Source organism: Microcaecilia unicolor, chromosome 14 (genome assembly GCF_901765095.1).
Source record: "Microcaecilia unicolor chromosome 14, aMicUni1.1, whole genome shotgun sequence".
Classification (NCBI taxonomy): Eukaryota; Metazoa; Chordata; class Amphibia; order Gymnophiona; family Siphonopidae; genus Microcaecilia; species Microcaecilia unicolor.
This window is the reverse complement of record NC_044044.1, coordinates 2697836-2986193: the sequence shown is the minus strand read 5'-3', so window position 1 is coordinate 2986193 and position 288358 is coordinate 2697836. Positions and strand designations below refer to the sequence as shown.

At 44.7% G+C, this 288358-nt stretch overlaps 1 protein-coding gene across 2 annotated transcripts; it reads left to right on the top strand.

Moving 5' to 3' along the window:
* Window positions 1–51315: 51315 nt before the first annotated feature.
* Window positions 51316–267218, top strand: PLD2 (phospholipase D2). Of its 2 annotated transcripts, XM_030187611.1 has the most exons (26): window positions 51316–51645; window positions 89672–89828; window positions 97083–97096; window positions 107253–107370; window positions 117005–117156; window positions 124660–124759; window positions 135869–135934; window positions 137306–137364; window positions 168820–168912; window positions 169484–169636; window positions 175831–175980; window positions 193514–193597; window positions 195229–195307; window positions 209960–210070; window positions 210292–210483; window positions 220823–220949; window positions 229791–229909; window positions 246875–246988; window positions 256833–256937; window positions 262750–262838; window positions 263126–263239; window positions 263601–263650; window positions 265132–265269; window positions 265999–266152; window positions 266229–266346; window positions 266579–267218. In XM_030187611.1, the coding sequence occupies exons 2-26, from the start codon at window positions 89712–89714 to the stop codon at window positions 266801–266803; spliced, it is 2841 nt and encodes a 946-aa protein (XP_030043471.1). In that variant the 5' UTR covers window positions 51316–51645; window positions 89672–89711; the 3' UTR covers window positions 266804–267218. The 2 variants fall into 2 exon arrangements, with proteins under 2 accessions (XP_030043471.1, XP_030043470.1); XM_030187610.1 differs by lacking the exon at window positions 97083–97096 and having other exon boundaries at window positions 107240–107370.
* The last annotated feature ends 21140 nt before the right edge of the window (window positions 267219–288358 follow it).

Below are 288358 nucleotides of genomic sequence, written 5' to 3'. Positions count from 1 at the left end.
CTGTTGGAAGTGGTTGAGAAATAGAGTCCTCAAGCTGTAGGCCTCCTACAATGTGTGGGCCCGGTGCATCGGGTCAGCCATTGCAGAGGAGACTGGAAGACCAAGACCGGTAGCAAGATTCCTCAATTATGCTCTCAAAGCTAGAATTCTAGACTTACAAAAGAAAAACTGCAATTTGGACTATAAAGGCCATATGTTGCTGCTATTCCAGGATTTTTTTGTAACAAGTAGATGAGAAACGTAGAGTGCTTCCCCCTCCATTTCAGTCAGCTTCCATTTTTCACAAAAATCTCCAGTATGCAGTATCTGATTCTTTAATTCACTAAACTAGATTAACTCTAGTCTTTGGTGGGTTGGAAGCACACTTCGTAACAACTTTGTACTGCTCAGGTTCTCATGTGGATCTAGCAGATATGATCGTTTCAGCCCCAGATATGATCATGTCAGCCCTATATTACAGATAATTCACTGGTTACCCAATTCTTATCATATTCAATTTAAAATCCAACTATTTTGGCCAACACTCCCCACTAACACCAATGAAAGTAGCAAAGTGGGGCCATGGGGGAACAGTTAAGCAGACTACAGATGGCATTCTCAGAGCTCAGTTTGGCCATGGGAAACACCCCCATCTTCAAAGGGAATAGGGAGTGCCAAAGAAACCTGCCAAGTGCCAACAGCCCCACTGCTAAAAAGGAGCAGGAGGAGGTTCAGCACCAGAGAACATCTTCTCCCCTTTCCAAGGAAAGGAGTGGCAGGAAGTGCTGTGGAGCCAGGACAAAAAGGGGGAGGGGAGAGAAGATGTGAGGGGGGGGGGGGGGGGTACAGAGGGGAGATGGAATAGGCCCAGGAGAGAAAGAGAGAGAGAAGATTGAAATTGTATGGGGGAGGAGGAGGAGGAAGGAGATAACTTGATTCACTTGAGGCCAGCAGTGAAGAAACATTTCAGCCCAATTGTGATCATTTCCCAGTGAAAGTCCCTTGCCAAACAAAAAAAAGTTTTTTTGAAGGTAAAGGGAATTTTGGTTATTTGGTACAGGTGCCAAGAAGGTCAGAGCTTTAATATCAGATCTGAGGAGATATAGAATATTAGTTTGGAGTAAGTGAGAATTTCACTGTTTCTTCCTTTTTACTGTGGAGGTGTACTATTACATAAGTATTGCCATACTGGGGAAGACCAAAGGTCCATCAAGCCCAGCATCCTGTTTCCAACAGTAGCCAATCCAGGTCACAAATACCTGGCAAGATCCCGAAAAAAGTACAAAACATTTTACACTGCTTATCCCAGAAATAGTGGATTTTCCCCCAAGTCCATTTAATAACGGTCTATGGACTTTTCCTTTAGGAAGCTGTCCAGACCTTTTTTAAACTCTGCTAAGCTAACCGCCTTTACCACATTCTATTTGCTTTCTTAGCCGCAGCAGCACACTGAGCAGAAGGTTTCAACGTATCATCAATGACGACACCTAGATCCCTTTCTTGGTCTGTGACTCCTAACGTGGAACCTTGCATGACGTAGCTATAATTCGGGTTCCTCTTTCCAACATGCATCACTTTGCACTTGCTCACATTAAACGTAATTTGCCATTTAGACGCCCAGTCTCCCAGTCTCGTAAGGTCCTCTTGTAATTTTTCACAATCCTCCCGCGATTTAACGACTTTGAATAACTTTGTGTCATCAGCAAATTTAATTACCTCACTAGTTACTCCCATCTCTAGGTCATTTATAAATATGTTAAAAAGCAGCGGTCCCAGCATAAACCCCTGTGGAACCCCACTAACTACCCTTCTCCATTGAGAATACTGACCATTTAACCCTACTCTCTGTTTTCTATCTTTTAACCAGTTTTTATGTTTAAATCGTTTTTATTAATAAATTGACACATAACAAATGCTTGTCAAGAAAATGCATAACACAAAAATTGTCTTCTAACATCTTATGTGCAATACTAAAATAAACAATATATGTTATTTTTATTATATTTTCCCCCCTTCCTACCCTCCCTCACTCCCTGCCTGAACTGATCTTGTGTTCCTCTCAACCCACCCCCCTCCCCACTCGGTGTCTCCACAACTTCTATATAATAGAATGGACTGAATAGGGCTCTAACCATTAGCATAAACAACTGGCCCGACTTCACCTCTCTAATATTTGAAGTGAGTTCAATACTTTGCAAAATACACTGAGGGCCCTATCTAAAAGGAAGACATAGACGGGCTTTATCCCATCACTCAATTCTTTGGGTAGGGCCAATTTCAGATATTCTCACGGATAAGTCAAAAATTCAAGAGAAGACTACGTGCTTTCGGTGTAAGGGTATTCCATAAGGGCTCCCATTGGGCCTGGAACTTTAAACCACTTGTGCTTTCCAAATCATGTATCCCACACCTGTCAATTCTCATTTGCTGTACTAATTGAGAGCGCCATACCTGCAATGGGGGCGCCTCTTGTGCTCTCCAAAATTGTAGTATAGTATTTATTCCAAAATAAATTGCTATCTTTGCAAACGCTCTAAACCCGTCTGGTGGGTCTACTGTGTATTTAAATAAGTTAAATAAGATTAACGGCTCCCTCAGGAGAGTACAATCCCACATTTGATCTATTCCCTTTAGTGCTTGTTGCCAAAATCTTGCTGTATAGGGACAGCTCCAGAACATATGGCCTAGGGTTGCCGCAGGCTGGCTGCACTTGGGGCACACACCTGTCGTGTTAAATCCCGCTTTATGTGCTCTCTGCGGAGATATGTGAGTCCTAAGCAGCCATCTATATAGCCGTTCCCTCTGCGGAATGGAAAGTCTCTGCTTATAAATGGATTTTAAATAAGTCCTACAGTCATCCTCAGTAAATGTGCAACCCAGATCCCCCGACCATTCTCGTGCTAGACGCCGGAAATCCAGCTCTGCTGTAGTATCTTTGAGTTGTCTATGGTGAAATTTTAGCGGCACCTGCAGCTGAGCTCCCAATGTAAACTCTTCAGATAGAACCTCCACCACATCTTCTGTAATATCTGTCCATTCTAATGTGGCCACATAGTGTCTCAACTGGTAATATGCAAAGTAATGCACTGGGGAAATTCCGTATCTGGCCTGGAGTTCCGCGTACTCCAGAATGCGTCCCTCCTCTGTGACTATGTGTGCCAAGTATACAATCCCTTTTTTTGCCCAACTACTGAATATATTAATCCCTCTGCCGGGTGGGAATGCAGGATTATTACAAATTGACACCCACGGGGTCACACGAGAAGAAAAATGATACTTTCTACACACCCATCTCCAAGTCTCCCTGAGGGGTCGCAAAAGTGGATGCCTCTTAAATGCCATCGGTGGTAATGGGGCACCCGTGTGTAGCAAATGACTGAAATGTATATCCGGAAACACCGAAGTCTCCACCAATGTGGCGGAGAACTCAGATGTCCCCCGATACCAGTCGTTTATATGTCTCATGGAGCATGCAGTCGTTAGGAATTTGATATTTAGAAGTCCCATGCCACCTCCTTCCCTTGGCGTCACTATTTGGCTGTATGATATTCTGGGTTTCTTTCCCTGCCAAAGATATGTTTGTATTAAGCGCTGTAACTGCTTATCATCTTTGTGTTTCAAAAAGAGTGGTAGTTGTTGAAAAACATATAACCATCTAGGGGCCACCATCATATTAAATAGTGCTATTCTACCCCAGATGGTGAGCGGGAGCTCTTTCCACATCATCAATTTACTTTTAGTCATCTCCATTAATGGGCCTACGTTAACTCGATACACAGCGGACCTATCGCACGGGATGTATACTCCTAGGTATTTCAGCTTATTCGTCTCCCACCTAATGGGGGCCTCCCCCCGCCAGAGGGACTCAGTTCCCAAGTTCATAGGCATCGCACAAGATTTAGAGAGATTGAGTTCAAATCCCGATAACATCCCATATTCTTTTATCAGAGATAGTGCCGCTTCAAATGATTCCCGTGGCTTAGTCAATAGTAGAAGAACATCATCCGCGTAAGCCAACGCTCGGATCTCCTGCCCCCCCAACTGTACCCCACGAATTCTGGGGTCGGAGTTAAGAAGGCGCAACAGTGGCTCTAGCGTTATATCAAACAATAGTGGGGACAAGGGGCAACCCTGCCTTGTTCCTCTCCCTATCCTGAACCGTGTCGAAAGTCCCCCATTAGCTGATATGCATGCTTCCATGCCAGAATACAAAGTCTCAATAGTTTGGATTATTCCAGGAGGGAGTCCTATCCACTTCAATACATAGAACAGATAACTCCACCCCACTCTGTCAAAAGCTTTAGTGGCATCAAGGCTCACCAATATCCCTGGTGTCTCGTGGAACTGACACTGTGCCATTGCTAGTAACATTCTCCGTATATGTACAACAGAATGTCTTTTTGGAATAAAGCCCACCTGCGCCGGATCTATTACACTAGGTATACATCTACCGAGTCGTGAAGCCATAATCTTTGCTAACAACTTAATATCCACATTGATTAGTGAAATAGGTCTATAGGATTCTGGATCTTCAACCACTTTCCCAGGCTTCAACAGTAATGAAATACAGGCGGTGTTTTCATATAAGGGAAATTTCCCTTCTTGTATCACCGACTGGTGGTATTCAAAAAGCGGCCGTATTAAGTGAGGTTGTAATAGCTTATAAAATTCTCCGGAATACCCATCCACCCCTGGAGCTGAAAAGGATTTCAGTCCTTTAATTGCCTCTATTAATTCTTTAGGTTGGATGGGAGCTTCTAAGCCCGCTATATCTAGATCCCCGAGTTTTGGCATCTTGGCTCTTTTCAAAAAATCATTCATTTGTATTTCCCCAGCCGGGTGTTCAGCTGTGTATAGTTGTGCAAAGTGTTCATGGAGCAATTGAAGGATTCTATCCGGGCAATTGGTGAGGCTTCCCGTCTTTTCTTTTAGTACCGATATGGTTCTACCTCCCTCCCGTCTCCTAACTATCCGAGCCAGCATTCCCCCCGTTCTGTTCCCAAACCTGTGGAAGCTATACTTCTGAAAGATTCTATTTTTTTTCATTCTCTCATGCAGCAGGGAATTCACCGCTGCTTGGATAGATAGATAAGAGTCTCTATTAGTTATGGTTTGCCGTGTCATATATCGATTTCTGGCTTTCTGTAATTGTCTATTTAAGTGCAGGAGGCTAGCCGAGTTTTTTTTCCGCCTATTTGCAATAAAGGCAATTATGTTACCTCTGAGAACTGCCTTTCCAGTGCACCAAAATAATTGGGGATTAGCTTCATGTTGTCTATTAAACCAACCATATTCTTCCCATTTTGTAACTAAAAATTTTTGAAAAGACTTATCCTTTGCTAAGTAACTGGGGAATCTCCATTGCCTGGTCGGTTGGTAGCTCCCAGGTGCCTCCAGTTCCAACCAGACAGGGCTATGATCAGATATCAATATTTCTTCAATTTTAGTGTTTTTAATACACGCAAATAGTGTGGGAGAAGTAAACATATAATCTATTCTGCCCCAGGTGCCGTGCGCCCTAGATCTATGTGTATATTCTCTCGAGCCTGGGTGTAAGTTACGCCATGTATCTATGACAGACAGTGAATTGCTAAATTCCTTTAACATTCGACCTCCCCTGCGGTGCTCTCTCCCCTCCTGGTCTCCCTTCGAACAGTCAATTCTTGGGTCCATCAATACATTCATATCTCCCACAATCACTAGTTGCTTACTTTCATAAGGGAGTAACTGCCTAGACAGTCTAGGGAAGAAAGAGTCATCTGGGGGAGTGGGAGCATATACATTTAAAAGGTATAGTTCCCTCCCTTGCAACCATATTTTAATCAGCACGAATCTCCCCTTAGGATCCTGTAAGATCGTCTCCACCGTGCACGCTAGCCGCCGGTGTATACAAATTGCCACACCCCCTCTCCGCCCTTCTGGAGATGCATAGATCACTTGTCCCACCCAGCCCTGTCTCAATTTTTCATGCTCTGCGGCTGTCAGTTTCGTTTCTTGCAGGCACGCAATATCTGCTTTAAGGTGCTTTAGATGCGCTAGTATCTTTTTCCTTTTAATGGGAGAGGAAATACCTCCCACATTCCAAGTGATTATTTTACAATGTGTTATTTCTTAAACTTTTTGATACCATAACAATGCGCTTGTAACATTCAGCCACTGGGTCCCAGCCCTTTCCCAGTAGCTGTGAAAGGTATATCCTGTTATTTGCTTTTCTCTTTATGCCCATGCAGTTCCTATGCAAGTTATTCTTTTGTTTAATCTGGATTAGAGACCTATGTCCTCTTATTAAAATCCCTCCCACCCTTGATTTGAAATCCCCTGTGAACTCTCCCTCCCCCCGCCCCTCGCCCTCCATTAAGGACCGTGCCCTTACCTAACCCCTAACTAATTCCTTCCTTGGATGTAGTACCGCTTCCTGGCTCTCCCCCCTCCCCCGAGCCCCTTGTTCTCCCCTAATCCGGAAAGGGGGGATGGAATTCTCCCCTCTCCCCCCCATATGCTCCCCCGGAACTTCCTTATAGAACCTTCAGGCAACTTGCTAATCAACAGTTAATACTCTGGGAACATGCAAACATTTCTTAAACCACTCTATACAGTAGATATAACATTACTTTCATAACTGTCTCCTTGTTGTTTTCGTTAAGGCTGCAAGCCGAACACAAAGTCCGTCTCCATACGCAGTCAGTAAATTGGAAGTCATGTTCACGGTGGTGCCTCCTCCGGCACCATGAACTCTGCGTCAATAAATTGTTGAGCCTCTGATACTATGTGGAAGGACCGCCATCGATTCTCATGTTGAATTTTCAAAATAGCCGGATAAATCAGCATAAACCGTGCTCTCTTGTTCACCAGAGTTGTACAGAGCGGATGAAACCGGCGTCTTTGCTCTTGAACTCCGGCTGAGTAATCTTGAAATATTTTAATCGGGTTCCCGTCATATTTCAAAGTATCTCTTTTCAGTCTAAAGCCCCTCATTATCTCCTCTTTATGTAAATAGTTGTGCACTTTAATAATCACCAGTCTAGGTCGCTGCTGCCCTTGTTGCCAGCGGCCAAGCCTATGGGCTCTCTCTATACACAGTTCTCCATAGCTGTCTGATAAAGCCAATTCTTTTTTAAGCCATTGCTCTAATAAATGTCCCAGGGATTTTTCAGGGATTGATTCTGATAAGCCCACAATTCTTAGGTTACATCTTCTTGCTCTGTTCTCCATATCCTCGATCTTGTCTTGTTGAGCTTTAAGTTGTTCCATTAATCGGGTGACGTCTTGTGCTGTTTGTGCTCTTGTGTCTTCCACCGTTGAGATTCTATTCTCCGCCTCTCCCATGCGTCTTACAGTGTCTGCCATAGTAGCTTCCAAACTGCTCATTTGTCGTTCGAGCAAGTCAAATCTTGGGTTAAGTGCAGCACTGACCGCCATAGTTATCTGTGCTAGTTGTTTTTCAGAAAAGTCCCCCAGCTTTTCCAGCTTCCCTTCTGCCATTTTGGCTCCTGTGCTCAGTATGGGACTCTTCCCTTTATCGTATTTGGCCCCGCTTCGAGTTGTTCCTGTTAGTTTAGGCTTCAGAAATTGCTCCATATAGAGTACGTTATGACTTTGTAAATACTGAGCGTCTGATCTTGCAGAGTGGATGCTCGTAGTGTATATATCCCAAGATGTTATATACCTTATGCCTGGGCTCCGCAGACCCTCCTTTCGCCGTTTTCCACTAATTGGGGGCCACGTCCGCGGGTCCGGAGCTCTCTCAGATTTTCCAAACTGCCAAGGAGAGCGGTTCAATTCCACTGCGTTAGTTGTGCGCTTGTGTGAAATATAAGCAAGTATGAACTTAAATTAGCCCACCTACGGGCTGGCTCAGTCCCGCTCGCGCTGCTGGCCCCGTATCACTCTAGGATCCCCAAGCACAATGTTCCACCTCTCTCCTCTTTCAGGTACAATCTTTGTGCAAGTAAATTCACTACACACCCTCACAGCATCCACATTAAAGACTGTATGCACTTGTGGAAGTTTTAATTTACTTGAGGTAGATGTTCGAATGTTCCAGGGGTTGTTATAGCGAACCTGGTCTTAGCCCCGCTATATTCCAGCGTCGTTTCCCCTGTTCACTCGCTGTGAATGGGGGGGGTGAGGGGAATCCGGAAGGAAACTTGTGCGTTTTAATTTATTGCACTCCCCCTTATCCTCTAGTCTGCACTCCCTTCTCCGCCCTCGCTTCAAGCCCCCGATTTCTTACTCTGGGCGTTGTGCCCTCAGCTCTGGTAGTTCTTCACGCTCTCGTGCGCTGCTCTTCCGACCGCCATTTTGGATCTGATCGCGCGAGTCACTATTTTCGGCTGCGTTGCACTCCCAGACGTTCCAGGGGATATTCTAAATATGTCCCCATGCTTTGTGGAGCTTTAGGTGTTGCCAGCTCGCCATGGAGGGGTTCTCGAGAGCGGGGGGCGGAGAGCCCATCAGCGGTGTAGCGGAGCTCTCTCAAACCGCGGCCATCTTGCCGCGCGGCTCCACCGGAAGTCTGAAATAGGCCTTTTAACCAGTTTTTAATCCACAATAGAACACTACCTCCTATCCCATGACTCTCCAATTTCCTCTGGAGTCTTTCATGAGGTACTTTGTCAAATACCTTCAGGGTACAAAGAACATGACAAACTATAGGGAGACATGAATTTGTGCCAGTAGCGTAACCAGAAGTTTATATCTGGGTGGGCATATTATGCTCCCTGCACCTGGCCCCACGATCTGGCATCTCTCTTTTTGTCTCCACATTTCCTCTCTGCTTTGCCCCCACCCACCCCACCTCCTGCATTAAAAATTAATACCTTGGCTGGTGGTGATCTCCAAGCCCTGCCAACTGAAGAAGTCATCTGTAGAAGTCCCCATTCTCCCACCCCTCCCCCCCGCCCGAACTGTCTACACAGTGGGGAAATGAGTGGCGTGCTTCTAGCCACCAGTGCCAGCACCTCCCACACATACTCAGTTTATGAGCAGATGATGCCAGTGTTGGAGGCTAGAAACACACCCTTCCCCACTTTCAGACAACCTGGAGGACTCTACAGAGGACATCTTCAGTTGGAGAGGCTTGGGAATCCTCTCCAGCAACACTGAGGTGCACCGCTGCTGGGTGTGCCTGAACCCAAAGTAGATGGGTTCCTGCCCAACCATGCCGATGGTTACGCCACTGGTTTGCTCACAAAAAAGTGTTGGCACCTAATTTGCATACACATAATCTGCACATGTGCTGGAATGCTATTCTGTATCATCAAAATTTATGCACAGAATACCATTCCAACACTTGTATGCAATTTCAAGTGACAATTTATGTGTAAAAACATGTCTCTCAGCAGCGTACAGTGCGGGGAGAGGAGACAATGGACGGAGATCAGTTTTGGCACTCCCCACCACCATCACCTTCCTTGCACCCTGTGCAGTTGCACTGCTCAAAGCCCTACCTTTAGCATTATGGAGGTTGGATAAAAACAGGAGACAGGATGAAGTCAATGAGCCGAAGCCAGTTAGGTTAATATTTGTTTCCTCTTTCCTGCACAGCTGTCATCCCCATACACTCAAAGCAAGGCATACAAGCGTATGAACCGCTGCATCCATGTTCTTTATTGCTGGTAGCATTTTTATTTAATCTCATTTATATTTTTAAACATGTTGGCTTGTGCAGCATATGGATATAGACTGAGGAATAACTTTTCATAGGTAGAGTGGTAATTTGTTATAAATCGTAATCAGTGTGTCATTTGGAAGGGCTGGTTATTGGGACACCCTATAAGTGTTATATTCGTGCAGATAGTTTTTCTCCTGGTAAAGAGCCACTAAACAGAAACCATGTTATGAGAATCAGGTGCTCAACATACATACTTTCTATTTATTTATTTATATCCCACATCAAACATGAATTAAGTTGAAATGTAGGAGCCTAGATCAAAAGAAAAACATGGCATGTGGGAACTTGCTCCTTTTGTTTTGTGGATTGCAATGGTATATTATAAAAATGCACTTGATATTGTTTATTACTACTATTTATTACTGGTTGATATACAGCAGAAGTTTACCAAGTCGACGTAATGCTTTCTAATATAATTTTTAACAGCATTATCTCAGTTATTACTGAATTCTGTTATTCTGTATTTCCAGTTTTGGCACAGTATAAGTCATCACAAGGCCAAAATATAGGAAAATCAATGGACTTCATTAGGGGCTTATAGCCCATTTTGTTATGTTTAATAAATGAGAGCTCTGCATGAAAGAAAATACTTATGTTTATTACTTTGACTTATGAAAACTACTCATCACTGAAACATGCTCAAAACAGATTAATCCATTTGTACAAAAGAGATGTGCTCCAATGAAAGGAAGGTTTAATTTTGCTTCCAATCTTTATAACACCAGGCTTCCCAAGGCAGAGTACAGCAACAGTTAAGGTGAACCCATCAGTAAACAGGATATCCTCACTGAAATTTGACCATGTATTACTGTATTGTATATAAGAGTGTAATAAAATGAGCACAAAATACAGACTTTTAGTAGTGCTGTTTCCACCGCTATAATAATTTTTGAAGCTGTTTTAGTGATACTCAGTTTTGATTTCATTATATTTATATGGGAAGTTTTCAAATAAATTAAAAAGCTGTCAAGTAAGAAAATATATATATTTTGGCCTCCACCTTTTAAGGCACTGCCTATCCAATTGGAACAGCTTTTGACTTTTTACAGATGGACCAAGCATAGGCAGTCCCTTATCTCTCTTCTCTCTATATAAAAGGCAACACCAACGTTCTATGAAGCCTCCAGCCGGAAGTGTGAAGGGGGCGAGATATCCGGTTTGCCCAAGAGTGTGTGCCCCGCCCTCGCGTCACAATGTGATGACGACGAGGGCGGAGCAAACACACTCCACGAAACGCCATCTCCCCCTGCCCCTCGCTGGCCATTTTTCACATGCACACCGCATCGCGGAGCACCAACGACAGCAGCGGACAGGTCCCTGGAGGGGGGGTTGGGGTACAGTTGGATCCCTGCCCATGGGTGGCTGCAGGGGGGGCCGGGGGATGGAGTGACAGCAGCGGACTGGTGCCTGCCTGCAGGGGGGTTGGGGGACAGCTGGATCCCTGGCCATGGGTGGCTGCAGGGGGGGGCCGAGGGATGGAGCGCCAGCGACAGCAGCGGACAGGTGCCTGCCTGGAGGGGGGTTGGGGGACAGCTGGGTCCCTGGCCATGGGTGCCTGCAGGGGGGGCCGGGGAACAGGACGGTCGCTGGACACAAAAACCTTGCTAGCGCCCGTTTCATCTCTCAAAGAAACGGGCCTTTTTTGCTAGTTTCTAATAATCTTTTTCCTATTGTTTTAGGGTGAACCAGTGTGGTGGCAAGCTCCGCCTATTGGTTTAAGCTCATCCAGTGGACTAGATAGGCTCACTTAGTCTCCTGTTTTATCCAATCTCCTTGTTTAGCACCAAGGAGGTTTGATTGAGAACAGGAGACGGCATGACATCAAAAAGTTGAAGCCACTTAGATGTTTCCCCTTCCCGTGCAGCCGTCGTTCTACATACACTCAAAATAAAGCAAACAAACCTATAAGCTGCTGCCTAGATCAAAAGGGCATGTGGAAACAAAAACAGAGATTAATTAGGTTGAAAGCTGAGAGGGACTATTTACATTTTTTTCCTGCGCATGGATCAAAAGAGAAAGATGGCTTGTGGGAACTTGCTCCTTTTGTTTTGTGGAATGCAATGGTATATTATAAAAATGCACTTAATATTGTTTATTACTACTACTTAAATGAAAGATACTAAATAATGAGGGACAGGGAAGAGCTACCTTCATGCCGAAGTTCAGAGTCAGTCTAAATGTATCAACATTTTCCAGTTCTGTGATATATATTTATTTCTTCTTCAAGTCAGTTTTCAACAGCATTTTCTCAGTCATTACTCAAATGCCAAACACAATTTTAATGTTAATTAATAAGTTTTGGATATTGATAAATTCTATTATACTGTCTCACTGTAGTTCCAATTTTGGCACAGTATAATTCATCACAAGGCCAAAATATAAGAAAACCAATGGACTCCATTACAGCCCATTTAGTTATGTTTAAACATAACATGTTTAAACAAATTAGAGAAAACATTTATTTTTATTATTTTGACTTATAAAAACCACTTGCCCCTGAAACATGCTCAAAACTGAATAATCAATTTGTACAAAAGAGATGAGGTGAAGATTAGGAACTGGTTGACGGACAGATGCCAGAGGGTGGTGGTTAATGGAATTCGCTCAGATGAGGGAAAGGTGAGTAGTGGAGTGCCTCGGGGATCGGTGCTGGGCCCGATTCTGTTCAGTATATTTGTGAGTGACATTGCCGAAGGGTTAGAAGGAAAAGTTTGCCTTTTTGCGGATGATACTAAGATTTGTAACAGAGTGGACACTGGAAAACATGAAAAAGGATCTGCAGAAGCTAGAAGAATGATCTAAGGTTTGGCAATTAAAATTCAATGCGAAGAAATGCAAAGTGATGCACTTAGGGAGCAGAAATCAACGAGAGACGTATGTGTTAGGCAGTGAGAGTCTGATATGTACAGACAGGGAGAGGGATCTTGGGGTGATAGTATCTGAGGATCTGAAGGCAACGAAACAGTGTAACATAGTAACATAGTAGATGACGGCAGAAAAAGACCTGCATGGTCCATCCAGTCTGCCCAACAAGATAAACTCATATGTGTATACCTTACCTTGATTTGTACCGGTCTTTTTCAGGGCACAGACCGTACAAGTCTGCCTAGCAGTATTTCCCGCCTCCCAACCACCAGTCCCGCCTCCCATCACTGGCTCTGGCACAGACCGTATAAGTCTGCCCTCCACTATCCTCGCCTCCCAACCTCTCTTCCCCCACCTGCTCCGCCACCCAATTTTGGCTAAGCTTCTGAGGATCCATTCCTACTGCATAGGATTCCTTTATGCATATCCCACGCATGTTTGAATTCCGTTACCGTTTTCATCTCCACCACCTCCGGCGGGAGGGCATTCCAAGCATCCACCACCCTCTCCGTGAAAAAATACTTCCTGACATCTTTTTTGAGTCTGCCCCCCTTCAATCTCATTTCATGTCCTCTCGTTCTACCGCCTTCCCATCTCCGGAAAAGATTTTTTTGCGGATTAATACCTTTCAAGTATTTGAACGTCTGTATCACATCACCCCTGTTCCTCCTTTCCTCCGGGGTATACATGTTCAGGTCAGCAAGTCTCTGCTCATACGTCTTGGAACGCAAATCCCATACCATTCTCGTAGCTTTTCTTTGCACCGCTTCCATTTTTTTAACATCCTTCGCAAGGTACGGCCTCCAAAACTGAACACAATACTCCAGGTGGGGCCTCACCAACAACTTGTACAGAGGCATCAACACTTCCTTTCTTCTGCTGATCATACCTCTCTCTATACAGCCTAGCAACCTTCTCGCTACGGCCACCGCCTTGTCACACTGTTTCGTCGCCTTCAGATCCTCGGATACTATCACCCCAAGATCCCTCTCCCCCTCAGTACCTATCAGACTCTCACCACCTAACACATAAGTCTCTCATGGGTTTCTACTCCCTAAATGCATCACTTTGCATTTCTTCGCATTGAATTTTAATTGCCAAACCTTAGACCATTCTTCTAGCTTCCTCAGATCCCTTTTCATGCTTTCCACTCCCTCCCGGGTGTCCACTCTGTTGCAAATCTTAGTATCATCCGCAAATAGGCAAACTTTACCTTCTAACCCTTCGGCAATGTCATTCACAAATATATTGAACAGAATCGGCCCCAGCACTGATCCCTGAGGCACTCCACTACTCACCTTTCCCTCCTCTGAGCGAACTCCATTTACCACCACCCTCTGTCGTCTGTCCGTCAACCAGTTCCTAATCCAGTTCACCACTTCGGGACCTATCTTCAGCCCATCTAGTTTATTTAAGAGCCTCCTTTGGGGAACCATGTCAAAAGCTTTGCTAAAATCTAAGTAGATTACGTCTGTAGCACGTCGATGATTCAATTCTCCAGTTACCCAATCAAAGAATTCAATGAGATTCGTTTGGCACGATTTCCCTCTGGTAAAACCATGTTGTCTCGGATCTTGCAACTTATTGGCTTCCAGGAAATTCATTATCCTTTCCTTCAGCATCGCTTCCATTACTTTTCCAATAACCGAAGTGAGGCTTAAGTGACAAGGCGGTGGCCGTAGCTAGACGGTTGTTAGGCTGTATAGAGAGAGGTGTGACCAGCAGAAGAAAGGAGGTGTTGATGCCCCTGTATATGTCGTTGGTGAGGCCCCACCTGGAGTATTGTGTTCAGTTTTGGAGGCCGTATCTTGCTAAGGATATAAACAGAATTGAAGCGGTGCAAAGAAAAGGTACAAGAATGGTATGGGATTTGCGTTACAAGACGTATGAGGAGAGACTTGCTGACCTGAACATCTATAACCTGGAGGAAAGAAGAAACAGGGGTGATATGATAAAGACGTTCAAGTATTTGAAAGGTATAAATCCGCAAACCAACCTTTTCCATAGATGGGAAGGCAGTAGAACTAGAGGACATGAAATGAGGTTGAAGGGGGGCAGACTCAAGAAAAAATGTCAGGAAGTATTTTTTCACAGAGAGAGTAGTGGATACTTGGAATGCCCTCCCGCAGGAGGTGGTGGAGAGGAAAACGGTAACGGAATTCAAAAATGAGTGGGATAAACATAAAGGAATCCTGTTCAGAAGGAATGGATCCTCAGAAGCTTAGCAGAGATTAGGAGGCGGGGCTAGTACTGGGCAGACTTCTACGGTCTGTGCCCTGAAAGTGGTAGATACAAATCAAAACATATAAAGTAGTGCATATGAGTTTATCTTGTTGAGCAGACTGGATGGACCGTACAGGTCTTTTTATGTCGTCACCTATGTTACATGTGCCCCAATGAAAGAGTTTAATTTTACTTCCAATCATTATAACACCTGGCTTCCCAAGGCAGATTACTACAACAGTTAAGATGAACCCATCAGTAAACAGGCTATCCTCACTGAAATTTGGCCAATACTGTATTGTATAGAACAGTGTAGAAAAATTATCACAAAATACAGCCTTTATTATTATTAGTGCGGTTTCCACCAGCTACAATAAATTTGAAGCTGTTTTAGTGATATTCAGTTTTGATTTTATGATATTTATAATATGGGATTAAGTAAAAATAAAAAGAATCGTTTGTCCTCCACATTTTAAGGCATTGCCTATCCAACTGGAACAGCTTTTGACGTTTTACAGATGGACCATGCATATGCAGTCTGTTATTTCTAATAATCTTTCACTATTGCTTTCAAAAACATTTGCTGCTGTTTTGGGTGTACTTGTACTTGAGACTCCGCTCACTGGCTTGATAGACTCGTACCGTCTCCTGTTCTCAATCCAACATCCTTGTTGTTTAGCACAGACTTCTGTGTGCGTACTTTAGCGTTCGCTCCCAGGTCAAAATCAATTCATATTTGGTTACTGCGAGCATACGTGCGGGGCGGGCAGCAAAACTTCAGGCCAGGGTTGCGCTTGATTGTTGAGTTAAATAGCTGTGCGCTACACCAACAGATAGAAGATTGGGTGGCAGAGCCGGGGGGGGGGGGGGGGGGGGGGGAGGTGGGCCTTGTTCTGGGCAGACTTCTACGGTCTGTGCCCTGAAAATGGCAGAAACAAATCAAGGTCAGGTATGCACGTAAAGCTGCACGTATGAGGCAGCTCCTTGTGACTCTGGGCAAGTCACTTAACCCTCCATTGCCCCAAGTACAAATAAGTACCCGTATATAATATGTAAGCCGCGTTGAGCCTGCTATGAGTGGGAAAGCGCGGGGTACAAATGTAAGAAAAATAAAATAAATAAATAAAAATAAATTGTTGGGCAGACTAGATGGACCGTGCAGGTCTTTTTCTGCCGTCATCTACTATGCTACCATATGTATATTAGTCTTGAATAAGCAGATGAAAGGTCCTTCATGCCTCTAGAATAGATTATAATTTATTTTTGTTTTATGTTGTTATTTTGTCAAAGATGGCTTTAGGGAGCCCTTGTCCAAATAAGACTTAGATAAGAGCCTCCTACCCTCCCAGCTACTCTGCAATTGATTCCCTTGGAGCTTTGGACCTAGCTGGGTGTTCAAGCGAGTTCCAAGACGGCTGTGTGCTATCACCTGCAGTCCCATGAACCACATGGAAAGACAACTTTAAACAGCTTCCATCCCTACGAAATCTGCTGAGAGGCTGGAAGGGGGTCCCGGGAGCTGGAAAGAGGAATGTGGATGGGGGAGGAAGGAGTCTTGTGACATAGAGGCAATGCACTGCACGCAATTATCGGGCTTGGAGGAGGCGCAGGAAATATCCACCTACCCGAGCAATCTCACCCGTCTGACTGGAGACTTCTGGGGTCCTGTGTCAACTGGACAACTTCTGCTTGGTTTGCAGGGCTTTCTCGGCTCCTGTGTGTCTGGGAGGTGGCTGAGACCGGGGTCCAGAGCTTTTCTCGGGCTGTTTTATACGAGGAAATTGATTCAACCTTTCAACTTTTCTCTCTGTTTATTTCACTCAATATCTGTTTCTTGCTTTGGGACTTTTTAAAAAAGGCCACAAAAACAAGTGTTGCAGTATATATGCTGCCTATGAAGCTCACCTCCTAGGTCTCAAGTTTATCTACTCTACATACTCATGGAGTAGCTGCAGCTTCTGCACAGTTCCTTAGCAAGGACAGAAAGTAAGTGTGCCAGAGACAGAGAGAGGAGTGTAAGTTTGAGCCCTAGATAAACCCATGTGACTACACACTCCCCTCTTCTCCTCCCTCTCTCCTTTATCACACAAACACTTTAAGACAGCAGGAATATAGCCTTAAAGGCACAGGCACAGGCACGGCTCTGGATTCTACGTTTTGCTGGCGTGTGTAAAAGGGATGATGCTAGCAAAGCAGTCAGACATTCCACTTCCACAGGTGACTGCATGCAGGTTTGGGCCAATGCTCAAAACTACTGCCAGCGTTAACATGCGTTTGCAAGCACGCCGAATGCTCTAATGGCTTCAGTACTCATGTTGAAAACCATTACCGCAGACCGCACTAACATGCATTTAAATGCATGTAAATACTATTACGCACCCCACAGCAACGCTTGTTTCGCTGTTAGCATTGGAAACTTTACGCGGCAGCTGTGGGGCACTGTTGAAGGGTTGGTTAAAGAGGAGGGGTGTGTTTAGCGCAAGGAGGTTAGATTGAGAACAGGAGACTGTACGAGGCTATCTAGCATATGGGTTGAAGCCAGTAGGCGTTGCTTGCTGGCAGTAGGAGGAGTCACAAGTACACCCAAAACAATAGCAAACGCTATTGAAAGCTGTAGTAAAACATTATTTGAAATAACGGACTGCATATGCGTGGTCCATCTGTAAAACGTCACAAGCTGCTCCATTTGGATAGGTAGTGCCTTAAAAGGTGAAAGATTTGTTTTTAATGTTTTCTTATTTGACAGATTTTTAATTTATTTGAAAGCATCCCATAGAAGATATAAATATCATGAAATCAAAACTGAATACAAGACTTTGTAATTCTATTTACTATGTAAGCTGCATTGACCCTGCTATATGTGGGGTACAAATGTAATAAATAAATAAATATCACTAAAACAGCTTCAAAATTTATTGTAGCTAGTGGAAACAGCACTAATAAAGGCTGTATTTTATGCTCATTTTTCTACACTGTTCTATACAATACAGTAATACATGGACAAATTTCAGTGAGGATATCCTATTTACTGATGGGTTCATCTTAACTGTTGTAGTAATCTGCCTTGGGAAGCCTAGTGTTATAAAGACTGGAAGTAAAATTAAAAACTCTCTTGCATTGGGGCACATGGAGTCCATAGGCGCCAGTTATAAGAGGCTTGGAGAGGCTAAGCCTCCCCCCTGCTGCAGCAGAATGGATCAGCTGTGGAGTCCAGCTGCTCTGAGGGGATTAAATTGTTGATTTACCTCCATCCTCACAGCAGGAGCTGCAGTGAAAGCCCTCTAGCAGTTGTAGAAATTGGTTTATGGTTTGTTTACCTTACTGTTGGGAACGCAGGGGGGGTTGGCTGGAGGTATCCTGGGTTGCCAGGGAGATATTTAAGGAGGATGACTTCCTGACCTGCACTGAGGACAGATAGCAGCAGAACGGATACTGGGCCAGCATGATCAGAAAAAGTCACCAGACAACAAAGGTAGAAAAGATCATTTTATTTTCATTATAGTGTTTGGAATATGTCCACTTTGAGAATCAGGTGCTCAACATTAAAAGTTTATATTTATTTACTTATTTATTTATGGCATTTTATCCCACATTAAACATGAATTAGGGTGTTTTGTGGCTCTACATGAGAATTGTGATGATATGATCCCTTGTTTCATATTGTTGACGGTCTGCATTTTCCGTATGGGTGGTATATTGGTGTATTAGGTCTGCCCAGTGTAATATTTATGGTACAGTAAGGTTCTGAGTGTGTTTTTGGACAAAGTTGTGCATTGTGTTTTGCAGTTGAGCGATTGTGGTTAGAATATGCTTTGAGCAACCACTTTAATCTTTGACATATGGTACATATCTAATATCTAAATTTAATAAAAGGTATTAATTGTGACTTATTTTAATTTATTTATTTTTTCTGCGTGTTATCAGACAATTATGGATTTAAGCTCCACCTCTGGCCCCACCCCTAACCCGGCCCCCTTTAGCCTTCCCAAACAGTTGGGCTACCGATCGCCTATGATGGAGTCACATCTTCAACTCATCTCTTTTATAACAAATGGACTATTCTGTTTTGAGCATGTTTCAGGGACAAGTGGTTTTCGTAAGTCAAAATAATACAAATAATTATTTTCTTTCTTCCAGATCTCTCATTTGTTTAAATGGGCTATAAGCCCCTAATGCAGTCCATTGGTTTTCTTATATTTTGGCCTTGTGGTGACTTATACTGTGCCACAACTGGAAATACAGTGAGACAGAATAATAGATTTCAGTAACATCCAAAACTTATTAAGTAACATTATTAATTGTTTTCAGCATTTGGATAATAACTGAGAAAATGCTATTGAAAACTGACTTGAAGAAATAAATATATATCACAGAACTGGAAAATGTTGATACATTTAGACTGACTCTGGACTTCGGCATGAAGGTAGCTCTGTCCTTATTATTTAATATCTTTCTTTTAAATGGTAGTAATAAACAATATTAAGAGCATTTATATAATATACCATTGCATTCCACAAAACAAAAGGAGCAAGTTCCCACAAACCATCTTTCTCTTTTGATCTAGGCACAGGAAAAGAAAAGATTCTAAATGCTCCATGTTTAATGTCCAATAAAAAATGTATCATCTTATTTTCTTTTCTCTGTTTTATTTTATTCTATTTCTATTGAGTACCTTTAAAAGTGGACTAACATGGCTACCACATCTCTCTACTCATGTTTAATGTGGGATTTAACTGTCATAAATATCTAAATAAATAAATAGAAACTATGAATGTTGAGCACCTGATTCTCATATATGATGTATGTTTTCGTGGCCCTTTACTAGGAGAAAAAAATCTCTGCATAAATATAACGCATGCTAGGGTGTCCCCTTCAAATGACACAATGATTACAATTTATAACAAATTACTACTCTACCTATGAAAAATTATTCCATTATTATTCATCCTCTGTGTACATCCGTATGCTGTACAACCTGGCATGTTTGAAAATATTAATGAGATTAAATAAAAATGCTACCAGCAGTAAAGAACGACAACATGGATCATGCAGCAGCCCATAGGTTTGTTTGCTTTGTTTTGAGTGTACCCAGAATGACAGCTGTGAGGGGAAGGGGAAACAGAGACTAACCCAAGTGGCTTCAACTTTTTGACGTCATGCCATCTCAATCAAACCGCCTTGGTCTAGTGGCACCCTTCTCTCCCTCCAACCTGACTAACTGGCCACAGGTCCCTCTGAGCAGGAATCCTCCAACTGCATTGCTGCTAGTTTGGGGGGGGGGGGGGGTCCGGCTTCATATTGTGTTTTCAATGGCTAGAGCTAGGCAGATTCCCTGTAGTCCTGCAAAGTTTGCCTATGCCTTACTATTAAAAATGTAATAGTGAAACAGCACTCCCCACTGGCAGAACTATAGGTGGAGGACTCCCACTCTGCTTAGAGGGAACAGTGGCACCAGCCCCAATCTCCCCTTTCCCTAATATAAAATAAAAATATCCTGTTGGTCTAATGGCCACCCTCCCAACCTCACCCATAGTTTTGAGCTTAAGCCCTGATCCTCTCTTCCCCCAATTAAAAAAAAGTGCTCTGGTGAACCAGTGGCCTCCTGGCCCCCTCTCTTCCTTCCTCCCTCCCCTGCCCAGGTGCAACAAAACTGCCCCGATGGTCCCCCCGGCCCCCTTCCCACCTCTCACTAGATGGAAACATGAGCTGGTGGTCTAGCAGAAGCCTACCCCCCCCCCTCCCCATCCAAACCCCATACCTCATTTGAGGCTGGAGTGAGTAGGCATTGTCATCTTAAAAATGGCAGCACTCTGCCCTGTGGTGCAGTATATCATCTTTCTTGTGCTTGGCTCTAGGAAAAAGCTTTTCCAGATCTTGATGTGCCCTTGAGTCAGAGTTGACTCCTGGTAAGGACACAATGAGGGACCCCCTTGTAGTTTTCTTGGCATTGATACAGGAAAGTGGTCTGCCAGTTGCCCTTTTCCAAAGCATGGAAGGTCAAGTGATGTGCCCAAGACCATATGGAGCTGCTATTGGATTTGACTTCCAGTTCCCAGCTTGCTGCTTTAACCATTAGGCTAATCCTCCACTCCCCAGCAAAGAGCAGCTTCACCTAAGCAAAACATTTAAGTCCTGACATGGACACAAACTCAAAAAATCATCAATGTGTACTTTTTGCCTGCAGGAAATGTGGACAATTTTCAAATAGCCCATTGTTTGTGTGTGATATCTATACATATCTATCTATATATTACTCCTGGTGAATTCTTTTCACCATTTTTGAAAATTCTACACACAATATTTTAAAAATTTGCATAGTTTTTTTGTTTGTTTGTTTTGTTTGCAGAATTCCTGAAATCCCTTCCTGCCTGTTTTCTTCTTAGGCTCCAGCCTCCCTACTTCCAACTCTCATTGCAACTACTGCTCTCTTTCCTTCTAACTCCCAGCAAGCCTCTTAATTCTGTCTTCCCCTAAAATCTTCTTTCTTCTCCCCTCCCCAGCTATCAAGTTATCTCCCCCCCCCCCCCCCCCCACCAGTGGCACACCTTCACTTGCTGCTCCCACCCCCATGACACAATCTCATCTTCCTCTGCTCCTCCTAATCCTTATGGCACACTCCTATCTTGCTCTGCCCCCTCCCTCAATCTCCATGGTGCACACTGCACCCTGACCTTGCTCTACCTTCCTCCCTCAATCCTCTCTGTATAGCCCCGTGATTCACATAAACAGTCTGGTCTAAGCTGGCATGGGAGGAGGAAGTGGTCCAACGAGCAGCGATTCACTTCCTGCTCTTCTAGCCACACAAGTTTAGTGGGGTCAGGGAGAGAGAGTGAGCACAGCTGCTGTTGCCCGTACCTACACAATTCTGTAAGGGAGGTACAGAATTCTGCACATTCCATGGGCATGGGGAATTTTGTGCAAATTCTGCACACTGCAGTTGCACAGAATTCCCCCAGGAGTAATATATTAGAGACGTACATTTAAGGCATTATTAACATGATTAACATGTTAAAATTTTAATTCTCATTAATACATTTAACACAACACATTAGACTCCCTGCTCCTAGCCCCACAATCTGGCATCTTTCTTTTGTCTCCCTTTCCTTCCCATCTTGTGGTCTGGCATCTCTTTCTCTTCCTCTTTCCAGCAACGCTTCCTCTCCTGCTCCTCTCCCACCCCCTCTTAATCTCCTTCTCCCTCCCCCTAGTAACTGTCCAAACCTGCCTTTATGTCCATCAGTGCTAAACACGTACTGCTTCTGGCCAGCCTGGAGCCCTCCCTCTGTAACATACCACCTTCTCTGACAGAACTTCCTGTTTCCAGTGGGCAGGATGCTACAGAGGGAGGACTTACTCGTTTTAGGGCCCATACCAAAGGCATTCAGTTTATTTATGGAAAAAAAAAACATTTATTGAATTTGCATCAACATAGCAACACATACAATGTGAGAAAAACACATATTCCAGCCCCTACCCCCGATCACTCCCACCCCCTCTTCTCCCGCCTAAACCCCTAAATCTACAAAACCAAGATTGTTCAATGTCAGAGGGCCAGGACTCTTAAGACCCTCTGAGCTCAAGAAACCACCCCGATCCAACCCACCCAAAACAGGAGACCAACAATAACCCAATGAACACCCACAGAAATTCACAGCAATGGCCTCAGGAATTATAAAATATCCAAAATCAGGCTCCTGCCATGTGGTGTCAAAGAGTCCAAATACAGGGTCTAGATCTTCAGGAAGCGGGTCTTGCGGCAAAAGGAGTCACAAGCCCCCCTCGCTTCCCAACTGAGCCACTTGGTTTCTCCACTGCCAAAATGTAGGAGGTTGCTCTGAAGTCCATGACTATAAGATAACATTTTCTAGCTAAAAGACACATTTTATGAAAAAGTAAGGTACCCTCTGCATCCCTACCCCGAAAGGACCCAGGCTTATCCAGCTACAACTGTTCAGGTAATCCTTCAATCCAACAGCCCAGAATGGTGACCATGTAGCCTGTTACTCATGTCCAGAACTGTTGTATTGCAATGCAGGCCCAAAAGAAACAATAAAAAGTATTGTCAGTCCCTTTACATTTACTACAAATAGGCAAGGGTACCCTTTGCGCCTTGAACATCTGCAATTGAGTATAGTAGGCCCTAAGAAGTACTCTAAAGTAGCATTCCCAATATTCTGCATAAATAGTCAACCCCGAGATACCCTTTAAATTGATGGATAGATCCCAATGGCCCAAAAGCCCACATCATTTTCCCATCGTTGTTTCACTAGTGACAGGTCATTAGTTTCCTCCAAATCATATAAAGCTTTGTATATCCCAGAAATAGAAGTATGGAATGCTGAGATGTCATTAAAAAAAAAAAAAGACTTACACCACTTTGAATCTGTCACCTCAGCTAATACCCCCCACCCCGTCATAAGATATCTAAGGGCATAAGTACATACATAAATACATAAGTATTGCCACACTGGGACAGACCAAAGGTCCATCAAGCCCAGTGTCCTGTTTCCAACGGTGGCCAATCCAGGTCACAAATACTTGGGCAAGATCCCCAAAAAAGTTCAATACATTTTATGCTGCTTATCCCAGAAATAAGCAGTGAATTTTCACCAAGTCATTTTGATAATGGACTAAGGACTTTTCCATTAGGAAGCTGTCCAAATCTTTTTTAAACCCTCCCTAAGCCTTTACCACATTCTCTGGCAACGAATTCCAGAGTTTTACAACACATTGAGTGAAGAATAATTTTCTCTGATTTGTTTTAAATTTACTACTTTGTAGCTTCATCACATGCCCCCTAGTCCTAGTATTTTTGGAAAGAGTAAACAAATGATTCACGTCTACCCGTTTCACTCCATTCATTATTTTATAGACCTCTATCATATCTCCCCTCAGCCATCTTTTCTCCAAGCTGAAGAGCCCTAGCTGCTTCAGCCTTTCCTCATAGGGAAGTCATCCCATCCCCTTTATCGTTTTCGTCGCCCTGCTCTGTACCTTTTCTAATTCCACTATATCTTTTTTTGAGATGTGGTGACCAAAATTGAACACTATTCGATGTGCATCGCACCATGGACCGATACAAAGGCATTATAACGTCCTCATTTTTCTTTTCCATTCCTTTCCTAATAATACCTAACATTCTATTTGCTTTCTTAGCCGCCACAGCACACTGAGCAGAGGGTTTCAACGTATCATCAACGACGACACCTAGATCCCTTTCTTGGTCGGTGACTCCTAACTTGCAATCTTGCATTACGTAGCTATAATTTGGGTTCATCTTTACCACTTGCTCACATTAAATGTCATCTGCCATTTAGATGCCCAGTCTCCCAGTCTCGTGAGGTCCTCTTGTAATTTTTCACAATCCTTTTGCGATTTAACGACTTTGAATAACTTTGTGTCATCAGCAAATTTAATTACCTCACTAGTTACTCTCATCTCTAGATCATTTATAAATATGTTAAAAAGCAGCAGTCCCAGCACAGACTCCTGGGGAACCCCCCCCCCCTTCTCCATTGAGAATACTACTACTAATCATTTCTAAAGCACTACTAGACGTACGCAGTGCTGTACACTTGAACATGAAGAGACAGTCCCTGCTCAACAGAGCTTACAATCTAATTAGGACAGACAAACAGGACAAACAAGAGATAAGGGAATATTAAAGTGAGGATGATAAAATAAGGATTCTGAACAAGTGAATAAGGGTTAGGAGTTAAAAGCAGCATCAAAAAGGTGGGCTTTTAGCTTAGATTTGAAGATGGCCAGAGATGGAACTTGACGTATACTAAATACTGACCATTTAACCCTACTCTCTGTTTTCTCTATTTTAACCAGTTTTTAAATCCACAATAGGACACTACCTCCCTATCCCATGACTCTCCAATTTCCTCTGGAGTCTTTCATGAGGTACTTTGTCAATCGCCTTTTGAAAATCCAGATACACAATATCAACCAGCTCACCTTTATCCACATGTTTGTTCACCCTTTTAAAGAAATGTAATAGATTGGTGAGGCAAGATTTCCCTTCACTAAATCCATGTTAGCTTTGTCTATAATTTCCTGGATCTCTTCTGGAACTTTTTTTAAATATCGGTGTTACATTGGCTACCCTCCAATCTTCCGGTACCACGTTCAATTTTAAAGGTAAATTACATATTACTAACAATAGTTCCGCAAGTTAATTTTTCAATTCTATCAGTACTCTGGGATGAACACCATCTGGTGCAGGAGATTTGCTACTCTTCAATTTGTCAAATTGCCCCGTTACATCCTTCAGGTTTATAGAGATTTCATTCAGTTTCTCCGACTCGTCAACTTTGAATACCATTTATGGCACCGGTATCTCTCCCAAATCTTCCTCGGTGAAGACCGAAGCAAAGAATTCATTTAATCTCTCTGCTATGGCTTTGTCTTCCCTGATTGCCTCTTTTACCCCTCGGTCATCTAGCAGTCCAACCGATTCTTTTGCTGGCTTGTTGCTTTATACCTAAAAAAAATTTTACTATGTGTTTTCCCCCCAACGCAATCTTTTTTTCAAAGTCTCTCTTTGCCTTCTTTATCAGCACTTTGCATTTGACTTGAGATTCCTTATGCTGGGAGGATGCCTCCCGCTTTGGTCTTATGTCTTGGCTCTTGAGAGGGCTAGACTAAGGAAGAAAGGCTACGATGATTCGGTCATTGCCACTTTACTTCGGGCTCGCAAATGTTCCACCATTACAGCTTATGCCAGGGCATGGCACATCTTTGAGGCGTGGTGTGCCGAGCGTGCTTGGTCTCCTCTTTCTGCATCTATTTCCCAGATCCTGACTTTTTTGCAGGGTGGTTTACAGAAGAGATTGTCTTACAACTCTTTCCGAGTTCAGGTTGCGGCTCTAGCTTGTTTCCGGGGATGGGTGTCCGGTTCTTCTCTTGCAGCTCATTCAGATGTGGCACGCAGTGGCGTAGTCAGACCTGACTTTTTGGGTGGGTCCAGAGCTAATATAGGTGGTCACTATGTATATAAGTATGAGTACTGTTTCTTGGGATCCTACAAAATAATGCCTTAGAATGCACTTGATGATGGATTTCTAAGTAGTCTGCCCAACAGCTGCCCTGCATCAATATAAACCACATACATACTTAATGGGAAAAAACAATTTTTTTAAATATAGTTACATTATGTCATATCAAACTTGACCAGACATAAGTCTACTATAATGGCAAACATTTCTATAGCCTAGTGTCAGCCTACCCCCTACCCTACCCATCCCCCATGGCAATAAATGTAATACTTTTTTTTTTTTTTATGTCCTGGGCACTGCAAAGCCCACCTCCACCCAGAAAACCATCTATACTTGTTTGTTTTTTTAAATTTTAACCAGGGCACTGCAGAGATCATCCCCACCCAAAATCCCACCAACATGAGAAATACACAACCATTTTAAAATTTTAACCTGGGCAATATTAACATTTATTGTTGGTGAGTTTGTGGGTGGGCTCTTCACTGCCTAGGGCAAAAAAGGGTATATTTAATTATTAAATATACCTTTTTCTGCTCTAGGCAGTGAGCAGCCTAGCCCCATCCTTACCCAGAAGCCCACTAGCAGCCAGTATTTTGATTACAAGAGCCCACCTCCACCCAGAAGCCCCCCACCAGCCAGCATTTTTATTACAAGAGTAATCAAAATTGCTGGCTGGTGGGCTTCTGGGTGGGGGTAGGTTCTTCACTGCCTAGAGTTAAAAAAATAAATATACCTTTTTTTGCCCTATGAGGAATTCACCCCTATTCAGAAGCCCCCACCAGCCAGCATTTTGGTTACACTCTACGTTTAAAAACAACATAAAAAATATATTTATTTTACCTGGGCAGCTGCTTACTCTTGTTGGCAGGTGGTACAGCAGAGCACTGTGCTGGTTCCTGCCTGTGTGATATGTGAGAGGCCAGAGGAAGGTGCTGCTGGGGGGGAGGGGTGGGGGGTTGAATTGATCAACAGCGAACAAAGGCTGCCGCTGATTGCATCCAGCGACGGCATCGGTCTCGGTCCAGCACCCATGACCTGGCAGAGTGTGGAGATGCGGAGCCACGCTGCAACAGAGCTAGCAGCCTTCCCATGCGTTTGGCGCCATCATGTGCACTGCGGAGGGGGGGGACTTGAGGCCATAGCAGCGCGGGCATTGAGAGACTTCCACAATCTGGAGCATCTGGACCCAACCTGCGGCGCACTGCACTGAACCTCCCCCCAGGGAGGAGGAGGAGGACCGGGAGCGCTGCCGGCTGCCACGGAAGAAAGGATGTGCACTTTGGTGCCTAAACTGGGTGGGCCTGAGCTGAGATTGGGCGGGCCTGGGCCCACCCAGGCCCACCCGTAGCTATGCCCCTGGTGGCACAGTTTTTGAAAGGTGCTCTTCATCTTTGCCCTCCATTTCGACGCCCGTGTCCTTCTTGGAAGTTGAATTTGGTGTGCGTACCCTTTGAGCCGTTAAGGTCAGATAAAGATCTCACTCACAAGACAGTGTTTCTGGTTGCCATTGCCTTGGCCCGCCAAGGCGTAACTCTGTGGACAGTGCCTTCTTTTTTGCCTAATGTCGTGTCGGCTTTTCACTTGAATCAGCCACTTTTTCTTCCCTTCTTTCGGAGGTCGGAGAACGTTTTGCTCCTGTGCCTTTTGGATGTTCATCACTCTCTTTTTTGCGATATCTTCAGATGACAAATGAATTCTGTTACTCAGATCATCTGTTTGTGCTTTTGTCGGGTCCCAAATGGGGTTATGCGTCTTTCAAGGCGACGATCGCGTGGTGGCTTAAGGAGGCCATTGTTTCCGCTTCCATGGTGAAAGGTGCTCTTCCTCCTGCTGATTTGCTTGCTCATTTGACTTGAGCACAGGCCTTTTCTTGGGCGGAGACAGGTGTGTTTTCTTTGCACAAAATTTGTTGAGCAGCGACCTGGGCCTCTTGGCATTCCTTTGTTAAACACTTTAGGTTTGATGTAGCGGTGCGAGGGGATGTGCATTTTAGGGCAACGGTTCTCTGTGCAGGGACTGCTTTTCTACATCCCATCAGTTCCTGGATCCATCTGCTGTTGAGGCTAAGGAAGGTAAAATTATGTCTTACCTGATAATTTTCTTTCCTTTAGTCGCAGCAATGAATCCAGGATCCCTCTCTGTATTTGTCAGCTGCGCTTTTATGTCGTTGCTCTTGACATTTTGGGGGATTACAGAGCATAGGACAAATGAAAAGAGACAGAAGACAGCATATTGTTTTTTTCCAGTTATAACTCTTTCTATGTTCTCATTGATGTTTTTCTTGAAGTTACGAGTTTGTATGTTCGGCTCTTGCCGCACTGTTGTAAGGAGGGTTTTTTTGTTGGTATATTTCTACTCTGCTTTGGGGATGCGATCTATACTGAGATGACAGGAAGCTGGACATCCAGAGTCACTGTTTTCTCTTCAATGTTTCTCTATCTCCAACGTCTGGTAGGCGGATACAATTCACCAGTTCCTGGATTCATCTGCTGTGACTAAAGGAAAGAAAATTATCAGGTAAGACATAATTTTTACCTTTGCCTCCTTCCCAATAGAGGACAGGTGTGGCTTCAAATACCGAATTTGTTTGTTTATACATTTTCCAACCATGTAACAGAAGTTCCTGAAAATAAGCATCACTCTATAAATGTCTCGTAAAAGCCCACCTCTGAGATGGCCCCTTAGTCCTCCAAAACAACCGATCAGAACAACACCAGAGCATAAGGTCCAATTTAAGCCCCAGTTATATCTGTTAAGAGTTTCTGGGATGCTAACAAATAGTCTATACACGATTGCATGGAGTGTGCCCCCGACAGACAGGTATAGTCTTTTTCTAGCGATGTAAGACCTTCCAAACATGTAAGAGATCCAAAAGGGAGCACAAACTAGGGAGACCCCTAGAAACCATCACCTTTAAATGTCGCAGATAATGGGACCTATCAAGGTCCGGGTCCCAAATCTTTTTCCAAATCATGGACTTTACTGTCCCGAGTAAGCAACTGGCACGTCAAGCGTTTATAAATGTTGGTATCCAAATGATTAGGGGCAACAACCTAGGAGCACCTCCCTTCTTGTAATAGAGGCTCTACAAATGGCATAGCAACCACCCAGATCTTTAGTGATGTTTGTGATCTGGTCTATTAGGCCCCTGCGGAGCAAGATTGCCACCCCACCCCTCCTACCCCCACTAATGTCGCCACACAGTCCTTCACCCACCAACTGACCAGTTTAGCATGTTATGTGTCTGAGAGGTGTGTTTCCTGCAAAAAGGCTATGTCTGCCTGTGTCTCCGAAGCTGCTGCAGTATCTTAGAACGTTTGATTGGTGAATGAATGCCACCCACATTCCAGGTAATGACCCTCATTTAACCTGGATCACTAAGAAAGACATATGGCAGATATTAATACTGTATTCATGGAGAGGACACTCAGTATATTTATAAGTCGCCTATGTGGAACTGCATCAAAAGCTTGGCTAAAATCTAAGTACACTACATATAGCGCTCTCCCTTGATACAACTATCTGGTCACCCATTCAAAAAAATTAATCAGAACTGTCTGACAAGACCTATCTCTAGTAAAACCATGTTGTCTTGGGTTCTACAATCCATTGGACTCCAGAAGCTTCTGTAATAGAAGTATTTCCATTAACTTACCACAGAGGTCAGACTAACCATCCTCCTCCTTACTTCCACTTTCCCAGAGATGGACTGCATCTGCACTTCTCTAGTCCTCTGGGACCACTCCTGACTCTAAAGAAGCATTGAAGAGTCAGACTGCAGAGCTACCAGATCTTCTCTGAGTTCTGTCAATACCCTTAATGTTCTGATGTGTAGGAGAGAAGCAAGGATGAAGGGTTAGAGGAAGAATTGAAGGACAATGGAATTATGGAGATGTGGGAAGGCAAGGAGTGAGTGGTGTGTGACAGGAGGGGGAGAGAAGAATGAAAGAGTATAGATAGGATAAAGGGAAACAAGGAAGAAGTGAAAACAAAAGAAATGGAACCTATAACATAAGTAAAAAGGAAAGATGACAGGCTGGAAAATCTAGAGAAGAAATAAAATGGGTAGCTAAAAAAGAGAGAAAATATGGAAAATGATTTTTAAAAAGAGAAATAAAAATTCTAAGTAAAAGAATAAAATGGAACATAAACATAAAGTTGTGTGTGTGTGAAAACAGAGTACATGTTTGAGAGTGAAGGAGAAAGGTCATCAATGCCCCTCTGATGGGAAGAGGAGAAAGTTAATTCCCTCCGCCCAGCCACCACCAATCTGAGCTTCCTACCCATTGCCCGCTCCCTCCCACAAACAAAGGAAGCAAACTACACCTATGGGTATGGCCCCAATAGAAACATGACGGCAGATAAGGGCCAATTGGCCCATCCAATCTGCCCTTCCTCAGTAACCACTAACTCCTCCTTTTCCTAAGGGATCCTGCATGCCTGTCTCATACTTCCTTAAATTCTGACACAGTCTTTGTCTCCACTACTTCCACCAGGAGGCCATTCCATGCATCCACCACCCTTTCCGTGAAGGAATATTTTCTTAGATTCCTCCTAAGCATATTTCCTTTCAGCTTCTTCCCATGCCCTCTCATTCTAGGGGTTTCCTTCATTTGAAAAAGGCTCACCTCCTGTACACTGATACCACTGAGGTATTTAAACATCTCTATCAAAACCCCTCTCTCCCGCCTTTCTTCCAGCGTATACATGTTGAGGTTTATATGCCTATCCCCATTGTTTTATGACAAAGACCGCTTACCAATTTTGTAGCCACCCTCTGGACCAACTCCATCCTTTTTATATTTTTCTGTAGGTGCAGTCTCAAGAATTGCATGCAGTACTGTAAATGGGGCCTCACCAGAGACTTATACAGGGGCACTATCACCTCTTTTTTTACTGTTGATCATCCTTATGCACCCAAGCATCCTTCTGGCTTTGACCATCGCCTTTTCTACCTGTTTAGCCACCTTAAACTCATCAGACAAAATCAGACACTGTCTTTGTATCGACCCTGTTTTGCTCTATTGTTTCTTGCTTGGCAGGGCTAACCCAAGGGAACTGGACATCCTAGGCAAACTTTCAGTTGTGCCTACCCTACTGTAGCAGGTCAAGGCCCTACCAGTCCCTTCAGAATTTCTACTTCCCCCACCAAGGTGGCAAGCATCTCGCCCTCCCTTCTATCCCCCTTCCCATTAGCCAGTATCTCATCTAATTAAGTTCTGTCAGGCAGGGTCTGTCTCTTCATGTTCAAGTGTACAGCGCTGCGTACGTGTAGTAGCGCTATAGAAATGATAAGTAGTAGTATCCAGTATGTCTCTCTTCCCCCCCCCCCCCATAACACCAACCCAAGCTTTAAAGAGTGCTGTGCAAGCCCTATAAGTATAGGCCTGCATTACAGTGTCCCACCCCTTCTGAAAGGAAATTTGCTTCTGGGGGGGGGGGGCAGGGCAAGGCAGCACTTCAGCTTAATTGTCTCTGCGATTGCATGAGAGGAGGTAGGGGGAGGGGGGCAGCAGAGGGAAGGCCCCCTCTCACTCCTCAATTCTGCTACCTATTGGCAGCCAGCTAGCCCTGTGCTTTGGGGGACCAAAATAAGAATCCTGCATTAGAACCATACTTAGTGCATGACTCCAGGGCTCCGGGGGAGGGCAGTGAGAGAGGGGGCTTGGGGGGGAGGTTGTTAATGTTCTGGGAGTGAGGAAGTGTGATGTCTCTGCCTCGGTGGCATGCTCTCCTTCAGCTCGCCCCCTAGTGGTCAGACCTGGTGGGTGCAATTGACTATCTGTTTGTGGCTTTCCCGGTTTCAGAAGTCATGCCGGTCTAGTCCGGATTTTCTAGCCTGCCAGTTGGTCTTGAGACTTTTTGGAACTGAGCTGTTTCCATACCTGGTGTACTCCCTGGCTGTTGGCCTTTATTAACCTCCTGGAAGCTTCCCTAGTTTGCCTTGCAACAGAGGTCTTCAGAGGTGTTTCTTCTGTGAGTGTTTGTTGCTATGCTCCCTTTGCTGCCCTCAGTATTCTGCTTTTGGAGCTTTGCCTGGACTTGGTCTTAGACTTTGCTTGCCGCCTGCCTTTGGAACTTTTGCCTGGATCTGACTTTGCTTTTGCTCGCTGCCTGCCTTTTGAACTTTTGTCTGGACCTGACTACTGCTTTTGCTTGCCGCCTGCATAGAGACTTCTGCCTGGACCTGACTTTGCTTTTGTTTGCCGCCTGCCTTTTGAACTTTTGCCTGGACCTGATTACTGCTTTGTCTTGCTGCCTGCCTAAGAGACCTTGCCAAATCCAGGTACGTCAGCTCTGCCTTTGCTGGTGTGGGGTGAGTGTTCCTCCTGCTGCTGCCGTCCCTCAGCAGTGGCCCAAGGGCTCACTATCCAGTGTTTTGTGTGAAGCGTGACAGATTGCAAGGCCATGAGCTCGGAGGAACCACCCATGCTGATGACGCTCCAGGATCATTCCCGGCAGCTTTCAAACATAGGCACGGCCCTCCAGTCCCTGGGGGCTCGGATACAACAGTTGGAGAACCTTATGACGGTGTCTATAAGATCAGCCGCTGCTCAAGCCCCAAGTCCTGATTCCAGACCGGCCGGAGCTGCTGATACGTCAGGGATCCGTCTTAAGTCTCCCCCGAGATATGATGGTAATCCTAAGGATTGTAGGGGCTTTCTTAACCAGTGTGCCATAATCTTTGAACTTCAAGCTCGAAAGTTCCCTACTGAAAGAACTCAGATAGCCTATATTATGTCGCTATTGTCTGGACAAGCTTTAGCCTGGGCATCCCCTTTGCAGGAGAAGAATGACCCGGTGACACATGACCTCCGCAGTTTCCTCGGCCAGTTTAGACGAGTGTTTGAGGAGCCTGGGAAAGTCACCTCCACAACGTCAGCACTGTTGAGATTAAAGCAGGGAATGCGAACCCTGGGCGACTATGCCATCCGGTTCCGCACTCTGGCTTCTGAGTTAGCCTGGAATAATGAGAGTCTGGTTGCATCCTTCTGGCAGGGGTTGGCGCCCCAAATTAAGGATGAGCTAGCTGGACGTGATCTTCCTACAGAACTGGATGACCTGATTAGACTCTGCACTACAATTGATATTTGGTTCCAGGAGCGTAGCCAAGAACGGCGCTCCACAGAAAGGGTGGAGACCAAAACGCCAAGTCTTCAGGCTGTGCCCCCGAGGTCTAGGGGCCAGGAGGCTTCTCCGCTACCACCCGCGGAACCCATGCAACTAGGACACACGTGCCTCACCATGCAGGAGAAACAGAGATGTCGGAGTCTCAACCTTTGTCTGTATTGTGGTGATACTGGACATTATGCGGCCAGGTGCCCTCTTAAACCGGCACCTCTGGATCAGGGTTTGACGGCAGGCACTATAGTGAGTCTATCTACTGGCATTCTTCGTACTCAATTCTTGGTGCCAGCTATGCTTGATCTTGGTCACAAGAGGGAACAGACTAAAGTTTTTCTGGACTCTGGGGCCGGTGGAAACTTTATCGCCGAGGCCCTGGTCCATCAATTAAACATTCCTATACAAGAACTCCCTAAAACCATGCCACTTTTTTCAGTTTGTTGACGCATTCAAGGTTATGTTAATACCCAGACAGGTCTGGTGGGTTTATGTATTGGAGATCACAGAGAAGACATTTCCTTTTACGTCCTCCAGGCAGCCGTGCAACCCATTGTCTTGGGTCTACCGTGGTTACAGAGACACAACCTGATCCCACCTAGACTGGGAAAAGGGAGAGATTTTGGACTGGGGTGAGTCTTGCAGGAAGGATTACCTCGGGTCGGACCATGGTGAGAGAGACAGCGAACAGCAAAACCAAGAATCAGATGCCTGGACTGACATTAGTGACTCACAGTCCCAGGACTTGGAGGTTGCTGCAATGAATCTGAACTGTGTCTATCTGGCACCGCCGATCAGTCAGTTCCAAACTGAAGTCGGCTCGGCGTCCAAACCCCAGAGTTCCGCCATCAGGGGCTCTAAGAAGATCCCTCGAGGCGGGTTATCCTGCATTTCCCCTCGAAGACTGGATTCAGGTCGTAAGGCTCCAGACCGCCATGATGTTCGGAGGTCTCAGGGCTCGCTGAGGAGTCCACAGCAAATTATGGTGGGTAGCCCTGCTTCAGTGCTGGGCACTCGGCCCAACTTGGGGTACAAGCTCCAGCCCGGTCCACAAGCGACTGCCTCACGACCCATGCCTAGAACGGGGATTATGGATCACTCGCTTAAACGTACCAACAGATTCCATCAGACATATCCATGGAGACCTAGATCACCCGAGAGGTCCGGGGGGGGGGGGGGCTTGAGAGGGAGGTAGTTATGTCTCTGCCTCGGTGGCATGCTCTCCTTCAGCTTGCCCCCTAGTGGTCAGACCTGGTGGGTGCAATGGACTATCTGTTTGTGGCTTTTTGCCTTGCAACAGAGGTCTTCAGAGGTGTTTCTTCTGTGAGTGTTTGTTGCTGTGCTCCCTTTGCTGCCCTCAGTATTCTGCTTTTGGAACTTTGCCTGGACTTGGACTTAGACTTTGCTTGCCGCCTGCCTTTGGAACTTTTGCCTGGATCTGACTTTGCTTTTGCTCGCTGCCTGCCTTTTGAACTTTTGTCTGGACCTGACTACTGCTTTTGCTTGCTGCCTGCGTAGAGACTTCTGCCTGGATCTGACTTTGCTTTTGCTCGCTGCCTGCCTTTTGAACTTTTGTCTGGACCTGATTACTGCTTTGTCCATGTGTTTTGTGTGAAGCGTGACAGGAAGGGGGAGCAACAGTGGGGTTGGTTCCATGGGTGGCAAGGTTTTTTTCATTTTAGTGTACACTATTCATAGCCGCTGTCGTGGACAGGATGCTGGGCTCGATGGACCCTTGGTCTTTTCCCAGTGTGGCATTACTTATGTACTTATATATATATAGAGAGAGATAACACATAAAAGTAATATGGAGATGCAAATACATATGTAAGTATATGTCATAAGTGAAAAGACATAAAAGAATAAATAATATGGAAGTACAAATGCAGAAAAAAAATATTAGGGCAGATGTTTTATCCAGATCTGTTGATTCAGATCAATCACAGGAAGAACTACAGTACCTGATAGACCCTGCTAGGGTTGTGGGTCATTCAGATTTTTCTCCCCCTCTAGAACACCAGTGCCAATTCTTCACTACTAGCTGGACATCTGGGAGTTTGAAAAATGCTTCATCAGATATCCCACCATTACTTGTGGCCGCGGATGAATCAGGATGTATGCCAATTTGTACTCTCTTGTCCCGACTGTACCTGACATAAGATGCCTCATGGTAGCCCCTGGGGACTTCTTCAGTCATTACCTATATCCAGGAGTCCCTGGGAAGAGATTGCTATGGACTTTATTACTGATCTTCCCTTCTCCAATGGCTATAATGTAAACCCCTTAGTCATGGAGCAGGTAAATTACAGTAATTAAAGAAATAAATATATAGGAATGTCACAGTTTCAAGTAGGGTTCCCTAATAAACTCTACGCAACCAAGGAATTTGACAAGAAAAAAAAAATATTAAATAGTTTATTAAATGGTAAAGTAAATAGAAACACTTGTTGGTTATGTTCCTTAATGCTGGTACCAATTATTAAAGTTTGCTAGTATTGCACAAAGATAGTGCAAGGTGTTAAATACTTTGTGATAGGTTACAAAGGCAATAAGATGTTCAAAACTACAATTACAGTTACCAAGACCCCAACCCCACTGCTGCAATAACATAAAACATCCCAAACATGTACACAACCCCAATTATTGTATTCAGATCTTATATATATATATATATATTTTTTTTTCAATTTGTGTGCACACAATAATGTTACCGGTGTATCAAATCTTCGCTAGCATCGCTGCTCTCTTGCGTTGGGTACCTTGGTCTTCTCCACATCCACGTCTCCTCGGCTCAGGAACTCCAGGATACCTACTGCTCTGACTCAAAAAATGAAAATCCTGACTCCCTGTGCTTGGTTTGTGTGCTAACCTCAATCAATATCTTCTTTGGCAAGGGACCTTTTGGGCTAACTAAATTCAAATAAAAAGATAAGCAGGGGAAATTCCTAACTTGCCCTCCCAAAACATGACCCCTTTTTCTTTTACTCTGTTATACACCCACCCGCTACTCACACTGATGGACTGCTAAACTAAATCTCCTAAAGGCAGGCTCTTAACTGCAGGCACTCACAGGGCTCAAGGCTTAGGCTGGGCAGCTCTTTCCCTAAGGGCAGACTGGCTTAGGTGCGGACACTCGAACCAGCAGGCTTCTGTTGGTTCTGGATCCTCCTGAGGCAGACACTCACGCTGGCAGACACTCTGAAAAAAGTTCCTTTGGAGTCTGGGCACTCAGTGCAGGGGGGGGTGTATCTCTCCTTGTGGGGCTTCTTTACAGGACAGGCAGTCACACGGCTGGCTTTCTCCTCTCTGGACAGGCAATCACACAGCTGGCTTTCTCCTCTGCTTCTCTGTCAGAAGAATGGCTTCTGTGGCTACTGCTATAGCTCCTCTTTTGCTCCCAGCTCACTCCAGACCCCCTTCTCCTCCTCCTCTGTTCCTGTCTGCTTTAGTCCCCGGCCCCTTACAGGACTCACCAGTTCTCTCTCTTCATCTGGGGCTCGTCAGTGGGTTCCAGCCTGCAGCTCACTCCTGCTTGGGTTTGATCTTCTTCTCCTCCAGCCTGCAGCTGCCTCTTCTTGTCTGAGCATGCCCTTCTCTGCACCAGCTTGCACACTCCTGCCTGGATCCGAGCTTCTCCTCTCAGAGCATGCTTTCAGCCTCCTCTCTTTGTCTGGGCTTGCCTTTCTTCTTGCCAGGTTGCGTCTGGACTCTCTTCTTTTCTTTGCTCCACCCCTCCTGTCCCCTGGATTGGCTTGGAATTTGCGCCAATCTATGGGTCAGACTGCCTCCTGCCACCTCATTGGTCCAAATTCGTGCCCTTTAGCAGATCCTGGCTCCTATTGGCTGCCTTCCACACTGCCCCTCAAGCTCCCAGCTCTCCCTGGGGTCTCAGACAGCCAATCAGAAGCCTTGTAACAAGTTTCCCTGCCCATTCTCCCACAGTTACAAACTCGTGGAATTTAATCACACCTCTGGCATCTATGGGCACCTGAGTTCTTAGTTTTATAACAGTGCTGGTCTGCTGGAGCATTTTAAACACTTTACACATTTCAACTACAAGGTGTCAGCGCTGTTGCTGGGCTGCCCTGAGACCTCTGTACCTCCCTGGCCTCTGCAAGATGCCCCCCTCTCAGGGAAAAGTGAGGGGGGGGGGGGGGGGGGGACAAGGTAAAAGCTTCTTTTCTTTTCTATATTTACATTTCTCCCGGGGGACACAAATGCTGTCCCCAACATTTCTCCTAACACTTCATCATATAACATCACATTCACAGTTTTAGGTTAGGCCCAACACAGTAACACTTCTTCCCCCATCACTTTGCCTGTCTCAATATAGGTAGTAATTGTCTGACAGATACCTGGAAGGGTTCCCATTATTTGATCGGGAGGACCTCCTGGGGGGTTACAGGTCTACTTAAGCAAGAGGCACCCCCCTCTACATCAGGCTCCATCCCTAAATCTGGCACTTCCCTGCTTGAGACTATATCTTCCCCGGCAATGTAAGTACCAGGCTCTCCCAACAATAAATACAGTACACTGTCATTTTCATCGTCACCATTCTCACTATCTCCAATATCTGGTATCTCCGGTAACCCCAAGGTGGACCCTACATCACACCTGGCATTGGGTAACACCTTCACATGGTTCCTGTGCACTACTTTGACACTATCACCTTCCTCAGGGACAACTTTGAGGCTACTTCCCCCAGGTTCGTTCTGTCATTCCACAGGTCCTGAATCTTGTGGCGGCCGGCAAATCTCTGGACTCGCAGCAACACCCTGTCTCCCTTCTTCAGTAGGGCCCCCTTCGCTCTCCGGTCGTAACACCTCTTCCGGGTCTGCCCCTTCTTCTCAGCCACCTGTCTGGCGATCTCCCATGACAAGGCCATCTTGTCATGATGTTGTTTGACCCAGCCGTCCAAGTTAGTTGCGGTGCCATCCTCTTCTCTAGAAAACACATCTGAGAACATTCGTGGATCTCTCCCAAACATGAGGTAGAATGGGGTGTAGCCTGTCGAGTGGTGAACCTGACTATTGTAGGCAAGCATCAGTTCCGGTAGGTAGTCACCCCAATGTCTCTTCTTGGAGGGTGGTAGCATTCTTAGCATCTCATGTAGGGTTCGATTGAAGCACTCACACTGCCCATTACCTTGAGGGTGATAGGGCGTTGTTCGGCTCTTTCTTATCCCATATAACTGGCAGAGGTTCTTGATCACCTCCGATTCGAAAGCCCGGCCCTGGTCTGAGTGTAATCGTTTTGGGGCACCATAGTGGACTATCCAGTGTTCGACTAGGGCTCTGGCGGCAGTTAATGCAGTCTGGTCTCTAATAGGGACTGCCACAGTATACCGGGTGAACATGTCGGTTATAATCAGAACAGTTTCAACCCCGCTATCTTCTGGTTCCAGAACTGTGAAATCTAGTGCAAGGACTTCTAATGGGTATGAAGTCTTGAAACAATTTAGAGGGACCTTCTCTCTGGGTGCCACATCTCTTGCCAAGAGACAGCATTTACAGTCTCATCCCCACTTTCGGACGTCATCATGCATTTGCAACCAATAATATTTTCTTTGGATGGCTCTTGTCACTGCCTCCTCAGCTCTGTGTCCCATTTCATCATGGTAGGTGGACACGATTTCTGCTTTCAAGCACACTGGGACTACTAACTGATCAACTAGCTCTTGGTCTCTGGGGTTCATAATCACTCTGTATAAGAGGCCATCTTTCAACTTCAGTCTCTCTCGCATTTTCCAAAACTTTTTGCTGTCTTCAGACCAGGTCTCAAAATTTTCTGTCCGGGCACTCAAGAGAGCTTCAATTATGGGATTTAAGGTGCAATCTGTTCTCTGTAGCTCTCTCACAGGGAGGTCAGACAGGTAGAACACTTCAGACTCTGGTTCTCTCACCGGAGGGCTATTGGCTCCAGCACGGATGTTTTGGCTTTGGGCCTGGAACCGTTGCTGAATCTCGTTCGCCTCCACTACCAGGATTCAGCACCACCATCTCCCCCAGCCTCTGATTCGTGTAGTCGGGTCAATATGTCGGCATTGGTATTCTGTCTACCAGGCTTATATTGCACCTCAAAGTTGAAGTCAGCCAACTGTGCTAGCCAACGTTGGATTACTGCTGACACCTTCGCTGTATCTAAGTATCTTAGGGGATTGTGGTCTGTCTTCACAATGAACTTTTTGTATACCAGGTAGTCACGAAATTTCTCTGTGATTGCCCATTTCAGAGCAAGGAGCTCCAATTTAAAAGGACTATAGTTTTTGTCATTTCTCTCGCTTTTGTGTAGGCCCCGGCTGGCATAGGCGATTACCCGTTCCAAATCACCTTGTTCTTGGCTAAGTACTGCTCCTAACCCACTCCGGCTGGCGTCAGTATGAATGGCCTACTGAAATCGGGATATACCAGGATCGGTGGCGACATCAACTTCTCTCTTAGCACATCAAAGGCCTTCTGGCACTCCATGGTCCACACGAAGGAGGCCACACTTGGCTTTGTAGGTTTGCCCATTAGCACATGCAGTGGTTTCGCTATCTGTGCATACCCGGGACCAAATCGCCTGTAGTAACTTGTAAAACCGACAAACTTATGGACATCTTTAGCCGTCTTTGGAATCGGCCAGTCTTTCAGGACCCTCGTCTTGTCTTCGTCTGTTGCGACTCTCTTCTCAGACACCACATGGCTCAAAAACGTCACTTCTGTCTCAAACAAGCAACATTTCGACGGCTTTAGCTTCAGCCCATGTTCTTTAAGTCTAGAGAACACTTTCTCTAGGCGGTCCACATGATCTTCGAATGATGCAGAAAATATCAGGATGTCATCCAGGTATAGTAAGAGGATGTTGAACACGTAGTCATTGAAGACCAGTTCCATGAGTCGGGAGAACGAAGCAGTTGCATTGCTCAATCCAAACAGCATCTGGTAAAGAGACCAAGTAACATAGTAACGTGGAGGGGCATAATTGAACGAAAACGTCTATCTCCATGGGCGTTTATCTCCGAGAACAGGTCCGTGAAGGGGCGGACTGAACCGTATTTTCGAAAAAAATAGACGTCCATGTTTTATTCGACAATTTGTGAGCTGGGCATTTTTGTTTTTCCAGTGATAATGGAAAATGAAAGCGCCCAGCTCAAAAACGAATAAATCCAAGGCATTTGTTCGTGGGAGGGGCCAGGATTCGTAGTGCACTGGTCCCCCTCACATGCCAGGACACCAACCGGGCACCCTAGGGGGCACTTTTACAAAAACAAAAAAAAAAGGTAAAAGAGCTCCCAGGTGCATAGCACCCTTCCCTTGTGTGTTGAGCCCCCCAAATCCCCCTCAAAACCCACTGCCCACAAGTCTACAACATTACTATAGCCCTAAGGGGTGAAGGGGGCACCTACATGTGGGTACAGTGGGTTTGGGGGGGTTGGACGACTAAGCATTAAGCAGCACAATTGTAACAGGTGGGGGGGGGGGCCTGGGTCCACCTGCCTGAAGTCCACTGCACCCCCTAACAACTGCTCCAGGGACCTGCATACTGCTGCCAGGGAGGTGGGTATGACATTTGAGGGTGAAAATAAAAATTGTGAAACATCATGTTTTATGGTGGGAGGGGGTTAGTGACCACTGGGGGAGTCAGGGGAGGTCATCCCCGATTCCCTCTGGTGGTAATCTGGTCATTTAGGGCACTTTTGGGGGCCTTATTCGTGAAAAAACAGGGTCCAGGAAAAGTGCCCTAAATTCTAGCTACAAACGCATACTTTTTTTCCATTATCGGCGAAAGGCGCCCATCTCTCCTCGGCCAATAACCACGCCCCAGTTCCACCTTCGCCACGCCTCCGACACGCCCCCGTCGACTTTGTACGCTTCCGCGATGGAGTGCAGTTGAAAACGTCCAAAATCGGCTTTCCATTATACCGATTTATTCGTTTTTGTGAGATAAACGTCTATCTCCTGATTTGGGTTGAAATCTAGGCGTTTTTCTCTTTCAATTATAAGGTGGATAGTAACATAGTAGATGACGGCAGAAAAAGACCTGCACGGTCCATCCAGTCTGCCCAACAAGACAACTCATGTGTGCTACTTTTGTGTATACCCTACTTTGATTTGTACCTGTGCTCTTCAGGGCACAGACCGTATAAGTCTGCCCAGCACTAGCCCCGCCTCCCAACCACCAGCCCCGTCTCCCAACCACCGGCTCTGGCACAGACTGTATAAGTCTGCCCAGCACTATCCCCGCCTCCCACCACCAGCTCTGGCACAGACCTTATAAGTCTGCCCAGCGCTATCCCTGCCTCCCAACCTCCAGTCCCGCCTCCCACCACTGGCTCTGGCACAGACCGTATAAGTCTGCCCCGCACTATCCCCGCCTCTCAACCTCCAGCCCCGCCTCCCACTACCGGTTCTGCTATCCAATCTCGGTTAAGCTCCTGAGGATCCTTTCCTTCTGAACAGGATTCCTTTATGTTTATCCCATGCATGTTTGAATTCCGTTACCGTTTTCCTCTCCACCACCTCCCGCGGGAGGGCATTCCAAGCATCCACCACTCTCTCTGTGAAGAAATACTTCCTGACATTTTTCTTAAGTCTGCCCCCCTTCAATCTCATTTCATGTCCTCTCGTTCTACCACCTTCGTATCTCCGGAAAAGGTTCGTTTGCGGATTAATACCTTTCAAATATTTGAACGTCTGTATCATATCACCCCTGTTTCTCCTTTCCTCCAGGGTATACATGTTCAGGTCAGCAAGTCTCTCCTCATATGTCTTGTTACGCAAATCCCATACCATTCTCGTAGCTTTTCTTTGCACTGCTTCGATTCTTTTTACATCCTTAGCAAGATACGGCCTCCAAAACTGAACACAATACTCTAGATGGGGCCTCACCAACGACTTATACAGGGGCATCAACACCTCTCTCTATACAGCCCAACAACCTTCTAGATACAGCCACCGCCTTGTCACGCTGTTTCATCACCTTCAAATCCTCAGGTACTATCACCCCAAGGTCCCTCTCCCCGTCCAAACCTATCAGACTCTCGCCACCTAACACATACGTCTCCCGTGGATTTCTATTCCCTAAGTGCATCACTTTGCATTTCTTCGCATTGAATTTTAATTGCCAGACCTTAGACCATTGTTCTAGCTTCTTCAGATCCTTTTCCATGTTTTCCACTCCCTCCGGGGTGTCCACTCTGTTACAGATCTTAGTATCATCTGCAAATATGCAAACTTTACCTTCTAACCCTTTGGCAAGGTCACTCACAAATATATTGAACAGAATCGGCCCCAGCACCGATCCTTGAGGTGTAGTCACAGCCGCTTTGGCCTTGTCTTCTTCAGCCATTGCCACTTGGAAGTAGCCAGACGTTGTCAAGTGACGAAAAGTATTTGGCTTTTCCCAAAGCATCCAGTGACTCTTCAATTCTTGGGAGGGGGTACACATCTTTCACTGTTACTTGGTTTAGCCTCCTATAATCCATGCAAAACTGTATCCCTCCATCCTTCTTCTGTACGAACACCGCCGGGGATGCCCATGGACTGCAACTCCTTTGCAGGATCTTCTGGTCCACCAGTGTTTGGATGTGTCTCTTGAATTCCTCATATATGTGAGGTGACACTTTCCGGTATGGCTGTTTTATGGGAATTACATTCTCTGTGTTGATGTAGTGTTTTACAAGGGTGGTAGACCCAATGAGGCATATTTTCAAAGCACTTAGCCTTCCAAAGTTCCATAGGTTTCTATGGAACTTTGGAAGGCTAAGTGCTTTGAAAATATGCCTCAATGTCACCCTCGTCTTTAGAAAACACATCTCGGTGCCTCTGTACATTTCTAAATAAACACGTGGTGTTAAATAAAATATTAAGGAGATATGCAATGATAGGTAACAACCAAATAAACTCCCCACATATACTGCTTTACCCCGACTACATGCAATATAATCGCTTATCTAACAAAGTAAATATAATCACTTCCCTTGAGGATATTGTGCTCATGTTTGTGCTTCAATAAAATCCAGTCATATATCATTCATCCACTTCATTCTTGCCATATCAGCTGTTCCCTTTAAAGGGCAAGAATGAAGTGGATGAATGATATATAACTGGATTTTATTGAAGCACAAACACGAGCACAATATCCTCAAGAGAAGTGATTATATTTACTTTGTTAGATAAGTGATTATATTGCATGTAGCTGGGGTAAAGCAGTATATGTGGGGAGTTTATTTGGTTGTTACCTATCATTGCATATCTCCTTAATATTTTATTTAACACCACGTGTTTATTTAGAAATGCACAATACTGCAAAGTAGTTTTGTGTATTTAGCTAAATTTAGATGCAGCACATGTAGCTTTATATTCAGCTTAGCGCATTATATATGCAATTTACTATACAGGATTTGGCTATATATACATGTGTAGTGAATATTCTCGAGTTGACTTTGGTGTATGTACATACATATTTTGGAGGGGGACATTAAATGTGCAATGATGGTTCCATCTGTGATACTACCACATATATTCCCCTTGGGGATATAATGGTTTGAATGGTTATGGTCTGAGCACATTTTATAACACATTAACATATTTGAATAAATGCATAAGCAAAAAAGATAGATAAAGTGAGTATCCAAGTTTATAGTAAGTTATATTATTTGATTGCCTGGAAAGGCTATGGTCCCGAGGACAGTTCATAGGAACCAGCTAATCTCATTCATGCGCCTATCTTGCTTCATGAGTTTCATACATGTTTCCCACGTTTTGGTTACAGTTCTCTAAATGGCTTGAATATCTCCCCCTCACAGGAGGGCTTCAGTATGGGAGGATACTACTGCAGGTATATGAGTGTTCCTTGGCTCAGAGATCCTGAGTTCTGTGGTTCTCTACTACCATATGTAAAAAAGCCCCATACTCCTTGCAGTCTTCCATATTGTACAACCATATGTGAGGGTTCCCCAGTATTACAGCTATATGTGAAGGTCCCTCAGGTCATGTATTAAACTTGCTGGGGCCCATCTTCTGATAAGCTTGAGGCGCCTTGTAGCTTAGGGGAACAGGGCAGTTGCCTTGTTGGCACCCCACTAATGCTAGTCCTGTGGTGCTGAATTTCCTGCAGTGCTCGTTAATACTAAAGCCATATTTGTTAGGATTTATTTACTACCTTTTTTAAGAAATTCACCCAAGGCAGTGCAAGAACAAGCCACACATAGGCATCAGACAGCAGTAAAAATATTCAAATAACAATATATATACACATTATAGAAACACAGAAATAGTATGCTACTTACACTGTCAATATAATACTAATAGACAGCATAGGATGTAAATAAAGGTGGAACAGATATGATAAAGTAAAATGAGTTAGATAGAAAATAAGGGTGACCAACTTAAGGCAAATTTACACATGGAGTCAGAAGGTGCATGAAAGTGATCTCAGCTAGAATAAGAGTGAATAAGTAAGTCCTACTACAGCAGTATTTTTCAACCAGTGTGTAGTGGCACATTTATTTATGTATTTACAACTAACTAATTAACCAACATTTCTAAAGCGCTACTAGGGTTACGCAGCGCTGTACAATTTAAACATAGAAGGACAGTCCCTGCTCAAAGAGCTTACAATCTAAAAGACAAGAGAACAATCTAAAGACAAGTGTACAATCTAGAGGACGAGTGAACAGTTAATCTGATAGGGTGGATAGATTGGGGCATTCTATATTTCTCAAGCGGTTAGGCGCCGAAGGCAGCATTGAAGAGGTGAGTTTTAAGCAGAGATTTGAAGATGGGTAGGGAGGGGGCATGGCGTATGGGTAAAGGAAGATTGTTCCAGGCATAGGGTGAGGCAAGGCAGAATGAGCGGAGCCTGGAGTTGGCAGTGGTGGAGAAGGGTACTGAGAGAAGGGCTTTGTCCTGTGAGCGGAGGTTACGGGCGGGAACATAGGGGGAGATGAGGGTGGAGAGGTAGTGAGGAGCCGCAGACTGAGTGCATTTGTAGGTAAGGAGGAGGAGCTTGAATTGTATGCGATATCTGATCGGAAGTGATTTGAGGAGAGGGGTGATATGAGTATATCGGTTCTGGCGGAATATAAGACGTGCGGCAGCGTTCTGAACGGATTGAAGGGGGGATAGATGGCTAAGTGGGAGGCCGGTGAGGAGCAAGTTGCAGTAATCAAGGCGAGAGGTAATGAGAGCGTGGACAAGAGTTCTGGTGGTGTGCTCAGAGAGGAAAGGGCGAATTTTGCTGATGTTGAAGAGGAAGAAGCGACAGGTCTTGGCAGTCTGTTGGATATGCGCAGAGAAGGAGAGGGAGGAGTCGAAGATGACTCCGAGGTTGCGGGCAGATGGGACGGGGAGGATGAGGGTGTTATCAACTGAGATAGAGAGTGGAGGAAGAGGAGAAGTGGGTTTAGGAGAAAAGACGAGGAGCTCGGTCTTGGACATGTTCAGCTTCAGGTGGTGGTTGGACATCCATGCCGCAATGTCGGATAAACAGGCCGATACCTTGGCCTGGGTCTCCGCGGTGATGTCAGGTGTGGAGAGGTATAGCTGGGTGTCATCAGCATAAAGATGATACTGAAAACCATGAGACGAGATCAGCGAGCCCAGGGAAGAGGTGTAGATTGAGAAAAGAAGGGGTCCAAGGACAGATCCCTGGGGAACTCCAACAGATAATGGGATGGGAGTGGAGGAGGATCCATGGGAGTGTACCCTGAAGGTGCGGTGGGAGAGATAAGAGGAGAACCAGGAGAGGACAGGGCCTTGGAACCCAAAAGAGGACAGCGTGGCAAGAAGTAAATCATGATTGACAGTGTGAAACGCGGCGGAAAGATCGAGGAGGATGAGGATGGAGTAGTGACCTCTGGATTTGGCCAGGAACAGGTCATTGCAAACTTTAGAGAGTGCCGTTTCTGTCGAGTGCAGAGGGCGAAAACCGGATTGAAGTGGATCGAGGATGGCATGAGAGGAGAGAAAATCAAGGCTACGGCTGTGAACGGCGCGCTCAAGTATTTTGGAGAGGAAGGGTAAAAGAGAGATGGGGCGGTAGTTGGAGGGGCAGGTAGGGTCAAGTGATAACCTGCACAATCCAAAATGGTGGCTTACAATAATATACATAATTAAATAATACAAAAACATTAAAAGTACAAACATATTAAAAATCATACCCAAGCTTCACCAAATCTTACTCCATTTCTATAATATAAATAAGCAGTTTTAAATCTCTACTGAAACATAAGCATATATGGAGGGGCATAATTGAACAGCGCCGGCCATCTAGATGGCCGGCCCCGTAAAGCGGTGTCCTGACCATATTATCGAAAAAAGATAGCCGGCTATCTTTCGTTTCGATAATACAGTTGGAGCCGGCCAAATCTCAGCATTTCGGCCAGCTTTAGAGATGGCCGTCATTGGTTTCCGGTGATAATGGAAACTAATGCCGGCGATCTCAAACCCGGCCAAATCCAAGGCATTTGGTTGTGGGAGGAGCCAGCATTTGTAGTGCATTGGTCCCCCTGACATACCAGGACACCAATTGGGCACCCTAGGGGGCACTGCAGTGGATAATTGCTCCCAGGTGCATAGCTCCCTTACCTTGGGTGCTGAGCCCCCCAATCCCCCCCAAAACCCACTCCCCACAACTCTACACCACTACCATAGCCCTTAGGGATGAAGGGGGGCACCTACATGTGGCTACAGTGGGTTTTGGGGGGGATTTGGAGGGATCCCATTTACTACCACAAGTCTAACAGGTAGGGGGGGGGGTGGGCCTGGGTCCACCTGCCTGAAGTGCACTGAACCCACTAAAAACTGCTCCAAGGACCTGTATACTGCTGTCAGGGAGCTGGATATGACATTTGAGGCTAGCATAGAGGCTGGCAAAAAATTCTTTTTAATTTTTTTTTTTTGGGTGGGAGGGGGTTGGTGACCACTGGGGTAGTAAGGGGAGGTCATCCCTGATTCCCTCCGGTGGTCATCTGGTCAATTGGGGCACTTTTTTGAGGCTTGGTCCTAAAACTAAATGGACCAAGTGAAGCCAGCCAAATGCTCGTCCGAGCCGGCCTTCTCTTTTCCATTATCGGCCGAAACCAGCCATCTCGTAACCACACCCCTGTCCCACCTTCCGTACCCTGCCGACACACCCCCTTAAACTTTGGACGGCTCTGTAACAGAAAGAAGTTGGAGCCGGCCAAAATCGGCTTTTGATTATACTGATTTGGCCGGGTTTAGGAGATGGCCGGCCATCTCCTGATTTGTGTCGGAAGATGGCCGGCCATCTCCTTCGAAAATAAGCAGGATAGAGTTCTACTTAACAGCATAGTTTAACATATCAAGAGCTCTGATTTTACACCATATGCTTGCTGAAAAAGACTTCAGTCCTTTCTTTAAAAAAAGCCATACTCTGTGCTTTTCTACCAGGTTGGGCCCACAACCCTAAAAATAATTCTACGGTATTCCTCTAGACTTATATCACGTACAGATGGAATTTCTAATAAAAATTGAGAAGATCATCTCATATTCCTTGACGGCGTATAAATTCTCAACAAAGCGGATATTTGTGGTGAATCGGAAATGGTGATGGCCTTAAAACACCAATAATAATACCTTATACTTAACCCTTTGTTCATTGGGTAACCAGTGAAGTTGCTGCAAAATTGGTGAAATATGATGCAGTGTGAGCAACCCAAAAGTGCTCTAGCTACTGAATTTTACGTAACTTGTAAAGCTTCACAGTATCAATAGTCCGTTACTGTAATCAAAATGAGGACTAATCAAACTCTGAATTGCTGTTTGAAAATTAGAGGTAGTTAACAACTCCTTCAGACTACAAACTCTTCTCACTTCACAAAACACTTTTTGAATAATTTTCAGAACCTGATATTTCATGCTCAAGATAACTTCAAGATTCTGGGTTTGATTCGAAATAGGAATTGAATTGAAACATCATCGATTTTGAAACAGCTAGGAATATCATCCTAAGAATTCAATTCTATTCTTGTATACCGCTAATAACTCCTTTCCAGGGTTCAGTGTGGTTTACATTCTAGGTGAGACAAAAGCAGATAGTGTTAGTGTAAGGTATGAGAAACATTAGAGATCATTGGTGTAATGCATAAGACTAAAAACATGACTTGCCAATAAAAAAATTTCTGTGCTGTGGGAGTTTGGGGTAATTTTAATAGCGGGGTTTAATAATTTGTGCCGGAACGCCACATAAGTACATAAGTATTGCCATACTGGGACAGACCAAAGGTCCATCAAGCCCAGCATCCTGTTTCCAACAGTGGCCAATCCAGGTCACAAATACCTGGCAAGATCCCAAAAAAGTAGAAAACATTTTATACTGCTTATCCCAGAAATAGTGGATTTTCCCCAAGTCCATTTAATAATGGTCTATAGACTTTTCCTTTAGGAAGCCGTCCAAACCTTTTTAAAACTCTGCTAAGCTAACTGCCTTTACCACTTCTCTTCCTCCTGTTCCCTCCCCAGCCAGCAACCCGGAATCATCCTTTGTCTTTCCTAACCCCCTTCCCTTCCTCTATCTTTTAAAATTTTCTTCTGTAGTAGTTGGTGGCTAGGACCAGTCTTAGGCAGGGTTGACAGGGCGGTTGCACAGGGCCTCGTGCTCCTAGGGGCCCTGCGGCGGCAACCTCAGCATGTCCATCTCCCCACATTAAATCTAACATTTCTCCTTCCCATATCCTGTAGAGTCTAAAGTTACTTGACCCCCAGCACTGGTTGGCAGCTGCCTGCTATTAAGGCACACTACTGGGGCCGGTGTCAGGACCTTCTCTCTGCTGGTACTGCCCATGCGGAAGCAGGAAGTTAATGCATGGAAGGCGGAACAAGCAGAGGGAATGCCCTGACGTTGGCAACAGCAGTTCAGGACCCAGCGCCCTAAACTACCATGCTCTCACCCTCTTTATCCTTCTGCGTACAGCATCTCTTTCTCTCTCCTTGCCCCCCTTTCCCCTGCACCTTTCTCTGTCTCTCCCTTCCCTTCTGCCAGCGAGCAAAGCTTTCTCTGCATTGTGACAAGGGCAAGGGCAACAAATAAGCAGGCTGCTTTGGCAGCCCCGGAGGACTTCCCTCAGCTGCGTCTCACTCTCTTTGAAGCCCCTCGAGAGCAGGACACGGCTGAAGGAAGGCCTCCAGTCTGGGGCTGCCAAAAGTAGCCTACTTACATTGAGGCCTTGCCCTTGCCATGATGCAGAGGAAGCTTTGACCACCAGCAGGAGAAAAGAGAAGGGAGAGACAGAGAAAGGTTGGGGGGGGGGGCAAGGAGAGAGGAGTAGGTGCTAGGTTTGGGGGGGGGGCAAGGAGACAGCGTTAGGTGGTGCTGGGATCAGGGAAAAGGAGAGAAGGGTAGGTGCTAGGTTTTGAAGGGCAAGGAGAGAGGAGTAGGTGTTGGAACTGAAGGGGGACAAAGAGAGAGGGGTAGGTGCTGGCATTGAGGGGGAGATTCTGCACTAGTGAAAGGTGGGCACCAATTTATAGGTTGCAGGGAGTGCCAGCCCTGCACCAGCGTGCCTCAATTGCAGCTGGCGTAGAGGTGAAGTAACTTTAGAGGATCCAGGAGGGAGAGAGAGATCCTTGATTTGAGGCAGGGAGAATTATGTTGGACCTGTCAGGGAGGGAGGGAGGAAGAGGGAGATGGACATAAGACGGACTGTTGGGAGGGGGGCTATACCCAGGGAGGAACTAGAGAGAGGTGGACATAAGCTGGGGAGGGGAGAATGGAGGTAGATGGAAATATGCTGAGCCAGGGAGAGGGGCTGTCGAGAAACAGACATGTGCTGGGCCGAAGGGCTAGAGGGAGATAGACATGTGCAGGGGGGGGGGGTGCATAGGAGCAAGATGGAGATGTGCAGGGCAGGAAGGGGGCACTGAAGAGAGATGGAGATGTGCTGGACGAGGGGGGTGGTTAGAAGAATGGGGAGCACAAGAAGGGAGAGAGACATACCAGACTGGGGGAAGGAAGAGACAGAGACCAGATCGGTCAGGGGAGTGGAACAGAGGAGGAGGAGAGACGCTGTACCCACAGATGGAGAGGAGTTATACCAGACCACTAGGGGGCAGGGGATAGAGATGGAGAAATGCTGGACCTGTGGTGTATGGGAGGAAGGGAAGAAAGAGGGGACTGTCAGGGCATAGATGAGATGTTGGGTATGGAATAGAGACAGGTACACAGGGCAATGCTGGAAAAAAGGTGGATTGGGACGCTAAGAGTGCAGATGCTGAACAGAGACACAGAGGAGAGGTGCTGGACAGGACAGATAGGGACACAGAGAGAAGATGGATGACAGACATGGAGACAGAAGAAATGTCAAATGGACAAGAGATCCAGACAAAGCAGATGAGACATGAACCAAATTGAAAAAAATTGAAAGCCTACAAAAAGAACCCTTAATGACTCAATTCACCACCCATCCCACTCAAGTATTAAAATACACCTCTTAAACCACCCTATCTAACACTTACTTCTCTAATCCCTCATACATCTTCTGATTATTACCGATTGCATCTAAGATCCTGTCATGACTATGTCATAACAACACTCTGTGAGCCACATTGGGATAATGTGGGGTACAAATACAATAAATAATAATAATAATAATAATAATAATTGAATGGAAAAATAAAATGCTCAGACTTCTTTTGATTTTATTCTATTTGTTCTGCTTTTCTGAGATCTGTAAGTCTCGTTTGTTCTGTTTTCTCACTAGATAGCGTATTGGGGTTTTAGGGTCAGGTGTTAAAACACAGCTTGTTAAAAAGGGGTGGGGCTCAAAGTTGCCAGATGGGCGGTTTTCCCGCCCAATTGGGCGGCTTTCCGCGACCTGCTGCGGGAAATTTTTGTCTGTTGCGGGTCGCGGTTTTTGGGCTGTTTTATTTTCGGCCGGGCGTTTTTTTTATTTCGGCCGGCTGCGGTTTTTCGCCCCGCGGGGGGGCATGGTTAATGACGTCGGGGGGTGGGGGTGGTGGTTAATGATGTCAGGGGTCAAAGATGCCAGATGGGCGGTTTTCCCGCCCAATTGGGCGGCTTTCCGCGACCCGCTGTGGGAAATTTTTGCCCGTTGCGGGTCGCGGTTTTTTGGGCAGCTTTCTTTTCCATTGGGCGGGGTTTTTTCCCTCGCTGGCTGCGGTTTTTCGCCCCGCGGGGGCGTGGTTACTGACATCGGGGGTGGAGCTGTTGACATCAGGGGTGGAGCTGATGACGGCGGGGGTGGGGTGTGCGGTTTTTGGGCATTTTTAGAGGCAGGTTTGCGTCGGAAAAATTATTTAAATCTGGCAACCCCTAGGCAGGGCAAGGGCCCCCCCTGAACTGGTCTGCACAGGGCCCCGCAATTGTTAAGATCGGCACTATCAGTGGCAGTGGGCAGCAATTCAGGCACTCTGCTTGTGACAACCCCCGAGTCTTTCTCTCTGAAGTAACTTCCCGTTTCCGCGTAGGCAGGAGGAAGCATCTGGGATTGGAGCAAGCGCTCCTCAGTACTCCGTGGCTGACCTTTTGATGTCTCTTTCAGTGTTGCTATTCTATGATTTCTCCCTTTCAGCTTTGTCTCTCTTTGATGCTTCAGTCTTGGAGCGCAGCCTGTGTGTGTTGGGAGGGATTTGCCATTCACCTCACATTTGGCTCTTCGCCCTGGGCAGAGCCTGAGAAGGGAGGGTACTTGGCAGTGTAGGAAACAATATCTCAGTCTGCGGAGTTCAGCAGGGAATGCCTGAATGGAAGAACCTCGCCAGCACGAACTGAAAGCAGGAAGCTCAATGGCAGACCACAGAGGAACAATGCAGTAATGTATGAGAATTTCTGGGTATATATCTACTCTGCTGTTTACACTTTGCCATCCCCGTCTCTCTTTTTCTCCTTCCTTTTGTCACGGTATGTATATTTTCCTTTTTATTGGTGTCACACTCCGGTTCCTTCTCAGTTTCTCCCAGATCTGTGGCAGATTGTGAAGCAAGAAACTTTTCTGGACTAACAATTTAGCCATGTGTTGCTGAAGTATGTGAAAAGAAAGTAATATAAAGTACAGATGAGAAATAGTTCTCTAGCTCTTTCCATCTGTCCGTGCCTTGATTTGTGTGACTCTGTTTGTCCTTTTCTCCTGCCCCTCTTTGGCTTTTCCGGGCCCTAGTGGTGCTCTCCTGTTTCAGATTATTGCTGACTCACAGCACTTTGTATCCATGGGAGACAGCCTGGGATCTTCAGCACTGCAGAGAGCAAGCAAGCAACTTCTGTCCCCACCCAGAGACAGAGGAAGTGAAGCAGCCTCCATTAGTTTATCCTTCTCTGAATCATCTATAGCTCTCTGGAAGGAGAAATTAACTTGGCTGTAACAGTAACTACAGGACATATCACTCTGTATGCCTAGTAGGCATCTAATCCAGAGTTTTGCATGTTCAGCAGATTATAAATAATATATGTTGTGACACTTCACTTATTGCACAGATGCTGAGATACAGCAGCTCATCTATGTAAATAAAGTGTGTGTGTGTGTGTGTGTGTGTGTGTGTGTGGGGGGGGGGGGGGGGGGTTGGCAGTATTCACCCAGGGCTAGAGGGTTTAAGGTTCCAGGGGAGATCCGGGAAATTATAGACCGGTGAGTCTGACATCGATGCCGGGGAAAATGGTAGAGGCTATTATTAAAAACAAAATTACAGAGCACATCCAAGGACATGGATTACTGAGACCGAGTCAGCACGGCTTTTGTGTGGGGAAATCTTGCCTGACCAATTTACTTCAATTCTTTGAAGGAGTACACAAATGTGGACAAAGGGGAGCCGGTTGATATTGTATATCTGGATTTTCAAAAGGCGTTTGACAAGGTACCTCATGAAAGGCTACAGAGGAAATTGGAGGGTCATGGGATAGGAGGGAAAGTCCTATTGTGGATTAAAAACTGGTTGAAGGATAGGAAACAGAGAGTGGGGTTAAATGGGCAGTATTCACAATGGAGAAGGGTAGTTAGTGGGGTTCCTCAGGGGTCTGTGCTAGGACCGCTGCTTTTTAATATAATTATAAATGATTTAGAGATGGGAGTAACTAGTGAGGTAATTAAATTTGCTGATGACACAAAGTTATTCAAAGTCGTTAACTCGCGACAGGATTGTGAAAAATTAGAGAAGGACCTTACGAGACTGGGAGACTGGGCGGCTAGATGGCAGATGTCATTTAATGTGAACAAGTGCAAGGTGATGCATGTGGGAAAAAAGAACCCGAATTATAGCTACGTCATGCAAGGTTCCACGTTAGGAGTTATGGACCAAGAACGGGATCTGGATGTCGTCGTCGGTAATACACTGAAACCTTCTGCTCAGTGTGCTGCTGTGGCTCGGGAAGCGAATAGAATGTTGGGTATTATTAGGAAAGGTATGGCAAACAGGTGTGAGGATGTTATAATGCCGTTATAGCGCTCCATGGTGCGACCGCACCTTGAGTATTGTGTTCAATTCTGGTCACCGCATCTCAAGAAAGATATAGTGGAATTGGAAAAGGTGCAGCGAAGGGCGACTAAAATGATAGCGGGGATGGGACGACTTCCCTATGAAGAAAGACTAAGGAGGCTAGGGCTTTTCAGCTTGGAGAAGAGATGACTGAGGGGAGACATGATAGAGGTATATAAAATAATGAGTGGAGTGGAACAGGTGGATGTGAAGCATCTGTTCACGCTTTCCAAAAATACTAGGACTAGGGGGCATGCGATGAAACTACAGTGCAGTAAATTTAAAACAAATCGGAGTAATTTTTCTTCACCCAATGCGTAATTAAACTCTGGAATTCATTGCCAGAGAACGTGGTGAAGGCAGTTAGCTTTGCAGAGTTTAAAAAGGTGTTAGACGGTTTCCTGAAGGACAAGTCCATAAACCGCTACTAAATGGACTTGGGAAAATCCACAATTCCAGGAATAATATGTATAGAATGTTTGTACATTTGGAAAGCTTGCCAGGTGCCCTTGGCCTGGATTGGCCGCTGTCGTGGACAGGATGCTGGGCTCGATGGGCCCTTGGTCTTTTCCCAGTGTGGCATTACTTATGTACTTATATGTTGTAGATAGTTGGCTGGGTTTGCATTGAATATGCTCATGAGATTGTGGTACCCTCGGCCAACTTTGGCACCCTCATTTTGGGGTCAGTCTTGCAGTATGAACTACGCAGATGTCAGCAGGGCTGGCTCAATTATTAGGCAGGACTGGGTAGTCACCTAGAGCAGCAGAATTTGGTGCATGCCAAAAAACACCTACACTCAAAACAATATAAAAAACCAATAGGTCCTTACAACCACAGGTACTTTTACCAGCAGGAAAGGTGGGAAGTTTTCAAATAGCCCATTTACCCAGATTATTCTGTGTGGGTTGGTTTTGGGGTGATCGTGATTGTTGTTGTGGGGATAAGGGGAGGGGCAAAGGTTCTAAAAGTTAATGGGAGGGCACAAGGCCGAAGACATGCCTAGGGCACCTAATGACATTGCACCAGCCCTGGATGTCAGGGCTCACACCATAAGAATGGTCCCACACTAGAAGCAGGGGGCTTGGTTTCTTCCACTTTGGGTTCAGGCATCCTTCAAATTTCGGGCACCAGATTTATGGCTGGTGGGGATACTCAATCTCGACCAGCCAAGAGATTCGCAGTGGAGCCCCCTGCACATGCTGTCTGAGTAGCAGAAAGTTGGTGGGGTGCTCCGTTCACTTGATGGAGGCACTTCCACACATGGTCAGTTCATGCATTAAACTGGATGGGAGAGGGCAAGAGGAGAGATGCTCGATGAGAGCGGGGGCAAGGGAAAAATTCTGGATGGGGAGAGAGAAGGCAAGAGGAGAAATGCTGGATGGGAAGAGAAAGTGAAGGGGGAAAATACTGTATGGGGAGAAATGCTGGATGGGAGACAAGGGGAGAGATACTGGATGGGCAGAGAGGAGGAAAGGGGAGATGCTGAATGGGAGAAATGGAGCAATGGGTTAGAGACCTCAAATTTTGGGAAACTTAGTTTAACACCTGACTTGTGCAACAGATAAAATTTGAACAAAATTGGAGACATGATGGTGGGAACTTTTTTAAATTTTAGACCATTTGGCATGGAATGACCCAAAGGGAGAGATATCAGATGGGAGAGAGGGGCAAGGGGAGATGCTGGATGGGGAGAGAGCATGAGGCAAGGGGAGATGCTGAATGGAGAAAAGGGGCAAGGGGAGAGATGCCAGATGGGGTGAGAGAGGACAAAAGGAGAGATGCCGGATGGGAAGGGAAGGGAAATGGGACTGATCACCTTTCTGAGGTTTTTGCAACTACATTCAAAGCGGTTTACATATATTCAGGTACTTATTTTGTACCAGGGGCAATGGATGGTTGTGACTTGCCCAGAGTCACAAGGAGCTGCAGTGGGAATCGAACTCAGTTCCCCAGGGTCAAACTCCACTGCATGGGTGGGTGGGAGAGGTGGAGGCTAGGAGAGATGCTGAATGGGAGAGAAGGTGGAAGAAGTGAGATGCCAGTTGGAGAGAGAGGGGGCAATGGGAAAGATGCCGTATGGGGTGAGAGAGTGGAAAGGGAGAGAAAACAGATGAGGAGAAGGTGGCAAAGGGAGAGATGCTGGATGGGAGACAGGGGCAATGGGAGAGATGCTGGATGGGGAGAGAGGAGGAGCCAAGGGGGGGGGGGTGCTGAATTTGAGTGAATGGGCAAGGGGAGAGGGGACAAGGGGAGAGATGAAAGATGGGGAAATAGGGGGCAAGGGGAGAGAAGCTGGATGGGGAGAGAGGAGGCAAAGGGAGAGATGGCAGATGGGGACAGAGGGGACAAGGGGATTGATGCTGGATGGGTAGAGAGGGGGCAAAGAAAGAGATGCCTAATGGGGAGGGCGCAGATCCTGGATGGGGTTAGAGAGGGCAAAGGGAGAGTTTCCGGATCAGGAGAGAGGGGGCAAGGGGAGAGATGCCAGATGGGGAGAGAGAGGGCAAAGGGAATAATGTCTAATGGGGTGAGAGGGGTCATAGGGAGAGATGTCGGATAAGGAGAGATGCCAGATGGGGAAACGGGCAAAGGGAGAGATGCTGGATGGGTAGAGATTTCGGATGGAGAACGAGAGTGCAAAGGGAGAGATGCTTGGTGGGGAGAGAGGGGGCAAGGGGAGAGTTGCCTAAGGTGGAGGGGGCAAGGAGAGAGCTGCCAAATTAGGAGTTGGGGCAAGGGGAGAGATTCCGGTTGTGGAGTGACATGGGTAGGGAGAGAGATGCTGGATGGAAGAGAGGGGCAAGGGGCGAGATGCCTAATGGGAGTGAGGAGGCAAGGGTAGAGATGTCAGATACAGAGAGATGGGCAAGGGGAGAGATGCTGATTAGGAGTGAGGGGGCAAGTTGAGAGATACCAGATGGGGAGAGAGGGGACATGGGGAGAAATGCGAGATGGGAAGAGAGGGGGCAAGGTGAGAGATGCCAGATGGGGAGTGCATGAGCTAGTGAAGAAATGCTGGATGGAAAGTGAGGGGTCAAGTGCAGAAATACTGAATGGAAGTGTTGAGAAAGAAAGGGCAAATCCTGGATGGAAATGGGGAGGAGAAAGAGGAGGAAATACTGGTTGGGAGTGGGGATGAGAGGGGTGGAAATGCTGGATGGATATGTGGATGAGAAAGAGGGGAAATGCTGGATGGGAGAGGAGAGAGAGGGGCAAATGTCGGATGGATATGGGGAGGGGAGGAGGGGCAATACTGAGAGATGGGGAAGCTGTCAAAAGAGGGATATTGAAAAGTGGATAGTAAGAAAGAATTAAATATGGACAGAAGCAGAAAAATAAAATACAAATCTGAAAAAAAGGAGGAGAGAAAATGACAAACAAGCAGAAAATCCTGACAATAGAGTTAACAGAAGACAAGGAAAGTAGAAATCAGAAACCTGGACCAACACAATTGAAAAAAAGTATGTGGCCAGACAGCAATGGTAGAAAAAAGAATTGTATTTTTAGTTTAAGATAAAAGTAGTGTGGTTGCTGTATTAATTATTTGTTCTATTTGTAGTTGTTAATTTGTTATGTAGTGAATGGAATATGTCAGATTTTGAAATTTACGACTGCAATCTTTATAGCAGTACAAGGGGAAAATATTTTTGTTTTTCTGGTGTTACCCTGCATGCTAGAGTCTGGTTTTGGGGGGTTTCAGCTGAATTTTTGTCTACATATTTTATTAGTTTATGGTCATTCTTAGGGTCTTTTGTTGGACCTAGGTAAAACAGATGTGGCTACTGTAGGGGTGGAGCTATAGTGACTCCGCCCTTAAGGTTGGCCCTGTATGAGTACCGGTGCCTTTTTTCCTACAAAAATGCACTATCTATATCTGTCGTTGATCCTTTTCCATTTGCCTTTTTAACCTACCTGTAGCTGTAGCAAGATATTCTCCGAGGACAAGCAGGCTGCAATATACTCATAAGTGGGTCGATGTCCGCGTTGGCCCGAGAACCGGCATTTGCCATACCAAAACCAAAAATTTTTGCTAGTGCTCCCGCCCACCACACAAGCGTGTACCTCAGTTTCTTTTTTTCCGCAACGAGGTGCGGCAGTTTCCTCCTGTGCTCCTTGTTTTGGCCTGGGAAAAGAGTCTTATTTTCCAGTGAATTTTTGCGTCTGTTTTCCTCTTTTGTTTAGTTTGTTTAAAAAAAAAAAAAAAGAGAGAGAGGATTCCTTTTAAAAAAATCCTCAGTTTCTTTTTTCCTAGTTCTAAGTTTTCTTTCTTTTTCGACGCGCGGTCAGGTTTCTTCCTCTTTTTTGTGCCCTTTTTTACTGGCACAATCGAGTCCTTTGATTTCGCCTGAGCTGTTTTTCCTTCCATGTCATCGAAGACACCCAGCGGCTTCAAACATTGTACTCGGTGCAACCGGACCATCTCAGGTACCGATACCCATTCTTAGTGTATCCAGTGCCTTGGGCCCGACCACAGCCCAGCTACTTGTGCTCTGTGTCTTTGTATGAAGAAGCGGACCCAAGTAGCTCGAGAAGCCCAATGTGAGAAACGTTTTGGGGCTTGGTCCAGTCCTTCGGCATCAGTACCGAGGATGGCGACGTCGATATCGAGGGACACTTTGTTGTCAGGAGCAGGGCTGCTGTGAGACCAGGACACGCTGGGAATTAGTGAGGTGTCGAGTGGGTCTCCACCTGTCTCGAGGCCTCCTGCTGTGCAGGCCCGCTGGGACCGACCATCGTCTGACCCGACCCCGAGGAGACGTGAGGATTCCACGTCATCCTCGTCGGCACCGAGGAGTCTAGGTGACGGGCATCGAGCAAAGGCTAGAGCTACTAGGGTTCACAATAAATTACTCCAAGTGGGGTCTGTTACACTTTGCACGGGAGCGGTTGCTAACTGCTCTGCTCCCGGCACCTCTTCACAAATCCCAAGTGAAAACCCTTCCAAAGTTGACGAATTAACCAGGTTTAATACCGGCGAATCAGTGGAACAGCTTGCGACCTGTGTCTGAGGGGTCAACAGAGAACCATGGCAGCAAAATCCGTGAGAAAAGAAAAAGAAAAGAATCGGCTGCTCAAAGACAAGATGGCGGCCCCAACTAGTCCCGCGAACTCTTCGGTGGGATCCACATGGGCAGCAGAGATAGTAAATGAAGTGACTAGTGCAATGGAGGCGATCTTGAATAAAAAATTAAGCTCCCTGGACTCTAAGTTGGAGCGACTCCAAAATAATGTAGAACAATTAAGCCAAGACTTAGTGGGCTTCCAGGAGCGCACAGGGGACTTGGAAGACAGAGTTATTACTGTGGAGAAGGGGCAAGCCAAGCTACAAAAGTTGCTGGACTCATACACTGAGAAACTTGACGACCTAGAGAATAGACCCCGGCGCAATAATTTGCGATTTGTGGGGTTGCCGGAGGAGTTAGGAGATAGAGACTTGAGAAGCTTTTTGGAACCCTGGCTAATGAAAGAACTGGAGCTCCCTGCCTCGCTGGGTTCATTGCAGATAGATAGAGCACACCGAGTGGGACTCAAACAACCCGGTTCTGCTAGACCATGAGTGGTGATCTGTTGCCTACTAAACTTTAATCACAAAACAGCAATACTTCAGGCTCTCAGGCGAGGAAAGGAACTTGGATATGCAAACCAAAAAATCCTTTGCTTTCAGGATTACTCGGCGGTGGTAGTGGCACAGAGACGGAGCTTCTCACCCATATGGTGACCCGCAAGATCAAGTTTGCGCTCCTTTATCCGGCTAAATTGAGGATTACCTACCAGGCTACTACAAACACCTGTACATCAGTGGAAGAAGCACAGGCATTTATGAGTCAGCTGGGTTCTATGAGTCCTCCTGGAGAACACGCGGACGGGTGATTCAAGTGGAGCTGTGGATTAATTCTACTTATGGAGTTATTAACAGCGCTTGATATGCTGCTTAAACAGAACAGAGTTTGAGGGTTGTATTGTAATTCAACCTAGGCAGTTGTGGGAAAATGAGGTTTTTTTTTTTCCTCTCTTCCCTGTGTGAGAGGAATAGGTTATGTACGGATGTGCCATAAATGGGGTCTGGGGTGGCCTTGATAGCATGTTATAAATTGAGAGTCGGGGATTTCCCGCCCTATTTGGTGTCAATGGCAAAATATGGACTGAGAAGCTGTTAAAGCGGCCTGCATACAGGCTTGGACTTGCCTTTTGTCTGGCTGATAAACAGGGTATGCCGGACTGTTACAGTATTGGGTGGGAATTGCTCGCCCTCCGACAATTGAGATCATTTTTTTCCCCTGTGAGACATGAATGATCATATGGTTGGTGTATCTGGTTTATGGGGTTTTACGAATGCTTGGAGGAGACTGGGTGGGTTTGATAGGGTAAGCAAATTAAGGGTTCTTAATTCTGGATCTGTAATTGTTTGTTGTTACAGGGATGTGAGGTGGGGGCATTGAGTGTGACCTGTCCCTTAGGGAACTGTTTTCGGGCATTAGGGGGGGTAGGAGGGCACCGAAGAGGGGAGGGTTGGGAGGGAGGGTAGGGATCTGAGAGGGATTGTTAGTAGGGGGTTGTACTCAAGGGGGTACGAATCGCAGTGTTATTACAAAGACCAGTGATGTGGTGAGGATGCCTTTGTGAGTTTTCTTTTGGGGAGCTGAGTGCATGTTGGGGAGAGGCTTTAGTCTGGGAGGGCCTCGTTCATTGGATAGCTGTTTCCTTTGGCAGATAGGGCGCCACCACATTCCTTGATATGGTTAAGATAGTCACTTGGAATGTGGGAGGTATTCTCCCAAAAAGCAATCAAAGATTCTGCACTACTTACAGCGCATTCACGCGGACATAGCTTTATTGCAAGAAACACATCTTTCTGATGTAGAACATGACAAATTAGTGAAATGGTGGGTGGGGGTGTGGCTTCCCCTGCAGTGGGCAAGAAAGGTGAAGTGGCCATCCTTATCAGGAAGGGTTTGATAACTCAATTAAGTAACATTGTCAAAGATCCCGAGGGTCGTTTTATTTTTTGTAAGGCTATAATAGCTAGGTAGGGAGTACTTTTAGGTAGTATTTATGCCCCCAATCAATTGGATAACAATTTTTATAAGCGTATAGTAGAGATTTTGGTGGAGGGAGACTTCTCTACCCTTAATTGTGTGTTTGTGTGGGGGGGGGGGGGGACTTCAGTATGACTTGGGACCCTCAGAGTGATAAATCCCACCCACCTTCCATGGCAAAGGCTTGGTCAGCAAGAGGCCTGCTGAAGTTTTGCTCCCTTTTGGACCTTTTAGATGTGTGGCGTGTTTTACACCCGGCAGGCAGAGATTACACACATCTGTCGAGGGTGCACGGTACTGAATCCCGAATAGACTATCTGCTGGTTTCTCGTTCACTTTTTGCGGACATAGGTGACGCTCAGATTGGCCCTTATGTAATCTTGGATCACACCGCGGTTTGGTTGCTATGGCACCCGAGGGGCTCGAGGGAGATGTCTAGGTAATGGTCCTTTCCTAGCTTTCTTTACCGGGACAAGAAATTTTGGGAAAGTTTGCTAGCAAGTTGGACAGAATATAAACATTTCAATGAGGGGACAGTGCCAGACGCCACTATTATTTGGGAGGCAGCAAAGGCGGTGTTAAGAGGAGAGATTATAAGCTACTCCAGCCACTTTAAGAAAGCTAGGGACAGGGAAATACTGAGACTGGAGAAACAAGTGGGTCTTCTAAGAAGACGGCTAGGTGCACAACCAAGTGCCCGCACGAAACAGGAGCTATTATCGGTGCAGACTGCCCTTAATTCTTTACTACACGAGAGAGCAGTTAAATCACAGACCTTTTATAAATATCAATTATATAAACACAGTAATAAAGGGGGCAAGCTGTTAGCTAGGCTGATAGTGTGGAAGCAGGCCTCTAGAATTATTGTTTCTATAAGAGATCGTTCTGGGAAAATGATTCATACAGATGCAGGAATCCGGGATACTTTTAAGTCCTTTTATCAAACTCTGTATAGAGCTGAGGAGTCTGATGGTCTTCCGGGTAATTTGTACCTGGATGGACAGGAGATTCCAAGGCTGACTCAAGCAGAACGGGACGCTTTGAATGCTCCTATCAGCCCGGACGAAGTTAGTTGGGCGATAGGTAACAGTCAACTAGGCAAGGCCCCGGGGCCTGATGGCCTTTGAGATGAATTTTACAAGATCCTGAGAGAGGCTATTGTCCCATCTGGAGGTGTTCAATGCTTAGATTGAGGCGGGGACACTACCAAGTCAGTTGAACCTAGCTCAGATTATAATGCTCCCAAAGCCAAACCGTGATTCAACTTTGCCAGAGTCATATGGACCCATTTCCTTTTTGAACATGGAAGTTAAATGTTTTGCAAAAATCCTGGCTAATAGAACGGGTCGAATCTTGCCAAGGATCATCCATGATGCACAAGTGGGATTCGTTCAGGGTCGATGTGTAGCAAAAAATCTTCGGTGTCTACTGGCCTCTTTGGAATGCATGGGCAGATCTCGGGAGACTTCTTTAATTGTTAGTTTTGATGCCAAGAAGGCTTTCGATCGTGTCCAGTGAGATTTCTTGTTTGCAACCCTGGAGGCCTATGGTTTTGAGGGTTGGTTTGTGGAAGCGGTCAAGACCATGTATACTTCTTCACGAGCTAGGGTTATGGTAAACGCTCAGGCATCAGATGAATTTGAGATCGGCCGTGGGACTCGTCAGGGATGCCCCTTATCGCCATTTCTGTTTGTCCTGTACCTTGATCCTTTGGTACGGGATATCTCTGTGAACCCTGCAATACATGGGGTTGGGATGGGGAGGGGCAGTTTTAAATTGGCTGCATTTGCTGATGATCTCCTGGTAATGCTTACGGACCCTCGGGACTCGTTGCGAGCTTTGTTAGAGGTTTTGAAGGCATTTGGTGATTATGTGGGTTTTCGCTTAAATCTAGATAAATCTGAGGCTTTGGCCTCCTCACCGGAAGTCTGTCTCTCTTGGCAGGGGAAGTTTCCCCTCCAGTGGGCGGAACACTCACTTAGGTACTTGGGGGTTCTTCTTACAACTGAGGTTGGAGATTTGTATCTTTTTAATATTAAACAAATGTTGGTCCAGACTGAGCAGCAACTGGATAAATGGCAGGTATTGCCAGTACCGTTGATTGGGCATATATGTCTTGTTAGAATGGTGATACTTCCTAGATGGCTATACCCAGTGGTGTGCTGGTAAACGTTTAACAACAGGCTCTCTCCCTGGTCCACCTCTGCGCCCCCCCCAAATTGCAGAGCTGGCTATAGCCGGGGAGCGAGCCTGGGGGGGGGGGGGGTCAATGCATTACTCCAGGGAAAAAAATGTAATGATCCCAGGTTCCAATCTAATTCATGTTTAATGTGGGATAAAATGACATAAATAAGTAAATAAATAAATATAAACTTTTAATGTTGAGCACCTGATTCTCAAAGTGGACATATTCCAAACACTATAATGAAAATAAAAGGATTTTTTTTTCTACCTTTGTTGTCTGGTGACTTTGTTTTTCTGATCATGCTGGCCCAGTATCCGATTCTGTTGCTATCTGTCCTCTTAACTCCGTTTCCAGGGCTTCCTTTCCATTTATTTCTTTACTTTCTGCCTTTCTTCTTCATTTCTTGTCTTACATCTGTAAGTAAAAGCTGGATCCTCCAGATTTGACTGTCCAGTTGATCCAGCTTCTGCCTATTTTCTTCATCCATGTGCAGTTTTAGTCCTCTCTTCCTTTTCCCTCATCTCATCTCCTTCCTCACTCTTCCCTTCCCTCCATCTATGTCCAGCATTTCTTCTCCCTTCCCTCTCCTCCATCTATGTCCAGCAACTGTCCTCTCCCCTGCCCCCCTCCAGCCATCCATACCCACCCAGCAATTCTCTCCTCTGCCCCCCCCAGCCATCCATACCCACCCAGCGATTCTCTCCTCTCTCCCCCCTCCCTGCCAGTAGCCCACATTTCCTGCCTTCTTCCAGCCCCCCCGCTCCCCAGGTCGTCCATCATCTCCTGCCTGCTAGCTCCCCGATAGCCCTTGTTTCCTTCCTGCCGCCGCCCTGCCTTTAAATATTACTACTACTAATCATTTCTATAGCGCTACTAGACATACACAGCACTGTACACATTATATGCAGGTACTTTGTCCCTAGAGGGCTCATAATCTAAGGGGGGGGGGGTTCTACCTGGGCAATGGAGGATTAAGTGACTTGCCCAAGGTCACAAGGCACTGAAGTGGGAATTGAACCCTGGTTGCCAGGGTCAAAGTCCGCTGCACTAACCATTAGGCTAGTCCTCCAAATGAAAACTACAATTCTATGCATGAAATGAAGAAAATACCAGGACTCGATCAGTCCCTTCATGATGACCTGGGATGAGATGATGACCCAAATATCTCATTCAAATTATGGAACCAGGACTCTAGGACTTCTGTTTCTGTGATGGTTGCACTGAGAGTCAGCTTCTTCATTATCTTTGCCTCCAACTGGCATTAGCCACAGTGGCATAACCCTAAGACTATCAGGCACATGGACACAGCTGTTCTGAGACTCCTCGTTCACATCAACTTCATTTACTGACTAGAAGCACTCTTACACAGTCTCAGGTACTGCAAAGAGAAAACAGCACACAGTGCTCAAGATGTGTTCTCTCTCTACCACATTGTGCTTTCCCATTTTTTTCTTTCTTGGTTTCCTTCCACTAGATCACTGCCAGGTGTTTCTGAGCCTCTTCCCTTCCCATGTCCCACCTCTGCAACATGCTCTCATCTGAAATGCAAGCAACTGCTTTCCAGTCCTCAGTCTGATCTGAGCTAACATTATACATAATTTGCCTAGTTCTCCAATTCTTTTATCCACTGCATCTCCTTTCCTTTGCTCAATTTTGTCCTGCAGCTAGGATTTTATGACTGTATCTCATAATAAGATGCCCCAAGCAGGGCACCATAAAAAAAAACAAAAACTAAAATTATTTCATTCTGGCCTTTGTAACCCAGTAGTGGCCAATCCAGGTCACAAATAGTACCTGGCAGAAACTCAATTAGTAGCACCATTCCATGCTACCAATCTCGGAGCAAGCACCTCCTATAATAACCCTAACCACTCCCTTCCTTCTTCTTTCTTCCCTCACTTAATTTCTACACAATCCTCAAGACCCTTCACTGGCTCCCTATCCGTTTTCGCATCCTGTTCAAACATAAGTACATAAGTACATAAGTAGTGCCATACTGGGAAAGACCAAAGGTCCATCTAGCCCAGCATCCTGTCACCGACAGTGGCCAATCCAGGTCAAGGGCACCTGGCACGCTCCCCAAACGTAAAAACATTCCAGACAAGTTATACCTAAAAATGAGGAATTTTTCCAGTCCATTTAATAGCGGTCTATGGACTTGTCCTTTAGGAATCTATCTAACCCCTTTTTAAACTCCGTCAAGCTAACCGCCCGTACCACGTTCTCCGGCAATGAATTCCAGAGTCTAATTACACGTTGGGTGAAGAAAAATTTTCTCCGATTCGTTTTAAATTTACCACACTGTAGCTTCAACTCATGCCCTCTAGTCCTAGTATTTTTGGATAGCGTGAACAGTCGCTTCACATCCACCCGATCCATTCCACTCATTATTTTATACACTTCTATCATATCTCCCCTCAGCCGTCTCTTCTCCAAGCTGAAAAGCCCTAGCCTTCTCAGCCTCTCTTCATAGGAAAGTCGTCCCATCCCCACTATCATTTTCGTCGCCCTTTGCTGTACCTTTTCCAATTCTACTATATCTTTTTTGAGATACGGAGACCAGTACTGAACACAATACTCCAGGTGCGGTCGCACCATGGAGCGATACAACGGCATTATAACATCCGCACACCTGGACTCCATACCCTTCTTAATAACACCCAACATTCTATTCGCTTTCCTAGCCGCAGCAGCACACTGAGCAGAAGGTTTCAGCGTATCATCGACGACGACACCCAGATCCCTTTCTTGATCCGTAACTCCTAACGCGGAACCTTGCAAGACGTAGCTATAATTCGGGTTCCTCTTACCCACATGCATCACTTTGCACTTGTCAACATTGAACTTCATCTGCCACTTGCACGCCCATTCTCCCAGTCTCGCAAGGTCCTCCTGTAATCGTTCACATTCCTCCTGCGACTTGACGACCCTGAATAATTTTGTGTCATCGGCGAATTTAATTACCTCACTAGTTATTCCCATCTCTAGGTCATTTATAAATACATTAAAAAGCAACGGACCCAGCACAGACCCCTGCGGGACCCCACTAACTACCCTCCTCCACTGAGAATACTGGCCACGCAATCCTACTCTCTGCTTCCTATCTTTCAACCAGTTCTTAATCCATAATAATACCCTACCTCCGATTCCATGACTCTGCAATTTCTTCAGGAGTCTTTCGTGCGGCACTTTGTCAAACGCCTTCTGAAAATCCAGATATACAATATCAACCGGCTCCCCATTGTCCACATGTTTGCTTACCCCCTCAAAAAAATGCATTAGATTGGTGAGGCAAGACTTCCCTTCACTAAATCCGTGCTGACTTTGTCTCATCAGTCCATGTTTTTGTATATGCTCTGCAATTTTATTCTTAATAATAGCCTCCACCATCTTGCCCGGCACCGACGTCAGACTCACCGGTCTATAATTTCCCGGATCTCCTCTGGAACCTTTCTTAAAAATCGGAGTAACATTGGCTACCCTCCAGTCTTCCGGTATTACACTCGATTTTAGGGACAGATTGCATATTTCTAACAGTAGCTCCGCAAGTTCATTTTTTAGTTCTATTAATACTCTGGGATGAATACCATCAGGTCCCGGTGATTTACTACTCTTCAGCTTGCTGAACTGACCCATTACATCCTCCAAGGTTACAGAGAATTTGTTTAGTTTCTCCGACTCCCCCGCTTCAAATATTCTTTCCGGCACCGGTGTCCCCCCCAAATCCTCCTCGGTGAAGACCGAAGCAAAGAATTCATTTAATTTCTCCGCTACGGCTTTGTCCTCCTTGATCGCCCCTTTAACACCATTTTCGTCCAGCGGCCCAACCGACTCTTTGGCCGGTTTCCTGCTTTTAATGTATCTAAAAAGTTTTTACTATGTATTTTTGCTTCCAACGCTAATTTCTTCTCAAAGTCCTTTTTTGCCCTCCTTATCTCCGCTTTGCATTTGGCTTGGCATTCCTTATGATCTATCCTGTTACTTTCAGTTGGTTCTCTTCTCCACTTTCTGAAGGATTGTTTTTTGGCTCTAATGATTTCCTTTATCTTACTGTTTAGCCACGCCGGCTGACGTTTAGTCTTTTTTCCCTTTTTTCTAATACGTGGAATATATTTGTCCTGAACCTCCAGGATGGTGTTTTTAAACAGCATCCACGCCTGATGCAAGTTTTTTACTCTGCGAGCTGCTCCTTTCAGTCTTTTTTTCACCATTTTTCTCATTTTGTCGTAATCACCCTTTCTATAGTTAAACGCTAGCGTACTTGATTTCCTAGTTTCACTTCCTTCAATGCCAATATCAAAACCGATCATATTATGATCACTGTTATCAAGCGGCCCTCGTATCGTTACCCCCTGCACTAGATCATGAGCACCACTAAGGACTAAGTCTAGTATTTTTCCTTCTCTTGTCGGCTCCTGAACTAGCTGTTCCATGAAGCTGTCCTTGATTTCATCAAGAAATCTTATGTCCCTTGCGTGTACAGATGTTACATTACCCCAGTCTATATGCGGGTAATTGAAATCCCCCATTATTATTGTGTTGCCCAGTTTGTTTGCGTCCCTGATTTCCTTTAACATTTCCGCATCCGTCTGTTCGTCCTGGCCAGGCGGACGGTAGTACACTCCTATCACTATCCTTTTCCCCTTTGCACATGGAATTTCAATCCACAGTGATTCCAAGGAGTGTTTTGCTTCCTGCAGAATTTTCAATCTATTTGATTCAAGGCTCTCGTTAATATACAATGCTACCCCTCCACCAATCCGATTCACCCTATCACTACGATATAATTTGTACCCCGGTATGACAGTGTCCCACTGGTTATCCTCCTTCCACCAGGTCTCAGAGATGCCTATTATATCTAATTTTTCATTTAGTGCAATATATTCTAACTCCCCCATCTTATTTCTTAGGCTCCTGGCATTCGCATATAGACATTTCAAACTATGTTTGTTGTTCCTAAGTACATCATGCTTAGTACTTGACAGTATTAATTGGCAATCTTTTGTCTGATTTTTATTGTTATTTAAAGATACCCGATCTACTACAATCTCTTTTGCAACCTCACTATCAGGATACTCTATCTTCCCTGTTATGGTGATATCTTTGAAAGATACCTTATCCCGAACCATGCTCTTTTGAGCGACTGTCGGCCTTCCCCCCATTTCTAGTTTAAAAGCTGCTCTATCTCCTTCTTAAACGCCGATGCCAGCAGCCTGGTCCCACTCTGGTTAAGATGGAGCCCATCCTTTCGGAATAGGCTCCCCCTTCCCCAGAATGTTGCCCAGTTCCTAACAAATCTAAAGCCCTCCTCCCTGCACCATCGTCTCATCCACGCATTGAGACTCTGGAGCTCTGCCTGTCTCTTGGGCCCTGCGCGTGGCACAGGTAGCATTTCAGAAAATGCTACCCTGGAGGATCTGGATTTCAGCTTTCTACCTAAGAGCCTAAATTTTGCTTCCAGAACCTCTCTCCCACATTTTCCTATGTCATTGGTACCCACATGTACCAAGACAGCGGACTCCTCCCCAGCACTATCTAGAATCCTATCTAGGTGACACGTGAGGTCCGCCACCTTCGCACCAGGCAGGCAAGTCACCAGGCGATCCTCACGTCCACCAGCCACCCAGCTATCTATATGCCTAATGATCGAATCACCAAGTACAACAGCTGTCCTAACCTTTCCCTCCCGGGCAACATTTGGAGATATATCCTCGGTGCGAAAGGATAATACATCCCCTGGTGGGCAGGTCCTGGCTACAGGAGTACTTCCTACTTCACCAGGGTGATGCTCTCCTTCTAGGAGACCTCCCTCCTCCAAACCTATAAATGTACTCACTCTGCTGCTCCCCAGTATCTCTCCACACTCGTCCTTCCCTACACCCCTTCCCATGCACTCCGCTCCATGGATAAATCCTTTTTATCTGTTCCCTTCTCCACTACTGCCAACTCCAGACTTCACGCCTTCTGTCTCGCTGCACCCTACGCCTGGAATAAACTTCCTGAGCCCCTACGTCTTGCCCCCATCCTTGGCCACCTTTAAATCTAGACTGAAAGCCCACCTCTTTAACATTGCTTTTGACTCGTAACCACTTGTAATCACTCGCCTCCACCTACCCTCCTCTCCTCCTTCCCGTTCACATTAATTTGATTTGATTACTTTATTTATTTTTTGTCTATTAGATTGTAAGCTCTTTGAGCAGGGACTGTCTTTCTTCTATGTTTGTGCAGCGCTGCGTATGCCTTGTAGCGCTATAGAAATGCTAAATAGTAGTAGTAGTAGTAGTATCTGCTATCCTGTAACGACAATGTTTACATACTATGTAAGCCACATTGAGCCTGCAAATAGGTGGGATAATGTGGGATACAAATGCAATTAATAATAATAATTTTTCCAATCCACTGCTCAAGGCAGGAATGCAATTGAAACAGCAAAACCACAAACTTTAAAACCTGTTTACACATATTCAAATTACAAATCTGGTATCTGCAGCCTGGCTCTAACGATAACAGCTCCATTGTCTGCTGCTTGGCCACAGAAAGGACACAGCTGGAGTTCTGTGCACTGACCAGGTAAAAAAATGTGAGTTTACTCATTAAACCCGACTCTGGCATCCTGTCCTAACCACTGCCTGCAGGTACGACCGTAACAGTTTGGTCCGGAGGACTGCGGGTGGGGGGGAGAGAGGTTGACGGAGGGTGGAGCGATGCAAGAGGGAAGAAACTGAAGAGGACAAAAAGTTAAACGGATGGAGCAGTGCGGGAAGGGCAGCAATTCTTACCAGAGGCCGAAAGTAATGCTGTAGCAAGTTCAGCCCAGCAGCCAGCAGGGCTCTCCTCTGTCCTCTCTGGCAGCTGAATTCTCAGGAGGCCAGCGGCGGGGCAGCCAAGTTGAGGTTGGATGGTACAGCTCCATGACCAGCTGGGCTGTGATCAGGAGCGCTGCTGAGGTGAGCGAGCCAGCCAGCCCAGGAGCACACGAATCTGTGGCCTGCAGTGCAGCACGAGGAGGCAGGGTTACCACACACCACGCATGCACCAATATCGGGTGACAACTGGTGTGTTTGGGCATGCGTGCCTCCAGCCTCCCGCTGCAATTGGTGGAAAAACCCCCCCATTCAAGTCCCAGCTGAAAGCACAACAACCGGCTCGCAAAATGCGAGCCGGCTCCAGCACACCACTGGCTATACCTGATGCAGACTCTGCCTTTGCGGCTGTTACGAAAGGACGTTAGATGATTCTATCAATTGGTTACCTGCTTCTGCTGGGCGAAGAAAAAAAACAAAGGTGAGACGTCAATTTTTGCTGGGGGGCTGGGCTCAGGGGGGGCTGGGTCTACCTGATTTGAAACTTTATAATCTAGCTTGCCCCCTACGACACGTCCGTGACTGGTTGTTTTTATCAAGTCATTACACGCCCCTGGCTCTGGAGATAGCCTTTTTTGCCCCATTCAAGCTAATTTGTTTCCTGCAGGTAGACAGATCCCTAATTCCTGGTCATTTGAGATGTAGTGTTCTTTTGGGTCCTTTGAGAGAGGCCTGGCGGTTTTGGGGAATTTGTTTGGGTGGGAACCCAAAGGTTACAGAGCTTCTGTCTATTAGGGACAACCCAACCTTTTTGCCAGGATTAGATAATCCAGCTTTCCTTAGCATCCCTCCAGACCGGACCAGGATTGGACTGTTGGGTTGTGCCCGCCTACCAGCAGGTGGAGACTGAGAAAAAACTCTGACTCTAGAGAGCCAATAGGAGCCCTGGCCATGTGACCTTAGCCCCAGTATTTTCTCAGTGTCTCAGCAGGTAGGAAGTGAGCCCATTAGTCTCTCTCTCTCTCTTTTTCTCTATAAGATATTACAGATATATTTATAATACTTCTTCTGTGCCTGGAATCGTAATTAGAGGCTTGACAGGGTTTCTTTTCTTTCTTTGACAGCCTCTGGGGTGTTAAACTCGGGTGTCTCGAGTCCACCCCCCTTCCTCCCCATCTCCCTGGCTTAGCAGGGAAGGGCCGTCCCTTTCTCTGGAAAGGTGTACCGTCTTTGGGAGAGGCAGCCACTTTTAATAGGCAGCTGTTTTTAAAGAATTAAATCAAGTAAAAGAAAATTAAAAGAATTAATTCAATTGAAAGGAATTTAAAGGAAGTAGTTTTTGCTTTCCCCAGGCTTATAACGAGCAGGTAGCTCTTCTGTCTTATTCTGTTTGAAGAGTCTTTATTTTCTTTTCTGGCGGAGCTATTTAAAAAAAAAAAAAAGTGAAAAGTCAGCGTCTGTGACTTTAATCGGTGGTTTTTTGTTATCTTCATTATTTTTCCTCTGCTATCCGGCGTTGTTAGCGGCGGTAGTTGTAAAAAAAAAAAAAAAAAAAAAAGAGGCGCGAACTGTTAAGCGCGTGCTCACTCTTGGACAGGTCTGTATAGCTTGGGAGCTGTATTGACGGTTCCTGTCGGGCCAGAGGCTAAACCATGTTTTGTGCGGCATCGGAGGTTATCTGTTTTTCAGCGGCACGGATTTCCTGCTTCTTCGTCGGTGTGGTCAGTGGTTTTCTCCCCCGAACTTTATTCTTCTAATTTTGGCGCGCTTGGCCGCCATTGTTTTGCCTGCAGCTGCAATTTCCCTTGATGCGGCAGCGTTTTTCTGCTTTTACTGTGTTTGGCTGTTTGTGCAATGGAAAGGAGATATTGTTTCTCCGGTAGTTGGGGCGATTGGTAGTATATTTTCCCCGCAATTAATTTTTACATGTATTTTTCAAGCTATTAAAAAAAAAAAACCAAAAAAACCCCGAAATGTTACGATGCGAATGGCGCTCATTTTGTTTTTCCCTCTGTTTTTTCTCCGTCGGGGACTTTTTGGTTGCTAGCAATGTTGTGAATTAAAGTGCAGCTCAGTTGGCGATTTCTTAGGTTCTTGGCAAGACTCTGATTCAAAGTGCAGCTCAGTCGGGAATTCTCTGTTTTAGACAATGGGGCGAATTAAATTATATCTCAGCTCCAAAATAACCAATTTCCTATTCCTTTCCCTTGTGTGTGATGTTTGGAGGAAAGGTCTTTGCTATTGTCTAGCGCAGTTTTTATGGAGGTCCAGTGTGTGTCACTCTGTGTCTTTCTCATTTCCTGGTGAATAGGACTACATTGTCTAATAGTCAATTGATTAGTACTTTACAAATCTGGCCATAATATCTTAGTTCCTTTCAAGCATTTCCCTTCATGGCTATGATGTTATACAGTGTTTTAAGAACTTAACAAACATTTTTTATGGCATAGGCTATCTGGTTCAGGTGCCATTGTTTGGTACTTTACAATGCTGGACATAAGATCTTAATTCCTTTCAGGAAATTTTCCTCCGTGGCTATGTTCTTATACAGTATTTTAAGATCTTAACAAACGTTCTCTAGAACGTAGGCTATATGGTTCAGATGCCATGTGCAATGAAATACATTGTCTGATACTCAATTGTTGCGTACTTTGCAATTCTGGACATAAGGTCTTACTTCCTTTCAGCAATTTTCTTTCATGGCTATGCGTTCTCTTTGGCATAGCAGATGACAGCTGCATAGGCTACATGGTTCAGATGGTTCTCATATTCTAGGAGACTCAGTCCTGTCTACCGAGCACCCAGTTTTCTCAGATGCTTTAGAAGGCATGTTTTATTCACATCTTCTCTACTTTCCAACTGTCTTGGAGTTTCTCATGTGTTATCTTAGTTTTCTTCTAGGACTTACAAGATATATGTCCACTTAGGGAGTAAAGTTATCAGGTCAATTTGCATTTTCTCCCACTTAAGGATAGTGGGAGGTCCTCATGCCATCTACTTGTATTTTTGTTTCCTCTATCTATTCAGCCTGGGCACATGGTAAACATTCTGGTTTTGTCCAGTATGACCATCCATAACATCTGCTATCCCTTTCTCTTCCTTACATATTTTAGGGTCTTGTTTCAAGCTTTCTTGACGTCAGGTACAGTCTTGTCTCCTGTGGCACAAATTCACCACCTTTTCCGTAATAGGTATTTTCCAAGTCTATTCCTTTTCATTTTCATTTTATTCTTCCTTTCTCCAGAGTTTTTTTCTCTTGGAAGGAGATTCACTCATTTTCTGTGCATTTTTTGCCATAAGGGCATAAGTGTTGCCATAATGGGAAAGGCCAAGAGTCCCCATCCTGTTTTCAGATGGGGTCAATCCAGATTGCAAATACCACATTCATATCTTGTGAGTGTGCATCTGTTCATCTCTGTACATCTCAGTGAGGAAGGAGGTAAAATTAAAGGCCAGTGTGTCTCAGTCCACGCTCAACATATGGTGATCCTTTCATTTTCATTCTATATGTCCTCATTCCAGACCTTCCTTTCAATTGGAAGGGGATTCTTTCACTTCCTGTGCATTTTTGCTATTAGTATATGAGTATGGTCATACGGGGAAAGTCTAAGAGTCCATTAAGCCCAGCATCCTGTTCTCAGTTGTGGTCAATCCAGGTTGCAAGTACCACATTCATTTCCTATGGATGTGGGTCGGTACATCTTAGTACATCTCAGTATAGGAGGAGTAATGTCCGTGATACGAGGATGATAAGGTCCTCATTACCAGTTTTCTTGCCCTGCTCTTCGGTCTCGCGTCGGCTCCGCACACTTTTTTCTTAAGTTATGGTCGTAGTAGCAGCGGCGCTCATGAAACTACGTCTCGTCGTTTCATCCTTTCCATAGATGTCTGGTTCATTACAGACAGTCTTATTGGCAGAGTTGTCAGGTCAAGCAACGGGTGGTGCATTTCGGGCACACCCTAGGTTATGGGGTGCATGTAGCCAGGTCTCTCATTTGAGATCTCTTTTGAGCTCTCGTGTGATCTCATTAGATTTCATAGCATGTTTCTATTTTTTCTCTCATTGTTTAGTCAAGTTGGCGCAGACTGTTTTTGTCTTCTCTACAAGCGTCCCACTTTCTGTTTTCTCTGGATGTTCTTGGGCCTTCGGCCATTACCTTGCTCTATTTTGCAGAGTAAAATTTTACTTTCTAGCTCCCAAGAAGGAATTTTTTCTTCATTCGCTTTGGAGTCTCGGTAGTCTTTTTTGGGCAGCTTTTCACTCTGTCAATTTCGTGACCATTGAAGAAAAAAAAAAAAAAAAAAAAAGAGTTCTCAGTGGATAGTTCTACAACTATTTCTTTTCGCTCTGACCTTCCATGTGCCTCGCTTACTCTCTTGCTAAAAAGACTTGTCAGCGGCAGCGATAGATGCCCTCTCGTATCCAGATATTTATCTCTGATGGAATCCCTCCGCTCAGTTGGCCTCTGTATTCTCACTAGTGGTCTGGTGGTTGAGATTGAGCATTCTTCCAGCAGGTATGCCGGGAGCATATACACAGTGACCAGTTTTTTGATGGCTGCATCTGTGAAAATATATATGTATATTTATAGTTCTACTACATAAGTACATATGTAATTCCACACTGGGAAAAGCTCAAAGGTCCTATTGAGCCCACCTTTCTGTCCACGGCCAATCCAGACCATGAGCACCTGGCTAGATTCCTAAACGTACAAACATTCTATACATGTTGTTCCTGGAACTGTGTAGTGTTTTATGGACTTCTATATGTTTCTAACAGATGAAAGGTACTAACAAGTGTCTACTGTTGATTTATTCCCGTTTTCACTAATTGGGGTCTACAACAAGCGTCTCAGGTGATTGGCTTGCAGAGGCAACAGCTACAGATGATTCTTTCTCTCTCAGTTGAATTGCGCTCTGAGATATGTTTTTTTTTCATGTTGGGTAACTGCAGCGGCTGTCAGTTTATTTGGACCTTCAGTCTAGTTTGCAGCAAGGATTTAGGTACCTTCTTCTTCTGCATAGTTAACTGCATTCTTGTTTTTACCTATTTAGCTTCTAGTGATCAGGTACTTTCTCACTGACAGGCTTTACATACTTCCAATCTGTTGCTAGGTCAGCAATAGTCTACAATATCTGGAGTATTGTACTTCAGGATTTCGGTTTCCACTTTCTCAGCTGAGGTAGATTCATTGCAGTTTTTTGTTGCCAGGCGGCCCTGCTTCTACCTTTGTCATCCTTCTTTCAGTCGTTTTTTCTCGAGTCTCTCTGTCCTTTGCGCTGCACTGATGCGGTAGGGGACAATGTTCAGCGTCGCTTGGACTTTTCAGCTTCAGCTTTTTTGCTTTGTAGTCATTCTATTTAGTTTATTGGCGGTTCTTGGATCGTCAAGCTTTGGCTTCGTATTCATCCTAGTTTGGGTGTCTTCAGGGACTCTACCACATTCTCAATGTCTGTCCCTCCCGTAAGATTACTGCTTTGGTACTTCCCAACAGTCCAATCCTGGTCCGGTCCGGAGGGATGCTAAGGAAGGAGAAATTAGATCTTACCTGCTAATTTGCTTTCCTTTAGTCCCTCCAGACCGGACCAGGCCCCTCCCATGTTCTGTCAACTCTTTAGATTCTTTTATTAAGTTTGGAAGTGTATTCGTTCCTTTACCACACGTGGAACGTTTAAAAAAAAAAAAAAAAGACTTTGCGTGGTCCATACCACTTCTCTGGTGGTTGCTGGTGAGCTCGGTTGCTGGAATATATATAAAACCTTAATGGGTCATACCACTTCTCTGGTGAGAGTTGCTGGTGAGTTCAGTTGCTGGAATATATATAAAGCCTTAAATATGTCATACCACTTCTCTGCCGAGAGTTGCTGGTGAGCTCAGTTGCTGGAATATATATATATAAAACCTTAATGGGTCATACCACTTCTCTGGTGAGAGTTGCTGGTGAGTTCAGTTGCTGGAATATATATAAAGCCTTAAATATGTCATACCACTTCTCTGGTGAGAGTTGCTGGTGAGTTCAGTTGCTGGAATATATATAAAGCCTTAAATATGTCATACCACTTCTCTGGTGAGAGTTGCTGGTGAGTTCAGTTGCTGGAATATATATAAAGCCTTAAATATGTCATACCACTTCTCTGCCGAGAGTTGCTGGTGAGCTCAGTTGATGGAATATATATGAAACCTTAAGTGAGTCATACCACTTCTCTGGTGAGAGTTGCTGGTGAGCTCTAATATGAATGGGCCATGCCACTTCTCTGGTGAGAGTTGCTGGTGAGCTCTAATATGAATGGGCCATGCCACTTCTCTGGTGAGAGTTGCTGGCGAGCTCTAATATGAATGGGCCATGCCACTTCTCTGGTGAGAGTTGCTGGCGAGCTCTAATACAAATGGGCCATACCACTTCTCTGGTGAGAGTTGCTGGTGAGCTCTAGTACTCGGTTTTGCCGAGGAATTTGTGGCTGCTAGGATTCCATACGGCACAGAAGTTCTTTCTTTCTTTCCTGCTTTGTTATTCAAATACTGAGGCTAAGGTCACATGGCCAGGGCTCCTATTGGCTCTCTAGAGTCAGAGTTTTTTCTCAGTCTCCACCTGCTGGTAGGCGGGCACAACCCAACAGTCCAATCCTGGTCCGGTCCGGAGGGACTAAAGGAAAGCAAATTAGCAGGTAAGATCTAATTTCTCCTTTGTTCAGTGGGAGGGAAGTGGGTTGGACTGCTTAAAAACGGTGCTGGGGGTAGATGGAAGATTACGTCCACTAGACCAGTTGTGGAACCCAGGGGATATACAATGGAGAGACTTGTTTGCATATCGTCCATTACAACATTTCATCAGATCCTTAGATGGGGAGGACTTGCGTCTTAAATTAGGAGCTAAAATTAGATAGTTTTTTCAGGAACTCTCGGATAGTGCTCCCACTATATCGGGCATCCACAAGGCATTGTGGCTATTTGAGAAGTTTGAGGATTTAGAACAGATTAGAGCTAGGTGGGAACGGGATCTGGGGGTGAGTTTGGCTTCCTGGGATATATTGGCGCACATCCTTTTTTGGTCAGACCAGTATGGCCATTGATTTTTATTATATCCTATATATACCTTGAACTGTGCAAAGAATTAAATCTGAGAACATCCTTGAGTTTATGACACGTTATTAAGGAATTGAACTACTATTATATGGATTGTTTAACTTGCTGGAAACCATGAGGCCCTCTAGGTGGAAGTCTTCTAGATGCAACATGATGCCTTCAATGTGAACCCCTACCTGTGTGAACCTTGCAACTTTGTATAGACTGCTGCTTCATAATACCAGAACCTACACTGACCATTGATTTCTCTGATGCCAGGATTGTCTACTTATCAAATCAACACAATTTTAAGTAACTTTAAATACCCTGTTTTCTAGCTGCTTACATTTTAAACCACACATTATGGACTTTTCTGAATTATCGCCTTACAAGCTGTTTTATGTACTGTTGATGTTAATTGCTTATACATTGTTCACCATGTTGTGGAAAACCTTGTTACTCTTACTACACTACATGATGATTTTATACCTATTATTTCTATTGCTGCCTCTTTCTAGTGCTCTCTTATCACTTCCTGTTTTTCTAATTTTCTTCCCTTTCTTCAAGGTTTCTTCCTTGAATGCCTTAGTTTTCTAGCTCTTCTCCTTATTCTCTTCTGCTCTCTCCCTGTTTTCTCTCTGTTTCAGAAATTGTTCTCTACACCTTTAACTACCAAAAATTATGTTTAATGACATTTGTGCTCTGATTTATTCTACCTCTCAACTTACCACTACCTCTCACCACTCCCACACACTACCACACTTTCTTGCTGAAGAACCTGCCAATACCTCAACTCTGGTTTTGCCTTCCTTTTCCCTTTGACAGGAGTCCAGAGGGAATATATGTCTATAATTTTTAGCTATAAGCTATAAAGTTTTATTTCAGGTGTATTGCACTATTTCCCACCCCCCCCATCTCTCTTTTTCCTATCAGCCACATGAAGGAATTTCTGGCTGGTCACATGCTCTGATGGGTCTCATGTTGCTAAGGCAACTCAGATACCTGGTATATCCTGTTATGAAAATAAGTTACAGAGAAGAGGAATGGCAAGGACCAATTGCAAGCTTCCAGCACATATGAAAGTCCCAATTACAAGTCTCCAGCCCATATGCAGCACCTATGATTGGTCCAGGGTAGAGGAGAGGTAGATGCTCACAACAGCCTATAAAACCACGCTGCAGACAAAGAAACTCTGAAAAACTAGGCTTGGAGATAGAGTTTCAGATCCGTCCAATGGCCTATGCTTTTCCCGAAGGGGTCTGCTTCCCCCTCTTCGTACCTGGTAGAAACAAATTCTCTATAGCTATGAATCTTTATTTCATTCATTCTTTCTGTCTCTGCCTTCTCTCTGTTCTGTGACCTTTGTATGAGGAACAAACTTTCTTCCTCCTTTCTCTGTTCTTTATCTAATTAGTCTAATTACTTATAATTACCAGAGGTACTGATGTTAGATTTTGTAAGTTTGTTATAACTTGAAACTGATGTCTGATGCTGTGATGGTAAGCGAGTAATTAAAAAGACTTTTAATTCTCTCTAATTCCTGTACAATTTTTTCTATAATATTTGATAGAATTCGTGTTTTAGTGAATAGCAAACCAAATTGCGCAGCCTAGTACAAAAGCTAGCCAAACCTTTTTTAAACCTTGTTATGCTAACTGCTTTGACCACATTCTCTGGCAGCAAATTCCAGAGTTTGTTTACACGTTGAGTGAATAAATATTTTCTGTGATTCATTTTAAATTTACTACTTTGTAGCTTCATTGCATGCCCCCTAGTCCTAGTATTTTTGGAAAGAGTAACAAGCAATTCACGTCTACCCATTCCATTCCAGTCAGTACTTTATAGACCTCTATCATACCTCCTCTCTGCCATCTTTTCTCCAAGCTGAAGAGCCCAAGCTGTTTCAGCCTTTCCTCATAGGGAAGTTATCCCATCCCCATTTTTGTCACCCTTCTTTGTACCTTTTCTAATTCCACTATCAGGCTTATTTTCGAAAGAGGAGGACGCCCATCTTTCGACACAAATCGCAAGTTGGGCGTCCTCACAGGGTCGCCCAAATCGGCATAATCGAAAGTCGATTTTGGGCATCCTCAACTGCTTTCCATTGCAGGGATGACCAAAGTTCACGGGGGCATGTCAGAGGCGTAGCGAAGGCGGGACTGAGGTGTGCCTAACGCATGGGCGTCCTCAACCCATAATGGAAAAAAGAAGGGCGTCCCTGATGAACACTTGGACGACTTTACCTGGTCCTTTTTTTTCTTACGACCAAGCCACAAAAATGTGCCCTAAATGACCAGATGACCTCCCCTTACTCCCCCAGTGGTCACTAACCCCCTCCCACCTTCCAATTTTTTTTTTAAATGTAGGTGCCCCCCTTCACCTCTTAGGGCTATGGTAGTGGTGTACAGTTGTGGGGAGTGGGTTTTGGGGGTGTTTGGGGTGCTCAACACACAAGGTAAAGGAGCTATGCACCTGGGAGCAATTTCTGAAGTCCACTGCAGCGCTCCCTAGGGTGCCCGGTTGGTGTCTTGGCATGTCAGGGGGACCAGTGCACTACGAATGCTGGCTCCTCCACGACCAAATGGCTTGGATTTGGTCGTTTCTGAGATGGGCGTCCTCGGTTTCCATTATCGCCGAAAATCGGGAACAAGGTCGACCTAACTTTTGCGATTTGGGCGTCCTCGATCATATTATCAAAACGAAAGATGGACGCCCATCTTGTTTCGATAATACAGGTTTCCCTGCCCCTTCGCTGGGACGTCCTGCGAGGACATCCTCAGGAAAATTTGGGTGCCCCTTTCGATTATGCCCCTCTTTATCTTTTTTGAGATGTAGCCACCAGAATTGCACACAGTATTCAAGGTGCAGTCGCACCATGGAGCGATACAAAGGCATTATAACATCCTCATTTTTATTTTCCATTCATTTCCTAATAATACCTGACATTCTATTTGCTTTCTTTGTTGCCACAGCACACTGAGCAGAAGGTTTCAAAGTTTCGTCAACCATGACTCCTAGATCCTTTTCCTGGTTGGTGACTCCTAACGTGGAACCTTGCATCACGTAGCTATAGTTCGGGTTCCTCTTTCCCACATGCATCACTTTGCAGTTGCTGAAATTAAACATCATCTGCCATGTGGATGCCCAGTCTCGTAAGGTCGTGTTGCAATTTTTCACAATCCTACGACTTATCAACTTTGAATAACTTTGTGTCATTGGCAAATTCAATTATCTCACTAGTTATTCCCATATCCAGATCATTTATAAATATGTTAAAAAGGCAGTGGTCCCAACACAGACCCCTGCGGAACCCCAGTAGTAGTAGTAGTATCTACCCTTCTCCATTGAGAATACTGACCACTCTCTTTTAACCAGTTTTTAATGCACATAGAGCACTTTCCAATTTCCTCTGGAGTCTTTCATGAGGTATTTTGTCAAATGCCTTTGGAAAATCCAGATACACAATATCGACCGGCTCATCTTTACCCACATGTTCGTTCACCAAAGCCCTTCAATAAATGCAGTAGATTGGTGAGGCAAGGTTTCCCTTCACTAATCCATGTTGGCTTTGTCTCATTAGTCCAGGCTTTTGAATATGCTCTGTCATTTTCTTCTTTATAATAGTCTCTAACCGTTTAGCCCGGCACCAATGTCAGGCTCACCGGTCTATAATTTCCCGGATGTTGTATGGAACCCTTTAAAATATCGGCATTATATTGGCCACCCTCCAATACCACACTTGATTTTAAAATTAGGTTTTGCCTTTCTGAGTTGGTAAAGTCAAGGAGTAGACTTCAAAGAAAAAGAGGATCCCGATGAGCTCCAACGTTTAAAGAAAGGTGAAGTTAGAAGAAAAGTCAAGAAAGAATGATGACCAAGAAAGAAGAGAGAGAGATACAAAGTATACAGAACCCCCCCCCCCCCCAACTGATTTTTACTTACCTGGAAAAGGACTCAAGTTCTGACACACCTGTTGAGAAAGGAAACGACACAAAGTATCAGCTCTTTTTGATAGAATACTTTGCTGCCATTTATAGGTTTTTGTTGAAGAAAAGTTAAAAATGTAAAATACTTATCTGATTTAGTTTCTGTTATATTATTAGTCTGTACACTGGCCAGTTCAGGAACTAGAAGAGAAGATAAAAGTAACATTGAATTATAATCCTGAATGTTTGTGTATCATTAAGTATTTGTTGGAATTAATAAAAGTGGAAATTTACCTCATTCTGTCATGGATTCAAGGATAGTGAGCCCTTGGGCTGCTGTCGACGAATGGCAGCAGCAGATGAACCACCCAACTAAGGATTGAAGCTGAAAACAGATGGGGCTGGTTCAAGCAGGACTGGAACTGAAGACAGGCAATACTGGAACAACAGGACTGGAACTGTAGCTGAAGATAGGCAGGACTGGAGCAAGCAGGACTGGGACTGAAGCTGAAGATAGGCATGACTGGAACAAATAGGTCTGGAACTGTAGCTGAAGACAGGCCAGACTGTAACAAACAGGACTGGATCTCTAACTGAAGACAGGCAGGACTGGAACTGAAGCTGAAGGCAGATAGGACTGGAAAAAGTAAGGGCTGGAACTGAAGCTGAAGGCAGACAGGACTGGAACAGGCAGGATTGGACTGAGGGTGAAGGCAGACAGGACTAGAACAAGCAGGGCTGGAACTGAAACTGAAGGCAGACAGGATTAGAGCAAGCAGAACTGAAACTGAAGACAGACAGGACTTGAAGACTGGCAGGACTGGAACAAGAAGGGCTGGAACTGCAACAAACATACACACAGATGAGAAGTCATCTGAAGACCTCTGTTGCAAAGGCAAGAAGGAAGATTCAAAGGCACTTTATAAAGGCATTTACTGATGATGTCACAACTAAGAATGAGGCTTGGCTGCAGGAACCCCAGAATGAGGCTTGAATGCTGGACCATCAGACTGAGGCTTGGCTGCAGGAACACCAGAGTGAGGCTTGAATGCTGGAACATCAGAATAGGACTGGGACGATCTCTGGAACATGATTGGGAAACAGGGAAGGCAGTCCACAGCAACCACAGGGCCTGTTCACAGGAAGGTGAGGTGAGTGTTAACTCGGGGCACGGCCATAACCGTGACACATTCCTTCCCTGAGCTTTACATATTTGTCTTCCCATTCTCCATTAATTTCCCCTATTACTATGAGACCGTCCCCTGAGAGAAAGCCACGCCTAAGCCATTGACTACTAGAATTAGGATAAAAGTAGGGTGTAGTTGGCTCCCAGGGGTCGGGCTTTCAACTACAATTCCCAGAAGGCTACATATTATGACGCTAGGAGGGCTATGCTCAGGAGAGACAGGGAAGCCTATAACTCATCAGGCAATTAGCACTTCCTTCCTGGAATGAAAGAGACGGAATTTAAAAGGAAGACTTTTACTTTTTGGGGAGAGGAGGGACACATTCAAGTGGAAGAGCAGCACTCCAGGGTTACAGAGAGGTTCTGGGAGAGGGCTCTAAGGTTAGAGGGTAGGACAAGGCAAGGCTTAACTTTGTCAGCTCATAGCTGTGCCTGGAATGGAGAAAGGGAAGCTCTTCCCAGTAAGGGGTGGAAACCAGGGTTGATTATCCTCTGTTGCAAGAGGCCCCAGCTTGGAGATATTGACCCAACATCTAATTGTATTGTTCCTCTACTGGACTTGGCGAATGCCTTTAAGGTACTATGTAAGCCACATTGAGCCTGCAAATAGGTGGGAAAATGTGGGATACAAATGTACAAATAGTAAATAGGCAGGGCGGGGCAGTGCTCCAGTAGGTTAGTGAAGGGAAGATTCAGTGCCTGAGATGAGGGAGCAAGATTCCCTGAGGCTAGGAACCAGTCCAGTGGTTGGGATAGGAGGGTTCAAGCTATAACAGGGAGGAGGAGCTAAGTGTAGTGGGTTCATGCCTCATTTAATCTAGAGGAGCTCCATAAGTTAGGGTAAGTCCCAGAGAGTTTATTGTGTTTACTCTCCTCAGTGGTGTGGTACAGGGAGAGGGGTCTAATGTGGTATGGCAGTCTAGGGAACAAGGGTACAGAGAACACCCTGTTATGAGCATAGTGAGGGACATGGGGGGACTGACCATTTGGGCAACTGGGCAGTGCCTGAGGGCCCAGAGCAGTTGGGGAGCCCAGCACTTCCTGCCCCACATGTCCATTTCTCAATCTGCTTCCCATCCTTCTCCAAGTCTGGCACTACTCATTTCTGTGAACTCCACTCCCTCCCGCTCGTGGCCCGGTATCTCCTCCTGTGTTTGATACCCCTCCCCTTTAAAACCTGTATTTCTGTGGTAGAATGGCAGTGATTCCCTTCATCTGTCTGCAGCCGAGCTTGCAGCCTGCTCTCTACTCATCCTGTCCCCTTCTGACACAATTTCCTACTTCCGCAAGGGCAGGATGCAACAGTACAGTAAAGAGCAGGCTGTGAGCTCAGTTGCAGACAGCTGAAGGGATCGCTGCCGTCCTGCCACAAAAATGCATGTTTTAAAGAAGAGAGGGGGTTGTACACACGAGGAGATACCGGCCATGGGTGGGAGAGAAGGAGATGAGTTGAGAGAGATGAGTAGTGCTGGACCCAGGGGTGGAGGGGAAGCAGTGTGAGAAATGATGAATGGGTGGTGTGAGGGAAAGGAAAGGAAAAATGATTTTGGACCCAGGGGTAGTAGAGAAAGGAGGAAACAGGGAGGGAGAGGTGTTAAATGCACGGAGGGAGGAAGGGAAGGAAGAGAGATGGACACTTGTCGGATCCAGGAGCAGAGGGGAAGGAAGATGACAATAGTTGTTAAACACATGGGGTGGGGTAAGGGAAGGAAGAGAGATGGATAAACATTGGGCCCAGGGCAGTGGGAAAGAGGGAACAGAGAGGAAGAGATGTTATACCCATGAAGATATGGAAAGAAGAGAGATGGAAGGATCTGGGGATGGAGGGGAAGGGGATGAAAACATGTTGGATCTAGGGGCAGAGAGAAAGGGGTAAGGGAAGGAAAACAGAAGGAAAGCCATTGGACCGGGGGGTACAGGGAAGAGGGAACAGAGGGAGAAATATTATACACATGGAGGGAGGGAGGGAAGGAAGAGAGAGATGGAGAGATGTTGGACGTGGAGGGGGAGGATGAAGAGATGTTGGACCCCAGGGAAGGGATGTAGGGAGAAAAAGAGAGGGAGAGATGTTGAACCTGGAGGCAAGAAGGAAGAGAGGGAGAGATGCAGGACCATGGGTGAGGACAGTGGTAGAGTGGAAGGAATACCAGATTACAGGGCTGCAGGGGGAGGGAAATACTGTGAATGTTAGAAACCATATGGGAGAGGCCATGGGGGTTGTCAAGGTGAAGAGTAGGAGGAACACAGAGGATAGAAATGTGGTATTGGGAGTAGATGAAAAATAGAATGGGTGCAGAGAAGGGCAAATGAAATGATAAAGGGATGGACAACTTCCCTATGAGGAAAGGCTAAAGTGGCTAGGGCTCTTCAGTTTGGAGAAAAGGCGGCTGAGAGGAGATATGATAGAGGTCTATAAAATAATCAGTGGAGTTGAACGGGTAGATGTGAAGCGTCTGTTTACACTTTCCAAAAATACTAGGACTAGGGGGCATTAGATGAAGCTACAATGTAGGAAATTTAAAACGAATCGGCAAAAATTTGTCTTCACGCAACGTGTAATTAAACTCTGGAATTTGTTGCCAGAGAACGTGGTAAAGGTGGTTAGCTTAGCGGAGTTTAAAAAAAGGTTTGGACGGCTTCCTAAAGAAAAAGTCCATAGACCATTATTAAATGGACTTGGGGAAAATCCACTATTTCTGGAATAAGCAATATAAAATGTTTTGTACTTTTTTGGGATCTTGCCAGGTATATGTGACCTGGATTGGCCACTGTTGGAAACAGGATGCTGGGCTTGTTGAACCTTTGGTCTTTCCCAGTATGGCAGTATTTATGTACTTATGTATAGGAGGCTGGGTAAGAGGGCGAGACCAGAAATGGGAGAGCTATGGAGTGAGAGGAGAAGATGGAAGGTAGGTGAAAGGAAACAGGAGATGGAGAAACTCGAGTGGACAGAGGCAGAAAAGAAAAAAATGGAGGAAATAACTAAAAGAGAAAGATCAGTGTGTCGGGTGTAGTGGAGGAATGGAACACGATAAGAGAGGGGAGAAATGACGAATGGACAACTGATGGAAAGAGCAGAAGGCAGGAAAACAGAAAAGACAAACTGGAACCAGCATGTTGGGAAAAAATGTCCAGACAAAGGTAGAACACAAGTTTATTTTGAATTTATCAACTGGAATATGTTAGCTTTGGGAAATGTGCATTGCAAATGGCTTTGTATTATGTTCATGCGTTTGTTTTATTTCTTCAGTGTTGCGATATGTGATGAGTTTTACTTCTTGGGGTTCTTAGTTTCAAATTTTGTCTTCATATTTCTATTTGTAATCTGTGATCCCTTGTTCTGTATTTGATGAGGGTCTGTCTAGTTTTGGATACTGAGGTGTGGTTTTCTGTATATAGTTGTGTAAAGAACTTGTTAGCAGTTCTACTTGTTCTGTTTTGGTGTATTGGTGTTTTAGAACCCAGTTTAATAGTTGTGGTGCTACCTATTTATAGTAGGGTTCTTGTTTGAATCATAGGATTAGTGCTATTGTTATATGACATGTTTGGCTTACATTTATGTTAGGATTTATTTCAGGTTTTGTATTTGTCTGGAAGTGGAGAGATTTATATTGCTGTTCCTCAGATGTCATGAGAATCAGAATATATTTATTTTTTTGTTTGTTACATTTGTATCCCACATTTCCCCACCTATTTGCAGGCTCAATATGGCTTACAATAGTACCGTAGGGGCGTTCGTCTGTTCCAGTATAAACAGTTACACAGTGATGTTATGGTAGAATAGGGTTCCTGTGGATATATATATATATATATATATATTTTTTTTTTTGTATAGTGACTTGCCATGGAGAAATTTCCTAGTTCTGATCTGCATCTGTTGTTGGGGAGAGGTTGGATTTTGTGGTTGCAGAGCATATGTATATTTAACTCATAAGAATTGCTATACTGTGTCAGACCAAAGGTCCGCGAGGGTCATGTATGCTGTGTCACATATGTGGTAAACCAAACACCTAAATATAATTCTCACTATCTCCCTGGTAAAAATTATACAATAAATTCCAAAACAAACCAAGTACTATGCTATAGAGAATAATGAGACGACTGACCTCAAAGAATATAAACAAAATATAAGAAAAAATAATAAAATATTTATAAGTGAAGGAGAGGTTCTCAGAGTGTTAACTCACCCAAGCGAAGCAGTGCTCAAAGGCAAATTCTGCTTCTAAGGGTGGACAAGTTTCTCAATCATTGAATGTCTCCAAAAGAATATATCACCAGTCTTAGAAATATATGTACTACATTAGACTCTCTGTTAGTCTAGTGTATTAAGTTAAGTGCGCCTTTTTCCATTACTTTGTTAAGTAATGTAATACAACTAGTATAAAAGGCCCATTTCGGTAGGCAATGAAACGGGTGCTAGTAAGGTAACCCCCCCCCCCCCGCAGCGTCCTTCCTGTCTCCCCTGCCCCCCCTGCAGCCACCCATCTGGTCTCAGGACCCCCTCCCCACCAACCCTCCTCTGCCCCTGCAGCCACGCATGTGCAGCGGCCCTCCTCTCTTCCCCTGCTCCCCCTGCAGCCACCCATGTCCAGCGACACTCCTCTCCCCCTGCCCCTCCTGCAGCCACCCATGTCCAGCAATCCTCCTCTCCCCTGCAGCTACCCATGTCCCAGCGACCCTCCTCTCCCCTGCCCCCCTGCAGCCACCCATATCCAACGACCCTCCTCTCCTTTCCCCTTGCCCCCCCTGTAGCCACCCATGTCCAGTGACCCTCCTCTCCCCCTGTCCCCCCTGCAGCCACCCATCTGGTCTCAGGACCCCTTCCCCACCTCCCTCTTCCCTGCCCCCCCATGCAGCCATCCATGTCCAGCGACTCTCCTCTCCTCCTGCAGCCACCCATGTCCAGCGACCCTCCCCTCCCCCTGCCCCCTGCAGCCACCCATGTCCAGCGACCCTCCCCTCCCCCCTCAGCGCATCACCCAAACCCCTACCCCCCCCAGCGCATCACCCAAGCCCCTACCCCACCCCCCGGGCACATCAACCCCCTCGCCACCTGCAGCCGCCAATACTAACGCTGTCCGGCCGCTGCTGCGTCTCCTGTTGAGCAGCAGCGGTCAGTACGAAAAGAAAAAAGCCAAAAAAAAGATTTTAAACCTGAAACACGGCTCCGTAGACAGCCATCTGGCATTGGCTGTCAGCTCTGCAGTCGCTCCTCCTCTCCCCTCTGACGTCGCTGTGCTCCTCCGGGGTCTTCCTGCAGGGGCAGTGACGTGGAGGGGAGAGGGAGCGGCTGCAGTGACGACAGCCAATGCAAGATGGCTGGCTACGGAGCCGCGTTTCAGGTTAAAATCTTTTTTGGCCTATTTCTTTTTGTACCGGCTGCTGCTCCACAGGAGAAGCAGAAGCGGCCGGACAGTATTGGCGGCTGCGGGTGGCGAGGGAGTTGATGTGCCTGAGAGTGGGGAGGGGCTTTGGTGAAGCGTCGAGGGGGGTGTAGGGGCTTGGGTGCTGTGCCGAGGGGGGGAGCACTGACGGCTGTTTCCCAGGCAGGGGGAGGAATAGGGAAACACGCTCCATGTGTTTTCCCTACTCCTCCCCTTGCCTTGGAATCAGCTGTCAGTGACATCACTGACGTCAGTGCATTCCAAACTGCCTAGCAGACCACCTCCGAGGGAGCACGGTACCAGGCACATTAGAACGTTGGAGGTGAGAATTATTATATAGGATGTAATGTTCATTTAGAATGTTTAGCACATTTAGAGTGCAAATATCAGTTTGGGAGTACATATTGTGAGATTATATTAGTGTATATTCATGGGATAAAACTTTAAGGATAACTGCCTGTATAGAGATAAGACTAAGATTTATATTTACATCTACATGTGATATATGAACAACGCACATGCGCATAAGCAGGTAGATATTTGATATAAACATTAACAAATAGCTCTGATAATGTTTAGAACAAATAAGGTTTAAGGGTGGTTTCAGGCTCACTCCTATTATTTACAGACTTAACAGACAGTCTAGTGTAGTACATATAATTCCTAGGACTGGTGATAAATGCAAGTAGAGAAAAGTGAGTAGTGTCTATGAGGTTTATTGAGAATGTGATAGGATAGACCTTGAAGTTTATAATTGAAATATTTCCTTTAGGTCAAGGGTTCATCACGATAAATTTCAGAGCACTTAGTTTGTTTGCTCATGTTATACTCAAAAAAAAAATTTCTTTTGGAGACATTCAATGATCGTGAAACTTGTCCACCCTTAGAAGCAGAATTTTGCCTTTGAGCACTGCTTCGCTTGGGTGAGTTAACACTCTGAGCACCTCTCCTTCACTTATAAATTATTATTTTTTCTTATGTTTTATTTATATTCTTTGAGGTCAGTCTTCTCATTATTCTCTATAGGATAATATTTTGGTTTGTTTTGGAATTTATTGTGTCACGTATGTGAGCATAGTCCTTCAGGTGTGTCCAAATTGAAAGGTTGAGCCTCAGCAGCATTTAGAAAGCAAAACATGCAGATCATTTCAAATGTATACCCTGGATGCATCATCAGCATAATGTAATGACTTTGTCTGTTTCCACATCAGGGTTTTGTCTAAAGTGTGTTTTAGAAATTTTAAGACAGATGCAGAGCCAGTAATCTGTCAGATTGGAAGTTGGGGGGGGGGGGGGGCATGATTCCTACTGCCCAGGGGCCCAGATCCCTGTCAGTCCACCCCGGGTGGAGGAAGGGCTAGTGGAAAAGCAGAAACCTCATAGCTATTTCAAGTGGTGATAGAATGGTGTTTGTTCTGGTTATGTGGTAGCACAATGGGGGAAGGGCTAGTGGAAAAGCCAACCCCTGTAAATAATTTGAAGGGTGAAAAGAAATAGGGGTTGTAACCCTGGTTTGTAAAGTAGCACAATAGGGAAGAGTAAGTTAATAAATACCTCGTAGCTACTTGGATGGTAGAAAAGGAATGCGATTTAATCCTTGTTATAAATGATATGAAGAAACAGTCCCATTGATTGCTTGTTTGTAAGTAAACTGTGCTTAGAGTTATGCTGTATTGTGACCAGTGAAAAACCTGGCCTGGACTATGAGTTTGAGCAATGTCAGGCAGAAACCTAAGTAAGAGGTTGCAGGACTATGCGGGGTGTACTTTAAATGCAATGTTTATGTTGTATGCTGTTTAATTTAGATTTATTAAAAAAAACCTGCATCTTACTGACTGGTCTTAGTTTGTTTTCTCATCATGGGGACACTCCAAAAGGTGTGGGACACTATTCCAGAGCAAAAGGTAAAAGCCTTGCCCATGGTGCCAGAAGGGGGTGCCCTGATGGGAGATAGAACATGATCTGAGTGTTCTTGTAGGGGTGTAAGGGATAGCTAAAGACCCCAAATAAGGAGGTGTGTTTTCGTATTAGGTTTTATAAGCCAGTACCAACAGTTTGAATTTAATTTGGTATAAAACTGGAAGCCAGTGAAAATACAAATATAATGGTGTGAACAGTGGCGTACTGAGGGCAGGGCAGTAGGGGTGGTCCAACCCGGGTGAACGCTGCAAGGGAGTGAAGGGAGCACCCATGCAGCTGTCAGCTATGCAGTTTCCCTGCGCCCTTTGACGTTACTTCCTGCTCCGGGGCAGGGAACCGGCAGAGCCGACAGCAGCATGACAGCTCCCAGCACCCCCAGGAGGTAAGAGGAATGTGGCTGGGGGGAGGGGGGGGGGGGAGGGGCGATCCACCCCGAGTTGCAGCCCACCCTGGAACGCCATATTTGTGAAACTTCTTCTTGGAGGCTCATAGGAGTTATAATCTGGGGACAAATTACAGGTTTTTTTAAAACCTTTGAAGCTAATTAATAAACTGTTAAATGAGACTGACTTTCTTATAAATATTTCTCACAGCTCTAGCAGTATCCATTGTGTACTCTGTGCCCTTCTGCCTAATCAGATTGTGAGAAACCGAAATGCCGGTTCTTTTACACAATCAAATTGTTGGGAACCAAACTGCCTCCTCTTCCACCAAGTCAGATTGGTGGGAACCATACTATAAACCTCCCACTTAATCCGATCTCTAGAAAACCAAAGTGTCAGCTTTCCCATCTAGTTGGATCCTTGGGTTGGTTGGGTGAGCCTTTTGCACACTTAATCTACATCAAGCTCTGATGTCTCTCCTTGACAGGTAGACTCCAAGAGCCACAGCTGGTGCCTTTCCTAGAAGGATGTTGGGTACAGAGTCCACCGAGGGCTCACTGCTCCCTAGCCAATTAGACCATGCCATCTTGGACATTGAGGATGGGGATGAACTGGACAACTTCAGATATGAGGACGATGATGAAGTAAGAAAACTGGCTTTCTATTAACTAAAGCCACCCAGCTGGCACTACTATGTTTTGCAATATTTTTTTTTAGGCTGGGTTGATACAGTTCTGTTTGACGGGGACATATGTGATTCTGATTTCCCTTAGAAAAGCAGGAAAAACAAGTCCTAATGTGTATTTGTATTCAAGTCTCAAATTTCCCCATTTTAGTGCACTGTTCAAAAGTGGGTTAATGATGTGGGACAGGATTAGCAGATTTTATAAAGGGGGATGATAAATAGAGGAATTAATGGAAAGTATGCAATTACAAGAGACACTTTATAAAATATTGCGTCATTTATATATGCATCCAACTTAGACCAGCAAAGTATGGAGAGGAGTATCTAGCATCTGTCCAAAATGCAATATTTTTGAAGGCACATATATGTGTTGCTGGCGGGATTATTGGTAAACTGTAGAACCATTTGGAACAGTTGTTGGGCCACTCTCGTCCTAGAACTAAAGAATTATCCCCTGATATTCAAAGCGATTTAAGTGGGCAGGAGCTTATCCTGCCTGCGTAAATTGCCTTGGGCCACCTGATTATTCAGAGGCACTAAACCCGGTAGTGCCACTAAATATCGTTTCTGACTGCACCAGAAAAAAAGGTCATATCAGGGACGGTACAGGGGGTAGCACTGGGGAGGAGCCATTTAGGACAGCTCAGAAACCCCAGCACTGAGTATCGTCTGGGACCTGCATAACTAAGTACCATGTAACTAAATAAGACTTACATAACTAGGCTTCCCATGTTGTGGTTCAAAGGTTGCAGAAGTATCAGTGTAGAGATACTTAGGTGGGCAGAAATCACTTATTCAGCAATTATTCTGGACTTGTTTGCTAAGGAATATGATCAGTACCTCATGTGGCCCTTAGGCTCTGCTGGCAGGCTGTGCCACCAATGAAAGGAATAATGCCAAAATGGAAATATATTTATTTATTATAGATATAAAAATAACAGTATGGCAAAATGCAAAGCAAGTTACAAAATTCTGTACACTACCAAAATATACTGATTATTACATCAAAAATATATATATGAGTAACTATACAACTATCATGTCCTGAGAAAAGATTACCAACACTTAGCAGCAAGTTAGGCTAACCACAGGTCCTGTTATAACCAAAGTTGGAGGCAAAAATCATAAACTAGCTAACCCTGAACAGTAAGGAGGAAAATCCTGATTCTCTCACCCTTCGCAGTCCGTAGGTTCCTGAATTCCGGTGATGAATCCGATTCCTCCTTTAAGATTCCAGCAGGGTACCTACAAGTCTATCCCTGTTCAGTAATAAAGTCCAAGGCACTTATTTGATGGTCTTTGGGGAAGCTTTTATCACAAGGAATTCAGTTCACTGGTGTTTTGTGAAAAATCAATCTCTCTCGATCCTCTGAGAGAGATCTATACACCAGGCAATTTTTCTTCTCTTCTCTTTCTTTCTTTTCCTCTTGTCCAACATTGGCATCCCTCTTGGTCCAGATGACACATATGGACCAATCACAAACTGTGTACTTATGTCCAGAAGAATTCACGGCCATGACAATGAGAGGCCTTGTGATTAGCAAACTCCTCTTCATGGTTCACAGATGCTCCCATAGACTCTGTCTCTGTGAAAACTGCTCCTCTGCGCCTCCCGGAGATAAGGTGGATGGCTAGTGCATGTAAACACATGTCCTTGGATGAAACCAGCACGGCTATCTAAGTAGTAGTTTTCCTTTGTAGAAAGCTGGCTTCTGATGTATTCAGGCCACAGGCTGTAGAATCCATATTAGCTCAGCAAATGATGGTTCAAGCTTACCAGGTCTCTGACCAGCAACGGTGAGAGAGCAGTAAAAGACCTCCTACAGCTCCCTCCCCCCCCCCCCCCCCCCCCCCCCCCAGTATGTGGAATCAACTACAAGAATGTTTATTCCATCTCCAAGATAACTAACAATACAACTAGATAGGTTAGAACCAGGACTCATGGTCAAGATGAAAGAGATGCATCAAAATGTGAATATAACAGTAACCTCAAAACTAACACTCTGAAAAATGAAAACTAGAAGCAAATTCTTCAGTCAATCATATAGCAATGTTCAAAAGTAACTTAAAAAAGGCTAATACAGCAAATAAATGAATACTGGAACAAATAATATGGTGTTAGTACAATGTCTTAACACATGAAACTATAATCAAAATCAATCATAAGGTACTATGTAATGCATGGCAAAAACATCAGCATATAGAGTACTACATAACTTGATACTGAAAACAAGATATTAGAGTAGAGAAATTAGTTATGGACTTTCTCCACAAAATCTAGCAATCTCAAAGTCAGGGTGATGGACCTTGATGAATGAGGTGGTGTAGACTGCGAACCTTCCTGCACCAAGAAGACAGGAAGCTGGAACACAATGGTCCACAAGATGGTAAAGAGTTGGATGACAACACAGGTGGTAAAATCGTCAACAGCAACATCAGGCAATGAGTTATGGGCTCCTTTTACTAAGCCGCGGTAAAAAAGTGGCTGGCGGTAGTGTAGGCGCGGGTTTTGGGCTATGCAGAAATATTTTCAGTGTACGTACCAAAAATGCCTTTTAAAAATTTTTTCTGAAAATGGACATGCGGCAAAATCAAAATTGCCATGCATCCATTTTGGGTGTCTGACCTTACCGCCAGCCATAGACCTAGCGGTAAGGAATCTGCGTGTTAACTACCTACGTGTGTCAGATGCCACTTGGCGCGTGTCCGCTACGCGAATCTAAACATAAAAAATATTTTCCAGACGCGTGTAGCAGCCACGTGCAAAAAATGAAATTACTGCAAGATGCACACGGTAGTTGGGCGGTAAGTTCATTTTGGCGTGCATTGGGCATGCGTAGAGCCTTATGCGGCTTAGTAAAGGGGGACCTAAATTTGTAGTCAGTAACTTGAATGTCATCGTGATCAACAGCCAGTTCAATTGTGTGAGAGTCTTTAAACATAAGGAATGGACACAGTTCAGGAATAAAATCAATGAGATGTCCACGAAACACATCTAGAAGTTCAATTTCAGGAACAACTGGCTCGGCATCCGGGTAAAACACAAAAACTCTCCCAACATGAAGAAAAAGATTGCACCATAAAGGAATCCAATAGTCAGGGACTAGACATAGAAAACATGAAGGCGGTAGAACAAGAGGACATGAAATGAGATTGAAGGGGGGCAGACTCAAAAAAGATGTCAGGAAGTAGTTTTTTCATGGAGAGGGTGGTGGATGCTTGGAATGCCCTCCCGCGGGAGGTGGTGGAGATGAAAACGGTAACTGAATTCAAACATGCGTGGGATATGCATAAAGGAATCCTGTGCAGTAGGAATGGATCCTCAGAAGCTTAGTTGAAATTGGGTGGCGGAGCAGGTGGGGGAAGAGAGGTTGGTGGTTGGGAGGCGAGGATAGTGGAAGGGCAGACTTATACGTCTGTGCCAGAGCCGGTGATGGGAGGCGGGAACTGGTGGTTGGGAGGCGGGAAATACTGCTGGGCAGACTTGTACGGTCTGTGCCCTGAAAAAGGCAGGTACAAATACTACTACTACTACTACTTAACATTTCTAAAGCGCTACTAGGGTTACGCAGCGCTGTACAATTTAACATAAAAGGACAGTCCCTGCTCAAAGAGCTTACAATCTAAAGGACAAGTGAATAGTCAGTTCGATAAGGGCAGTCAAAATTGGGGCAAATCAAGGTAGGTATACACATATGAGTTATCTTGTTGGGCAGACTGGATGGACCATGCAGGTCTTTTTCTGCGTCATCTACCTATGTTAACTATGTTACTATGAAGGAACTTGGGAAAGATGTTCAGAACCACAAGTGGATTGGGAAGCAGAAAATCAGGAACATCTTGAAGAACGACACCAAGTTTGGGAACAGGGTCAATCAATTTTTGGCAGCAGCTCCAATCAGCATGAAAACCAGGAACAGAATCTTCAAAATCTGTTTGCCCACAAGATTTCTGCGATTGCAGGATCAAGAATTGCTGACTGTTTCTTTGGTCCGCCGTATTTGATTACAGACTGTCCGTGCGCGACTATTTTCTGTTGTCGGACCTCAGTTGTGGAATGTTTATCACTTTCTGTACAGCAATTGTCCTCTTTGGCAGTATTTAAGAAACAGATTAAGGCTTTGATGTTTCAGACAGCATTTTTTGAAGCATAATGGGGGGGGGGGGGGGGGGGGTTGGGCTTCAGAATAAGGTTCTGTCTATGTTAATGATATTATTGATGGTGTTTTATGTGATTTGATTATGTATGTTTTAGTGTACTCTGCCCAGAATTTTCAATGGGCAGATTATACGTTTTTGTAAATAAATAAGTACCGCGAGTTGCTGTGAGAGGTCGTGGCAGCCATTTTCCAGTGGCAGTTGCAAGGGGCAGGAGCGAGTGGGCTTCACTCCTGCCCCCATCGCCCTCACTAGGACCATCAGGGCTATCAGGTAGGCCCAGGAAGTTGGGGGCTAGGGGCTGTTGCTGAGGGGAGGAGGGGTTTGAGTCTTGTGGGCTTGGGGGTAGGGGATAGGAAGGAGGGGGGCTATTTCGGGGGGGGGGGGGCGGGAGGGGGAATAGGGGGATTTAAGATTGCAAAACTAGTTATGCAGATCTCTGACAATATTTAGTTGGGGTCCGCATAACTATTGGCCGAGACTTGCATAACCCTGGTAACCACTCCCGCTAGATTTAGCTGCCGATATTCAGTGCCAGTGCCCAGACATGGCCTGGCACTGAATATCTGTGGCTAATCTGGCTGGTGACATTCACAGGTTTATTTTCGAAAGAGAAGGTCGACACAAATCGGGAGATGGGCGCCCTTCTCCCAGGGTCGCCCAAATCGGCATAATCGAAAGCCGATTTTGGGCGTCCTCAACTGCTTTCCATTGCGGGGGACGACCAAAGTTCACGGGGGCATGTCGGAAGCTTAGCGAAGGCGGGACTGGGGCGTGCCTAACACATGGGCGTCCTCGACCGATAATGGAAAAAAGAAGGGCGTCCCTGACGAGCACTTGGGCGACTTTACTTGGTCAATTTTTTTTACGACCAAGCCTGAAAAAGGTGACTGAACTGACCAGATGACCACCAGAGGGAATCGAGGATGACCTCCCTTTACTCCCCCACCCTAAAAAAAACTTTTTAAATATTTTTTGCTAGCCTCAAATGTCATACCCAGCTCCATGACAGCAGTATGCAGGTCCCTGGAGCAGTTTTAGTGGGTGCAGTGCACTTCAGGCAGACAGACCCAGGCCCATCCCCCCCCCACACCTGTTACACTTGTGGTGGTAAATGTGAGACCTTCAAAACCCACCAGAAACCCACTGTACCCACATCTAGGTGGCCCCCTTTACCCCTTAGGGCTATGGTAGTGGTGTACAGTTGTGGGGAGTGGGTTTTAGAGAAGGAGTTGGGGGGCTCAGCACACAAGGTAAGGGAGCTATGCACCTGGGAGCAATTTGTGAAGTCCACTGCAGTGCCCCCTAGGGTGTCCGGTTGGTGGCCTGGCAAGTGAGGGGGACCAGTGCACTACGAATGCTGGCTCCTCCCACGACCAAATGGCTTGGATTTGGTCGTTTCTGAGATGGGCGTCCGAGGTTTTCCGTTATCGCCGAAAACCGGGGACGACCATCTCTAAGGACGACCATCTCTAAGGTTGACCTAAATGTTGAGATTTGGGCGTCCCCGACTGTATTATCGAAATGAAAGATGGCCGCCCATCTTGTTTCAATAATATGGGTTTCCCCGCCCCTTTGCCGGGACGTCCTGCGAGAACGTCCTCAAGAAAACTTGGGCACCCTTTCGATTATGCCCCTCTCAGTGTCTAAAAAGGAAAAGGAAAAAAAACATTGATAGGTGCTGGCTGAATATTACCCCCTATGTAACTTAGATTAAGAAGATGATTTAGAACTGGAGACTGATAAGCATGCTTTTTGCACTTTTGTACTTCTAATACAATTATTTTCAAACAGGCTGAGCTACCTTGAGCTATTCTTTCCAGATTCCTGGAAATGATTTAAGCTATATCTGGGAAGGATGAAGGATATAGGGAGGTAAACTTTGAAGCTTCCTGGGTTTTGGGTGTAAGGGCGAGGGATTTAATAGACAAAATATTGTAATGGATACAAGATATTACAATAATAAAATATATTAAACAGAACAATATGCAGGTACTTTAACACTTGGCACCCTGTTTACTAAGCAGTACTAGCATTTTTAGCATACATTAAACACTAAAGACACCCATAGGAATATATGGGTGTCTCTAGCATTTAGCGTGTGCTATAAATGCTAGCGCTGCTTAGTAAACAGGGCCCTTGGATTTCAATCAGACCTAGCACCCGGTCCAGCATCTTCTTGTTGGCCATGTGAACAGTTATGTTCAGCAACACTGTAACAGAAGTCTGTGGTTACTGGCAACCATGAAATGATTAGCATATCATATTTTTTGGGGAAGTTGCCAAATGGCCACCAAGCTTCAGATCTGCTGGCCTTTAGTTTACTGTTGAGTTTACCAAACATGTTTTAGAATATATATTGGTGATGGTTAGATGCAGCAGTCTGACAGCCAGAGAAGTCTAGGTACAAATCCCACTGCCACTCCTTGAGATCTTGATAAATCACTTTACACTGCCTCACATGTGAGCAATTTCCTGTTTTGTGAGGGCAGGTCAGTTCACAGAAAAAGTCCTGGTGCAGGCCGCAGGCAGCCTGAGTGCTGCTGCCTGGGCAAAGACTGGAGCAGAGCAGGTGATTTTAAGGTACTGGGTGGGGGCCATGGTGAGGGCTGCAGGGGGGCCTAGGGGATGCACCCCCTTGTTCAAAAATTTCTGCCCACATCACTGCCCCAAGATACCGAAAAAGAGTCTACTGTAGAGATGTGCAAGTTAAAAAGGAGGGGGGTAAAAGTAAGGCTTTGGGGAAATCAGTCAGTGATCCAGCATGCATCTGTTGTTGATGGTTTCACAACCAAATTATGATTGTCTGGCCATCCAGAGAGAATGGAGAAGTAGGAAAAATGAGTGGGATATCTGCATAAATTTAAAAAAAACACTTTAATTTAAAATATTGAATCAGAGTGGCTAAGGGACTCAGAAAAATATTAGAGGCATGGAGACAGGACTGAACCCTGTGGAACACCACAGGGAAGAGGAATTTCTTCAGGTGAGGAAGTAGGGCATGAGACTATAAAAGGAGATAGGAAAGAAAACCAGGAGGGCTTTAAGACTAGAGAGTGATCAACTATCGTCAAAAGCTGATGACAAGTTCAGAGAAACCAGGAGGACGATGTCACCGGCATCCAACAATGAATGAAGTTCCCCAGAAGAGCTGTGATAATGGATTCAGTCCTATGGTGTGTTCTGAAGCCAGTTTGTCATGGATGGAGTGAGAAAAGCTGATCAACACTATTCAAAGGTTGATCAAAGACAATTCTCTCTGCTATATTAGAGACCACACATAATTTGATACTAGACGATAAATTCTCAGGGAGAGAAGGATCCAAGCAGCTTTTTTTTCCAAAGGTGTTCTGACCAATGCCTTTTTCCATGGAGAAAAACTGATGCCTCCCATTTTCCTCATATTGGACGCCCAAGTCTGTTTCCCATTTAGTCCTGTTCTATGATAACTGTATAATGCAGTAACCAAGTCATATTGTCCAATCGAGGGGGGTTCTACTAATTAATCTAAGTTTCATGTCCTCAAGAGTAAGTAAATGTATTAGTTGAGAAAAAAAAGAAGTGATGTTTGAGTTAGTCAATACGTATGAAATAATGAATTGAAGGACAACAAGTAGATACATCAAACAAAGAACCCCAAGTCGCCAAACCCCATTCCTACCAAAGTTTAAATACTAAGAAAGTCTGAGCATAAGGAAAGAGTGCATTATAATGAATGGGTGTAAAGTGAGATGACTAAAAGTCACATTGTTTACTCTCATTGAGTCACAAATTGGCAGGGTGTGTATGTTGGTAGGGCAGACTACTGCTTCTGTGACTCAGTAGCACTTAGGCAGCCATAACAAATAATAAATGGGCGCCTTTCCAACTATAGCCTGCTCAATCCAGAGCCATAATTTATGTGAAGAAGCCTGACACCATTCTACCACAGCTCTCGCTTGATCAGCTTTTTAGAAAAGATTCTAGTTAGGCACTTCTAGAGCTCCATGCTCTCTACTTTTGTATAGTAACTTTCTGGGGAGCCTAGGTTTCCTTATCTGACCAAATAAATTTTTTTAAATAGCTTTTATTGAGACAAATACAACTTAACACAGCAAACCATAGTCCACTTTAGACACATCATCAACTATAGACAGGTTAGCATACTGACATAGTGAACTTCCCGCCAGTAACTAGAACTATTCTGTTTAATCCCCCTTCCCAAACCCACAACCCTTCCCCTCCCCCCCCCCCAAAAGAATCCCTACCCATTCTCCCTACACCTCTCATGCAAGAAGGAGGGAGGAGTCCGGTCAGGAAGACCACTTGACATAGCTGTCCACACTTTATGATATGATACCAAATGTCCAGTTTGCATGGCTGTCAATTTAGACATCAGATGTATAGAGTCAAATCTCCGTGCAACCACAGAAGACCTGGTAGTGTACTCTGCTTCCAAGACGCAGCCAGCACCATTTTGCTAGCCACAAAGACAAAATGACCAAATGATGGATGGTGTGGTTGTACTCCACTTGGCTTTACATGCAGAAGACAGGGTTCCATCTTCAAAGGGTATGAAAGCTTGGTGAGGCTATGAATCAACCTTAAAATATTTGTCCAATATTTCTGGGCCGTGGGACAAGTCCACCAAATGTGGTAGATATCACCCTCGAATCACATTGACGCCAGCACAAAGCTGACATCGAGGAAACATTTATGCAGTCGCTGAGGAGTATAATACCAATTAATTATACTCCCATAGCCCGCTCCGACTTCATTAGATAGAACATAACCGGTCTTGTATACAAGAGAAGGGCTCTATACAGCCTAGAAATCCCCCCTCACCATTGCCCTTTCTAAAGGCGTCTCATTTAAACTCAAATCCCCTTTGGCCTTTCTAAAGATAAAATCTTCGCACTTGGTGATATTGGAAGGATTGATGAGATGGGGACCCCATATTCCTCATGTATATGCTGAAATGAAACAAAATTCCCCCTCTTCCCATATCTGCCCCAATTCGCATAATCCCAGCTTTTCCCATAGCCCATAACCACCAGCCTCTCCTCCCGGGGCAAGCTGGGGTGCAAAGCGGATAAACATATGCAGAAAGTATCTACAGCCTGGGAAAAACGTACGCCGTATATCCCTCCAAATTGACAATCGTTTTTGCAACAATGGTGGCATATCTTTAATCAGTCCTCTTAGCAGCTTATCAGGGAGGCACGGGACTGCTGCCAACGGGAACAGATCTAACCAGGATTGCTCTAAAGATTTCCACAATTTACCTGTCTTTTGCGTCCATTCTGCTAAAATGCGAAGATGGGCTGCTTGATAATAGACCCAAAAAGAAGGGACACCCATCCCTCCCAATACACGCAATTGATGCATCACCTCCCTTCTTACTCGTGGCGGTCTTCGCTTCCAGCCCCGGAAGAATTTTTCAGGTATGAAAATAGGGAGTGCCATCAACAAGTACAACAGCTTGGGCAGCAAGGTCATCTTTATCGCTTCAATACGGCCCAGCCATGAAATTGTCAGGCCCTCCCACCGCTCAAGTTCCAGGAACAGCTCCTTGAGTTTCCCCGGAAAATTTGCCTCATAAAGATCCTCAGATTTTTTTGTCAAATTTACCCCGAGATATCGGACACTTCTGGACGCCCATCTGAAAGGAAACTCAAACTTTAATCTCGCCACTTGGCCTTCAGAGACGGACACGACACATTTAGGGCCTCAGACTTACTCATATTAATTTTAACGCCTGAGATTTTACCATAATCATCCAATGCCGAGATCAGAGCAGGAAAAGAGGTACTCGGGTCCGATAGAGTTAACAATATATCATCTGCAAATAAAAGGATTCTAGTCTCAATCCCCTCTCTTTGTATACCGTGAATCTCTGGGTGCATCTGGATATTCCGCTAGAGGCTCAATCACTAGCGCAAAGAGGGGAAAGGGTGCAGCCCTGCCTTGTTCCCCTGAAAAGAGGAAACGAGGGTGATCTCTTCCCGTTCATACGAACAGAGGCACTAGGGGCCGAATAGACAAGATGAAGCCAATGAAGAAAGGAGCCCTCCACTCCAGCTCCCCTCAAAAAAACCGCAACCTAAATGGCCAATGTACCCTATCAAATGACTTCTCCGCATCAAATGACAAAATACATAAGGGTGTCTGTGTAGATTCGGCGTGACAGAGAAGATGTAATGCACGTCTGATATTATCAAACGTTTGATGCCCATGAACAAATCCCGCCTGATCGTCATGTATTAATAAGGGGAGGTAATGCTGTAAGTGTGTAGCTAAGATTTTAGTAAAGATTTTATAATCTACCCACAAAAGTGAAATTGGACGATATGAGCTACACAGCTGTGGATCCTTGCCCGGTTTGAGTATAACTGAGATAAGTCCCCAAATTCCACGTCCGAGGAATATGTGTCCCTCGCTAAGAGTTAAAAACCCTTAAAAGCACGGGGGCCAACAGCCCACTAAAGATCTTATAGAATTTATTAGTAAAACCAATCTGGACTCGGTGCTTTTGCCGGCCGACAGAGCTTTAATTGCACGGAGAACCTCTTCCAATTCAGTAGGTCTAGAAAGCTGTTGCTGCGCCCCAATGGCGAGCCTAGGCAAGCGAATGCGTTCTAAAAAGAGCGATATATCCGTCTCTGAAGGGGCAATATCTGGTGTATAGAGCTTCTCATAAAACTGTTGAAAGAGCCGCTGCATATGAAGGTGGTCTAAAGTCAACACCCCCTGATCATCTTTCAAACTAATGATATGATTGCGTGCAGATTGCCGCCTAAGTTTATGGGCCAAGAGTTTACTAGCTTTATTGCCAAACTCAAAATGAGTCTGGTGAACCCGCTGAAGGTTCTCTGACAGATCTGTTAACTGTAAAGCATACAATTCCTGACGAAATTTGTGGGCCTGATCTATCAGCTGGCCCGATTGCTGGACCGACTGCCTGCTCAACTGTCTCTCCACTACAAACAATCTTTTGCGGAGAGAGTCCTCCGCCTGATCTCGCGTTCTTTTAACATGTGCACGCAATGCAATAAGATAACCTCTAATTACCGCCTTCAGCCCATCCCACAAAATTCCAGGCGACACCTCCCCATTGTCATTAAATTGAATATATTCTTTAATTTGCTTTTCAATCTGAAAGACATGAGATATATCTGCTAATAGGATATCATGTAAACGCCATTCCGGAGGGGTATTTGGAGGACCCGCTATGCCTAGCTGTAATGACACAGGGCTGTGATCTGACCACATACGTGTCTCAATCCTAACATCCAGAAGTCTATGAGAGTACCCCGCCTCCCCCAACCACAAATCTATTCGTGAAAATGAATTATGTACAGACGAAAAATAAGTGTACTCCCGCCGTGTAGGATTGGTGTGGCGCCAAAGATATATCATGTGCTAGTGTTCAAGAAACTCATGAAACATTGTATGATCTCGCTGGGCACATTTTATTGCCCTAGTGGAATTATCTAACCTTGGGTCCATTTAATTAAATCTCCTCCTATAAGCGGGGATCCCACTTATGCTTCAGCAATCCTTGGTCTAATTGTCTAAAAAGGAACCCTGCTCAGTGTTAGGGCAGTAAACATTTAGAATCGTATATCCCAGGACCCCCAAGGCCAATATTTATTTTAGTTACATTTGTACCCCGTGCTTCCCACTCATGGCAGGCTCAATGCGGCTTACATATACAGGTACTTATTTGTACCTGGGGCAGTGGAGGGTTAAGTGACTTGCCCAGAGTCACAAGGAGCTGTGCCTGAAGTGGGAATCGAACTCAGTTCCCCAGGACCAGAGTCCACCACCCTAACCACTAGGCCCACTCCTCCACGCCAATATTATAAGTATATATAGCCCCCCATTGTCTCAAATTACTTTTCAACCTGCAATGGTCGGGAATCAACAAACTGCACCCCTCGTCCTGGAACCATCACGATTGGAAGCAAAATATTGTATCAGATATTTAACATGTTTACATAGTGTTTCATGCACTGGTTTCAAATGTGTCTCCTGAATCAGGGAGACATCCACCCTTAAAAGGACCAACTCTTGAAACAAGGGCTGATGTTTCATAGAAACATTTAGCCCCCTGACTTTCAGGAGCGCCATCTTTATATCACTCAATAAAGGTTAATTGTGTAAAGAAGCAGTCCCACAAGTGGCCCTCCCCCCGAACCCCAGCCCATCCCCCCCAAAGCCACCAAACCCTCTCAATTCCTCTCACACTATCTTCCTCCCCCCAACCTCGCTTAAGTTCAAGACCCCTTCCCATATAAAGAAGGGACATCCAACAAAGGAAGTGAACCTCCCTGCCCCGTCCCCCATATCCTACTATCATTTAGAATACCACAGTTAAAGTATCCCCAGTATCAAACACAACATCAAAACATGTGAACATCAGTAATACATGCATTCTCACCACACCAAACATCTTCCAACCCCAAGAACTGCTCATGTCTCATAGTACTGATAAGTCCCATTACGTTGTCAGGCATATTCCCTGCCTGGAAAAAGTCCTCGCTTTCAGGTTAGCTGACTTCTGGCGTTCCAGCCTCTTATTACCCTTAGATACCCGCTGCCATTTCGGATGCGCCGACATGGAAACAGATCTGGACTTGTTGGGTGGTGCCAATTTATCCCCATCTCCTTCTGGCAAAATCTCTTGTGCCTCAGCCACCGATTTGACTTGATGCAGACGGCCATCCTTATAAAATGCTAGAGCAAATGGGTGCCGCCATCTATACTTGATACCCAACTCACGCAATCTCCCAGTGACCAATTTCAGGTTTGCTCTCCTCTTTAAAGTAACTACAGCCAGGTCTTGAAATACTGCAATCTGGTAGGAATCCCATTTAAAATGATCAAGTTTCCGACTTGCTTGTAGCACCTTTTTTCTGAGTTTGAAATCATGGAAACAAGCTATTATGTCCTTAAGTAAATTGCATCTTGCCATGCCCAACACTGTATGGGACCTCTCCAAAACAACCTCACGCGGGTTCACCGGAGTCCCTGCCTCTGTTAATAGGGCACTCACTAGATTCTGTACCACTTCCTCGCAATTAATATATGCTGGCGATTCAGGTAGGCCTCTAAACCATAAATTACGTCTCCGACTCTGGTTCTCCAAGTCCTCCAATTTGCCTGTAAGCTGTTGGAATCCAGTACGCATCTCCTCCATCCGTTGATCTAGGGTAGAGATCCCTGCCTCATGCTCCTCCATTCGGGTGTCCAGTTCTTCCACTTGATTGCCCAGATCCCGAATTTCACCGCGCAAATCCGCCCCCAAAGTTGCTAAGTCCGTACGGACTGCTTTAAGGTCTGCCCGCATCTCCAACAGCCACTCTCTCAACTCTGAAGACTTAAGGGACTCTGGGGCTTCTCAATCCTGCTCTGAAACAAACAAATATTGAGACGCGGGCTTCTGCGACACAGCACGCCGGGCTCGAGGTTACCGGTACCTCGCCTGCCACGTGCTTCGCCACTGAATTGCTTGAAAAGGCAAAATGAGCGAGACTCACGGGCGCACTCATGCTTCTTCCGTGTCTCCCGAACAAACGGGCATTCGATCACCTGAATTGTGCTGCAAAATATATAGCTCACTGGGGTACCGCCAAAAAATTCAGCGCAGGGTAGCGGGAGCTCTCGCTTCAAGCGACCATGTTGGTCGGTGACATCACTTCCTTCTGACCAAATAAATTTAAAAATGTTACTCTGTAGAAGCAAGAGAAAATGTATCCTTTCTCTTTCACTAGGTCTTGGATGGCTTGAGATGTCTGGGAGTTCAGCTGACTGCGAGATATATGGGACTTTATCGAGTCAACTATCCAAACTTTTTAAAGATGATTAATGAAGACTTGCACAGCTGGAGGAGATTACATCTTTCCTGGTTTATCAGAATAGCCGCAGTTAAATTAACATACTACCGAGACTTCTTTATCTTTTTCAGGTGCTGGGGGCCACTGCATAAAATTTGGACCAATTTTACTACTACTACTACTATTTAGCATTTCTATAGCGCTACAAGGCATACGCAGCGCTGCACAAACATAGAAGAAAGACAGTCCCTGCTCAAAGAGCTTACAATCTAATAGACAAAAAATAAATAAAGTAATCAAATCAATTAATGTGAACGGGAAGGAAGAGAGGAGGGTAGGTGGAGGCGAGTGGTTACAAGTGGTTACGAGTCAAAAGCAATGTTAAAGAGGTGGGCTTTCAGTCTAGATTTAAAGGTGGCCAAGGATGGGGCAAGACGTAAGGGCTCAGGAAGTTTATTCCAGGCGTAGGGTTGCAGCGAGACAGAAGGCGCGAAGTCTGGAGTTGGCCAGTAGTGGAGAAGGGAACAGATAAGAAGGATTTATCCATGGAGCGGAGTGCACGGGAAGGGGTGTAGGGAAGGACGAGTGTGGAGAGATACTGGGGAGCAGCAGAGTGAATACATTTATAGGTTAGTAGAAGAAGTTTGAACAGGATGCGAAAACGGATAGGGAGCCAGTGAAGGGTCTTGAGGAGAGGGGTAGTATGAGTAAAGTGACCCTGGCGGAAGATGAGACGGGCAGCAGAGTTTTGAACCGACTGGAGAGGGGAGAGGTGACTAAGTGGGAGGCCAGCAAGAAGCAGATTGCAGTAGTCTAAACGAAAGGTGACAAGGGTGTGGATGAGGGTTTTGGTAGAGTGCTCGGAAAGAAAGGGGCGGATTTTACGGATGTTGTAAAGAAAGAAACGACAGGTCTTGGCGGTCTGCTGGATATGAGCAGAGAAGGAGAGAGAAGAGTCAAAGATGACCCCAAGGTTTCGAGCTGAGGAGACAGGGATAATGAGAGAGCCATCAACAGAAATAGAAAACGGGGGGAGCGGGGAGGTGGGTTTGGGGGGGAAAATGAGAAGCTCGGTTTTGGTCATATTTAATTTCAGGTGGCGTTGAGACATCCAGGCAGCAATGTCAGACAAGCACGCTGAAACTTTGGTTTGGATGCAAGGTGAGATATCAGGGGTAGAAAGGTAGATTTGGGAGTCATCAGCATAGAGATGGTAGGAAAAGCCATGGGATGAGATTAATGAACCAAGGGAAGAAGTGTAGATAGAAAAGAGGAGGTTTCATACATAATTCCCCAGTACATCCTGTCGAATACTTTTTCAGCATCAGTGACCACCAAGAGGTCCTCTGCCTAATGTACAAGGTGCTACACTTAGGTGCCCCATATCTCTATTCTGTCACCATTCCGTACACTTCTTCACGTATTCTTTAATCTCTTGACTCTCACCGATTGGTCCTTCCATCACCTAGATTTGCTCATTATGAACCTACCTGTGCTTTAGCTTACTATTTTATTTCCCCCTCCCATTGGAATTGTCTGCCCCCTTTTCTTAGGTCGGAATTGTCATTTCACAAACTTAATACCCTGCTTAAGGCTTATTTTTTTTAAAGAAACTTTCTGTTTCCAAATTGAATCTGGGCCCTCCAAAGGCTAATGGATCTGCTGTGCCTCAATAGCTAGGTCAGTGGTTCCCAAACCTGGTCCTGGAAGCACCCCAGCCAGTCAGGTTTTCAGGATATCCACAATGAATATTAATGAGAGAGATTTGCATGTGGTGGAGGCAGTGCATGCAGATCTTTCTCATGAATATTAATTGTGGATATCCTGAAAACCTGACTGGCTGGGGTGTTTCCAAGACCAGGTTTGGGAAACACTGAGCTAGGTGATTGGTGGTTACTTTTTTTGTATATCTGTGATTTGATTGTTTTATCTTTCTTGTTTTAAATTGAGTTCCTTTCTGATGATTTCATTTTTAATTTGATTTTATTGTAAGCCACCTTGGCCTGGTTTCAGATTTGGCGGGATACAGAATTTGTAATAAACATAAACAAGGCTGGTAACCCCTCCTACCTGAATGTCCAAATCAAATTAAGCACTAGTTTATGGAAAATGTGGGGTATAAATGAACCATAAATAAATAATATTATCTTTGGTTTGAATCCCAGGAACAAACTCAGTTTGGTCAAGATGAATTATCTTCAAAAGCACAGCTTCTTTTGCCTTTGGATTTTAATTTTGTGTGTTAATTTTGTTTTGGGCCCCCGACACAGGCTAATTATCAATATAATGTCCATGTTGGATCTCTTTAATAAATTCTTTGTTTTATGCTCTTTGGCTTGATTATCTCCATTCTTTGAACCGCCTCCATCTTTTTGCTATTTTTTGTTTTTAACTGAAGGTAAGTTACTTTTTATTCCAGTGTCTGAATTGTAATCTCTGCTTTCCCTTTTATAGTGGAAATTCTATAAATTGGCACCTTATTTTAGGTCCTATCCACAAGGGGACTAACTCTTATAAACAGACTGCTGTTCTTACACGACCCACAAATTTGCACTCCGAAAATTTACCACTATATCGTTGATTTATTCATACACACACATATATCAGTACACATACAATACAAACATTTAAAATTACAGACGTCTCCCCTCTCCCATTTCTCATTCACACCAGCACATTCACGCTTTCACCCTTCAGTTACATCAGTAATCCCCTTTACATACATAGTATCTTAATAAGCACAAGTATAAGCCTGTTTCACTCCGTAGAATCAAACAATAGTCCTCTTGTTGTGTCAGTCCGACATATAATTATATATTGTCAGTAGCAAAACACGCTGAAACCTGTACATGAACTGAAAACTCATTTTAGGTGCCACAAAGGGGCATGTTTAGTGCCACTTCTATAACAGCCTAATGGCATGCCTAAACTGGTACAGATTATTAGCAGAAAGCTGCATTAGCACACCAAAAGTTAGGCATGCCTACTTACAACAGGTCAGTGACTGGTTAAGTGGGTGCACCTAAATACGCCATGTAAGGTGCACAACTGTTATTCTATATATTATGTACATTACTTGGTGATATGCTTATGCTCTGTATGTTACTCCAGTAGTTGTGTGCTAAGTGAGATAGACACACCGTTTACTAGGTGCACTATTGGTGCCCAAATTTAAATGTCAGCTTATTGAATTGCCTTTCATGCATTTTAGGACTGGAGCCAATTACTTTTAGAAATGTGTCATCTGCTGGTCATTATATAAGTTGCAGTTGTTGTTACTTGGCACCTAAGTATTCTGTTGGCCCTGGTGGGGGTGGTGAGGGGATGGGCAGAAGGGAGAGCCTTGCTCATGGATACATATCTTGAACTCTAACCTTCTAATTTGTGTTTGCAGCCATCCTTCTAAGTCCATTCATGGTGGTCTATGACATGAAGCCCCTGAAGCAACAAGGTCAGGTCTTTCTCAGAGGTGTGCCCATCACTGCCCGCATTGAAGGAACTGAACGCTACACCAGTGGATCGAAGGTGAGGCACTGTGGCTGGTATGTGAGAAGCAGGTTTGAGAGGGGTGGCTTCAGATAGCATGAGTCCATCCTAATTATACACACAAAAAATGATGCATTCAAAACTGATGACAATTGGATAGTGTCCAACCAAATAATATTTTCTTTTAGTATATACCAAAAACATAAGCGACATGGAGAAATTCTTGATGCCATTTTAGGTCTCATTCTCATTTTTTGAAGTGATGAAAGACATTGAATTGGATTCGATTTGATTACTTTCCTTTCTAAGCCAGAGCAAACTATTTGCTCTTCCAATTTAAATATCTCTCTGTTAAAAGATTCAGAACTTGAAATTAATAGTAAAGACAACAATTGTTATTTTAAAAAGGCAGATAATCAAGTTCACAAGTTGCCATTTTAATAGGGCAAGCAGTGTCACAAAGGAAAATCCCAAAACTCTCTGCACAAATCCTTCAATCCCTCAACTCTCTGAGGGACCTCTTAACTTTTTCTAATCCAAAAGACTGTATATAATCTACTTTCCTTCTCCACTGCTCCTACACTTCATGTTCCTTAATGGCATTACATGTTACAGAATATGGCAAATATCTGTGCTTCCTACTACTTATCATTTCTATAGAACTACTAGAAATATGTAGCACTGTACATAAACAAGTAAGAGAGAGCATACAATCTATTCAAGACACAAACAAGACAAATAAGGGATTAGGGAGTTTCATTTAGTATGGGAATGATTAAAGCAACATGGGTACTGAACAGGTGAATGGGGGTTAAGAGTTAAAATACAGCCAAAAAAGAAGAAGGGGGTCGTCAAATTCTGATTTAGACGTTTTATCGAAAATGCCCCTCACTGACTCAAAATTCAGTCATTATCATTTTACTAATTTTGAATCATTGTTATTTTACTGAATTTTTAATAAATATCCTTTGTTGGAACCTCTGGCCTTCTGCCCTCATTATTCAATATCTGTCTTTTAAATAATAGTAATAAAAATATCAAGTGCATTTTTATAATATACATCTGCAGTCCACAAAACAAAAGAAGCAAGTTCCCACAGCCATCTTTTTCTTTTGATGTAAGCACAGGAAAAAAATAAAATGTTCCCAGGTTTCAATCTAATTCATGTTTAATGTGGGATATTAATGTGGGACCTTGACCTACTCTTTATCACTGAAACCTGGATCCATTACCAAAAGGACCCTATAATCCTGTGCCCTCCAGGATACAAAATCACACACTGGACCAGAAAGGAAAAGAGAGGCGGAGGCATAGCACTAATCTATCGATCCCACTTTACACTGAAACCACTGCCGAGTCCATGACACCTCAACTTGAAATTGCCTCAATCAGAATCCACAACAAAACACTACGTGATCATTTATTTATTTATTGCATTTGTACCCCACATTTTCCCACCTCTTTGCAGGCTCAATGTGGCTTACATAGTACCGTGAGGTGTTAGCCACCTCCGGTGATGAAACAAATACAGAGTGATGTTGTTACAGAACATTACAGAATCAAGAGAAGAGTGGTATATTGTTCATTGCAGGTTATGGCTTCGTTGTGTTGCTGAGTTCAGTTACTTAAGTTGAATCAGTAGGGTATGCCTTTTCGAATAGATCGGTCTTTAGTGATTTCCGGAAATTGAGGTGATCCTGCGTTGTCTTTATGGCTTTCGGTAATGCGTTCCATAGTTGTGTGCTTATCTAGGAGAAGCTGGATCCGTAAATTGATTTGTACTTGAGTCCCTTGCAGATAGGGTAGTGAAGATTTAGGTATGTTCGTGATGTTCTAATTGTGTTTCTGGTTGGTAGGTCTATGAGATCAGCCATATAACTCAGGGCATCGCCATAGATAATCTTGTGGAACAGGGTGCAGATTTTGAAAGTAATACGTTCTTTGATTGGGAGCCAGTGCAGTTTTTCTCATAGGGGTTTGGCACTGTCAAATCGGGATCTCACCGTTACCCCCTTATATTGTATGATGACCCTCCAAAACCCACTAAAAATCTACTGTACCCACCTGTACACCACTACAATAGCCCTTGTGGTTGCAAGTGTCACCTATATTTGGCTAAGGTAGGTTTTGGTGGGTTTTGGAGGGCTCACACTTTCCACCACAAGTGTAACAGAGTGGGATACGGGCCTGGGTCCCCTTCCCTACAGTGCACTGCACTGACCACTAGGCTACTCCAGGGACCTGTTTGCTGCACGAATAGGACTGGCCATAACATCTAAGTCTGTCATAAACACTGGTATGTACTGTTTCTTTCACATCATTTGAATTGTGTCTTGTTTTACAGACCTCCAGGTAATTGGAATGAAGGTCAAACTAACTTCATGGACTTCATTTCAAACATATGTGTAACCAACTCCAATGTACTAGTACTAGGAGACATCAACCTTCACTTAGAAGATCCAAACTCAATCAACGCACGGGAATGTAAGGAATTCCTCCACTTATGGGATCTCAAATGGCCACAAATGCAAGCAACCCACGCCAAAGGGCACACACTTGATCTCATCTCACACAAACTTTCAACAGACCAGAACTTAATAATAACAGATATTAAATGGTCAGAAACACCCTGGATGGATCACTACAAACTAAGCTTATCCCTACACTGGCGGAAGAAGGGATTACACCAAATACAATACACATTCTACAGCACAAGAGGTCAAGTAGACACGAAAACATTCTGTCAACTGATATACAACAATGAATGGACAGCACAGACTTCATATACTTCCTCATGGAATGGGATAAAAGATGCAAATTGTAAACGAGCCTGCTGCTCCAGTATGGGGGGTGGAAGCCGCCTCCCGCGAATAGCCAGATCTTCACAAACTGCCACCAGGGGATACTTCAAAACATTCCTTTATTTTTCAGGTTAATGACCAAAACTTCACTCCAGAGCCCTGGGTTAGGGCTATTCTGCCTTGCTTAGTACATCAGCCCACTAAACACAAAGTCTGTGCCCTCTTTCGTGAGGGGGAGGCAATAGTCCTTTTGAAATCCCTCCTTGTTGTCAAAATCAGTAGCAAACAAACAGTACCTGCCCCCAAGCAGGATTTTCCCCCCCTTCATAAACAAGCCTTTCAAATTCAACAGAGTTTCTCAAAATAATCAGGTTTCAGTTTGGGAAACAGGTTTGTAATTCTCCCCAGTCAGGGTTTCTCCCAAAGCAAACAGGTCCCACAAAAGAAAGCAGGCTTCTCTATTTAAACAGGGTTTAAACCAAAATAAATTCCAAACAATGTAGATTTGCAAACCTTCAGGTGCTGCGCTCCTCAGTGCTCTCAAGCTCCCAATCCATTGAGGTTTCTTCCCCTTGCTCAGCCTGATTAACCCCCTCTTCCATACAATCCATACAATCCTCCTCCTGGTTCTCACCCCACCCCTCTCTAGTACAGGTGGGTGGCATGATATACTGATTGCAGGTCCAGAGGAACTGGGCTCCTTCATTTTCCCTCCCTCTTGTGGTCGAAGATGGTATATGGCCAGCTTGCCTATCCCCAGGGCTCCCCCTGTTGGGACTGGAAATGCATTCCCTTCTTTCATGATCACCCTCTACCTTCCCTCCTGCATTGACTTCTGGTAGATGTAGTTTAGGGTTTTGCTGCTTCATTCTATACATCTGGGATGTAGCCTTGTCACAAAATGCATACTAGATGAAATAGCACCCTTACGAACAAGAACCTCACGAAAGCATAACTCGATACCATGGTTCAACGATGAACTGAAAAAGCTAAAAACACAATCCAGGAAACTCGAACGAGCATGGAGAAAAACAAAAGACGAACACACACTCAACACATGGAAACAATCACAAAGAAAATACGCAATAAGACAGACCAAAAGATCATACTATAAAACTAAAATAGGGACAGATTACAAAGACACAAAGAAATTATACCAACTCGTGAACAAACTCCTAGACACCAACTTAGTCACTACAACGAATACAGACATCTCATCTGCAGATAAACGTGCTAAGAATTTCAATGAAAAAATTGTAAACCTACACAACACGCTACCTCATGACAACACTGACATCGAAAACTTCCTTAATGAGCTGGACCCAACCACTGGAGAATACCTGGCAGACCGAACCTGGTTAAACTTCACCCTACTTACCGTCAATACAGTTACACAGGCGATCAGCAGGTTCTCCAACACTCACTGCAAACTAGATACCTTTCCCAACTACCTAATGAAATCTGCCCCTGACCACTTCATAGCAGACCTCACATCCCACCTAAATTACATACTTCAGCAACGTCTCTTCCCTAAGGAAAATGGCAACATCCTACTCACCCCGATACCAAAAGACACCAAGAAAAAAACAAATGAAATCACTAACTGCCGTCCAGTAGCATCCATTCCGTTGTTAGTCAAACTGATGGAAAGCACGGTAGCCAAACAACTTACAGATTATATAAACAAATTCTCAATATTACACTTATCAATAGAAATCAAACAAATAAAACATGGAAAAGAAAATAAGATGATACCTTTTTTATTGGACATAACTTAATACATTTCTTGAGTAGCTTTCGAAGGTTGCCCTTCTTCGTCAGATCGGAAATAAGCAAATGTGCTATTATTTCCGATCTGACGAAGAAGGGCAACCTTCGAAAGCTAATCAAGAAATGTATTAAGTTATGTCCAATAAAAAAGGTATCATCTTATTTTCTTTTCCATGTTTTATTTTGTTTGATTTCTATTGATAACCTTAAGAGTGGACTAACACGGCTACCACACTCCTCAATATTACACGAATCACAGTCAGCTGGCAAGGGGGTACTCCAGAACCAACTTAGGAAACACTGCTCTAGAACACAAAACTTACCACATCATAACAGCCCTAACCCACCTATGAAAAGACAGTGCCATATATATTACTCTGGGCTCTGGAGCACCAGTATACCTACTATTGGGGAAACTGGAACAAGCTGCATTGTTACACATTCCTACACAGACACTACATGCTGGCAGAATCCTTCAACTCAGTCACACATGCAGAACATGGACAGACCCTAATCTATATAACATAAGAGTAGCCGTACTGGGTCAGACCCATAGGCGCCCCTTATAAGAGGCTTGGGGAGGCTAAGCCTCCCCAGCCCAGTTGTGATCTTCCCCGCCTGCCTCCCACCCCTCCCTCCGAAATTTAAAACTTCATACCTGCTCGGGGTTAAGGGAAGGCGGCGTCGGCAGCGACACAGCACGTCAGCAGCACCAGTGAAAAGCGTGCTGGCTTGGCGCGCCTTCAGCTTCCCTTTGTTCTGTCTCTCAAGCTCTGGTCCCGCCCTAAAGGTACTAGGGGGCTGCCGACGCCGCCTTCCCTTAACCCCGAGCAGGTATGAAGTTTTAAATTTTGGAGGAGGGGAGGGAACTGGACGGCACACGTGCAACCTGGTGCTCGGTGGGAGGGAGGGAACAGGAAGGAGGAAGGCCTGATGCTGCTGGGTGGGAGGGAGGGAGGGAGGGAGGAAGGAAGGTCTGATGCTCTGGCTGTCTGGCTGGGGTGCTTGATGCTGGGTGGGTGGGAGGTAGGTAGGGGTGCCTGCCTGATGCTGGGTGGGAGGGGTGCCTTAGTGTGATTGTGTCCTCCTGCCTTAAGCATTAGCAATGCATGTTTTATTGAGGGGAGCAGAGCTGGTGAGAGCATCATGTAAGAACTTGGTTTTAGGGAAAGCCCCTTAACTGATAGCATATAACTTAGGAACACTCATTTTGATTTACAAAATATCAGTTGTTTTTCAGTGGTATGCACAATAATTTGTTTCCATGAAGTGTTAAGATAGATTTCTCTCTCAGCAACTTATCCATCAGCATTAGCCTTTGAAATTCTACTGCTGAACTCTTAAAAAAAAAAAAAAAAAAAAAAAGTGCAAACTCTCTGATGTGAAAACAATAGATTTTGTATCCCCAGTATCTCTCCACACTCATCCTTCCCTACACCCCTTCCCGTGCACTCCGCTCCATGGATAAATCCTTCTTATCTGTTCCCTTCTCCACTACTGCCAACTCCAGACTTCGCGCCTTCTGTCTCGCTGCACCCTACGCCTGGAATAAACTTCCTGAGCCCCTACGTCTTGCCCCATCCTTGGCCACCTTTAAATCTAGACTGAAAGCCCACCTCTTTAACATTGCTTTTGACTTGTAACCACTTGCCTCCACCTACCCTCCTCTATTCCTTCCCGTTCACATTAATTGATTTGATTTGCTTACTTTATTTATTTTTTGTCTATTAGATTGTAAGCTCCTTGAGCAGGGACTGTCTTTCTTCTATGTTTGTGCAGCGCTGCGTACGCCTTGTAGCGCTATAGAAATGTTAAATAGTAGTAGTAGTAGTAGTATCCCATCAAACAATGAGAGTTATTTCCTTTTTTTTTTCCAGGACAGCTTGTCCTCATCATTTTTTTTTACCCCATTGCATTGATGAACTTCTGGTTCTCATTTCCCAGTTCAATCCATTAAGTATACCAAGACTACACACACACACACACACACACACACACACGATTTTCAAAAGGCATTTGACAAAGTACCTCATGATGTGGATTAGAAACGGGAAAGGGAAATGGGACTTGATATACCGCCTTTCTGAGGTTTTTGCAACTACATTCAAAGCGGTTTACATATATTCAGGTACTTATTTTGTACCAGGGGCAAAACAGAGAGTAGGGTCAAATGGTCAGTATTCTTCATGGAGAAGGGTAGATAGTGGGGTTCCCAAATGGTCTATGCTGGGACCACTGCTTTTTAACATATTTATAAATGATAGAGATGGAAGTAACTAGTGAGGTAAATTTGCTGACCACACAAAGTTATTCAAAGTTGTTAAATTGCAAGAGGATTGTGAAAAATTACAAGAGGACCTTACGAGACTGGGCAGATGATGTTTAATGTGAGCAAGCGTAAAGTGATACATGTGGGAAAGAGGAACCCTAACTATAGATACATAATGCAAGGTTCCACATTAGGAGTCACCAACCAGGAAAGGGATCTGGGCGTCATCGCTGATGATACGTTGAAACCCTCTTCTCAGTGTGTGGTGGCGGCTAAGAAAGCAAATAGAATGTTAGGAATAATTAGAAAAGGAATGGAAAACAAAAATGAGGATGTTATAATGCCTTTGTATTGCTCCATGGTGCGGCTGCACCTTGAATATTGTTTGCAGTTCTGGTCACCGCATCTCAAATAAAATATAGTGGAATTAGAAAAGATGCAGAGAAGGGCAATGAAGATGGTAATGGGGATGGGATGACTTCCCTATGAGGAAAGGCTAAAGCTGCTAATACGCTTCAGCTTGGAGAAAAGACGGCTGAGTGAGATATGATAGAGGTCTATAAAATAATGAGTGACGTGGTATGGGTAGAGGTGAATAACTTGTTTAATCTTTCCAAAAATACTAGCTCTAGGGGGCACACAATGAAGCTACAAAGTAGTAAATTTAAAATGAATCGGAGAAAATATTTCTTCACTCAACATGTAATTAAACTCTTGAATTCGTTGCCAGAGAATGTAGTAAATATAGTTAGATTAGCGGGGTTTAAAAAAATGTTTGGTTAGCTTCCTAAAGGAAAAGTCCATAAGCCATTACTGAAATAGACTTGAAGAAAATCCACTGCTTATTTCTAGGATAAGCAGCATAAAATGCATTGTACTGTTTTGGGATCTTGTCAGGTACTTGTAACCTGGATTGGCTACTGTTGGAAACAGGATGCTGGGCTTGATGGCCCTTCGGCCTGTCGCAGTATGGCAATACTTATGTACTTATGTAAGTATTGCTTCTCTGTCCCTCCAGGAATAAAATTCCTCCTAACTTTCTAACTCTTACCAATTAAGGGCTCCCATTTCCTCATGCTACTGACATAAACTTATAGCTTACTGAAGTGTACCCTTCTGCATGGCTACTAGTGAGATCATCAACCTCTTTTTATACTTTTCATTGGAGGAACCTGGTAAAAAAAAAAAAAAGACTTTGCAAAAATCCCAGATTCCTACACATAAATGAATCAGAAGTATGTACTGATGTTACAGTGCCCAATGGGATGAGATTCTTAAAACAAATTATGCTGACATTTTCCACATGAATAGTTACAGTAAGTGTGGAGGAGTGGTCGGTCTAGTGGTTAGAGTGCCTGCCTTGATATCCAGAGTTGCCTAGTTCAAATCCCACTGCTGCTCCTTTTGATGTTGGGCAAGTTGCTTAACTCTCTACTATGTCCAGTACTAACATAGATTGTGAGCCATCCAGCTACAGGGAAATACCCATTGTACCTGAATGTAACTCACTGTTCTGCTCTGTCTGTGCAGTAGATTAGCATGCAGTTAACCTGTAACCTGGATTGGCCACTATTGGAAACAGGATGCTAGGTTTGATGGACCTTCTGACTTTTCTGTGGAGGGAGGATTGGCCTAATGGTTAGTGCAGAAGGCTTTCATCCTGGCAACCTGGGTTCAGTTCCCACTGCAGCTCTCTGTGACCTTGGGGAAGTCACTTAATCCTCCATTGCCCCAGGTACAAAAACTTAGATTGTGAGCCTTCTAGGGAGAGAGAAAGTACCTGCATATAATGTGTACAGTGCTGCTTACATCTAGTAGCACTATAGAAGTGATTAGTAATAGTAGTAGTTAACCAGAGTTTAGAAGTCACTGTGAAGACTCAGGTATCAAAGAAAATATGACTTACAGTTTGTAGTGATGCAGAAGAGTCTCCCCCTTGTAGAACTGGGAGTCTGCCCTCTACCCGCTCACCCTGCAACCAGTGAAGTCAGGAAATCTCAGCAGTGACTCGTGAGTAGATGTCAGTACTTTTAAATAGTAAAAACCTGGTCATTTACAGTAGCTTGAAATAGGCGGAGTATGCTACAGGGATAGCAAAGTAAGCTTACAGTCCTTGGAAAACCATGCTGTAGTTACACACTCAAACCCCAAATGGAGAGAAGAAGGGCGGGCTCCAGCCCACATACAAAGGGGCAAGGCCAGCCAATAAGAAAAGTCCCATAAGTCACAGGAAACTGGGACATGTGCTCAGGAAAAGCATATTGCAGAGCACTGCAGGAAGACCAATATTTGTAGTCCAAAGGCACTTCCTGCCTTTCTTAAAGGCACAAGCAATGTAAACTGTTACAGGCAATTCAATCTGATATAACAGTGTCCAACATGTACATGTATAAAAAAAATAAACAACCTGCCTCCATGAATATGGGGGCAGAACACTCACCTTGAGCTACTACTAAGAAAGGTGTGAGCAAAATCCAAATAAATAATAATAAATATAACATAACTGAAGATTGCAGATAGACAAATTGGCCTATTGTGTCTGCCGGGTATTCCTGTAGTAAGGATATATCCGAGCCATGGAAGTTTGAATGTAGGAGTTAATTTTGTATATAGTCCACCTTTCACTGTACTTCTAAGCAATATTAAGTTATCCAAATCAATTTTGGTTGTTTTCTTCTTTGGTTCTCTGCCACCTTGGGGAGATGAGTATATAAATTCCGGGAATTGAAAGATCCTTCCAGTTTCTATTCCTTCTTTCAAGATTAATTTTTGCTGATCTCAGTTGTGATGTGGCATTAACTCAAGGTGAATACTTATGTTCTATCTCATGCAGGTGAGAACGAGCACACTCTATTCTGTGCGCTTGACCCATGGCGACTTCACTTGGACTGTGAAGAAGAAATTCAAACATTTCCAGGAGTTGCACCGAGACCTCTTGCGTCACAGAATCTTCATGAGCTTCCTGCCCCTCAACCCCCTTTCCCGGTAACATGGTCTAAATTTTACCATATTTCACATGATATCATTGAACTCTCTAGAGAGAATGATATGTAGAAGAGAGATTTAATGGAGTAATTCATTTACATATCTTTAGATGACTGACATGGGGAAGAAAAGGCAAAAGGGGAAGGGAAAGGAATGGCCAGTGGAATGGTTGGGAAAGTGGGCTGAGAACCAGAGCAATCAGGGTTCAGGTCTCACCCCACTCATACACCTTGTTGCCTCACGTATCTACTTAAATTTAAACTGTTTGGGTGGGGACTTACTACACTTGAATTATTAATATTGCAAGCCATCCTGAACATTACTGGTTAGTTATATTTTTTGGAATTATTTGTGTTCTTTTAAGTATTTATTGCAGCTGTGCTAGATTTTATTGGGGATCATTTACTAACATTTTGGTGCTCATTGTCAAAGCAGATGGACATCTCAAAATTGCCAAAAAAAAAAGTCCATCTCCCAAACTGTTATTTTGGAATGCCCAAACAGAAAATGTCCAAATGTGCTAGGCATCTCAAATAGGACGTTTTCTGAATGGGTGTTCCAGGGGTGTGTCAGAGGTGTGTATGTAGTCATTTAACATGCAACAGATCACATAGGATCCCCTGAGAAAGTGCAAAACCGAAAGCACTTGCTATTACACAAAAGAGCCAGAATGAATGTAATGAAATTACTCTTAGGAATCTACTCCTTAACATTGGTCCAAATACTCTCGATGATTATAAAACCATACCAATTCTACACAGCCGATTCAGGATTACCAAACACACCAACCTCAACCAAACTGGCAACAGAACTTACAATAGCAAAACATTATCCCACAAACAAACTGCACAACCAACACAAAAAACCTCTAATAAATCCAAATTAACAACTAATAAGGTTCCCACTTTCACCATTACGGCAGATCCATATCTCACAATTCAAATAGGTTACATCAATGCCAGATCAACAGTAAACAAAACAGAAATGATAAAAGATTGGATCACATCTGAAACCTTACATTTACTCTTCATCAGTGAAACCTGGATCCATGACCAAAAAGATCCCATAATACTGGACCTTTGCCCTCCGGGATACAATATTACACACTGGACCAGAATAGGTAAAAGAGGCGGAGACATTTCCATAATCTACAGATCCCATCTCACTTTAGAAACTACTGCTGAATCAATCGCACCTCAACTAGAAATTGCCTCATTCCTTGTCACTTGCAGCAGATGAATCCAGGAACTAGTGGGTTAAGTCTGCCTACCAGCAGGTGGAGATAGAGATAAACAAACTAAAGGCAGTGATGCCAGATGGCCAGCTCCTTCCTCAGTTAGTATGTCTCTATCTCAGCAGGTGGTGGACCGCTTTTCTCCAGCTCCTGGGCCGGTGGCCAGTTTGAGCGGGGGGGGGGGGGGGGGGGGTTCGGACTGGTGGTTGCTGGGTCCCTGCTGCACCTCAAATTCCCTCTGAACAGGCTTTTGCTGTTCCTTTCCTTCCTGGTTTGTTTCTGCCTCCTCACTAAAAAAAAAAAAAAGAGAGCCATAGAATTTGTTTAAAAGAGAAACACAGAAGCATAGGGAAGTGTGTTTTTGCTGAGAGCAAGTTTGTGTTACTGCTGTCCGAGTCCTGTTTTCTGTTGCTTACTTGTCTGAGCCTGCCTCGAAGTGGAGTCGGAGAGTTTTTTTTTTCTTCGGCTCAGCTGTCAGTTCTCGCGCTTTCCTGGTCCGGGGTAAGTCCTGCTTGGGTTCCTGTTCGGGGACGGGCAATGGCAGCGGAGGTGGTAAAACGCTGTTCCCGATGCAGGAAAATGGCGGTTGGCGGTGGGCCTTTGCAGCGTGGAGTGCGCTGATTTTGCGGGACTCAACAGAGCAGTGGCCCCCCCGAGAGCGTGCTTTCCCACCCAGAGCCTGGCGATTCTCGCGCCATTTTGCGATCGGTCATGGAGCCGACTCCAGTAGCGGTTTTGGGGCAAAGCTTCTCCGCTGGTAGGGGAGTCGGGGGGGGGGGGGGGCCCATCAGGCACTGTGGTGTGGGCCAAGAGGACATCGGTTCTGCAGTGTTTGCGAGACCTGCTACGGATAGGGGCTTAGATTGTAAGCTCCTTTGAGCAGGGACTGTCCTTCTATGTTAAATTGTACAGCGCTGCGTAACCCTAGTAGCGCTTTAGAAATGTCAAGTAGTAGTAGTAGTATCTTGCCTGTTCCTCCTCTCGAAAGGCGCACAGGTCGGTACTCCATCTTCTTTGTGGTTCCAAAGAAGGGAGGGGCTTTTTGGCCTATTCTCGATCTCAGAAAAGTAAACCAGTTTTTGCGGGTTCGTCACTTCCGCATGGAGACATTAAGGGCAGTTATTGCTGCTGTTCAACCAGGCGAGTTTTTGACGGCTCTCGATTTGAGGTAAGCTTACCTGCACATTCCCATTTGGCAGCCCCATCAGAGATTTCTCAGATTTGTAGTGCTGGGTCATCAGGTCCAGTTTCGGACCCTTCCTTTCAGAATGGCCACTGCCCCATGCACTTTTTCCAAGGTCATGGTGGTGGTGGCGGCGTTCCTGTGGAAGGAGGGGATTCGAGTGCATCCATATCTCGAAGACTGGCTGATTCGGGCGACGACAGCAGAGGAGAGTCGAGTGGTCACCGACTGAGTGATTGCGGTGTTGCAATCCTTAGGTTGGGTGGTCAAAGAGTCATCTGGTTCCTACTCAGAGTCTGGAGTATCTTGGAGTGCAATTCGATATGAAGCGGGGGAAGGTGTTTCTCCCCGAGGGGCGAAGGATCAAATCCATGACGGCGACCTTGGAGGTCATTCCATGGGCAAGGGCTCACATGCGGCCTCTTCAGAATTTCCTTTTGAGCAGATGGTCACCGACGTCGCTGGATTATCAACGACGCCTTCCTTGGTCGAGCCGGGCCAGGGACAGTCTCGCGTGGTGGCTCCGGTGGGCCAATTTGCAGAAGGGTGTTTCTCTGGCATCTCCCAGTTGGGTGGTAGTCATGACAGATGCCAGCTTTGCGGGCTGGGGAGCCCATTGTCTTCATCGAGTAGCCCAGGGATCATGGACCCTTCTTGAAGCAACTTGGCCGATAAATCGCCTGGAGTTGTGCGCAGTTGTGAATGTGCTGCAGAGTTTTCAAGTCCTTCTGCAGGGACAGGTGGTTTGTGTATTCTCGGACAACACTACGACGGTGGCCTACATCAGTCGGCAGGGGGGCATTCGCAGTCTTCCTTTGGCAGTGGAAGCATCTCGTCTTCTAGTATGGGCGGAAGCGCAAGTTCAGAGTCTGTCGGCAGCGCACATTGCGGGTCAAGACAATGTTCAAGCGGATTTTCTCAGCCGGACTCTTTTGGATGCAGTGGAATGGACGCTGTCGGACTCGGCTTTTCGGCTGTCAACATTGGGGAAGACCAGTAATGGATCTCATGACCATGGCTTGCAATGCCAAAGTTCCCCAGTTCTTCAGCCACAAACGGCAGCCAGGATCCGCAGGATTGGACGCTCTTCTCCAGCCATGGCCGGAATAACAGCTACTGTATGTTTTTCCTCCGTGGCCTCTGATAGGGATAGTTCTTTGCCGTATAGGGCGGCAGCGGGAGCCGGTCTTTCTAGTGGCCCCAGACTGGCCCCGACGGCCGTGGTATGTGGATCTCGTTTGAGCACTCTCAGAGCCACCATTGCGACTTCCGGTGACTCCCGATCTGTTGCATCAAGGGTCAGTTCAGATGGAAAATCTCTCCCGCTTTGGTCTTATGGCCTGGCTATTGAGAGGCGGCAGCTGAGGAATAAGAGATTTTCAGGACCAGTCATTGCCACTCTTTTGGGGGCACTGAAGCAGTCTACTTCAGCAGCGTACGCACAAGTGTGGAAAGCTTTCTCGGCTTGGTGTGCTTTGCGTGCTGAATCGCCTTTTCGGGCGGACATTCCGATTATTCTGGAGTTCCTTCAGGATGGTCTTCAAAAGGGATTGGCATATAATTCCCTTCGAGTGCAGGTGGCCGTGCTAGCTTGTTTTAGGGGCAAACTGGACTTTTCCTCTTTAGCAGCTCACTCTGCTGTGGTCCATTTCCTACGCGGGGCTCTTCGGCTTCGACCTCCTCTGTGGCAGCCGTGCCTGGCATGGCATTTGAATGTGATACTGCGAGCCCTCCAGGACCCACTGTTTGAGCCATTGAATAAGGTTTCTGAGAAGGATCTAACACTTAAGACAGTGTTTTTGGTGGCCATTGCTTCGGCTAGGAGGATTTCTGAAATTCAGGCTTTGTCTTCCAGAGATCTTTTTTTGCAGTTTTCTGAAGCAGGGGTGTCAATCCGGATGGTGCCGTTGTTTCTACTTAAAGTGGTTTCGGCTTTCCATGTCAGTCAGGTGGTTTATCTTCCGTCTTTTCGAAGAGAGGATTATCCGGGGGAGTTTCTTCGATTCTTTCTAATTTAATTGTAATTTGTTTGTAACTGTGTCACCTCTGATCTGGCAATAGCCTATCAGTGCATTGTAAGCCACTTTGAGCCTGCAAAACTGTGGGAAAAACGTGGGGTATAAATGTACAAAATAAATAAATAACTGTCTTGCCAGAGTCTCCTTGTCCATTTGGTAATTTTTTTGTCTCCATGTCCACCATCCATCTTTTCTCTGCATCCCTATCTAACTTAGCATCACCCCTGTTTTCCCGCCATGTTGAGCGTTTCCCCTCTTTGTGTTCTTATTCCCCCACCCCCACATCCTAGCTACCCCCCCTCTCTTCCCCCTGTCTCTCTTTCTCTTTCAGGGCTGTCAAAAATTGATTCTCAAAACAATCTCTGGTAAAAAAATCTCAATAATGACTTGCAAGAACCAGAGTACAATCTAAAGGAGACGAAACAGTGAAAGGATTGACGCAGAAAACCTGTGCAAAAAATATGTATGAAAAAAATTTTGAAAATAAAATTTTTGAAAGTGATAGGGAAGTTCTCAGAGTATTAACTCACCCAAACAAGGCTACACCAAAGTGAATTACGCCTCTAAGGGTGGACAAATTTCTCGATCATAGAACCTCTCCATAAATTTTTTAAATTTTATATGAGCAAATACACACCAGTGCTCTTTTTTTTATTTTAAATAATAATAAACCATTTCACCTCCCTCAAAATTTAATTACTAGATCAATCCTGTCACTTACTCCATAAAACCTCATGACCCAATAAATATTACCTCACAAACTCCTTCTTTAGCAAGGACTCGTTATGATTCTACTAATGAAGGCAACATATTAAAGCATAGGAATGTCGGAATGCTGAGTCATAGAAACAACAGGAATCGCTCCATAGTGAGAAACGCAGCACTGGAGTGCTGCTTGATGAAGCAAAAATGCTGCGAATATGAACTGAATATCGTTCGGGTGTGTGCATACACCTGACCACATTACGTTAAGTGCCTAGAATTATCATTATTGTTTATAGTTGTAATTAGTGAAAAGAAAGGTTGATTGGATATAGAGATAGCACACACATGTGATTAAGAACATTTGAAAGAAGTATATTTTCAACTTTTTTGAAAATTGTATGCATGAGGTTTTATAGAGTAAGTGACAGGATTGACCTAGTAATTAAATTTTGAGGGAGGTGAAATGTTTATTATTATTTAAAATAAAAAAGAGCACTGGTGTGTATTTACTCATATAAAATTTAAAAAAATTTATGGAGAGGTTCTATGATGGAGAAACCTTTCCACCCTTAGAGGCAAAATTCACTTTGGTGTAGTCTCGTTTGGGTGAGTTAATACTCTGAGAACTTCCCTATCACTTTTCTATCACTTTCAAAAATGTTTTCATATATATTTTTTGCACAGGTTTTCTGGGTCAATCCTTTCACTGTTTCGTCTCCTTTAGATTATACTCTGGTTCTTGCAAGTCATTATCTCTTTCAAGGCCAGCATCTCTACCTCTCTTCCCTCCTTCTGGGTCCAGCAAGTGTTCCTTTCTTCCCTCGCTCCTGTTCTCTCCCTTTCCCCACAAGTCCTGGCACCTCTCTCTTTTCATGTCATTCCCTGCAGATCCTGGTTCCTCTCTCTTTTCTTGTCATTCCCTGCAGATCCTGGTACCTCTCTCTTTCCTTGTTCTCCCCCCCCCCCCCAAGTCCAGCACCTCTTTCACTCTCCATGCCCTCTTTCTTCCTCATTCCCTACCTGTCCAACACCTCCCTCCCTTCTTGTCCCCTGCCCATGCAACACCTCCTTGCCCATCCAATAAAGCATTGATCTCTCACTCCTTGCCCTCCTCCTCTAATACAGCACCAACCTTTCATTCCTTGCCCCCCCACACCCCTCCAATGCAGCACCCACCTCTCACTCCTTGCCCTCCCCTATCCCTGATGCAGCACCGAAGTCTCACTCCTTGCCATCCCCCATCAGGATGTCCTAGTGGTCTAGGGTGCTCTTGGGCAGCAGTTATCTCCAATCGCTGCTGCCTGTGCTAGCTCTGATGTTAAAAATGGCAGCTGCAGCACTTTCTTGGTGACATCTGCACTTTGGCATAGAGGTGGTGATGCATAGTCTGCCATGGCATGTAGGACTTAGGGTGGGGGAGAGGGCATATGGACATGGTGGACATGCTCTGGCCTTTTCCGCAAATGTGGCCCATGGGAACAGAGGAGGGAACTGGATGACCTTCCACCCAACTCGCGATCTGTATATGACCCTGCTAACATATGGTGCTAGCACATGGCTGATGGTGGACTCCTAGCAGCACTGCATAACACTCACCTTACCAGGGTCCTACAGATTAGTCTCCAGGCCCTTATGTCCACATTGTATGGGGGCAACCTATGGTGTTGCTTAAAGAGGTACCTGAGGCACAGCAGAACCAGCAGCTAGCTCTGCTGTGGGGAAAGGTTAGGCTTTCACCTTGCAGACATTGTGCTGTATGAGTGGACATCCTTCCACGTGTATCAGAACATAGACATTTTGCACATAGAATGGACAACGCTCCCATTACTGTACATGATGTCCTACCAGTGTGAGACCCCTTCCGCATTTAATCGTTTTCACTAGGTCATTTTCCTATAGAAACATCTCTGTCAGTCTGCAGTATATCCTAAATTTGGACATTTTGGGGGCCCATTTGGCTCTATCTGTTATTGGACGATTATTTTAAGGACTTTTTTTTGGGGGGGGGGGGGGGGGTAGACTTTTTTTTCTACTTAGGTGTCATTTCAAAAATTCCCCTCCACGCCATCAGCATTCACTAACTATTAGTAAATGACCCCCATTGTGTGTTCATATTTGTAAATATTATAATCTGCCTTCAACCTATTTTAGCAAAAAGTAGAATATAAATTCCATTTTAAATTAAAAGCAAATTTGGAAAAGTAGGCTAACATCCAATAATGACTATCAATCATTATTTAAGAAGGTGATATATTAAATGTTCTAGAGGTGAATGATATGGAGAACAGATATATAAGGGAGGAGACTGTTTTCTCTCTCTTCTAGTTAACCCTTTTCTTTGTCTTTTGGATTCTGTCGTGCAGGTTTTCTGCCCCTCGTGCACGGGCAGAACCAGCATCTGCAGAGATGCCATCTCTTCCACGAGGCACCAATGATTCTTCCAGACGCACTGCTAGCAAGCAGGTACAAAGCAGGCAGGCACTGTCAGCACTTAGTCATACAGTGAGTTTTGTGGTAGTGGTGGGATTAGAACTCATGTTTACTTTTACATTTTCGAATAGTGGGAAAAAGACCATGCACTCCGGGGACAAATCAAGCAGACTTCAAATTCTTAATGAAGCAATATTTCTCCGATGACAAACAGGCTGGATATCATCACGCATGGGTCGTCGTCCGCGACGGCCCAGGAGACCGGAACTAATCAAAAAACTTTAGAAAGTTCTAGAGTGGCGTGGCGCCAACGGGGACAACGCACCGGGTATTGCATGAGTGACTTCCCGCCGGCGGCTCCCGTGCGCTTCCCTCAGTTCTTCTTTTTCCGCGATATGAGAGAGTTGTGCTTCTCACTTCTCTCTTGTGTGTTTTGGCTCAGGAGAACTGCTGATTTCGTGTTTATTGCGCCCTTTTTCCTTTGTATTTAGTTTCTTAGATAAAATTTTTAAAAAAATGGTTTCTTTCCATTATTTCTTTTAGTTTTTCTCATTTTTTGAAGTTTCCTTTCCTTTTTCATTGCGGCCGCCCTTAGGCTGCTCGGCCGCGTCTTTTTTTCCCTTTTTTTGTGCCCTTTTTATTGGCACAATCGAGCCGTTTGATTTTGCGGACATTATTTTCCCACCCGTGTCATTGAAGACTCCCAGTGGCTTCAAACGCTGTACTCGCTGCAACCAGACCATCTCGGGTACCGACCCCCACACGTGGTGCCTCCAGTGTCTTGGGCCCGATCATCTTCCAGCTGCCTGTAAGCTGTGTAAGTTAATGGGAAAAAGGGCCCAGGTGGCTCGAGAGGCTCAGCACGAGAGACTTTTTGTTGATCGGTCCGGTCCTTAGACGTCGGCATCGACATCGGTACCCGTCGACGTCGAGGGAAGCAGCGACGAAAGTCCAGGTAATGGCTGCCGAGAGACCATTGTGAGCTGGGAGCAGTGAGGCATTGAGCGGGTCTCCACCTGTCTTGAGGCCTACTGCTATGCAGGCCCCCCTGGACTGACCTGAGTTGGACCCGGCCCCGAGGAGGCATGAGGATTCCACGTCCTCCTCGGTACCGAGGAGTGTTGATGACGGACGTCGAGCGAAGGCTGAAAAGCACCGTCATCGATCTCCTTCCATGCGCAATACCGAGAGCTCCAGGGAGCTGAGGGAGTCGGCACCCAAGAAGCGTCAGTTCCAGGAGGACCGCTCACCCTCCATTCAGGAGGTGCTGATGCATTGGTCGTCCGGCAGCCTGGTACCGGCTCTCGAACCTCCTCAGATTCTGGCACTGACTCCTGTACCGGCCCCACAGTCTTTTCCGATGGCAGCTCTCAATGAGCGTCTCCTGGCCCTTCTTCCAGAGCTTCTGGAAGGATTGCTTCATCGGTCTGCCTTGGTGTCGGGGGTGCTTGCGCCTCCCGTACCGACTGCTGAGACGGCATCTGGGCCATCACCTGTGTGGAGGTCCCCATGGGCTACCACCCGGGTTGACTCCCCCCCCCCCCCCCCGATGTCAGTGGAGGAAGCTTTGCCGGAGTCCAGGCAGGGGTCGACTTCTCGACATCCCCCACGAGGACGTCGATCCTCGACGTCGAGACAGGCACGGGTTCAGGCTGCTCTTAAGGAGTTTCTGTCCGATACTGAAGAGGAGCGCTCATAGGGAGAAGAGGAAGACCCCAAGTATTTTTCGGAGAAAGACTCCTGGGGCTTCCTTCTGATCCTACTCCACCCATTGAAGTTAGACAGTCTCCGCCTAAGAGTCTTACTTTTTCATCCTTTGTAAGGGAAATGTCTAAGGACATTCCATTCCCTATGGAGGCTGTGGATGAGCCCAGGGCTGAGATGCTCGAGGTCCTGGATTATCCTTCTTCGCCTGCAAAGGTTGCAACTGCCCCCCTGCACAATACACTCAGGGAAGTGATGTTGCGGAATTGGTCTTGCCCTCTTTCTAAGTGGGGTCCCGCAGGGGTCTGTGCTGGGTCCGTTGCTTTTTAATGTATTTATAAATGACCTAGAGATGGGAATAACTAGTGAGGTAATTAAATTCGCCGATGACACAAAATTATTCAGGGTCGTCAAGTCGCAGGAGGAATGTGAACGATTACAGGAGGACCTTGCGAGACTGGGAGAATGGGCGTGCAAGTGGCAGATGAAGTTCAATGTTGACAAGTGCAAAGTGATGCATGTGGGTAAGAGGAACCCGAATTATAGCTACGTCTTGCAAGGTTCCGCGTTAGGAGTTACGGATCAAGAAAGGGATCTGGGTGTCGTCGTCGATGATACGCTGAAACCTTCTGCTCAGTGTGCTGCTGCGGCTAGGAAAGCGAATAGAATGTTGGGTGTTATTAAGAAGGGTATGGAGTCCAGGTGTGCGGATGTTATAATGCCGTTGTATCGCTCCATGGTGCGACCGCACCTGGAGTATTGTGTTCAGTACTGGTCTCCGTATCTCAAAAAAGATATAGTAGAATTGGAAAAGGTACAGCGAAGGGCGACGAAAATGATAGTGGGGATGGGACGACTTTCCTATGAAGAGAGGCTGAGAAGGCTAGGGCTTTTCAGCTTGGAGAAGAGACGGCTGAGGGGAGATATGATAGAAGTGTATAAAATAATGAGTGGAATGGATCGGGTGGATGTGAAGCGACTGTTCACGCTATCCAAAAATACTAGGACTAGAGGGCATGAGTTGAAGCTACAGTGTGGTAAATTTAAAACGAATCGGAGAAAATTTTTCTTCACCCAACGTGTAATTAGACTCTGGAATTCATTGCCGGAGAACGTGGTACGGGCGGTTAGCTTGACGGAGTTTAAAAAGGGGTTAGATAGATTCCTAAAGGACAAGTCCATAGACCGCTATTAAATGGACTGGAAAAATTCCTCATTTTTAGGTATAACTTGTCTGGAATGTTTTTACGTTTGGGGAGCGTGCCAGGTGCCCTTGACCTGGATTGGCCACTGTCGGTGACAGGATGCTGGGCTAGATGGACCTTTGGTCTTTCCCAGTATGGCACTACTTATGTACTTATGTACTTATGTAAATCAGTTGTCAACAAGAAGTCCGAGTCCCAGTACAGAGTCCATGGAGAGCCTGTGATGGTGAAGGCCCAACTTCCTCACGATTCCATGGTGGTGGACTCAGCTCTCAGAAGAGCCAAGAGTACTAGAGACTATAACCTTGGATTATTTTGGGAGGCGTACGTATCAGGCCGGCATGCTCGCCGCCAAGATCCAAACATACCAGCTGTACAGGAGCATTCACTTACGGAACTCGGTGAGGCAGCTGTCCAGTTTAGTTGAAGTTCTCCCTCCGGAGCTTGCTGAACCTTTTCACCAGGTGATCAGGCAGCAGAAGGCGTGTCGCAAATTCCTGGCCAGGGGAGCTTACGACACTTTTGATGCCGCATCCCGAGTAACTGCTCAAGGTATAGTGATGCGCAGACTCTCACGGCTGCGTGTCTCTGACCTGGATCAGAAGACCCAGCAGCGAATGGCAGATGTTCCTTGCCAGGGGGGATAAACGTTTTGGAGAGAAGGTGAGGATATGGCCGATACCCTCAAGAAGCATCATGATGCAATGGATTCTGTCTCCTGCCGGACGCCTTCTGCTACTACCTCCTCCACTAGGAGGTTTTTTGGAGGGAGGAGGAGTGCTCCCTATTCCTATAATAGGCTTAGGTACACTCCTACCTCTCGACAGCCTGTTCAAGCTCGCTCCCAGCAGGCTCACTCTCGTCAGCGACGTGTGCCTAAGGCCCCTCCGGTTCCCCAGCAAAAGCAAGGGACGGGTTTTTGACTGGCTCCAGAGCAGCATAGCCGCAGTAAAAGTAGCCGTGCCGGACAATCTGCCTGTTGAGGAGAGGTTGATATTTTTTCACCAAAGGTAGCCTCTCATAACCTCCGACAGGTGGGTTCTTCAAATAGTCCGGTTAGGATACACTCTCAATCTGGCATCCAAGCCTCCAAATTGCCCACCGGGAGCTCAATCCTTCAGCTCCCAGCACAAGCAGGTACTTGCAGAGGAACTCTCCACCCTTCTAAAGACTAATGCGGTCAAACCCGTGCCTCCCGGGGAAGAAGGGCTGGGATGCTATTCCAGGTACTTCCTTGTACAAAAGAAAACAGGAGGGATGCGTCCCATCCTAGACCTAAGGGTCCTGAACAAATTCCTGGTCCGAGAAAAGTTTAGGATGATTTCCCTGTGCACCCTTCTTCCCATGATTCAGGAAAACGATTGGCTATGCTCTCTGGACTTAAAGGACGCCTATACTCGCATCTCGGTGCTTCCAACTCACAGGAAGTACCTTCGATTCCGATTGGGAAATCAGCAGTTTCAGTACTGCGTACTACCCTTCGGTCTAGCATCTGCGCCCAGGGTCTTTACAAGTGCTTGGCAGTTGTCGCAGCATCGCTACGCAGACTGGGAGTGCATGTGTTCCCTTATCTCGACGATTGGCTGGTGAAGAACACTTCAGAGGCAGGAGTTCTACAATCCATGCAAGTGACTATTCAACTGCTGGAGCTGCTGGGGTTTGTCATAAATTATCCCAAGTCCCATCTTGTTCCAGTACAGAAGTTGGAATTCATAGGACGTCTCGAGCTTATCTACCCCAGGCAAGGGCAGACAATCTTCTGGCCGTAGTGTCCTCGGCTCGAACATCTCAACAGATCACAGCTCGGCAGATGTTGAGACTTTTGGGCCACATGGCCTCCAATGTTCATGTGACTCCCATGGCACGTCTACATATGAGATCAGTTCAATGGACCCTAACTTCTCAGTGGTGTCAGGCTACAGGGGATCTAGAGGATGTCATCCATCTTTCCACCGAATTTTGCAATTCCCTTCAGTGGTGGACCATTTGCTCCAATCTGACCTTGGGACGTCCATTCCAAATTCCTCAGCCACAAAAAGTGCTGATGACGGATGCATCCCTCCTGGGCTGGGGAGCTCATGTAGATGGGCTTTGCACTCAAGGAGCTTGGTATTTTCAGGAAACAGGTCTTCAGATCAACCTCCTGGAATTACGGGCGATGTGGAACGCTCACAGGGACCGGCTGTCCAATCAAATTATCCTAATTCAGACAGACAATCAGGTTGCGATGTATTACACCAACAAGCAGGGGGGCACTGGATCTCGCCCTCTGTGTCAGGAAGCCATCAGCATGTGGCTTTGGGCTCACCGCCATGGCATGTTTCTCCAAGCCACATATCTGGCAGGCGTAAACAACAGTCTGGCTGACAGGTTGAGCAGGATCATGCAACCTCACGAGTGGTCTCGGAACATGGACGTTGTCCGCAAGATCTTCCGAGCGTGGGGCACCCCTTCGGTAGATCTTTTTGCCACTCAGACCAATCACAAGGTCCCTCAGTTCTGTTCCAGGCTTCAGGCCCACAACAGACTAGTGTCAGATGCCTTTCTTCTCCATTGGGGGACAGGTCTTCTGTATGCGTATCCTCCCATACCTCTAGTAGGGAAAACTCTGCTGAAACTCAGACAAGACCGTGGAACCATGATTCTGATAGCACTTTTCTGGCCCCGTCAGATCTGGTTTCCTCTTCTTCTGGACTTCTCCTCCAAAGAACCATGGAGATTGGACTGTTTTCTGACCCTTATCACTCAGAACGAAGGGTCGCTTCTACATCCCAACCTCCAGTCTCTGGCTCTCCCGGCCTGGATGTTGAGAACTTAGAAGTTGCCTCTTTAGGTCAATCAGAGGGTGTCTCCCGAGTCTTGCTTGCTTGCTTTCAGAAAAGATTCCACGAAAAAGTGTTATTCTTTTAAATGGAGGAGGTTTGCCGACTGGTGTGACAGCAAGGCCTTAGATCCTTTTTCTTGTCCTACACGAGCCCTGCTTGAATACCTTCATGGATTCATCTGCTGCAAGTGACAGGGAAAGTAAAATTATGTCTTACCTGATAATTTTCTTTCCTTTAACGCAGCAGATGAATCCAGGATCCCTTTCTTCTCCCTGGTTCAGCCGACAGTTTTTTCATTTTCCGCGCAGTGTGGCTATTTTTTCGTTCCGGGTTCTCTTTTGCAGAGTTCAGACAGATATGGGAACACGGAAAGGATTCCAATTTCTGGATTAAGTTGCAGTTATTTTGAAGTTCTTATTTGGTTCTCTGTTTTTCATAGTGAGGATGATTTCTGGTTGTTATTGGTTTCATATTTTTGGCCTTGGCAAATGCTTACGAATGACATACTAACTGAGGAAGGAGCTGGCCGTCTGGCATCACTGCCTTTAGTTTGTTTATCTCTATCTCCACCTGCTGGTAGACGGACTTAACCCACTAGTTCCTAGATTCGTCTGCTGCGTTAAAGGAAAGAAAATTATCAGGTAAGAGATCATTTTACCATCTTTAAGTTCTTAAAGCACAAAGCAAAATAGCGTTCACTTACCAGAGAAATGTCCTCTTCTCTCGGAACTTCTCAGAAAGAAAGGTCAGTGAGACCTTTCCTCTTTATATAGTTTTGAATCTAATTAAGCATAAAAGATGTCAAAATAGCACTGTAGAAAATTGCAAGCATTTTGTAAAAAGTGAACAAAATGAGGAATATGTGCAGGTGCTCAAATGATAATAAAATATACCCGCTTATAGCCAGTTAGTGTTGCTAAAAATAAACAAATATAGAGAGAGTAAGGGTATTTAACAGAAGTTCTGTGAATACCACATACACTAGTAAGGTAGTGATATACTTGTGGAAACATCCTGGTGAATAATTGAGCGTGATGAGGATATACTAAGAAAAGAAATAGTGGATATTTAACAATGGCATAGTGAATGAAATTTATAAAATATAGAGATATCTATACCAGCTACATAGACAAACTGGGTGAAGCATATGAAGGGGAAATCCCATGGTGATCAAAACAAATGAAATAAATAATGTTGAATGTGGACCAACAATGATTAATGATACAAAATAGAGCAAAAGAGACATGACTGTACACCACCCCCATATGCAAAACAAAGCTATAAAAAACAAGCGCTTTGTGCTCTGATTTCTTGAAAAAGAAACCATAGGAATACATAGATTACATTACCTTGAAAGACCTTTTAGAGGAAAACTGCAGTAGAGCATTATCATGCTACTGAAAGAATTGGCAAGAAGCCAAGTGAAACAGTACACTAATGATGAAATGTTTTTAAAGATGCGAAAAAAAGCATCAAAAACATGCACATGTTCTCTAAGGAGAACTTAGAAAAATGTACATATTTAACTGTAAGAATTTGTCCTTTTAATAGTGATATTCTTATGATATATTTTACATCATTCTACCTATGTTCATATTGTAAAACAGCAAAAGTAGAGGCTGACAAATGCGCAAACCAATAGGGAGATAATATCAAAAAACAGTTTATTCATTATCATGTAACCCAAGATCCTTCTGTAATACCATATGTCAATTCTGTACACACTTCAACCATTCATGATGTATTGTAAGCCACATTGAGCCTGCAAAGAGGTGGGAAAATGTGGTGTTTGCTGATCGGTTGGCTGGTCTTTTGTTCTCTCTGCGGATTAACTTGTTTTTATAACCACGTGCATACATAAAGGAATTATTCAAGCCAATCAGCTTCTTCTCAGAGAAAGTTGTTTGTGACCCCTGAGGCAGGTGCTTTGGCGCCGAAACACAGACCGTGTCGGGTCCTTGATATGAATATTCTGAATAAACTGTTTTTTATATTATCTCCCTATTGGTTTGCGCATTTGTCAGCCTCTACTTTTGCTGTTTTGCTTTGACTCTCCGTGGAGGCTCCTTCTTTTTTTTTTAAATCATTTATTTATAATTTTTCATTTTACAAGGGTCACTTGCAAACAGTAATACAGAGATGATTGCACATTAATACAATATAAGAAGAAAACAATCCCAACTCCAACTAGATATATGGATTATATACAGTCTTTCTCTTTTTTAGACCACAAAATGAAGAAAAATAGGGAGAGTGAAATAAGACGAGATCAATTAAACAGTAAACAGAAAAAAAGAAAACATGGTATTAACCCGATTATCCCCAGATATTACTTATCTACTTCATTATTCCACATTGATCATCTGGTTGGCTTCCTCAAGACCAAATACGGCGTATAGTCAATTCATTTCATTAAGAACATACTTATTATCCATGTTTTAGTTAGAAATAATACATCCGATTACATTCTCTCTCTTTTAAAAACCAGAAATTATTTAACGATATATATACTCAAATCTCTAATTCAAATCCCACTGATTAAAGCAATCCCAGTTTTCACAGGCTTCACTCCTTTCGAAGTAATAATTAAGGAAATATTTTTGAGGAAAACTTTAGGAGTCATACCTGGAACTCTGGGAAAAACAATAATCTCGATGTTAATCATCCACAAAAACAACCACCTTATTATTCAAAATTTCTGGTCCATTATCATTTTCAAGATCATAACCACTTCTTGCTTGTACAGAACTTCATCTGTCATATCACGTTTTTCACTCTCAGAGGTTTCAGTCAAATTGTCCATGCAACTCTCCAATAAGATCATATCTGAAACAAAGTTATTTACTACTGCCGTTAGGTCCCGAAGCTCCTTCCAGATGGTATTCAATGTGACCTCCATGGAAGCCAAAAACTCCAAGATGATTTCTCTTGAGGTGTTTAGGAGTGGTTCCGCCGAATCGGGTTCTGCTGTAAACGTTCTCCGTTTCAGCATATGCCTCTAACTCACTCCTCCACTCCTTTGGACATGGTGGTTAATAATAATTCAGGAGTGATGGAGTTGTTTTTCCAGGTCCAAGAGCATCGACACTCCTTTGCCGGCGCTAATCAAAGGACTCTCCAACCCTTTCGTCTGTGGGCCGTTCGATGCGCAGCGGTCCCGCACTTGCTGCTCAGGGGACAAAACGCTGGCCATCAGCGGCTGACCACCGGTTGTTCCCTTCCTCTCAGTTAAGGAAAATGCAATTGCAGAGAGGAAATTGACATAAAGAAGACAGAACCTCGGAGGGCAGCTGGGCCGTTGGGCATACGAACTCCAGGTCACCATCTCACCACTCTCCCAGTTTGGGACACTCTTTGTCTAGTTTCTCCTCAGAGGCCTGTCTGATATGGGTAACCTTTCAGCATAGTCCTCTGAGTCATTGAAACACAGAAGCCCCTCCACCACTAGCAAGGTGGTGTCCCTTCGGAGGGGTCCTCCTGTCTTATTGGATTTGTTCATATTATAAATTATATTTTATTTTTGCAATTTATATTTTATATGTTTAGACTCCTGAGGCAGGCCTTTGGCTGAAACATAGTGCTGTGTTGAGTCTCATTAAAAATTTGAAGTCTGCTTGATTTGTCCCTGGAGTGCCTGGTCTTTTCCCCACTGTTCCTGTTATATTCATGTTCCTCGTGGGATGTCAACGTTCCTCCATCTTGGTGGATTTTCTGTTTACATTGTAATCTTATAGTCTGCTACAACCGACATGGTCAGAGCAGATAACAATCTAAAAGGAGCATTCTCCAAACAACTTTTGCAAAATATAATCACAATACCGAGAGTAAAGTACAGAATTTATAAATCCAGAGAAAAACTTCCGGAAAAGAAAGGTCTTTAATGACTTCCCATTTGTCTGAGAGAAAAAGGTAAAGGATTCCAACTAGATGCAACTTGATATGTTAAGGAGGATTGTAAAGGTCATAATGCTTTTACTTTGCGAACAATGGGAAAGCCTAACATGTAAAGATTCCGAGTAGATCTATTATGATTACTATTAAAAAAACCCAATATGTTCCATTAGGTGACCTGGGGAGTCACCATGGAAGGCTTTAAAAGTTAAGACCAATATTTTAAACTGGACCCTGGCATCTATTGCCAACCAGTTCAGCTGTAACATAAGACGAGAAATAGATTCTTATTTATTTGCCATAGATATTACTCTAACTATGGCATTTTGTACTCTCTACAACTTAACTTTTAAAGATACCAGAAAGAGATTAAAAAAAATTAATTTCATTTATGGGTCAAAGTGTGGGAGGGGGTGATTTTGGCTCTGAGCAGCAGACATGCAAGTCTCCTGCGTTGAGCTCATACTTTAGAAGGCTATCTCCTGCCCAATATCAAAAATATGAAATACTTGGAGCCAACCAGTCAGTATTTTCTCTGCCTGCATGCACCACGTCTGTAGATATTCCAGTTCTGTATTTTCAACGTTCAGATACAGAATAAAATTGGTGACAGTGAGACAGTAAGATAGGTTTGGGATAACATTATTATTGCAACAATGCATCATCAGCAGAATAAAACTAACTTGTTTGATGACAGTCTAATCACCACTCACTTTCCCTGTTAATGATTGAATAATTCAGTGCTTAATAATGATAGGAAGAGCCAACACTGAAGGATCAAAAAGTGATGTTGATATGAAAGTTTGCCTTTCACAAGTCCATTTTCAATGTGATAACCTTTCTGACATCTCCTGCTTAAAACTTTAAAAATCTGAAGGATCTTGAGACCTCCCACCCCCCTTTTTTTTTCCTGGCCTGTACTGAATACCAAGATCAAGCATGCTTTTTGTCCTTCTGCTCCACAGAAAGTTTTTGCCCTCCCTGTGTTATTTTATTTATTTATTTTTGTTACATTTGTACCCCGCGCTTTCCCACTCATGGCAGGCTCAATGCGGTAGGCAATGGAGGGTTAAGTGACTTGCCCAGAGTCACAAGGAGCTGCCTGTGCCGGGAATCGAACTCAGTTCCTCAATTCCCCAGGACCAAAGTCCACCACCCTAACCACTAGGCCACTCCTCCACTCTGATGGAGGATAGTTTGATAGGTGTTCTGCCATACAGAAATTTCCCTCCTGCCATTGTCCCAGAGTGGGTTGAGATAAGCATGTGCTGGATGCTTGAGGCTGGAAATGCAAGCTCTCTTTGCCTTACCAATTAAGTGAAAAAAAAAAAAACCAACAATCTGAGGATGTTCCTGTTCTGTTTTCTCAGAACTGGGCCAGACAATAATATTTTTGGCAGTGGTGAGAATATAATCTTGGTCAGACAAATATGTCCCAGGGCAGAGAGATGCTGAGAGATTAGGCCACAGTGGTAAATGTTTATCTGTTTGAACTTTATTTATTTTTTTTTTTGCAGAAGTATCTGGCGGAGTACCTCAATGCACTGCTAGCAAAGGCTTTCTACAGGAACTACCATGCAATGGTAAGATAATGCTGTTTCTCTGAGACCTGAAGCAGCTGCATGGGGCTTGAATGCTGGAATCACAGCATTTCAGTGCCAAGAAAATAGTGGAGAGTAGCTGAGCATATCTGCCCTTTGCCCACATGAGGGCACAGCAAAGCCATCTACTGTCTATCCAATTCCCCTATAGTCTTAGTGCAAGTTGGGGATGTAGAGCACAAGTATACTGCTATTAAATATAGTATTTTGTTTTATTCCAACATTGAGCTGAACAAGTGCCTCCAATAAAATTGTCTTCACATAAGACAGGAGCTTCCCCTTTTAAGATGATTCATGCTCCATTCCAGCTTGTAGACCAGAGGACACCAGGTCAGCAGAAACAGCCTGATCCAGGCTTGAATTTGCTTACACTTCATTTTTAACTTCATTTTACATCGACAGGTCAATATTCAGCCAATGGCGCAATTAGAATTTCTTTAAATGCTGAGTGCTGTCAGCTAATTTAAGCCTGGATCTTCATTGCTGGGTGGTATCCCAGCATCAGTACTGAATATCCAGTTGGGACTGCCTTTTGCACGGTCCTACATACCTGGTTAGCTATTCAGGCAGCAGCACTGAATATTGCCAGTATCCACCTAACTTCCAGTTCCTTTATGAATCCACTCCCTGACCACCCCAGCACTAACCAGTGAGTGCCACAGTGGTCACATCAGATTTTCAGTGGCACTGAGTAGTTAAATGCCACTGAAAATCAAGGGATGGCCTTTTCATCGTAGCTTAGTTGGGCAGGATCTTCTCCTGACTAGTTAAATCATTCTGAATATCGATCCCTGAAACTACACTGGGGGAAAGGGAGAGGGGAGTATAAAATCATGCCCAACTCAGTCTGGCTCTGAGGACCTGGAGTTAGTAAGAAACTGGACACATATAAAATACTGCTTTCACTGAAGGGAAATATAAGGATACCAGAAAGATCTAAAAAAAAAATTGATTTTATTTATGGGTCAAAGCGTTGGAGGGGTGATTGTGGCTCCTACGTTGAACTCATACTTTAAGAAGGCCATCTCTTGTCCAATATCATAAAACTCCTAAGGAACCACTTGGAGTCAACCAGTCCGTATTTTCTCCGCCTGCATGCATCACTAGCAGCTTCAAATCTCAGGCATGACATTTCCTGCTATAAGATTCAAAGCTGTTCAGGGTTGCAGTGCTGGCAGATAATTGTTGCAGAGGGGGTCAAGTAGGGGCAAGGCAGGGCATGAGATGGATAGGGGCAGTGTCAAAATCTTCCATTTAAAAATTGTTTCTCTTCAGCACTTCTTCATCAGGTCAAGTTATTTAGAAGTATTCTTTCTGTGTGCTTCTGAGCAGGCTTCCCTCACTCTCTTTCAGAAAGAGTTCCTGGATGTCAGCTGGCTTTCCTTCATACCTGACCTCGGACCCAAGGGCCTGTGAGTTCACTTGACTTTCCTCTTTTACATTTTTAATGGGGGACCAGCTGGCTTCAGATCAGTAGAGAAAATGATTTATTTATTGTTCGTTTGCAACGTCACCTTTAAACTTATTGGAGCCCTTTTGCTAAGTAGCGGTAAGCACTAATGAACGCTTACCGCATGCTAAAAGGCACTAATGCGGAATGCACTCAGGCATCCAACAGTAGTTCTGGGTTCAGCACGTGCTACCCATGCCAAAAAAATAGTTTTTATTTTCTAGCGTGGGGGCGTCTTTGGAGGCAGATAGTAGGCTTACCTGCGCTAATCGTAGGTGGTGGTAAGCGTTCATTGGAAAATTAGTAGGTGGCCATCAGTGGGGAAATAGAAACAGTAGCTTCAGCACATGGGAAAACCTTGCACTACTGATGCCGCAGGCCACTTTTTAGCACAGTTTAGTAAAAGAGCTCCATAGTGAAGTAAAGAAAACTTTAAAAAATCATAAACACACAGGGCCAGATATTCAGCTGGCAGCAGGCAGCGCATTTGCTGTCTGCTGCTGGTGTTAGACCTGGATATTCAGTGCTGGGCCACTTCCGGCAACCGGCATTGAATATCCAAATTTATTTTGGATGCTAAAACGTTAATCGGCTATGCCGATTATTCAGCACTAACCGGTTAACTTTTAGCGGTCAAAGATAGGCTTACTATTTAAGCAGCCTATTTTAACCACTCAACATAGCCAGTTTGGCGCTGAATATCCTAAATGGGGCACCTTAGGGGGCACTGCAGTGGATTTCAAAAACATGCTCCCAGGTACACATCTCATCATTGCTCCCTTATCTTGTCTGTTGAGCCCCCACAAAACCCACTGCCCAAAACTGTTCACCACTACAATAGCGCTTATGGGTGAAGGGGGCACTTATATGTGGGTATAGTGGGTTTCTGGTGAGTTTTGGAGGGCTCACAGTTTCCCCTACAAACGTGACAGGTAGAGGGAGATAGGGACCAGAGACCCCACTCCATAGTGTACACTGCACTGACCACTACAGTTCTTCTAGGACCTGCATGCTGCTCTAATAGACCTGGCTCTAACATCTGAGACTGTCATAGAGGCTGATAAATCATATTTGTATTCACATTTGTGAGGGGTGGGAGGAGGTCAGTGACCACTGGGGGGGGGGGGGATTTAAGGGGTCACCTCTGATTCCCTCCAATGGTCATCTGGTCATTTAGGGCATCCTTTTGTGCCTTATTCATTATAAAAACAGGTCTAGCTCAAAACGTCTTAGTTTTAGTCCTGGACACTTTTGTTTTGTTCCTTTATGGCTGAAAAATGTCCAAGTCTAAGGAACGCCCAGATCTCGCCCTTAACATGTCCCTGACATGCCCCTTTGCAATTTGAACAGACTTCTGGTGGACTTCATAGAAAAATGTCTAAAAATTGTTTTTTGAAAATACCAATTTGGACGTTTTTGTGAGAAAAACGTTCAAGTGCTGATTTATGCCACTTTTTGGATGTTTTTCTCTTTTGAAAATGAGTTCCATAGTAACCTATGGAACTTTGTAAGTCTAAGTGCTTTGAAAATGAGCCCCATAGCTACTTACCAGCTCTTGTTAAGCATGTACTTGTGGAACATTGTGTGCAGTCTGGCAGAATTCGCAGACACTCTCCCTCTGGAGAAGGCTGTGGAGCTCTGTTAAATAGTAGGTAAAGAGTGGGAGATGGAAATTCCATGGTGCAGGCAACCTATGATGCTTTTGATATGGTGTCTAGAGCCTTTGCCATGGGTAGTGGGTTCAATAGACTTACCGGACTGCTCACCTCAGACCTGGAACCAGCAGTTCAGGGGAAGCTGGCAGACATTACATAAGAGTAGTCATACTGGGCCAGACCAGTGGTCCATCTAGCCCAGTATCCTGTTTTCCAAACAGTGGCCAAGCCAGATCACAAGTACCTGGCAGAAACCCAAATCATGGCAACACTCCATACTACAAATCCCAGGGCAAGCAGTTGCTTTCCATGTCTGTCTCAACAGCAGACTATGGACTTTTCCTCCAGGAATTTGTCCCAAACTTTTTTAAACCCAGATACACTAACCACTGTTACCACATCCTCTGGCAAAGAGTTCCAGAGCTTAACTGTTCGTTGAGTGAAAACATATTGCCTCCTGTTTGTTTTAAAAGTATTTCCATGTAACTTCCTTGAGTGTCCCCCAAGTCTTTGTACTTTTTTTTTTAATTAGAAGTTTTTATTGAAAACAAGTCAAATTACAGCCACCTCATATAAGTCTTTGTACTTTTGGAACAAGTAAAAAAAAATCGATTTACTTCTACTCGTTCTACACCACTCAGGATTTTGTAGACCTCAATGATATCTCCCTTCATCCTTCTCTTTTCCAACTGAAGAGCTCTAACCTTTTTATCCTTTCCTCATACTAGAGGAGTACCATCCTCTTTTATCATTTTGGTCACTCTTATTTGAACCTTTTCTAATTCCGCTATATCTTTTTTTGAGATACGGCGACCAGAATTGAACAGAATACTCAAGGTGTGGACGCACCATGGAGCTATACAAAGACATTGATTTTGCCAGTGCACTTGGGAATCTCCTCTAGCTGACATCATAGGGGCTTTCTCCAGCCGATTGGCTGTCTGCTTTTGTGTCTCTGCCCTCAAAACAATCCTGCTGGGGAGACAATGTTTTTGATGACAAGGTGGAAGAGGGTGCAGAGCTAATTAAAAAACATTCTGACACCATTAAGTCACTGCCCCACCCCACTCTTGGCTCGGCGTCCATATCCAGGAGGTACTCAGGCAGAGGGCAGCGAAGGTCCTATTACTCCCATGGGCTTAGGTATCCTCCCCCCTCTCAATATCTCCAGAATAATCAGGACTTGTGCTCCTGCTGGAGGCAACAGAAGGCCCAAAAGCCCCAGTCAAAGCAAGGAATGAGCTTTAGACTGGCTCCAGGAGAGCTTAGCTGCAATTCCTGTAACTGTTCCAGATGATCTTCCGGTAGGAGGGAGGCTGAATTTTTTCCAAGTAAGGTGGTGTACTGCTATGGATTTACAGCTTCTTCACTGCCACAGACTACTCAATAAGTACTGTGGATTCTTTTGGATTCATATTAGGTAAATGAGATCTTTATTAGAGGTTCTAAAATCTATAATGATTAAAATATATACAGTGATTAAGACATATACAATGATTAACTATATACACACAATGATTAGCTATATAAGTAAAAAGAAACAATACCTATCTATAAACAATCATTACATCACTGGTCTCCACATCTAAGCAATGCTAAGAGTTCCTAGACCAGGAAAAGAAGCAATAAAACAATCATCACTGGTACTTACATCTTCCAGGCTCTTATCATCAGCTGGGGGGGACCTGTTCACTGCGAAAGCCAGGAGTTTCTTAGACCAGGAAACATGGTTTTCTGCACAGTTTGTATGTTACTCACAGATGAGCTCCCAATTTCACTGAAAGAAACTCCTCTTTTTATTAGGCTTAGAACTCATGTCCAGAGCTAAGGAAAATTACAGGATGCTTCTCTGTTTAGGTAAAAAAGCCATACTGTGGTCACATGTTTCCTAGTCCAGGTGGCCAGTCTGAACTTGAAAACAGGCCCCATCTTTCCCTTCACATAACAAATTAATTAGAGCTGTGTCTTATCTTCTATATTCCAACTTATTTTCACACAATCAAAGTTAAACAATCATTTTTAAACAGAATTACTTCTAATCACAAATAGAGACCCCGAGTGCACTGGTTGGTCAAGGCAGAGTTGAAAAACAATCTTTAAAATTCACTTCCACTACAGGTACATAAGTAATGCCACACTGGGAAAAGACCAGGGGTCCATCGAGCCCAGCATCCTGTCCACGACAGCGGCCAATCCAGGCCAAGGGCACCTGGCAAGCTTTCCATACGTACAAACATTCTATAAATGTTATTCCCGGAATTATGGATTTTTCCCAAGTCCATTTAGTAGCGGTTTATGGACTTGTCCTTTAGGAAACCGTCTAACCCCTTTTTAAAATCTGCCAAGCTAACCGCCTTCACTACGTTCTCCGGCAACGAATTCCAGAGTTTAATTAGGCATTGGGTGAAGAAATATTTTCTCCGATTTGTTTTAAATTTACTACACTGTAGTTTCATCGCATGCCCCCTAGTCCTAGTATTTTTGGAAAGCGTGAACAGACGCTTCACATCCACCTGTTCCACATCACTCATTATTTTATATACCTCTATCATGTCTCCCCCTCAGCCGTCTCTTCTCCAAGCTGAAAAGCCCTAGCCTCCTTAGTCTTTCTTCATAGGGAAATCGTCCCATCCCTGTTATCATTTTAGTCGCCCTTCGCTGCACCTTCTCCAATTCCACTATATCTTTCTTGAGATGCGGCGACCAGAATTGAACACACTTGTAACCTCGGACTGGTGGGTTCTCAAAATAGTCGGTACAGGATACACACTGCAATTGAAAATGCATTCTCCCAAAATGTAAAAGTTAAGCTCTCAACACCAGAAGTTGCTCACAAAGGAACTCTTCCCTTTTACAGGTCAAGGCAGTTGAACTTGTTCAAACAGGGGAAAAAGGAAATGGACTTCATTCCAAGTACCCCTGGTCCCAAAGATGGGGGTATTTCATCTCATCCTTGAACAAATACCTGGTAAAACAAAGGTTCAGCACTGTTTTCCTTAGGCACCCTACGCCAAGTGATTCAGTCTCAAGATTGGCTTTGCTGTCTGAACTTGATGGACACCTATACCCACATATAGCTACATTCCAGTCACAGGAAATATCTGAGATTCCACACAGGGAAACACCACTATCAGTACTGCATACTGCTATTTGGCCTTGTATCTGTCAGAACCCAGGGGACCCGATATTCAGACCACGGAACTTAGCTGAGCTGACTCCCGCAGTTGGTGCTGAGTTCGAATATTCAATGCTAGGCTGTTTCGGGTGACCAGCATTGAATATCCAGGTATTTTTTGCCCGGTTTTAACTTGGCCAAGCTGACAAAGATAGGCCTGCTATTTTGGTGGCTGAATTTGGCTGCCAAACTTAGCCCTTGATCAGGGCCTGCGGAATGTGGTAAGCAGGGTATGTATGACGGGGGTGCCAACATTCGGGGGAGGTGCCAGAGAATGCCATGTTTACCCTTGCTTACCCTCCCCTGACTGTCACAGCAGTGCCGCCATCCCCCTCCGTACTACAACCTTGCTGCCCGCCCTGGTGGTGTTGTGGTCTCTGCAGCTGCGGGGGAAGGAAGGAATCTCACTCTTTCCTGCCTGCTGCTGCTACTCCATGTCCGGCGCTTTCCACTTTTCTGTACCACAGATGGCCCCGCTGTATATTATAAAAATGGCTGCTGAGGCTTCCACCTTATACGAAATTCTACAATAACAAAGTCAGTGTCATTCAAAGTATCAGGTCAAGTAAAAAGAAACATATATTTTAATACTCAAGTAAAAGTACAGTGAAGAACAAATTAAAAAATGTACTTAAGTGAAAGAAATATAATATAATACTTTTAGAGTAAAAATTAAAATAAAACAACTACAATGAATTCAACTATTTACATTTTTATTGTTAACAAATTGCTCTACAATTTATTCCACTTTGGTTTTAGTAAAACTAAGTTTTTGAAATTGGCTGCCACTCATGCCAGTTCACTTGTGAGTCATTCAGCACAACAGCTACAAAGTATTCAACCTCACTAGCAGAAAGTGGATTGTTCAGTTTGATAAAAAGTTCCTTCAAATCGGGCCAGTATTACTGATGTCTTCTGACTGGGCCTGTAGGTTTTGATCAAAGGAATCTCTGAAACACTTGGCTTCCATATAGCAAAGATACTTTATCATCATTGTCATTATCATCTGCATTAGAAAGAGTGCTGTTTACTTCATCCCTTGCATCTTCATCTTTATCTTAGTTATTATCTTCATTCTATCCAGTTATAAAGAAGGCTTTCACAAAGTTGGAATCATTGTCTTTTGTTCTAACAATTTTTTTATCTGGTTTCCAACTCTATTTGAATATCTTTGAGAAATGATTCAGGAACTTCAAATGTGTGGGAACCCTGCACTCTTAAGGCCAGACAACCAGACTTCCTCTCTAAAAACCCCCATCAATCCAGTTGACAGTCACCTCAATGTAAAATTTTCCATGGTGTGACCAGCAGTCTGTTGTGATAGTGATATATGTCTGTTCACCAAGAATTGCTACCAGCTCTAGCTTAATCTGTGCTTTAAAGTGACCCAACTCATTACTGTTCTGTTTGGCTGGAGACCCGTAACCAGTTCAACAAAAACTGGAAACTCCACTGTTCTTATAGGCTACATTCACTGAATATCAAAATTTAAGATGAGAAGACCCACTGTTTGTGAGATGAGGTTTACAATAGCAAAATCCTCTTCCAGGTTTTGCTATTTCATTTGGTTTCATTTACATCTTGCTTCTGCTTTTACTTTTTAATTTTAACTGCAAGCATTGGATGTAATTGAATAAACGTAGTAAAAATTGGCAAAATTATTAAGTAAAAGTAACAAATGTTATCCTGTCTTCTTTACAAGTACAGTAACTAGCCATATACTGCCATCTCACTCACAACCACCTCATCATATCTCCCAATACACGAACTCCCAAGCACACCAGTGCTTCCCCCCTCCCCATCCCCTCAATCACCTGTGCATTCATGGAACATGAAACATTACTATTCATGGGCATAAGGCAACATATCACTTCTTATCCTTGTGGAATATGTATTGATAAGTCTGAATTTCAAAAAGGGCCAGTTTCACATATTAGCCAGCCATTGCTGCAGTGGGGGCTTGTCTTCAGAAATCCAATATGACAGAATCAGTTTCTTAATTGAGTGAAGGGCATTGTAAAGTGTCTTTTTCGGACAGGCAGACCCTGCGCCACCAAATTTTCCTGACACCCAAGAAGTAAGGAACCATAATCCCACTCAGGAGTGCACTGAGCAATCTGGGCCAGCACCGGTAGGGCGGCATTCCAAATAACTAGTTTATCACACTCCAAATAGGAGTGCACCAGGGACTCCGGAACATTCTTGCACTTGATTCAGATCCTGACCTCCCACATGCTATAACGGGCCCCTTGTTCCCTGGTGATATATGCCCTCTGTAATATTTGGTACTGCATCTCCTGCAAGGACACAGAATTAGTAAAATCGGACAATGTAGTGAAAATTTTCAAAAACTGCTGTCTGTGTACCTCTGTCCCATCTTCCCACCCCAGACCTCTCTCATGCCTTCTAAGCTTGGTGTTCTTTAGAGCCTTATACCAAAAGGACAGTTTGTTGAATGACGCAGGCGTCTTTTAAAATAGGCGATACATCTTTCATGTGTACAGCTATAGGCTTCCTAGTGTTGCCATACTTCTTGACAGCCCTTTCATTCGGGAAGTAGCCTGTTTTTCCTGCTTCAGGTACATCTATCCCATTAGTAGTCAAACTAATGGAAGGAGTGGTGACCAAACAACTCAATGACTACATAAACAAATTCACTATACTACATGAGTCACAATCAGGATTTTGACCCCTACACAGCACCAAAACAGTACTACTCACTCTCCTAACCAACTTCATGCAGGAAATAGCAATAGGCAAGAGCATTCTCCTCCTCCAATTTGACATGTCAAATGCGTTCGACATGGTTAACTATAACATATTGCTAAGACTCCTAGAATACTTCAGAATCAATGGTGGCACTCTCAATTGGATTAAGGGTTTTCTAACCACAAGAACATATCAAGTGAAATAAAAAACAAACATATCATCACCGTGGAAACCAGGCTGCGGAGTACCGCAAGGATCACCACTATCACCGATCCTTTTCAACCTCATGATGACTCCACTAGCCAAGACCCAAGCCACCCAAGGCCTCAACCCATTTATCTACGCTGATGACCTTACATTATACATCCCATACAAACATGATCTGGTGGAAATCACCAATTAAATCAAACTAAGCTTAAACATCATGAACTCATGGCCAAATGAATTCCAACTAAAACTCAAAACAGAACAAACACACTGTCTCATCATCTCATCCCAATACAATACATACAAATCCACAAACATTAACACCTCAGGATACATCCTCCCTATCTCAGATAGCCTGAAAATTCTCGGAGTAACTATCGACCGTAACTTATCTCTAGAGACCCAAGCAAAATCCACCATAAAGAAAATGTTTTTCTCAATGTGGAAACTCAAACGCATGAAACCATTCTTCCCGAGGGAAATATTTCGTAACATGGTACAGTCAATGGTACTAAGCCACGCAGATTACTGTAATGGAATCTATGCGGGATGCAAGGATCAAATCATAAAGAAACTTCAGACCACCCAAAACACAGCAGCCAGGCTTGTATTTGGAAAAACACGTTTTGACAGCGCCAAACCACTCTGAGAAAAATTGCATTGGCTATCAATCAAAGAACGTATCACTTTCAAAATCTGCACGACTGTTCATAAAATTATTTACGGCAAGGCACCGGGATACATGACAGACCTCAATGACCTGCCTACTAGAAACACCACAAAATCTGCACTACCCAAGCAGCAAAGGACTCCAATACAAATACACCTATGCATCCAGCTTTTCCTACCTAAGCGCGCAACTATGGAACGCATTGCCAAAAGCAGTAAAAACTACGCTCGACCACCTAAGTTTTCAGAAAGCACTAAAGACAGACCTGTTCAGAAGAGCATACCCCACCGACCCAACATAAAAATACCTGGACACTTGCAACACAATGCAACCAAAGACCGTAATGGACATTCTTCCCCTTTCCTTCTCTAAGTCCCCCCCCTGTTGTACCTGTATCATGGGATAGGAGGTAGTGTTCTATTGTGGTTTAAAAACTGGTTAAAAGATAGAGAACAGAGAGTAGAGTTAAATGGTCAGTATTCTCAATGGAGAAGGGTAGTTAGTGGGGTTCCCCAGAGCTATGTGCTGGGACCGCTGCTTTTTAACATATTTATAAATGACCTAGAGATGGGAGTAACTAGTGAGGTAATTAAATTTGCTGATGACACAAAGTTATTAAAAGTCGTTAAATCACGGGAGGATTGTGAAAAATTACAAGAGGACCTTATGAGACTGGGAGACTGGGCGTCTAAATGGCAGATGACGTTTAATGTGGGCAAGTGCAAAGTGATGCATGTGGGGAAGAGGAACCCGAATTATAGCTACATCATGCAAGGTTCCACGTTAGGAGTCACGGACCAAGAAAGGGATCTAGGTGTCGTCGTTGATCATACGTTGAAACCTTCTGCTCAGTGTGCTGCTGCAGCTAAGAAAGCAAATAGAATGTTAGGTATTATTAGGAAAGGAATGGAAAATAAAAATGAGGATGTTGTAATGCCTTTGTATTGCTCCATGGTGCGACCGCACCTCCAATATTGTGTTCAATTCTGGTCGCTGCATCTCAAAAAAGATATAGTGGAATTAGAAAAGGTGCAGAGAAGGGTGACGAAAATGATAAAGGGGATGGGACGACTCCCCTATGAGGAAAGGCTAAAGCGGCTAGGGCTCTTCAGCTTGGAGAAAAGGCGGCTGAGGGGAGATATGATAGAGGTCTATAAAATAATGAGTGGAGTGGAACGGGTAGATGTGAAGAATCTGTTCACACTTTCCAAAAGTACTAGGACTAGGGGGCATGCGATGAAGCTACAATGTAGTAAATTTAAAACAAATCGGAGAAAAACATTTTCTTCACTCAACATGTAATTAAACTCTGGAATTCATTGCCAGAGAATGTGGTAAAAACGGTTAGCTTAGCAGAGTTTAAAAAAGGCTAAAGGAAAAGTCCATAGACCGTTATTAAATGGACTTGGGGAAAATCTACTATTTCTGGGATAAGCAGTATAAAATGTTTTGTACATTTTTGGGATCTTGCCGGGTATTTGGGACCTGGATTGGCCACTGTTGGAAATAGGATGCTGGGCTTGATGGACCTTTGGTCTTTCCCAGTAAGGCAATACATATGTACTTATGTACCTACCATACATGTACCTCATTCTACCAGAATGTCACTTTGTATTCATTCATACTATGTATTTGTTCACACTGGAATCGGCTAACGCCGTTAATGGTTATATGTAAGCCACATTGAGCCTGCAAAAAGGTGGGAAAATGTGGGATACAAATGTAACAAATAAAAATCAAACACAAAACTGGAATCGTTCCTTCTCTTTGCTAAATTTTGGATAAATTTCATGAAGATTGTGAAGGGAGGAAATGTCCCTTGGTTCTCCTCTTTATACTTTGTGCCTAATGATGACCAATTTTCTCTTTGTTATAATCTTGTTTATGTCCCACGCTCTATCCAAGTAGCACAGGCTTTGAAGATTCAGATCAGCTTTGATGTCTTCCAGTTCCTGGAACTTGTCATTATCTGTGTCTCTATTTGTAACCTTTGAGAAACTGCTTATTTTCTTCATCAGTGCCTTTTTGATAGCTTCTGGGCCGTCGTAGTGCTGGTCAAGTCTTTCCCATATTTCTTTCAAACCTCTGGAGGGGTCATGCAAATATGCATCTTTTAGTCTCTTTATTTATGTATTTATTTATGGCATTTATATCCCACAATATTCCCACCCAGAGGCAGGCTCAATGTGGCGTACAGTAGTCTATTAAGCAAACATTAATTCAATATACAGTATTCAGAGGAGGGAAAGGGAGGGAGGAGAAGGTGACAGTTCGTCACTAGGATAGCCGTGGTTCAGAAGGATGTGGCGCCAGGTGGGCACACGGCATATGCTCTACCAAAAAGGAAGGTCTTGAGTAGCTTCTTGAAGGTTATTTTATTTATTTTATTTTTGTTACATTTGTACCCCGCACTTTCCCACTCATGGCAGGCTCAATGCGGCTTACATGAGGCAATGGAGGGTTAAGTGACTTGCCCAGAGTCACAAGGAGCTGCCTGTGCCGGGTGATCAGGAGTGAATTTGACCACCTGTGGCAGCCCGTTCCACAATTGAGTGCAGAGATAAGAGAAAGAAGAAGCATAGACTGTCTTATATTTAAGGCCACTAAAAGCTGGGTAGTGGAGATTGAGGTACAAACGAGCTGACTTGTGGGAGTTCCTGGACGGCAAGTTAGAGTGTCCATATAAGCAGGGGCTTCTCCATAGATGATTTTGTGTACCAGTGTGCAGATCTTGACATGATTGGCTGACTCAGTTCCCAGCCATTTTATTACCAGGTCCATTTCTTGCTTTGGGTTGGGTTTCATAATTGTTATGGCGTTGTTAAAGTCAGATTTCCACCTTCTATACTTTTCAGGGCAGTCATTGAACTGGGTAAGCCCAATTTTCACCATCTTTTTGCAAGCCGTATGTGTTGCTAGATCTTCGTTCTCTGAATTCCAGGAATAACATGTATAGAATGTTTGTACATTTGGGAAGCTTGCCAGGTGCCGCTGTTGTGGACAGGATGCTGGGCTCGATGGACCCTTGGTCTTTTCCCAGTGTGGCATTACTTATGTACTAAGTTTCTAGCATGGTGGCAGTAGGTATCTTTGACTGGCTGTTTGCCGCAATTTGTCTAGAGTCACGTATGGAGTGTTGCTGGTCATTGCTTAATCACAATTCCCCCAATTCTGGTCGCCACATCTCAAAAAAGATATAGTGGAATTAGAAAAGGTGCAGAGAAGGGCAACGAAAATGATAAAAGGGATGGGATGACTTCCCTATGAGGAAAGTGTTGGATTATTTGTAGTAAATAATTAGCAGATTTTTATACACACAGCTTCAGCTTTAGAAATGTTAATTTCTTTTCTTCATCTCTCTCATACACCCCAGAATAATTCACTGCTGAGTCACTTTAAAGTTGAAGTAACAAAACATCTGTTTACTCACAGTTTGTAGTTAGATTATATTCAGACAGGCTTATATATACATAATACTATACATTTGGATTATCAGCTCTTTCCATGTGCTTAGATGGTAATGGATGCTCACACCACCATAGATTAGGAGAGATCATGAGCTCCATGTGCTGTGTCTGACCCCCACAGGAAGTTGCATGGGTGTGACCTCTCTAAGTAATTCACATCAGAGGTCACAGAGTAATCACAGAAAAAAAAATTGGTGACAGGCAATGCATGTAAAATACAATACATTATTCCAACAAACCCCTTCTCATGCATAACTGTCATGCAATTATTAATTCACACAAAGTCCAAGCTTTATACGCAGATTCTCAAAACGTTCTCTGGGTAACGGTTTGGTCATGATGTCAGCTGTCATCTCACTGGTGTGACAATAGTGTAGACTGATGACCCCTTCTTTCGCCAACTCTCGCACGTTGTGGTATTTCGTTGCGATGTGCTTGGTGCGTGACTGAACCTTGTCATTCTGTGACAGTCGGATGCAGCTCTGATTATCTTCCATTATCTGGATTGGTCTCTGTTCAGCTATTCCAAAATCCAGCAAAAGTTTTTCAATCCACATCAGTTCTCTGCATGCTTCTGATACAGCCACATATTCAGCTTCTGTAGAAGACAGACTCACAATACTTTGTTTATGACTGGCCCATGAAATTTGTACATTTCCATACATAAACACATATCCACTTGTGGATTTATAGTCAGAATGATCCCCTGCCCAATCTGAATCACAGTAACATATTAGTTTTGGATTACTATTGGCTGAAATCTTTAATTTACAATCAATGGTACCTTTTAAATACCTTACCATCCTTTTAACTGCAATCCAATCTGATTTGGTAGGTGAGCTGACCCTTCTGCTCAAAATTCCTACTGCATTTGCTATATCAGCCCTGTATGTGGTAGTCAGATATAAAAGCTTACCTATGGCTGATCTATATTGGATGTTATCTGGTAAAGGTTCTCTTACTGTTTCATCCTTCAGAAAATCAGTGATCATGGGAGTGCTTACAACTTGGGCATCTTGCATACCTAAACTTTCAATAAGCTCATTTATTTTCTGCTTCTGGCTTAGAAGATAAGAACCATCATTTTGTTTCTCAATTTCTATACCAAGATAGTATGACACATTACCAAGTTCTTTTATCTCAACATTCAGGTTTAAATATTTTACAATGTCCTTGTACTCTTGCTCACTTTCGCTTGCAATGAGCAGATCATCAACAAAAGCTAAAATGTATGCATATTGTCCATTTCTGCACCTAGTGTACAAGCATTTATCTGCTTCACCTTGCTTAAATCCTAAATTTGTCAATATTTCATGCAATTTGTCATTCCAACATTTTGCACTTTGCTTTAATCCATAAAGACCTTTGTTTAATTTACACACTAGCTGTCTTTGTTTTGTATTTATGAAACCTGTTGGCTGTTCCATGTACAAGTCTTCAGTTATATCTCCATGAAGAAATGCTGTTTTCACATCAATGTGGTTGACTTGCATGCCTTTTGAGACTGCAATGCTCAGAAGTGTTCTAATTGTCGTGTGTTTCACTACAGGTGCAAACACTTCATCAAAATCTTCTCCATATTTTTGAAGATATCCCTTTGCGACTAATCTGGCTTTATACCTTTCCACTTTTCCTTGTGCATTCCTTTTTAACTTGAATACCCATTTGCATCCTATAGCTTTCTTGCCAGGAGGTAATTTTGTAAGAATCCAAGTATTATTTTTATCCAATGCATCAATTTCTTCTTGTGCAGCTTTACGCCATTCAGCAGCTTCTTCTGCTGGCATTTTCTCAATCTCATCCCATGTTAAGGGCTCTTGAGCTTCTGCTGACTTTGTTAGGTAAGACAGTCTTGGGGGTGGAACACCTTTGTTTTCCCTGGATGAGCGTCTGACAACAGGTTGGTCTGACCTTTCCGCATCCTCTAAATCTGAGAGTCCTTCTCCAATTGATTCCCCTTCTCCAACTGTACTGTCTCCTGCGATGATCCTTTCTGTGTCTGCTTCCTCTGCCTGTTCCTCGTTAGATACAGATGAGTTGCTTTCAGACATCTGCCTTGGTATGGCATTTATATACACTGGCATGTCTATTATGGTTCTAGTTTCATATTCTGGATGATAAGGCTCATCTGGGATAATCCAGCCTTTATCAACCCTTTTGTTTTCATCAAAATATGTAACATGTCTTATGCCAACAATGCCAGTTTTCAGATTCAAAATTCTATATCCTTTGTGTCCTGGAGCATAGCCAACTAAAATGCCCCTTTCTGTTGTGGAATCCAGCTTATGCCTTCTTTGCTTTGGTACATGAGCATATGCTGTACTTCCAAATGTTCTTATGTGTGACAGGTTTGGCTTCCTACCATGCCATGTCTCATGTGGTGTGCGCTCAGCGCCTTTAGTTGGCATTCTGTTTTGTAGGTACACTGCTGTGAGAATGGCTTCCCCCCATAGTCTTTTAGGGAGATTGCTATCTGACAGCATACATCTGGTCATTTCCACAAGTGACCTAAATTTTCTCTCTGCAACAGAATTTTGCTCTGGTGTATAAGCTACTGTTGTGATATGCTGAATGCCTTCTTGTTCTAGAAATGTGCGCATGCTTTGTGAAGTGAACTCACCACCATTGTCGGTCTGAAGAACCTTTGGTTTTCTTTCAAATTTATTGCTCACCATGGCTACGTATTTCTTCAGCATGTCTGTGACTTGACTTTTTTCTTTCAGCAAATAGGCCACACAATATCTAGAGAAATCATCCAAGAATATTAGCACAAATCTGTTATTTCCCAATGATGGGATATTAAACGGTCCACATAAGTCACTGTGTATTAAGTCCAGTACTTTATTACTCCTATTTCCTGTGTATGCAGGAAATGAGGGTCTCACACCTTTTTGTGTAACACAGTCTATGCATTTCTCCATTTTACCAGTACCTGCACTGATTTGAATGCCAGTGGCTAGTTGCTTACTGTAAAGATCCTGGATCACCTTAAAATCACGATGTCCCAGGCGGCGATGCCAGATTTCCAGACTACATTTACCATCATTCTTCCTTACTTGCGCCAGATGTGAGGCTTCACCTGAAATGCTCAGTTTATAAACATCATTATGCATAAAAGCTTCAGCATACACTTCATCATTTTTAGAGATTGTGCACTTACTGTTTTCAAAATGAATCACAAATCCCTTCTTATCTAATGTAGATACACTAAGCATATTGCAAACTGCTTGGGGAATATACAAGACATCACTTACAGGAATTTCTTTAACTTCATTAGACACTTTGCATTTTAAGAATCCAATACCTTTTGCTTGGATCTTAGCAGTCCCTGCGTTTGCAGTATTAAGAATACCTTCTTTTGGACACATTTCCTGAAAGAAATCCTTAGAATTGGTTAAATGGCATGTGCTCCCCGAATCCAAAATCCAAGTACTTTCATTTGAATTATTATTTACCATAGTCAAAGATTTTTCTGCCATTAGAAAGCCCTTATGTTTATTATTGTCCTTCATACATTTCCTGGTTGGAGAATTCTTTTGTTCCATTGGCTTAGGTGAGCTAGAGGGAGTGTTTTGTGTTTCCTTACACCATTTAGATACATGTCCCTCCTTTCCACATGAGTAGCAAATCAGCTTGCCCTTGGGTGGAGTTTTCCCATAGCTCCGCCTTCCTCTGTTCTTTGCCAAGAAATTTGTTTCATTTCTCTCTGACTGACTTTGAGAACACTTCTCCTCAGAATCATTAATTATGCATTCCTGCCTCAGTTTTGATGCTGTCTGTTCAAAAGATTGCCCTTCAATGGCTTCATTTACAGACCTAAAAACATCAAACTTCTTTGATAGTGAGGTAAAAAGAAATGCTCTTTTCAATGCATCACACATGGGAATTCCTGAAAGTTCTAACTTTTGAAATGAAGACATAAGATGCATAATGTGATCATTACACTTACTTTTATCCCTTAATTTGGTTTCATTCAACTCTGCCAACCAAATTGGTTGCTGTTTTGCATATGTAGTTGCATACATAGTTCTCAGTTTATATAAAATGTCCTTTGGTGTATCTTTTCCCTCCACTAATATGGCTTGTTTCTCTGAGAGAGCTTCCAAAAACATGCACTTCACATAATAGTTTGCATTGTCCCATTCAGCCATATTTTCAGCTGTTCTGTTTTGGTCTAAGCATATATTTAATTTCTTTGCTTGAAGGAGACATATGAATCTTAGTTCCCACTGCTGATAATTAAATTCAGTTAATTTAGGCACCTTGAGAGAGTAGAAAAATGGTGAATTTCCTCCCTCAGCCATTTTCTTAGCCTTCTGTCTGGTGTGTGGGGGGGGAGAGAGACAGACTGAATCTTTCTTTTAAAACTTAAGAGAAAAATGTGGCTTTTTTACTGCCTGGTAATATTTCTCCCTTTTTCAATTCCTGGACCCTGGGCCCATAACCCTTTTGTTGGATTATTTGTAGTAAATAATTAGCAGATTTTTATACACACAGCTTCAGCTTTAGAAATGTTAATTTCTTTTCTTCATCTCTCTCATACACCCCAGAATAATTCACTGCTGAGTCACTTTAAAGTTGAAGTAACAAAACATCTGTTTACTCACAGTTTGTAGTTAGATTATATTCAGACAGGCTTATATATACATAATACTATACATTTGGATTATCAGCTCTTTCCATGTGCTTAGATGGTAATGGATGCTCACACCACCATAGATTAGGAGAGATCATGAGCTCCATGTGCTGTGTCTGACCCCCACAGGAAGTTGCATGGGTGTGACCTCTCTAAGTAATTCACATCAGAGGTCACAGAGTAATCACAGAAAAAAAAATTGGTGACAGGCAATGCATGTAAAATACAATACATTATTCCAACAGAAAGGCTAAAGCAACTAGGGTTCTTCAGCTTGGAGAAAAGGCAACTCAGGGGAGATATGATAGAGGTCTATAAAATAATGAGTAGAATGAGTAGACATGAAGCATCTGTTTGCGCTTTCCAAAAATACTAGGACTAGGGGGCATGCGATGAAGCTACAAAGCAGTGGCGTAGCTACGTGGGGCCTGAGGGGGCCGGGGCCCCCGCAGATTCACCCCAGGACCCCCCTCCCGGCGAACCCGCCCCCGCCGCCGCCTACCTTTACTTTTGCTGGCGGGGGATCCCACTCCCCGCCAGCCGACGTCTTCTCAGTCCTTCCTGCACTTCAATTTGTTTGCTGACGTCCTGCACGTAATTGTACGTGCAGGACGTCAGACTCAGAGAACAGTTCTGTTCTCTGAGTCTGACGTCCTGCACGTACAACGTGCAGGACGTCAGCAAACAAATTGAAGAGCGGGAAGCGACTAAGAAGAAGACGTCGGCTGGCGGGGAGTGGGATCCCCCGCCAGCAAAAGTAAAGGTAGGCTGCAGCGGCGGCGGGTTCGCGGCGGGAGGGGGGGCGGCAATGTCGGCGGTGGGGGGGCGGCGCCGGGGGGAGGGCTAAAATGTGCCCCCTCCCCCCGGGCTCTGGACCCCTCTCCCACGGAAGGCTGGCTACGCCCCTGCTACAAAGTGGAAAATTTAAAACGAATCGGAGAAATTTTTCTTCACCCAAAGCTCGTTTGAACATAAATGACCTCTTCCTCCTTATGATTCCTAAATCTGTCACGCATGAAGTCTACCACAACTTCACACTGTATTCATACTGATATTGGTGATCGCCTCTATGGTACTATGTAAGCCACATTGAGCCTGCAAATAGGTGGGAAAATGTGGGATACAAGTGTTACAAATAAAAAAAATAAAATAATTTCACTCTGGAATTTGTTGCCAGAGAATGTGGTAAAGGCAGTTAGCTTAGCAGGGTTTTAAAAAGGTGTGGACGGCTTTCTAAAGGAAAAGTCCATAGAGCGTTATTAAATTGGACTTGGTGAAAATCCACTGCTTATTTCTAGGATAAGTAGCATAAAATGTATTGTACTGTTTTTTGCGATCTTGTCAGGTACTTGTGATCTGGATTGGCCACTGTTGAAAACAGGATGCTAGGCTTGATGGACTTTTGGTCAAACCCAGTATGGTAATACTTATGTACATCTTTGAGGTAGCATCTTAGTGAGTCTACTGCATGCCCTGTTGCAGAATTTGGCAAGGCTATGGTCCTTTGATCCTCATTGTAGCAGTTTTTTGCCTATTTGAGGGAATGGTGACTTTTCTCTGGGAACAGATAATTTGAAGAGGGGGTTCACTTGCAGCAATTTCTACAGCCTGACAGTGCTTTGAAGGCTTTGGATGGGTTTTTCCCAGAGGCTTTGAAGCTGCACAGGAATGGGGATAGCGGATAGCGGGATTCCCGCGGATGCCTTGGGAATCCAGCAGGATCCCTTGGGGATGGGCCAAGGTCCATGGGGCTCCCGTAGGGATGGACCCAGATCCTATGGGGTTCACGCAGAACTAAAACAGAGCTTTGCTTTTCCTCCATTCATACCTCTGATCACCCTGGTGGTCTATTTCTGGGATAAGTAGTACTTTTTTGGGATCTTGCCAGGTATTTGTGACTTAGATTGGCCACTGTTGGAAACAGGATGCTGTGCTTGATGGACCTTTGGTCTTTCCCAGTATGGCAATACTTATGTACTTATGATATTCAGCTGGTGGCAGGCAGTGCGATTAGCTGCTACTGGTGGCGCTGACCCCGGATATTCAATGCCGGGCTGTTTCTGGTGGCTGGCATTAGATATCCAGGTTTTTTTTGGCCAGCTGTAACTTAACCAGCTATGTGAATATTCAGTGCAGACCGGTTAAGTTAATAGTGGGCAAAGATAGGACTACTATTTATGTGGTCCAATTTTCCTGCTAAACTTAGCCAGCCAGTGCTTGAATATTTGCTGGCCAGTTGTTGTTGCTGACTAGATAAATATCGCTGAATATTGGGCCCTGTGTGTTTAGCTGAGTGCAATTGCTCAACTTTTATTTGAACCCAGTTCCTGTGTGGAGCCAGAATCTGTAGTTGAAATTAAGTGTTTCCCTTGGTGCGCTTTCCTGGAGCAAAAACCAGTGATAGTGCATCCAAATGTCTTCGAGTGTATGGATCACTGTGGTAGCGGTTCACCTCCATAGTGTGCTTTGCCTTAAGCTTGCTTCTTTCAGGTGAGCTAGATTCTGGTGTGGAGGAACATACTTTCTCTAAATCTGATGACTCTTCTGAGTCAGACTCTGCTGTGCACTTTCATGTGATAAGGTATAGACCTTCACATAGGCTACAGTTCGCTTCTCACGATCTTCCAATGTAATATGGCTAAGTTGTCTGATCCCACCATCCCGCCCAATGCCTGTTTCAAGGGCCGTGGCTTTGGCCTCAATCTCAGCTGCTTCTTTCTCTTGCTGGAGCACCTCCAAGACATTATCTAACTCTGCTTTCCTGCACTGAGTGATGGCAGCAGTGGTTGTGGCAGTGGCATCGGCAGCAGCAGCATTATCTTCTGTTTTCTTTGACTCCTCTTCTAGTCTAAGTTTCTGAATTTTTATTGCTTCTTCTTGCTGACTGTAAAGAACTTGTGACTTAGCAGCCTTGACCTTAGCTTGGACCCAGATGGCTACTGACTGACTGGTCCTGTGTGATTTTGACATTCTAGGACTTCTTGAGGTTCTAGAGCTACACCTAGAGGTTCCAGAATTTTGGGATTCATTCTCCCCTGTACGATCTGTGTGAGGTTCTGTTTCTTTAATTGCCTCTGTCACCATGGCCTGGTTTATAAGATCTGTAGCTTGCTGTCTTTTTTCTCTTTGGCTTAAAGTACCTTTTGTATTTGTTCTACCTAGAAATTGGCAATATTCTTCTGACTTATAGATTGACTGTAATTGCTCTACATGGAGGCTATCAGCTTTGCCTTTTTTTTTTTTTAACCTCATTGCTCTACTTTGAGCCAGATTCTTTCCAGTAGAATGAGTTACTTGTGTACTTCTGCTTCATAATTTTCTCTGGCCATTTCTTTAAGCTTGTGTGTTCTTTTTAAACTAGTAGACTGTCCATTCTCATCTATGTTCCCCAATATCATCTAGATTGGCTTGAATTTTTTGTTTAGTCTGCTGAGTTACTTCACTCTCTGACACAATAGAATCTGCCATTGCTTTGAACTTGTAAAAATAAATCCACTTTTTCACCTTTTTTTTTCTTTTTGTAGAAAACCCTTTGCAGTGACTGTGAACCTTGGCTGTATGTCTGTATGTTTGTTTTTTGCTTAGACCTGATGGCACTGAGCTGAGATTGCGGGGAGGGGGGAGTGGAGCCAGGAAGTCTTTATATGGTCATCTTTTTTTCTGAATATCTTTTGCAGGCAGTGAGTGTGCCTTGGGTTTGTGCTCAAATGGTTACTTTGTAGCTAGAGCAAAGATGGGGGATGTAAAGTAGCTCTTTACTCTGCTTATATTCAGCATCTGTTTCAGTTAACTATATATTCAGTTTGTGCTAAGCACTGTCTGTACAAGAGCTGAACCTGGAATAGCCAGGTGCAGCTCTGGAGATTTCCATCCTCTATACAATGTTTGCTGTATAAGTACTTAAGTGTTGCATACTGGGACAGACCGAAGGTCCATTAAGCCCAGCATCCAGTTTCCAACAGTGGTCAATTCAGGTTACAATCTAAAAATCCTAGGAGTAACACTAGACAACCACCTAACTTTGGAAACTCATGCAAAAGCCACGACAAAGAAGATGTTCAACATGACTTGGGTACTGAAAAGAGTAAAACCATTCCTCCCACAGAAAACTTTCCGCAACCTAGTACAATCCACAGTACTCACCCATGCCAACTATTGCAACAGCATCTTCATCGGCTGCAAAGCCCAAATCATGAAAAAACTTCAAACCGCCCAAAACACAGCAGCCAGACTCATTTTTGGCAAACCACGATTTGAAAGTGCAACTCCACTTCGTGAAAAACTTCACTGGCGAGGAGGAAGTGACGTCACGGCCCAAGATGGTGGTGTGATCGTGGAGCTCCGAAGGGGCTAATGTGAAAAAGCGCTAGAAAACTTACCCTATTGGAGAGAGGACTGTATTAAACGCATTGGAGCGCAGGTCCCGGGATATGCCGCCCAAAAAATCGCTGGAGCAGTTCCGATTCACGCCGGAGCGAAGCGGCACGGCGAGCAAGGGGAAGGAGAGTTCGGAGCTGCGGGGAAAGAAAATGGCGCCGGTAATGGATTCCCCGGAGCATGCAGAACGAACGGAGGACAGCCAGGAGGAAGTGAGCATGATGCCGGCGGCAGTGGCCGAGCTATTGAAAGAATTGAAGGCAGAGTTTGCGGGAGTCAGAAAGGACGTCCAAAGTGCCCTTAAAGATATACGGGCGGAAGTTTCGGAGCTAGGTTCCCGCATAGGTGAGGTGGAGGAGGGGATGGGGACCATGCGGTCAGAACTGGAGTCAGTTAAAAAACGAGTGTTTGTGGAACAGGAGGAATTGAAACAGCTTAAAGAACAAGTGGAGGATCTCGAGAACAGGTCCCGCCGAAATAATTTACGCTTTAAGGGGATCCCCGAACTGGACCTCTTTAATAACTGTGAGGCGGTAGTTCGGGAACTTTGCCAAAACATACTGGCTTCAGATTCGGTGGGTTCCCCTCCTGAAATTCGAATACAAAGGGCCCACCGTGCGGCGGGACCGCGGAGAGATTCGAATCCAAGAGATGTGGTGGCCTGTTTCCTAGACTTTCCTATAAAAGAGCAAATTCTGAGGAGAGCACGGCTGAGTAAAGAATTTGAATGGAAAACCTATAAGATAGGTGTTTTCCAGGACCTAGCTCGAGTCACGCTGCAAAAACGAGGGAGCTTCAGAGAAGTCACCGGTTTCATGAGAGCTAGAGGGATCAGATACAGATGGCTTTTCCCCTTTGCGGTGTGGATTACAGTGGAAGGAAAATCCCGCAAAGTTACAACAGCGACGGAAGCATGGGCGGCACTACGTTCCATGGGATGCAAGGACATACCAGCACAGACCCGGGAATCAAGAGAAGAAGTAGCACCAAGGAGAGACTCTGCATGGCAGGTTGTAGTGGAACACGGGAAAAAGGGAGAAAAACAAATAGCTTGAGGCCTAATTGGGTCTGGAATGGACTGACTCTGACAAGTGGAGAGATAAGGTGGTTGTACCACCATCTCCCCCCCCCTTTTGGGGTGGGTTTTTTTTTTTTTTTTTTTTTTTTTTTCCTTTCTTCTCTTCTATTGATATCAGAGAGCAGGTGGTTGATAAAAGGAGCTGGGAGGCTATGAAAGATTTGCGAACTGAGATGCCTAACCAGACTGGAAAAGAACAAGCTGGAGGGAGAGTGGAGACTACACGCTGCATCTTTTGAGAGAGAGATGACTGACAAACAGCTAAGACCTGTATGAGAACATATTGGGTTTGGTTAAATTCAGGTTGATGGGAAGATATGAACGACTTGTAATTGGGGGCCGCAGCCAGATTGGAGGGGGTGGGAGGGCTGTATCTGGAAGAGAGAGATGTCTGGTAATCCACTAAGTAAGGCCTCCCCCCCCCCCCCTTTTTTTTTTTTTTTTTTTTTTTTAGTTTACCTTTATTACTATTATTAGTCAGTGGAGTCTTTGATTTGATACAGAGCCCTGATTGTATTTTGGGGATCGATATAACTGACATTGTAAGTCGGGACTGTTAAAGTGTTATGTCCGGGAGGGGGGGGTTGTGGTGAACAGAGGGTGGTTGATTTCTTTATACAGATCCATGCCTCTGGGCGGCTACGTACTTGTTCCTCAATGGCTGATCATGTACAGAGATCGGCAAAGGGTGGGGGGATGGGTAGGGAGGGTGGGGATAAGGGAAAGGGGAAGGGTAAGGTGGGAGGGGGAGGGGGGAACAGAGGGAGGGTTGTGGTAGGCTCATGGAATGTGAATGGACTTAACAACCAGGGGAAACGCAGTCGAATATTCAAAGAACTAAATAGATTAAATTGGGAGATTACGATGCTTCAGGAAACACACTTGAGGCCAAGGGATGCACATTTGTTACGACACAAGTCATATCGAGAAGTGCTGGTCCACCAGGGTAAGGAGAACAGGAGAGTAGGAGGAGTGGCGATATTAGTGAAGCACAACTGTGGGTTGATAATACAAGAGGAATTTCGGGACTCGAGTGGCAGATGCTTGGGTATCAGGGGACTGTGGCAGGGTAGGGAGATCACGCTTCTCAATCTGTATGCACCTAATGAAGATCAGAGGCAATTTTTTGACAACCTGATGAAGGAAATACAGGGGTTCATTAGAGGTCAGGTGATTATAGGAGGGGACTTTAACCTGGTTCCGGACATAGTGCTGGACCATTCGTCCAAGGGTATGGGGCAAGCGGGGAGTGTTGGGCGTAAGGCTATGAAGCGATTTTTGAAAGAAAACGAGGTGGTTGATTGCTGGAGATTAATGCATGGGACACAGAGAGATTACACACATTTCTCGCATGCGGCTCAGACCTATGCGAGACTGGATAGCTTATGGGTCCATCGAAATAGCTGGCCCATGGTAGAAGCAGCCGAAATTGAACCATGTCATGTTTCTGACCATGCGCCCATCTGGATAAAGCTAAAGGGATTGGGAGGTAAGTCAGGCAGAGGGGTGTGGAAGTTAAATGACACCTTATTGGGGGATGAAGTGGTAAGGGAGGAAATTAGACAAACAATGCAGGACTTCTATCACTTTAATGATAATGGGGAGGTTAAGGATGAGACGCTCTGGGATGCAATGAAAGCAGTCATTAGGGGAGTGTTGATAAAGTGGGGGGCGAGGAAGAAAAGAGAGCGGGGACAACAGTTATTAGACTTGCGAACGCGATTGATCAAGGTAGAAAAGCAACATAAGCAGCGTCCTACGCTACAGTTGGGAGAGGAACTTAAAAGGATAAGAGGAGCACTGGCTCAGTGGCAGATGATCGAAATAGATCATATGCGAGCCAGACTGAAACAGCAGACCTTTGAATCTGCCAATAAGGCAGGGGCCTATCTGGCTCGGATGCTAAGAGCTAGAAGATCCAAGGCGCTGATTCAACAATTGAGGGATGGTAGTGGTGGATGGCACCATACTGATACTGATATTGCGGGGTGCTTTGAGGCCTACTATAAGGAGCTATATAAAAAGGAGGGGAGTAAGACAATGGGGGAAATTGCCCAATATCTTGACAAGATAGAATTGAAATGTTTAAATGAGGCTGAAAAGGCCCGTTTGGGAGAGCCGCTAAGATTGGGAGAGGTGCAGAGGGTCATTAAGAATCTACCGAACGGGAAAGCCCCGGGTTTGGATGGGTATACGGCCCGGTTTTATAAGTGCTTCATAGAAGAACTAGGGCCCCGGCTTCTTAGCTTAGGGAATGGAATATTAGAGGGGGGGGGATGTACGAGCTCAATGATGGAGGCAGGTATTTCCTTGTTGCCCAAACCAGGTAAGGATCCTACATCTTGTGGTTCTTACAGACCCATTTCCCTTTTAAATACTGATGTCAAGATTTTGGCCAAGGTTTTGGCCAATAGGCTGGGGGGGGTTTTACAGAAATTGATAGGAGACGACCAGTCAGGATTTATTCCAGGCCGGCAGGTGGGAGACAATATACGTCGCACATTACATTTACAGTGGGAGGCGCAACATAGATGTCCAGGGGTGGTGTTTTTGGCAGTTGATGCGGAGAAGGCCTTCGACAGAGTCGAATGGGGTTTTCTGAAGGCCGTGATGCAGAGAATGGGCCTCGGGGAAAATTTTTGCAAGTGGGTCATGGCGTTATATGCCTCGCCCAGGGCATGTCTGTGCGTTAATGGCCAATACACTTCCTTTTTCCCAATAGGAAGAGGGACAAGACAGGGATGTCCCCTGTCGCCCTTATTATTTGCCTTATATGTAGAGCCCTTAGCAGAACTTTTGCGAACTCACCCCGAATATCGGGGTATAGTGGCGGGACGGAGAGAACATCGTTTGTCACTTTATGCAGATGACTTATTACTCTATGTCAGGGAACCAGAGAATACGCTGAGGGTGGTGGTAGAGGTATTGGGGGAGTATGAGCAATTTGCGGGGTTGCGGGTAAACATGGATAAGAGTGTAGGGATGGGGGTATCTGTCTCCCAGGAAGAGGAGGCTCTTTTGGAACGGTTGTTCGGTTTTAGGTGGGCTAAGTCTCACATTAGATATCTGGGGGTTCAGATCCCTAAAGATCTGAGTAGGATATACAATCTTAATTACGGGAAGACAGTGGATAAGATTAAGATGGACCTTTCTAGGTGGAAGGGGATGTGGTTATCCTGGTGGGGGAAAATATCAGTGATAAAAATGAATGTGTTGCCCAGGTTACTATTTCTCTTTCAGTGTTTACCTGTTGCAGTCCCCAGGAAAAAATTAAGACAGTTACAAAGACAGGTTTTACAATTTGTATGGGGAGATAAACATCCACGTTTGGCAGGCAGAGTGATGTGGGGTGAGGTAGAAAGGGGGGGAAGGGCAGTGCCACGGATCGAGTGGTATTATATGGCAGCGCAAATTAAGATGGTTGCGGAATGGCAACGAGATAGGTTAAAACCAGCGGGTCAAGTGGAGCAATCCTATTTCCCACAAAGAGCATTAAAATCATTATTATGGACAACGGAGGGGGCAGGGAGGGTGTTGGAGGGGATAGAAAACCCTTATCTTAGACATCTGTTGGGGACTTGGAGAGACTTCCGGGCTCAGATGGGACAGGGTAAGGGCGTATCCACAAGGGCAGAGATACGATGGGAACCGAGTTTCAGAGCGGGGAGGGAGAGCGGGGTCTTCAAGAGGTGGGCACACTTAGGCCTCGTGAGTTTCCGGGATGTATTACTGGGGGACAGAGTTAAAAATTTTGAGGAGTTGAGGGATAAACATGGGCTCCCAAAAGAAGATTTCTTCTCATATTTGCAGATTAAGTCTTATTTGGAGACAAGGGGGTGGAAAGGAGAGAACCCACAGGAGAGAGAGAGTCTGGAGAATTTGTGGGGGCTGTTACAGAAAGTACCTAGGCACATATCAGTGATTTATAGATTTATGAGGGGTAATGACCCTGCCCCTTATGGATTTCAGACGGCGTGGGAAAAAGACTTGGGATGTAGCTTTGATGAGCAGGAATGGGAGAAGATTTGCAGAGAGGTACAAAAAGCGTCCACGTGTGCTTTGGTACAAGAAAATGCATACAAAGTCTTGACCAGGTGGTATTATACACCGGAGAGACTAAAACGCATGTTTCCCAATGCCTCTGATCTTTGTTGGAGATGTAGGCAGAAGAAGGGATCTTTTATTCATATCTGGTGGTTCTGCCCCAAATTGGGAATATTTTGGCAGACAGTGATGAAAAATTTAGTAAAAATGACGGGGGAGTCCCTAGTGTGTAGTCCTCAAGCGTGTTTGTTGGGATTGTACAATGAGGGCACCTCCTGGGAACGGAGCAAGTTACTCCGATGGGGACTGGCCGCGGCAAAATGCCTTATAGCACGCGGATGGCGAACTCCTGACCCACCAGCAATGGGAGATTGGAAGAACAGGTTGGAATCACTTATAAATATGGAACGCCTCACGGCATATCGCCGAGATGGGGAGTTGAGACGTAGGCGGAGTTGGTCTAGACTGCTGAATAGCCTGGAGAAAATTAAGCCTTAAGGAAAAAGGGGGGGGGGGGTATAGGGGTTGGGGGGGATTGAGGGGGGAGGGGAAGAGGGACAATGGAGACATGGGGTTTTTTTTTTTTTTTTTTTTCCCTTTTTCTTTCTTTTCTTATTGGGATAAAAGATAGGCAGTTATAAATAGTTTGGAATACAGTGGAATGTATGCTTAAAGGTAGCTTCGTAGGATATATAGAGGAAAAGATGAATCCATGATGTTGATGTAATAATTAATCTAGCAGATGTTGTTCCTAAGACCTGTAAGGATATGACCCTGTTAGGACATTTTGTGCATTTTCAAAGAAATTGAGGCTGGTTGGAGGCTGAATTGGATGTTTTACACTGTTTATTTAAAGACATAATAAAAAATTTAAAGATGAAAAAAAAAGAAAAACTTCACTGGCTCCCTATCAAGGAACACATAAATTTCAAAGCCCACACAATGATCCACAAGATCCTCCATGGCGAATCTCCAAGCTAAATGACCAACTTGATTGATCTTCCAGCCAGAAATAGGTCCAAATCTTCCCGAACATATCTCAATCTTCATCTTCCCAACTGCAAAGGCCTCAAATACAAAACCTACTATGCTTCCAACTTCTCCGTGATAGGCAGCCAACTCTAGAACGCAATACCACGACATATCCGAACAACCAATGAACACCTATCCTTCTGAAAGCTGCTGAAGACTTACCTCTTCAAATAAGCTTACCCAAACAACCCAACTTAATTCTCAAACCTAATTCCACACCATCAGCACTACCCATACCCCAATCCTCTCCCCAACATCTCTCCCCATTGTTTCTACTCTTTTAACTTGAACATCTCTTGATACTTTGTATCATACTTTGTATATCTATGTGATACTTTGTACCATACCTTGTACCATACTTTGTGTTAGCTCTGTGATACTTTGTACCATAGTTTGTAAGCCACACTGAGCCTGCTATCAAGCGGGAAAGAGCGGGGTATAAATGCTATTAATAAATAAATACATGGCAAGATCCCAAAACAGTACAATACACTTTATTCTGCTTATCCTAGAAATAAGCAGTGGATTTTCCCCAAGTCCGTCTTAATAAGGACTTATGGACTTTTCTTTTAGGAAGCTGTCCAAATCTTTTTTAAACCCCGCTAAGCTAACTGCTTTTACCACATTCTCTGGCAACGAATTCCAGAGTTTAATTACACGTTGAGTGAAGAAATATTTTCTCTGATTCATTTTAAATTTACTAGTTTGTAGCTTCATTGTGTGCCCCCTAGTCCTAATATTTTTGGAAAGAGTAAACAAGTGATTCACGTCTACCCGTTCCTCTCATTATTTTATAGATCTCTATCATATCTCCCCTCAGCCGTCTTTTCTCCAAGCTAAGAGCCGTAGCCACTTTATCCTTTCCTCATAGGGAACTCACCACATCCCTTTTATCATTTTCGTCACCTTTTTCTGTACCTTTTCTAATTCCACTATATCTTTTTTGAGATGTGGTGACCAGAATTGAAAACAATATTTGAGGTATGGTCGCACCATGGAGTGATACAAAGGCATTATAACGTCCTCATTTTTATTTTCCATTCCTTTCCTAATAATGCCTAACATTCTATTTTCTTTCTTAGCCACCGCCGCCGCACAATGAGCAGAGAGTTTCAATGTATCATGAATGATGATGCCTAGATACCTTTCCTGGTCGGTGACTCCTAACATGGAACCTTGCATGACGTAGCTATAATTTGGGTTCCTCTGGGCTTCCAGGATGGTATTTCTGAACAGCAACCACACCATGTAAATTTTTTACCCTTGCAGCCGCTCTTCTGAGTCTTTTTTCTGTCCAGGGGCGCATATGACACTTTTGATGTAGCATCCAGGCTCTCTCCTCAAGGTATAGCAATGTGCAGACTCTCATAGCTGCGTGTTTTTGACCTGGATCACTCGGTCCAGCAGAGAATAGCAGATGTTACTTGCCGGGGAGATAATCTTTTCGGAGAGAAGGTAGAAGATCTGCTACCACCTCCTCAACTAGGAGGTATTTTGGTGGATCACGGAGTGCCTATTCCTATTCCATGCGTAGGTACACTCCAGCGTCTCGCCAGCCTACTCAGGCTCAGCCCCAGCATGCTCGTTCTCATCAACAGCGTATGCCCAAGGCTCCTACTGCTCCCCAGCAAAAGCAAGGGACGGGCTTTTGACTGGCTCCAGCAAAACATAGCCAAACTAATAATGTCCGTGCCAGTTGGGGGGAGGTTAATGTTTTCTCACCAAAGGTGGCCTCTCATAAACTCTGATTGGCAGGTTCTTAAAATAGTCCAGTTAGGATACACCCTCAATCTGGAATTCAAGCCTCCAAATTGCCCACCGGGAGCTCATTTGTTCAGCTCCCAGAACAGGCAGGTACTTGCAGAGGAACTCTCCGCCCTTCTAAAGGCCCATGCAGTTGAACCCGTTCCACCAGGGGAAGAAGAGCTGGGATTCTATTCCAGGTACTTCCTTGTGCAGAAGAAAACGGGGGGGGGGGGGGGGGGGGGGGGGGGGGGATACGTCCCATCCTAGACCTAAGGGCCCTGAACAAATTCCTAGTCTGAGAAAAGTTCAGGATGGTTTCCCTGTGCACCCTTCTTCCCATGATTCAGGAAAACGATTGGCTATGCTCTCTGGACTTAAAGGATGCTGACACCCATATCCCGATACTTCCAGCTCAGAGGAAGTATCTTTGATTTTGGCTGGGAATGCAGCACTTTCAGTACCACATACTGCCTTTTGGCATGACGTCAGCGCCCAGATTATTCACAAAATGCCTATCAGTGGTTTCGGCATTGCTAAGCAGGCTGGGAGTGCATTTGTTTCCTTATCTCGACGATTGGCTGGTGAAGAGCACCTCGGAGGACGGTGCTCGGAAGTCCATGCGGAGAACTATTCAGGTGCTGGAACTATTAGGGTTTCAGAATGGCTAATAAGCCCAGCAGCAGCTGAGACTCAGCTGCAGCAATCACCAGGAAACTACTGGTGCTGTGCAGGCTCAAACAAGCCAAGCAAGTCTGGCAGCCTGGAAGATCCGGACCGGACTCGGCTGAAATCTGGAACGGGTGACAGCACACAGACAAACTAATGCAGCCAGCACACAAAGACAGACACAGAACTAACACAGGAAGAACAGACAGGAGCCAGCTTAAAAGCTGACCGCCGGAAATACGGTGAGTCTGAGAGGGGTCACGGCCACAGACGTGACAGTACCATAGTGCATAAATACAAGGGGGGGGGGGGGGGGGGCATCAGGTCTATGGCTGGTGTAACCATAGGCGCATAAATATAAGGCACTGTAATGTCAGGTTACACTAGTATTCTACAACAGGATCTCACCACATGGAAATGGGGTGCCTAAATGGAGTTGCCCACTTACAACATTGCTCCCTATGAGGGCAAGTTAATAACAAGTGTAACCCTGGTCTCTCCACAAAGGTCTGGGCACCAGCTAGCTGTTTGGGTCAGCACCCAAACCAGGGTCACTACAAACGTTTTATTCTACTGAGCTGGGCGCGGGATGGGCTTGATCCCAGTAGGCCGTAGGGTTTTAAGCCTCATTTTTACTTTATTTTTTTCTTAGTCTGGGAGCAAAATAACTTCACTATCATGCCAAATAAATTCTCCACTCCAGGATTTGTATTTTATTCAAAACAGAACTTTACTGGAATGCTGCAACAAGGAGATATCCAAACTTCATATGTTTCTTTAATAAACAGTTCAGTCTGTATCAAAACAGTTCAATATGCTGAAACAGGTTTTTGAGCCAATCCAAGATTTTTGGTGTAAAAGTTCCAACTACTTAGTTAATAGTCTCTTTGTAAATTCTAGGGTATTTACATATTTACAGCTCCACCAGTCCTCCAATCTTGCAGAACAATCCAAGGTTGTGCTTGTCATGCTTGCTGCAGAAAGCTGTCCCGCTGGGCTTTTACCCAGTTGCCAGACCTACTTAGGACCAGACTTCCCTGTCTGTCCTTCCTCTACAGCTGCTGCCTCTGGCACTGAATGGACTCTTTCCTGTTCTGCTTCCGGGCTGGGTTGACCCTTTCTACTCACTTGGAGCACTCCTCACACTCCAGTTAATGCTTTTGTTGGGAAAGAAAATCCTTCTTTTTTTTTTTCAGCCTTAGGTTATTTGGCCTATCTATGATACCCCCTCTCCTCACAGGTCCTGGTGGGGATGAAGGTAACCAAAGACCATGTGCTCACTAATCCTATCACTTTTATAACTTCTCAACTCCACACCCATTGTCAGTTATTTTTGCTAATCCTCCCTCTGGGCTGGCTCTTCACCCTCCCACTCATGCTGTTCTCCCTCTTCTTCCCCCCCCCCCCCCCCCCCCAAAGTGAATCAGAAGAGTTCTATAGCAGTCTAGTAATTCCCTGAGGAAATTTCCAAACACAATTTACCAGGGGATTACATAAGACACCTAGTTTAAGATGGCAAAGAGGCGCCTACCTAGATGCTAGTTATAAAGACGCATAGAAATTATGCCCAACTTTCAGGCGTGGACATTTACATCTGTTTTCAAGTAGGTGTAAATGTCTGCACCTAGATTATTCAAGTACTCATATAGATTAGCATATTATCTAATCTACGTGCATACTTGCAAACTCCACCCACTGTCCACCCAAACATGTAGTTGCCACCCTGCTTTCAATTTGATCTACCCTATCACTACAATATAATTTGTTCCCTAGTCCAGTTTCCCATTGGTTATCCTTCTTCCACCAAGTCTCTAAGATGTCTATTATACAGTATCTACCTCTTTATTTCTTGCTATATACTCTCCCATTTTATTTTTTAGGCTGTTTAATAGTATTTTTTAAAGATGCTGGGCTGTGTTTCTTCTTCATATGACCTCCTTCAATCCTTGTTGCAGGGAAGGGATTATCCTGAAGCGTTCTGGGGGTCACCGGATCCAAGGTTTTAACTGTGCTGGTCGGCACCAGATATGTTATCGATGGTCGAAAAGGTGCGTACCATAATCAGATACCTTGCAAAGGATTCCATGCTATTAATATTCCTCTATACTGTGCTACTGCCATTAATACTTCTTGTCCTGTATGCTGTGATTAATACTTCCCATCCCATTTCATTGTGATATTACTTTCCACTACTAATATTCCTTTATCCTGTGTTTTTAATACGTGCTCCATTGGCCCATGTTATTAAGCATGTGCTTCTTCATGCCACATAGATACATATGTCCCTCCATTCTATGTTATTAATGCACATATTCTACCTGTCCTGTGTTGTTGATACATCTGTTTTTCTTGTCCCATGACGCATGTGCTTCCTGTTCCATTTTATTGATGTATGAGATTCCCATAACATGTTATTCATATGCACTGGCTCTTTCTTTCATGTTACTTTTAAATGTATGCTCCCTGTCCAGTGTTGTCTCATTCACATTTTTTGTATGTTTCCCCTCCTCATCCCATTCTACTGAAACATATATGCATTCTATCCTATATTATTAATACATATGTGTTCCCTATCCCTATGTATGTTCCTTCTTCTCCCCTTTGGTTCCACACCTCTAGGTGGTTAGTAGTAAAAGATTCCTTCCTGCTCTACCTGAAACCTGAGTCTGGGATCATTTCCTTCGTTCTCCTCTTTGACCCGGGATTCAGCATCCAGATGGGCAAGAAGGCAACGGAGACAAAGTATGGGGTCCGCATTGAGAACTTTTCCAGGTACCACCCTTTTTATGAAAAAGACTAGTTGTTTACCATTCAAACAGGCCCACCCTATGCATAAGAAAGTACATCTCCTTGGGGTAGATAATCAAAGTGATTTAAACAGCCAGGAGAGGCCCCTAGCAGTTTAAGTCGCTTGTCTTGGACTAAGGAGGAATATTCAGCAGTACTTAACTGAGCAGTGCTGCTGAATGTTTCCACCAACCAGACATCTCCAACAAGATTAGGAGCAGGCTGGAAGCAGAGCTAGAGCAGAGCGGTGACCTAGCAGGTTAACGGTGATATTCAGTCATCAAACTGGCTAGATAACCACATAAACAGAAAAGACTGTCCTAACTTTATGCAGTGAGGTTAACCAGGCTTTTGCAAGGACCAGCAGTGCTTAGAGAGCTTTCCTAGAACTAGCTAACAGTAGCTCTTTTTGGTTTTACATCTTGGAAGATATATAAGCCTATTTGATTGACTACTAGAGTCCCCTGAGGCAGGCTCTTTGAGTTGAAACACGGTTCTGTGTTAGGTCTTTGTGTTTATCAATAAAACCACACTGTTAAGCATCTTCTATTGTCAATGTGATTCCATTGGAAGGATCATCTATCCACCTTACTGTTGTGCCTGATGTCATGGACTCTGTAAGGTTTCTTTCATACTTCCACTCCATAGTTACTTCCTTTGGTTATAAGTACATAAGTGTTGCCATACTGGGACAGACCGAAGGTCCATCAAGCCCAGTATCCTGTTTCCAACAGTGGCCAATTCAGGTAATGAGTACCTGGCAAGATCCCAAAACAGTACAATACATTTTATGCTGATTATCCCAGAAATAAGCAGTGGATTTTCCCAAGTCCATTTTAATAATGGCTTATGGACTTTTCTTTTAGAAAGCTATCCAAACCTTTTTTAAACCCCACTAAGCTAACTGCTTTTACCACATTCTCTGGCAACGAATTCCAGAGTTTAATTACACGTTGAGTGAAGAAATATTTTCTCTGATTTGTTTTAGCTTCATCGCATGCCCCCTACTTCAGACCTTTGCTATTTATTAGATATATATATGATATGATACAATATTTATATCTGCCAACTCCCAAGATTAGTTGGTTCAAAGTGGATTACAACAAAATTGAATAAATAAGCTTAATAGTAGACTTTAGTAAACAAGTATGTTTTAAACTTTTGCGAAAAGAAGAATATATTGGCATAGTCTTCAGTTTAAGAGGTAAAGAGTTCCAAATCTGACAGCTTGGTGAATAAAAGATAACTGTAGATGCTTTCTATAGTTAACATCTGATAAAGAAGGAAAATAAAGAAGGTGAGAGTTTCCAGCCCTAGAAATAGCTAGAGATTTTGGGAAAGTAAATAGATGTACTAAATAATCTGGACATGAGCCAAATAGTTTATAAACCCAGCATGCAAGCTTAAAAAATACTCTGGCCTCAATAGGAAGCCAATGTAAACTCATTAAGCATGGAGAGGCATGGTTAAACCTTTGTTTACCAAAAATTAATTTTGCCACAGTTTTCAATTTTATTGGAATAAGATGGTCTTAAGAACCCAACCTGCTCCTTCCAAATCAATGAAGAACTACATGTTGCCATTCTCCTATCCTAAATTTTATATGCGTCACTGCAGAAAATTTCTCCATGCTACAGACTCTAGGCAAGCTTTTATGTTAAAAGAATTCAGTGATCTCAACCAGCTTGGTATGCCTTTAGTAAAACAAACACTGGGGTGAGGATTGACCTTTTGGGGGGGCTAGAGCACCTTAGGACGCATGGCCTAATGGTTATGTTTGATTGGGGGGGGGGAATTTTATCACATTTTCTATGTTATTAGGGAATTTTATAGATAATTTTATAGAGTTTTGTGAGAGAAACATAGCATGTACTGAAAAGTGCGTATTTTTAAAATTTAAAATCATAAGAGCGCAAATTTTTGTTGGTGAAATATGTAAAAAATGTTCTTCACCCATTATATCCTATGGGACTTCAGGTTTTCAAAATGATGCTGATGCCATAAAATTCTAAGTTTTTCTTGAAAAAACTATACTTTTATGATGTCATAGCTACCGCCACAGAGACAGTTGAGGACCTGTTCTGGTAAGGGGAGCCTGTGTCAGAGGGGCTGGCAATGTAAGAAAGTTTATTCTGCCAAGTAATGTTTGCAGAGACTGTTTTTCTTAAATAAGTAATTTGGTAATCCCCGGCAGAGACAGTGGGGTTTTGCCAGAGCCTTGGAAGAATTGAAAATATGTCTAAACTTGAGCAAGGAGTCCTAAACTAGAGGGGTTTTCCTGCTTTCTGACACTAACCTGTGGAGAGAAAACATTAAAGGGAAATTCAGACACAAAGCTACATGATCTAAAGGGGTTAAATGTTGAATCAGATGTTAAGAGAAAATTAAGTATTCTTATCTGAATTCATACTTGATGGTGGTTCCTGTACAATAGTAAAGTAGACCTGTAAAGAAAAGAAGACACAGGTTAAGCTTTATAGAAGCCTAGTGAATTTTGCAGAATTGTTCTTACAAAGTTGCTGCAATAGCTATTTAGAAAAGTATGTTATAACTTGAACAGAATGTTTTATTACTCTTTTGTGCTAAGGAAAACCAGAACTTGTTGTCTTTTAAAGTTTCTCAGTGAAATAAATTTTAAGCTACTCATTTTAGCATCTAAAAAGAGTCTGTGTTTGCTCAGTGATTGCTGGTACACACACACCAGGACGTTAAAACAAGTATATTTGTAAACTTCTGTACCAATCAGTCTCAGGGAAAACGTCTTAACCTTAACCAATGTGACCAACAGCCATGAAACCATGGTTGGGTTAAACTAGCAAACTAACTAGCGGCCTGTATTCAGTTCCATTACACAAATACTCTATTATACTATACTCCCCCTATCCTGTAAGGAGCAATCCATAAAATTTAGACAATCAAGGAGGAAAAAAGCCTCAAAGTCTTCCATTTTTGCCTCCACTAATCCTACTACATAAGTACATAAGTACATAAGTAGTGCCATACTGGGAAAGACCAAAGGTCCATCTAGCCCAGCATCCTGTCACCGACAGTGGCCAATCCAGGTCAAGGGCACCTGGCACGCTCCCCTAACGTAAAAACATTCCAGACAAGTTATACCTAAAAATGCGGAATTTTTCCAAGTCCATTTAATAGCGGTCTATGGACTTGTCCTTTAGGAATCTATCTAACCCCTTTTTAAACTCCGTCAAGCTAACCGCCTGTACCACGTTCTCCGGCAACGAATTCCAGAGTCTAATTACACGTTGGGTGAAGAAAAATTTTCTCCGATTAGTTTTAAATTTACCACACTGTAGCTTCAACTCATGCCCTCTAGTCCTAGTATTTTTGGATAGCGTGAACAGTCGCTTCACATCCACCCGATCCATTCCACTCATTATTTTATACACTTCTATCATATCTCCCCTCAGCCGTCTCTTCTCCAAGCTGAAAAGCCCTAGCCTTCTCAGCTTCTCTTCATAGGAAAGTCGTCCCATCCCCACTATCATTTTCGTCGCCCTTCGCTGTACCTTTTCCAATTCTACTATATCTTTTTGAGATACGGAGACCAGTACTGAACACAATACTCCAGGTGCGGTCGCACCATGGAGCGATACAACGGCATTATAACATCCGCACACCTGGACTCCATACCCTTCCTAATAACACCCAACATTCTATTCGCTTTCCTAGCCGCAGCAGCACACTGAGCAGAAGGTTTCAGCGTATCATCGACGATGACACCCAGATCCCTTTCTTGATCCGTAACTCCTAACGCGGAACCTTGCAAGACGTAGCTATAATTCGGGTTCCTCTTACCCACATGCATCACTTTGCACTTGTCAACATTGAACTTCATCTGCCACTTGCACGCCCATTCTCCCAGTCTCGCAAGGTCCTCCTGTAATCGTTCACATTCCTCCTGCGACTTGACGACCCTGAATAATTTTGTGTCATCGGCGAATTTAATTACCTCACTAGTTATTCCCATCTCTAGGTCATTTATACATACATTAAAAAGCAACGGACCCAGCACAGACCCCTGCGGGACCCCACTAACTACCCTCCTCCACTGAGAATACTGGCCACGCAATCCTACTCTCTGCTTCCTATCTTTCAACCAGTTCTTAATCCATAATAATACCCTACCTCCGATTCCATGACTCTGCAATTTCTTCAGGAGTCTTTCGTGCGGCACTTTGTCAAACGCCTTCTGAAAATCCAGATATACAATATCAACCGGCTCCCCATTGTCCACATGTTTGCTTACCCCCTCAAAAAAATGCATTAGATTGGTGAGGCAAGACTTCCCTTCACTAAATCCGTGCTGACTTTGTCTCATCAGTCCATGTTTTTGTATATGCTCTGCAATTTTATTCTTAATAATAGCCTCCACCATCTTGCCCGGCACCGACGTCAGACTCACCGGTCTATAATTTCCCGGATCTCCTCTGGAACCCTTCTTAAAAATCGGAGTAACATTGGCTACCCTCCAGTCTTCCGGTACTACACTCGATTTTAGGGACAGATTGCATATTTCTAACAGTAGCTCCGCAAGTTCATTTTTAGTTCTATTAATACTCTAGGATGAATACCATCAGGTCCCGGTGATTTACTACTCTTCAGCTTGCTGAACTGACCCATTACATCCTCCAAGGTTACAGAGAATTTGTTTAGTTTCTCCGACTCCCCCGCTTCAAATATTCTTTCCGGCACCGGTGTCCCCCCCAAATCCTCCTCGGTGAAGACCGAAGCAAAGAATTCATTTAATTTCTCCGCTACGGCTTTGTCCTCCTTGATCGCCCCTTTAACACCATTTTCGTCCAGCGGCCCAACCGACTCTTTGGCCGGTTTCCTGCTTTTAATGTATCTAAAAAAATTTTTACTATGTATTTTTGCTTCCAACGCTAATTTCTTCTCAAAGTCCTTTTTTGCCCTCCTTATCTCCGCTTTGCATTTGGCTTGGCATTCCTTATGATCTATCCTGTTACTTTCAGTTGGTTCTCTTCTCCACTTTCTGAAGGATTGTTTTTTGGCTCTAATGATTTCCTTTATCTTACTGTTTAGCCACGCCGGCTGACGTTTAGTCTTTTTTCCCTTTTTTCTAATACGTGGAATATATTTGTCCTGAACCTCCAGGATGGTGTTTTTAAACAGCATCCACGCCTGATGCAAGTTTTTTACTCTGCGAGCTGCTCCTTTCAGTCTTTTTTTCACCATTTTTCTCATTTTGTCGTAATCACCTTTTCTATAGTTAAACGCTAGCGTACTTGATTTCCTAGTTTCACTTCCTTCAATGCCAATATCAAAACCGATCATATTATGATCACTGTTATCAAGCGGCCCTCGTATCGTTACCCCCTGCACTAGATAATGAGCACCACTAAGGACTAAGTCTAGTATTTTTCCTTCTCTTGTCGGCTCCTGAACTAGCTGTTCCATGAAGCTGTCCTTGATTTCATCAAGAAATCTTATGTCCCTTGCGTGTACAGATGTTACATTAACCCAGTCTATATGCGGGTAATTGAAATCCCCCATTATTATTGTGTTGCCCAGTTTGTTTGCGTCCCTGATTTCCTTTAACATTTCCGCATCCGTCTGTTCGTCCTGGCCAGGCGGACGGTAGTACACTCCTATCACTATCCTTTTCCCCTTTGCACATGGAATTTCAATCCACAGTGATTCCAAGGAGTGTTTTGTTTCCTGCAGAATTTTCAATCTATTTGATTCAAGGCTCTCGTTAATATACAATGCTACCCCTCCACCAATCCGATTCACCCTATCACTACGATATAATTTGTACCCCGGTATGACAGTGTCCCACTGGTTATCCTCCTTCCACCAGGTCTCAGAGATGCCTATTATATCTAATTTTTCATTTAGTGCAATATATTCCAACTCCCCCATCTTATTTCTAAGGGAGGTTATTTCATATACTTTCCCATAAGGAAATATTTCCTTACGTTTCTCCAATCCCTTAATTCTACTCATTGTTCTAGAACTTTCTTTCCTCTAAATAATGCATTATATATTATTTTAATATCTATATAATTCTTATTTTCTTTGGTATACATAATTAGGTTCTTAGTCATTTTGGGGATAGACTGCTTTTCAGTGAGTTGGGATGGAGCAGGGTCTCTAGGGGCTGTTAAAGTGAATTCTGTTTGATGCCCTCTTCCCAGGACGCTGATCCTGAAGTGTAGCAGTTACCGTCAGGCTCGTTGGTGGGGTCAGGAGATCAATGACTTGGCACATAAAGAAGGCAGTGACTTTATGAAGATGCATCGCTATGAGTCCTTTGCTCCTGTACGAGAGAAAACCCCGGTGAAATGGTAAGAGTATACATTCCTGAATGCTTGGAGGTACTGAGACTGTCATGCCCAGAATTCTGCCAATGCATGTCAGTCCTGCCCTTCATTATCTGTGGTTTTCCAGTATTGAAACCTAGGAACAAACTCAAGTTGTGTATCTCACAGGGATGTCAAAATTAATTGATTTTGATAGGTGACACACGCACTTTTGGGTTCTCAGCCAATCAGAAGTGAGGACACACCAAAACCACCCCCACCCCAACCCATCTGAATGATGTCACCGCCTAAGCTACACCCACTCCCCAACCTCTTTGATGACATTACTAGATATGATGTCTTTACCTTGCCCCTTTTGCATAACCATGCCCATTGCCCTGTCTTATTTGAATAGCCCTGCCCCTAACCCCATTCCCTTTTTGCGCAGCCATACCCCCAAACCCCACCCCTCTTGATGATATCACAGGAAGTGATGCCATAGCCACACCATACCCCTTTTCCAAGATGGCAGCAACTGCTGTATACGTCGCGTCATTTCCTTTTTCCAGTATTAGCAACCATATTGGATGGGGTTATGTGACAAAAACTGACATTGAAAAGCCCTGATACTGCCCCCTACAGGCTTGGCAGAATTTATTTGTACGTGCACAACTTATCCTTTTTTTTCATCGTTTAAAAAAAAATTTTTTCTCTAAAAAAGGACACCTTTTTAAAGGTGGATCAGTAGCCTGATATACAAAGCCTCCCTGCTTTTTTCAAGAGATCGCAATGGCTCTGTTGTAAAAAAATCATTCAGCCACCCACACCAACCCCTCCTTTTCCCTAGCCCAACAGCCTAATTTTGTCTGCAGTCTTCAACTCCCCCCTTTTCCCTTTCCAAGCCATCCTCCTAAGAAAGAACTAGTGTGAATGCTATGGGGGCTGTTCCTCCCTGCTTTTTCAGAGCTAGAGAAAAAAAAAGTTACAGATATGCAAACTTTTTTCATTTTAAATGCTTTTATTTTCTTTTAGCAGTGTTCACCTCGGAAACTGACAAGTTTTCTTTTTTTTAATGTGAGTACAGTACCAGTAAAAGAAATAGCAATAAAAGTGGCAGAATAAATGCTTTATACAGGGATTATTTTGCACCTAATAGTATTCATCTAGGAAGCATACAATGTTTTGAATAGGTTACGTAAAAGCATACGCAAAGAGTATGGATATAATCAGTAGCCATAAGGCAATGTGCTAAAATTTTGACTCAAAACTCATTTATCATACACAACCCTTTGAATTTTTTAAAGTACACAAAATTCAGCGTGTCACTGAGCCTTGTTTCTATCGCTTTTTGCTAAATGGATATTTTAGTTTGTTTATTCAGTGGCCCTCTAGGATTGTAATCCATAACTAGCTCCTTTAGACTGCAAAAATGTATTTTCTCGCTGTTGAGTGTGATGCCTTTTACCTTAAGTCTGGTCTCACCGGTGGATAGCCTGTACCTGTATGTTTTAGGACCAGCTGAGTCAAACTCTGTGATAGTCACCCAAAGGAGGATCCCATTTACCCTTCTTACTTACAAAAATCACAGAGTCTGTATCATGTTAAAGGCAGCGCTTTGTAAAGTGTCAAGAACCCTGTACAGCTCTAGCCGGGTATGCACCGTTGTAATAGAGGCTAGGAAGATGTTAGTGTTACCCGGTGGTGGGCAAAGTTCCTTCGTGCCTTTCCAGGTGACGCATGCTGCTTCATCATCTATAAGATCTCAAGATGACATGGTGTATTCAGGGGGGAAACAGGTGCATATACAGCTCACCAGGGTCTCTCATGAAACTTGTGGCAGGTAGATTTCTTCTTTGACCAAACGTCCCCTCCAAAGAGTTTAAGAACAGTTTTGCAATTTGTCGTTTTGCAGGGTTCACGGTTAGATGATCAGTGCATAAAAGCACACCTTCTTTCTGATAGAAATAATCTATGTACCAGTTCTGTTGTTGTTCAGCATCAGTACAAAACTGAGGAAACCCCGATGCTTCTTGATTTTGACGTAGATGCATGTTTATGTATTCTGCAAAGAGTTGTGTAGATGTCTGTTCAAAATGCCAGACCTTGTAGATTTTCCCCACCCTGTGCCTTTTCCAATTCTACAGTATACCACATCCCCAGCAGGGCTCTCTGTCCGTCATCGTGGGCACACTTCTCCCATTGCATCGTTACTGCGCAGGTGCGACCAAACGGGACGTGAGTTTACCATGCACCCTAAACGGCAGAACAAGGGAAAAGAGTCTATGGGGGGGGGGGGGGGGGGGGGGGGGGGGAAACCTTGACTTTCACAAGCCTGAAATAATCAGAGTGGGGGCTGAAATTGTCATAGATGATTTTGAGGTGACTGATCGGATATTCTTTAGTTTTATTGACACAGGCTGGTAAAGTTATAATATAAGTACATAAGTATTGCCATACTGGGACAGACCAAAGTTCCATCAAGCCCAGCACCCTGTTCCTAACAGTGGCCAATCCGGGTCACAAACACCTGGCAGGATCCCAAACAAGTACAAAACATTTTACACTGCTTATCCCAGAAATAGTGGATTTTCCCCATCCAATTTAATAATGGTCTATGGAGTTTTTCTTTAGGAAGCCATCCAAACCTTTTTTTTAAACTCTACTAAGCTAACCACCTTTATCACATTCTCTGGCAATGAATTCCAGAGTTTAATTACACGTTGAGTGAAGAAACATTTTCTCCGATTTGTTTTAAATTTACTACTTTGTAGTTTCATCGCATGCCCCCTAGTCCTAGTATTTTTGGAAAACATAAGTAGATGCTTCAGGTCTACCAGTTCAACTGCACTCATTATTTTATAGACCTCTATCATATCTCCCATCAGCCACCTTTTCTCCAAGCTGAAGAGCACTAGACTCTTCAGCCTTTCCTCATAGGGAAATTGTCCCATCCCCTTTATCATTTTCATCGCCTTTCTCTGCAACTTTTCTAATTCCACTATATCTTTTTTGAGATGCGGTGACCAGAATTGAACACAATATTCTAGGTGCGATCGCACCATGGAGCGACACAAAGGCATTATAACGTCCTCATTTTTATTTTCCATTCCTTTCTTAATAATACCTAACATTCTATTTGCTTTCTTAGCCGCAGCAGCACACTGAGCAAAAGGTTTCAATCAATCATCAACGACGACACCTAGATCCTTTTCTTGGTCTGTAACTCCTAACGTGGAACCTTGCATGATTTAGCTATAATTTCAGTTCCTCTTTCCCACATGCATCACTTTGCACTTGCTCACATTAAACATCATCTGCCATTTAGACGCCCAGTCTCCCAGTCTCATAAGGTCCTCTTGTAATTTTTCACAATCCTCCCACAATTTAACGACTTTGAATAACTTTGTGTTATCAGCAAATTTAATTACCTCACTAGTTACTCCCATCTCCAGGTCATTTATAAATATGTTAAAAAGCAGCCGTCCCAGCACAGAGCCCTGGGGAACCCCACTACCTACCCTTCTCCATTTAACCCTACTCTCTGTTTTCTATCTTTTAACCAGTTTTTAATCCACAATAGGACAGAACCTCCTATCCCATGACTTTCCAATTTCCTCTGGAGTCTTTCATGAGGTACTTTGCAAATGCCTTTTGAAAATCCAGATACACAATATCTACCAGCTCACTTTTATCCACATATTTGTTCACCCCTTTAAAGGAATGTAATAGATTGGTGAGGCAAGATTTTCATTCACAAAATCCATGTTGGCTTTGTCTCATTAATCCAAACTGACGCATGTAGGATGTGTGTACATGCCTACATGGCTTACTAAAAAGGCCCCAGTGTGTTTTTAAAATTTCTTTTATTTAAAACCATTTAAATGTTTACAAGCGATAAAACAACTTGCTGGAAATGCAGAGAAAGTAATATGTAGGAATTATTTCAGTCAGGTAATTCTATTCTCTTCCTTAGACCACTAAATAGGGAGAGTGAAACAAGATAAGGAGATCAATTAAACAGTAAACAGAACCCCCCCCCCCCCCCCCCCCCCGTGGTATTAACCTGATTATCCCCAGATATTACTCGTCTAATTCATTATTCCACATTGATCATCTGGTTGGCTTCTTCAAGGCCAATACGGTGTATAGTCAAATCATTTCATTGAAAACATACCTATTGTCCAATATTAGTTAGAAATAATACATCTGATTACATTCTTTCTCTTTTAAAAACCAGAAGTTATTTAACAATACATATACTTAAATCTCTAATTCAAATCCCACTGATTAAAGTAATCCCAGTTTTCACAGGCTTCACTCCTTTTAAAGTAATAATTTGAGGAAATATTTCTGAGGAAAACTTTAGGAGTCATACCTGGAACTCTGGGAAAAACAATAATCTCTATATTAATCATCTATAATAATATTCATTTTATTATTCAAAATTTCTGGTCTATTATCATTTTCAAAATCATAACCACTTCTTGCTCATGTAGAATCATTTGTTATATCAATTTTTTACTCTCAAAGGGTTCAGTTGAATTGTCCATGTAACTCTCTAATAAAATTATATCTGAAACAAAATTATTTACTGCCACCATTAGATCCCGAAGCGCCTTCCAGATGGTATTCAATGTAACCTGCACGGGAACCAAAAACTCCAAGTTGATTTCTCATAGGTGTTTAGGAGTGGTTCCGCCGATTTGGGTTCTGCTGTAAATGTCCTCCGTTTCAGCATATATCTCTAACTCACTCCTCCACTCCTTTGGGCATGGTGGTTGAATAATTCAGGAGCGATGGAGTTGTGTTTTCCAGGTCCAAGAGCGTCGATGCTCCTTCGCTGGCGCTAATCAAAGGACTCGCCAACCATTTCATCGCCAACCCAGTGTGTCGCCCAGCGGTCCCGCACTTGCTGCTCAGGGGATAAAATGCTGGCCATCGGCAGCTGACCGCTGGTTATCCCCTTCCTCTCAGTTAAGGTAACTGCAATTGCAGAGAGGAAATTTACGTGAGGAAGATGAAATTTCAGAGGGCATCTGGGCTGTTGGGCATACGAACTTCAGGTCACCATCTTACTACTCTCTCAGTTTGGGACACTCTTTGTCTGGTTTCTCCTCAGAGGCCTGTCTGATATGGGTAACCTTTCAGCATAGCCCTCTGAGTCATTGAAACACACAAGCCCCTCCACCCCTACAAGGTGGTGTCCCTTCGGAGGGGCCCTGTGTGTTTTAAGCCTGTGAAATGTTTTGGATGTTTTCCTGTCTTGTATATGTCTGAAGTGTATTTCTCCTGTTTGGCCAGTAGGCGCATGTTTATCCTTAAAGCTGTTACAGATGACTGACTTCTCTTTCTTTTATTTGGTGCACAGATAATAGGAAGTGCCTGTAGTGATGTAACTGTTCTGTCTTTTGACAGCCTTGCCTAAGTTACAGTGGAACCCTGGAATGGGTTAATGTTTGTTATTATTTCACTGCTAGGTCATGTGAGCTAGGCATTGTGTGTAGTGTAGTTTATGTTAATGCAACCAATCTTGCCACCTCATTGACAGGCTCTGTTTCTATTGGTCTTTACCTTCTTCTTCTCCTCTGGGTTTGTGTGTGCCCTACTTTCTGGCCCTCTCTATTGCTCCCTCTCTATGATCCTGTCTCCATTTTACTTTGTCAGCTCATGTCCTGTTAAACGCTCTGAAGAGAACTTGGTTCTGTCTCTGTGCCATGAGGCAATCCTTCTGAACTACTGACTGTGAGTACATTGTTGTGTTATTCAATAAAGAAAGTATCAGAAAAGAAAGAGACTTCAGGTGTGCTGGTATGTCAAGGTTAACTGCAAAATACTGAGACTTTCAGGTAACAGGTCTTAGAAGACTTATAACACCTTTATCCACGTTTGTTCACCCCTTTAAAGAAATGTAATAGATTGGTGAGGCAAGATTTCCCTTCACAAAATCCATGTTGGCTTTGTCTCATTAATCCATGCTTTTGAATATGCTCTGTAATTTTGTTCTTTATAATAGTCGCTACCATTTTGCCTAGCACCGACATCAGACTCACCGGTCTATACTTTCCCGGATCTCCTCCGGGAATAAATTACATATTACTAACAATAGCTCCGCAAGTTCATTTTTCGGTTCTGGGATGAATACCATCTGGTCCAGGAGATTTGCTACTCTTCAGTTTGTAGAACTGCCCCATTACATCCTCCAGGTTTATAGAGAATTCATTCAGTTTCTCCGACTCGTCAGCTTTGAATACCATTTCTGGCACCGGTATCTCTCCCAAATCTTCCTTGGTGAAGACCTAAGCAAATAATTCATTTAATCTCTCCGATATGGCTTTGTCTTCCCTGATCGCCCCTTTTACCCCTCGGTGATCTAGCGGTCCAACTGATTCCTTTGCCGGCTTCTTGCTTTTAATATACCTAAAAAAAATTTTACTATGTGTTTTTGCCTCCAATGCAATCTCAAGCTGTCAGTTGTAAGAGAAGCTTAGTCAGCTTGAGACCGATACCCCTGCCAGTATGATACAACTGAGTGGTTCCTGATGAAGTCCTGTTATGGGTGAAACGAATCGGGCCTCATTGAAAAACAATAGTTGAATTGTGGGGGTTGTCAAGCCAGCATTTATTAAGCTAACTTGATGCATGCCATGCTGTAGCTTCAACAATTTTTGTTATTCAGTTATCTTTAATATTTGTGCTCTATTATGGGCAATTTTGCATGATGCTCCTATATGGGCATTTTTGAATGAGTGGAGTAGGGAATATTTACCCCATGAAAGAAACTTGATCACGGGCACAAAGTCTTTTATCCCACTTTCCTCATTTCTTTACATTCATTCCACACAACCCTTTGGATTGTGTTTGGCTGTTTTTCAGTTCTCTGGAGTATTAGATTACCTGTTTAGGATTAACAGCCCATACTGTTTTTTTCATCATAAGAGACAATTTACCCCCTTGAATTCCCATTCGTGCTCACAGTAAAGAACCATTTTAAAGATGTAGTTGGGGATGTTCACCCCCGTTTCCTGCATACATTCACAATCATAAATGATATACCTTTCGGATGTTTTAGGTCTAGCCAGCCTTGTAATGTAACATAAATATTTTTCACCTTTCAATAAAGGATCACCGCACTGCAAACATTTGTATGGCTTTGCACTTGTGCTTTTGTTCTGTGTAAGAGTCACACATCACAAAACATTTTTGACAAACGTTCTATTTCTTTTTTGGATCCCAGGTTTGCAGGCTGTTTTAAACATTCCTTAGAGCGGCAGTACAATTGGCAGTTAAGGCACCTTTCTCTACCGCCCAACTGAAATGTGCATGTGTCGGATAGACACAGATGACAGCGTGCTTTGCAAGTGTGGTTGTGGCTATAAAGCATTTCACAGTGTTTACAGACATTTTTCTTAACTGTAGAACTGTTTGATATCTAAGATACCGTAAAAATGATCACGATGGAGTAACAGATATACAGTCATATGGAATGGCTGATGGTCACTTGTTTTTAAAAGACATCAGTCATTTCTGTCTATACAATGTAGCACTCATATGTTTACACCCAGATGTTGTTCAAAAACCACTACATCACTCAACATAACTTTATTGGTTTCTGACCCTTGGAGCTCAGCGCGTAGTTTTCTGACTTCATATATTCATATATATATTCTATGTCTTATATCTTGAGAGCGGTGGTGAGTGCCTTGAGACTGTCTGCAAACACAAGTTATTACCCATGTTGTTTAGATTTACTAAATATCTTCTTTTTTTTTCTTGATAATGTGGCTATCGAGAATACTGTGTAAAGACCTGTTACAACCCCCACTACCTTCTTTGTTTCTGATAACCATCACAATGAGATGCCTGTTCTTATTAATGTATATTTCTCTGAAATTCTGCAGAAAATTACTGACCTGTTGTAAGAAATGCCCCGCCTCGGTCCTGTATCATTAGCCAGTTTATACATTTCTGTGTCATCGACGGCATCTCCGAACGTGTCTTCTACCAAATCCGCAGCATTTGCTAATTCTCTGTTCGCAGTCTAGGTTTTCTGTTAGTGAGATGTTAACTTCTTGAGAGTCAAACAGCTTTTGCCCGCATGGCAGTTCAACCAGCAAGGACTTTGTCATTTTCTGGCCCAGCAACGGGTGGGCCACAAACTGCCACGTTCTGGTCACTAACGATGTTTTGTGATTCTGTGAGGTCGATTACCGGTAGATAGCCCTCGGCCTCAGCATCAGCACCCAGACCTTTAAGATAAAGGCTGAGCTGTTACCCTCTCTTGAACAACAAGGGTTATTTACCTCTTCTGGACCTCTGTATATTAGGGATTTTTAAGACTCCATATTTAGCTGTTACATCTTTCTATGGATTTCGAAGGAGTCAATGTTTAGCTGTTGTGTCTTTCTGATCCCAGATAGATTGATAGTAACTGGTGGTGGTATACTTAGAATGGTGGTAACACCTTTTTTCCATCTCTCAGTCATGTGGAGTGGAGGAGTAGCCTAGTGGTTAGTGCAGTGGACTTTGGTCCTGGGGAACTGAGTTCAATTCCCACTGCAGCTCCTTGTGACTCTGGGCAAGTCACTTAACCCTCCATTGCCCCTGGTACAAAATAAGTACCTGAATATATGTAAACTGCTTTGAATGTAGTTGCAAAAACCTGAGAAAGGCGGTATATCAAGTCCTATTTCCCTTCCCCCCTTTCCCTTATGACATCACAATATCAGAAGTGAGCCAAGTATTGGGCAATCAAGCCATTGTGACATCACTGATGAGGTTGGCTCAGGCATTGGTGGAATGAGGCATTATGACATCACAGTATCAGCTCCAGTGGAGGAGTAGCCTAGTGGTTAGTGCAGTGGACTTTGATCCTGGGGAACTGAGTTTGATTCCCACTGCAGCTCCTTGTGACTCTGGGCAAGTCACTTAACCCTCCATTGCCCCTGGTACAAAATAAGTACCTGAATATATGTAAACTGCTTTGAATGTAGTTGCAAAAACCTGAGAAAGGCAGTATATCAAATCCCATTTCCCTTTCCCTTCTTTTAGGTTTCTTACAATCTTGTCTGCAGACTTGCCCGGACTACTTAATTCATTCATGTGATTTTCCCTAGCATCATTCATGTGATGCTCCCTCTGTTTTGATTCAAAATTGGGCAAAGCATTAAAGCATTGTGTGCTTCCTAGATGAATGCTTGTTAGGGGCAAAACAATCCCTGTGTAAAGCATTTATTCTCCCACTCAATGAAATGGAAATCAAGAAGACCTTGAGATTTCTTGTTTGCAGATGTTTATGTTCCAGCACCTTATGTCCCAGAAGAAGGAGTTTCCAAAAAAGGGATCTCTGTTGGACATGGTGATGCAGCGTTAAACCAAGATAGTGGTTGCTGTTTATTTTTTATTCTCCGAGGACAAGCAGGCTGCTTGTTCTCACTGATGGGTGACGTCCACGGCAGCCCCTCCAATCGGAAACTTCACTAGCAAAGGCCTTTGCTAGTCCTCGCGTGCCGATGCGCACCGCGCATGCGCGGCCGTCTTCCCGCCCGAACCGGCTCGTGTTCGGCAGTCTTCTTTTGTCCGCGGTCGGTACGGTCGTGTTTCGCCGTTTGTGTCCCGGGAAAGTTGACCTCGCGCGTCGTTTTCGACTCGTTTCTTCTCAGAAAGTTTAGAAAGTGTTTCGGAAAGACCCTTTTTGGTTTTTCCCTTCCCGTATTTCGAGCTTTTTGCCCCGGTAAGTTTTCTTTCGTCGTCGGGGTAGGCCTCAGTTAGGCCTCGGTCGAAATTTTCTTCTCCCTATTTTTGTGGTGCCAATTTTTGTCATTTCGAGTTTTGATCTCGCCGGCGTGATTTTTCCGCCCATGACATCGAAGCCTTCCAGCGGCTTCAAGAAGTGCACCCAGTGCGCCCGGGTAATCTCGCTCACTGATAGGCACGCGTCATGTCTTCAGTGTCTGGGGGCTGGGCACTGCCCGCAGGCCTGCAGTCTTTGCGCCCTTTTACAGAAAAGGACTCAGGTAGCGAGATTGGCCCAGTGGAACGTTTTGTTCTCGGGCTCTTCGTCGGCATCGGCACCGGGAGTATCGAGTGCATCGACGTCTTCAGCGTCCAGACCTTCATCCTCGGCCGCCAGTGCATCGAGTGCATCGAGGCATCGGCCCTCTGCATCGGCGCTGAGACATCGGACGACTGTATCGACGTCGGTGGTACCGGGACCTCGTCTGCTGATGTCGTCGGACGGTGGTGCTTCGTCTGGAGTGCAGGTGAGGGCTGTCCATTCCCCTGCTGGTGGCGGTGAGCCTTCGGGTGGGTCTCCCCCTACCCTGAGGGCTCCTGCAGTACAGGCCCCCCGAGACCGACCCCCTTCGGTCTCGGCCCCGAGGAAGAGACGGCTGGATTCTACGTCCTCCTCGTCGGTGCCGGGAAGCTCCGGTGACATGATTCGCAAGAAGTTGAAGAAGCATCGACACCGGTCCCCTTCCCGCGTCGGCACCGAGAGCTCTGGGTCGCCGAGGGAGTCGGCACCCAGCAGGTATCGGCACCGAGAGGACCGCTCACCCACTGTCCAAGAGGTGTCGATGCGCTCCACTCTGGACAGCCCGGAACAGCCTCCACGCCCGGAACAGACTCTGACATCGACGCCTGCATCGACCTCCATGCCTTTTTCTGCAGCCGCTCTGAACGAGAGCCTCCGGGCCGTTCTCCCAGAGATCCTGGGAGAGCTGTTGCGCCCTACCCCTCCGGTACCGGGGGTGCTTGCGCCACCGGTACCGTCGAGCGAGGCGCCGGCTGGCCCATCGCCCGGGGTGAGGTCTCCGGCGTCGGTACCGCGTGCGGTGCCGACTGCGGTCGCCTCCCAAGAAGGCTCCCCAACTACGTCGGCGGAGGAGGCTTCGCCGGTGCGGGCGAGGGAGTCTACCTCTCGACGCTCCCACCGTGGCCGTGGTTCCACGGAGTCGAGCCGGGCGCGGTTGCAGACACAGGTTCGTGAACTTGTGTCTGACACCGAGGGTGAGGCCTCATGGGAAGAAGAGGACGACATCAGATATTTCTCTGACGAGGAATCTGAGGGTCTTCCTTCTGATCCCACTCCCTCTCCTGAATGACAGCTTTCTCCTCCCGAGAGTCTGTCTTTCGCTTCCTTTGTCCGGGAGATGTCTACGGCCATCCCCTTCCCGGTGGTTGTGGAGGACGAGCCCAGGGCTGAAATATTTGAGCTCCTGGACTATCCTTCTCCACCTAAGGAAGTGTCCACAGTACCCATGCATCATGTCCTCAAAAAGACATTGCTGGCGAACTGGACCAAACCATTAACTAATCCCCACATTCCCAAGAAGATCGAGTCCCAGTACCGGATCCATGGGGACTCAGAGCTGATGCGCACTCAGTTGCCTCATGACTCTGGAGTTGTGGATTGCCCTGAAGAAGGCCAAGAGTTCTAGGGAGCATGCTTCGGCGCCCCCGGGCAAGGACTCTAGAACCTTGGACTCCTTTGGGAGGAAGGCCTACCATTCTTCTATGCTCGTGGCCAAAATTCAGTCCTACCAGCTCTACACGAGCATACACATGCGGAACAATGTGCGGCAGTTGGCGGGCTTGGTGGATGCGCTCCCCCCTGAGCAAGCCAAGCCTTTTCAGGAGGTGGTCAGGCAGCTGAAGGCGTGCAGAAAATTCCTGGCCAGAGGGGTGTATGACACCTTTGATGTTGCGTCCAGGGCCGCTGCTCAAGGTGTGGTGATGCGCAGACTCTCATGGCTGCGTGCCTCCGACCTGGAGAATAGGATCCAGCAGCGGATTGCGGACTCGCCTTGCCGTGCGGATAATATTTTTGGAGAGAAAGTCGAACAGGTGGTAGAGCAGCTCCACCAGCGGGACACCGCATTCGACAAGTTCTCCCGCCGGCAGCCTTCAGCCGCTACCTCTACAGGTAGAAGATTTTTTGGGGGAAGGAAGACTGTTCCCTACTCTTCTGGCAAGCGTAGGTACAATCCTCCTTCTCGACAGCCTGCGGCCCAGGCTAAGCCCCAGCGCGCTCGCTCTCGTCAGCAGCGTGCGCCTCAGCAGGGCCCCTCGGCTCCCCAGCAAAAGCAAGGGACGAGCTTTTGACTGGCTCCAGCAGAGCATAGCCGCCATCCAAGTGTCAGTGCCAGGCGACCTGCCAGTAGGAGGGAAGTTGAAAGCTTTTCACCAAAGGTGGCCTCTCATAACCTCCGATCAGTGGGTTCTCCAAATAGTCCGGCAGGGATACACCCTCAATTTGGCCTCAAAACCGCCAAATTGTCCACCGGGAGCTCAGTCTTACAGCTTCCAGTACAAGCAGGTACTTGCAGAGGAACTCTCCCTTCTCAGCGCCAATGCGGTCGAGCCCGTGCCATCCGGGCAAGAAGGGCTGGGATTCTATTCCAGGTACTTCCTTGTGGAAAAGAAAACAGGGGGGATGCGTCCCATCCTAGACCTAAGGGCCCTGAACAAATATCTGGTCAAAGAAAAGTTCAGGATGCTTTCCCTGGGCACCCTCCTTCCCATGATTCAGGAAAACGATTGGCTATGCTCTCTGGACTTGAAGGATGCCTATACACACATCCCGATACTGCCAGCTCACAGACAGTATCTGCGATTTCAGCTGGGCACACGTCAGTTCCAGTACTGTGTGCTACCCTTTGGGCTCGCCTCTGCGCCCAGGGTGTTCACAAAGTGCTTGGCTGTAGTAGCAGCGGCACTTCGCAGGCTGGGGGTACATGTGTTCCCATATCTCGACGATTGGCTGGTGAAGAACACATCCGAGGCAGGAGCCCTGCAGTCCATGCAGATGACTATTCGCCTCCTGGAGCTACTGGGGTTTGTGATAAATTATCCAAAGTCCCATCTTCTCCCAGTGCAGAAACTCTAATTCATAGGAGCTATGCTGGATTCTCGGACGGCTCGCGCCTATCTCCCAGAGGCGAGAGCCAACAACTTGTTGTCCCTTGTCTCGCGGGTGAGAGCGTCACAGCAGATCACAGCTCGGCAGATGTTGAGATTGTTGGGCCACATGGCCTCCACAGTTCATGTGACTCCCATGGCCCGCCTTCACATGAGATCTGCCCAATGGACCCTAGCGTCCCAGTGGTTCCAGGCTGCTGGGGATCTAGAAGACGTGATCCACCTGTCCACGAGTTTTCTCAAATCCCTGTATTGGTGGACGATTTGGTCCAATTTGACTCTGGGACGTCCTTTCCAAATTCCTCAGCCACAAAAAGTGCTGACCACGGACGCGTCTCTCCTGGGATGGGGAGCTCATGTCGATGGGCTTCACACCCAAGGAAGCTGGTCCCTCCAGGAACGCGATCTACAGATCAATCTCCTGGAGTTACGAGCGATCTGGAACGCTCTGAAGGCTTTCAGAGATTGGCTGTCCCACCAAATTATCCAAATTCAGACAGACAACCAGGTTGCCATGTACTACGTCAACAAGCAGGGGGGCACCGGATCTCGCCCCCTGTGTCAGGAAGCCGTCAGCATGTGGCTCTGGGCTCGCCGTCACGGCATGGTGCTCCAAGCCACATATCTGGCAGGCGTAAACAACAGTCTGGCCGACAGGTTGAGCAGGATTATGCAACCTCACGAGTGGTCGCTCAATTCCCGTGTAGTGCGACAGATCTTCCAGGTGTGGGGCACCCCTTTGGTGGATCTCTTCGCATCTTGAGCCAACCACAAAGCCCCTCAGTTCTGTTCCAGGCTTCAGGCCCATGGCAGACTGGCATCGGATGCCTTCCTCCTGGACTGGGGGGAGGGTCTGCTGTATGCTTATCCTCCCATACCTCTGGTGGGGAAGACTTTGTTGAAACTCAAGCAAGACCGAGGCACCATGATTCTGATTGCTCCTTTTTGGCCGCGTCAGATCTGGTTCCCTCTTCTTCTGGAGTTGTCCACCGAAGAACCGTGGAGATTGGAGTGTTTTCCGACCCTCATCACTCAGGACGAAGGGGCGCTTCTGCATCCCAACCTCCGGTCCCTGGCTCTCACGGCCTGGATGTTGAGAGCGTAGACTTTGCCTCTTTGGGTCTGTCAGAGGGTGTCTCCCGCATCTTGCTTGCTTCCAGGAAAGATTCCACTAAGAGGAGTTACTTCTTTCTATGGAGGAGGTTTGCCGTCTGGTGTGACAGCAAGGCCCTAAATCCTCACTCTTGTCCTACACAGACCCTGCTTGAATACCTTCTGCACTTGTCTGAGTCTGGTCTCAAGACTAACTCTGTAAGGGTTCACCTTAGTGCAATCAGTGCATGGAAGGTAAGCCGATCTCAGGACAGCCTTTAGTTGTTCGCTTCATGAGAGGTTTGCTTTTGTCAAAGCCCCCTGTCAAGCCTCCTACAGTGTCATGGGATCTCAATGTCGTTCTCACCCAGCTGATGAAACCTCCTTTTGAGCCACTGAATTCCTGCCATCTGAAGTACTTGACCTAGAAGGTCATTTTCTTGGTGGCAGTTACTTCAGCTCGTAGAGTCAGTGAGCTTCAGGCCTTGGTAGCCCAGGCCCCTTACACCAAATTTCATCATAACAGAGTAGTCCTCCGCACTCACCCTAAGTTCTTGCCAAAGGTTGTGTCGGAGTTCCATCTGAACCAGTCAATTGTCTTGCCAACATTCTTTCCCCGTCCTTATTCCTGCCCTGCTGAACGTCAGCTGCACACATTGGACTGCAAGAGAGCATTGGCCTTCTATCTGGAGCGGACACAGCCCAACAGACAGTCCGCCCAATTGTTTGTTTCTTTTGATCCCAACAGGAGGGGAGTGGCTGTGGGGAAATGCACCATATCCAATTGGCTAGCAGATTGCATTTCCTTCACTTACGCCCAGGCTGGGCTGGCTCTTGAGAGTCATGTCACGGCTCATAATGTTAGAGCCATGGCAGCGTCGGTAGCCCACTTGAAGTCAGCCACTATTGAAGAGATTTGCAAAGCTGCGACGTGGTCATCTGTCCACACATTCACATCTCATTACTGCCTGCAGCAGGATACCCGACGCGACAGTCGGTTCGGGCAGTCAGTGCTTCAGAATCTGTTCGGGGTTTAGGATCCAACTCCACCCCCCTATGCTCATGTTTGTTCTGTTCCAGGCTGCACTCTTAGTTAGTTGATAAATTTTTTAGGTCAATCTCAGTTATGTCCTCGCCGTTGCGAGGCCCAATTGACCATGGTTGTTGTTTTGAGTGAGCCTGGGGGCTAGGGATACCCCATCAGTGAGAACAAGCAGCCTGCTTGTCCTCGGAGAAAGCGAATGCTACATACCTGTAGAAGGTATTCTCCAAGGACAGCAGGCTGATTGTTCTCACAAACCCGCCCGCCTCCCCTTTGGAGTTGTGTCTTCCCTTGCCTTTGTTTTGCTACATATGGGACTGACGAACACGAGCCGGTTCGGGCGGGAAGACGGCCGCGCATGTGCGGTGCGCATGGGCGTGCGAGGACTAGCAAAGGCCTTTGCTAGTGAAGTTTCCGATTGGAGGGGCTGCCGTGGACGTCACCCATCAGTGAGAACAATCAGCCTGCTGTCCTCAGAGAATACCTTCTACAGGTATGTAGCATTCGCTTTTTGGTGGTGCTTGGTTAAGACTGCATTCATATTATATCTGTTTTCATTGGTTATACAATGAGGCATATTTTCAAAGCACTTAGCCTTCCAAAGTTCCATAGAAACCTAGGCTAATTTCTTTGAAAATATGCCTCAAAGTCTTCTTATTCAATTCAGTAGAGACTCTTGTACTAGGAAAAAGTTCACTATTGGTCCATTGATTTAGAGGGATATATAAAACAGATATTAAAAAATATTACAACATCATTAGAGTTTTAGGAGACTTGTGAAGTATAGAGTGGTCATGTGAGCTATTTTTGACTTGGTTCATTGAGATTGAAGCTCTGCTGCAGGTGGAGCCTATACTGAATTCTTAAATTTTCCCTCAGAGTTTTAGTACTAGAGTTCTACATTGACAGTTGTGGGATTGCTTCTTTTTTGTTGATGTTATTAATATTTACCTCTCCCTATTGAGGTTCCTTCTTGTTTAAAAGAAAATTTCCTTATCTGTAACTTTTTTTTCTGTAGCTTTGAAAAAGCAGGGAGGAACAGCCCTCATAGCGTTCACACTAGTTCATTCTATGGAGGATGGCTTGGGAAAGGGGAGAGTTGAAGGCTGCAGACAAAATCGGGCTGTTGGGCTAGGGAAAAGGAGGGATTGGTGTACGTGGCTGAATGATTTTTTACAACAGAGCCATTGCGATCTCTTGAAAAAAAGCAAAGACACTTTCTACAGCAGGCTTAAATGGTGTCTTTTTTTGAGAGAAAAAATACAAATAAAAACTGTGAGTCTGGGTCTAAAAAATGCCTGTGAGAAAAAAAAGGTTAAATTATGCATGCGCAAATAAATTCTGCCGAGATTGTAGGGGACAATGTCAGGTTTTTTCAACATCACTTCTTGTCATGTGACCACATCCAAGATGGAAGCTAGTTGTGGAAACAGGAAGTCACATGTATACAGCAGTAGACACCATCTTGGAAAAGGTGTGGCTATGACATCACTTCCTGTGACAGCACAAAAAGGGGTAGGGTTTGGTTGGGGCTACACAAAAAGGGGATGGGTTTTTATGACAGCTATGCAAATGAGGGGTGAGGGGTGTGGCTATGCAAAGGGACAGGGCTTGGGCAGGGTCAAAACATCATATCCTATGGTATCATCAAAGGAAGTAGGCATGGCTTAGTCTTTGACATCAGAGGGGCGGGGAGTGGGCATAGCTTGGGCGTGTATTTACTTCTGATTGGCTGAAAGTGGGCATGCTACCTGCCAAAATAATTTTGATAAATGGCAATGAGATACATTACTAATACACACACACATACACACACACACAAACTGTCAATATATCTCATTCTTGCCTGCCTTGCTTGTATAGTACTGAAAGTCACCCATAGATCTCTGCCTATGCTGATCTTGATCTCTGGTGGGACTCCATGCTATACTGGGCCAGACCAAACTCCATCAAACCCAGTATCCTGTTTCCAGCAGTAGCCAATCGAGGTCCCAAAAAGTTGTAAGGTTTTGTGTGGCTTATCCCCCTTGTTAATAATGATTTATGAACTTTTCCTCTAGGAACTTGTCCAACTCTTTTTAAAACTCTGCTGCTTTTACCACATCCTCTGTCAACAAATTATAGAGCTTAATTATGTGTTGAGTGAAAAAAAATATTTTATCTGATCTGTTTTAAATATGCTGCTTAGAAATTTCATGGTGTGGCCCCTAATCTTTGTATTTTTTGAAAGAATAACCTACAAATTTGTATTTCGCTATTCCATATCACCTATTTAGCCTTTCCTCAAAGAGGAGTTGTTCCATCCTCTTAATCATTTTGGTTACCCTTTGCTAATTCCACTATATAATTTTTTAAGATATAGCAACCAAAATTTCACACAATAGTTAATGTGCAGTCACAACATAGTGAGATACAGAGACACTATGATATTCTCAATGTTATTCTCCATTCCTTTCCTTGCACTGTTGCTGTTCATCATGTATCTGCCCTGTAGTGTGTCTAAGTATCTGTGTATCTTCTCCTTAGGTTTGTGAACGGGGCTGGATATTTTGCAGCAGTGGCTGAAGCCCTGGTCCAAGCAAAAGAGGAGATTTTTATTACAGACTGGTGGTCAGTATGATTTCAGTGTTCAGTTTGTTGCCCCTGTCCATTCTTACTCTAGGCCTCTCAGAGTCAAGTAGATCTTGCCAAAATTTCCCATGTGACATAGCCAGATGGCCAGTGCTGGGTGGTCCTGACTCCTGAGCCCACAGCGGGTAGGCACAAAATTGTTCTCCAAATCATCCAGAATCTCTCTCTTTCTTTCACTCCTCACCTCACTAGCAATCATAAGTACATAAGTATTGCCATACTGGGAAAGACTAAAGGTCCATCAAGCCCAGCATCCTGTTTCCAACAGTGGCCAATCCAGGTCACAATATACCTGGCAAGATCCCAAAAAAGTACAAAACATTTTATACTGCTTATCCCAGAAATAGTGGATTTTCCCCAAGTCCATTCAATAATGGTCTATGGACTTTTCCTTTAGGAAGCCGTCCAAACCTTTTTAAAACTCTGCTAAGCTAACCGCCTTTTCCACATTCTCTGGCAACGAATTCCAGAGTTTAATTACACGTTGAGTGAAGAAAACTTTTCTTCTATTCATTTTAAATTTACTACATTGTAGCTTCATCGCATGCCCCCTAGTCCTAGTATTTTTGGAAAGCGTAAACAGACGCTTCACATCTACCCGTTCAACTCCACTCATTATTTTATAGATCTCTATCATATCTCCCCTCAGCCGCCTTTTCTCCAAGCTGAAGAGCCCTAGCCGCTTTAGCCTTTCCTCATAGGGAAGTCTTTCCATCCCCTTTATAATTTTTGTCACCCTTCTCTGCACCTTATCTAATTCCACTATATCTTTTTTGAGATGCGGTGACCAGAATTGAACACAGTATTCGAGGTGCGGTCGCAAGTTCATTTTTCAGTTCTATCAGTACTCTGGGATGAATACCAGCATCTCTCCTCCTCATGCTCACCCAACAGCGGCACACCTTGCTATGGCTGGCAGGGATCCACAAGCACTGCCTGCTGAAGACTCCGAGCATCACTCTCTTTTCTGTTCCCCACTGACAATCCATCAGCTCAAACCAAACCCCTCCCGTCATGAACCTTTTAAAACTTCTCTTCCCTTCTAGAGGTCATTGGCAGTGAGTAGTGAGCCACTCAAGTTGCTCATGCTGGCCCCAGAGCCTTCCCTCTTACACAGTCTCACCTATGCAGAACCAAGATGATGTGTCAGAGGGAAGGCTCTGGGGCCAGTGTGAGTAGCTTGTATGGATCACTGCTTACTGCCATTGACCCCTGGAAGGGAAGAGAAGTTTTAAATGGGGGGAGGGGGATTGAGAGACTGAGCTACTTTTCTTAGAGATGCTGGGTCTATAACACTTACAGCTCAGCCTGTCCATAATGACCCAGATTCAGCCACCAACACCCCTGTCACTAAAACCTTTCAATTTGCTATAGATCCAGTTCGTAGGTGCACAGATTATGATGTCAGTTCTTGGGGATTCCCAGGTTTTAGGAGGTCGAATGAATGACAGGCTGTGGTATTCTCTAAACTTGCCATCTTGTGTAGCCATGAAACCTCTTCTTGCTTTTAGACCTTCAGAAAAGAGGTCCTCCTTTCACATTTGTTAAATATTCAGCAACTTCTATTTGAAATTTTATTTTTTAAAATTTTTTATTTCTCTCACAACCAGGCTAAGTCCAGAAGTTCATATGATTCGCCCTGCTAAGGGTGACGACTGGAGACTGGACATCCTACTGAAAAGAAAAGCAGTAAGTAATAACTAAAATAACAAGATATGAAAAAACACCAAGGTTATTATATTCATATATTGGATATCTAGTCACCTGTATATGTAGGGATATTTGTCTTATAGTACAATGATCTCCTGTATCTGTGGGGGTTAATATGCACTGGTCCTCATGGGGTGTGATTGGCATGAGGGGGCATATGGAGATGTAGTTCAAATTTCAGTGATAACACACATACAATACCATGAGTTAACAACGCCTCCTTTTCTATGATTAGCATAAAATTAAATTATGGATTTATTGCAATTTATTAAGCTTTAATAAAATGTAAACATACATTAACTGTTTAATACGTATTAAATGGGAAAGGGAAGGGAAATGGGACTTGATATACTGCCTTTCTGAGGTTTTTGCAACTACATTCAAAGCGGTTTACATATATTCAGGTACTTATTTTGTACCAGGGGCAATGGAGGGTTAAGTGACTTGCCCAGAGTCACAAGAAGCTGCAGTGGGAATCGATCTCAGTTCCCCAGGATCAAAGTCCACTGCACTAACCAGTAGGCCACTCCTCCACTCCACTCACATGTTACAAGCCTTTTTTGGTTTGGTAAATAAGCTCCATTGGAACCATATGGAATATTTACCGTTACTGCCCTGTACAGAGCAAATTATTATCATAAAATCTGATTTATTTACTTTTAGAGGGATTTTTATTGTCTCTTCCCTTTTTATACACTATATTCCTTTCTCAAGTATTATGCCTGGGCAGCTTTAGAGATCTAAATCTTTTCCAAGGGCTGCAGGGAGTTGACCTTCTAGGAGTCATATCCTCAACCTCAGCACCACATCTTGGCTAGCAGGAATCATTTTGATATCCATAGCTGTGCTCCCTCCATTCCCCGGCTCAAGCATACCATCTTCTGGCGTGCGCAGGTCCGAGTTTACTTGGTGGACAAATAACCTGTATCCTGCAGGGGGTTGAAACTGCTATTCTGCCTGAATCGACCTTCCTGACTCTTCTCCACTATGCCTGGTATGCTGCCTCTCCGTTCCATGCTGCCCAGCTCTCAGGAGCTGCTGACTCCTGGAGTCTTGAAAGGTTCAAGATATTCTTAAACACGACTGAAAGGAGTGTGTCCAGTCTCTGACCTCTAGAAGGAGGGGTTGGAGCTGCCAACTCTTGGAGTCCAGAAAGGTTAAATCTGGAAAGAGGAATCTACTTTAAGGGAAAGCAGACAGCCCCTTCCAGGTATTTAAAGATAGGAAGGGGCTGAACCTGAGTCCAGAAACCTCGGACGAGGTGACTTGGGTTCCCTTTACCTTAGAGAAACCTTAGTGGCTACCTCATCCCCTTCTAATCCCTGCTCCTCCACACACTAATCTGTTTCTTTTCCCAGACTGTTTTCTGTGGTAGCAAACACTAGAGTCATATAATTACAGTATATCAGTATAAAGTTATACGCATTGTTATAGAATATGCTTCAGTTTCTGTGTGGATTTTTAGGCACCATATATAGAATCTGGGGGTATGTGGCTGGTTTAAACCCTTCTGACTTACACCTAGAGATTTGTGAACTACTTGTCAGTGTATACTTTGGGATCCCAGCTGAAGGTTCCCTTGAAGTTTCAGCATAGACACTTGCAAGATTATGCACCAATGCTAGATCATCTTAAACCAGAGGCGGCTTGGTCTGCAGATCTGGAGATACCCTTACCTGAGGTCTAAAGAGCCTACCTTCAACTGCAGAGTAAATATCCATTTTTGAGATGCAACATAAGATAATCTTGAGACTATATATTTCCCCAAAGAAGGCACATCTGCTACGCCTCCAGCCAACTTCAATTTGCCCTAATTGTCATCATCCTGAGGCCTCCCTTGGACATATGTTTTGGACCTACCCTCTCATCTATGCATTCTGGCAACGGATAATTGATTTCATATCTAATGTAAGGGCTACATCCTTGAGGCCAACCTCAGCGATGATTTTTGGACTTTTCTTTGTGCCAAGGCCTAAGAAAAAAGGAGTTCAGGCGTTTCTTAAGTGGTCTAGCTGAGTAGCCTTAAAAGTTATCTTACTTTTGTTGACTGGTCAGGAGGTACCATTGGAACAGTTATGGCGCACTCACATGATCCAACTTTTCATGTTGGAATGTAGAAAGATACCTACCTTAACTTCTACGCAGGGCTCCCAATTCCAAGCAACCTGGGAATCCTTTTGGAATACTCTCACTGCAGTGGTGCAAAGCTGAGTGTTAAATGGTTAAAGTAATGGCTCAGGGAGTGGACAGTCCTGCAGTGATGCTTACTGGCGAATTTGCCCGGGAGATCTCCCTGCTGGTGTCTGCATCTTTGGAAGAAAAACTCAACAAGATACATGCCACTAAAGAGGAGATCCGAGTACATATTGATGCACACTCTCAGCGATTGGATGAATTGGAGACTCTGGTCTCTGAACAGAGCCAAATCGAGAGGCTGAGGGCAAATAGTCTGACTCCAGGAGTGTTTGGAGGACCAGGAAAATAGGAGCCGGCGGAACAACATTCGCCTGTTCGGTTTGCCCGAGAGAGTTTAGGATGGAGACCTGTCATCCATCTTTGAGAAATGGCTGCCAGAACATCTTGGCCTGGAAGGCCATGTGGCACCCATTACTTGTGAGAGGGCCCATTGCCTTGGATTGTGGTATGTGCATGACTTAAGAGCTAGGCCATTAATTGCCAAGATTCTGAAGTGGGTTGAGGAGCGGGCATATCATAACCATGGCCCACTGGATTATAGTGGACACAAGCTTTTACTTTTTATTGATCTCCTCTTGTGGCACAACAGTGCAATGCCATCCACCCATATGTTCTGAACTCCACAATAGGAAAATTCTTTTTCAGTGTTACCTGCCAAATTGCGGATTTGCCATGATGGCAAAGTCGTGTATTTGAACTCCATAGAGGAGGCCCACCAACTCCTTGAAAAGCTTTCTCCTCCCCCACATGTAGTGGGGAACTCTGTTAGCACTGGTTCTTTTCACCTTATGGCCCTCATGATTGCTTGTGGGGTCATTTTTGAACTATAGGATCCATGACGTCTACTGTTCTTGACTGTACGAACGGACCTTTCATTCATACTACCCAAGGGTGCACTGTAGACTTGAGACCTTTTTTTTTTTAATGTGGTGTCTGTCTGGGGTAGTAGAGCTAGTATGCAAAGCGGGTGTGTGCAGGAGTGTTTAAAATGGGTGAGTGTCTATCCTGGTAATAACTGCTGGATGTTTGGGAAATAGCTGACACGGTTGTCTGGGTGATGCACGAACGGACCTTTCATGCACACTACCTGAGGGTTCACTGTAGACTTGAGACTTTTTTTTAATGTCTGTCTTTCTGGGGTAGTAGAGCTAGTGTGCAAAGCGGATGTGTGCAGAAGTGTTTAAAATGGATGACTGTCTGTCCTAGTAGTAAGATTACTGCTGGATGTTTAGGAAAGTAGCTGACACTGTTGTCTGGTTGATGCATACCAATTGGAAGTTTATATTAAGTCTGTTGGGACTGGGAATGTTTCTTGTTGCTGGGAAATATGTTTGGAATGATGTGGAGGGGTTGGCCGGTTCCCTGAACGTTTTGGGATAGTATCTAAGATGCCAAGGCATTTCATGGGCTCCCTAGGGAGGCCGGGCTCCAGGGAGCTACATAGGAATCATGTTTTGTCTTTTTTATGAATATGTTATTGTACTCATTTAATTTTCATAGGGAGTGAAGATCGTTTCCTGGAGCGTGGGAGGAATTACCTTCCCGGTCAAATATTCCAAGATACTATCTACCTTGAACTGATTGAAGGCAGATACAGCAACAAAGAAACGTAGAAACATGATGGCAGATAATCAAAATGGCCCATTCAGTCTGCCCATCCTCAGTAACCCCTAACTCCTCCTTTTCCTAAGAGCAGTGGCTTACCAAGGGTGGGGGTGGTTTGCCCCGGGTGTAAATAAAAAGGGGGTGCTCCGCTTCCACTGCTCCTGATCCATCCTTCTATTCAGGACACCGGCGCTGCTGTTGCCTCTCCTCTGCAGTCCCCAGTCTCCACCTGCCCATCCTCAGCTCCCTTGCCAGCCCCCTTGTTTCTGTGAAAGGAGCAGATCGCCTCAGGCCTTCCCTCACTGTGTCCCGCCCTCCTCTCATGTAACTTCCGATTTCCGCGAGGGCAGGACACAGTGAGGAAAGGCAAGATGCTGCACACTGGCGCTGCACTGCCAATTCAGAGATTTTAAAAATGGGGGGCCAGGTGGCAGAAATGAGAAGGGAGCTGTCGAAGGAGCTATGGGTAGGCAGGTGGGGACTGGGGACTAGGGCTGGAGGAGTGGCCTAGTGGTTAGGGTGGTGGAGTTTGGTCCTGGGGAACTGAGGAACTGAGTTCGATTCCCACTTCAGGCACAGGCAGCTCCTTGTGACTCTGGGCAAGTCACTTAACCCTCCATTGCCCCAGGTACAAATAAGTACCTGTATACAATATGTAAGCTGCATTGAGCCTGCCATGAGTGGGAAAGCGCGGGGTACAAATGTAACAAAAAACAAAACAAAACTCAGGGGACTGAAAAGAGGGGGGGGGGCTTAGATGGGAGAAGGGGGCTAGAGCTGGAATTGGGGTTTGAGATGGGGGCACAGGAAGGAGAATGGGGCTATGCCTGGGGCAGGGGCAGGTGGGAGAATGGGGCTGAAAAGGGGGGCTGTAATGCAAGGCATGGGACTGGAACCTGGGGTCTAAAAAGGAGGTTAGGTGGGATAAGGGGCCTAGTACTGGAACTGGGGGCTGAAAAGGGGCAAGGGCTGAAATTGTGGGGACTGGGGGCTGAAAAGCAGACAGGGAGAAAGGGGCTGGGGCTGAAACTCGGGACTGGTGGGAGAAGAGGGCTGGGGCTGAAACTAGGAGCCGAAACTCGGGACTGATGGGATAATGGGGCTGGTACTGGGGGTTGAAAAGGGGGGCAGGTGGGAGAAGTGGGCTTGGACTGGAACCAGGGGCAGGTGGGATAATGGGGCTGGAACTGGGGGCAGAGAGAGAGAGGACAGATCCTGGATGGAAGGGAGAAAGGGGCTGGGGCTGAAGCTTGGGACTGGTAGGAGAAAAGGACTGGGGCTGAAACTAGGAGCTGAAACTGGGGACTGGTGGGATAACGGGGCTGAAAAGGGGGGCAGGTAGGAGAAGTGGGCTGGGGCTGGAACTAGGGACAGGTGAGATAATGGGGCTGGAACTGGGGGCTGAAAAGGGGGGCAGGTAGGAGAAGTGGACTGGGGCTGGAACTTGGGGCTGAAAAGGGGGGCAGGTAGGAGAACTGGGCTGGAGCTAGAACTAGGGACAGGTAGGATAATGGGGCTGGAACTGGGGGCTGAAAAGAGGGGGCAGAGAGAAAGAGTGGACAGATCCTGGATGGAAGGGAGAGAGAGGGAGGGCAGACCCTGGATGGATGGGAGAGGGAGGGCAAATGGTGGATGGAAGGGACAAAGAGGGTAAACCCTGTATAGAAAGGGAGAGAAAGGGCAGACAGTGGTTGGAAGGGGGAAAGAGAGAGAGCAGACAGCACGGCCACCGAGAGGGGCGGCAGGGGGGACAAAATTCCCCGTGCCTCCAAGGGGGGCCCGGCGCCGGGGTCAGGCCACCGGCGCTGCAGTTCCCGGTCTCACCTGCCTGCCTCCTCGGCTCTGGGCCCCCTGCATTCGAAGCGGCAGTCACAGATTGCCTCCCTTCGGGCCTTCCCTCCCTGTGTCCCGCCCTCGCGGAAACCGGAAGTTACATCAGACGAGGGCGGAACACAGGGAGGGAAGGCCAGAAGAGATGCGATCTGTGACTACCGCCTTGAATGCAGGGGGCCCGGAGCCGTGGAGGCAGGCAGGTGAGACCGCGGACTGCAGCGGGGGGGGGGGGGGGGGGGGGGCGGAGGCAGGCCAGCCTTGCCCCGGGCCTGGCCTAGTCTCTCGGCGGCCCTGGCAGACAGGGGAAGATGGTGGATGGAAGGGGCAGAGATAGAGGGCAGACACTAGATGGAAGGGAGAGAGAGGGTAGATAGTGGTTGGAAGGGGCAGAGGGAGAGAGAGATGGTAGATGGAAGGGTGAGAGAGGACAGACAGTGGATGGAAGGGGCAGGGAGAGATTGGGCAGACAGTGGATGGAGGTGGCAGAGAGAGAGCAGACATCTTTTCTGGAGATGCGAAGGCGGTAGAACGAGAGGACATGAAATGAGATTGAAGGGGGGCAGACTCAAGAAAAATGTCAGGAAGTATTTGTTCACGGAGAGAGTAGTGGATGCTTGGAATGCCCTCCCGCGGGAGGTGGTGGAAATGAAAACGGTAACGGAATTCAAACATGCGTGGGATAAACATAAAGGAATCCTGTTCAGAAGGAATGGATCCTAAGGAGCTTAGCTGAGATTGGGTGGCAGAGCCGGTGGTGGGAGGCAGGGATGGTGCTGGGCAGACTTATACGGTCTATGCCAGAGGCGGGACTGGTGGTTGGGAGGTGGGGATGGTGCTGGGCAGACTTTATACGGTCTGTGCCAGAACCGATTGTTGGAGGCGGGGCTGGTGGTTGGGAGGCGGGGATAGTGCTGGGCAGACTTATACGGTCTGTACCCTGAAAAGGACAGGTACAAATCAAGGTAAGGTATACACAAAAAGTAGCACATATGAGTTTATCTTGTTGGGCAGACTGGATGGACCATGCAGGTCTTTTTCTGCCGTCATCTACTATGTTACTATGATTCTCCGAGGACAAGCAGGCTGCTTGTTCTCACTGATGGGTTGACGTCCTCGGCAGCCCCCTCCATCGGAAAGTTTACTAGCAAAGGCCTTTGCTAGTCCTCGCGCGCCCATGCGCACCGCGCATGCGCGGCCGTCTTCCCGCCCGAAACCGGCTCGAGCCGGCCAGTTTTCTTTCGTCCGCGCTCGGTACGGCCGTGTTACGCCGTTCGTGCCCCAGAGAGTCGACCTCACGCGTCCTTTTCGACGTGTTTTTTTGCTGTTTTTTCCTTGAAAAAGTTCGGGAAGCGCTCCGGTAGTGTTCCGGAAGACCCTTTCGGGTTTTCTGCCCTTCCCGTATTTCTCAGTTTTTGCCCCGTAAGTTTTCTTTCGTTGTCGGGGTAGGCCTCTTTTGGCCTCGGTCGAGATTTTTCTCCCTCTAAATTTTGGTGCTCCAATTTTCGCCATTTCGGCTTTTGATTTCGCCGGCGTGATTTTTCCGCCCATGACATCGAAGCCTTCCAGCGGCTTCAAGAAGTGCACCCAGTGCGCCCGGGTAATCTCGCTCACTGATAGGCACTCTGCGTGTCTTCAGTGTCTAGGGGCCCAGCACCGCCCTCAGAACTGCAGTCTGTGTTCCCTGTTACAAAGGCGGACTCAGGTAGCGAGATTAGCCCAGTGGAACGTTTTGTTCTCGGGCTCTTCGTCGGCATCGGCACCGGAGGCATCGAGTGCATCGACGTCGTCAGCGTCCGGACCATCTTCCTTGGCTGCCGCTCCATCGACTGCATCGAGGCATCGGACCTCTGCATCGGCGCCGAGGCATCGGGCGACTGCATCGACGTCGGTGGTACCGAGACTTCGTCTGCTGATGTCGTCGGACGGAGGTGCATCGTCAGGAGTGCAGGTGAGGGCTGTCCATTCCCCTGCTGGTGGCGGTGAGCCTTCGGGTAGGTCTCCTCCTACCCTGAGGGCTCCTGCGGTACAGCCCCCCCGGGATCGACCCTCTTCGGTCTCGGCCCCGAGGAAGCGACGGATGGATTCTACGTCCTCCTCGTCGGTGCCGGGGAGCTCCGGTGACATGCTTCGGAAGAAGTCGAAGAAGCATCGACACCGGTCTCCTCCCCATGTCGGCACCGAGAGCTCTGGGTCGCCGAGGGATTCGGCACCCAGCAGGCATCGGCACCGAGAGGACCGCTCACCCTCTGTTCAGGAGGTGTCGATGCGCTCCACTCTGGACAGCCCGGAACAGCCTCCTCGCCCGGAACAGGTTCTGACGTCGACGCCTGCATCGACCTCTCAGCCTTTCTCTGCAGCCGCTCTAAACGAGAGCCTCCGGGCCGTTCTCCCAGAGATTCTGGGAGAGGTGTTGCACCCTACCCCTCCGGTACCGGCGGTGCTTGCGCCTCCGGTACCGTCGAGCGTGGCGCCGGCTGGCCCATCGCCCAGGTTGAGGTCCCCGACGTCGGAGGGAGCTTCGCCGATGCGGGCGAGGGAGTCTACCTCTCGACGCCCCCATCGTGGACGTGGCTCCACAGAGTCGAGTCGGGCGAGGTTGCAGACACAGGTCCGTGAACTTGTGTCTGACACCGAGGGTGAGGCCTCGTGGGAAGAGGAAGAAGACCCCAGGTATTTCTCTGACGAGGAGTCTGAAGGTCTTCCTTCCGATCCCACTCCCTCTCCTGAGAGACAGCTTTCTCCTCCCGAGAGTCTGTCTTTTGCTTCCTTTGTCCGGGAGATGTCTACGGCCATCCCCTTCCCGGTGGTTGTGGAGGACGAGCCCAGGGCTGAAATGTTTGAGCTCCTGGACTATCCTTCTCCACCTAAGGAAGCGTCCACTGTTCCCTTGCACCATGTCCTGAAAAAGACATTGCTTGCGAACTGGACCAAGCCACTAAGTAATCCCCACATTCCCAAGAAGATTGAGTCCCAGTACCGGATCCATGGGGACCCAGAGCTGATGCGCACTCAGTTGCCTCATGACTCTGGAGTTGTGGATCTGGCCCTAAAGAAGGCTAAGAGTTCTAGGGAGCATGCTTCGGCGCCCCCGGGCAAAGACCCTAGAACCTTAGACTCCTTTGGGAGGAAGGCCTACCATTCTTCTATGCTCGTGGCCAAGATCCAGTCTTACCAGCTCTACACGAGCATACACATGCAGAACAATGTGCGGCAGTTGGCGGGCTTGGTTGATGCTCTTCCCCCTGAGCAAGCCAAGCCTTTTCAGGAGGTGGTCAGGCAGCTGAAGGCGTGCAGAAAATTCCTGGCCAGAGGAGTTTATGACACTTTTGATGATGCGTCCAGGGCCGCTGCTCAAGGTGTGGTGATGCGCAGGCTCTCATGGCTGCGTGCCGCCGACCTGGAGAATAGACTCCAGCAGCGGATTGCGGACTCGCCTTGCCGTGCGGACAACATTTTTGGAGAAAAAGTTGAGCAGGTGGTAGAGTCTCTCCACCAGCGGGACACCGCATTCGACAAGTTCTCCCGCCGGCAGCCTTCAGCCTCTACCTCTACAGGTAGACGATTTTTCGGGGGAAGGAAGACTGGTCCCTATGCTTCTGGTAAGCGTAGGTACAATCCTCCTTCCCGACAGCCTGCGGCCCAGGCTAAGCCCCAGCGCGCTCGCTCTCGTCAGCAGCGTGCGCCTCAGCAAGGCCCCGCGGCTCCCCAGCAAAAGCAAGGGGCGAGCTTTTGACTGGCTCCAGCAGAGCATAGCCGACATCCAAGTGTCAGTGCCGGGCGACCTGCCGGTCGGGGGGAGGTTGAAAGCTTTTCACCAAAGGTGGCCTCTCATAACCTCCGATCAGTGGGTTCTCCAAATAGTCCGGCAGGGATACACCCTCAATTTGGCCTCAAAACCTCCAAATTGTCCACCGGGAGCTCAGTCTTACAGCTTCCAGCACAAGCAGGTACTTGCAGAGGAACTCTCCGCCCTTCTCAGCGCCAATGCGGTCGAGCCCGTGCCATCCGGGCAAGAAGGGCTGGGATTCTATTCCAGGTACTTCCTTGTGGAAAAGAAAACAGGGGGGATGCGTCCCATCCTAGACCTAAGGGCCCTGAACAAATATCTCGTAAAAGAAAAGTTCAGGATGCTTTCCCTGGGCACCCTTCTCCCCATGATTCAGCAAAACGATTGGCTATGCTCTCTGGACTTGAAGGATGCCTACACACACATCCCGATACTGCCAGCTCACAGACAATATCTGCGATTTCAGTTGGGCACACGCCACTTCCAGTACTGTGTGCTACCCTTTGGGCTCGCCTCTGCGCCCAGAGTGTTCACAAAGTGCCTAGCTGTGGTAGCAGCGGCACTTCGCAGGCTGGGAGTGCACGTGTTCCCATATCTCGACGATTGGCTGGTGAAGAACACATCCGAGGCAGGAGCCCTGCAGTCCATGCAGATGACTATTCGCCTCCTGGAGCTACTGGGGTTTGTGATAAATTACCCAAAGTCCCATCTTCTCCCAGTGCAGAAACTCGAATTCATAGGAGCCCTGCTGGATTCTCGGACGGCTCGCGCCTATCTCCCAGAGGCGAGGGCCAACAACTTGTTGTCCCTCGTCTCGCGGGTGCGTGCGTCCCAGCAGATCACAGCTCGGCAGATGTTGAGATTGCTGGGCCACATGGCCTCCACAGTTCATGTGACTCCCATGGCCCGCCTTCACATGAGATCTGCTCAATGGACCCTAGCCTCCCAGTGGTATCAGGCCGCTGGGGGTCTAGAGGACGTGATCCACCTGTCCACGAGTTTTCTCAAATCCCTGTATTGGTGGACGATTTTCTCCAATTTGACTCTGGGACGTCCCTTCCAAATTCCTCAGCCACAAAAAGTGCTGACCACGGATGCGTCTCTCCTGGGATGGGGAGCTCATGTCGATGGGCTTCACACCCAAGGAAGTTGGTCCCTCCAAGAACGCGATCTACAGATCAATCTTCTGGAGTTGCGAGCGATCTGGAACGCTCTGAAGGCTTTCAGAGATCGGCTGTCCCACCAAATTATCCAAATTCAGACAGACAACCAGGTTGCCATGTACTATGTCAACAAGCAGGGGGGCACCGGATCTCGCCCCCTGTGTCAGGAAGCCGTCAGCATGTGGCTCTGGGCTCGCCGTCAAGGCATGGTGCTCCAAGCCACATATCTGGCAGGCGTAAACAACAGTCTGGCCGACAGACTGAGCAGGATTATGCAACCTCACGAATGGTCGCTCAACTCCCGAGTGGTGCGCCAGATCTTCCAAGCGTGGGGCACCCCCTTGGTGGATCTCTTCGCATCTCGAGCGAACCACAAAGTCCCTCAGTTCTGTTCCAGGCTTCAGGCCCCCGGCAGACTGGCATCGGATGCCTTCCTCCTGGATTGGGGGGAGGGCCTGCTGTATGCTTATCCTCCCATTCCTCTGGTGGGGAAGACTTTGTTGAAACTCAAGCAAGACCAAGGCACCATGATTCTGATTGCTCCTTTTTGGCCGCGTCAGATCTGGTTCCCTCTTCTTCTGGAGTTATCCTCCGAAGAACCGTGGAGATTGGAGTGTTTTCCGACCCTCATCACTCAGGACGAAGGGGCTCTTCTGCATCCTAGCCTCCGGTCCCTGGCTCTCACGGCCTGGATGTTGAGGGCGTAGACTTTGCCTCTTTGGGTCTGTCAGAGGGTGTCTCCCGCATCTTGCTTGCTTCCAGGAAAGACTCCACTAAGAGAAGTTACTTCTTCCATTGGAGGAGGTTTGCCGTCTGGTGTGACAGCAAGGCCCTAGATCCTCGCTCTTGTCCTACACAGACCCTGCTTGAATACCTTCTGCACTTGTCTGAGTCTGGTCTCAAGACCAACTCTGTAAGGGTTCACCTTAGTGCAATCAGTGCATACCATTACCGTGTGGAAGGTAAGCCGATCTCAGGACAGCCTTTAGTTGTTCGCTTCATGAGAGGTTTGCTTTTGTCAAAGCCCCCTGTCAAGCCTCCTACAGTGTCATGGGATCTCAATTTCGTTCTCACCCAGCTGATGAAACCTCCTTTTGAGCCACTGAATTCCTGCCATCTGAAGTACTTGACCTGGAAGGTCATTTTCTTGGTGGCAGTTACTTCAGCTCGTAGAGTCAGTGAGCTTCAGGCCCTGGTAGCCCAGGCCCCGTACACCAAATTTCATCATAACAGAGTAGTCCTCCGCACTCACCCTAAGTTCCTGCCAAAGGTTGTGTCGGAGTTCCATCTGAACCAGTCAATTGTCTTGCCAACATTTTTTCCCCGTCCTCATTCCTGCCCTGCTGAACGTCAGCTGCACACATTGGACTGCAAGAGAGCATTGGCCTTCTACCTGGAGCGGACACAGCCCACCAGACAGTCCGCCCAATTGTTTATTTCTTTTGACCCCAATAGGAGGGGAGTGGCTGTAGGGAAACGCACCATATCCAATTGGCTAGCAGATTGCATTTCCTTCACTTACGCCCAGGCGGGGCTGGCTCTTGAGGGTCATGTCACGGCTCATAATGTTAGAGCCATGGCTGCGTCGGTAGCCCACTTGAAGTCAGCCTCCATTGAAGAAATTTGCAAAGCTGCGACGTGGTCATCTGTCCACACATTCACATCTCATTACTGCCTGCAGCAGGACACCCGACGCGACAGTCGGTTCGGGCAGTCAGTTCTTCAGAACCTGTTTGGGCTTTAGGATCAAACTCCACCCCCCGAGGGCCCTGTTTGTTCTGTTCCAGGCTGCACTCTCAGTTAGTTGGTAAATTTTTTAGGTCAATCTCATTAATGTCCTCGCCGTTGCGAGGCCCAATTGACCATGGTTGTTGTTTTGAGTGAGCCTGGGGGCTAGGGATACCCCATCAGTGAGAACAAGCAGCCTGCTTGTCCTCGGAGAAAGCGAATGCTACATACCTGTAGAAGGTATTCTCCGAGGACAGCAGGCTGATTGTTCTCACAAACCCGCCCGCCTCCCCTTTGGAGTTGAGTCTTCCCTTGAAGTGTATTGTCTTGCTACATACTGGACTGGCCGGCTCGAGCCGGTTTCGGGCGGGAAGACGGCCGCGCATGCGCGGTGCGCATGGGCGCGCGAGGACACTTTCCGATGGAGGGGGCTGCCGAGGACGTCAACCCATCAGTGAGAACAATCAGCCTGCTGTCCTCGGAGAATACCTTCTACAGGTATGTAGCATTCGCTTTACAGGAGATGCAGCAGTGATTTCTGACAATGTATAGGGCACTGTAGAAACCACAGAACAATCTCAACTCTTCAGGCTGAAAATATTCCATGCCGTCACAGTCCTTGAGTACACAACCTCACCCGCCCAAAGATCTTGTAAAGATTGACATTGTTTCTGAATTTGGTGCATCAAGGCAGGGGTGGGAGGCTGCACACATCAGCGCTCTAGCTCAGAGAGGCTCTGATGTAATTCCCTATCTCGACTTTCACGATTCAATTTGGTAGCCCACATTATCAAACGACCACACACAAACGCCTTGACGCTATCTCATACAACGCTCAATGGTGTTTCAGGAAGAAAATTATCAACTAAAAACAGCAGAATCTCCCTATTTAAATCCTGGATCAGTCTTTCATCATCTAAAAGGGACTCATTCAGTCTCCAAAAATGGAGCTTCGTATCCTGAAGGAGTCTGCATTACCGTGGACAAGATATTCTTGTCCAAAAGAAAGTAATCAATACATGAGAAGGAGGCATGTGAGGCAGAATAATATGTAAACTGCTTACTTGAGCCCGAGATGCATCTATCAATCCCAAATTCTTCAACAGAGTTTGTAAGGCTTTCTTGTCGGTATGCTGTGCAGATGAATCCATTGTAGGATGCAGTGTCATATTAAAATCATCTCCCAAAAGCCAGACTCCCTCAGACCATTGAAGTAATGACTTTTCCAATTCTAAATAAAAGGCCTTTTGATTTTCATTGGGGGCATAAATAGTAACCAGATTATAGATCCAGGGTGGTATCTATAATCTGGATACTATTTTTTTTTGTTGAAAATGTTAATAAAAACATTTTAAAAAATAGTAACCAGATTATAGATACCGCCCTAGATTACTAGTTTAACAGCCAGGTAATGCCCATTTGGATCTACTAACACCTTCTGTACTAATGCTGAAGAGACCCAGAAATCAAATTACCCACCTCTTGTTTTTTTTTTTGCTGAGGGATGGGAAGCAAAGAATTGTATCAGATATTGCTTATGACACAGGAGACCATGATGTTGGTTTAGTAAATGAGTTTCCTGCAACAAGCATACAGTAGCAGACAATGTAGAAAGTCCCTTAAATATGCACTGCTTCGTGTAAGGAAAGCTTAGCCCCTTGACATTCAAGGACACAATCTTAAAATCTCCCATAACAGGTAAGAAACCAAAAACACAGCACATCGTAACCAGACCCAACCTCTTCCCCTATCTTACATATAAAAAGACCCTCCTTCAAAATACATCCCACCTATAGTTTCATCCTTCCCCACTTCTACCTCTAAGAATGAAAATGAGAACCTCTCCCACTCAATTCCCCCCTCCCTCCGGGTATATCACTAATCATGTCAGAAGAAGCGAGAGTCACCCCTCCCCCACCCTCTCAAGCATATACTTCCAAACATATTTATCTAGTACAGCAACACAATACATGTGAATGTCTGCTAGATCATGCACTCCCCCAAAGATTAGCATGCAGCCCATATATTACAATATACTGACATTTCAACTGATCATTAAAACACTGTGAAATGAGAGAAAAAAATGCTCTTTATCGTCCACACTCACATCCTTTATACATAAGCCTGTTCTCATGCGAAACTGGAACACCCTTCAATTTTCCTTCCTATGAGATCTTCATTAGATACAATGGATAACGCCATCTCCTGTGCTCTGAGATAGCAGAGTCAGAGTGAACGAGTTGTCTTTTGATTTGTATATGGCTGCATCCCTTTCCTATCTTACTTCTACCCAAAGTTCTCTCCTTCTGCCTCTTGTAGGAGCAAGGTGTGCGTATCTGTATCCTTCTCTTCAAAGAGGTAGAGCTAGCCCTGGGCATCAATAGTGGATACAGTAAGCGGGCCCTAATGCTTCTGCATCCCAATATCAAGGTGAGTACCTGTTTAGCTTCTGTCAGTGATGTTGGTGTTAATACACCTGGTTTTGAATTGCCTCTGTCCTATCAGTGATACAAAGAAAAACTCTAAATGAAATCACATTCTTTGTGTGGCTATTGGTCTGCATTCTGCCTGATTATGTATTTACTTTATTTATTTCACCATTTATATTCCACATTTATCCAATGTTTGCCATATTCTTCCCACGACTGCAGGTGATGCGGCACCCAGACCATGTCTCCTCCATTGTCTTCCTCTGGGCACATCATGAGAAAATTGTGATCATTGACCAGTCTGTGGCCTTTCTGGGTGGTCTAGATCTGGCCTATGGCCGCTGGGATAATCATGATTACCAGCTCACTGACCTAGGAGTTGATGACCCCAAGAATACATCAACAGAAATGGAGGTAAGAGAGAGGCTTGGTTAGGGTTACCATATAGCTCCAGAAAAAGGAGGACAGATTGAGCTAATCTGTGTTTTACTTGCATTCAAAGCAATGGAAGTAAAACCCAGACTGCCTCAATCTGTCCTCCATTTTTCTGGAGCCATATGGTTACCCTAGCTTGGTTTTATCAGAAGTCAAAGGGGACTAGGATTACCAGCTAGATCCAGATTTGCCTGATAGGGTTGATCCAATCCTACTACTACTTAACACTTCTAAAGCGCTACTAGGGTTACGCAGCGCTGTACAGTTTAACAAAGAAGGACAGTCCCTGCTCAAAGGAGCTTACAATCTAATGGACAAAATGTGCAGTCAATCAACTTGGGGCAGTCTAGATTTCCTGAATAGAGGTATAGTGGTTAGGTGCCGAAGGCGACATTGAAGAGGTGGGCTTTGAGCAAGGATTTGAAGATGGGCAGGGAGGGGGCTTGGCGTATGGGCTCAGGAAGTTTATTCCAAGCATAGGGAGAGGCGAGGCAGAAAGGGTGGAGCCTGGAGTTGGCGGTGGTGGAGAAGGGTACAGAGAGGAGAGATTTGTCCTGTGAGCGGAGGTTTCAGGTAGGAGCATAAGGGGAGATAAGGGTAGAGAGGTAATGAGGAGCTGCAGATTGAGTGCATTTGTAGGTTAGTAGGAGAAGCTTGAACTGGGCTTACCTTGCTTTTCTTAGTGAACACAATGGGAAAATCACAACTACAAGTCCCTACATGCAATGGGGTAAGGCTAGGACTGAATCAACCCTGTCGGGTGAATCTGAATCTAGTTGACAACCCACAGTTTTGGGGGGGGGCAGCAATTCTGAGTGGAATAGTGTTCCACCATTTTTACTCAGGACTGATAAAGACAAGTAACAGTACCAGTCACACCAAGGACTAAGAAGGGGGGGGGGGGGTGAGGGGTGCAAGAACAGCAGCATAGGGATTCCGCTATGGCCTTACCCTCCTTGAGTGCTCTTTTTGATGATCTAACGATCCCGCAGGTTCCCTCACAGGCTTTCTGCTTCTAATGTACCTGACAAAGTTATTGCTACGAGTTTTTGCTTCAGTGGCAAGCTTCTTTTCATATTCTTTTATAGCCTTCTTTATCAATCCTTTACATCTAATATTGCTAATGTTGCTTCTTATTTTCTCTATTTGAATCCTTTTTCTATTTCTTGAAAGACGTTCTTTTGGCTCTAATAGTCTCTTTCACTTCACCTGGCTTCATTTGCTCTTCTTTCCACCTTTATTAATACATGGAATACATCTGATCTGGGCTTCCAAGATGGCATTTTTAAACAATGTCCATGCCTGATTTAAAGTCCTAACATAAGAACATAAGCACTGCCATACTGGGAAAAGACCAATGGTCCATCAAGCCCAGCATCCTGTCTCCGACAGCGGCCAATCCGGGCTTCAAGAACTCATCAAACCCCCCCTTCCCCCCCCCCCAAAAAAAAAAAATTAATAATGTTCAATGGACTTTTCCCTCAGAAATCTATCCAAACCCCCTTTAAACTCCATAAGGCCAGCTGCTGTCACTACATTCTCCGACAACAAGTTCCAGAGTCCCAACTACATGCTGAGTAAAGAAAAACTTCCTCCTGTTTGTTTGCGGCAGATCCTTTTAGTTTCTTTTTAACCATTTTTCTCATTTTAAATGAGTAGATTGCCTTAGTGACTTCACTTCAGATATTGGCTCAGATTTGATCTTGTTATGATCACTGTTTTCCCAGTGGACCCAACACCGTTACCTTTTGTACGAACTTCTGCATTTCACTAAGGGCTAGATCTTAAATAGCTCCTCCTCTTGTCAGTACCTGGACCAATTGTTCTAAGAAGCATTTATTACATCTAGGAATTTTATCTCCCTAGCACTCCCTGATATGACATTTATCCAGTCAATATTGGGGGGTAATTAAAATCACCTTTTATTGTACTATTGCCCAATTTGCCAGCTTTCCTAATTTCTGTTAACATTTCTTCATCTGTCCATTCTTTCCTGGCAGATGGTAGTATAGCCCTTCCAGTATACTCTTTCCCTTCACACATGGATCTATCGGGTTCATGCAGAATATTTATTTTGTTTGACTCAGTTCCCTCATTAACATATAGCCCAACCCCCCTTCCAATTTGATCAATTATATCATTGCAATATAATGTGTATCCTGACAACACAGTGTACCATTGATTGTCCTCCGTCCACCAGGTCTCAGAGATTCCTATTATATCTACTCATTTTGTGCTATATATTTGTAACCCCCCTGGGGAAACCAGTAATGGAGTGAAGTCTAGGTGAGTTTCTCTCAGGGGATTACTAGATCATAGCTGGCTCTTAACAGGGGATGGGGGGAGTGATTGGAGTGGTTGTCAGCTGGGGGAAGGGATATACCCAGCCAATTCATATGTAGAGAATGTGAATGGGATGAGGATGGGACTTGATATACTGCCTTTTTGTGGTTTCAATCAAAGCAGTTTACATACCTGGGGCAATGGCAGGTTAAGTGACTTGCCCAGAGTCACAAGGAGCTGCAGTGGGAATCAAACCCAGTTCTCTAGGTTCACTGGCCGCTGCACTAGGCTACTCCTCCAGACTGTATGAGTACAGATCAGTTAATGTAATATGAGAGAAAATGATACATTAATGACTGACAAGGAATTGTAATTGGGAGGAGGAGGGGCAATGGAGATAAGTGCCATTTTAGGCATGAGGTCTTTGGTTACCCTAACCCCTGCCGGGTCCCAGGGAGTGAGGGGGTATCCTGCTCAGTATCATAAGCAGGGGCTGCTAGTAGAAATTGACCTCTTCTGATAAGCAGGCCTTGCAGTGAGGAGGCTCCAGGGAAAGGAAAGCGAGAATACCCCCCCCCCCCCCCCCCCCCCCAAGAGTGGAACAGGGAAGATGCCTGTTCGGGCCAGAGGTGGGTGAGAGGAACTGCACCTCCAGGGAAGAAGGACAGATGGAGTCCTGGATACAGTCCAGCAGCTGGGGAAAAGCCCAGTGGGGATGCTTGTCTTTCAAGGGAGCAGACAAGCTGCAGCCCTGGGTTGTCCTGCTGGATGAGATGGGCTAGTAGTTGCCTTGACTACTGCAACCTACTCCTTACTGGCCTACCACTTAGCCATCTATCCCCCCTTCAATCTGTTCAGAACTCTGCTGCACGTCTTATATTCCGCCTGAACCGATATACTCATATCACCCCTCTTCTCAGGTCACTTTACTGGCTTCCAATCAGATACCGCATACAGTTCAAGCTTCTCCTTCTTACCTATAAATGCACTCAGTCTGCAGCCCCTCATTACCTCTCTACCCTCATTTCCCCTTACTTTCCCTCCCGAAACCTCCGCTCACAGGACAAATCCTTCCTCTCAGTACCCTTCTCCACCACCGCCAACTCCAGGCTCCGCTCATTCTGCCTCGCCTCACCCTATGCTTGGAATAAACTTCCTGAGCCCTTACGCCAAGCCCCCTCCCTACCCATCTTCAAATCCTCGCTCAAAGCCCACCTCTTCAATGTTGCTTTCGGCACCTAACCTTTATATCTTTCAGGAAATCTAGACTGCCCCTATTTGACTGACTGTACATTTGTCCTTTAGATTGTAAGGTCCTTTGAGCAGGGACTGTCCTTCTATGTTAAATTGTACAGCGCTGCGTAACCCTAGTAGCGCTTTAGAAATGTCAAGTAGTAGTAGTAGAGAGCTAACAGCCAAGTGAACATTGATTGACACTGAATCTGAGGGACTTGATATACTGCCTTGATGTTTAGTGCCCTGGGATTTCCATCTGAGGGAATGAGAGTTAATGACTGTTTAAACTGACCTGTTGCTAAAAGTTCCTGTTGATTTTGCTGTTAGTAAAGTTCACCATTTATTAAAAAGCAACCTTTGGAGTGAGAGTGGATTCTTTTGCAGACTGTGGTCAAGCAACAAAGGTGGTGGCAAAACCCCCCAATCTACTGGGATTTAGCCTGGCCCAGGCCTGTGCCCAGCAGATTTAGAGACGTTATGTTTGTATGCTGTGGTCCAGGTGCCTGACCCAAAGAGCTTAGCTGGCATCCAGGACTGTTTGAAGGGGACCAGGGTTACAAAAATGGTACCCAAAGTAAGGGCATGGGGTTAAGCTCCAATGGAGAGACTTTTGCTCAGTGTCACGTTTCCTGGCTGTTCTGAGCTGGGCACTGGTGGCCATCTTGGATTCAGGTTTATTCCAGGGTTTGGCGGCCATCTTGGAGAGGGCTGTTAGGCCAGGTCATCTTGGAGAGGGCTGTTAGGCCAGGGCAGCCATCTTGGAGGTGGCAGCTGCAGGAAGGAAGCCCTTATTTGGTCGCAGGGTGTTCCTGATGGGGGCTGCCATCTTGTTTTCAGCTGTGCCTGGTTGAGCCTGATTCCTTCCTATTTAAGGCTCTGCCCTCAGTCTATCAGTGCTTCGGCTTCTACTCGGTTCGCTGACTAGTAGCAGTGCTTTGGATCTACTTCTGACGCATACCTGGTTCTGACCTTTGCCTGTTCCTGGACCTGCTTCTGACCGCTGCCTGGTATTGACCACTGCCTGTTCCTGGACCTGCTTTTGACCGCTGCCTGGTACTGACCACTGCCTGTTCCTGGACCTGCTTTTGACCGCTGCCTGGTACTGACCTCTGCCTGTTCCTGGACCTGCTTTTGACCGCTGCCTGGTACTGACTCCTGCCTGTTCCTGGACCTTCTAGTGACCGCTGCCTGGTGTTGACCTGTTGCCTAGCTCTGGTTTGCTGTGACCTGCTGCTTGGTCTAACCCTGTGGACTTTGTTCTCTCTGTTGCTGGCCACCCGAACTCAGGGGCTCAACTCCTGGGGAACGGCGGGAGGCACAGAGAGGACTCAGGGTTTTGGCCGACAGCCCGGTGAGGGTTTCCTTCATCGTGTTCAAGGGCTCACCTCTCTGTGGAGATACATTACACAGAGACTGTAAATTATGTTTTTACGCCCAGAGAGACTGTGCTGTTTCCCTTGTTTGGGAGATCCAGAGTTTAACCCAGTGGTGCCAAGAGAGAAACCAGAGAAGCTGCCCAGTTGTGAAGGATAGTGCAGAGACTAGAGAAAAATTGTGAGTGGCTGGTAAAAAAAAAAAAAAAAATGCGTGGTCAAGATGGCCTGCATTCCTCGCTCCCACCATTGCAGCCAGGACACTGAGTTTGGGGAGTGTATTAATGTCGGAGCATGCCTGCCTTGCAGTGCGAACTGTATGAGGATGGAGGGGCTAAAGACTGTGAGCCGAGTGTGCCGAATTGTGTGAAGCCCGAGCAGAGAGCGTGAACTGCTGGAGCACATGAGCGCTACTGCCAGGGAAGTGAGCATTAACTCCCGTTGTGTAATGGACCCTCAGCTAAAGACCCAAGCCTGAGCTGACAGTAGAGGATGGGAACTTTGTAGACCACCTTATGGACTGGAGTTAAGAGAACCAAGTTATTCTGTTAAAATGATATGGTTGTGATTATTGGAAACCACCCAGAATCTGCCTTTAGAGTTTGATCATTTCCACAGGTATATTGAATTTCATTATTTGTGTCCTCCTTAGCATCTGTACTGATAGACTTATGCATTCCTGTCAGTTTCCTTAACTGTAGATCTTTGCAATTGAATCTACCCTGATTCGTAGTCTCATAATACCTGCTGGTTTGGACATTCTTTGTCTCACTGAGGCTTGGATTAAGAAGGGAGAGGAACATTATTTGGCTGCCTTTCTGAGGGTTTTGATGTTATTCTTTACTTACCTATGCCCTCTAGATCGGGTGGTGGTCTACTAAATTGCAAATTGTTGTGCTACCTCCTTTATCTTCCTGTGCTGAAGCTCTTCTGGTTCAAATAAATTTCCTGACTCCCCTTGTGCTTCTCCTTCTCTATTGTCCTCTCTTCCTAAATCAGGCCCACTGGGATTTCTGTTTCTAACCTATTACTGACATAACAATTCACTATCCAAATATCTTTATCTTGGGTGATTATAACATCTATGTTGACACTGCTAATCATCACCGTTCCAGGTACTTTTTGTCTCTCGTTTCGGATCTTAATATTTTGTAGTGAATTTCCTTTCCCATCTACCAAGGTAGTCCTTTCTTGGATCTAGTTCTTTCCCCTGAAGGTGCTCCTATTTTGCTGGCTTCCTTTTCTTCCATGCCATGGTCTGACCATTCCTTGGTGATTTTTTTCATTTTTGATTCCTTCTCTGCCAGTACCTCCCACAGTTGAATAGAAATCTTTCCCATATTAATCCTCATAATCTTTCCACATCATATTTTTCCTTTCCCCTAGATTTTGATGTACTGGCCCTTAACGATCAAGCTGATTGTGTGTATTCTGTACTTTCCAATGCTCTTGATCTGATAGCACCTTCAAAAGCTAACCCCCCCCCCCCCAAAAAAAAAAAACCCTTAAAGCCTTGAAATGAGCAACCCTAGTATCATCCTGGATCAAGCGTATTGAAGAGACAGGTACATAAATTTGAACACAAATGGAAGAAAACCAAGTCAGAGGCTGACTTGTCTTTTAAATCCAGACTTAGGGACTTCAATTTTCAACTGAAGAAAGCAAAAGCTCATTATTTTATAAATTGAGTTAAATATGCCCCCAGTCCCTCTAGGGAATTCTTTTTGATTTTTCGCAGTTTAACATCTTCAAACAACACTAAGTACTCTGGTCCCTCAGCTGAGATTCTTTCCCTGACACTGTTTCTTCTCTGTCTTCTTGCTCTCTGGGTTCATTGGTACAGGCATCCAAGAGTAACTCAACTCTGACTCCCTCATTGGCTCATCCTTATGCGCCAGTTTTTAGTTCCTCTTCCTGGCTTCAGACCCTGGGATCTCTCTCAAATTCTCTTGGACCTGAAGATTTCATCTTGTATGCTGTATCATTTACTATCTTCCTGGCTAGGGATCCCAGAGCTCCAACTCTTGCCGAAGATCCTTTCCCTTATCAAGATATCCTCTTAGTGCTGGAAAAAATGTCTCTACTCAGATCTCATCTTTTATCAAGCAATTACTTTCCTTGCACCCTAGGCAGTTAGGGTTTCGTTTCCCATTGTAGCACTGAGACTGTTCTTATGGCTTTAAATAGTGACATCTACTCTCATTTGGATGGGGAGAGAAAGAGGGATGACACTGGATGGTAGGGTAGGAGAGAAAGAAGGAAGATGCTGGATGGAAGGATAAGGAGAGAAAGAGGAGATGCTAGATGGAAGGATGCGGAGAGAAAGAGGGGAAGCACTGGGAGGATGGAGAAAGAAAGAGGGGAGATGCTGGATGGAAAGAGAGAGAGGGAGAGGATAGAGTTAATGAAAGACTGGAGAATAAGAGGAAGGTACATGGGGAGAACAAAAGTGAGAAAAAGATGAAAAGCCATAGGTAGATGAAGTAAAAAGAGGAAAATTAAATAATGCATAGTAAGAATGAATTAACTGGACAGATAGGCAGAAAAATAAATTGAAGAAAACAAAAATGAAAGAAAAATGACAGATGGACAGGAAACCCTGGCAAGAGAGTTAAGACGAAGCAAAGCAGAATCAAGAGACTTGGGCCAACACAATTAGAAAAAGTAAATGGTCAGACAACAAAGGTACAGAAAATAATTTTATTTTTAATTTAGGATAAAGTAATGTAGTAGCTGTGTTAATAAAGGTTAATAAATGCAAATAAAACACAAAATAGAAAATAAGGTGATACTTTCACTGATTTTAAAACATTTTTGATTAGCTTTCAGAGACCAGCACTTCCTTCCTCAGGTCAGGAGAGGATACCATAACAGTATTATACTGATCTGACCTCACCTGAGGCAGGAGGTTTTGGCCTCTGAAAGCTAATTGAAAAGGGCTAGTAAATAAAATATTTTCTGAAATGGCCGTGGGATTGAGGTGTGCCAGGGGGCAGAGCCATATAAAGTGGGTGGAGCCAAGGCAGAGTGGGGCGGGGCTGGGGAGCATGTACTAAACTCTCCCTCAAAAATTGGGACCCCTTGGCAGCTCTGTGAATGGCTTTTTAACAGGGATCTTAGTGCATCTGGGCCCCTTGGCAGCTCTGTGAATGGCTTCTTGATGGGGAGGGAACCACCTGAAAGAGGAGAGTGCTTTAGAACTCCTAGAACCTGGCTGTTAATGCTATAGACTGTAACAGTTAAGTTTCACCCTCTGACAGGAAGTTAAAGTAAAGTTGTTGTTTTTTTAAATCAAATTGTTTTTATCAGTAAGAATTCAGAAAAGAAGGTTACCTGGAACCATTCTTCTCTATATATAAATATATATATATATTTTTTTTTAGAACATATATAGCTTTGATTCTAAGGGGACTGCTTCAAACAGCTCCTCTGATAGTTAACTCAGTAATCACCTCCCCTCTGTTACTACATAGAAAGAGCTGTTAGGCACTCAAAGGTGACTGATCTATTTTGAACCTAACTAGCTTTTAGCAATAAGAAGGTGGCATAAAAACATAAAGGACTCACCAGAGGTCACAAAGGAGAGAGTCAATGACATTGCTAGGGATTGGAAATGAGGCACAGGGGAGAAACTAAGAGTGAAAGGATTAAAGCTCAGTCTGGACTCCCCTTCTTGTGCCAAACCTATTATTCCTTTTTCCTCTTTCTTTGCTGTCCTGCAGTGGGCAGCAGCAGAATATAGAGGCAGATGCAGCAACCAAACGTAAAAAAATCTAAATCGTTAAAGTCCCTAACGATTTTAAAATAACGAAACATGCACCAAAAAAAAAAGTCACACATGCTGAGATCGGTAGTGAAACGTACAATGTATCAAAGAATCACAATACACATCGTTAATCGGCCCCCAAATCATGCGCAGAGCAGCCAAGCGTTATGTTAGCTGCTCTGCGCATGCCACAAACAGTCAAAACACAGTCAAATCGCAAGCACATGGCTCCCAAATAAAAACAAAAATAAAAAAAAAGGGTCGGGAGGGGGCAAGGGCGCTCATCAGGAGCGTCCTGTACAGACGGCCTTGCCCCCCCCCCCCCCGCTGCCCCCCACTTTCCGCCGCTCCCCCCACCCCGAAAAAGCAAAATTCTAGCAGCCCCTGCCCCCTCCCCACTTTCCGCCGCTCCCCCCACCCCGAAAAAGCAAACTTCTAGAAGCCCCTGCCCCCCTCCCTTCCTCACTACTCTGTCACCTCAGCTCCGCCTCCCGACATCCTCCGTCCGCGCCCCGCCCCCTTTTGGGGTCGTCGCCGCCATTCCCCTCCTCCATCGGGCCCCCCTTCCTCTTACCGGGCCCGTGCAGCGCCTCTCTCCTCTGTCCGAAGGCGCTGCACGGGCAAGAAGAACGCTGAATCAGCTGATGCCTGCCTTCGCCTAGCTTCGATAGAGCGTCTTTCTCCTCCTGGGCCCGCCCCTGTCTGACGTCAGTAACCTACGTAGGTTACTGACGTCAGACAGGGGCGGGCCCAGGAGGAGAAAGACGCCCATCGCGAAGGCAGGCATCAGCTGATTCAGCGTTCTTCTTGCCCGTGCAGCGCCTTCGGACAGAGGAGAGAGGCGCTGCACGGGCCCGGCAAGAGGAAGGGGGGCCCGAGGGAGGAGGGGAATGGCGGCGACGACCCCAAAAGGGGGCGGGGCGCGGACGGAGGATGTCGGGAGGCGGAGCTGAGGTGACAGAGTAGTGAGGAAGGGAGGGGGGCAGGGGCTTCTAGAAGTTTGCTTTTTCGGGGTGGGGGGAGCGGCGGAAAGTGTGGGGGGGGGGGCAAGGCCGTCCGTACAGGACGCTCCTGATGAGCGCCCTTGCCCCCTCCCGATCCTTTTTTTATTTTTATTTTTTTATGTGTTTTCTGAGGTCCTTTGGACCAATCACAGCGCTTTTAGCTCTGCTAATGCGCTGGGATTGGCTCAAAGTTTGTTTATTTTTTCACTTAACACTTTTTCCTGCCACGGAGCTGTCCTAACGAGAGGTCCAGACCTCTCGTTAGTTTTCCTGCCTTTTTCCTGCGTAAAGGCAATCGGAAAAGGTTAGTGCATGTCGTTTCAATGGGGTTTTCACACTAATTGCTCATCTCCATTCCGTTTTCGTTAGCTGCTACTGTCGTCGGAAAATAGGCTTAAGTGCATGGAAAGGATAGGAAATTCTTCCCTGAGGGCTCATTTAACGATGAAAAACGTTTAGTGCATCTACCTCCTAGTCTTTGCTTCTTATATCTTCTGCCTGTAGCCTGTCACTGGTTCATTCCTGTTCTTCTGTTTGTTTGTGTCTGTCTGTCTCCATTCTCTCTCTCCAGCCCCTCTCCTCTCTCTCTCTCTCTCCCCCCTTTGCTTCTGCAGAGCCTGAAGTGACAGTACCTGCATTGGTTTGTATTTCACCAGCCCAGCAATGACATTGAGGACCACGGTGCCCTTTCAGGTTTGGAGCAGAACCAGCAGCTTTGGCTGGGGAAGGATTACAGCAATCTCATTTTCAAAGACTGGGTGCAACTGGACAAACCTTTTGAAGGTGAGTATTTATTTATTTATTTATGTATGCCCACTTATTCCAAGGTTTCCACTTAAGTGGTGTTCACTAGTATATATAGCATCAAATTACAATGAAGACATTACTTTTAGAATACATGACCCTCAAACCACCTTATCTCATCCTATAGACATTTTATTTATTATTTATGTATCTCCATTTTCCCTAGAGCTATTCTGCTCCTAAAATGTGTGCTAGAACTATCCAAAATCAATACATGAAAATATGCAATATCCAAAAAATTGATGCTAATGTTGAAGGACTTTCAGTCATAGAATCCATACAAATTTAGCAGGGCCAGAACAATGTCTATCTGTTTATTAAGATGGGAAAATTTCTGCAGTTCCTGCTCCTAAACCTGGTAGTTAATACTGGATAAGCTAAGGGATCTGTCCTATTAACTAGGTATTCCTTATATTGATTCTAGAGTGACCTATAAAATCCCTGTGTAATCCAGAGTGTGGAGTCTTGTTTGAGAGTAGTTGTTAGAGCCCAAGGGGCTTGGAGCTTTGTTCTGCTTCCAGGTAACAGTTGTGAGGCTTTTTTCTCTATAGCTTAGTCTAACAGAGAGTGTTTAGTGTGGTAAGACTTAACACAGTATCAAAATGCCTCTGGATTGTAGTCGTGCCAGCCGAGGGAACTAACTGTACTCAGCTCACAAGAGACAGAGTGAATATAAAATAAAACATCATCCTTAAAAGATAATACCGGATGAATGCATAAAGGTGAATATGAATTCCTGTGAATGGAATCAATTTGATTTACAATAAATCCAGATACTACTCCCTTCTGTATATAACAAAAAATTATTTATTTAAGTGGAATGGAATTATTTGACTATACTGGTAAACAGAAAGAAATACTCTTTAGTTAGATTGTACAGGATTAGACTAGTAGAACTGTTGATTCCCTACTGGATCCAGTATACACTCTAATTTCTTTACTAACCAAACATTTAGTTTCCTGACCAAGTTACAAGTAAGTATAACACTTCAAAGATTTCCAACTCAAAATAGGAATGTTTCTTAGGTGTATCCCATTTAAACATTTTTATAAACTTCTTTTCTTCAGGGCTTACTTATAGGGTGAGTAACTATCCAAAATCTTTCAAATCTTAGTCTTATAGTGGTATAATTATTCTAATTGGATTTCTCCTTCTTCCTTTATTTTCAAAATTAAATCTCAGTTCACTTGTGTGATAAACAGGAGTTTCAGAAAAAGTGTGTGAATTGTCTCTCTCTCTCTTCCTCAATTTCCTGTATTCAGTTGGTTTACTTTTCTTTCACAGTACTTAGCTGAAGGAAAACTTCCAGTTGCAGTTTTCGAGAGATCTCTCCTTTAGAAGTTGTCTTCCACTGATTCTTCTTCCTAAACTTAATCTAAAAATAAAAGGAGAAATACTGCCTCCCTGCAGTGTGTGAGTCTTTAGATCAGCCTGCCTGAAACTGGAACCTGGACTGAGTGCTAAACTATGAAACAATAAAATAAATTGAATTTCCTCAGTTCTAATTTCCTAAGTAGCTTTGTTATACTTTACCCTGACTATAAAAAGAGCAACTCTTTTTTTTTTTTTCTTCCAAGCTGCTGAGATCTTGAAGCCCAATGCTGGATCTCATCCACACACACACATTCATAGATTCACCCCCTCTCTACTCAGTAAGGTCACTGATCTGGTTAATTCAAAATGTGAGCAAAGTCCTCTTAGTTTCCAAAGATTATTTTTCTAACTTATCTCCTTTTCACCAAAGAATATAATTCAGATCAAACATTTATCTCAGATCAACTATTTATCTCAGATCAAATATTTATTTCAGATCAAATATTAAGGTTTCCTTGCTTACAGGCACTTAAATCTGCTTAGTCTTTATATAGCTTATAGGATTTAAGCACTCTTAAACAGAAATTCTCCCTTTTCTATTCTTCATAAACTTCAAGTAATCCTGAAATATTCAGATCCTTTTCTCAGTAGAGAAACCTCAAACTTGTAAATCTCCACCAATCTCTTTTCACTCATATTTAGCACTTTTAAAATCTCAGGTCTCAGTGCAAGTCTCCTTGATATGAACTGCTCTTGTGCAGGAATTCATCCTAGATAAATATCTCCCTGGCAACCCAGGACACCTCCAGCTAACCCCCCTGTTCTCCCTGCTTTATAAAGCTTATAGGATTTAAGCACTCTTAAACAGAAATTCTCCCTTTTCTATTCTTCATAAACTTCAAGTAATCCTGAAATATTCAGATCCTTTTCTCAGTAGAGAAACCTCAAACTTGTAAATCTCCACCAATCTCTTTTCACTCATATTTTCTCATTTACCACATAATCAGGCACTTTTTTATAATTTCAGTCAACTTAGATCAAACAGCAATTCTTTCTTTCAATTCTTACACACCGAGCTCAAAGGTGCAGGTCCTCTCTCAGTCAAATCTTCAGTTGCTTCCCTTCTCACTGTTACTGGGCAGATTTTCTAACAGGAGCTGATCATCCAATCAGAGAGCTCTATTTGAATGCAGATTAACATACAGACACTCTAATGTGAATTTTTAGTCAAAACACTAGATAAACCCTTCGTTTTTGGATCAAACTTCACATTTTGGCTCAGAGCCATGCCCAAACATTAAGGCTGTAAACATTTATATCAATTTTTACCCATAAATATGCAAATGAGAACCTCCCAAAAACGGACTAATTTGCATATGGCTTGAGCAAATTTGAGTACATAGCATACCAATCCCATTTCCTAGCACCTAAATTCTGCAATTAGATTTAATGCAGATACTTTTAAAACTTATATTTAGCACTTTTAAAATCTCAGGTCTCAGTGCAAGTCTCCTTGGTATGAACTGCTCATGTGCAGGAATTCATCCTAGATAAATATCTCCCTGGCAACCCAGGACACCTCCAGCTAACCCCCCTGCTCTCCCAGCAGTAAGGTAAATAAATTAAACCAATTTCTACAACTGGTTATATTAGGGCACCCTTGTTTAGTGTTCTTCGTCAGGAGGGAGATCTGAGTACTCTTACAAACAAAGAACATGAGACAAGGGAGCCCTTGTCGAGGATTTTGTGTATTTGTGCAACAATGTTTCTTTTGCTGTGCTGGACAATGGATATAAATTAACCCAAACATGGGAGCAATGATACACAAAGATAGGGCTGGAAGGTGCTTTGAGTGATCATGTAGTACAGTGCTGCTCAACTACCTCCTGGAGGCACACATAGCCGGATGGGTTTTCAGGATTGCCACAGTTAGTATGCATGAGATAAATTTGCATATAGCAGAGACCCATTATATGTAAATCTTTCTCATGCATATTCATTGTGGTGATTCTGAAAACCTGATTGGCATGGTTTACTTCCAGAAGAGGGTTGAGATCCACTGATCTTTATCATAGAAATATAAAGCTGGAAGACCTTAGAATCTTTAAAATAGGGTGATCTACAATCCCAGGAAAATTGGGCTGGGATAAACCTTGAGGGATAATCCAATCCCCATACATCCTGCTAAAATGTACTGTACCTGACCTCTTTCAGATCCAATTTCTGTAAAAATAGAAGGGCTCTCCCCCTCCCTATTTCCTGAGGATGATTGAAGGCTGAAAGATCAGTTTTTCTCTATCACTCAACCTTTCAGCAATCCTGGGATGGCTGTGGTGCTCAGTCAGGGCCGGTGTAATCTGGTAAGTGAGGTAAGCATGGCAGGGGGACGCCAACCTCTGGAGGGCACTACAAGCCATGCTTACCGCTGCTCCTGGCTCACAGTTCCGGCCCCAGCTGCTGGTCCCCACCTATCCACCCTCAGCTCCCGTGACAGCCCCCTTTTTGTTCCTGCCGCCCTGCGTTTAAATCTGTTTTATTTTACCTGTCAAAGCGACAGTGGTAGCAGCAGTGAATGAAGCAGGTTCACCTCAAGCCTTCTTTTCCCTCACAGTGTCCCGCATTCCTTTGATGTAATTTCCTGTTTCCGCGCAGGCGGGACACTATGAGGGAAGGGAAGGCTCGAGGCAAGCCTTCTTCTTTCACTGCTGCCGCCACTGCTGCTTTGATTTTGAGGTGAAACAGATGTAAATGCAGGGGGCAGGAACAAAAAGGGGGCTCTTGTGGGAGAAGAGGATGGGCAGGTGATGGGTCTGGGTTTGGAACTGGAACTAGCAACAGCAAAGAATGGGGCTGAGGCTGGAACTCGGGCTGAAAAGGGGGGGCAGGTGGGGCTGGAGCAAATTGCTAGACATGGATGGGAGGGGAGGATAGGGGGCAAAGGAGAATCGCTGGACATGGATGGGATGGGAAGGCAGAGGAGACTCGCTGGACATGTATGGGAGGAGATGGCTGGGGAGAGAGGAGAATTGCACTGGACATGGATGGGAGGGAAGAGAGGAGAATCACCGAACATGGAGGGGAGGGCAGGGCAGGGGAGAAAGGAAAGATGCTGGACATGGATGGATGGAGGGCAGGGGAGAGCGGAGAATCGCTGGACATGCATGGAGGGGGTGACAGGGATGAGACGAGAATCACTGGACATGGATGGAGGGGAGGGAAGACAAAGGAAGGAGATGCACATGGTTAGAAGGGAGGGAAGAAAGGGTAAGTGCTGGACATGGATGGAAGGGAGGGAAGAAATTGAAGAGTCATAGGGAAGGCCATAGGGAAGGAGATGCACTTGGATAGAGGGGAGGGGGTAGAGGAGAAATGCTGGACATGGATAGAGGGGAGGGAATATAGGAAGGAGATGCACAAGGATGGAGAGGGAAGGGAGAGAAGGGAAATGCTGGACATGGATGGGGGGAGAGGAAAATGCTGAACATGGATGAAGAGGAGGGAAGAGAGAGGAAGTGAGATAGAGGGGAGGACAGAGAGGAGAAATGCTGGACATTGATGGGGGAGAGGAAAAATGCTGGACATGGATGAAGAGGAGGGAAGCGAGAGGAAGGAGATGCATATGGTTTGAGGGGAGGGAATAGAGAGGAAGGAGATGCATATGGATGGAGGGGAGGGAAGAGAGAGATAGGAAATGCATACTGATGGATATTCGGGAAAGGGAAGAGAGGAGAAAAATTGCACATGGATGGAGAAAATAGGCAAAAACTGGATCCACTCTATACCTCCTCCAGTCAAGTCCGCGGAGGACCCAACTTTTGCTTATGCATATAGGGCAAGAAATTTAAAAAAATAAATGGGAAGGAAGCCCTGGAAACAGAGTTAAGAGAACAGATAGAGAGCAGCAGAATCAGAGACTGGGACCAACATGATCAGAAAAATAGGCACCAGACAACAAAGGTAGAAAAAATCATTTTATTTTCATTTTAGTGTTTGGAATATGTCCAATTTGAGAATTTATATCTGCTTTCTTATTTTGCACTGTATAGGAGGAAACGTGTTTCTTTCTGTTTTTCTGGTATTGTGTTGCATGCAGAGTCTAGTGGATATCACAGATGAAGTTGTAATGTCTGCGCCTACAGGTGACTTAATGGTAATGCTGCTGGCCTGAAAAGACACTGGAGCAGCCCCTCCCTACCTCTCTACCCTCATCTCCCCCTACATTCTAACCTCCGCTCTCAAGACAAATCCCTCCTTTCAGTACCCTTCTCCACCACCGCCAACTCTAGGCTCCGCCCTTTCTGCCTCGCCTCACCCCATGCTTGGAATAAACTCCCTGAGCCCATTCGCCAGTCCCCCTCCCTGCCAATCTTCAAATCCTTGCTCAAAGCCCACCTCTTCAATGTCGCCTTCAGCACCTAACCACCATACCTCTATTCAGGAAATCTAGACTGCCCCAACTTGACATTTCGTCCTTTAGATTGTAAGCTCCTTCGAGCAGGGACTGTCCTTCTTTGTTAAACTGTACAGCGCTGCGTAACCCTAGTAGCGCTCTAGAAATGTTAAGTAGTAGTAGTAGTAGTAGTAGCTTCTTAGGATTTCAGGTTAATTTTTTAAGAATTTGAAGAGGGGCTGTCTCTGACCTGCATTTGTGACTGCAAGACCTAGGGGCTCATTTTCAAAAGAGAAAAACATCCAAAAAGTGACATAAGTCTGCATTTGGACGTTTATCTCACAAAAACGTCCAAATCAGTATTTGAAACCTCGTTTTAGACGTTTTTCTCTGAAGTCCGTCAGAAGGACGTCTAAATCTCAAGGGGGCATGCCAGGGGCGTGTTCAAGGCGGGACTTCGGAATTCTTAAGACTTAGACGTCTTTCAGCCATAATGGAACAAAACAAAAACGCCCAGGACTAACACTTATTTATTTTTATTTTATTTATTTAGACGTTTTGAGCTAGACTTTTTGTTTTCAAAAATGCCCCCCTCCAAAAAAAAAAAAAAAACCATCCAAATCACAAAAAGTACATAGTATTTTCAAACACAAAAGATAGACATCTATCTTTTTCGAAAATGACCTTCTTTTCTGTTCAGAATCTGGACGTTTTTGTAAAACGTCCAAATTCTGATTTAGACATTCTATCAAAAATGCCCCTCGAAGTGTCTGAATAGGGATCTGTTTATTAGGTTCTGAGATTTTGATAACATATTGTGCTTCAGATTTGGCAAGACTGTTCTCTTAATTCCTGGTCTGTGTGCTAATTTGGTTTGTGTCATTTTGAGTATACTGGAGCTGTAACAGCTTACAGAAATTATTTGTAATGAAAAAGCATCACAAGTTATTTTTTTCCTCCTGTACTAGTGATTACTACTCAAGCACTCTATCTATGTTAACACCGTTTTTCTTTTTCTGTTTCAAAATTTAGACTTCAGATTTCCGGTGTGTTTATTATCTGACATAAACTACACCTCTCCGTTGTATGTTTATATTGACAACGGGAATCCTCATTAGTCTTAATTATTAGAATTTTTTTAAAAGTTTTTTTCTTTCATATTAACTAAGCACTTATCTTTTGGCTTTTCTTTTGTTGGCTCTACAGTGCGCTTCTGTTTCGTGATTTCTTCGTCTGGAGCAATATCTTTAAAGTGCCAATTCTTGTGCCCTATAAATAGACAGCTTTTATTAATATTCCAACTGTGTTAACCCATTTATTTATATATATATTTTTTCTCTCAAGTACTCACAGTTATGACTTATCGCTGTTGAGCTTCTCAGTCTTGTTTTTTCATAAGTGTGCCTCACAATGGCGCCGGTCACATGATTTTATGACGTCAGACGCCTTGAAGACTATTGTTTCCTGAACTTTCATGGAACTTTCGAGAAATCTTGAGATTTCTAATCTGCCTTCCAAAAATTTTTTGAGGAAACGTTCTTTTAAGATGTTATAAGAAGTTATAAAAACACGTTCCACTCAATTTTATTATTTAATCCTGTGGGGTTTAAAGATTCAAGTCGATAAATCCAGCGTTGTTCTTTTTGCAGTAGTTTTCTGTCTCGATCTCCTCCTCGTATATTTAAAGGAACATGATCAATCACTACACATTCGTATTCCATGAATCCATGTCCATGGTCTAAACTATGTTGCACCAAAGGGGTTTCTCTCTTTTTAAACTTTAAGTTATGTTTATGATCACTCATTCTTGTTTTTAGGGATCTTTTTGTCTTTCCTACATATAATTTCTGACATGGGCATATTAAAATATATACTACATATGTTGATTCACAATTCGTCTTATATCTAAGATCATATTCTTTCTCATTTAGGGGGTTCTTGAACTTATCAGTGGTTCTCATGATGTTACAATATTTACATTTCCCACATCTGGTGTGCCCCTGTGCGATAGTAACATGCTTTTCTCTTTTTTCTTGAAGTAGCTCTTTTAAGTTTTGGTTCCGAGTGTAGGCTATTCTGAGATTTTTATTACTGAATGCTGGATGCATTTGCATCAATCTCCAATTATGTTTTATACATTTTGCAACGTAGTTGTTAGTATTCGTATAACGAAGTACACAAGTTTGTGTATTAGATTCAATCTGTTCGTTGCTCTTCTTTGTTAATAGTAGCTGGTCTCTATGATTATATCTTGCTCTTTTATAAGCCTTTTGAATCAAACCGTCTGGGTAGCCTCTTTGCACAAATTTTTCTTTCAGCGTTTTAGCTTGTTCTTTGAACTTTTTGGTGTCTTTACATATTCTTCTGTATCTCAATAATTGAGCTATGGGTAAGCTTTCTTTCATTTTTTGCGGATGATTACTTGATATTACTAGTGTAATATTTTCAGTGATACCTCCATGGCTGGTAAAAGGGGTGTAACTACTGTGTGTGTGACTACTGTAGGGGCAGAGCCATAGTGATCCCGCCCCTACGGTTACCCATAATGAGTACCAGTACCAGTACTGTGTGTGTGAGAGAGAGGGAGTGAATGTGTGTGTGCTTCTCGGAAGAAAAAAACGTGTGTGCTTGGTTTTGAGTGTATGGGAATGATGGCTGTGTTGGGGAGTGGAAACAGAGATTAACCAATGTGCTTCCTTGCTCGTGTGTAGTAATCGTCGTGCATCATGGCCGGAGTTGGAGAGGAGAGGGAGGGCGGTGGAACAGTGAGCGAGCGTCTGCGGGAGTGTGGGTGAGGGGGACTGTGGGCGGGGGGGACGGGGTCCAGCGCCGATGTTGGTTGGTTTTGAGTGTATGGGAATGACGGCTGCATTGGGGAGTGGAAACAGAGATTACCCAATGACAATCCGATTTGTTCAGTGTTATTGCTCCGCCCTCAACGTCATCATGTTGTGACATGGGGGCGGCCAGACACTCATGGGATCTTGCAACTACAAATTTAGAACGTTGGCGGTGCCTTTTATATATAGAGATACTTTTTGCAGAACACCCACATACATATTTCCCCTTTTGGCTATGCCAGTGCTACTGATACTACTTGTCAATTTGGTGTCAGATTTTATTGACAGATTAAAAAATCCACGAATGCCATGGAGGGATATAGGGGTGGTGATTCATGGCAAGGCAGCTCGAGATGCAGCAAGGCACTTCATCCAGCGGTGGAACATCACAAAGGTAAGTGCTGGAGCAGTGGTTCAGAAAAAGTGTATAAATCTCTAGCACTGGAAATGCTGGAACAGTTCTCTGAGGTTGTAGAACTTAAGTGAGAGTATAAACCCTTAGTATGGGAGCACTGGTACAATGCTTTGGGTACAGAATATAACCCTCTTTTACTATGAGTATTATCAGTGCAAGGTTTTGGAGGACAGGTTAAATCCTCTCAATGAAAGTGCTGAGAGTGCTTCACAAGGAGAGGGGCAAAATTTAGATTCCATATTATGGGTTTGCTGGAACCATGCTTCAGGTAAGGATTTTTGTACTAATGTCCTTAGCTTTCCTCCAGACCAGACATGTGGGTTTGCCTTCTCCTACCAGCAGATGGGAACTTAGAACCATTCACTATTGGCATCATTGTTTAAGTATCCTGTGCAGTGCTTTACCAGTCAGCATTTCTTAGTCTCCAGCACATGGTAGAGGCATCCTGTGCAGTTGCAGTCCAGTCAAGTAGGTCGTGTCAGAGGAATTAGATGAATATTTATGTACTTATGTACTGAACTGGGACTAGCGTGGCCTTTCCATTGCCCTGAAGATGCTATACCTAGTTGTACCGGGTACTTCCCTCCTACCTGCAGCTATCTAACCACTCTGGGGTAGGCTGCTTGTGCTTAACTCCTCCTCTCTGACTTTTGGTAGGGGGATCTTGAGAATTCCCTGTGAACATATTCCAACTATTTAATCCAAAAAGGTTTCGAGGAGCACCTGGAACTGTGAATTTCGCAGTGTGCTGGTATTAATATGCCTGGTTTTTGTGGTGGCAGACGGGGAATAGAGAGCTGGAGGTTTTGCGCTGCCAAAGGAAACTAGTAAGAGCTGTATCTTTGTGAGCCGTTCAGCCGCATGTTGCATGGCTGTGCAACTGGAGCAGATGCAGCGCTGTGTGCTTTATGGTGGTCGCCAGTATTCCTCAAGCAGTCGCTGTCTTGAGGAATACTGTCTTAACATTCATCTAATTCCTCTAACACGACCTACCTGACCGAACTGCAATTGCACGGTATGCCTCTACTATCTGCTGGAGACTGAGAAATACTGACTGGTAAAGCACTGCACAGGATACTTAAACAGTGATGCCAATAGTGAATGGTTCCAATGCAGCTCCTTCCAGCAGTATCTCCAGCAATGGTCAAATACTGTTGCTGCAGAAAGCACAGCCTTTCAGACCATGCCTTTCCCATGACCATGACAGACACACTTTTGGCAGGAAAGCCTGCTATTTGGGTGCCTGAAAAGGATAAGTCAGATCCTCCCAGTTTGAGCCAGGCTGCTGAGTGCATGACTGCATAGGAGTCTAAGCCCTTGGGAACTTCAGGTACAGTGCTGGGGAGCTAAGCTGTGAGGTTTTCTTCTGAGTTTATTCTTATGCATAATTTTCTCTGTTAAGGCAGGGATTGCAAGATACCCTGGGGAGCTCTGGATCAGACCTTGACATCTGGATCAGACCTTGACACTCTGATAGACGGTCCCCTTGGTCCCTAAGAGAACTCATTTGTTGGATAGGGAGTGCTTTGGAGAACTCTCTGAAGTTCAGTCTAGGTAGTCCAGAGTTCAAGGGAGTGGATCAGGAGGTTTGATCTCCTGAAGAAGAGATTCCTGCAAGGGAAGATGCCTTAATTGTAAGGATTTTTCCATAGGAATTCTGACTGCACTTAAGATTGATTCCGAGCCAACAGATCAAGCTAAGGAGGAAGATTTTCTCATGGAGAGTATTAAAAAACCCCTAAGAAACTTCCCAGTCCATAAGACTATTAAAGACATGATAGAGGCAGAATAGGATACACTGGATACTAGTTTGAAGGTAGCGCAGTCCACATCACAACGCTCCCTCATTCTGATTGTGGAAAGGGCGCCATCTTTGGCATTTACACGACTGAGGCTTGGTTTCCAGCGTTGTTTTTTATAATGTAAGATGGACTGTAAGCGCCCTTCCTGAGGCAGCCACAAGGTTGGCGAAACAAGGCGCTCTTGTTGGAGGGCTGGCGTTTATCGTCAGCCGAAGATTTAGAGGGCTGGCGTTTTTTTGTCAGTTGAAGATTTTTTGAAAGGTTCTGGAGTCCTTCTGAGGGGAATTTTTTCAAGGAAACAGCTCTGCTTGCACTAAGTTAAGTAACTTTCTAGACATATTATTTGGCAGGCAGTTTGCTGGCAAGTTAGTTTTCTAGGGGGATTATATTTAAGGTTTAAGGGGGAGTTAGATTTCCGCCCCTTAGTTTTTCCTCCTGTTTTACAAGAGCTTAGGTATTCCTTTCCGGAGTGTGCTTTAGGTAGTTCCTTTAGGTAGGGATCAGCCTAGGTTGGGTTGGTTTGGGTTTGGTGTTCATTTAATTGGTAGATACAAGAAGGAAAGAGAGTTTTTTCATCCCATTCGTTTTTTTTCTCATTTAGTTTGAGTTTTTACATCTGGGGTTTTTTTCTCCTTTTCCTTCTTGGGAGGAACCTATGATAGTAATGGACTCCTTATTATACAAGGTGTGTTAAATTCCGTTGGAATGGTCCCTTGTATGGAGGTTTGAGGTTCCATTGATTTATATGTTATATATAAGGTGGGAGTTCTTTTCCCTTGCAATTGATTAGGGCACCTTCAAACCAACTTTATTTACAATACAAACTCCTTTTATGAGGTTGGATTATATTCGTGATGCAGCATGACCTTCTGAGATCATAGACTGTGCACTAGTAATTAGCGAAGGTTGTTGAGTAGAGATTTGGTGGAAAACAGGAGAAGCAGCAATACAGTGAGTAATCTGTAGCCATTTGAAGTGTGCCAAGGAAGGTAAGGAGAAACATTCTTTTAGTTCAGCAAAGGATCTAAAAGATTTGTCATCATGGAGTATGTCTGAAAGAGTCCGAATTCCTTTGTCGATCCATTCTTTCCAAAAATAAGGAAGTTTATTCGGATATGTGGATTATACCATAATGACATACATAAAGATGCTGAATTAGGTACAGTAAACATTTTATCCAAAGAAAGAAGAGAGTTACAGTGGCTAAAAGTACGGGATTTCTAATTTGAGCAGGCAAAGAGGTAGAAGACCAGTAACATTGGAAGGGAAAAAGGATGCACCCTAGATTCTTCGAAAGTTAGCCAGAGCGGCTTATAATCTGATTTTTGTAGGAACCATTTGCAGCCTTGTTGAGAGATAAATGATTTATGATAATTGTAAAAACCCGGTAAGAGAACACCACCAGTGTCTTTGTACCTTTGAGCTTCTTTAAGGCAATTTTAGGGGGTTTGTTCTTCCATAGGAAATTGTTTAATAATTTATCCAGTTGCGACCCCACCATGAAAGAGAGAGCGGATTCCAGGAATGTAAAAGTGATTTAAGAAACATATATTGCTTCTGCATTGTGTTGAATGGTGTCATTTAAAGAAGTGTACAAATCTACTCCCAAGTATCTAAGTTTTGGTTTAGCCCACACTAAACCTAGAGAGTTTGCTATGTGAGGGAGGGCAAATGAATTTAGTGGTAGAAGTTCAGATTTTTGTTGATTAATTTTGTAACCGGAAAGGTGTGAGAATATACTAATAGTTCTAAAAAGTTGAGGGATCGAATTGTAAGGGTCCGAAAGATATAATAAGACATTGTCTGCATATGCTGAGTATTTAATTTCAAGGCCTTTATAGACAATACCTTTTATTGTAGGACAACCTTTTATTGCTAAAAGGAGAGGTTCAAGTGCGATGTTGAAAAGATAGGTTGAAAGGGGACAACCTTGTCTAGTGCCACGCTTAAGAGAAAAGGTATTTGATAATATGTTATTTGTAATCACTCTAGCAGTAGGATTAGAGTATAGAGTTCTTACTTTATTAAGAAAGTCCGTGGGGCAACCAAACCAACAGCGTTGTGAACAGATAGTCGCATTCTACCCTATCAAAAGCTTTTTCTGCGTCGAGAGATAAATGACTATAGGTTCTTTAAGCGAGTCTGCAAAGTGAGAGACGTGGAGAAACAAGTGAGTGTTATCGCTAATGAGCCTACCTGGCATAAATTCCACTTGATTAGGAGAAATAACCTTAGAAATGATATTTTTAATTCTATTGGCTATAATTTTAGCATAAAGTTTATAATCAACATTTAGTAGAGAAATAGGCCAATAATTAGGAATTAACGTAGAATCTTTATTAGGCTTTGGGATGACTAATTATGGCATCAGAAAATAGACTATGAGATACACTTTCTGGAGTTAGAGAATTGTATAAAGATAGGAGAACTTGAGTTAGGTCAGATTTGAACAATTTATAAAACTATTGGGATCCCATCGGGACCTGGGGATTTCCTTTGGGGAGAGTCTTTAATTGCTTTATGGAGTTCTTGTTCTGTGAATTGTTTCATGAGGAACTCAATATCCGTTTGTGACCATTTTGGGGCTTTAATTGAGGATAGAAATTCTATGATGTTACTATGAGTATCTGAGGACTCAGATTGATAATGTCAGGCTTCTCACGGAAACACTGGGTTTGTGAGCCCTTGCACCACTGTCGTGGAGCAGCAGTGGCAGGCAAAACCACCCCCAAACTAGAGACAAGGCAGAACAGGACTGGAACCCCTGAGTTGCAGCTGAGGCAAACAGGCTGGAACAGGTAGAGCAGGGACAGCTGGACTTCACCTGCACTTGACCGCCGTTCCCCAGGAGTTGAGCCCCTGGGTGCAGGCGGCCGGCAGGACTTACAGGACAGGGCAGGAACTGGATATCAACAGGAAACACACAGGGTCTAGAATACACAAGGAAGGCTAGGCAGAAAAGAGGACTGGAAGCTGCCAAGCAGCCACTAAGAAAGAAACAGAGACAGAAAAGAGTCAGGACAGAAAGCTGCCAAGCAGCCACTAAGAAAGAAACATAGACAACCAGGAACTAGGCATGAAATACAGACCAGAAACAAGACTAGGAACTAAACAATAAAACCAAAGGTAAACTACACACAAACTAACTAACTAACTAGAGCCAGACAAGCAACTCAAACTAGAAACTGGACTAGGCAGAAGTGCACAGAGCACACCCACATACCAGGGACCTTAGACGATGCAAAGGCAAACACAGAAGTTTCCAGGTGGTTAATAAAGCCCATCAGCAGCTGAAGTTCAGCTGCAGGAATCACAAGGCAGCTACGGGAACTGTTCAGGCACAAACAAGTAAAGCAAGTCTGGCAGCCCGGAAGATCCAGACCGGACTGGGCTGAAGTCTGGAACATGTGACAGTCCATAGCAGCCACCGGTTCTGGCCACCAGAGGGTGAGGTGAGCACAGACAAGGAAACAGTCACCACACTCTCAAAAACTCCACAATAGAAAATCATTCTTAGCACACTGGAAATTACAGACAGCACTAGACGTTCTAGGTCCCTGAAGTCACACAGGAGAAGCCATTCCAAGAGATCTACTACAAGCTCTAGTGCTCTTAAATTGCAAATGGATGCAGTGGCTGCCAAATCAAGAGTTCTTTATAGTCAGCAAGAAGCAGCTATAAAAATTGAGAATCTTAAACTAGAAGAAGAGAGAAAGAAAGCTGATGCCACTGGTAAGGCTGATGCTGCCACCTCTGAAAGCAAGGAGGCAGAGTTAGACATCACCCTAGAGTTGCTCCTGCAAGAGAAAGAAGCAGCTGTCCTCAAGACCCAAGTAAATGAGGTAAATTTGAAAACAGAAAATTGAAAACTAATAATAGAACTCCCATTTAACAGCACTGGAATTCAAATACCATAGATATAACATGGCGGGAGCTAGTTAGTGAACAAGTTATGTGAAAGTTTAAGGACTATTCCTTGCCTACACCGGATTCTACCTTAGGAGCCAACTTTTCTGAATGATTGAGGATGCTATTGCTAAACCCATCACAATTTACCCGTTTCTTCCTTGGACAAAGTGAAAGCATCTGCTCAACACTGGGGATGCTCAAGTACCCAGCTGTCTACGGAGGAAGACGGAGCCCTGAACCTACCTGATTGAAGTCCTTAACCCCCACTGAGGTTAACCCACCAGGAACCCCACCTCAGCCTGACGACCCAGACCACAAACTCAAGGAACCTCAGCGATACCGCCAACCAAGAGCCTCTGCACCCAAGCCTCTGCACCCAAGGGCAATCCTCCGAACATCTAACCGTGAGTATCCACATAATCACGGCACATCAGCAGGCCGAGTGAACTGACCCCAAAATGAACACTGGCACACTGATCCTGATAATCTACTACCTATCCTTGACTCACTTAACAGTAACCAACCCTCTTACTGATTACAACATCATACCCATACTACACAACCAGCAAAATATGACCAGACACACCACACCTACTACTACTACCTACTACTTAACATTTCTAGAGCGCTACTAGGGTTACGCAGCGCTGTACAAATTAATAACTAAGGACGGTCCCTGCTCAAAAGAGCTTACAATCTAAAGGACGAAATGTCAAGTTGGGGTAGTCTAGATTTCCTGAGTAGAGGTGTTGTGATTAGGTGCCGAAAGCGACATTGAAGAGGTGGGCTTTGAGCAATGATTTGAAGATGGGTAGGGAGGGGGCCTGGCGTATGGGCTCAGGGAGTTTGTTCCAAGCATGGGGTGAGGCGAGGCAGAAAGGGCGGAGCCTAGAGTTGGCGGTGGTGGAGAAGGGTACTGAAAGGAGGGATTTGTCTAGAGAGCGGAGGTTACGGGTAGGGACGTAAGGGGAGATGAGGGTAGAGAGGTAATGAGGGGCTGCAGATCGAGTGTATTTGTAGGTTAGTAGGAGAAGCTTGAACTGTATGCGGTATCCGATTGGAAGCCAGTGAAGTGACTTGAGGAGAGGGGTGATATGAGTATATTGGTCAAGACGGAAGATAAGACGTGCGGCAGAGTTCTGGATGGACTGAAGGGGGGATAGGTGGCTAAGTGGGAGGCCGGTGAGGAGTAGGTTGCAGTAGTCAAGGCGAGAGGTAATGAGAGAGTGGATGAGAGTTCGGGTGGTGTGCTCGGAGAGGAAGGGGCACATTTTGCTAATGTTGTAGAGGAAGAAGCGACAGGTCTTGGCTATCTGCTGGATATGCGCAGAGAAGGAGAGGGAGAAGTCGAAGATGACACCGAGGTTGCGGGCAGATGAGACTGGGATGATGAGGGTGTTATCAACTGAGATAAGAGTGAAGGGAGAGGAGAAGTGGGTTTGGGTGGGAAAACAATAAGTTCAGTCTTGGCCATGTTCAGTTTCAGGTGGCGGTTGGACATCCAGGCAGCAATGTCGGATAAGCAGGCCGATACTTTGGCCTGGGTTTCCGCAGTGATGTCTGGTGTGGAGAGATACAGCTGGGTGTCGTCAGCATACCTCACCAAACTGACTACCAACAAAATAAGGGAGGCACACCAACAGATGGACAATCTCAACATAAGGGAAGGAAAGGTCACAGCAAACCCACACCAACAAAAAATCAACAACTGACAAAAATCCACATAACACCGATGTCAGATGACCCTTACCAAAAAATTCAAGTGGGCTACATCAATACCAGATGAGTAGTAAATAATGCAACAATAATAACAGACTGGATCACGTCAGAAAATCTCAACCTGCTCTTCATCAATGAAACCTGGATCCATGACCAAATGAACCCTATAATCATAGACCTTTTGATTTCGCCAAAGCCGGTTTTTTTTCCCATGTTATCGAAGACACCCAGCGGCTTCAAACGTTGTACTCGGTGCAACCTGGACTACTCGGGTACCGATACCCACACTTGGTGTATCCAGTGCCTTGGGCCCGATCACAGCCCAGCTGCTTGTAGTCTGTGTTTTCGCATGAAGAAACGGACCCAAGCGTCTTGAAAGGTCCAACGTGAGAAGCTTTTTGGGGCTCATTCCAGTCCTTCGACATCGACATTGGTACCGAGGTCGTCAACATCGATATCGACATCAAGGGACGCATCAACGTCGGGAGCGAAGGTAATGGCTGCGGAACGACCAACTTGTGCTGGGAGCAGTGAAGCATCGAGTGGGTCTCCACCTGTCTCGAGGCCTCCTGCTATGCAGGCCTCCCGGGATCAACCTTCGTCAGACCCAGCCCTGAGGAGACGTGAGGATTCCACGTCTTCTTCATCGGTACCGAGGAGTCTCGATGACATGCGTCGAGCGAAGGCCGAAGAAGCACCATCATTGATCTCCATCAACACACGGTGCCGGGAGCTCCGGGGTGTCGAGGGATTCGACACCTGAAAAGCGTTGGCGCCGAGAGGATCGCTCCCCCTCTATTCAGGAGGTGCCGATGTGTCGGTCTATCAGCCCGGTACCTGCTCCGAGCCTCGACAGATTCTGCCACCGTCTCCTATCCTGACCCCGTAGCCTTGTCCAACGGCGGCTCTCGACGAGTGCATCAGGGCCCTGCTTCCAGAGTTTCTGGAAGGGTTACTGTGCCAGGCTCCTTTGGTGTCAGAAGTGCTTGCGCCTTCCGTACCGTCAGCTACAGTGGTCTCTGGCCCTTCACCTGTGGTGAGGTCCCCGACCTCGGTGCCACCTGCCACCCAGGTCAACTCTTCTTCAACGTCGGTGGAGGAAGCTTCACTGGAGTCCAGGCGGGTGTCGACTTCTCAGCACCGCAATCGAGGACGTCGTTCCTCGGCGTCGAGGCAGGCTCAGTTTCGGACTGCTCTGAGAGATGTCTTGTCTGATACTGAAGATGAGCGCTTGTGGGAGGAAGAGGAGGATCCCAGGTACTTTTCTTCTGATGAGTCCTTTGGGATTCCTTCTGAACCTTCCCCTCCACCAGAAAGGAGACTGTCTCCACCGGAGAGTCTATCCTTTACCTCCGTCCGGAAAATGGCTGTGGCTATTCCCTTCCCTATGGAGGTTGAGGATGAGCCCAGGGCTGAGATGCTTTCTCGGGGGGGGGGGGGGTGGGGGTGGAAGAAGTCACGTATTCCTCTACAGCATTTGCAGCTCCATCAACGAGATGGAGGTATGGGTTTACCGAACTTGAAGGCATATAATATAGCCTGGCTTTATAGGGACTGGATTTATGGCACTTCAGAGTTTTGTAACTCTGTGCTTGAAATCACACTTCATGCCAAGTGGTCACTGGGTTTTTTATTACACGTGAGAAGGATTTGCCTCCCTGGTTGAGAAAACATTCGTCATTGAGACCATTACAATGGGCATGGAACTATATTCAGAAACATTTTTATTTGTATGCTCATTGTTCACGATTTCTATCTATTCTATGTAATGTTTTTTTTCCCCCAGTGGCTTTCAGAGGTGGGTGGACAGGGGAATCACGCTGCTTCACCATGTTATAGATGAGGATGAACCACTAATGCTCTCCTTTGAGTAGCTACAACTCTTGCCTTGGGATTGGTATGCTTACAGACAATTACACCACTGTATTCATTCTGTGTTCTGGTCATGTTGAATCGATTTTGAAGAATCTAACTTCAATAAACATTGGTGGTCATTGGTATGATGGCTTCCAGAAACCTTTTGTATCTACTCAGTTGTCGATCATTTTGGAGAAGTGTATTTGTGATTTTGGCCCCTATCCTATGGACAATTTTTTAGTCAGCTTAAGAAGGCTCCAGATTGGCAGAGAGTATCCAACTCCAAGAGCTGCGTTACAAATTTTTTATGCCCATCTATATCCATCCTTCTCATGCGAAAGAGATGGGTCTCCCATCAGATAGGACTTGTCTTAAGTGTGGCACCATGGATATATCATATAAACATTGCATCTTGGACTGTGAACCTATTCGATTCTGGAGGTCCTTGTGGATGCAGCTTGATCAAGTGTATGTCTGTCAGTGAGAGCCTACCCCGCAGCGTTGTCTTCTGAACAGTATGGACTTCATAGTGGAAAGTACCTAAAATCTCAGTATTTCTCTGTAAGTCTACCTTGGTCGCTAAGTGTTGCATTTTACTGCAATGGATTAAGGAACAAGCCCCAACGCTCACACATCGGTGGAACCAAGTTCACAAACATTTGCTTGTGGAGCATCATACAATGGATACTAGAAGGCCCCAGGATAAAAAGAGGTCTCTTAGATTATGGACTCCATGCTTGGACACCTTATTGATGAAAGTATGTTCCACCTTTTTGAACACGTTGGAGCTATAATTGCCTCAGTGAGTAATCTACATGGACCCTTATATTTTTTGCTTTTAGGGAGTGTGGAGAACTTGTTTCAGTGTATGGGGTAAATGGGTGGTGGGAGGGTAGTGCAGGTTTGTTGGGATGTTTGTGGGTAGGGGATTGTAGGTATACAGGTATGGGTACCATTCTTTAAAAACTTCTTGATATTGCCACCTTATTCGGATGTTATCTTACTAAGTTTGAATCTCTGTGATCACACTTTTGATACCTGTGATTTATTCATTTGGGGGGGATCTTTTACAAAGATGTGGTAGCGTTTTTAGCGCACGCTAATGATTAGTGCATACTAAATGCTAGAGATGCCCATAGGAATATATGGGTGTCTCTGGCATTTAGCGCATGCTTATTTTTAGCTCACACTAAAAATGCTAGTGCACCTTTGTAAAAGGCCCACCTGGTGACTTAATAAAAATACTTAAACATAAAAACACAAAAAAAGGAGAACATTAAAAATAAGAAAATCTTAAGAACTCTATAATGTTGATAGGAAAGACCTTTACACATTCATACAGATACCATTCACAACAATCGTCAAAATGCATGAGCTTTATCCATCACAGAGACATCAGTTTGCTTTACCACTGTCCATATTAATAAAAGCCTCCTTATAAAGTGTCTTCAACAAAATTTTAAACGTCTTAAAATTTTCTTCCAAGCGGAAATAGTTAGGAAGTTGATTCCAAAGAAGAGGCGCTAAATAAAAAAAGGCTTGTGTCCTAGTCGAATTTAATCTAGCTCCTCGTAACGGGAGGGACTATTAATCTGTGGTCTTGTAAAGACCTCAAAGGTGTATATGGAATTGTTAATGAATTTAAATACCCTGGCTATAGAGAATACGTGCCTTATGAGTCAAGGTCAATAGCTTAAATTTCAATCTGTATGAAATTGGTAACCAATGATATTTTAAATAAAGAGGTATTGACATCCAGAGGTGGCCAGTTCAAATCAAAACAAATAATGCATTAAGCAGTGTCTTCTCATCAAACAAATGTTTTATTGATCTCAATAATCTCAAAGTATAAAAGCCCTTTTTAATAAGTTCAGAAACTTGCTTATCAAAAGACAATTGAGAGACCACTAAGATCCCCAAACATCTAAATGTGTCTACTGTGGGAATTGGTACTCTTCAGATTTTTGATGTAATATTAGGTTCCTCGCTATTTCCTGCAGCAAGTATGGAGGAAATATTAGTTTACTAATATTTAAAACTAAATGATGTTCATTTAGCCAATTGGATACAGCTGATAAGCAGTTTTGAATATATGTTAAATCTGGGTCTGAAGGATTTATCTTTGCGACTATTAATACATCACCAGAGCAACAATAGACATTGACACCAAATTCTTGTATCGGTGAATCAGGGGCGTAGCCAGCCTTCCGTGGGAGAGGGGTCCAGAGCCCGGGGGGAGGGGGCACATTTTAGCCCTCCCCCCGGCGCCGCCCCCCCACCGCCGACATTGCCGCCCCCCCCCTCCCGCCGCGAACCCGCCGCCGCTGCAGCCTACCTTTACTTTTGCTGGCGGGGGATCCCACTCCCCGCCAGCCGACGTCTTTTTCTTAGTCGCTTCCTGCTCTTCAATTTGTTTGCTGAACGTGCAGGACGTCAGACTCAGAGAACAGAACTGTTCTCTGAGTCTGACGTCCTGCACGTACAATTACGTGCAGGACGTCAGCAAACAAATTGAAGAGCAGGAAGGACTGAGAAGACGTCGGCTGGCGGGGAGTGGGATCCCCCGCCAGCAAAAGTAAAGGTAGGCGGTGGCGGGGGCGGGTTCGCCGGGAGGGGGGTCCTGGGGTGAATCTGCGGGGGCCCCGGCCCCCTCAGGCCCCACGTAGCTACGCCACTGTCGGTGATAATGAGGAGCCTTGTGGGACTCCACTCCTTAATTGAAATACTTTAGAACATTATTGCCCCTATCAGAACAGCATAAGTTCTGTGTCTTAAAAATGAAGAAAACTAAGCTAACACAGTTGAAGAAATACCAATTGATTAAAGTCTTTGTAATAATAAGTCATGATCTACAAGAGCGAATGCTGTTGCCAAATCTAAGAAAATTGTCAATGCAATAAATCCCTGATCCAAACTTTCTTGGGTTTCACTTAAAAAAGCAACTGACAATTGGTTCTGTACTGTGCGCCCTCCTAAACCTTGACTGTCTAGGATGAAAAACATATACCAATGAACTCTGACTTTCCTGGCTGAGAGGAGACATTTTTCCTACGTTCGGACCATCTTGCTTAGGCAGACTTGGCTCACTGTTCGGCTGGACTTGAGGGAAGAATGAATTTCATCTTACCTGGGACTCGGTGACCTACAGGTGAGTTCTGGAAATACTTCTGTGGTTTGGGTTATCTGGGAAATATCTCTTGTTTACTCTTTCCAAAAATACTATGACTAGGGAGAACAGAGTGAAGCTACTAAGTAGTAAATTTAAAACAAACCAGAGAAAACATTTCTTTACTCATTGTGTAATTAAACTCTGGAATTGGTTGACAGAGAATGTGGTAAAAGCAGTTAGCTTGGCAGAGTTCAAAAAAAGGTTTGGATAATTTCCCAATAGAAAAGTCCATAAGCCATATTAAGCAGCATAAAATCTGTTTTACTGTTCTGGGGTCCTGCCCGGTACTTGCGACCTGGATTGACTACTATTAGAAACAGAATACTAGGCTTGATGGATGTTCGGTCTGTCCCAGTATGACAATGCTTATGTTCTTATGGCAGATAGGGAAGTGAGAGCTGATTGACATGTGTGAGGACTCTTCACTTGTGCTGATATGTAGTGTATAGTTTTTATGAGAAAAACAATCTTTGTAACTCAGGAATTATTGCCTTTACTAGATCATATCTATTTAGTGACTTATTTGTTGCCAGAAAAATGTATTTTTGCACACTAGCCTTATTTTTGTACTGATTCTTATCTACAGTAAAACAGATTCATTATCAGTGTCAGAGCTTACATAGTCCAGTCATTTCATCCTGAATCCAGAGGGACTGGGATAACACACCCTAGACGTTACTGTGTTTGTGGCTTATGCTGAGCAATTGGGCCATTCCTTTGTATTGCTCAGGGGTCAGCCGGTCCCATTGGTACTAAAAACTCAATCTCCTTGTAGACAAGCTTTATCCTGAGCAGAGCCTAGTCTCATTCCTCCACAGGAAATCTGCAAGGTGGCTACTTGGTTCTCTTTGCATTCTTTTACACATCACTGCTGATTGGATTGCAGTGCAAGATGCAGCCTTTGGTGCCAAATGTTTGAGTAAAGCGCTGTCTGATTCCTGCCTGTAAGAGGTCACAGTTCTGATATGTCCCACACATCTGAACTAATCTTGAGGGATGCTAAGGAAGGAGAAATTAGGTCTTGGTACTTTTTTTCCTTTAGTCCCTCCAGACCAGTCCAGAACCCACCCTGGATTCTTCAGTGATTTTTTTCAGTGCTATTACAGCTTATAAAGAATGTTGTTTGTATATAGTTTCATTGAGCTACGGCTTACAGATGCAAGATATGCCTAGCAGAATGGCTTTTGACTTTGATGGATTAGTATAGGTGCTTATTTAAGAAGTTGTCTTCATATTTTGTATGTCTGAAAACCAGCATTGAGACATCCGTATTGTATGGATGCCCAGATGTTGATATTATAACGCCAGGATATGGATGTCTAAAATTGCTGTATGTCCATATGAAAAGGGGGCATGGTCTGGAGTTTTTTGAGTGGGACTAGGCAGGTGCCAAAAAAGTTGGACGTGCAACTCTGATTGCAGAAGGGAAAGGGAACGTCCATGTTTGAAAAGCTGGATATATGTATTTAGACCTGGTAGTTGACACGTCTAGGTTAAAAAAAAACTGCTGAATGGAGTAAGGGAAGTCACAGTAGATATTTTACTGTCCCTGGAGGGCTCACAGTTTTAAAATAAATAAAATGAAAATTACAAAATGCAGCAGTACGACTTGAATCAGCAACCTCTGGATCTATGCTCTACTGGAGGACTGTGTGGCCATTTTACAATATGGACAAAGAAAAGCACCACTGGGCCTTCAAGAAAGAGATAATAGCCGTCCTTTATTGTGAAAAAGACCCGACACGGGCCGTGTTTCGGCGCACAAGCGCCTGCCTCAGGGGTCTAACATAAAAACACATAGAAATACAGGTATAAATACAATTATGAATTCAGATCACACATAAATAAACATTCCATAATGTAATTAATGGTTGAATTATAAAAGCATTATAAAATACTAGTAAAAAAAGGCCCATTTCTGGAGCCAATGAAACGGGCGCTAGCAAGGCTTTCCTGTGCCCCCCCCCCCGAACTCACCTTGGTTGTTAGTGACGGCATTGCGCCGCCGTGGCCGCTGTCGATGTGTGACTGTGGCCCCCCCACCCAACGTACCTTTGTCGTCAGTGGGTGGCCCATTGCGGCGCCCTAGCCGTCGTCGATGTGAGTGAATTACTCCGCCTCCGCCCTCAACGTCATAATGTTTGACGCGAGGGCGGGGCCCCGAGGCTGTGAGTTTCTTGGCTTCAGAGCTTCGAACTTACGAACCTTGGCTTCAGTGACGTCATCGGACAATAGAACATTGAGGGTGAGTTTTATATATATAGATAATAAGATAACATAAATGAGATAATATAATAAATGGTTGAATTAAAATAATAAACTAAAATGCTGTATTACCCTCTCTTTTGTTACATTTTACAATATGGACATTCCTTTGCTGCCACAAAGATGTCCATGTCCCTTGTTTTCCGATTCATAGTGTAGACGTTTTAGTTTGTAAAATTAATGTTCATTTTGGACATAGCCAGCACCTAACATCCATTTCTCATCTGTTTTAGAACTGGCTGTATGTAGGCAGAAATGAGAAATGGATGTCCATTTCTGATGTACAAACTTGGACGTCTATATTTTGAGTTGGACGTCCTTTTTAAAATTGTGCTGCACAGCTTCTAAAGTTTGTTTCAGTTTAGGTTGTTTTTTGTTCCTGGGCTATTTTTTTGGAGTTTTATTCTGCTTTGTTAGAGAAATACTGATTGGTAAGAAACTGCACAGGATAATTAAACAGAAATGTCACCAGTGAGTAGTTCTCAGTCTCCATCTGCTGGTAGGAGAAGGCAAATCCACATATCTGAACTGGTTTGGAGGGTCTAAAGGAAAGAAATAAACAGGTAATACCAAATTTCTCCTTTGGAGGTAATCTGTGGAAGAATGTAGCCCTCCTAACATTGTTAGTTCTGACATAATGCTTCTGGGAGGATGTATCCTCTTATTTAGAATGCTGGGTCAGTTCTTCAGGGGTATAGGGTATGTAAAAGTGTAAAACTGGGTATGCTAGTATAGTCAGGGCCACCAGCACACCCATTAGCTGTGCTGAGACAGTACGTCAGAAGAGAATGTAACGCCAAAGCATTGAAGGTGTTGATCTGGTGTGTCAGGGGAATATATAACCCCTATTTCTTATTGGGAGTATTGCAGCATATTTTTCAAGATTGTCTTTGGCTCAGTGCTGAGACAGTGATTCAGAAGAAGTGGGTGAATCCCTATCACGGAGACAATTTTCTGAGGTGTGAATATAACCCCATATGGGAATACTGAGAATGGGGAAGGTATAAATCCTAATTGCTTTACAACATTGTTTTGGGGCATGAAAGGCTGAGATAATGTTTTGAGGGATAAGTAAATCCCATATCATATCCTATATCATGACTGTGTAGAGACAAAGCTTCAGGGGGAGGGTCCAATCCCCTGTCACTGGGAGTGCTGACATGGTGCTTTAAGGGAACTATGTAAGTCGATTCAGTTTGGCCCAGAATAGTGCCCCAAATACATTATTCCTATTTGGCTGAATAGTGATTTAAATCAAATACGAATATTCTGGGCTCTACTGTGCTAAATCCTACTGAAATAAACACTTGAGCTCTGATTTCGAATTCATATTCAGCCAAATAATAATTTTCATTATTCATATAATGCTATTCGGTACTGCTCTAGTTGAAATGCTAAGACAGTGTGAGCTGAAGGTGGAAATGTTACTTCCATATACGTAAGTGTTGGAACAGAACTTCAGGGACAGCTAGAATAAGACTAATCCACTGTACTGTAAACATTTAATCCCCCCACGAATATGTGAACAGTACATTTGACTCTATAAGTAATTATGACACGTTGAGATTTAAAAATACCCTGAGACTACAGCAAGCACTCTCACCTCCGCTCTCAAGACCCCAGAAAGCATTTTTCCTCCTTTTGTCCCCCAGACCCCAGCAAGTACATTTTCAAGCTTTTAAATCTCCCAAAACCTATTTGGCTGCTTAGTTCTGCTGGCATCTTTGGGGCAGACCTGGGGAACCTTAAGATATTGGGGGGGTGGGGGTAGGGAATGCCTAATACATAGTTAATTATATTACTTCTCCTCTGACATTGGCCTAATCACTCCAGGAGGGTTCCAATGTTGTTTGATGATGCCATGTTATGGGTTGACATAAGGGACACAATTAATGATACTGGTTTCCTGGACAGGGCCAGATTAAGACATATCTGTCAGTATCTACTCCCCCCCTCCCCCTCCCCCACACACACATACACATACACACAATCTTTGGGCTCTAATCATATCCCTGGTTTGCCTATGCCTTAATCTGGGGAAGAATGTAGCCTCCCTCCCCCATTTATATCAAAAATGATAGAATAGATTTATTTACTTCCTTTTTGAAGGAATTCACTCAAGGCGGTGTACAGTAAGAATAGATCAAACATGAGCAGTAGGCAATTTTTTCATGTCTGTGAGATTAGTTGTGAAATTTGTTACCATCTTATATTTTTTCTTAGACTGTAAAGGCTAAGTATTATGGACCAGCCTATCCTTACCTGCTCCCCAAGTCCCACACCACTGCAGAAAAACTGCCTTTCACAATCTCTGGGGGACAGACAGCTAATGTGCAGGTGGGTGCAAGGTATTTATGTCACTTATTAAAAATGTTTGTTCCATTTGTGCAATTCTCGGATGGGATAAAAAAATAAGAAGGTACTTGGAAAGAGAGAATGAACAAGGAGAGCTGGAAGACTGAGAGCGAACAAGGAGGGATAATTGAAAGAGTGATCAAAGGGTTGGAGGTGTGACAGAGCAGGCAAGGGAGGGTGAGAGAGTAAAAAAAAACGGGGGGGGGGGGGGGGGGGGGGGGGAAGATGAGAGTGAGTAAGGGGAATGGGAAAGTGAAGAAATGTGCAAAAGGGCCAGAATAAGTAAGTAAGTGGTTACAGGTGAGAGAATAAGCAAAAGGGCTAGTAGGCTAAGATTGAGCAAGGAGAGATAGGAGTTGAGAGAATGAGCACAGATGCTACTATCAGTGCCTGCCAGCAGAAGAAGTGGCAGGATATGCAGAGGCCAAGAGTATACAGCAAGGAAGCTTTAGAACTGTCAGGAAGAGTAGCAGATTGGAATCGGAGGGAGGAAGAAGGAGCAGGGGTTAATGTGAGAACTTTCAAGAGGCATATTTATGAAATGTAAAAAGCATAAATTTCTTAGTATTTATTTATTAGGATTTATTTACCGCCTTTTTGAAGGAATTCACACAAGGCAGTGTACAGCAATAGACAATTTCAGCAGTAAAAATATTCAAAAACAATACAAAGTATGGCGTGGTATACTATTTACAATGTCAACACAATATGTAATAGTTCCTTGTCATCAGCAGCAGATGAATCCATTAACTGATGGGTTGTGTCCGCCAACCAGCAGGTGGAGATAGAGAACACTGAAAAACCATAGTGCTTTTTGGACGGCTAGCTCCAAAGTTGCCAGGTCTGCGGGTTTCCCGCCCAATTGGGCAGCTTTCTGCAACCGGTTGCAGGCAATTTTTGCCGGCTGTGGGTTGCGGAAAACTGGGTGGCTTTTAAAAAGCTGTGGTGCGGATTTGGGCGCTTTTCTGGGGCTTCTATTGGTCCAATTTGGTCCAATAGAAGCCTCGCAGAGGCTGGGTTAATGACGTCGGGGACGGGGTTAGTGGCGGCGGCGGCGGCTATGTCGGGGTGGGGTTAGTGATGTCAGCAGCTACGTCAGGGGCGGGGTTAATGACGTCGGAGGGTACGTCAGGGGCGGAGTTAAAGACGTCAAAGGCAGAGTTAAAGATGTCGGAGGTGGGGTTGATGATGTCGGGGAGAGGTTGTTGATGTCGGGGGCTGGGTTTAACTTTGTGCGGGTTTATGGCGGGTTTTAGGCTGCTTTTGGGTGGGGAAAATTTTTTCAATCTGGCAACACTGGCTAGCTCCATCTGCCGTCAGTATTTCTTTATCTCCCAGCAGGTGTGGACGTAGCTTGATCAGCTCCTGGAAAAAATTCTGCCTTGGGTGGCTCCTGTGCTTTTGCCAGTTGAAGCTGGGGTGTTGTGGCTGATGGTGCCCACTTTGAAGGCATATAGGTTCGCCCTTTCCCTGTCTTACCCGTCCCCCTGCCTACCGGAGTACCTCTGTTGCTGCCTGCCTCCAACTTTCCTCACAGCGTTTAAAAAAAAAAAAAAAAAAGGAGTACGCATTGGTTCTGCGTAGCTATTCTGAGGCTATTTTCCACGTGCAGCTTGACCGGAGCTCTTTTGACTCGGTCTTTTGAGGTGAGAGTGGTGCCCAGCTCCTCCGGGGAGGTCCCGCGGACGCCGTTCCGATCGGGGTAAGTTTTGGTGCGAAGCCGCCATTTTACTTATATAATTCCGTCCGGTCAGACGATGGCTGCTGAAGCAGTTGAACGCTGCTCCCGTTGTGGTAAACGTAGATCAGCAGCGGGGCTCTGTAAGACGTGCTCTTTAGACGCTAGAGCTGATACGAGCATGGCGAGCGATCATTATTCTCGCTCAATGGAGCTGGCAGCGGACGCCATTTTGGAAGCGCTGCATGCCTCGACCCTCGCTGTTGCGGAGTAGTCTGAGTGCAGGGGGACGCCTCAGTTAGAGGCTACCAGAGGAGCTCCTGTTCCCATTTCTTCGGAGACTGAGGGTCAGGGTGAGTTTTTCTCCCCGGAGTTTGTGCTTTTAATGCATAAAGCTTTCATGCTGAAAAGAGCTCTGCCGCACGTGTCTGACACTGCGCTGCTACCTGGTTTACCCCCGGGGGTTGATGATGACCCGGGGCTGGCTGAGTCCCCTGAGCGTTGGAAGGACGCAAAACTTAGACTGGTAAATTCCCCGTCGGAGAGTGGTGCACTTCCGTCCCCCCCCCCCCCCCCCCCCCCCCGTGGTCGGCCGGTGTGGATTCTGAGGGTTCTGGCAGGGCCTCATGGTCTGAAGAGCCAGAGGAAAGTGCCAGTTTGCCACTGGATCTGGATGATCCCAAAGCGGTGAGGATTTTCCACTGCGATGAGCTGCCAAAACGACTCCGAGATGCTGTTCTTAGATGGAAGTATAACTCTAGGTTGACTGGACACCCAGGGATACGACAGACCGTAGAACTTATTTCTCAAACATACTGGTGGCCCCAGTTAAGGAGAAATGTCCATGATTTTCTGATTTTGTTCCTGGTATGTCCTGTCTTGCCCTTGGGGCCTACTTCTGGTGCCCATGTCTCCGTGGTCATACTTCACCATGGATTTCATGACCAATATTCCCGATTCTGGAGGTTTTACTACCAATTTGGGTAGTTGTTGATCAGTTCAAAGATGGCCCATTTCATCCCTCTGTCCGGTCTACCATCTGCATCTACCATGGCTCAGTACTTCTTCAAGGAGATCTTCTGATGTATGGCTTGCCAGAGACCATCGTTTCTGATTGGTGAGTTCAATTCATCACGAGGTTCTTGCAGAACCTCTGCAAGGCCCTGCATATTCAGTTGAACTTCTCATCAGGTTATCATCCAGATCCTAAAATCTTTCTTACGCAGTTTTGGGTCAGCTCATCTTAATGATTGGTCGCTGCTACTGCCTTGGGCCAAGTTCAGTTAATTTTCAGATGACACCCTCAGGTGTTTTTGCCCATACCTCCTTCAGCCACCATACCAGCTATCAAGACCACTGCTTTGACTCTTGAGAAAGACACACAAGCTTCTTCTTCGTGCTACTGCAAAGAAGAAGACTTCCCGCTCCACAGTTTTGGCCTGGAGATCTGGTGTGGTTATCTATCCAGAACCTTTGCCTTATGATCCCCCCTTCTAAGTTTGCTCCTCAATTCATTGTGCCATATCCCATTGTTCGCAAGTTGGAGTGGTGGCCTACCAACTGAAGCTGTCTTCCACTTTACGGATCTATAATAATTTTCACATCTCACCTCCTCAAGCCTCTTGGCCTGAAGGGGAATAAGAGACCACCTTTTACCACCACTTTGGCTGTAGACCCAGATAGTGAGTATGAGGTCCAGGACATTCTCAACTTCAGATGACTGTAGGGTAAGCTCCAGTATCTCATCGCCTGCACTTCATGTATACGCTCCTCGACTGGTTCGGCAATTCCACCGCATGTTTCCATTCAAACCAAACCAGGAAGGAGGTTTTTTTTTGGTGAGTGTATTGTCATGGCCCCCCGTGGCCTACTCCCCTGCCACTCACCTGGAGATTTTGCTGTATGTAGACTCCAGGCACCACAACTCTCTTCAGTGCCTCCTCCCACTGCCTGTGGGTCTGTGCATGCAGGCGCAGGCCCCTTGAGCTGCCCTTCCGCTGGCCCTCCCGGTTGTATGAGCACACTCAAAGCTGCTTTGGTTTGTCCCCTGGGCAGGTTCCTGGGGAGGCTTATTTGATTATGTTAGACGCTGAGATTCATTTAAGGGGATGCCTGCCACAGTGTTCCTGCCTTGCAACAGATGTCCATGACTCCTGCCTTCCAAGTTTCATCGTTCAGTTCAGTTTCCAGTGGCAGCCTCCAGTTTCCAGAGCCAGCTTCCAGTGGCAGTCTCCAGCATCTACTACTACTACTACTACTACTATTTAGCATTTCTATAGCGCTACAAGGCGTACGCAGTGCTGCACAAACATAGAAGAAAGACAGTCCCTGCTCAAAGAGTTTACAATCTAATAGACAAAAAATAAATAAAGTAATCAAATCAATTAATGTGAACGGGAAGGAAGAGAGGAGGGTAGGTGGAGGCGAGTGAAGTGGTTACTAGTCAAAAGCAATGTTAAAGAGGTGGGCTTTCAGTCTAGATTTAAAGGTGGCCAAGGATGGGGCAAGACGTAGGGGCTCAGGAAGTTTATTCCAGGCGTAGGGTGCAGCAAGACAGAAGGCGCGAAGTCTGGAGTTGGCAGTAGTGGAGAAGGGAACAGCTAAGAAGGATTTATCCATGGAGCGGAGTGCACGGGAAGGGGTGTAGGGAAGGACGAGTGTGGAGAGATACTGGGGAGCAGCAGAGTGAGTACATTTATAGATTAGTAGAAGAAGTTTGAACAGGATGCGAAAACGGATAGGGAGCCAATGAAGTGACTTGAGGAGAGGGGTAGTATGAGTAAAGCGACCCTGGCGGAAGATGAGACGGGCAGCAGAGTTTTGAACTGACTGGAGAGGGGAGAGGTGACTAAGTGGGAGGCCAGCAAGAAGCAGAAGCTTCCCGCATCCAGCCATTAGCTTCTAGAACCAGCATCCATCTTCTGGCCTCCAACCTCCTGCCTACCATCAGTTGGGCAGCTCTTTCTAACTATGGTGCTAGGGCTCACCAAACCCAGGGCATGACATATAGACACAGAGGTCCAGCAGAGAAGGTGGAAGAGGTCACGGACCTCATTAAAAAAAACACCTTGATACGTCGATATTCTCTCCTGGTGCACACCTTCTGCACCATCCTCATCTAGGAGGTTTTTGGGAAAGTCAAAGTGAGGTCCCTACTGCTCTCAAAGGCATAGATACACTGCTTCTTTGTGCCCTTCTCAACCTGTTCAACCCTAGCAAGCTTGTTCTCATCAATAGCATGTGCAAAAGCCAAGCTGGCTCCACAGTCAAAACAAGGGGCGAGTTTTTGCCTGTCTCTGGCAGAGTATAGCCATAGTAAAAGTGTCTGTGCCGGACAACCTTCCAGTTGGAGGGAGGCTGAGTTTTTTTAAAGAAAGGTAGCCCCGTATAACCTCCGACTAGTGGGTACTTAAAATAGTCTATCTTGGTTACGTTCTTCATTGGCGAAGAAGACCAGAAAATTGCTACCCCCCCCCCCCCCCCCCCCGAGAGCAATTTCTATCAGCTCTCGCAACAGGGAAGTACTTGTAGAGGAACTCTCCACCCTTCTCAAGGCCCATGTGGTCAAATTTGTTCCACCAGAGGAAGAAGGGCAGAGATTCTATTCCATATACTTCCTTGTTCTAAAGATGATAGCGAGGGATGCATCCCATTCTAGACCTAAGGGCCCTGATCAAATATCTGGTCAAGGAAAAGTTCAGGATGGTTTTCCTGGGCACCCTTCTCCCAATGATTCAGCAACAAAATTGGCTATGCTCTTTGGACTTAAAAGATGCCTATACACATATCCCAATATATTCTCATCCTCATGGTGCAACCCCTCAGCTGCTACCTCTGTTTGAGCTAACAACTCTGCCTGTCCTTCCAATTTCTCTATTAATTGGACAGTATTTCAGACTCCATCATCCTTCTCAGGTCAGTCATATGTCTATCCAATTCACCTTGCAATAATTCCATTTTCTTTCCCATACTCTCTATAGCATTTAAGCATAACCACATGATTAAAGTTCTCTGCTTGTATCCAGTACCACTTTCTGCAATTTGGCTTCGTGTCAGTTCACAGGGTTTTTACCAAATGTCTAACAGTAGTCAAAGCATCACTATTCAGAATGGGAGTCCAAATAAATTCTAATTAATAATAATGTGTTTCCCTACCTGGACAATTGGCTGGTGAAGAGCACATCGAAGGACGGTGCTCAGCAGTCTATGCAGAGAACTATTTGGGTGCTGGAGCTACTAGGATTCATTTTAAACTATCCCAAGTCACATCTGCTTTCTGTTCAGCAATTTCAGTTCATAGGAGCCCTGCTGGATATAATGCAGAGGTCAGCTTTTCGCCCTGTGACATGAGCAGATAATCTGGTTGCTGTTGCCACTCAGTTTCGCACCGGCATCCAGGTCACAGCTCAGCAGATGTTGAGGTTACTGGGCCACATGCCTCCACTGTGCATGTGAATCCCTTGGCACACCCTCATATGAGAACTTCCCAATGGACCCTAGCTTCCCAGTGGTGCCAAGCCTCATGGAACCTAGTGGATGTCGTTCTTGTGGACGATTCAACTCCATCTGACTTGGGAATTACATTCCAAATTCCTCAGCACCGAAAAGTACTGACAACAGATGCATCCCACTTGGGATGAGGAGCTCATGTAGATGAGGGTTTGGTCAGCTCAGGAGACAGATCTCCACATCAGTCTTTTGGAACTCCGGGCAAACTGGAATGCTCTAAATGCTTTCAGAGATTGGCTGATCAACCAAATTGTGCTCATTCAAACAGTCAAGTTGCAATGTATTACACCAATAAGTAGGGGAGGACAAGTTCCTACCATCTGTGTCAGGAGGCTGTCAGGATGTGGCACTGGCAAGGAAGTCCGACAGACTGAGCAGGGTCATACAACTGCACGAGTGGTCACTCAACATGGCTATTGCCTGCGAGATTTTGTGAGACTGGGGAACCCCCTCGGTAGATCTCTTTGCCACTCTGTATGGGTTCACCTCAGTGCAATTAGTGCTTATCACCATGTAGAGGGTAAGCCCCATCTTTGGACAGCCTCTAGTTATTCGATTCGTGTGAGGTTTGCTTTTGACAAAGCCCCCTGTCAAACCTCTGCCTGTGTCATGGGACCACAACGTCATCCTCACTCAGCTAATGAAAGCTCCATGTCCTCTGAAGTACTTTAACTGGAAAGTCTTGTTTTTGGTGACAATTACTTCAGCTCGCAGGATCAGTGAGCTTGAGGCCCTAGTAGTGGATCCACCTTATACAAAATTTCATCAGAACAGAATAGTTCTCCACACACACCCTAAGTTCCTTCCTAAGGTAATGTCGGAGTTCCATCTGAATCAGTCAATCATCTTTCCAACATTCTTTCCCAAATCTCAGGCCCATCCTGGCTAAAGCACACTGCATACTTTGGACTGCAAGTGAGCAATGGCCTTTTACCTGGAGTGGACTCTGCCCTACATACAGTCCACCCAGCTTTTAGTTTCTTTTGATCCCAACAGGATGGGGGTTGCCATCATTAATGCGCAATTTCAAATTGGCAAGCGGATTGCATATCTTTTACTTATGTCCAAGCTGGGCTGACTCTAGAGGGTCATGTCAAAGCTCATAATGTAAGAGCCATGGTGGCATTTGTAACCCACGAGATCAACCTCTATTGAAGAGATTTCCAAGACTGTGATGTGGTCTTCAGTCCAGACATTCACATCCCACTATTGTCTTGAGCAAGACACCCAACGCAACAGTCAGTTTGGACAGACGGTTCTGCAGAATTTGTCTGAAATCCAACTCCACCCTCCTAGGTCCATTTTATTCTGTTCCAGGCCTCATCTTCACAACAGTGTATATATGTTTTCAGATTAATTGACTTCTTTGACCTCGTCGTTGCAAGTTCCTTTTGTCCTAATGTTGTTGTTTTTGGTGTGCCTGGTAGCTAGGGAAAATTAGCTGGCCTGCTTGTCCTCAGAGAAAGCGAAGTTACTTACCTGTAGCAGGTATTCTCTGAGGACAGTAGGCCACTTATTCTCACATACCTTCCCATCTCCCCTTGGAGTTGTCTGTTTTATCTAAACTGTCGTATTAATTGGTCCCGCACTCGTGAGTCAGGCGGGAAGGCACCCACGCATGCACAGTGGGAGCGCTGCGGCACCCACGCATGCATAGTGGGAGCGCTGCCTCAAGCTTTTAAAGGGTCAGGAATACAAAATCAGTGTTTGCTGGGAGTCAGAATTTGATTCCAAATTTATCAGGTTTGTTCACCATGACCTAGATGCATGGATACCTTGCTTTAGTAGGACAAAGCTGCCTGTCAATACAATTCTGTGGAGGAGTGGCCTAGTGGTTAGGGTGGTGGACTTTGGTCCTGGGGAACTGAGGAACTGAGTTCAATTCCCACTTCAGGCACAGGCAGCTCCTTGTGACTCTGGGCAAGTCACTTAACCCTCCATTGCCCCAGGTACATATAAGTACCTGTATACATTATGTAAGCCGCATTGAGCCTGCCATGAGTGGGAAAGCACGGGGTACAAATGTAGCAAAACAAATTTCTCAATGAAATGGTTCCAGATATCTGAAACTAGTGCAAATTTATCTGTCTTCACCTGAACTGAACCTGTTGACTTTATGTCAAACTGCACATATCATAGAGTGTCCTGGAATTTGTTTTGTGGCATAGTGTCAGCAAAAAATCTGGGTTCCTCATACAGTTGACCATAGCTCTGAAACCAAATTTTCAATAACAAATTTATCAGGTTTGCTGATTTAAGCTAACAGTTTCAGCCCACCATCTGTCCTCTCTTCTTTACACCAATTTAGTAAAGTTTGCATTGCCATGTTCACAGTTATATATTACAGCAATAGAATCCAAAAGCATACAGACCACAGTTTTTATTTCCATCGTTTCTCTTGTGTTTATTTTTATTTTCAAATTCCTTCCACTCAGGTGCCTGAACTTCAGGGACCTATCCCAAGGAGCTTTCCTCAATTTTGATATGTTTTCTGCACTCGACTTGTGACAAATTTTGAGCTCACTGGCTGGTGATTCCTTTGCTTCTGGTACCAGTAGATTCTCACTCATTCCTTCTAATTGTCGAAATGATTATCCAAGGTTAATGATGGAAATGGATTCTAGAAGTTTTCTTTCGTATTTTGACACCTTTTGCGCATTTGGTACTATATGTGCTACACATTAGCATTTTCAATCAGATGTGCCCCAACAGAAAACCAGTGGTGCAGTGGAGCATTATTTGTGTGACAAGGAGGGTGAGTTTCTGAGTTTTCTCCTAGGAATATGCACAACTAAGAAAAATGTTGTTTGTTTTCATTGTGCTCGCAAACCTTTTCTGATTTTCAGGGGGTTTTTGTTCTGTTTTAAACATTTGTTTTAATAGGCAATTTTTAGGGCATGCTAAATTGATTTATCACAGACTACTGCTTGCTGAATGCAAAAAAGCCCATTTAATTCCCATGGGCTTATTCGCATTCCAGGACATGCTAATTGGTAGCACCGCTTTGTAAAAGGAGCCCTAAGACACAAAGAGGTCAATATTCAGCCCACAGCAGTCAACCGTTTTTAAGCTGCTTACAGCTGGAGACTAAATTAATCCCAGATATTCAATACTGGGCCTTGTCAGTGCAGCTACCCAGAAGTTACCCAGGCACCAAGCAGTTTTCAGCCTTTTTTTTGTCCTAACTTGGCCAGTTAGCAGACTGAATATTCCCGCTAACCAGCTAAATCCTGCATCCATCCCTGGTCCATCCCAGCAGTGCCTGGAAAATGCAGCAACAGAAGAGATATTCAGCAGCACTGCCTGGTTAAGTGCTGCCCCTTCTAGCCTGCTCAGCATATATACCCTTTTTAATATTGGGCCCTAAAGTTTTTAAATCACACACAATTATTTAATTATTTTAAAAATGTAGGTCCCGTCTATCAAAAAAATCTAAGTGGGCTACTGTAATGAAATATGAAACAGACAATAAAAAAAAAAAAAACAAATACTATACAAACAATAAACAAAGATCAAATAAAAGCTTGCTTAAATAATAAAAAAAAGCCTTAAAATGGATTCCCTGTTGTCTGTTTTTTTGGGGGGGAAATATCTACTTAATGAATACACACTTCTACTGTTTCCCCCCGTCTTGCACAGGTGCTGCGGTCAGTGGATCGATGGTCTGCGGGCTCATTTGAATGCTCCATCCTCAATGCTTATATCCACTGCATAGCAGAGAGTCAGCACTACGTATACATTGAGGTAATTTCTCCTCCATGGTGTGTAACATGTACATGCCCTCCCTTATCCAGAAAACAAGAAGATCAAGCTAGAGGATTCTGTGGGGGAGAAAGTATGTTCACTTGCACTCAGGAAGTATAGAGTGAAAAATAAGATTAGCAGTATAAGGCACCGTGTTGCAAATGGATCTATACCGAGCTGGTGGCAGTCAGCATTTTAGACCCAGATATTCAGTGCTTGGCCATATCCAGGCACCAGCAGTGCTTGGCCATATCCACTCACCAGCACTGAATATCTAGGTTAGTGACAATAGCCAGAAATTATGCTAATACAGCTGATAACTGGACATAGGTAACTGGGAAAGATTGGTCTGCTATTTAAAGCAGTCCTACTTGCCTGATTAGCTACACAGGCATAATTCCTGGCTCTACTCAGGCTCCACTCCCAGACTGCTCCAGCACTACTTGGAACAGTGCTATAACGGCCACAGGGATATTCAGCGGCACTGCCTGGTTAAGTGCCACTGAATATCCCCGCCTGACCTGCTCAGTTCTATTTAACCAGGCAGAAGCCTCTCTTTCCCAGTTAAATCATTTTGAATATCGGGCCCAAAATATAATGCTCACATGCTCCTTCTTGGTCAGTATTAAGTGTTGCTGACAGTGGTGGGTGCAGGTGTACACACTATAATCTCCCCTTATCAGTTGAATTAACTCTGTCAATATCTAGATTAGGAAACATTTCATGAATGCCTATCTGCAAATGTTAGGTGCAGCAATACTGGGTTATACTAATATTCTATAATGACTCCTATCATGTTGAATTGGTGCACCTAACTGGAGGTGCCTGGTTATATAATTGCCTCCATTGTTCAGGGATCTCCCACTTAAAATGTGTGATCTCTGGAGTTTCAGGTTAAGGGCAGGAAGCACCATGTACAGCTGTGGCCCTGGGAATGTGGATTTTCCAAGGTTCGGGTATCCAGGTGGTGGAGCAGTTCATAAGGACTTTCTGGACATGGAACTGCTGCTGTCCTGCTGTCTGAGTTCTGGAGAAGTGCTGCAGGAGATGTTATACAACTCTGGGAAGGGGGAGTAGGAATGTGATCCATGCCTTTGAGACAAGATGAACCTGCTAAGGAGGGATGAGGGATAGATTAACCTAGCCTTCAGGGGAAAAGGGTAGTGATTTGGGAATGATGAGGGGGAACCTAATGGGGAGATGAACGTAGGGAAAGAGCAGGTCAGAAGGAAGTAGAGAACAGAGACATTTAAGATGGGGAAGTGGGGCAGATATGGGGGGGGGGGGGGTATTAATCACCCTATCCCTAAACAGAAGTAGGTATTAAAACCCAAACAAAAGTAAATCTATGCATAGGGAGTAAAAAGGGAGGCAAAAACAGAAAGAAGAGATAAGAATGGGGACTGAGAAAGAAGTGAGGGTGGTCTGGGTGTGCAAAGACTAGATAGAGAAGAGGGAGTGTTGAGGACTGGCTGGGAGTGAGAGAGTATGGGTGATATGGATGGGCCATTCTAGACTGGAAGGGATAGAGTGAGTTTGGTGTAGATGGGCTATGGTGGTGTTATCTCTGAGCCACCTTCTCCCTGCAGTAGCATCAGCCCCTTTCTGCTACCCCCACAGTCTGCCATTGTAAGCCCCCTCTTGCTAAGTCTCGCATCCCCTAGCCCCTTTCTTCCAGCCTCAGCCTTTACATCAGACCCATTTCCAAGCCTCAGCCCCCTTCTTTCACATGTCAGCCCTCAAGTCCTGGGATGTAAGATTTCAAGGGGACATGGTGTAGGCATGGTTTGGGTGGTGCCATCTACGTGTATAAATATCCCCATCAGCTGTTGCCTCTGCTTCAAGTCAGATGTTAGTGCTGGCTATCTGCTTAGACCTGGGTACAAAACAAAATAAATATCTCTCTCCTCTGATAACATCATGACACAACAAGATCCTGGTGACCCCCCTCCACCTCACCCCCATACACCCACCAGCTCTAATCAGGGTTCTCTCTGGTGGCTAGTGGGGGTGAGGCTGGAGCAATCCCAGGATGCTCCTACTTTGTCGGTGCCTGGGTTCAACGTAGTGCATTTTGAATCCATGTGCCAAAAGGGCAGGAACATCTGGGGATTGCTTCTATCTGCTCCCTTCCCCCCCTCCCCCAGCCACAAGGAAGATGTCTGGTTAAAGTAAGTAAAGGATCTTGTGTTGTTACTAGGGGTGGGGAGGGGGTGGGGAGAATCAGAGGGGTGGAAGGATGTTGGGTCATGGGAGAATCGATAGATGGGAGGATCTGTTGTGTCACTGCAGGTTATTGGGAGGGATTTGCATCAGATGGAGGAGGCAGATGTCTGTACTGAATAGTGTAAGTGCCTACATCTACAGTGTATATGCCAGCTCTTACACATATGAAACCCTGATGCGTAGGTTTGTAAATCACTGCTTCTGCTATATGTGTCAAAAATACATGTCCTTTTACAAAAGGTTCCAGACTGTCCCAATTTGACCGCCCCTATCAGACTCACTGTTCACGTGTCCTTTAGATTGTAAGCTCTTTGAGCAGGAACTGTCCTTCTATGTTAAATTGTACAGCGCTGCGTAACCCTTGTAGCGCTTTAGAAATGTTAAATAGTAGTAGTAGTATTCAGCAGCGACTTCTGTAAAATATTAGGAGAACTGAATATATTCTGACCTGGATGTTTCAATTTCCAATCTCCACAGCCTGTCTAAGATGAAGTCCCATTGTTTAAAGTCCATTATGTTAAAAAAGAAAAAAGAAAAATAAAAAAAAGAAGAAATTAACCTGCACTTTTCTATATATTAAATGCATTCTTATCCTATATAATAATTTGCACCTCCAACGTTCTACGTCTGGATGCCTGGGTTCGTAACACAATTCCCATTGGGCCGCCCTCGCATCTAAATGTGATGACGTCAGAGGGCGGATCAGTGAGAGGGAAGGGAAACCAGCACCAGCCAGCCACAGAACGTTGGAGGTGAGGATAGAATTGCGGGAGAATCGCCCCCCCTCCCTCTCCTCTCCTCCCCTCCCCCTCTCCGAGTTCCAGACCCCCGTGCCTCCCGCCCTCTCTGTCTCTCCCCTCCGAGTGGCAGCCCGATCTGCGTTGCCCGCCCTCTTCTCCCAGTCCTCCGCCTGCCCCTCACCTTCCTGCATGCCGCCCAGAATTTAAAAGTTCTTACCTCAGGGTCCGGCGGCAGCAGTGAAAGGCGAGCAGGCACAGCGCGTCAGCCTGCCTTCCCTTCTTTCTCAGCTCTGCCTCTGGTCCTGCCCTTCCTGAAACAGGGAACTCAGAGGAGAGGGAGAGAGGGCGGGGGCCTGGAACTTGGAGGAGAGAGAGGGGGCATGGAACTCAGAGTAGAGGGAGGGGGCCTGGAACTCGGATGAGAGGGAGAAGAGGGGGGCCAGGAACTAGGAGGGAGGGAGGGTGCCTGGAACTTGGAGGAGAGGGAGGAGGTGAGGGGGGTCTGGAACTCGGAGTAGAGGAAGGGAGGACAGGGGCCTGGAACTTGGAGGAGAGGGAGGGAGGGGGGCCAGAAACTCGGAGGAGAGAGAAGGAGGGAGAGAGGCCTGGAACTCTGAGGAGAGGGGAGCCTGGAACAGAGGAGAGAGAGGGGGGCCTGGAACTCGGATGAGAGGTGGGGAGGGAGGGGACCAAGCTGGAACGCGGAGGATAAACGGGCCTGTTTTACTAGTCTTTTTATAATCTATTGTTGCATATTACTACTACTACTTCTTAACATTTCTAGAGCGCTACTAGGGTTACGCAGTGCTGTACAGTTTAACAAAAAGGACAGTCCCTGTTCAAAGGAGCTTACAATCTAAAGGACGAAATGTCAAGTTGGGGCAGTCTAGATTTCTTGAATAGAGGTATAGTGCTTAGGTGCCGAAGGCGACATTGAAGAGGTGGGCTTTGAGCAAGGATTTGAAGATGGGCAGGGAGGGGGCCTGGTGTATGGGCTCAGGGAGTTTATTCCAGGCATGGGGTGAGGCGAGGCAAAAAGGGTGGAGCCTGGAGTTGGCGGTGGTGGAGAAGGGTACTGAGAGGGGGGATTTGTCTTGAGAGCGGAGGTTACGGGTAGGAACGTAAGGGGAGATGAGGGTAGAGAGATAAGGAGGGGCTGCAGATCGAGTGCATTTGTAGGTTAGTAGGAGAAGCTTGAACTGTATGCGGTACCTGATCGGAAGCCAGTGAAGTGATTTGAGGAGAGGGGTGATATGAGTATATTATATTGTATTACAATTATCTCATTGTGCATTATTCTGTAAATTGCTGTAAACCACTTTGGGTTGTTTTGGTAGGCTACAAATGTGATAGATAAGCTTGAAATTGAAACACTCTGGACCATCCCTCCCTGATTATTATAGGAATTCCAGTGCTTTCAGGATTATTATGTAGCCCTTTTACTAAATTGCAGTGTGTTACCTTGTGCTAGATTTGCACATGGTAAGTGTAGACTGCAATAAATGCATTTACCTGCATTTACCACACAGAGCACACACTTGCCACATGGATCTGTGTTTCATGCAGTGGCAGATAGTATGGGTGCCACTGCATGTAATGCATGAGGAGGGGGGGAGGACGCACCCCAATCACCCCTTGTCTAATTTCTCCCCACCCCCAATTGATTTCTAGTAATTTCTTCCTAGGGTATGGAGAAGGAGTTCTAAACCCAGTCCTCGAGATACATCCAGCCAGTCAGGTTTTCATGATATCCACAATGAATATGCAACAAATACATTTTCATGCACTGCCTCCACTGTGTGCAGATCTCTCTCATGCATATTTATTTTGGGTATCCTGAAAACCTGACTGGCTAGGTGTGTCCTGCAGGGGCGTAGCCAGACACCCAATTTTGGGTGGGCCTGGGCCCAAGGTGGTGGGTGGGCAGAAGAACTCTGCCCTATCCCACAAGTGCTTTGGTCTCTCCCTCTCTCAACTTTATACTATATGGTCTCTCAGACATCCCCCTAACCTTTTAAATAGCAGACTTTCACCGGCAGCGAGCAGCAACTAATACACACTGCTCATGTTGGCCCCATAGCCTTCCCTCTGATGCAGCTTCCTGTTTCCGTATAGGTGGGAATACATCAGAAGGAAGGCTGTGGGGCCGGTGTGAGCAGTATGTATCAGTTGCTGCTCACTGCAGGCAAAGATCTGCTATTTACAAGGTATGCAGGAGGGATAGTTGGGAGTTTTCGGCTGGTGGGGCTTAGGGATCCCTGCCAGCCACATCATAGGTGTGCTGCTACTGGGTGAGCCTAAGCCCAAAGTGGGTGGACCTGGGCCCACCCTTGGCTACGCCACTGGTGTCCTGATGACTGTATTGAGAACCCTAGACTCAGAGTGATAATGACTTTCCTGAAATGAGTTTTTCTGAGGATCCAGGGCTCTGACAAACTGGGTCTCTTTCTGTGACTCCTAATCAAAGTGCACCACTCGTTCACGGAGCCGCCATGTTACCCAGTTCCAGGAGTGAGATTTTTTTGGTCAGTCCTGGTTTTAAATTTACATCCCAAAGCAGTTGCAGGATTTGTAGTTCCTTGTTCTACTTGTTGTAATCGGTGTCACAGGTCATGGATTTGATATACCGCCTTTCTATGGTACAACCACAGCGGTTTACATTTATTATATGATCCTTTACATCAGGATTGGGTTGCCAGAAATCTAAGACTGGCCTAAAATTTCCCTTCTGGAACTTGGAAGCTCTACTTCCGTGTGCTGAAAGTTAGAGCACAGCTGGTCTTCTAGCAGGGCAGGAGGGATTTTGGAGCCAACACATAGGTAACTATGTTAACCTTTGATTTCAGAACCAGTTTTTTATCAGTTGTGCAGATGGGAAAAACGTGCACAACAGAATTGGAGACACTATTGTGGAGAGGATCCTCCGAGCACATAGGTACGGACATGGTTGGAGCTAGAACTCAATGTGAGAGAATTGGGGATGGGAGTGCAGTGATGCTGGGGTTATGGCTCACAGGCTATGGGAGTGCAGCTAAGGTCAGCAGTGAATGTGGGATTCACAGGATGATAGACTGGGAAATAGGTGCAAAGTTAGATCTAGGACTCGAGGATGAAAAGACTTGCAGAGTGGGAGAATAAGATATGGGCAAATTTGGAATAAGGACTAGCATGATGAGGGAGTTGGAGATAGGAGCTAATCCTGCCTTTTTCTCCACGTGATAGAGAGGGTAAGACTTTCCGGGTTTTTGTGGTGATTCCACTGCTTCCAGGCTTTGAGGGAAATATCTCCATGGGTGGAGGGAATTCCATCCAGGCTATTCTTCATTTCACATACAGGTGAGTACATCTGACTTGTTTATTACCTCTTTCCCCTCTGCATCTCCCCTATCTCTGGTTTTTGTCTCCTCTTTACTCTCCTGTTCCTCTTTCTCACCTCATCAGTTCCTGTGTATGTCGTCATTGTATTGCATACTGGGGTGAAAGGCAGAAATGAAAGTGGGAAAGGGAAATGGGACTTGATATACCGCCGTTCTGAGGTTTTTGCAACTACATTCAAAGCGGTTTACATATATTTAGGTACTTATTTTGTACCAAGGGCAATGGAGGGTTAAGTGACTTGCCCAGAGTCACAAGGACCATCTCTCCTTATCTAAAATGCATTTCCACTTGTGCAGCATTTAACATGTTGCTTTTTCAGGACCATCTGTCGTGGAGATGCTTCCATCCTGTCCCGTCTGAAAGCTCAAAGTAAGTTTCTGTCTGTCTGTCTCTCTCTCTCTCTCCCTTATTGTAGTTGGAAGTCCTGCTTGCTTATTTATTCATTTGGCAATGCTTCTTTCCTACTTCCCTGACTGATAGTCACTCATGGGCAGATGATCAAAAGCCCCATGCTGTTCCAAACCGTGCTCTAAAAATAGTGCTGGAACATTGTGGGGCTTTATTACACCTATGATCAGAGATAATTGTATACAAATTTAAGCACGCAATTCTCTCTGATCATGGAGTAGAAGTGCGGGAGGATTGTACCTGTCATTGTGCACAATCCTCCCACACTTGTTTGACAGGTCTGGGCTATCAAAAGCCCAGACCTGTCAAACACAGGGGCCCCAACTACCCCCGCCCTGAGCCAAGCAAAATGGGGGCTGGAGGTCCGGTGGACCTCGGGTCCTGCTAACCCCCGACACAAGTTTGGGGGAGCTGGAGATCCGGGGGATCTCCAGCCCCCCCCAAACTCCCCCCCCCCCCCGCCAGCATCCCTCAGATGTCCCTGGTGGCCCAGTGGGCCGTGGGTCAATTCCTCCCCCCCTCCTGGTGGTCTAGCAGCCCTTCCCCAACCCCCTACCTTCAGTTGGAGGAGGAAGGTGGCCTCCTTCCTCTTCCATCAGCGCCGCCTGGAAAATGGTGGCGCCTGAGCCCTGTCCAGTGCATCCTGGGATGCGCTGGGCAGGGCTTCATACCATATAAGTTCCCTCCAGCCCCCTGTCACTGAGAGGGGGGTTGGGTCGGGGTTACTGCGGGGAGCTGCTAGCATGCAAATGCATGCTGGACAGGGCTCACCATTCCTCCCCAATGGTCTGCAAACTCTAATGCCAGCTCCGAGCTGGTGTAGGGCTTACCGTGGCCTTTGGCGAGCTGGTCACTGATCATTGGGGATGAATAGGTTTAGCATGCATTTGCATGCTACTTGCGCTAAGAGCCCTGTTTTGCATGCATTTGCATGCTAGGTGTGTTCAGATCCCGTGAGTGCGTTGTTTCACATGCTCGGGGGCTCTGATCATGGGGCGGTAGCAAACGCAGGAGCTAGTATGGTGCTAACAGCCTCTTGCACCTGTGTTTGCTTCTAATCATTGGCCCATCAGAGTGTTTTACACAGTAAAAAGAAATTGCATATCTGTATAAAAACTCGATGTCTGAAGGGTACAAAAAGGGGAACCATACATCTTCATGGAGAGCATGTGTGTAGCAATGAGAGTTAACATCTTAACTATATTATAACTCTTTGATTTATATAGTGCTTGCCAACTGCATGGTAACTTCTGTAGAAACCTACTAACACCTCTAGCCAAAGGCTCTGATTTCTTCTGCTGAGTGCTGGACAGTGCTGCTGAACCCCAAGGTCTGTCCCCAATCCTGTGCTGTGCTTTTAAACTCCAGGCTCTGGGATGTGATGAACTCTATCTGCAGGTTTTGATTTCTGGTTCTGTGTTAATCTCCCATTTTCTCCACAGTTGGTGATGAGTGGAAGAATTACATCTCTTTCTGTGGGCTGCGCAAATATGGGCACCTTCCAGACAGCTCCCTCATCACAGAGCTTGTCTATATCCACAGCAAGATGCTGATTGTGGATGACAGGAAAGTCATCATTGGTGAGTCTCACACATGCTGTCAGAACTAAGGGAGGCTCACTGTTGCTTAGGGATTAGGGAAGTCTCATCAGTGAGTGTCCCACATACTATGAGGACTGATAGAGCCTATAATTCTGGGAATCAGGCCGGACTGACATGGCAAAGTTAGAACGGGAGAAATTGATTCATGACACACGCATTGTAGGAATCTTGTGCATGCGGTGAGGAATGTGGAAATTGGTGTAATTGTGCTCATTATAATATATAGTGGGAGCTTGGACAATCCAGTACAAACTGATCGGCTAAGAACATAAAAACATAAGGGAGGGTGGATGTGGGAGGGAAGGGGGGGAGGGGGGGAGATAGGAAGTTATGCAACAATAGGGAAGATCTCACAGGAATAATAAAAAGGACATTGGAAGTAGACTGTAGGTCATGGTAGATTAGAAGTTTATGTTAGAAAAATTAAGAGAAAGTTGAAGTTATAAATATCTTGTTTATGCTAGGCATGAAAATTGTTTAGAGCCTATTTCTGAATATGACATGCAATCTTCTGTGAAAATCAATAAACAAATTTAAAAATAATATATATTGGGAGAGTTCTGCTTATGGCAGTGCTATGATCAGGTGAATCTCATTTGTAGCAGAATTCAGATCCAAGGTGTCTCACTCATGGCAGTGTTAGGAGTGAGGAGAGTCTTGTTTCTGGCATTGCCTTGAACTCAGTCTCTTATCCCTTTCTCCCCTCAGGTTCTGCAAACATCAATGACAGGAGCATGCTGGGCAAACGAGACAGTGAGCTTGCTGTGCTGGTGGAGGACACAGAGACCTTGACATCATTGATGGATGGAAAACCATACCAAGCTGGAAGATTTGCCTACAGCTTGCGCCTAGACTGTTTCAGGTGCTGTGGATATATCCCCAGTTATATGATGTACCTTTTTTAAGATCAACTTCTCACAACTGTCTGGTTTTTACAGGCTACTTCTCCAAGCTGATGCTGATCCCCAAATGGATGTCACGGACCCCATCTGCGATTCCTTTTTCCACAAGATGTGGAATGAAACTGTAGTGGCAAATGCAACAGTGTATGACCAGGTGTGTATTTCCACATACAATCCGATGAGCTTCAGACCTTGTGTCCCCTGTAGCCAGATTCCAGTCCCATTACTGCCACAAATCTTACTGTGTGGTCTAGTGCTGAAAGCATACAGTTGTGACACTTCCTCCCCTGCCACTAATTTCACTGTATGTGGCCCAGTGGTGCGGACAATAGACCAGTGATGCCTGCAAAGCCAGATCTGATTCACGTGCTTCTTTCTTCCTGCAGGTCTTTCGTAGTGTCCCCTCCAACTCCATGCAGACACATCGAGCCCTTCGAGAGTACAGTGCTGTACAGAATTTGGCTACAGTAAGCCCAGAGCTGGCAGAGGAATTGCTAGGGCGAATCAGGGGACTGCTGGTGGAGTTTCCACTGTATTTCTTATCTGAAGAGTATCTGTTACCCCCTCTGAGCAGCAAGGAGGGTGTGATACCTGTGGAAGTATGGACATAGGTAGAGCTACCTCCTGCATTCTTCCGTTACAGTAGCCATTGGCTGCATCCTCCAAAGATGAGAAGATGAGCTTGTGACATGATGCCAATGTGAGACATTGGGGCTCATTTTCAAAACACTTAGACTTACAAAGTTCCATAGGTTACTATGGAACTTTAAGTCTAAGTGCTTTGAAAATACGCCTCTGTATGCTATGTGCAATGGAGCTGAGGCCAGTGGACTATGAAGAATGGAAAGGGAGAATATAATGGGACAGGTTATATTTTAGACCAACAGCTGAATCTAAATTCAAGGATTTAAATGAAAAGACCTCTAAATTGTTATTCCACAGTTTCTTCCAGTGATGCCCCTATGCTCATTCCCTCTACTCAGTGGCGTTCCTGGGGGGGGGGGGGGGGGCAGTGGGTGCGGTCCGCCCCGGGTGCATGCCCCGCGCGCCTGTCCTCCGTTGTTCCATGCTTCTTCTCTGCCCCGGAACAGGTTACTTCCTGTTCCGGGGCAGAGAAGAAGCATGGAACAACGGAGGACAGGCGCGCGCGGCACCCCCCCCCCCAGCGGTGTGCACCCGGCAGGGGGGGGGGTTCCTTCGCGGGGGTGTCCCTTTGCCGGGGGGGGGGGGGGGGGCGCAGCGGCGATCCGCCACGGGTGCCAGCCCCCCCAGGAGCGCCACTGCCTCTACTGTCTCTAGTTGCTTTCTTCACACTCTTCATACCAGTTACCTCTATATCTTCCTGTCCCATTGCTGCACTATCTCCCTGTGCTTTCTCTGCTGTGATGAAACCCATAGCTGAAAGTTAAAGAGCCACATAGAGGGACAATTTTCAAAACACAGGTCTATGGGTCTTTTTCCTGTGGACTTTGACCAGTTTTCATAGTGAAGAATGCACATAATTTTCCTTTGAAAACTGGGTGTATTCCCATTTTGCGATGAGTATACACACAGGGGTCCTTTTATTAAGCATGTGCTAAATGAGAAGACGCCCATTATATTCCTATGGGCGTCTTATCATTTAGCATGCGCTAAATCTGTTAAAGCACCTTAAAGGACCCCTGTATGTATACTTCATTACAAAATGGGAATACATGTGTATTTTTCTTGACTGCCTAAACCAGACCCACAACACCCCTTTTTTTTTTAACAATTTCCTTCTTGGCATTTATACCTGCTCAAAGGCACACATTCCTATTCCTATTCCTATGCTGATGATATTTTTGTGTTTGGGTCCGATACTGAGGGATCTGAATCAAAACTATATAAAAAGATTTTTTTTAAATGTACAGGTAGAATGAATGTTTGGTCTTCCATACATTCATTAAAGCTAAACACTAGCAAAACTGAGGTTTTATGGTTCAGCACTAAACAAGATATATCAACAACTATTTCTATGGAACAAGGCAAGCTCTTGTTAGTGAAAAAACATCTAGGCTTTTAGGTGTACTGCCCAACACATCTTTATCAATGGAACCTTAAGTAAATAATCTTTTTAGAACATTATTTTACAAACTTAAACAATTAAAATACATTTGTTGATAAAGACTGACCGAATTTCAGTTTTGGTTATGGTGCCAAAACTGGCCCAAAATCCTTTTACTGCCTAGTTTTGGTTTTAGCCAAAAGGCTATGGTCATGGTTTCATGCAAAATCAAGCTTAATGTGTTGTAACTGTATTTCAGTTAGGTTCCAAATAGGTACCCTTTTATAGAATTACCCCCAGGTTGCTCTGCTTTATTTCTTTTTCTGGTGTTGGGTTCAAGGGGTAGGGATGTGCCTCAGAAGAGGGCCTGGGTATTGGGTGAGTACATGGGAGTATGATGTAAAATAAAAATGATCAAAGTGGTCACCAACACAGCTCACAAATTGCTGTGGAAGGTATGGATATTCAGTTGGCAATATATCGAATATAAAATTTAACCTTGAACCTAGAGCACGGAAAGCCCCACCAGGAGCTGGAAGGACACAAAGGAGGAGGCTCTTGAGGTGAAAAAGAGGAGGTGCTCTGGGCAGTGTTTGTATGACAGCCCATCTATGCTCTACATGCTTTCTGTTTTATTTTTTATTTAGATATAGCTCCCACTTTTTAAGTAATAACTCAAGGCAAGTTACTTTCAGGTAACTTCTCAGGTCCTGCACTTTGGGGTTCAAGTTGTATCTAGAAAGGAGGGGAGAAAATCTGACTCACATATGTTAAGAAAGGAGCTTCTCCAGTTTTAAGACCAACTGATAAGTATCTCTTACTCTCTGAGAGTAGAGCATCAGAATGTGGTGACATTTTTTTATAGCGCACCTGATTAGGTCTGAAGGTACACCAGTGCTTCATGGCAATACTGATTGGGAAACACTGCCCTTCAATTAGGACACCCAGAACCGAGAGCCCCGAAAATACCCCAAGCCTGGATGTCCTGGTCCTAGGTCAGTAGTGCTTGTTCTTAATTCTTAATTATTAATTTGTACAGCGCTGCGTAACCCTAGTAGCGCTCTAGAAATGTTAAGTAGTAGTAGTAGTAGTGTTCTAGAGTTCCCAGGCCTGGGAGCCTAAAACCACTCGTCATTAGGGATTTGCATGTAGGTGTGCTAAATTTTGTGGGGGGGGGGGGGGGGGGGGAGTTTGTTTTTTTTTTTACTTTAGCACATATTTTTGTAAGCTAAAATCTTTTGAATCAGTAGTAAATTTTAATGACCAAAAAGGGTGCTGCTTTTAGCACATTTTTATTGGCCTTAGAATCAGTAAATTAGAAGTAACATTTCTCCTCCACTTGTACATCACTCAGAGCTGCTTAGAGTTTACTCCAGACCTTTCACAAGTACTTAAAAATGAATAAGTGAAGGAGTAACCTAGCAGTTAGAACACCGGGCTGACAATGAGGGAAACCTTGTTAAAATCCTACTGCTGTTCTTTGTGATCTTGGGCGAGTCACTTGGACGAGTCATTGCTACAAAATTATATTGTAGGCCCTCTGGAAAGAGGGAAATACCTAGTATATCTACTGGAAAATGTGGGAGCTAAATCCAAATAGGTACATAACTAGACTGAACCAGTGCAGGCATAGCTTAGCTGCTGGCACATTTATGGGGTAAGTCCATCAGCCTGTGAGCATGAATTGCAGCTCCATATTTCCTGTGGGATTTTTAACCTTTTTTAGACATTTTTTAAAAACTTTAGGGCCAGATATTCCAAAGGCACTTATACATTTATCAGCAGCCACATGAAGGGCAATTCTATAACTGGCCACCCACATTTACATATGTGCTCCTAAATGTGCAGAATACAAGCACTTGCACACAGGAGTGTCCTGAGCTGGAATTTTGCCCTGTGAGACACGTTTCCTAGTGCCCCTGCCCCTCCCACTGATCTGCAGCTACCTCAGGGGAGACAATAGAAAGGGAGTGATTTTTGCACCCCACACCACTCACACTGTCTCGGGACGCGCACACCCATGAAAGTGACAGCAGGATTCTTAGGCACTATTCTTTAATGGTGTGCATAAGCGACATAGCATGTAAATGCAAGAAGGAGCATATGCATGCGTGAGACATGGGTGAGGGCTTCCACTTACCCATGTAACTTACAGTTATGCATGTCCCTGCTGCAGTTATATGACCGCAGTTACGTCATCTCTGTGTAATTGTGGGTGCGTAAATGGAAAGTGTGATTATTCTAAATTGGTATCTGGTGCCCCCTTATAGAACTATCCCCGAAGGGGCAATTCTGTGACTAGTATAGTGTGCCAGTTCTATAACAGCAATACATGCATAATTTCCATTATAGAATACTGGCACAAATCTGCAACAGCATTCCTACATTTAGGCATACCCATTTGTGCCAGGTGTATAAATGTTCACATCTAAATGTGGCACACTAACATGTAATTTACAGTATTCTGTAAGTTAAATGCATAAATATTGGCCCCCTTACATTTATGCATGAAGGAATAGATTCTGAAAAATCATCATGGAAAAAATGTTTGTGTCAAGCTCTATTCAATACAGAGTATCCGCACCAGGGGTGGGGCAATGGGGCATGAGCCCCCACGGATTTAGTCCTGGCCTCCTCTACTTTTGATCCCCCCCCCCTGCCGACCCTCCCCCGCCATTTGACCCGTCACCAGGTACCTTTGCTGGTGGGGGTCCCCAACCCCCACCAGCCTTAGTCTTCTTCAACGCTGGTCTCTGGCGCGTTTGCTGATCTGTGCTGTGAGTTTCACTTAAAGGAACATGCAGGACCAGGGTTTCACTTAAAGGAACGTGCTGGACGTCAGGACTCACAGATCTGCGAACACGCCGGAGACCGGCGCTGAAGAAGACTAAGGCTGGCGGGGGTTAGGGACCCCTGCCAACAAAGGTACCTTGTGGCAATGGCAGTGGAGGGGGGGGGGGGGGGGCTGAGGTCGAAAGTGGCGGGGGAGGGTCGGCAGTAGTGGGGGGGGGGTCAAAGGTGGTGGCGGCGGGTTGGCAGCTGGGGGAGGCGGGCTAAAATGTGCCCCCCCCCAACTTGGGCTCTGGACCCCCCTTCCGCCGAAGTCTGGCTATGCCCCTGATCTGCACTGTATAGAATAACGCCTAAGCACTTAATCCAAACCTAACTTAAAGCGCCTGCATTTACGTCTGCTGAAAAACCAGGTGTAAATGCCAGTGCCTAAATTAAGTGCGGATCGGGGGTATTCTGTAAAAATGTGCGTAGCTCATAGGAAGACCTCCAAAACACGCACATTGTTATAGAATTAATGCCCCTGATTGATTAGCAACCAATTATTGGCACTTGAGTGGCTCATTAATCAATTAAGCTGCACACTGATTTGCATATGCAACTTTAGTAGCCATACATAGAATCCAGGGATAAATGTGCACATAGCCATATGTGCTGCTATTCTATAAAGTTAGGTGCAGAATTGCCACCTTACGCTATGTGCCCAATTATAGAATGAGGGAGTTAATGTATATGTGCCTACCCTGTGAATATTTAGCAACACTAGCCAGATAATGCTGCTGAAGATTCTTACAAACCTCACAGATAGTGCAATCCTGATAGGCTTGGGTTAGAGTGAGGGTGTTCTGCCTATCTCTACAGATAGTGGCATTCATCCACTATTCTTGTGTAGTACCCATGTGGGTTAATTTAAGACAGCAAAAAGGCTTTTGGATATCTGGTCCCATCAGTTCTGTTAGATAGATAGACATAATAGAGCTGTTGGTCAATGGTTTGTATGAATATTCAGTGCTATCGACTTATGTGTATAGCGGCGTTGAATATTCATGATTTTTTTAAATGTCGCAACCAGCATTTTTTTTTTAATGTTACTCGCAACACCAGCCAAATTAGTTGACTTCTTATTTCAACAGACCAGTGATTGTGGGCCAGTTTTACTCATGTGTGATCAGGAAGTGAATTAGCTTTGGAACCTCTCTTTTCATGATATATTATTCTGTCCCTCTTCCTTTGCTGAACCCATCTGGGTTTTTTTTTGTTTTTGTTCAATTATTTATTATGTTTTAAATTGCAACAAAATACTACGTGACACAAGAATCAAAGCTCCCAATACAATCTGCAAGGCAGCTCAGATACTTCAGTATATGTGAAATCTCATACGAGATATATTTTCCAAACAGTGTGTGCTCTCTACTCCCTTGCCAAACTATAAGACTGCACAAATTCCATTACTGGTGTCCAGACTGTCTCATATTTATCAGTGGCTCCTAATTTTTGAGCTGCAGTCTTCTCATATGAGAAAGACAGACATAATCCTACCAAAACTGAAGGTTAACTACGGTGTTATCTTTACATAAGTAGACTACACCACCTTGAATGAATTCCTTCAAAAAGGCAGTAAATAAATCCTAATAAGTACTACCATACTGGGGCAGACCAAAGGTTTATCAAAACCTATATCCTGTTTCCAACAGTGGCCAATCCAGATTACAAGTACCTGGCAAGATCCCAAACAGTAAAATTGATTTTATGCTGCTTATCCTAGAAATAAGGAGTGCATTTTCTCAAGTCCATCTTAATAATAGTTTATGGACTTTTCTGTTAGGAAGTTATCCAAACCTTTTTTAAACGCTGCTAAGGTAACTGCTTTAACCACATTCTCTGGCAACAAATTCTAGAGTTCAATTACAAGTTGAAGGGTCCTTTTACTAAGGTGTGCCCAAAAGTGGCCTGCGCTGGTGTAGGTGCTTGTTTTGGGCGCATGCTGGTCCATTTTATTTTTTTGGGTTACATTTGTACCCCGTGCTTTCCCACTCATGGCAGGCTCAATGCGGCTTACATGGGGCAATGGAGGGTTAAGTGACTTGCCCAGAGTCACAAAAGAGCTGCCTGTGCCTGAAGTGGGAATCAAACTCAGTTCCTCAGTTCCCCAGGACCAAAGTCCACCACCCTAACCACTAGGCCACTCCTCCACTGGAAAAAAAGGCATTTTTTTTAATGTGACGGAAAATGGACGTGCAGCAAAATGAAAACCAGTGCACGTCCATTTTCAGCCTGAGACCACTAACAGGCCGGTAAGCATCCAGCGTGTGTCAACTGCAGATTACTGCAGTAGCTGGGAGATAGTGGCAATTTGATGCGCGTTGGACATGCGTCTGTGCCTACGCGCCTTTGTAAAAGAGCCCCTGAGTGAAGAAATATTTTCTCAGATTTGTTTTAAATTTGCTACTTGGTGCCCTTCGTCCTAGTATTTTCGGAAAGAGTAAACAAGCAATTCACATCTACCCATTCCACTCCTTCTTTTATAGCCCTCTATCATATCTCCCCTCAGCCATCTGTTCTCCAAGCTGAAGAGCCCTAGCTGCTTTAGCTTTTCCTCATTGGGAAGTCGTCCCATCCTCTTCATTATTTTTGTCACTCTTCTCGGAACCTTTTCTAATTCCACTATATCTTTTTTGAGATAACGGTGACCAGAATTGCACCATGGAGTGATACAAAGGCATTATAACATTCTCATTTTTGTTTTCCAACCCTTTCCTAATAATACCTAACATTCTATTTGCTTTCTCAGCAGCCGCTACACACTGAGCAGAGGGTTTCAACGTGTCATCAACCAAAACACCTAGATCCTTTTCCTGGGTAGTGATTCCTATTGTGGAACCTTGCATCATGTTCCTCTTGCCCACATGCATCACTTTGCACTTGGTTACATTAATTGTCATCTGCCATTTGGATGCCATTTTTAATGCGACAGTGATATCTAACAACCTTTTGCCCTCATCAAAATTACCTTTCAGCAAGCAAAGGGAATGAAAATTCACATATTTATAAGAAAAATTAATATTGATATTCAGAGTATTAGTAACTCTTTATCAAACTGACTTCCAATACATAATTAAATTGGGACATGAAAAGCTCATAAATTCCAATGTACCTAAATCAGGGGAGATGGGGGAACCCTTCACTTGCATCTCTGGCAAGTGCAAACATAGTTGTTATGAATTGATCGATTTACAACATGGACATAGGATTGGAGTATAAAACTTTAAGCATATCAATGCAATGTTCCCCAACTTAAACTACTTTAACCCATTCAACATAATCAATTGCTTTCTGTGCTGACAAAGAAATTACACACACTGGTTCATTCATCAACTGAGCTTGGAGAACATGGCAGAAACCCCTTATATTATCCATTACTAGCTGCCCCTGCACAGGGTGAATTAGCTTCCCAATAACACTTGAAACACTATCTGCAAAAAATTTTACGTATATAGTGAACAATATAGCAATGATGTAGGTCTATATTTTTTGTTTACAATGGATTGCTGCCAGGTTTCTCCAGCAAAACTATTACTGCCTCTGAGAATGAACCCCCCCCCCCCCACTCCTCTTTTCTTCAGTGAAACCCATGTACAATTGTAGCAGCAAGGGGGAAAACAACTTTGCAAACATGATAAAATTCAGCCAAACCCCCATCCCTCCTCCTGGCCACTTACAAGTTTTTAATGATTTAATAGTGTCCTTGATATCCTGTAGAGATATTGGCCTATTTAGCTTTCTTATAACTGATTTTGTCAAATGTGGAGCCTGCGGACTCTCAAGAAAGTGGGAAATTTCTTCCTCTTTGTTATTTGTTCTAATCTAATCATCACTCTTCCCTATAAAATAGAGCTCGAGGTAGTTAACAAAATAGATCCTACATAAACCTACACTACCCAAATTGCAAAGGACTGAAATACAAAACAACTTACGCAGCTGGCTTCTCCTACATAAGCGCACAACTATGGAATGGGCTCCCAAAAGCTGTGAAAACAATCCACGACCACTTGAACTTCAGGAAATCACTAAAAACCTACCTCTTCAAAAAGGCCTACCCAACGACCCCACGTAACCCTCTTCACCTACCAACACAGCATGACTATGATCGAACAGGACATCACGCAATCTTCATCCATTCCGACCCTCCACTTATACCTCATACGATCACTATACAACTTTGCATTTGTTATCCACCGACTGGGCAAACGCATTTGACGGTACTATGTAAGCCACATTGAGCCTGCAAATAGGTGGGAAAATGTGGGGTACAAATGCAACAAATAAATACAATGATGTATCAAGTCATTAAACAAAAGATCATTTCAAATATAACATTTCTGAAATACAAAAAGTCTTGAAAATTTTTATGAAACAGAGAATATGAATTACTATTTTGAATATACTTAGAAAGAGTATTCCAAAATGAAACTGCTCTATAAGAAAAGGAGTGCTCCAACAGTTAAGTTGAGTACAACTGTTTACAATATGTAATACAACACATAAGGATGTATAGCATGAATGGCTGTGGCCTTATTTTTAGTCTTGAGATAATTAGCAAGTATATGGCCCAGATAGTAACAGGCATTAACCAGAATGTGCTGGGAGCTGGCTCTTTCACTCATGATCTGATTGTAGGAAAACTTTAATTTATATAGCATTAAGACATCACTCCTCTGCACATCTTTCCTAGTCAATTTCCCCAATATTGAGCTGGTGGTAGGCACTGCAGTTTGCTGCTGCCACCGGCGTGACCCTGGATGTTCAATTCCAGGCCATATCAGACAACTGGTATTCAGTATCCAGTTTCAATTTTGTCAGAGGCAACTTTACCGATTAATATGATATTCAGCGCTAACAGTTAAGTGCTCAGTGGTTAAAAATAGGCCACATAAATAGCAGGTCTATCTTAACCGCTAAACTTAGCCAGTTAGCGCTGAATATTCGCACTTAACTGGTTAAGTCATGCAACATAGCAGGTTAGCAGCTAAGCACTAATATTCAGCAGAGATAACTGGCTGTCTCCACGCTGAATATTAGCAGTTAGCCAGCTAAGCACTATTTAATCTGCCATGAGCCGTTCCTAGCCAGTTAAATGCCCTTTATATCTTCTTCAAGCTCCTCCTTACATTACTTAGCCTGGAACGCAGTATAATTAATTTTTGTTTGTTACATTTGTACCCCGTGCTTTCCCACTCATGGCAGGCGCAATGCGGCTTACATGGGGCAATGGAGGGTTAAGTGACTTGCCCAGAGTCACAAGTGCCTGAAGTGGGAATCAAACTCAGTTCCCCAGGACCAAAGTCCACCACCCTAACCACTAGGCCACTCCTCCACAAATGTATCCTTTATAGGCATCCCAAATAGTCAAAAAGGACACATCCTCGGTTACATTCTGATCAAATCATTCATGTATCCACTGCTCCATTTTGTCCAGATCATGCATAATCAGATAGGCTTGATGAGTGCCAGTATTATTGTAGGGGTTAAAGTTTCTTAGAAACAAAGAAATAATTAAGCTATGAGTACGTATTAGGAGGGGGTGAAAATAAAGTTTAATCCGAGACATTCATATGTAAAAGTTACCATGCCCCCAGTCACTTAACAAGTGTGCACCACCTGATGTACCTTTGTGGGCTTTAGAGGGATCAGTGATTTACTGTTCATGGGAATGTTCATAGCACCCCCGATTACTATATGGTCAACTCCCATTAATGAAAGTTCACGAGTAATGTCATGGAAGAATGCAGGCCCATCAAGATTTAGTGAATACACATTCAACAAGGCAATCTTTTGTTTTGCCAGGCTTATGATCACCACCTGCCATCTCTGTACAATGTAAAGGTACCGAATAATCAAGATTTTTCACCAATAAACTAGCCACATCATTCTTTCTGCTAGTTACCGGTGAAAAGTAATATTCTTAGACCCAGTCCTTTGCTAACTTTGCAGATTCTGTAGCTGACAGGTGTGTTTCTTTGAAATAATGCAACAACAGGGGAAAATGTTTTCATGTACAACAAAACTTTTTTGCACTTGATTGGAAGGTCAATCCCTTCAATATTAAATGAGAGAAACTTAAGCCCAGTCATAACAATTCAGGTAGGAATCCATCACCTGTCTTCAAGTCAAGGTTAGGATGGAGCAGAGGACCCACACTGAATCTGCAGAAGCATCCCCATTTCTCGTATCACAAATAGCCCTATGCAACAATACAAATCTCTTGAAAGAGAGTCCTCAGGTGCCGAGGAAAATGCAGTGTGTAGGGAAAACAAAGTGTGGCCACTTCATGCCACAGAAGTATCAACAGAGAGAGAACCACTGAGATGGCAGGTACTAGCACTTAAGTTTACCATCAGTAGTCCATTATAGATGCTTCCTGTTCACATAAATATGTCTTAAGATCTCTAGGTTCTGGTCAGTCACAGTGCATCACTTTCATGTGGCCCAGCACAGCCCATATCTGATCTCTATGGCCTTTAAATGAAGATGGAGAATCAGAAAGGTTTTTCACTTATCTACTATAGCTTTTGTAAAGTCCGCTGTAATCTGAATAGAATGTCCGTTTGACTTCAGTTCCACCATTGACTTTACTGCCTTGCAAGATCTCACACACGTGCAGAAATCACAATACACTGATCACAAATGGTCTTGGAACCTTATACTGGGTGCTAACAGTGAGAGAAATGAAACTTTCTACTTTGAATGTTCTTTAAAAATGTATCTTCAAAAACATAGGAATGAGCTCTTCTAATAAATTGCACTGGGTCCATGCCCTCAGATCCTTCAGGGAAGCCCATAACTCTCAGATTATTGCAGTGGTTCCTTCCAGATCTGCTTGCAACTCCACCACCATTTTAGTTGTTTTCTGTCAGTTTACTGTTGCATTTGTTAATGGACCAACATGGAAATCTAACTCCTCCATCCGAACCTCAAATGCAGTACAACTTGTGCTTTCTTTAATAGCTGTGTTATTCGCTGTCTCCAGCTACAAGTGCGCTATTACCACTGCCATGCTATTCTTATCCTTGTCCTGGCCTACAGGGAAATGGCTCTTTTTAACCTCTAAACTCAACGTGACAGCAGCCTCTGTCTTGCCTGCCTTGTTAGTTGATATATTAACTCAAAATTAAAAAGCTTTCTCTCCATTAAGAACAAAACTGATAGTTATGTTCTGTGTGCCCATGGAGTTACTCATTTATATGCTCATTCAGCTAGAGCCAGGCACTGTAACAGTGTGTTGGGTGGAGAAGGTGACAAAGGAGTGACTACTTAGAGACAAGGCAAGACTGCCAGGATGATTATTAACCTTAGCTAAATATGAAACTGTTAATAACACACAAGTGGTTGAAACTCAAACTGACCTCAAGAATCATGTTTAAGTGCCCCAATAGGGCATCTGGAAAGCAGTACACTGGCTGCACTTTAAGCAATATTTTAGTCTGTAATTTTCTGTGCACTAAAAGGTCAATTATCATGTCTAACAATGCCTGCTCAGAATAGCATGCTTTCCATGTAATGGTGTTATATGTAACCTTTTTTTGCAATAAACTTGATAATGACACTCTGTGTTTGTAGAATGTGTTATCATTTATACTCTGAAGATGAAAGGAAGAACCATGGGGAGGAACAGTAATCCCTACAACCATTGTAAGCAAGCCAAAAGAGTAGGTTGAAAAGGTAGACGCTTCTAAAAGCCACAGGAAAGACAAAAAGGATCTTGTATGTAAAATTTATGTAAGATACACCAAAAACACTTAACACAGCAGCTGTGTTTTGGCACAGCGGGATAAATGGTTTTTGGAAATTTATTCACAGAAATGGCTTGTTATAATTAGTGCTGTTGATTAATTGCAGTTATCTGTTGCGATTAACCTGAAAATTTTAATGGTGATTTAATTGTGATTAACCAACAGCACTAATATAGAGGTTGCAACCACCATTTTGAACTACTACTACTACTATTTAGCATTTCTATAGCGCTACAAGGCGTACGCAGCGCTGCACAAACATAGAAGAAAGACAGTCCCTGCTCAAAGAGCTTACAATCTAATAGACAAAAAATAAAGTAATCAAATCAATTAATGTGTACAGGAAGGAGGAGAGGAGGGTAGGTAGAGGCGAGTGGTTACAAGTGGTTATGAGTCAAAAGCAATGTTAAAGAGGTGGGCTTTCAGTCTAGATTTAAACCTAGATTTGAACCTAGAATGGCATGGGCAGCAGCAACTTAGACCAATAGGGCATCTTTCATGTAGGCCCAGGAAGGGCCGAGGAGGGGGTGGATGCATTTGGAGGTTGTCTTCAGGAGAAGGTATTGATGCTCTGGGGGTCTTTGGGAGGGAGGGGTTGAGAAAAAGGTATATGCTTCAGGGGTGGCTTCCGAAGGCTTGTAGAGGGCCTTTGGGTGGGAATATGATCTTGGGGAGACTTTGGGACTTTGTGCATGTTCTGGGAGGGGCTTCAGGAGAGAGTCAGATGCTCTTCAGGGGCTTTGGGAAGAGGGTATATGCTCTGAAGAAGGGCTTTGGGAAATGGGTGGATGCTCCGGGGGGGGGGGGGCATCGGAAAAAGGAGGGTGCCCTAGTGAGGGTCTTTGAGGTGGATGCTCTAGGGAAGTTTTAGAAGGAGGGTGAATGCTCAGGGGGAGCTTTGGAAAGACAGGAGAGGGCAACAAGAGGAAGGTGGATGTTCTTGGGAAGACAGGGTCTTCAAGACCATGATTACAAATTTGATTTATTGCAATTAAAAATTTTGATTAAATAACAGCTTGGCAAGGAGTCCATAGGACACTGCTCTTCTCCCTTAAGAATACTCCCTCACAGAATCAGAACCTCTTTAATCCTGTAGGAGTATTTACCTGAGATCTCACCTTTGCTGGTCTTGGCCTATACAGCCATTCTGTTATAACAATATGGATTTTACAGCCTGTGGCCTGTATGCATCAGTAACCATCAGAAACCAGCTTTGTTACAAAGGAAAATTATTGCTGAGCATACCATGATGACTTCATCTAAGGACATATTCTTTGTTGCAAACTAGCCCAGTTATCTCCTGGGAAGTTTGGAGGAGAGAGGACCGGAAGACTGGCAGAAGGATAGAAGGCTCTGAAAGAGCAAGAGACTGATTTCCTAAACACCAGTCTTAAACAAAAGAACACTTATTTCATCCCACAGGAGGGACAAAACTACAAGCTGGACAATTACATAGAAAGTTTCAGACATAGGGTAAAATCACAACTTTCCAACAAACAAAAGAGAATTCTGTACAATCTTACCCCACCAGAAAGACTGGCCATAAGAACTCTACAAACTAACGAACGCATTATCATCAAACCCGCAGACAAAGAAGGTGCAGTGGTAATTATGGACACACAAAAATACATTTAAGAGGGGCACAGACAGCTCTCAGACAATAAATACTACAGGAAACTAACTGAGGACCCCACACAGGATTATACAAAGCAGCTAAAAGACCTTATCAGAACATTTCCTACATAAGCACAGCCACATCTGAAGAAACTCATACCAAACCAACCTTCTGTGGGCACATTCTACATGCTACCCAAAATCCACAAATCTGGAAACCCTGGCAGACCAATCATATCAGGAAATATCTGGACTCATAGAGGGAATTCTGAAACCTATCGCGCACAAAACTAACAGCTTCATACAAGACACCACAGACTTTCTGAATAAATTGAAAAATATCAAGCAATTACCACCAAACACCCTTCTGGTCATGATAGATGTAGAATCACTATACAGCAACATTCCACATATGGATGGCATAGCTGCATGTGGGAGACTCCTAAAAACATCCACACTGGACCATCAATACTCACCAGAAACTATTACAAAATTAATCAAATTTATGTTAACTCACAACTACTTCCGCTTTAACAATGATATCTATCTACAAATAATGGGCACTGCGATGGGCACCAGGACAGCACCCCAATATGCCAACCTTTTTATGGCTGAGCTGGAAGAGACATTTCTGAATACATACCAGACCAAACCTCTAAAATACTACTGGTACATCGATGACATTTTTATGATTTGGACGGAGAGGAAAGAAACTCTGAAACAATTTTACTATTCCTTCAATACATACCATCCTACAATCAGATTCAAAATTGACTACTCCCCAGAAAAAGTCAATTTTTTGGACACCATGGTCTCAATCAGTGATGGCTGTATACAAACATCTATGTACAAGAAACCCACAGACAGATGCAGCTACCTCCACAAATCCAGCTTCCATCCTTCACATACAAAAAGATCCATTATTTACAGCCAAGCCACAAGATACCACCGTATCTGCTCTGACCCAGGGGATAGAGACAGACACCTTGAAATCCTGACTGCATCCTTCAAACAGAAAGGCTACAACCCCAAAATAATCTCCAAGAATATTGCCTCCTCCCTCAAAACACTCAGGGAAAATCTGCTACAGTACAAAGAAAAAAAAAGCCACAGACAGAATCCCCCTTGTAGTGACATACAATCCAGAGTTGGAGAAACTGAGGAAAATCATAAGAGATCTACAGCCTCTACTCCAGGAGGATGGATTACTGAAAGAGATATTCCCATCCCCACCAGTGCTGGCCTTCTGACAACCACCCAACTTAAAACACAAGCTAATCAGAAGTAAACTCCCAACACAGACTGAAAAGGAAGAGACAGGCACATTTCCCTGTAATATATCCAGCTGCAAGCTATGCCAAAACATTTCACAGGACCCCACAGTCATTCACAAAGGAAAAATATTCAACATTAAGGAATCTTTCACATGCTCATCTTCCAATGTGGTATATATCATTCAGTGTAAAAAATGTAATGAAGGATGCTATATTGGAGAAACAGGCCAGATGCTTAAGACAAGATTTAATTTACATAGACATAACATGAAGAAAGTTGGTGCCAGTCAGGTTCCCACCCCTGTGGGCCAGCACTTTACAAGACCAGTACACTGTACAAGTGATTTCATAGTAAGAATCCTGAAAGGTAACTTTAAAACAATACAGGAACATAAGACCTTTGAAGTCAGAATGATTGAATATTTTGACACCCAACAGACAGGACTTAACAAGGATCTGAGTTTTCTAGCCCATTATAAACCATAAAGTTGTATTTCTCTATCACCCTCCTCTCACCTACCCACACCCATCCTGTTAGACTATCAATAAAATGCTTGATGTTCCCATGCATACCTCCTACCCACCCCCACCCTGCTAGACTGTCAATGAAATGCTTGAATGTTTCACTTATATATACTATCAGCTACCACATTTGCTTATTTCCGAAAGCTAATCAAGAAATGTATTAAGTTATGTTCAATAAAAAAAGGTATCATCTTATTTTCTTTTCCATGTTTTATTTTGTTTGATTTCTACATCCCATTTAATCAAGATCTAAAGGAAATCTCTAATGAAATCAACCAAAGTCTGCAAATCATGCACTCATGGGCGGATGCATTTCATCTGAAACTCAATGCAGAAATAACCCAATGCCTAATACTCACCTCTCAACATAACACGAACAAATTCACCACCATAAACACACCAAAACTGAATCTTCCAATCTCAGTCACCCTAAAAATTCTTAGAGTCACCATTGACCAACACCTAACACTTGAGAACCATATGAAAAACACAACCAAGAAAATGTTTCACTCAATGTGGAAATTAAAAAGAGTAAGACCTTTCTTCCCAAGGTCCGTCTTCTGTAACCTGGTGCAATCAATGGTACTCAGCCACCTAGACTATTGCAACGCACTATATGCTGGCTGCAAAGAGCAAATAATCAAGAAACTCCAAACAGCCCAGAACACTGCAGCTAGACTCATATTTGGTAAAACAAAATATGAAAGTGCTAAACCCCTAGGAGAAAAGCTACACTGGCTCCCAATCAAAGAACGTATCACGTTCACGATATGCTCCCTAGTTCACAACATCATTCACGGGGATGCCCCAGCCTACATGTCAGACCTGATAGACCTACCACCCAGGAATGCTAAAAAATCATCCTGCACATTCCTTAACCTTCACTTCCCCAACTGCAAAGGTCTAAAATACAAACTAACGCATGCGTCAACCTTTTCCTACCTGAGCACACAATTCTGGAATGCGCTGCCGTGTAATTTAAAAATGATCTATGAACTTAACAACTTCTGCAAGCTACTGAAGACCCATCTCTTTAACAAGGCATACCACAAAGACCAACAAATGTGAACCTCTCCACATATATCCAGAATAGACTTATTATATCTACTTGTTAGACTACTATCATGTCTTATCATAATCATGTCACCCAAGATCCGTCTGTAATACTAAATATCTATCTTATCATGTATTTCCACTATTCATGATGTATTGTAAGCCACATTGAGCCTGCAAAGAGGTGGGAAAATGTGGGATACAAATGCAATAAATAAATAAATAAATTGATAACCTTTAAGAGTGGACTAACACGGCTACCACACCTCTCTACTAAACACCAGTGAACTGCATACCTTGTAACAAACTCATAAGGTTAGCTCAGCTACAATATACAGCCTTACCTATTGACTATTTTTTTTATTTACTGCATTTGTATCCCACATTTTCCCACCTTTTTGCAGGCTCAACGTGGCTTACATTATGCCGCCATGACAGTCGTCATTAGCGAAATGAGAAGAACATAGCATTATTTCGATTAATGTAAATGAAATTCATGAGAATTAGAAATAAAGAAATAATTAATAAATTACAAGCTATGTAAAGGGTAAAAAAATGACAATATGATTAATGTACAGGTTATGACTATGAGGCATATTTTCAAAGCACTTTGGGAGGCTAAGTTCCATAGGTTTCTATGGAACTTTGGGAGGCTAAGTGCTTTGAAAATGAGCCTCTTTGTCATCTGCATCCAGAATACAGATCTCAGACTTATTCCTGGACTGAGAGACTCGCTGAGGCTTCAGCTTGAGTCTCAGAGGAGGAATTCGCTTCTTTACCCTTGGAAGTCTGCCACAGATGTCAAGGTGAGATATACTACCTATGGGCATGGGGATAATTAGTCCTTGGCTTTTGTCTGAGACAGATGGGTTTTATGTCATGACTTAAGGTCTGTGAATTTAGCTGCTAACTGTGTATTTTGCATAAACTATGTGGTGTAAGTTCTCATAATAATCATTAGGATATCAGTATTGTGATTGGTTGTGTAATCACTCATTTAGTTAGTCCATTAGGATAGTCATATATCATTTTCTAGATTTTGGTGATAATCTATTTTTATAGCAAGTTATTTTGTATTTTGCTTGGCATTTTGCTTCAGAACTATATATATATATATATATATATATATATATATATATAAGGCCAAACCTTAACTTGAATAATTGTGAGAATCTTCTTCTTGAGTCCTGGTTGGAACCAGACCAGTATTGGTGCAACCTGAGAAAAAGAGAGACTGTATAAACTATGCTTTTGGGGCCTGTCAGCCACAGACCTCTGTAAAGATTTCCTCTGAATCTCAAGAGACATTACCCCTCTTATTTCTGTACCTGTGAAGTAACAGGCCTCAGTTTTGAGTTAGAGTTTACTTTTATAACCTTGTCTGGCTGTACAGTCTGAAGGCCCACCCTCAACCCTTGCTCATGTTATCACTTTATAGATCTAATATTACTTTAGAGTATATGCAGGTAAAAGTATGTGCATCGTGCCATTTCACACATATTTTTACCTGCAATGAGTAGATGCATTCCTAGGGACAGAGCTGTTGCTTTTTGTCTTGATAAAGACATCAAAAGCCAGGCAGGAAGTACAAGAAGTGCCAGGCTAAGTAAGGAACTGGAAGAGGATCCCTAGCTAACTCCAGAAGAGGGAAAGGGACAAATCTAACCCTAGCACTGAAACACCAGTTGAAGAAAGCAGAGAGGGAAACCAGGAAGAAAGAAGGTCATTCCCTAGGAATGTAACTGAGATGGATCCCTGAGCTGGAGGAACATTAGGGAAACTTGAGCAGCCAAAGTACCTGGAAGCTATCAATATGTGTTTTGACAGAACCTGAGGAACAAAGAATACTTGGAGCAAGATATTGATTACTCTGGGAATTGAACAGCTGATGGAAAAGAATTTTTTTTTCTTTTTGAGAATTGATTCAGGGAATGACAGTACAGTTATAACTGCTATGTGAGTGGTGATGCTCTTATAGCATCTTGTTCCCTGAAAAGGAGTGTAAACAAGAAAGAAGGAGATGTTTGAGACTTGCGCTAGAAGGTTTTTTTAATACTGAGAATTTGATACAGGTCTATTGATGACAAGCAGTAGGGAGGGGCAACTCAACTTGAGTTACTACTGAAAAAGGTGTGAGATAAAACCATATAATAATAATATACTGCATATCAACTCATGTACCTCTAGAAACCCATACACACTCCCTTAGAATTTAAGTGGAGCATCTGAAGTTAGCATGGCCATGCTCAGCCTCTAATTGCTCTCAATGGTGGTATGCATGATAACAATGTTGCAATTCTTCAATTATAACAGAGCACGCTAGGAGAAATACTAAATCATCAATACCTCACTGATACATTCTATCCTCATCCTTCTCGATCTATCTGCTGCTTTTGACACTGTTGATCACAGCCTACTCCTTGATATGCTGTCCTCACTTGGATTTCAGGGCTCTGTTCTTTCCTGGTTTTCTTCTTATCTCTCCGAGCGTACCTTTAGTGTATACTCTAGTGGATCCTCCTCTACTTCTGTCCCACTGTCAGTTGGTGTACCTCAGGGATCTGTCCTGGGACCTCTTTTTTTCTCTTTCTATACTTCTTCCCTTGGTACTCTGATCTCATCCCATGGTTTACGCTGATGACTCCCAGATCTACCTCTCCACATCAGAAATCTCAGCCAAAATCCAGGCCAAAATATCAACCTGCCTGTCTGACATTGCTGCCTGGATGTCTCAGCGCCATTTGAAACTAAACATGACCAAGACTGAGCTTCTTATTTTTCCCCCTAAACCAACTTCTTATCTTCCTCCATTCTCTGTTTCTGTGGATAACACTCTCATCCTTCCTGTCTCATCAGCTCGTAACCTTGGGGTCATCTTCGACTCCTCCCTCTCCTTCTCTGTACAGACTGCTAAAACCTGTTGTCTCTTTCTCTATAATATCACCAAAATTCGCCTTTTCCTTTCTGAGCACACTACCAGAACCCTCATCCAAACTCTTATCACCTCTTGCTTAGAATATTGCAATTTGCTTCTCACAGGTCTCCCACTTAGCCATCTCTCTCCTCTTCAATCTGTTCAAAATTCTGCTGCACGACTAATATTCCGCCAGTGTCGTTATGCTCATATTAGCCCTCTCCTCAAGTCACTTCACTGGCTTCCTATCCGTTTCTGCATACATTTCAAACTCCTCTTATTGACTTATAAGTGCATTCACTCTGCAGCTCCTCAGTACCTCTCCACTCTCATCTCTCCCTACATTCCTCCCCTGGAACTCCGTTCACTGGGTAAATCTCTCTTATCTGCACCCTTCTCCTCCACTGCTAACTCCAGACTCCGTTCCGTTTATCTTGCTGCACCATATTCCTGGAATAGACTTCCTGAACCGGTATGCCAAGCTCCATCTCTGGCCGTCTTCAAATCAAAGCTAAAAGCCCACCTTTTTGATGCTGCTTTTAACTCCTAACCCTTATTCACTTGTTCAGAACCCTTCTTTTATCGTCCTCACTTTAATATTCCCTTAATTGTAAGCTCTGTTGAGCAGGGACTGTCTCTTCATGTTCAAGTGTACAGTGCTATAGAAATGATAAGTAGTAGTAGTAGTAGATACATAACTTATAATTAGGTATTTTAAACAATAAATGAATCAAATCAAATCAAATAATATAAACTATGAAATAGCAAACAAAACTATGATGTATATAAATATAATATTGGTGTTAAGAAGGGCTCAGTTCACATGCCAGTCACAAAAATAGTCACTGGCTGAGTAAAGAACCATCATTACACCACTCACATTCTCATAAGTGCAGACCATGTGATTTCTGCACTGTATCAAAGTAAGGCATTCTACTTATAGCTTATATAACCACAATGCACATTCAAGCCCTTAAGGAGTTAATATGGACAATGGTAAACACCATAAATAATTTCCAAAACTTGCATATATATGAGTATTCAAAGCAAAGTGAGTCCAAACTGCACCCTAACAGAGTCACAGAACAAAACCAAAGCTGCACAAATCGCTGTGCTGTACTTATCTGAGGAATCTCTTATCGGTAACGCTATGGATATATGCACATCACTAATCGACGTAAGTGGAACTGGCCAATCCTCAGTCCATAATCTCCACCCAAAACCAATTTGTTCAAAGAAGCAAAGGCTTCAACAAACCCCTGTTTTAAATTCCCTCAAGCTGAGTTTCAAAAATAATCTTCATCAGGAGGAAACAACTAAAGAATAAAACAAAACGCAAACACTCCCTATTAATCTAACTCATAATTACAATATGAACTCATGAAACAAACAAACAAAAAAAAAAAAAATATATATATATTCGGCTGCATACCAAATGGGAAACTCCCACAAAATCACACAGACATTGCCTAACCGCTGCAAAACGCCAAGTTTAAATGCTTAATGACATACCTCAATCATGGCACCTACCACTGACAACAGTTCTGAAGGCCTACTGTTGCGGGAAGATGAGACATGGCCATGTTTTGGCTAGTGTGCCTTCCTCGGGAAGCCTTGATCCCTTAGCAACTGGCAATACAGAAGAAAGAAAGGTATAAACAATACATGCAAAGTGCATCAAGTGCAGTGCAAATAAGTGTCTATGAAAGAAGCAGAATTCCACAATAGGCCTTCAGAACTGATAAAGACATTTTACATTCACAAGCTTGATTTCCTCATCTCTGATCACCTCATTTTTGTTTCCTGTTGCTGTGCATTTTCATGAGGATTGGGTTTTCTCCTTTTTCTGTTTGCTTTCCATGAGTCCCACACTAGTTTATGAATGGTGCATTCTGCCCAACTTCATTTTCAGAGCCAGTTTTCTGCTCTTACAGGCGGCCATTGTTTGACAGATGCAGAAGCATGTTTGGAGATGCAAACCTCTTCCCTGAAGAAGTCTCACGAAACCTGGCCAAGTCGGTGGAGGTTTGATCTGGTTGAAAGAGCGCTGCCAAAGTTAAGTAGCGTGATTATGTATCTTATCTTAGAAGTAATGAGTAATTTTTAAATAAAAGAAGAAAAAGAAAGAAGAAATCTAGTTAAATAAAAAGATTGTATGCTACGGGTGATTCAATGAAGAT

Excerpts from the sequence above, each read along its gene's own strand:
- PLD2 (XM_030187611.1), top strand. The coding sequence starts at position 89,712 with ATGTTGGGTACAGAGTCCACCGAGGGCTCACTGCTCCCTAGCCAATTA. Across the intron at positions 117,157-124,659 it reads CCCCTCAACCCCCTTTCCCG|GTTTTCTGCCCCTCGTGCAC; the intron begins GTAACATGGTCT and ends TCTGTCGTGCAG. Across the intron at positions 246,989-256,832 it reads GACAGACAGCTAATGTGCAG|GTGCTGCGGTCAGTGGATCG; the intron begins GTGGGTGCAAGG and ends CGTCTTGCACAG.